Source organism: Lygodium microphyllum, chromosome 11, assembly GCF_053477565.2.
Source record: "Lygodium microphyllum isolate KBCC chromosome 11, Lygodium_microphyllum_v1.1.10, whole genome shotgun sequence".
NCBI lineage: Eukaryota > Viridiplantae > Streptophyta > Polypodiopsida > Schizaeales > Lygodiaceae > Lygodium > Lygodium microphyllum.
Window position 1 is genome coordinate 131093902 of NC_141145.1, and position 280443 is coordinate 131374344.

At 40.2% G+C, this 280443-nt stretch overlaps 1 protein-coding gene and 1 pseudogene across 7 annotated transcripts; both read left to right on the plus strand.

The window, feature by feature from the left end:
• The first annotated feature begins 96754 nt into the window (after positions 1 to 96754).
• LOC148029386 (V-type proton ATPase subunit d2-like) lies at positions 96755 to 209138 on the plus strand. 7 transcript variants are annotated; one of them, XM_087688194.1, is made up of 14 exons: positions 96755 to 96911; positions 96993 to 97113; positions 97363 to 97583; positions 106789 to 106892; positions 134206 to 134402; positions 134565 to 134685; positions 134844 to 134951; positions 135046 to 135148; positions 172472 to 172552; positions 172663 to 172748; positions 188070 to 188129; positions 188253 to 188301; positions 208299 to 208433; positions 208604 to 209138. In XM_087688194.1, the coding sequence occupies exons 4-14, from the start codon at positions 106834 to 106836 to the stop codon at positions 208733 to 208735; spliced, it is 1131 nt and encodes a 376-aa protein (XP_087544320.1). In that variant the 5' UTR covers positions 96755 to 96911; positions 96993 to 97113; positions 97363 to 97583; positions 106789 to 106833; the 3' UTR covers positions 208736 to 209138. The 7 variants fall into 7 exon arrangements, with proteins under 7 accessions (XP_087544320.1, XP_087544324.1, XP_087544323.1 ...); XM_087688198.1 differs by lacking the exon at positions 106789 to 106892; XM_087688197.1 differs by lacking the exon at positions 97363 to 97583 and having other exon boundaries at positions 106789 to 106911.
• On the plus strand, positions 150012 to 152599 carry LOC148029387 (uncharacterized; annotated as a pseudogene).
• Positions 209139 to 280443: the final 71305 nt, after the last annotated feature.

Here is a 280443-nt window from a genome sequence, read left to right on the forward strand (position 1 = left end):
CATCAATTGTGCACAAGGCATACACCCTCTGCACAAGTGACAATGGGGATAACCTTAATGGGTTTTAGGAATGGGTGCCCTCCTGTATCTATTAATAGAGCATAAGCATGACTGATGTTTCCTCAAACAATTATTAAAAGGTATGGATTGAGGGACCTTATGACACTTGGAGTCAGGTACATTCTCGGCTCCCTATGCACACACAGGATGGGTCTCTGCCATCACCACAAGACATGTCACCCTGTTATGTCCACTACACTACAAGGCTCCATGGCCTTCCTTCTTGCACCTATGCCAAACGGGATTGGATACACTAATGCACCATCGACTGTGCACACTAGCGTACTCCCTCTAAACCATCTCCCTTGTTGATTTCCAAGCCAGGTGTGAGACTAGGTTTTCATCATTATTCAATCGAGTGATGTTTGTTGTGGGGCAAGTGACTGCTCTTTCATTCCAATTTGAGTGACTGTGAGCTCAATGCTACATCCTTCGCTATCGACGGTTACTCGCGACTTCATCAACAATGTTGCCTCCCTGGTTGTTACTGCGTGGTCCCTGCCATGTTGGACATTATGTTGTGACGACACTTTGGTACCTCCTGTAGAGTCGACTGCGACACAACACGTGACATCGAGAATCCCCCTCAACTCTCTACAACATGGACCAAGCTTTTCTAACCCTACACTTTTTGTTTATCAGTGACGGTCATGTTTTAAGTGTGTGGATGTCAGTGTCTGGTATGTTGTCAGCAAGCCTTAGGTCCATGTTGCTCAGTTCACCCTTCTTGGTAAGGTCTTAAGTGTGGGGACGCGTCCCTGCATGTCCGCTTTGCATACCCTTATGCATATACCACGATCTACTTATGCTTGTATGTCATGCCCTAATTTTACTCTGATAGGGTACTTTTCCACCGCCTCTTTTACCCCGCTCACGGGGTTGTTCTTTCTTTGTTTTCATTTATCCCTTGTCTTGTGGTTTTTCCATGTGAATGCATCCTACATTCACCAAAACCCACATCCAACCTTATAGCCATGTTTGTCCCTTTTAACTAGCCACTTTTCCTTTTTACAACCACAAATCATGAGTTATTGATTTTTAAATATTTTTCTCTCCATTTAATGTGTTTCCATGAAAACACACATTTTTCACTCCAAACAGTGATTTGATGTGAGAGTCCTAACCTACACCTTACCCTAGAAATTTTTTCATTTTACTATCCATCACTCCAATGTACGATTTGTCCATTATTAATTTTTCTGTAATTTTGGGTATTTTTTATTGTTTTTTCATGTGAATGTGCCTTAATTCCCTCAGAATTAAATTCAGATTACATAGCCCTGTCCAGATTGGTTCCTTGCCCAACTTTCCTTTTTCCTCCACCCTATCCAGGCTACCTATTTTATTTTATTAAAATTTTTGTGACTTTTTGTGCTTCTTTTTCCTATTTTTTCCATGTAAACGCCCTGTAACTACATTGAATCTACGATTTGACCTAATGGCCCTATCTTACAAGCTTTCCTTTTTGTTTCCCTCTGTTCCGATGCATGGATTTCTCCATATGAATTTTTGATTCTGTTTTTATTTGTGTTTTTATCATTTTTCCCATGCGAACATGCCTTTTCATCCCTGAAACCGCATTTTCAACCTTACCTATCCTGTCCAACCTATCCCTTCAGACATTTTCGTGTTCACCTTGTTGGGTTTCGACCCCAAAATCTTTCCGTATTGATTTTTCTTTCCAGTTTCAAGTGTGTTTTTACGATTTTTTCCACATGAACAGGTCCTATCTCTGTCGGAATAGCATTGTGATGTGATAGGCCTATCGGACACATTGTCTTGCCCACTTTTTCTTCTTACATCCCATTGTCACGCGTGTTTGTGCGCGCACACCTCCCTTTCCATCTTTTGACGCGTTTGTCATGTCGTTGTTTGCCCATACGTGTGCTCGGACACCCTCTCCTTTGCCAAAACGCTACCCCCCTCCCCCCCCCCCCCCCCCTGCTAGGTCCCCTCCTTCCCACCCTTTCCCCCCCCCCCCCCCTCAACCATCCCCTTCCCACGCTTCTCCGCACCTCTACCCTTCTTTTCCCTCTCTCCACCTCTTACTCCTCCTACCTCTCCCTCCTCCCCCATCTACCCTCAACTGCCGCCCCCTACACTAGACGGCCGATGTGTCTCACCTCGATGCCAACCCGCATGCCACCAAACACTGCCCTCGACCGCCCTTTGGCTTCGCCGCCACCTATTGGCCGCCCCAAGAGTGCCGTCACCTGTCCATCGAAGCGCCACACTCCACACTTGCCACCCATTTGTCGCCGCCACCTATCCATTGAAGTGCCACATGCCACCTTCTCCTCCACCTCCTCTACTACTTCCTCCCCTCTGCTCTCATGTCCGCCCCCCCTGCCCATCCTTGTGACCCCACCTGCCCCCTAACCAAGGTATCTCACCCACCCTAACCCTTTTTATTTTAAAAAAAATAAACACACAACATAAAATTCAAAAAAAACATACACAAATTTACAGATTTAATTTTAAAAAAATAAAACAGCTAGCCCACCTTAAAATTCATGATCATTTACTTTCACACAAACCTCACTATCCCCAGGCCCCCACCCCTCTCCATTTCATTAAGCCCTCACTAATATATATTAAAAACAAAAAAACTAACTAACAATTACAAAATTACAAAATATTAATTAAAACAAAAAAAATAACAAAATAAAAAATGAACCACACCCACCCATTTGAAAAAACCAACCCCACCACATCCACCCCTATGGCCCCCCACTCCTGACACATATATCTCTATCTTACCCCCCCCCCCCCCGCATTTGGTGGCCCACGTGTTCCTTTATGCCTCTAGCGCCTGATGTCTCTTTTATCCCATCTCGTGCGCGTGTGTGGGTGCCTCCTTGAGCATGGTTCACGTGCAGCCTTTCCGTCTCGTGTTATCAGTTCGTGATTGCAGTTGTTCACGCGTGAGGATGCACGTGCGGTTTTTCCATGGGGTGACGCACTAGTTGCTGTTCACACACAGCTAACACACGACCCGAGTACATTTTTTGAATTTTGGAATTTCTAAAAGTTGAAAAATACTTAAAACACAAATGAAACCTTGTAAAAATCTAAAAATTTTATAAAAATGCCCAAAAAATTATGAAAAAATTTCTTAAAATTTTGTTGAACCAATTTACCAACTTTTTAAACATTTTCAATATTTTTATTAGTTGATAATATTCACAACAAATTAGAAAATCATTAAAAACCCTTAATTTCATGAAAATTGACCTAAAATGGTTGAAATTTGGTACCAAAATTTAAAAAATCCACAAAATTTCAAAAAATCATATTTTTTTCATATTTTCGAATTAGTTACATGTTTTAAATGATCAAAATTAATTGGACACAATTAATTGAAAAAAAGTTTTATTTTTATGTAAATTTTTTAAAATTTTCTTTTTCCACTCCAAAAATAGATTTTTACAAATTTGAGAAATTTTTGACATTTTTATTGGACCTTCGTGCTTCACTTTTAATCCATATTGTGATTAATTAAACAAGAAAAAATATTAGTCGAACATTCATATCCAAATTCATTACTATTGGTAAAATTTTTCAACTAGTTGGATTTTGTTGATTGGATTACATTGTGGTTGCATCTTCATTACTAATAGCGCATTTAGATTGTGCTTGCATACACACCCCTCCGAGGTATTTCTTTTCTTTCCTTTTATTTTTGCTCCCCCAAAATCCACAAATAATTATTAAAAGGAATCATGATCACCATGTTTTTCACACACGTTTGCACTAAATACACATATTTTTTAAATTAAAATAAACATGCCATTCACTTAGCATGTGCTTCATATGCTACAGACACATTTAATTTTACTTAAAAATGAACCAGTCACCGTCATTAAGAAGCATGCGCTAGCAAAAAAGCACCCAACATACAATTACTTTTTAATAAATAAATTTTCATTTAGAGACCCACAATCAAGGTCCAAAGTCTGGGTTACGTTAAAAGCATTGTTTCAAACTTAATAATTTTAAAATAAATGATAAGAAGGAACCATCATTTTATTTTAAAAGTTTATAACCTAATAAAATTTCACCCATTATTAATAACTTGATTAAAATGAATCCTTCATTATATTTATTTCCCCTACACTATACATTACCTTTTTAATGAACGTGCTTCGTGGGGATGGGAACGTTGGAGTCTTGTCTAGTCTCTCTTGTCGATGATGGTCAAACAATTCAAGTGTCATGTTGGTCTAACCACACTACAAGGAATTGGGCAATTAGCGACGCCGATTAGCGACGACGGATATCGGCGTCGCTATAGGCGTCGCAACTGGCGTCGCAACTGGTGTCGCTATTTGCGTCGCAAATGCAATGCAAATAGCGACGCCGCAGGGAAAAAAAGCACGGTCGAAACCAGAGCGCCGTTTTCATTTTCTTTTCTTCGCCTTTTGAGAGCGAGAGTGAGGGAGAGAGGCAAGGCTTTGTGAGAGAAGAAGAGGAAGAGACTTGCTGCCGCCGCCGCCGCCGCCACCACCACTGCCGTTGTTCGCGAAGGAGAGGAGGAGCCCTCGTTGCAAAGAGAAGCCGCCCACGCTCACCATATCTCATTGGTGAGTCTCCCTCTCTCTTTCTTTTACTTGTTGAAGGTTTAAATCGTTCTCTTTTGTTTGTTTAGGAGAGGAAATGAAAGAGAAGGAGAGAGAGAGGGAGAGAAAGATAGGGAGAGGGAGAGGGAGAGGGAGAGGGAGAGGGAGAGGGAGAGGGAGAGGGAGAGAAAGAGAGGGAGAGTGTATTCTCTCTCTCTCTCCCTTTTGCTTGTTTAATGTTTAAATTACTTTCTTTTTTGCTTGTTTAGGAGAGGAAACGAGAGAGTAAGAGAGAAAGAGAGGGAGAGAGAGGGAGAGAGAGAGGGAGAGGGAGAGGGAGAAGGAAAGAAAGAGAAAGAGAAAGAGAAAGAGAAATAGAGGGAGAGGGAGAGGGAGGGGGAGGAAATAAGAGAGGGAGAAGGAGGGAGAGTGCATTCTCTCTCTCCCTCTCCCTTTTGCTTGTTTAATGTTTGAATCACTTTAATTTTTGCTTGTTTAGGAGAGGAAATGAGAGAGAAAGAGAGTGAGAGGGAGAGGAAGGGGAAGGAAATGAGAGAGGGATAGAAAGAGAAAGAGAGGGAGAGTGCATTGTATCTCTCCCTCTCCCTTTTGCTTGGAGGATGTTTAAATCACTTTATTTTTTGCTTGTTTAGGAAATGAGAGAGAAAGAGAGATAGAGAGGGAGAGGGAGAAAAAGAGAAAGAGAGGGAGAGGGAGAGGGAGAGGGAGAGGGAGGGGGAGGGGAAGGAAATGAGAGAGGGAGAGAAAGAGAACAAGAGGGAGAGGGAGAGGGTGAGAGAAAGAGAGAAAGAGAGGAAGAGGGAGAGAAAGAGAGGGAGAGGGAGGGGAAGGAAATTTAAGATAATATACTTATTGATAATGGTATGCAATGTGCTTTGCCATGGGCCACGTACTTCATCAAAATGAACCCAAAATTATTGTTATAGAAGAAGAAACCCTTAAATTGAGTATAGGATAATTTCTCTCAGGTCTTATGACTATGAGTAGAATTGATTGAAATAAATTTTATTACTATAGTTATAAAATTTCATAGATGGAGCGCATTAATTTTAAAATGGATTACTTATACTCAAAGCCGAGATATAACAAATAATTATCTACCGAGACAAACAAATCGTTGAGCATGATACAAGGCCGAGATATAACATCGGAAAATCTCTCAACTACTATATACAATGCAAGGTTTATGGTCAACTTGCAACTTGACGTACATCTCCATAAAGCTATCCATTTAAGCCTCGTTTGCTGTAATGTAGATAAGATGGCAAACGAAGAAGGTCTTATTGTTCAAGACCGCGAGATGTATCTTAATCAGCATGTCCCATGTCCTTGCTCTCAATGCAAGTTGGCAATTAGACGAAAACGTCGATTGTCTATAGAACACGTACGACGATTTGGCGAGTTTCAATCTGAGATCATAGATCAGGCGATTGCAGATTTTCAGCAAACGGTAATTTGAAGTTAGCATTTTTCATGCATTGTACTCTCAAGCTAATTGAAAACCATACACAATAAGATTGGGTCTTGTTGGCAAATTTTGTATCCAGCGGGGTGATGTCTCGACCCAAGGGGGAGTGCACCCTTTGCGGCCAATTAGAAGAGTTCGTGGATGTGCGATGGATGGATTGCAGGAGCCAATCGACCACTCGCAAGGCCCATCTATACCATCAATGCCAGAGGAGACAGACAACCTTCCCGACTTGCCTACAATCTTGGAGCCTGAGATGGAGGCAATGATCGATGCATTGATCCCCATGGATGTTGAGACATCTGACCCGCTTAGAGAGGAAGCATCCATACCATTATATGATGGGTGTCGAGTATCTCGGTTGAAGACATTGTTTGCACTCTTAAGTGTGCAAGCAAAATACGGTTGGAGCGATACGAGTGTGACTGAGTTATTCAGGTACCTTGTACACAGACTTCATTGTTTTTTTTTTTAACAGTATTATTGCAAACATGGATGGATTTTTCAAGGTGTTTTATGATTTTTTCAGGTTATTGAAATATCATATATTGCCACCTGCAAACACCATGCCTGAGTCTCGTGATGATGCACGACATGTTTTACGGAAGCTTGGCATGGACTACAATAACATCCATGCATGTATCAACGACTGCATATTGTTTCAAGATGAATACAAGACTATGGAGACATGTCCAAAGTGTGGTGCTCACAGGTATCGACAAGACTTGCAAGGGCAGACCATCCCTCAAAAAGTTCTCAGACACTTTCCGCTCATCCCCCGCATAAACCACATGTTTTGCACATCTGCCATGGCAAGCTTGACAACGTGGCATGTGCAGAATAGGTCCACGGATGGAGTGCAACGAATATCAGCAGATTCGCGCGCATGGAGCCACATTGACTCTACCTTCCCAGGCTTTGCGCGAGAGCCAAGGAATCTTCGGCTCGGTCTCGCCATGGATGGTGTGAACCCATTCGATCTGCGCTCGACTTCTTACAGTGTGTGGCCTATAGTACTTGTCAACTACAACATTCATCCATGGCTTTCTACGAAGAAAGGACATCTCATCCTTAGCTTGCTCATCCCGGGCCGCTACAAAGTAAAAAATATGGACGTGTATCTTCGTCCATTAGTCGATGAGCTTAAGATTTTGTGGGAGGAGGGGGTCACGGTGCAAGATATGAGCAGGCGCGATGGTCGGCGGTCAGCCAACATTCGAGCCATTCTCATGTGGACGATGCATGACTTTCCGAGATTGGGAGAGTGCTCAGGTGAGCAGACCTTTGTTCTCGTTGGTAATATCTATATTTTATTTCATTCAATCAAGTATTCACTAGGTCGTGGATCGCCTTGCAGGTCTCGTTACCTCAGGTTATCATGCATGTCCATTGTGTGGGCCACAGTTAGACTCCCGAAGGTCACGAACCATGAAGAAGATGGTATATCAAGGACACACCGCTTTCTTGCCGGAGGATCATGAACTCAGGGAAGGTTTTCTTGGACGACCTCCAGCACGTATGAACGCTGTAAGCTGGTACGAGCTGAAAATGGTAAACCCGGAATCACATCCAAATGGAATGCGACGGTTCTCAATTTTCTACGAGTTACCATATTGGACCCACTTATAGGTCAACCACTTGTTGGATCCCATGCATATTTTCAAAAATGTGGGCAGCTTGCTATGGGACCACATCACAGGAAAGAGAGACACTATAGGGTCACGAATGGATTTAAAGGAGGTAGGTAAGATGGAGGCGCTTTGGCTGCAGTCGAGTGCTGAAGTGGGAGTGTAGCTTCCTCGCGCTCCCTGGGTTTTGTCTACCAAAGAAGAGCTCATTGTGAAGCAAGTAATCAAGTCTATCCGCACTCCGACGAGTATGATGCATTCTCTCAGGTCCGCATTTTCTAAAGATGACCAAATGTCTGGGCTAAAATCCCATGATTGGCATAAGATATGTCAGGTTTGTGAACAGAATAGATTTTAATTAGCGTGGACATTTTGAAATTTGAAAAGTGACCATTATTCTTAATGCTTTCTCATTTGTAGCAGTTTGTCCTACCGATCGCGATCGCGGGATGCCTAACTCCAGAAATTCGCGGGGCCATTTACAAGTTGTCGACTTTGGTGCAATGGATCTCACAAAAAGAGATTAAGACGTCCTCTCTCTTTGAGAAATACCTGCCCACTAGCATGCTCACGATACAAGTTCACCTTCTTGTGCATCTTGTGGACGAAGTGGAGATTGCTGGACCTGTCCATATGCGATGGATGTTCTTCTTGGAGCGCTTCATGAAAACCCTGAAAGGCTTTGTGCGACAACGAGCTCGTCCGGAAGGTAGCATGGCGGAAGGTTGGTTAGTGTCAGAGGCGTTAGTGCATATCTCACAATGGCTACCAACGGTGGAACCAGACAATGAAATGCTATGGACGCTGAAGGACGATGACAGGCTGACTGGAGATGTGGTGGTTGGAAATGGGGTAGACAAAAGAATGGATGCCTCAATGGAAGAGAAGGTGAATCGCTTTTGTATGTTGCACCATGCCTCCATGGAAACGTGGCTCGCCAAGTACCAGATTGCAAGGCAAGATCGAGAGGAAGCGCGAGCTGAATTTCGACGCAGTACGCGTCACCGACCGATTCGATATCCCGAAGGCATGGAGGAGATGCCGCAGTTTATGTCAACACGATGGTTGCATGGAGCCTTGACCGCAGCATCCAGCGAAGGGACAGAGGTCTCAATGGAGGAGTGGGAGTTCTCGAGGGGATGTAGTCCAAAGGTAATGAGGGGTTTAGAATGTGTCGTATCTAAATTTGCTTGCTACATCTAATTTGAGTGTTTCAATGTGCAGTACAAAATATATAGTGCAGCGTGGTCGCGCGGATGGTATTTTTGGGTGGAGCGTATTGACCAAATGCGCTCCACAATGGACTGTGGTGTCATGGCAAGGTTTGAGCAAGAGAGCCGGCGACGAGCAACGGATCCGAACACGGTTGTGGATGAGATGGAGTATTTTGGGAACTTGCAAAGTATTGTTACGGTGGATTACCGTAGCTTCTCCATGATAATATTCGATGTGCAGTGGTTCAAAGTGGTACTTGGAGGAGCTGGCGCAACAGTTCGGCGAGGTCCATCTGGATTTCTTGAAATAGATTCTGAAAAAAAATGGATGGATTTGCGCGACACCTTTGTGTTGCCGGCCCATTGTGAACAGGTACAAATAGTCATTTGCTTGCTAATTGTAATACAACATGGTTTATGTCACAATGGTTTGAAGCCGCTTTGTAAGTGTTTGTGAACAGGTAATCTTCTATCCAAATCCCCGACAACCTTGATGGTGGTATGTTATACCTTCAACTCCTCGAGGTGCGAGAGTATACGATCAAAGCGATGTTCCAGGCATAGATGAAGAAAATATGCAAATAGAGGGATCGAAATTACAAGGGGTGGAGGCCACCGCAAGCTTGGAGCCCGCATCGGCTAACAATGATGGAAATACAGAAGTCGTAGAATTTTTTGAGAACGAGGCAGACTCGTTCTTTTGTGGTGACATGTCTATCGACCTTCCAGTGTATGCAGAGTTGTGTCAAGAGATTAACATGGGACCATAGAATACTTCATTCTTGGAGAATTGTATTACTCAATTCGTTGTTTAGATCTTCCATAAAGGTAGATAAGATATGCATTTTAAGAGGGATTTTTCAAAAATGATTTATATTAATGTGCTTTGTATAGTTTAAATTGATTATTCTAACATCATTTTTTATCTGTGCAGGTATCGACATTTTCAGGATGAGTCGAGGGATGAGCGATGAGGAGTTTCAGGACATGATGGCACGCATGTCTCCAGATCAGCTCGCGAGATTCAGAGAGATGGCAGATTAGGAGCTATCTCGTTCTTCGTCAGGGCGCTCTGCTAGATCAGCTTCAGCGCGATCAGATGCTTCAGCTTCGAGCAGACGATCTCGACGCTCGCGACTTGGGCCAGAGGGAGGGACTGCGACTGTAGGAGGATCAGGGGGGTGCTGCTGTGGAGACACGGACGCGGTGTCTCCGTCTCGTCGTTCAGCTGGAGCTGCGTCACCTCCAGGATTTGTCACACCTGTGGGGACGTCCACTCCAGTTACTCCGGCTTTTGCGCAGCCGTCGGCAGATGGCACGCCTTTTGGTGGCACTCCTTTTGGTGGCACCCCTTTGAGTGGCACTCCGGGAGAGGGTACCCCCGTCGGTACACCGGATGTACAGGGGTCTCCTAGATATGCCCAGGAGCGTGGACGGAGATGGGAGAGGGCCCATCTTAGGCATACTCCTAGGGGTTATGGATACCTAGTGGATGGCAGGTCAGGAGCCATCATCATGAATGATGAGGAGAGGAGGGTGATGGCTCGCATGAGGGAGTTGTGCCAACAAGTTTTTCGGCACAACGTCCTAGATCATTGAAGGAACATACCTGAGGGGAGCAAGGAGTACATAGTAGCATCCTTGCACGAGGAGTTCCCGGTGCCAGCCACAGTGGATAGATTCTCTATGGGCTGGATGATGGATTCCATGCGTGCATACATGTCACATAGACGATCCGACACACGCAAGGCAATCAAGAGTGGGGCTCCAAAGCCCAAGTGGTTAGATGCAGACGACTGGTGCCGACTGAGGGAGGAGGCTACAAATTCGCCAGGACGTTGGAGTCAGCAGCGGGAGGCGACGAGGGCACGAATCGAGGCCGGATCGGTACATCATCTTGGGAATGGCAGCCACAGGACATATTTGGAGGACTTTGTAAGTTTCTCTTTTGTTTTGCTTATTTGTTTTTTTGAGATATTCTTTGTACTGACAATCATGTTTCTAACAGTTAGCATTTTGTTTTCTTTGCAGCATTCCATTACAAATCGCGATCCGTAAGGCCTTGAGACTCGATATGCAGAGAGGAACGGTCTCAGATCATTGATCGACCGATTGTATAGACGCGGCGGCCCAGTAAGTCACTCATCTTTCTTGTCCGTAATTACCATGAGATATTTGAATGCATTATTGTATGGTGGATTGATATGTTGTTTCTTTTTCTGCAGAATCCGTTTGATGCTCCTTTGCAGCGGGAAGAGCTTTCGGGGGACGAGGATTTGTAGCTCGCCCTTGGATCCTTAGAGCTCACATACCTTTAGTTTTTAGTCGCCCGATCTATGTAGACATTTTCTATGTATTAGTGATATTGTTTTATGATTGTACCAATCGCATTTTATGCGATATCATGTATTTATTTCATCTATCAGTTTTATGATTTCAGTATACATTCTTTTTGTTTGCAAACGCTTTGTATGCAGCAGTGTAGAAACTATTTTGTATGGCTCTCATACAGCACACAGTGCTATATGTGGCAGGGCAGCTTGCTGCCCTGCCACAAATTTTTTTTTTCTCGGTTACCGTCGCTATTTGCGTCGCAAATTTACTGCACGCGTCGCTATTGTCGTCGCTATCAGCGTCGCAAAATCTCTGTAACCGTCGCTATATGCGTTGCTATATGCGACGCATATAGCGACGATTCTATGGCGTCATCAATAACGACGCTTTTTACGATGACAGGGGCAAATTTGTTGTTTGTATTTTCGTCGCTTTAAACGTCGCTATAAGGTCTATATCTTGTAGTGCCAGTTCTTATGAGAGCCTCTATTTTTGTTTTTCCCATGTTGATGAGTCAGGGTACAGTATGTATTTTTCTTTTTATTTTCTACATGATACTATGTGGATTCGTGACTGATTATATTGCATTGCATGAAGCTTTTGGTCGCACGTGTGTAGAGATCATGCCAAAAAAAAATTTCTAGGATATGGACTGCTTGGGATGGTTAGTTAGTTGGTCGGGTTTGTGTGAGTTTATTATGATCGATATCTTATCTATTCCTATCCTATTGTTTTGCAGGCATTCATTGTGACTGTCTCTGTGTGTGGTGTGTGTGCAATCTATCTAAATGGTGTCTCGTACTCCTCCCCCAATTTAGTACATTCCATTGGTGTCTCATGACTACTCTTTATTACTGGATTCGGATCTTACCAGCAAGGTGGGTTTAGCCAAGTTCGTAAATAATATGAACAAAAGGCTCTAGGAATGGTTGATTTTCGGGTACATTCAATGGCTAAATGTCTTGCTTGATGGCACTTTCCATACCATGTATTAGAACACATCACATCTCTTCCACCTCCTACAAGAGTGGATATATTGGCAGTATTCACCTTCAGCATCTATAGTTGTTCTATAATCACATCCATAAGCTCCTTCTTTATGCTTACGACAGAATTGAACAAGTAATCCTTCATATTTTCACTTCATGGGGTACTTGCAATAGGAATTTGGAAAGCTTCTATGATCATTGCATAGACTGGTTGAGTTGATCTAGATGGTCCTCTATTCTAATTCCGATTTAGAGCTCTTGTTGAGACTGGGAGTGGTTGGTTTCAGTTGGTAGGATTCTACTGTTATTGAGTCACCATTGGGCTGAGGCCATTGCTATTGTGGTTGAACCATCATTTGAGGTACTATCATTTGCCGCCATTGTGGATTCGATGCACTATACTATTGCGGCACTGTTTGCATGTAGGAGTAGGGGTAGGGAACTGTCCCTGGGACTACATTTGGTGGGTATGCCATTCCTGGCATGGGAGGAGATAGGACTTCTCTTCCTGAGGTCATCAATAGTCTTGCTTCAACTTCATCATACAATCTTACACCTTCCACTGCAGCTTGCAAATTGACTGGTCTTCTCAATTCCACAAACTTACAAACTTCTGGTTATAGGCCTCTGAGGAAAACTTTCTTCTGGATGCCTTCATCCAAATGATGGTTGGTCCATCTCTTCATCAGTATGGATTCCATTCGCGAGACATAGGCTTCCACTCATTCCTGAGTTAGGTTCATGAACTCACCTCGAATCCGCTCTTCAAAACCTTCACGCCTAAATTTAGTTAGGAATGCCAACTTCAAGTTGTCCCATGTGCCAAAATTTCTTGTTGCTTGTCTCTCATACCACTGAAACGTCGCGCCTTTGAAAGTGGCAGGGAATATTGCTAATCAATGCTCGAGGGTTCTGGTATTGTTATCCACACATGCTACCATAAACTTTGCTACATGAAGATCAAGGTCTTCATTGTACTCTCTCTTAAAGATGGGCAATAGGACTACATTTGCTGGCCTTTCATCAATATTTCCAGGATGGATCTAACTAGGAAGGGGACCTTGAGTTGCCATGGGGACTATTGTAAAGAGTGCTGCTAGAGTGTCAAAGGAGGCTTCTAATGCTAGCTCATTCTCAGCTTTGATTTTTGCATTTCCTCTTCTCACATACCTCTAGACTCGTTTTGGTGCTTACCTCTTGATTGCATCATTCATCAGGGAGTTCATGCACCCAGTTGGTTTGTACTCAATAGAACCGAATCATAGGGGCTTCAGTCTTTGAAGCACTCTTTGGCCAACATTTTTTCTACTTTCTCCTTTTCTACGTCTTTGAATTCAGCTTTTAGACCGCTAACAAAGGGGAAGATATTCCATTCTAAAGGTGTCAAAACTCATTCTTCTGAGGATCATTGTGGTGCCATCATGATAGTAATGCCAACTTCTGATGGTTTCAATAGTGTATGTTGTGAAGAAAACTCTGTCTACCAACTTCTAATGGGTTGCTAATTGGACAAACAGGAGATCAGTGTCCTGTTGTTAAGTATCCACGAACAAATTCCAACTCTTTTCTTTCTTGTTTTCGTGAACCTCCACTGACCATGACTCTTGAAGCTTCTTCATGATCTCCAATCTTCCATGGATGATTCCAACTCTTTTCTTTCTTGTTTTTGTGAACCTCCACTGACCATGACTCCTGAAGCTTCTTCATGATCTCCAATCTTCGATGGATGATCATTCTCTCTCTTTCTACACTTCAATTTGTTCCCAAAAAATTTTCCACGAAGATGCATGTCTCTGTTGCTTCAATAGGGAGAGAAAATAGTCCACCACATAGAGCTTGCATCATGATGGTAATATGTTTCCGCCATTGTGGGGTGAAATTCTTGTAGAAAGTAACTTTGGTAATGATAATCTCCAATTCTTCAGTGGTTTAAGGAACTTTGCAAGCATCTATTGAATTCTTCTCTTCTTGTGGCAATGCCATTTCCTTCATTTTCAGCCTCTTCTGATGCTTGTTGATGGCAATTTTCCCTGGATGCACACAAAAAACATGGAGCCTCAAAAGGAACACCAAGAAAATGGGGTTTTTACTGCAAGAAAATCTATCTTGCATTATCAACAACAATCTTTTTCATATTTGATATGATCTCAACAAAGAAAACAACACCAGAAACAAGAAATCTTCGCACACATCTTCATAGAAACAATTCTCCCACAGCTTTAACTTAAACAAAATCCATCATATTCTTCATAGAATTCTTTGATAGACCACAAAAACACAAAAGAAGACTCCACTTTGAATGGAAAAATATCACATATGATTCATCTTCAAAGATTTCATAGCTTTCTCTCATAATCTCTCTTATGTAGATACATTGTTTGCATAGAACTTGCTCTCTCTCTCTCTCTCAATAGTACATCATCTCCTCACTACAATACTCAATAATCACTCACAATAACCCTTCTTTGGTCGTGAATACCCCTCCCAAGAGGTGTGTCTAATAGTCTTTAGTAACTACTTCTTCCACTTTCTTGAGCTATTTTGAACTTGCATTCACCTCTTTCCAAGGCTAGAAAACTTTCCCATACTACACCCTCATCCAACATAACACTTACAAAGGCATACAGAACATAACAGAATAGGAACAGAGGCTCTAGAGAAGCTCAACAAAGGGTTACAGAAGATCAATAAAAAGCATCCAACTCAATTTAAATCATTCAAACCCATCAAAAACCATTCAATAAGCTTTCAAACAAACTCATACTTCATCAATCATGACTCTATCCTTCCATACAGAAGAAAAACATAACAAAACATAAACTAAACAGAAGCTATCAGAACCTCAACATAAGCTATTAGAACATCACATAGCCTCATATCTCTATTGAAGAACATCATAAGATTATCAAAACCATCCCACCCTATCCAAAACATTCTCAAACACTTACAAAACAACTAAACATCACTCAAAATCCATCAAAAATCAACCAAAAAACACAAGTCATTTCAGCATTCAACACGATAATAAGTGCAAAGAGAAAGGCAAGGGCAAAGTGTAGGAAAAGTTTGATGATTATCATAGCACTGTGTCTATAGTGAGTTCAATGTGAAGATTGAAGAGATAAATGTAGTGTGACCAGAGTTAGATGATGAGTTTATCTTAATAACTTCCTCTCTTGATGCTTCTCAGTTGACCAATGCTTTGTCTACTTATTCTCAATACTAGCTGCTTGATTCTGAGGCTTCCTTTCATATTACCCCCGTGTAGGGGTTGGTTTCAATCTTGTCACAGCATGGCATGTTTTATGCGACTGTGGAAAATGGATTTATTTGCATTGGGAATGTAAGACTTTAGTTTCCTTCGGGTATCCTTTACTCTCCATAGTGCACCTTATGTACCAACTTTCACTAAAATCCTTTTATCTACTGGATGGTTGGATGATGTAGGCTATTATGTGTCTTTTGGTGATTCTACATGGAAGATTATCCACATGAATATTGGCTTTGCTGGAGGTACCAAGGTTGGCAGCCTCTCTCCTTTATTTATTTTTGGGTGTCTTTACTATATTTTGTCTCTGATTGACATATCACATCCTTGCCTTGGGTACATGGCTTAAAGGGAATGAAAGTTCTTATTCATTTACAAATATTTTGATTCTTGTGACCATTTTCTTTATGGTAGGTAGACCCACATTTCTCATAAGAAATCAGGCATTAGGTGCATGGGTAAGCCTCTAGCTTTTGCATATTCTGATGTTTGTGGTCCATGCCCTATCAATCATTGGGTAGCACGAAGTACTTTGTCATGTTCATTGATGATTATTTGCATAAAGTGTGGGCATATCCTATTAAGTACAAATCATTTGTCTTATCCATCTTTCAACATTGGCTTGCTCTTATTGAGAAACAATCTAGGTATAGGCTAAATTACCTAAGGTTTGACAATGGGGGTGAGTACCCTAGAATGGTGTTGCAAAGTGCATGAATAAGACCATAAAGAGTCTGCAATATGCTTAGTTAGGTAGGCTTACCACAATATTTTTGGGCTGAGGTAGTTACTATTGTGTAATATTTGATTAAAATATCCCCATGCACTACTATTGGTTGTCAAGTTATAGAGAAGGTATGGTTCAAAAAACCTCCCTCATATATGCATCTTAGAGTCTTTAGATGTGAGGCTTTTTGCCATGTACCCGAGGACAAACACAATAAGTTGGATCCTAAGTCAATGAAATACATGTTTCTTGGTTATGGTGATGTAGGTGAGATGGGCTATCATCTATGGGACTTGCAATCTCAAAAAGTTATCAACAACCATGATGTTGTTTTTCATGAAGAGAAGATGCATATGTAGACAAAGTAGGTACTTGAGGCACACAAAGTGATATTTCGGGAGGAGCCTACTATTATCATACAGCTAGCTAGACAAATTTGAGGTGATCTACTAGAGATAGGTATCAACTTGATTGATTTGCACCCTCCATGAACTATGTTATGGTGACATTCTAGTGATCCCCTTACTTATGAGAAGGCCATGTGTAGAGTTGATAATCACACTTGGAAGAGGGCCATGTAGTCTGAGTTTGATTCACTATAGAAAGACCATACATGGGATTTGGTTCCTTTTCCTAATGAAAAATATGCATTACCATGCAAGTAGATATACAAGTAGAAGAGTACACCCAAACACCCCAAGCCAACATATAAGACCAGATTGGTTGCTAAGGGTTTTAAGCAGGAGCATGGTGTTGACTTTGATGAAGTATTTTCTCTTATAGTTAAGATGCCTCTCCTATGATTGGTTTTGGCCTTGGTTGTGCAATTAGACCTACACCTTTATCATTTGGATATAAAATTAGCTTTTCTACATACGGACTTGCACGAGAATATCTATGTATAGTAGCTTAAGGCCTTTATGGAAAAGAGAAGGGAACACCTAGTGTGCAAGTTAAAAAATATCCTTTATGGACTTAAGTAGGCACCTAGGGAATGGAATTATACGTTTGATGTTTTTATGTATTCACAAGGATATACTCACATTGATATGGTTTTTTGTTTATATACAAAGAAGGCTCATTATAGAAGCCTTATTATCTTAGTACTTCATTTCAATGATATGTTGATTGCTAAGAGAGCTCATTGAAGAGATGGATGCTTTGAAGACTCAGTTCAAGAAAAGCTTTGAGATAAAGGGCATGGGTCAGGTCTCACATATGCTTGGTATGCACATAAGGGGCTCCTTTACTTGTCATAGTAATCATATATATAGAAGGTGCTTGAATGATTCCATGTGCAGGATGTTAAGCCTATAGGTTGTTCTTTACCTTTCCATGTGAAGGTCAATTAGGCCAATTATCCCCATTTAGATGAGTACGTGGTTGAGATGGCCAAGATCCCTTATGCATCTACAATGGGAAATTTGATGTATACCATGATAGGCACTTGCCTTGACATAGCATTTGTAGTGGGATTTGTGGTGCACTATATGGCTACACCTGGTCAGTGATAGTGGGACATTGTGAAGGGTATCATAAGGTACTTAAAAGGCACTACAAATATGTGCATTTGCTATGGTGGCCAAGATACTACAATCGTGGGTTACATTGACTATGGCTATGTAGGATATGCAGATAATAGAAAGTCCAGCTTTGGGTGTATTTTCGTTTTTGTTGCAGGTGAAACATTTCGTGGATTCCACAATGCCAAAATGTATAGCCTTATCTACTACTAAGGTAGACGTCCAAAAGCTCCGCCCGACTTCCAAATTGGCATAACAAGGGCTCACTCTAGCATGCAACCCTCCACACTCCTTTCTCACAAAATACAATTGTATAAGGGGGGGAAGCCCTTACCTCTTCAATCTCCTCTCCTTATATAATTTTCTATCCACACTCACATACATTAGGCTTTTTGCTTTCAGCTTTTGGCTTTTCCTTTTCTACTGCTTTTCACTATTTTCGTTTTTTCTACCCTATGCCTGTTTGCAACTTGTTTGGATCATAACTTCGTCATTTGAACCCCGAGTATATTATAGCCATTGAGACTTGTAAGAAAGTCCTATGGTTAGGCCAAGACCTTGGTATTAAAATTACTCCTATACTGTATTTGGACTCCATGAGTGCTATTCACTTGGCTAAGAATCTAGTTTTCCATGGAAGAAAAAGCACATTGAGGTGCACGATCACTTTATCAAGGAGTGGTAGAAGACAAGCCTGTTAAGCCTGTCAAGATCTCAACTGATAGGAATCCTATAAATCTACTCACTAAAAGTCTCTTAATGGAACATTTTGCCTTCCTTAGGAATATAATGGGTGTAGGATGAGATGATATCTATTTCTCATTCTATTGTACATTATGTACATTTGTACTTTGTTACTTTTTTCTTATTCTCTCGTCAATTGAGGCAGATTTGTCTTAGTGGGAGTTTGTTGGGGATAAAAGCACATGTACCTATGCTGCCCTATATTTATTACACACACCATGATTGCACACATGTACATTGCAGGTGGTGGGTGCCCATCACTATGACATTATCTTTTACTCTTTCAGTGACTACTGAACAGGGAAAGGATGGTCACACACTGTGACTATGAGAGTTCTCACATATAGTATCTCTCTCTCTTACCCTATTGCTCCATCTGCCATAGCACTTATTTTCCCTTGTGTGATTCCCTTAGGCTCTACCTTTCATATGCAATTAGGGCAATAAATGATCTAGTAATCATCGGCAGTCTTCATCGGCAAACTTCACTGACATTGGCATTTCTCTTGCTACCCTGGGACCTGTTTCTCCCTTGGCCTTTTGACACATCTAGGATCTGAGAGGGGGTATTAGCAGCCATGTTTGTCATGCCTTGTCATCTCCTGCTTGTGAGCCTCAGTTTGAGTTAGACGAGGACCTTAGGAGCTCTAACCTATCTATCACTTATTTTGACGGAGGAGAGAGCTCATTCTAGAGCACTTAATTTATTGCATTTTAGTACATTTTCTCCTCCAGTTAGGATTTTATGTGCTTTTTCCGAGCAATTTTTGCATTCTTCAACCTACCTCACTTGCCGGACATTGTCTATCCTTTTCGAGATTTTTCTAAGCATTTTTGATTCTGTGAAGCGCTTGTCTCAAAGCATGATAATTGACTTGAGGTTCCTAAAAGATCTAATAGTCTCTAATGACATTCCAACACTTAATCTAGGTGATTACATTATAACCCTTGTCGCACTTGGTTCATAGTGAGTGAGAGAAGAGGGGGAGCTGAGCTCTCTACCCCTTAGGGAAAAATATCATCTCTACTCTCTAAAATGGCGCATGACCAAGATTTAAGACCAAACCCTAAGGAAAAGTCTACGTGTAGCTCTTGTCCTAAATTTTCATATGAGAAAAGCACCCGACTTATCGGGTTCACTAGCCCCATCGATTGTTTTCCACTGAGAAAGGTGATCACCCTCTTTCCATCTAAGTGTGGTTTTCTTTATTTTTCTAAAGAAAGTATACAAACACATTGTTTAATATATAAAAGCAGCTTCCTTAATTGTCCTTAACATGGATTCATTTCACATCTTCATTAAACACAACAATACAATTTTAGTGAATTTGGAAATCTTTCAAGTCTCATTCTTCATTATTTAGAATATTGGGACTCCAAAAAGTCAAATTTAAGTTTCTCAAAGCTATAATAAGTCACATCATTGGAAACCTTATGAAAAATGGAATCTATTGAGCTATTGAACAATGCATTTGGAGCAATAGTGTGAGAGTTATAGCAAAGAGAAAGTTTTGACCATGAGTCCTAAACTTGTGGAAAATTCCAAAATTCACTAATAGTGTGTTCAACACAGAAGCAGTGAAGACAGCCCTTTCAAAATATCTTCTTCATTAATGAATGATATTTAGATTGGATTCCTACTTATGGAGCTAAATACAAAAACCCACTATCTTTCTTAGAGTGATAAACCAACCCATAATTTTCCAAGCTCCCGATGCTCATTGCATTGTACTTTTACGAATTTCTTCTTCATCTTAGGACTAACTACATAATTACCATTTTCTGACCAAAGTTCCCCTGATCATCATGTATTGCCATAGGAGAGAACATTCTATATGGGACCTTCTTGCCTATGAATGCTCATAGAAGGAATAAAATCATGGCTCAAACCAAGACCTAGTAGTTGCCCTTGGAAAATGTGCACAATGCTGAATCTCGCTTGATATGTGGGCATAAGAAAAAGTTTTTAATAAATTTCATGGATGTACATTACACATAGCATCCAACTCAAGCAATAACCACTCAATCCTTCTTAAATAGTATTTGATTATTTAAATGAGAAGGGAGATTTATACATCTAGTATGACCATGCTTCTTAATTTAAGACGTCATATCAATCAAGCAAAAGTTCTAGTATCCAATCTTTTGACAAATTTTCCACACACCACTAGCGAGAATTACATGCTTTTACCAATGTGCACATTATGTTGGTGGAATTAATCTTAGCTTCTCATTGATTCTACATAGCATGTGGTTTGAATAATATCTGCAACTCTTTAGGCCTCATTATTTGTATTCATTGGATAGGTGCAACCATTTTCTTTTGTTTTTTAGAGTAATTTTTAAGCATTACTTTAATATACCCTATTGTCTTTTGAAATTTATTTCATGACTACAAGAAAAATAAACTATATTTTTATAAAATTTTATGTAGGTAAAAATAGGTGCTCTATGAGATTTTAAAGAATAACAACAATTCAAGATATGAATTAAAAATTTTAACTAATTATCTATGCATTATTTTCAATGCTTGACTCATGTTTCATACAAGATTACTAACATCTTGACTTTTCTCTTGTCACGTGCCTGCCAACAATTCCGTGGCAGCATGTTTTAGTGGTGCATCAGGGAACTATCCTAGACGGCTTTGTTTGGCACTCACGAGAATGCATGGGGTCTATCGTCTAGGTTTCCCAAAGTCCACCCCGTAATGGAAGGTACCGACCGTCCCCACGAGGATCAACCTACAAGCTCGGGGTCCTTGTTTGACAACTGAGGTCTCTATACATCAACTAGCTCCATCGGAGGTGTCTCATAAGGGCTTCTCATCCAACTAGAGTGATCCTAGTTACCCTTGGTTCATAGAGTAGTGCAACGCTTTTTTCCAGTAAACCCGTTAGGATTTAGGAAACCTTAATGAAGTTCTAGCACAACCGCTACACCTTTCCCCCAATATAATTTATGATCAAGGTTTTAAGACCTAACCCTAAGTAAATCAATGCTTGGCTCTCCCTAATTTTTTCTAATTAATGTTTCGTTCAATCTCTTGAGAGAAGCTCCCAGCTTACTGGGACCACCCATCCATAGGATGGTTCCATCAGGGATCTCGCCCATCCACTTCCCACAAATGGTTTTCTTTAGTTTTCTAATTAGCTATCACATTAAGTGATGACATATAAAAGCATTTTTATTAATTAACCCGTTATTACACGTTCCTTCGCGTAATTTTACAACACAACACAAAGACAAAGAAAACAGTATTTTGATAAAACATATTTATTTATTACTTCACAAAGTTATTTACAATGATTTTCCTCTTTTGCCTATGCAGAAGATAAACCTCCATTCACTGGAAAATCCCTTCTGTCTACGCAGAAAAAAAGAAACCCTCCAAGATTTTCGTCCCTTCACTATAGTACTGGGGACTCCAACATCCCATCCTGATTCGTGTGAGGGTCAGGTAGTTCCTAGAAACAATCGAGAGATTTACCGCCAGAACCCCCCTGACACTCTCGCCTCCTCTTTCCTAACTAATTCCTCACCGAGCAACCTCTCACTGTCAAGGCCGTTCCAAAGCTCCTTGCAGTAGTACAAAACAATCCCCCTTGGAGCAAGGTTCCGCGTCTAGTCGTGGGGGAGGCATAGCGCAATCTTTCGTCTTATTATCCTAATTATATATTTACGATCAGATCTAACTGTTGCAAGCACAATCAATCTTTCAAATGCAACCATCAATGCATGCACAATTTTTTTTTAAAAAAACAGCAGCAAATGTTTTTAGCATAGGAAGCAGTCCCACCCAAATCTAGGGTTTCTCTTTTAAGGTCCCACCTTATTCTTAGGGTTTTGCTTCCTACTTGCTACTCTTTTTCAGGATCCGCAAGTTATTTCATGAATCTGATTAATTGTGAGAAGTCTATTTTATCCTTATGAAAATTTGTTATTTTTGTCCTAAAAGATAATAAGGGCATTTATGCCTATGGCAAGTAATTCATGTGCTGCCCTACTCTAACCCCCACTTAGCAAGATTTCAAATGCTTTTCCAAGTCTGTTTAGACTTAAGAATTTGTATCGATAAATTCTTATTGACAATGTCCAACAAGTCCTATAGACTTTCAATATTTATTTAATTTCCTAATACTGATAATTTCAGGGTTGTCAAGTATTTCATAGTTGTTTTCACTTCAACATTCTCCGTATTTTAGGTTAGGTGTTCCCCTTGATTCATACGTGGATTATCTCATGATATTGATGCTCTCCCTACTAATATAATCATTAATATTAACATTGTGTGTGTTTTCATCAAGAAAATATTTTTTATTTTATTCTACTCATTTTCTATGGGTTAATCGACAATGTCTACTGAACTTTCAATGTTATCTAAAAAGATCAATTTTCATTTAGCTATGTCCTAAGTGCAATGCTAATTGTTTTTCCGAAAACTTTATTCCACGCAATGCAAAAGCATAAGTGCAATTTTGTTTTCATCTTTCAGACATCAAATTATATTTACGCACCTATTTATGCACATCTAGTATATATTTTCCTATACAATTTTTTGTTGATTTAATGATTGATTATTTCATGATATTATCTAAATAAATTTTCATAAATTATTATAAAATTCATAAGCATATTTTATCATTAGCAAAATGAAATAGAGACAATCACTTTTAGGGAAAATTTATAAAATATTCCGTTCCCTAATAACGTCTACTATTTTTTTGTTATTATGATCACGTGCATCATAAATGAAATAACAATAAATATCGTAAAATAAACCATAATTAAGATATTTTCTTAATGACATGTATATAGGTACTGTCCTTTGGCATTCTCTCTCTCTCCTGTCCTCTTCTTCACAAGTGGTATCAGAGCCATAGGTTCTTGATCCAGTTGGCCAACATTTCATTCAGTTATCTTTTCTTAGTTACACAGATTTAAGAGCCACAAGTACATAGGTACAGACATGACATGGAGTAGCAGTGCAGTTATCAAGGAATTTTGGACCACAAGGACTGCAGGTCTGGAGCATTAATGGAGTCTTAGACCAAGTTTAGAGGCTAGAAGACTGAAGTTAGCAATTTGTTGGTCATTTTAGGCCATTTTTTGAAGGTATTTTTCTAAAAACAATGGTAGCAGGAGTAGAGGAGAGAGTAGTTACTGTTACTTTTTTAGGGAGAGTCTTTCTCTCTCTTTCTTTTCAAGCTCCTCTCATGCTTCCATGGAGGAGATCAACCCATTACCTCCACTCTACTCCATGAATCCATCTGCTCTTCAAGAATAAACGGCATTGTAAGAGAGGGGGACTTAATAACGGGGAAATACTAGCTACATTCGCTGGTATATAAGGTGAGAGAGACTTAATTTTTCATTATCAGATAATTAATACAAGTCTTCTTTCTCCTTCACCTTGCTCTCCAAGCTTCCATGTCTTCTCTCTCTCTCTTCCTGTCTTTCTCTCTCCATTTCTAGTCTTTCTCTCTCCTCGTACCTGTCTTTCTCTCTCTTTTGCTCTTCTTCTTTTTCTTCTCTACAGTCTTCTCTCTCTTCTTTCTCTCTCCTAGTCCCTCTCCTTGAAGGGGATGAGAGCCAAGAAGGAGAGGAGGTTTGTTGTGCTATGATTTTGGCCCTGGAATTAGCCTGTGTTTTGCGCCGAAAAATGCGGGGAGCTGCCTGGAGGGGAGAGAAGGTGTCACACAGCACTTCCACCACTTGTCCTGTATCTCAAAGGCTCAAGGAACCCATGGGAAGGAAGGCAAACTGCATGGAAGAGGGAGAGCAAGGTTTGGGGCCAATTGCCTCCATGGGAGCTTTCAAGAAGCTTGAGAAAGGGGGAGAGAGGAGAGTCTCCCTGAAAACTAACCCCAACTAGACTTTCTTCTAACTCCTATGACCACGGTTACTGAGAGTTTACCTTCAAAATGGGCCAAAAATGACCAACGAGCTGCCAAAGTCGGTCTTCCTTCCTCCAAACTTGGTCCAAGCCACCATTAATGCTTCTGCCTGTAGTCCTTGTGGTCCAGAAATCTTTGGGAACTCCCCTACTACTCCCTATACCTGTGTACCTATGACTCAAAATTCCATGTGACTAGAAACTTGTAATTGGGTAAAATGAAGGACTTACTGGGACCAAGAACCTAAGCTCTGATACCAATTGTCAAGGAGAGGGACTGGGAGAGAGAAAGAAGAGAGAGAAGACTGCAGAGAAGAAGAAGAAGAAGACCAGAAGAGAGAGAAAGACAGGTTCAAAGAGAGAGAAATACTAGAAATGGAGAGAGAAAAACAGGAAGAGAGAGAGAGAAGACATGGAAGCTTGGAGAGCAAGGTGAAGGAGAAAGAAGACCTGCATTAATTATTCGATAATGAAAAATTAAGTCTCTCTCACCTTATATACCAGCCACCCCCAGTGTAGCTAGTATTTCCCCGTTATTAAGTCCCCCTCTCTTACAATGCCGTTTATTCTTGAAGAGCAGATGGATTCATGGAGTAGAGTGGAGGTAATGGGTTGATCTCCTCCATGGAAGCTTGAGAGGAGCTTGAAAAGAAAGAGAGAGAAAGACTCTCCGTAAAAAAGTAACAGTAACTACTCCCTCCTCTACTCCTATTACCATTGTTTTTAGAAAAATACCTTCAAAAAATGGCCTAAAATGACCAACGAATTGTTAATTTCAGTCTTCCAGCCTCTAAACTTGGTCTAAGACTCCATTAATGCTCCATACCTGCAGTCCTTGTGGTCCAAAATTCCTTGATAACTGCACTGCTACTCCATGTCATGTTTATACCTATGTACTTGTGGCTCTTAAATCTGTGTAACTAAAAAAAGGTAACTGAATGGAATGTTGGCCAACTGGATCAAGAACCTATGGCTCTGATACCACTTGTGAAGAAGAGGACAAGAGAGAGAGAGAATGCAAAACAAAGAGAAAGATTGCAGGAAGAGAGAAAAAGAGAGTGATGAGGAGAGAGAAAGACTAGAAAAGGAGAGAGAAAGATAGAAAGAGAGAGGAAGAAGCCACGAAAGCTTGGAGAGAGAGATGAAGATGAAATGAGACTTGTATTATAATCTAATGGTGAAAAAACAAGTCCCTAACACCTTATATACCATCTAGTGTGGCTAGTATTTTCCCATTATTAAATCTCCCCTCTCTTATAGTCACATGTTCCTTTACGTAACTTATGCACTGACACGAAAACAATTCATAAAAATTTATTAAAAAGTAAACTATATATCAAGATTTCAACTGAGATACAAATCCCGTCCATAGGACGATTCCCACAATCTTTAAGGATGCGTCATATTATCCTCCAAGTTTCCGCCCTTGCACTAGTAACAAGGCCTCGAGAATCCATCTCAAGTCACGTAAACCATTTGAGTAAGACCCGAAGGCAAGGAATTTACAGCCAGAACCCCCCTGGCATCCAAGCATCCTCCTACGATCAAATTAATCCATAGAGAGACCTCTCATGGTAGGTTCGGTCCACATTCCCATCACGGTTATTCAGAACCCCCTTGGATAGGATTTGCGGCCCAACTAGGGGTGGCTTGGGGCGCCCTCCACGAATTTAACCTAATTCATTATACAAGATTTGTATGAGAGCTTTGGTCTCACAATCCTTTCAAAAACAGTGCTCTTGAAATTTACAAGTGCAAATAATAATGTGGATTGGTGCCCAAACACCTGCTAAAGGTGGAGTTCCTTTTTGAATGCTTAGCATTCAATTGTCAAATTTTTTTCTTGCCTTGGTGATACTGGCCATGATGCGTTTGCATCAAATCCTCAATGTCATCATTCATATCTCTTTTGTGTCAGAGGTGTTCTAGGTAGAAAACCTCTTACTCTCCTGGATGAGTAATCTATACTTCATCTCTTGATTATCCTTGTAATAGGAAATGCAAGTAGGCGCTACCATCCATGTTATTATCCCCAAGAAACCCTACCCAATCCTCTAGGATTAGAATTTTTGTGTATGTCAAATTAAGTCATCCTAGATCACTCTAGGCTCTACGTAGGATCCCTTCTATTCTCATTATCTCGCTCCTTTGATTCCCCTCCTGCAGAAATCATTGTCAACTACGTCATGTACGATAAGATTAACTCTTTCGTAGTTTGGATGACCATCTCTATTATGGGGTATTGTTTTTCCATGATAGCAAACCCTAGTTTAGTATGGATAGTCGCATGTTTGTGGGCAATTATGCTCTCGCCAATGGGTGTGGAAAGAGAAATCAGTGGTCTCATGAGTCTTAGCGGTCCTTAGATAGCGTTTCCATCATCCTGATAGTTGGATCACAAATTTTGCTCTAAGGTTTACCTATTGATTGGGAATCCTTGGGATAACCTAAGTGAGTTGACCTTCTTACTTGGATGATTTTAAATAGTCTAATTATCTGCGTCATTATCTCAAGCAGATCAGAGCTTGTATGTCTTTCAAGTATTCATTATTGTAGATACATTTTTTAATGCTTCAGTGAATGCAAGTATCCTAATTCATGCACATTGCAATCATGGGGTGTAAATGTAGTTTTGTGAAAAAAAGAAAAACAATTTTGTCTCCTTCAATTCCTTCCTCTCTGCAAGTGAAGCGGAAATTGAATACACTACCTATGCAAGCAAAGAAGAACTTAACTCTTTGCACATGTAGTGAAGCAATAATTTACTACTTTTCATGGATGCATTTATTTCTTGCAAAAAAAAGATGCAAATATTTATTTTTAACTAAAGTAATTAGGATCATGCCTTACAATCATACGACACAACTTTCCTAGATGCAAGTCTCCTTCATGATATCTTTGCTATAAAATGTCAATCCCTGATAGTCCGTATCATTTTTCTATGCACTCGAGTGCAAACATCTATCGATTCCTTTTATCCTCTTCCATGCCAATGCTAGCGCATAAAATTTAATGCTCCAAGATCAGAAACCAATACAAAATCCTCTAATTTCTGCGTGCACCAATGTGAAGTCTATTATGCAAATTGTTGCATTCTATAACATGCTTTTAGTGCAATAAAATCCATAATTTTTGCTAAGGTGAATATAAGTACAACCTCCAACATGATTTTTAATACAACATAATTGGTGGCTTATTATAATGAATTTTAACTTGATTTTTTTTTCTACTTAACATAATCAATCTACGTTCAATTGTTCCTTTAAGATGATTTCTACTAGAGTAAAATTAATTGAATGCACCTAGTTACTAAGTCTTGCAGTTCCTTGACCCATAGCTCCATCATTTGATGTAGGATTAGCATTTGTTTGAATCATCTTTTGCTTTGGAGCCATTGTTTAGCTCGGGCCTTCCTCAACAGATGCGCACATGGTGGACTATTATGGAAGCAACGCTCCTTACAAGAGATAGGGTGTGGGAACCCCTCTCAAGGGGGGTTGGAAACTTGTAGAAGTTTCTTCTCTCTCTCTCTCTCTCTCTCTCTCTCTCTCTCTCTCTCTCTCTCTCTCTCTCTCTCTCTCTCTTTGTGCATAGCATGGTAGGGGGAGCGAGGGTCTTTATAGGGAGGAGGAGGGGTGTTGTGGGAGCATGATGGAGCCCCTCTCCTTACCCTCCACTTGGGCGGGCCAAAATGGTCATTGCCATGCCATTGTTGAGTTGGAAGGGATAGTGGGCGGAGGGAGGTGGCACGCATGTGCCCCTCCTCCCCATCGTCACCCTCATTGTCATCGTCTCTAGCTTTCCATCATCATCTCCTACTTCCCCTCCTGCGAGCTGGCGGCATCGTTAGGGGAGGGGGAAGTAAAAAATTTCAAATAATTTTATTTATTTATTTTGGGGGGTTATTACATCCTTCCCCCTTAAGGGATCAAGATGTCCTCATCTCGAAAGGAATTGGGGGTATTGTTGGTTTAGAGTACTCTCATCAATCCATGTGGCATCTTCTTCTAGATAGTCCTTCCACTGGATGAGGTTCTCTCTGAGAGTTCTACTCCTTAATCACTTCTCTCGAATGTCTAGGATTCTATCTGGCCAGAGCTTAAGGACTCCTTAGCTTGGCATTACAACTTGTTTATCATTGAGTACATGGCTAGGATTGGATACATATTTCTTCAGTAGGCTTACATGAAATGCGTTGTGAACCTTTACATTCTTGGGGAGTTGGAGTTTGTAGGCATTGGGGCCGTAGGCACTTGAGGATCCTATAAGGCCCGCAATACCTTGAACTTAGCTTTTTAACTCTCCCAATGATAGGGAATTTTTCTTGGGTTGTACACGAATAAAAACCATATCTCCTTCTTTGAAGAGTCACTCTTGTCTATTTAGATCTGCATAAGCTTTCTACTTATCCTTGGCGGCACTAATGTCTTGTCTGATGGCCTTGATGTGCTCATCCATTTTCTCTAGCATTTTCTTGGAAGCTTCTATCCTTAACGTAGGATTTGAAAAATTCAATGGAGTATGGCAGTCATGCCCATACAATGCTTGGAAAGGTGTCATTTGAATGCTTTACTAGTAAGAAGCATTATAGGCAAACTCTACCAATGGTAGATATTGGATCCATTTCTTGGGTTCGAGGCAATAATATGCTCTAAGAATATCTTCAATGACTTGGTTGACTCTCTCCATTTGGCATCAGTTACTAGGCATATACTTGATCTCAAAGTCATATTCTTGCAGAACCTCAATCCAATGATGTTGCCTCATATTGAGGTCAACCTGGGTGAAGATCCATTTGAGGCTCTCGTGGTCCATGACCAAAGAGAATTTGTTGCCAAGCAAATAGTTTCTCCAAAGTTTGAGAGTATGAATAACTGCTAGCAACTCTAGGTCATGAGTAGCATAATTCTTTTCATGGTTTTTAGCTTCCTCGAAGAAAATGCTATAGGATGACCTTGCATTAGTACACAGCCTAATGCAAGTGAGCTAGCATCTGTGACAACTTTGAATTCCTTGCTCAAGTCTAGGAGTTTCAGAATTGGTATTATCACTAAGCTATGCTTGAGTTGATCAAAACTTGATTGTTCGGCGGGCATCCACACTATGGAAACCTGACTTTTTAGTAGATTTGTGAGGGGTGCTACAATTAAGGCATAGTCCTTAATGAAAATCCTATACCAACATGTTAGTCCAAGAAAACTACACACTTCTTTGACAATGGTTGGTGGAGGCCACTCTTGTTGAGATGACAAGCTCAACACATGCGGACATTGATGATGGACCGCCTGGTTAGATGGGTCCATACGTCTACACATAGCACGTCGGTGGTCATTATGACTCTCATATGGCCACTGACTCATTACTTATTATATTCAGGTTGTTACACCTATTTACAGCTGGCATAGTTATAGCGCCAGTCGACTAGTGTAGTCGGTTATGCATTGTTTGACTTAGTAGGCCACTTTCCTTTATGTTGAATCTTATCTATACTTTGTGTACATTGTAAAGGGTGTGGAAGAAGAAGAAAAAACTAGCAAGAAAACGTTTTGGCCTCCATCTCTCTTCTTGTCTCTTGAGTGAGCTTCTCCTTGTGCATTCTGTGTGTGTTTGGCATAGCATCTTGAGCAAATTTCCCCACCACACGATTCTTAACATGGTATCAGAGCCATGCCACTGAGAGAGGCTGATTTTGAAGGCTGAAGTGAAGGAGAAAAAGCAAGGTTCAAGCAAGCAAGCAACATGTAAGAAGCTCTTCCATTCTTCCACTCTCTCTCTTGGATAGTGCCTGTGGAAGCACCAGAAGCAGGGCAGAGCAGAAATCTCAGATTGTAGTGAGATTTGGTGCGTGTGAAGAGCATTTTGTATTCTGCAGATCAGCCCTTTAGGGCTACCCCTCTGCTATTTTGGCCATCCGAGGTCATTTCAGGTCCCGTTTTAGACTCGTAAGGTTGCGGATAGCAGTTCGAGGTATCTTGCAATTTCAACTGTGTCTGCGAATACAGGTGCACAGGTTATAGATTTCAAATCTGTAAGTTCAAAGGTGTTTACTAGCAAATAAACACAAGGTTTATCTGCAAACTGGTTGTAGATTGCATGTATTATTGAGCAGACATTGAAAAAGACTGTCTGGTGTATTGCTGTGCACTACAGGTCGAGGGTTACAGAAGATTTGCTTGATGTTTGGTATTAGTTTTGTGATAATGGTAGAGAATAGTGGAAATCCCATTATTGAGAAGCTCGACAAGAACAACTACCCTTCATGGAAGTTCTGTGTGACGAACTTCCTTATTGGAAAGGGCCTTTATGAATTTGTTTCAGGTGAAGAAAAGGAGCCAGAGCTGGGTATCCCTCCGACTACAGATGAGTTAAAAGCATGGAAAGAGTAGAATGCGAAAGACAAAAAGGTGATGTACTGGCTATCTGCAGTAATTGATAATACTATGTTGGGACATATCAGGAATGCAGAAACTTCACATGCAGCTTGGAAAACTTTTGAGAGCATGTTTTCAGTAAATACAAAGGCACGAAAGATTCAACTCAAGCAAGAGTTGAATGCCTTGAAGAAAGGGAAAATGTCTGTCAATGAGTATGTTTTGAAGGTGAGGAGCATTGCAGATGCCTTAGTAGCGATTGATGCAATTCCAGATGATAATGATTTCGTTTCATCCACTCTGAGTGCTTAACAATGAGAAGGCATGGAAATCATTTGTTACTTCAGTATATGCATGGAAGCCATTTCCAGATTTTGATGAGCTGATCTCTCTCATGATTACTAAAGAGATCAATATGCAAGGTGACTCAGGTGAATAGATCCAAGCATTTTACTCGAGTTCAGGAAGGGGACGTGGAAGATCCTCTTCGAGAGGCCATGGTATGGGATGTGCTGGCGATAATCAACAAAACAGATTCAATCAACAGTTTGGTGAAATGCAGATTTCTGGAGGCAAAGGAAACTTTAGAGGTAGGGGGAGCTCTAGAGGAAGAGGTGGATGGCAGAACAGAGGTTCTAACAACTCTGGTATTGTGTGTCACTACTGTGGCAAAACAGGTCATATTGCAGCCCAATGTTATGCTAAGAAAGATGATATTCGCAGTGGTAAGTTGCAGCAAGGAAACTATGCATCGTCTTCACGACAGAATGAAGACAAAAATGAACGTTTGTTTGTTATGCAGCATATGTTGAATGCTGTTACAGGAAAGGGACCACATGATGATGTTTGGTATGTTGATTCAGGTGCATCCAATCATATGACCAGCCATGCAGAATGGTTTGGAGAGATGCAGGATTTGCAAAATGCAGGTTATGTGCAGACGGGTGATGATTCATGCCGCCCAATTTCACACATTGAAAAAGTTCCCTTGTCCTTACATGATGGTAAGACAAAGAGTATTTTAGATGTATTATATGTGCCATCTATTACAAAAAACTTGGTGTCAGTCGGTCAGATGGTAGAGCAAGGGCTGCAAGTCAGATTTAATGCAAAGGGCTGCTTTGTAGAAGACTTCAATGACAAGTGCAGGTTGGTTGCAAAGGGAAGTAGATTTGGACATATGTTTACTCTGGATGTTGGAATTCCTACTATGAATGCTACTATGTATGCTAAAGGAAAAGGTGTTGTTGCAGATATTGAAATTTGGCACAAACGCATTGGACATGCAAATGTACAAAGGCTGAAATTAATGCAGTCCAAAGGGTTGGTTACAGGTTTGCCTACATTTAGAATTGCAAAATTTCATAAGATATGCGACGCATGTCAGCTTGGTAAGCAGGCAAGACAACATTTTTCACATGAAAGAGATGTAAGCAGAAATATCCTTGATGTTGTGCATACAGATATTTGGGGTCCTGCACAAAATGTATCTCTTGGAGGTAGTTCATACTTTGTCACATTCATTGATGATTGTTCTAGAAAGCTGTGGGTATATTTTATGAAGGAAAAGAGTGAAGCGTTTGAGCACTTTAGAACTTTCAAGGCTGCAATTGAAAGAGAAACAGGCTTGAAAGTAAAGTGCTTTAGGTCAGATGCAGGGGGAGAGTACCTCTCGAATGAGTTCAGTGATCTTCTAAGGTCTCATGGGATAAAGAGACAGTTCACATGCAGCTATATCCCACAACAAAATGGGGTTGCAGAAAGGAAAAACAGGCATATTGCAGAAGTTGCACGCGCCTTGATGGTGGCTGAAAAGAATATGCCTAAGCATTTTTTGTCTGAGGCTGTTCATACTGCTATTTATATTGTGAATAGAACTCCCACAGTTGCAGTTCATGGTATGATCCCTAAAGAATGTTTTACAGGTAAGAAGCCTGATGTCTCACACTTGAAAGTATTTGGCTGTATTGCATATGTTCATGTGCCAGATGAGTTGCGGAAGAAATTGGATCCCAAGGCTGAAAAGTGTGTCTTTCTTGGATACTCTTTAGAGCAAAAAGGGTATCGTTGTTATAACCCTATCACATGTAAGTTCAGAGTGAGCAGGGATGTCATCTTTGATGAAATGAGCAGTTGGTATGCATCTAGTGGTGATGCATTGGATGATGATGATGATCATGACACTCATGTGAAGGCTGAAAAGCAAGAATCACGGACTCTTAGTGGACCAGAGACATCATTTGGCAATCCTTGGTTTGGGAGACTAAGGAGTATCTCTACATCTTCAGGTGCATCTAGTAGCACTACAGGTAAAGACAAAGAAAAGAATAAAGTGTCAGATGGCATTGATGCAGTTCTTGATGGAGTCTCCAGTGGCTCAGAGAGCTTGGATGATGAGCTTGGTATTCCTTTAGTGAGGACTCCAGGTGTGTAGAGAGCACGTGTCAATGCAAAGACTCCATTGAGTGATCCAGTGGTACGCAGGTCTAGTAGGGTGAGATACCGTGTTAACAGATTTGGTTTTGAAGGTTATGCAACTCACCATTGTGCTTATATGGTGAAAGTAATTGAGGATGTTGAGCCCACATGTTTTGAGGAGGCTGTTGGTCATGCTCATTGGGATGCAATAATGGATGAGGAGATGGCTGCATTAGAGGCCAATAAGAGTTGGGATCTAGTATCATTGCCGAAGGGCAAGAAAGATATTGGATGTAAGTGGGTATATAACATTAAGCACAATGCAGATGGTTCTATTAGTAGGTACAAAGCTAGGCTGGTTGCAAAAGGCTATGCCCAGACATATGGCATAGATTATGAAGAAACCTTCAGTCTAGTTGCTAGGATGGCAAGTGTCAGATGTGTGATTGCTTTGGCAGCAGCCAAAGGTTAGAGGTTGCAGCAAATGGATGTGAAGAATGCCTTCTTGCATGGTGATTTAGAGCATTCCACGTATGTGTGTAGGTTGAAGAAGGCGCTCTATGGGCTCAAGCAAGCACCTAGAGCATGGTCTGACAAGATCAGAGAGTATCTTATCAATATTGGCTTTTATGTTTCTGATGCTGATCACTCACTTTATGTGAGAAAGGGAGATGCAGGTTTGGTCATCATAGTCATCTATGTGGATGACTTGATTATTATAGATGATAGTGATAGTGGGATTGCTGAAGTCAAGGACTTTTGGAAGAAGAAGTTTGAGATGAAGGATTTAGGTGAGCTAAGGTACTTCCTTGGCATTGAGGTGATCAGATGTGATGATGTTATATGGCTGTCCCAAAGACAGTATGGCTTGGATATGTTGTCCAAGTATGGTATGGCAGCATGCAAACCACTTTCAGTCCCGTTGGAGCAGAATGTAAAGTTGAGTGCTGATGTTGGGGATGAGATAGAAGACCCTACTATGTTTAGGAGGATAGTGGGGAGTTTGATCTACATGACCATTACAAGGCCAAACTTGAGCTACGTTGTTGGTCTTGTGAGTCCGTTTATACAAGTACCTAGAAAGCCACATTTGGATGCAGTCAGACGCATATTGAGATATGTGAAGTCCACATTACATTGTGGACTTTTCTATGAGGCAGGTACAGATGTACAGGTGTTTGGATACACAAATGCAGATTGGGCTGGTAGTATGTCTGATAGAAGATCTACCAGTGGATACATGTTCTCTCTTGGTAGTGCAGTAGTTACTTGGAGCAGCAAAAAGCAATCTATAGTTTTTTTGTCGAGTACAGAGGCTGAGTATAGAGGTGCTGCTGTTGCAGCATGTGAGGTAGTATGGCTGCAAAATTTATTGGCTGATTTAGATGTGCAAGTGGAAGGTCCAGTTGTCATTTATTGTGACAACATGAGCAGTATACAGTTGGCTAGGAACCCTATGTTCCATGCCAAGACAAAACATATTGAGGTACACTACCACTTTGTGAGAGAGAAGGTACTAGCAGGTGAGATTGACTTTGTGTATGTCAACACACAGGATCAGATAGCTGACATCTTCACGAAGGCATTGGATACAGAGAAGCTTCAAAAGTTTCAAAGCTTACTTGGAGTTGCAGAGATGCAGTTGAGCTTGAGGGGGAGTGTTGAGATGACAAGCTCAACACATGCGGACATTGATGATGGACAGCTTGGTTAGATGGGTCCGCATGTCTACACTTAGCATGTCGGTGGTCATTATGACTCTCACATGGCCACTGACTCATTACTTATTATATTCACATTGTTACACCTATTTACAGCTGGCATAGTTATAGCACCAGTCGACTAGTGTAGTCGGTTATGCAAGTAGGCCACTTTCCTTTATGTTGAATCTTATCTATACTTTGTGTACATTGTAAAGTGTGTGGAAGAAGAAGAAAAAACCAGCAAGAAAACGTTTTGGCCTCCATCTCTCTTCTTGTCTCTTGAGTGAGCTTCTCCTTGTGCATTCTGTGTGTGTTTGGCATAGCATCTTGAGCAAATCCCCCCACCACGCGATTCTTGATAACTCTTGGACATCCTTAACCTTTGTAGGATCTACAAAGATTCCTTCTTCTGATGTAATAAACCCAAGATATTCGATATGTTTCTTGAGAAAGGCACACTTTTTCTTCTTAGCATAGAGCTTGTGTGTCCTCATGGTCTCAAGGATGATGCGAAATTGGGGTTCATGATCCTCTTCTTCCTTGGAATAAACCAAGGTGTCATCAAAGAAGACAAGTACAAAATCATCAAGATATAGTCTAAAAATGTCTTGCATTAGCCTATTAAATGTGGTAGGGGCATTAGTCAATCCAAAGGACATTACTATAAATTCAAAATGACCATATTTGGTATTGAATGCCATCTTAGGAATATCCTCATCCTTGATGCAGATCTGGTAGTATCCTGACCTCAAGTCAATTTTAGAGAAGATTTTTGCTCCCTGCAATCGATCAAGTTAACTAATCTATCTTTGGGATAGGATACTTATTTTTTATGGTTACTTGGTTCAGGCCTCTATAATCGATGCAAAGGTGAAGTGTACCATCCTTCTTCTTCTGGAACAAGATTGGAACCCCCCAAGAAGAACTGTTGGAGCATATGTACCCTTAGTCCAATAGCTGTTTGAGTTGTTCTTTTAACTCAATAGCTTCAGGAATGGACATCTTGTAGGGCCTTTTTGCGACTGGTGCAGCACCTGGAATTAGCTTAATCTTATGATCCACTTCCCTAAGCAGTGGTAATTTTTTCAATTCTTCTGGGAATACATCCATGTACTCTTTTCACCATGACGGTTGTTCATTGGAGTCCTCTACTTGTTCCAGCTTCTTTAGCTTGAATGATCAAATAGACAGGTAATCCTTTCCTTATTTCTTGAGCTATTCGTGTTGCCTTTGCTAGCTGGATCTTTGGTTTACCTACTTCTCCTTGAGTTGTAACTAACTCACCTTTAGGATTCCAAAAGGAAACTTGGCCCTTCCCACAATGGATGTGAGCATCGTTGGGGACTAGCCAAACCATCTCGAGTAGGCACTCATGGACTCCTAGATTTATTACCCTGAACTTAAGAGCTGTAGGCTCTTTTTTGAGTAGAAATTCCACCTTAGCATTCTATCTAGTGCAAGTAATTTCTCGCCCATTTGCTAGTTCGACAATCAAAGTAGGTGCAACTACAACGGCTATTCCTAACCTTCTTGCACAAGCTAGTGAAATGAAGGAATGAGTAATGCCACAGTCAATTAGGGTTTTGAATTTCTTACCCTGGTAAAATGATGGAGTTTGGATCACCGAAAATTGGCAATTTGGCCCATTTTTATGGAGAGCAGCATGAATTGATACCCTCTCAATCTCAACTTCCATGGATGGGTCTTCTTCTTCATTGATTTCCTTAATGGTGATATTGAAAGTTTTGCCCTTCGGATTGCTACACGACCATGGCCATGGGTAGCCCTGGCTGTGGCCATTGAATTTTCCTTGACGACGATCTTCGCCAAGTTTGGGACATTCTCTTTTGAAGTGCCCAAGTTCCTTGCAGTAAAAACATTGTAGACTTTGGTTGTTTCTTTGAGTGGGGACAAAATCACTAACTGCACTTGCCCTCGGCTTCTTTCATTGGCCTTGACTCTGTCCTTGCACCCTTTTAAAATTGAGCCTTCATCATCCCTAGATTCTAGTCTTTGTGAGACCAGGGTCTATTATTCCTGGATTTTGGCTAAACTTCTTAGGCAATGATCCCACTCTTATCAATGCATTGTGTAAATCCAAAGGACACATTGATTCCAATCAAGTGTTCATTGGTGGATTCAGCCCATCACAGAACTTAAAGACTTGTTGGGTAATACTCATTGTTGGGGCATATTTTAACAAGGAGACAAATTTTGAGTAGTACGCCTCCAAAGATAGGCCCAACTGTTTCAACTTAAAGAATTCATTCATCTTCCGAGTTTTGTATGCAAGTGGCATGTACCTTCCTTATACTGCTTCTTTTAGCTTAACCCAAGTTATTGTGCTTTCTGTGTGACTGCTTGATCTTTACACCACTACTTCCACCAGAGCCTAGCTTTGCCCATGAGTTTGATCTTGGCAATCATAGCCTAGCTTGCAAGTGTTGTTCCTGCTGCACTGAAGTAATCCTCCATGGATTCAATCCATACTTCGGCATTGGCTTCAATAGTCTTCCCTTTCCCATCAAATTCTAGTGGTTTGATTTGTTTGAGAATAAATTTATTCTCTTGTGCCTCTACTGGGCTTAGTGCAGGAATAAGATTTTGATTCTGCACTTAGGGTTGTATCTGGTTTCAATTTAAACTTTCACATTAAGATTGCATTTACACATCTCTTCACAACTTATCTCAATGCGTAGATTATTCTTCATTAATACTATGCAACAAGACATATAATCTTAAAATTCTCAATTTATCCATAAAGAACCATGAGCCTAATTATTTGGGGACAGATAGAGATAGGTTGGGATGATTTTTCTTTCAAGGGATACATCAACATCATGTTAATAATTTCTTATTGGATTCAGCTACATGAACAAAATAGTAATATGGGTTTGGGGAATGGATTCTCAGGAAGCGGTAAGTCATGGGAAGTTCAGGAAATCCATGTTTTTGATAGCCTTAGATGTAGCGAGTATGTTCTACCTACCAGCGTCCGATGTGTAGGATCGAGATCACACGTGCCTCATGGAAGGTGAGTAACTTGATAATCTTTAAGTCCTCTAACCATTTTAATCTCTTTTTGAAGATAGGCAAACCAATTGGCATCTATGTAGCAGTAACCTGCACTCCAAGTCCAACGCCTTTCCACAAACAGCTATGAAAGGTTGTAGAGGCAATCTAGGATCCCTATCATGCTGGTTCTTTTGCGATAAAGAATTCATAGTAGTCCTGAACATGATATGAAATATGAGGAACCTGCTCCATGCCTCGTGGGTCTGGAAGCAACAACAATCCAGAAGTGAGTAAAAGAAAAAAAAATGTGTTCTAGTAAAAACATCACTTCACTCATCTTGATTTATTCTTATCTTGATTGTTTTATTCATTGGTTCCCTCTAATACGAACTGTAACGTGTCCGATCCTTGACATGTTTAGTAGTCCATCGGGAGTCTGATCTAAAAGATGTTGCTTGGCACTCCCACAAAATGTCACAGGGTTTGTCGGATAGCAAATCCCAAGTCTACTCCACAACAAATTATATCGGCCAACCCTATTAGGATCGACCTGAATCTTTCTGGATTTCTATCGGTCAAGTCATACTATAGCCTTCTAGCGTGATCTACTTTATGCAGAGCATCTAAATCAAGGTGGACTCATATTGCACTTGGTTCAAATAGAATGGGAAATGAGAGGGATGCATCGCTCGACCTCTCTACCTGTAGGATAAAGTTCCATTTTGGTCCCCTAAAACGATATGAGCCAATGTTCTATCCTACATTAACTATGGTTAATACATAATCGTGGTTTGAATGTTGAGAAGCCTACCAGTTCTTTGGGACCACCCTACCATAGGACAAGCCCGCCGTCGGGGTTTCTTCCACTTGCTTCCCTTGATAGCTTTAGTTTTCTACTTACCTAAGGGCACATTAGTGGCTGTTGAGAGTGGAAAAAGACTGAAATTTTGACTGATTTTTGTTGTTTTTTAGGACTGAATGATTGATTTTTGATGGATTTAGAGTGATGTATGGTCGATAATGGAAGTGTTTGAGAGTGTTTTGGATGATATTGATTATTTTTTGGAAGTTCATGATGATTCTCAGTGGAGATATGAAGCTCCATGATGTTCTAATAAGTTCTGTTGAGGTTCTGATTGGTTCTGTATACCTTCTATATAGCGTCTATTTTGTTCTGATTTTCTTCTGTATGAAGCATGGATTGATGATTGATGAAGATTGAGATATTTTGGAAGCTTATTGAATAGTTTTTGATAGTTTGGAATGGTTTGAGTATGAGTTATGAGGTTCTTATGACCTTCTGTAACCCTCTGTAAACCTTCTGTAGAGCCTCTGTCTCTGCTCTGTAACTGTTCTGTAGCTGCTCTGGTACTGTATTGTACTGTTCTGTAGACCTTCTGTAAGTGTTCTGTAGAATGTATGTGTGACTTTGGGAACGTTTTCTAACTTTTGGAAAGGATGATCAAAAGAGCTAAAACAAATGGAAGAAGCAGCTGCTGAAGATTGAAGAGAAGACTGAAGTGACAGTGATAGTAGTGAGCTGTGAAGGGACACTGTAGTGGCTCTGGTGCCTCTTCATATTAGACATACCTCTTGGGAGGTGCATCCATGACCTAAGAAGTATTATTGAGAGTTATTATGAGAGTATTGTAGTGAGGAGATGATGTACTATTGATGGATAGAGAGAGAGAGAGAGCCAGAGATAGTCAATTCTATCAAAATAGTGTAACTATATATGAGAGATTGAGAGAGAGAACTATGAAGACAATGAAGATGAATAATATGTGATTTATTTCCATTCAAAGATGGTGTATTCTTTTGTTTTCATTGTTCTATTGAAGTATTCTATGGAGATGTTGAAGATTATGGTTGATTCTATCAAATCCGTGGGAGATATCTACTATGATGTTGCGTGAAGAATTGCTGTTTTCTTTGTTTTGGCCATCAAAAGAATGAAATAAAAACTTGTTGATGCTACAAGATAGATTTTCTTGCAGTAGAATCCCCTTTTCCTCGGTGTTACTCTTGGGGTTCCATGTTTTTTGTGCGTAGCCGGGAAAACTTGCCATCAACAAGCATTAGAAGAGGCTGAAAATGAAGGAAATGGCATTGCCAAGAAGAGAAAAATTCAATGGATATTTGCAAAGTTCCTTCCTCCACTGAAGAGTTAGAGATTCTCATTATCAAAGCCACTTTACACAAGAAGTTCATCCCACAATGGCGGAAACATATCACCATCATGATGCATGCTCTATGTGGTGGACTGTTTCCTCTTCCTGTTGAAGCAGCAGAAACTTGCATCTTGGTGGCAAACTGTTTGGGAAAAAACTGAAGAGCAGAAACAGAGAGAATGACCATCCATGGAAGATTTGGTATTCATTGAGAAGTTTCCAGACATCATCAAGTGGAAGATTGTGAAGAAGCTTCAGGAGTCATGGTCTGTAGAGGTTCACGAAAACAAGAAGGAAAAGAGTTGAAATTTGTTCGTGGATGCTCAACAGCAAGATATGTGGGATGCTTGGTGCACTAACAATCTTTTGTTTGTCCAATTAGCAACCCACTGGAAGTTGGTAGATAGAGTGTTTTTCACAACATACACTGTTGAAACCCTCAAAAGTTGGCATTATTATAATGACACAACAACGATCCTAAGAAGAATGAGTTTTGATACTTTCAAAATGGAATATCTCCCCCTCTGTAGTGGTTTGAAAGCCGAATTTAGAGATGTTGAAAAGAGGGAAGTGGAAGAGATGTTGGCCAGAGAATCCCTTAGAGATTGAAGCCCTCTCTGATTCTATCCTGTTGAGTACAAACCAACTGGTTGGAGCCAACCCCCTGATGAATGACACAATCAAGAGGCAAGCATTAGAATGAGTCTAGAGGTACATAAGAAGAGAGAAGGCAAAAATCAAGGCTGAGAACGAGCTCGCAACAGAAGCCTCCTTTGATGCCCTAAAAGCACTCTTTACAAAAGTCCCCATGGCGACTCAAGGTCCCCTTCCTAGTCAGATTCATCCTGGAAATATTGATGACAGGCCAGCAAATGTAGTCCCATTGCCAGTTTTTAAGGGAGAGTACAATGAATACCCTGATCTTCATGTAGCAGAATTCATGGTAGCATGTGTGGCTAACAATGCCATAACCCCTGAGGATTAGTTAGCAATATTCCCCGCCACTTTCAAGGGCACGGAGTTTCAATGGTATGAGAGACAAGTAGCAGGAACTTTTGGCACATGGGATGACCTGAAGTTGGCCTTCCTCACTAAATTCAGGCGTGAAGGTTTTGAAGAGCACATGCGAGAGGAGTTCATGAACTTAAGTCAGTCCTCTGGAGAAAGAGTAGAAGCTTATTTCTCGCGAATGGAATCCATCCTGAAGCGATGGACTAACCATCGTTTGGATGAATGTATTCAGAAAGGAGTGTTTCTCAGAGGCCTACAACCAAAAGTTCGCAAGTTCGTGGAATTGAGAAGACCAGTCAATCTGCAAGCTGTAGTGGAAGGTGCAAGAATGTATGGCGAAGTTGAAGCAAGGCTATCAATGACTCCAGGAAGAGGAGTCTTACCTCCTCCCATGCCAGGAATGGTATAACCACCAAATGCAATTCCAAGGACAGTTCCCTACCCCTATCCCCATATGCAAACAGTGTCGTAGTATAATACACCTAACCCACTGTGGTTGCTGCAGACGACAGTGCCTCAAATGATGGTTTAACCACAACAACAGTGGCCTCAAATAGTCCTCCAATGGCAACTCAACAACAGTGGAATCCTACCGATAACTGGAATTAACAGCCCCAAGTCTCAACAGGAGCTCTGAATCAAAGCCAGAATAGAGGACCTTCTGGATCGACCCAACCAGTGTATGCAGTAATTACTGCAGCTTCCCAAAACCCTACTACAAGCACTTTAAGAGGTGAAAATATGAAGGACTACTTATCCAACTCAATTGCAAGTATCAAGAAAGAGCTTTTGGATGTGATTACAGAGCAGCTACAGACGCTGAAGGTGAATATCGCCAATATATCCACTCCTGTGGGAGCTGGAAGAGATGTGATGTGCTCTAATATATAGTGTGGAAAGTGTCATCAAGCGGGACATTTAGCCAATGAATGTACCCAAAAACCAACCATTCCTGGAGCCTTCTGTTCCTACTATTTGCAGAAGAACCATACGGAGGATATTTGCTCTTTGAAAGAGATGCATGAATGAAGACAGAAGGATGAAAATGCAAGATTCAATTTGCTGGAATCCAAAATGACAACACAAGATATTGGACCAAAGCCTAGGGAATTTGGTCCTAATTTCGGTCCAAGGAGGTTTCCCTCTCAAAGTTACAGAGGCTGATAGTCTGGCGGTGGTCAGAGATCAGAAGTGGAATGTTATAGGTGTGGAGAAAAGGGTCATATCTCCTCGAATTGTCCAAACCCTAGACGATCTGTGGATTACAAGCCCTTATGTAGCCAATGCAAAGGAGAAGGCCACACTACAAAGGATTATCCAAGCCCAGCCCCTGTAAAGGCCAATGGCACTAATAGCCAACAGAAGGCACAAGAGCCTGCCTCCAATTTGGTAGAGTTGAAAGTTGCTACTGTCACACACACCAAGAAAAAGGAACCAGTTGTTCAGAATGAAAATAATTATCCTTCCAAAACTGTGAAGTTCAACCTGCCAACAGAGGGACAGAGCAGTACAGGACAGAACAGTGTAGTACAAAGCACTGTAGTGCCACAGAGAGTTACAGAGACAGTCCCAGAGATAGGACCAGAGGCCCAGGAGATAGAAGAGACAGAAGCACTTCCAAAAACAGAGAAAGTGCCAATGCTGCAATTATTAGAAGAAAAAGGAAAAATGAAAATGGGTGTAGCCCCATTCCCCAGCCGACTGGAGAAGCCTGTGGATCCTATCAAAGATTATGACTTGGTCAAAGACCTAGATACTTTTAAACCAAACTTAACATTTCGACAGTTACTGATGCTGTCTCCCAGCTGCCAAAAGAAATTCAAAAGCATCTTGCCAAGAAGACGTGGACCAAGGATCGCTCCTTCAATAGCGACTAAGACCAATAAGGCCCCAGAGCCTATAAAGGAAGTCGATGTGGCTAACGCCTTTGTAGATCATGGAACCCCAGAGATTAGTGTATGGATAGAAGGATGCTTCATCTCAGATGCATTGATTGATGGAGGTTCATCAGTAAACATAATGATGGATGTGACAATGAAGGACTTAGGGTTGCAAGGAATTCAACCTACACAGTGGCTTATCGGATTGGCAGACCAAAGCAGAATCAAACCATTGGGCATCCTCCCACACGTAAAAACAACCCTTGCAGGAAGAGACTATTGACTAACATATCTGGTGGTCAAACCAAATTCTTATGGGACCTCATACCCTTTGCTATTGGAAAGACCTTGGCTTTTTGAAGCAAGAGCCAGGACAGACTGGTTCAAAGGAACCCTAACCCTAGGCAGAGGACCCCACAAAGTGGTGTTAAAGCTATATGGATCGCAAATAGGCAATCGATCCACATCCATTGATGTCATAACTAACTCCTCCAATGAGGTAACAGATGGTGCATTAGGAGATGAAGAGGCTGTTAAGCATATATTTCCTAAGAAAACAGAGGCACAGTCCCTAACAGTGGGCACTGTAAGCCAACTGCCGCAAGGGAAGAAAAATCCTTGTCCATGGGAGAATACCTCCTGCCTCAACTAGAATTAACTTCTGAAATCACCTCTGACAGCGAAATAGAAGCATGGATGTACAGTTCTCCCTATTACATGACAGTCGTCGCAGAGACATAACAGAGGCAAAACAGATACAGAGCAGTTATAGATACAGAGACAGAGTAGAGACAGTACAGATATAGAGCAGATACAGAGTAGAGGCAGAACAGAGACAGAGTGGATACAAAGACAGTAATAGACACAGAGCCAAAGCCAGAGCCAGAGGCAGAAGTAGAGTCAGAAGCTGTGATAGAAGCGAAAGCAGATGCAGAGGCAGAAGATCTGTTCTTCTCCTACAGAGCCTCTATAAAAGCAAAGACAGAGCCTCCAGAGGAAGAGGATGAAAATGATGAGGAAAAAAATGAAGTAGGTTATGAGAGTGCAGATGAAGAATTTCCTCTGATAACGGATGATCTTGTTGATATCTCTACAGAAACCTCAGAGGCCGAAATCTTAGGGTGTTGGATACAATGACCATGGTTCCATTTGGGTTGACCAATGGACCACAAAGTATGCAGAATCTGTATAAGCAATGGATTAAAAGTATAAAAATTAAGTTCACCAGTGGCTCCTGTCGCCCTAACTGTTCAATCCAGAGAAAAGATGATGATGATGCCCCCTGCCAGAGCTATCAAAGCCTCGGCCCATAGAAGGTCCGTGCTATGTGACATTCCTAGATGCATCCTCTAAAGATGAATCCTTAAGTCCAGAAGAAATTACTACTCATATAGAAGCAAACAAAGCTCTGATACCCTTTTAGCAACCTCAACAGACAAATGAGTCATCTGTTCAGAAGGAGGAAACTGGTTCTAGTGGAGCATCAGACAAGGATACAACTCTCTTGAAAGAGTCAGACCTCTATCCAGAAGCAATCTGTGGGACATTTATCCGCGAAGTGGAAGGTGAAAGATAAGTGACATTCTTGGATACTGACAGTACTGAACGTCACCTGAAGGTGGGCCTCAATCTTCTAGAAGAAGAACTAGTGGTCCTGCGAGACTTATTAAATGAGAACTTATATGTGTTTTCTTGGTCGTACAAAGACCTAAAGGGGATTGATCCCACAGTATGCCAACATCACATTGACCTAGAGCCTGATGCCAAACCTAGAAGGCAAAGACAAAGGCGTATGAATCCTAATTATTCTGCATTGGTGAAGGCTGAATTATTGAAACTTCTTGAAGTAAACTTCATTTATCCCGTGGCTAACAGTGAATGGGTTTTGCCCATTGTGGTAGTACCCAAGAAGAATGGGAAACTTCGAATATGTGTCGACTTTCGGAAGCTGAATTCGAAGACAAAGAAGGATCATTTCCCTATCCCTTTTACCGACCAACTGTTGGACACAGTGGCAGGCCATGAGCTATATTCCCTCTTGGATGGATTCAGTGGATATAACCAAATCTAAATCACAGAAGAGGACCAATCCAAAACAACCTTCACCACAAAATGGGGGACCTATGCATATAGAGTGATGCCATTTGGGCTCTGTAATGCTCTTGCCACCTTCCAACGAGTAATGATGGCTGCCTTCTAGAATCATTTGCATGATTTCATTGAGGTGTATCTTGATGACTTTTGTGTCTATAGCTTGATCTATGAGCACTAGGGACACCTAGAGCAATGTTTTGACAGATGCCGAGAGTATGGGATTTCTCTCAACCCCGACAAATGTGTCTTTGGTGTCTCCTCAGGAGTTATTTTGGGCCATATTGTCTCTGCACAAGGGATTGCAATAGACCCAATTGAGAAGATCGCTGCCTTGATAGCACCAACAAACCTCAAGAAATTGAGAGGATTTCTTGGCCATGTGAGCTACTACAGAAGATTTATTGCACATTTTGCAACGAAGGTAGCCCCTCTCCACAAGCTCTTAAGGAAAGATGTGGATTTCCTTTGGACTGATGACTGTGATGAAGCCTTTAATACCTTTAAAAAGTGCCTTATCCAAGCACCTATTTTACAACCTCCTGACTAGACGAAGGAGTTCCATGTGCACATAGATGCATCAGTTGAAGGGCTAGATGCTGTCCTATGTCAAAAGGGCCCCTCTAAATTAGATCAACCAATTTATTATGCAAGCCAGAAGGTCATTGATAGGGAACAGAACTACATAGTGACAGAGCTTGAATGCTTAGCAATGGTGTTTGCACTGGAGAAGTTTCGACATTATTTATTGTCAACGCATTTCAAGTTCTATGTGGATCATGAAGCCCTCTCCTTCCTGATGAACAAAGCAGATGTTAAAGGACGACTGATGAGATGGTTGCTCCTATTCCAGGAGTTCGATTTTGAAGTGGTCACTAAGCGGCCGTTCCCATGTCCTAGCTAATCATCTATCACGGATCCCTCAAACAGAAGAAGAGGAACAAGATGATCCTGACCTTCTTGATGCTTCCTTGTTTCTAGTTGAAATAGTTACTCCTTGGTATGCTGACATAGCTAACCTCCTGGCAACTCAACTATATCCTCCTGCAGATGAAGTATTGCGAAGATGTGTTGCAGGGGATGAAATCAATATAGTATTGAAAGCATGCCATGACGAACCATGTGGTGGACATTTCGTAGGAGAAGTGACAGCCAGGAAGGCTCTATTGGCGGGATACTGGTGGCCGACCCTCCACAAGGATGCATATGATTACTGCAAGTAGCACCTTGCAGTTTAGGATAGTTGATTCATCACCAGCAAAACCTTTCCAGCAAGTAATTTGAAGCCACCTCCCTGGGTGCACTGTCTCTACAATATCAGTTCGTCTGTCCTTCTGAACAGACGATCTTTCTTACAAGTCATTGAAGTATGAGATTTGTAGGCTGCCTCCCTGGGTACGCCTCGCCTTCAAGATCCTGATGACAACAACAGCTGCCATGATCTTCATCACCAACCCCTTGAGTGATGTGAGATTCATCCTAAAAGGATGGGGATGTGCGTATGGATTGCCCTTTGCATCTATCAGAGAGTGAGACAGAGGGTGGGGTGAGTGACCGGTCTTTCCCTTTAAATCAAATGAGAGGTGAGATGTGTGAACGGAGTGTTGCATGCAGAGATGGGCCTCTCAATGCACAATGCATGATCTGTTCCTGTACACTGCACCATAAGGCTCCCTGGCCTTCCTTCTTGCACTGTATGCCGGCACAGGGCGGGATGCACAGTTGCACCATCAATTGCGTACAAGGCATACAATCTCTGCACAAGTGACAGTGAGGATTACATCAATGGGTTTCAGGAATGGGTTGTCCTCTCTATCTTTCAACATTTAATATTGCAAAAAATACAAGAAAAATAGGAAAAATGGATAAAAATAGGGGAAAAATAGATTTTGAGTATCGAAAATTAAGAAAAAATAAGAACCATGTTTGTGGATGTATGGGGGGGCTGAAGTATGAGGTTTAGCCTCATTTCAGCCCTACCTTTATATTTTAGTGAGTTTTTATGGCTTTTTATACAATAAAAATGTGAAAAATGAACCCTAAATCTATACACCATGCACAACCTAAACGGGTGAGGGGGTAGAGTGTATAAAAAGGTGTTTAAATGCTGAATGAAATGATGAGAGCGTGAGACAGAGGGTGGGCTGGGTGTGACTTGTATTTCTTCAATCAATTATCGAGAGGTGAGGATTGATGAACATTACGACAATTGGAGTCAGGTACGTTCCCGTTTCCCTCTGCACCCACGGGATGGGTTTTTGCCATCAGCACAGGACACATCATTCTGTTCTGTACACTGCACTGCAAGGCTCCCTGGCCTTCCTACTTGCACCTATGCCAGACGGGTTGGACGCACTAATGCACCATCAATTGTGTACCCTGGCATACTCTCTCTGCACCGTTACTTTGTCGATTCCTAAACCGGGTGTGAGCTCTGGGTTTCATCATTATTTTCTCGAGTGATGTTAGTAATGGGGCGAGTGACTGCTCTTTCATTCCATTTGAGTAATCATGAGTTGAGTGCAATATCCCTCGTCATCGACGAATTTCTTACGCTTCCTTCAACCAGCTACCTCCCTGGGTGCTGCCGCGTGGTCCCTGCCACGTTGGACGTGAGCTGTGAAGACACCTTGTTGACAATGACACAAGATGCAACCTCGATAGGTGACCTCCTCCTCGGCAATATGGGTCAAGTTTTTCTAACCCTATACCTTTTGTTTTTCAGTGCGGTCATGTCTTAAGTGTGGGGACGTTCGTGGTTGGTCTGATGTGTGGTACTAGGTCCTTGATGTTCGGTTTACCTATCCTACTAAGGTTTTAAATGTGGGGATGCGTCCCTGCGCGTCTATGTTACACACCCCTATGCATATACCCTGTTATGATCAGGCATCCATGCCATGACTTTATTTTACCCTATTGGGGTCCCTTCCCCACTCTTCCATTCTATTTCACGTTGTCCTTGGGGTTGTTTCTTGATTGTTTGCCTTTATCCTTTATTTTTTGCATTTCTTCCATGTGAACGTACCCTACGTTCACCGGAATCCCAATCCAACCTTACAACCATGTTCATTCCTTTGAACTGCCTATTTTTCCTTTTTACCAACCCCTATTCCAACAGACGGTTCTCAAGTTATTAATTTTTGAAGCAATTCTCGTAAATTGGCCGGTTTTCCATGTGAACGCATCTTTATTGCTTCGAAACCCTGATCTAATGTGCCACCCCTGTCCTACCCCTTCCTCTTGACATTTTTCCTTTTTACTCCCTGTCATTCCGATGCACGGTTGATCCGTTATTAATTTTTGTGGGTTTTCGGCCCTTTTCGTACCTATTTTTTACATTTTTCCATGTAAACCTGCCCTATTTGCATTAGAATTCCAGTTTAATTTGACAGTCGTGTCCCGCTAGCCTTTCCCCCACTTTTTTCTTTTTCCTCTCCCCTTTTTCGACTATTGGCTTTTTAGTCATTAATTTTTTCGAGTATTCTTGGATGCATTTTTCGTGTTTTTCCCATGTGAACCCCCCCTAATTCCTTTCCAACTGAGTTTTGATGCATCAACCTTGTGAATCCCTTCCCACGGACATTTTTCATTTTTACTGTCCTCTATTCCGGTGCACGGTTCTTCCCGTATTGATTTCCGAGTCCCTTTTCAGATCCATTTTGGGGTTTTTCCCATGTGAACGCATCCTATCTCGAACGGAACTATGTGCTGCCATGATAGGGTTGTTGGACACATTGTTTTGCACAATTTTCCTTCTTTCCACACTTTGTTCCGATGTGCGGATTTTCCGATATTAATACACGTATGTGTTTTCAAGCTTTTTTTTTTTGCATTTTTTCCATGCGAACACCTTGATTTTGACCCGGAACCCGTGTTGCATGTTTCCATCATTTTCCCCTCATCTCCCGACATAGTTTTTCTTTTTATGGTTTTTCGATTGGATGAACGGTTTGGATTTTATTAATTTTTATTTCTTTTTACCGTGTGATCGCTTTTCTCGTATCGCGCATGAACGCGCCTGTTTTTGGTTTTTTGCGCCTTGGGACACCCCCGTCGCCGCGGTGCTTCGCACATTGCCGTCCCTGCCCTGTTTGATCTTGTCATTGCAAAAAAAAATTTAATGCCCGCCCGCGCATGCGCACGAGACGGGGGTGCATTCTTTTCCACACCCATATTCAATTTCTTTTTATTTAAAAAAACCAAATTAAAAAAATCAAACACACAACAAACCAAATATACACACTCAAAATAAAAACAAAATAATAATAAATAAAATAAATAAATAATAACCCTAGTTCATTTAACTCACCCCTAGTTAACCTACCTAACCCTAGTTAATTCAACTAACCTTACTGAATTAACCTAACCCTAGTTAGACTAACCTGACTCTAGTTAGACCTAACTAATCCTAGTTAGACTTAACTAACCATAGTTAACCTGACTAACCCTAGCTTAATTAACTAATATTACTTACACTAACTAACATTACTTAACCTCATTAACTTAACCAGACTGACCTAATTAATCGCACTGACCTAACTAACCTAACTTAACAAACTCCACTAACCTAACTAACTTAATTGATTTAACACACTAAACTAACTTAATTCACTTTCTCAGACTAAGCTAACCTAGTTAACTTACCCTACTCAGTCAGCCCCTGTTCCTGCCGTTTTGCCTCCGTTGTTTTTCCGTTGTGTACGGGTGTGCTAGCGGGCGTTTACGTGCGAGGACGCGCTTCCGACTTGTCTGTGCGGTGGAGTGTTGCAGTCAGCCGTTCACACGCAGTCATTCTTCATTGTTTACACGCAGCCCGGGTACCACTTTTTATTTTCCAACCCGCAAAATACATAAAAAATAAAAACATAAAACACATAAAAATTCATAAAAATTCAAAAAATTTACAAAAAAATTTCTAAAAATTTTCCAATATTGCTGAAATCATTTGAAATATTTTTTAAAGTGGAAAGTCAAGAACATAAATTGCAAAAAATTTAAAATTTGAAAATTACTTAAAAAATACATGCAAAATTAGTAAAATTCATTAAAAATGAGTAAAAATTTAGAAATAAATCCAAAAAATTTCCAAAAAATTCCAAAAATCCCCATTTTCCCTTTTGCCACTAATTTCTCATTAAAAATGCTTCAAAAAATGGCCAAAATATTATTTGAAGCCAACGACCCTAATTTTAATACTTCACTTCATAAAAATTCATTTTAAATTCCAAAAAACATCTCAAAAATCATGAATAAATTCAAACACATTGTTGATACTTGCTAGATTGTTGAAATTTTACTTTTACATTTCATAACATATTCATGTGTCATATATCTCGATTTAATTATTTTAAAAAAATAACAAAATAACAAAAATAACAAAACAAACAAACATAACCAAACACTATACAAAATACAAACACACCTAAAATTCAAAGATGAAAAAAAAACAATGAAAATAAAAAAATAAAAATAAAATAAAAATCAACAAAAACACTAAGATGTTTTATTTTTTTCCAGTCAGTGGTGTTTTTTTTTTGACTGGATTCCTTGCCTTTGGGGGACTACTCCATGCACATTCAGTCCATTGCATACACACCCCTACCAGGCATTTATTTTTTGAGCTTTATTTATTTTCATTATCCCTTAACCACAATTAATTGCTAAAATGAACTATATTCAAACACTTTTCCACACGCACTCGCGCTAAACACATAGTTTATAATAATAATAATAAACTAGTTGTTCACTTTGCACATGCTACATGCGCTTAAGAGGCACCTTAATTTTTAATAAAAATGAACCAACCGTCACAAAAAAGCACGCGCTAGCAAAAAAACGCTCCACATCACTATTAATTTTTAATTAATGAATTTTCATTTAGAGACCCCAATCTGGGAATCGCAGCCCGAATTTCGTTAAAGCACCATTTTACCCTAATAAATTGTAATTAGCATTTTAAGAAGGAACCGCTGTTTTCTTATTAAGATTTATAACCTAATAAAATGTCACCCATTGTTAATAATTTCTTAAAATGAACCCTTCATTAAAACAATTTTCCCTCACTACACTTGTTCCCCCTTTTTAATAAACACGCTTCGTGGGATGGGCGCGTAAAGTCCTCTTAGTTGAAATTGTTGGTCAAAGTTATGGTCAGGTCCTGATTAGGATTTTTATGGTATTATGGTTTGCTTATATGCTACGATTACGTGTATGGTTTGTAGTTTTTTCTTTCTTGCCTTATACGGGGTTTTGGGTGCCTGTTTGTTGCATCGCATGAAGTTTTCGGTCGCATATGTGTAGAGGTCATGCCGAATTTTTTCTAAGATGTGGGTTGTTTGGGGTGGTAAATTAGTTAGCTACATTTATGTGTGTGTACTTCTTGTGATTGATTTCTTTTTTATAGCCCTTTGGTTGTTTTGCTGGCATTCTTTGTGATTGTCTGTGTTGTGGTGTGTGTGTTGTGGGTTAATTGTATGTGATGAGATCGTGGTGGTTGAATAATTTGTTCAAGAAGCTCTTTTCAAACTATTGATGGTGGATGGAACGCCTATGGTGGAAAGCTGAAGAAGAACCTCTCATATCCTTTACAAATTTGTTATGATTTTTAAATGATTATCAGATGAGTTAATGAATAACGAAAGTTTTCCTTTAGTATTTTTTCTAGAGATACAGGTGATAAGTTGGGGTCGTGGTTTGGCGAGATTATTGAAGATCCTACAGAAGTTAAAATTGAGCTCTTTAATGAACTTATATTCTTCTTTTCCTTAGGTCGCGAGGACGCTTCCTTTCTAAGTGTGGGGATATGTTGAGAGTGGAAAAAGACTGAATTTTTGACTGATTTTTGTTGTTTTTTAGGACTGAATGATTGATTTTTGATGGATTTAGAGTGATGTATGGTTGATAATGGAAGTGTTTGAGAGTGTTTTGGATGATATTGATTATGTTTTGGAAGTTCATGATGATTCTTAGTGGAGATATGAAGCTCTGTGATGTTCTGATAGGTTCTGTTGAGGTTCTGATTGGTTCTGTATACCTTCTGTATAGCTTCTGTTTTGTTCTGATTTTCTTCTGTATGAAGCATGGATTGATGATTGATGAAGATTGAGATCTTTTGGAAGCTTATTGAATAGTTTTTGATAGTTTGGAATGGTTTGAGTATGAGTTATGAGGTTCTTATGACCTTCTGTAACCCTCTGTAAACCTTCTGTAGAGCCTCTGTCTCTGCTCTGTAACTATTCTGTAGCTGCTCTGGTACTATACTGTACTGTTCTGTAGACCTTCTGTAAGTGTTGTGTAGAATGCATGTGTGCCTTTGGGAAAGTTTTCTAGCTTTTGGAATGGATGAATCTAAGTTCAAAAGAGCTAAAACAAATGGAAGAAGCAGTCTCTTGCATGCCAGAGGTGTTCTAGGTACGAGACCTCTTACTCCTAGATGAGTAATATACGCTTCATCCCTTAATTATCCTTGCAATAGGAATTGCAAGTAGGTGCTACCATCCATGTTATTATCCCCACAAAACCCTACCCAATCCTCTAGGATTAGAGTTTTTGTGTACATCAAATTAAGTAATCCTAGATCACTCTAGGCTCTATTTAGGGTCCCTCCTATTCTCATTATCTCGCTCCTTTGATTCCCTTGCAAAAATCATTGTCAACTACCTCATGTATGATAAGATTAACTCTTCCGTAGTTTGGATGACCATCTCTATCATGGGGTATTATTTTTCCACGATAGCAAACCCTAGTTTACTATAGATAGTCGCATGTTTGTGGACAATTATGCTCTCGCCAATGGGTGTGGAAAGAGAAATCAGTGGTCTCATGGGTCTCAACGGTCCTTAGATAGTGTTTTCATCGTCCTAATAGTTGGGTCAAAAATTTTGCTCTAAGGTTTACCTATAGATCGGGAATCCTTGGGATAACCTAAGTGAGTTGACCTTCTTACTTGGACAATTTTAAATAGTCTAATTATCTATGTCATTATCTCAAGCAAATCGAAGCTTGTATGTCTTTCAAGTATTCATTATTGTAGATACATTTTTTAATGCTTCAGTGAATGCAAGTATCCTAATTCATGCACATTGCAATCATGGGGTGTAAATGGAGTTTTGTGAAAGAAAGAAAAACACTTTTATCTCCTTCAATTCCTTCCTCTCTGCAAGTGAAGAAGAACTTAAATCTTTGCACATGTAGTGAAGCAAGAATGTACTACTTTTTATGGATGAATTTATTTCTTGCAAAAAAAACAGATGCAAATATTTATTTATTAACTAAAATACTTAGGATCATGCCTCGCAATCATGCGATGCAACTTTCCTAGATGCAAGTCTCCTTCATGATAAAACGTCGATCCCTGACAGTCCGTATAATTTCTCTATGCATTCAAGTGCAAACATCTATCGATTCCTTTTCTCTCTCTTGCATGCCAATCCTAGCACATAAAATTTAATGCTCCAAGAACAGAAACCAATACAAAATCCCCTAATTTCTGTGTGCACTAATGTGAAGTCTATTATGCAAATTATTGCATTCTATGACATGCTTTTAGTGCAATAAAATCCATAATTTTTGCACTTAACGTAATCGATCTACATTTATTATTCCTTTAAGATTATTTCTACTAGAATAAAATTAATTGAATGCACCTGGTTACTAAATGTTGCAGCTCCTTGACCCGTAGCTCCATCATTTGATGCAGGATTAGTGTTTGTTTGAACCATCTTTTGCTTTGGAGCCATTGTTTATCTCAGGCCTTTCTCAACAGATGCACACATGGACTATTATGGAAGCAAGGCTCCTTACGAGAGACAGGGTGTGGGAACCCCTCTCAAGGGGGTTGGAAACTTCTAGAAGTTCTCTCTCTCTCAAGGGATATTGACCAAGTAATGAGCAGTCCACAAACTCAATGCACAAGACTGTTAAATGGAGGTGATTGCTCACATAAACAATGTAGTAAACTACAATTACAAGATGCTGGAAATGAAGTACCCCAATAAGAAATCAATGCCAAAGAGGGGAAATCATTGATACAAGACAAACTACAACTGCCAAGGAATAGCTCCAACTAGCAATGAGGGAATATGTGACTGGCACTGAGAACTATCAAAGGATCAATGTGTAAGACTGAGATACATCCCATAGACATAACCATCATGCATAGAGCAGGTCCCATAGGTAACAGAAGAGACCGACCAAAGGCACAATGGACTAAGCAATGTAATGGAAGCTCAATACATAGCCAACCAAGATGCATATATCATTGACAACATCGTGATAGAGATAGGTGCGATACCAATTCCTTCCAAGGGAGGGGTCTTTATGGGGAGGAGGAGGGGTGTTGTTGGAATATGATGGAGCCCCTCTCCTTACCCTCCACCTAGATGGGCCAAAATGGCCACTGCCATGCCATCGTTGAGTTGTAAGGGATAGTGGAGGGAGGGAGGTGGCATACGTGTTCCTCTCCTCCCCATCATCATCATCATCACCCTCATTATCATCATCTCTAGCTTCCACATCATCATCTCCTACTTTCCCTCCCCCCCACTAGCTGGTGGTGTCGACAAGGAGGGAAGTAAAAAAATGTCAAATAAATTTATTTATTTTTGGGGGGGTCCTATGCTATGCGAAAAGGGGGGTTATTACACCTTCTTCCTCTCTCTTCCTCCCTATTTCTCCCTTTCTCACAGTCAGAATTCTCTCTCCTTTCATCATTAATGATTAATACATATTATTATATGATAGTTTGAGGTTCGTAAAATTGGCTCTCATAATTTGTCTCATTATATTCAAATGTGAAAATTTTCTTCAAGTACATAGCTTGCCGGAATTCTATTATATACAATGATTAAGGGTTAGCTCTAAAGATTGTCCTCTACATCTTAATATAAATCATGAGCCTCCTAGAGAATGCTTCGATTCCTCCTCATTGAGTCACTGATACTTATCCATACAAGCAAGCTATGCTTACTCATCCTTCTTGTCAGTATGGAGCAACTTGTACGATTTAGTGCTACAACTTGTCTTATGGATTTGGATAAAAAATAACCTACATACAAAATAGTTTATATGATAAAAATTTGTAGAGTGAGTCTTTTAAAAGAAATGGACACCAATGAGATTGACATACTTTCTCATCACAATGCTTAGGAATCACAAAGGTGTCATGATTTTGTGGAGCTCACCTCTACAAATCCCAAGGGGCCCCTTCAAATACTTTCTCTTGGACCCTCAACCACACCACTTTCTACCACTGGACATCCAAGATGAACATGTTGAAAGTACAAAAATGGATCCCCCAAAATCTCTTAGATCTTCATGAAATACTCTATTTTAACTACTACAATGTTTGCATTCGGAGCCTTATAGCCCCAAAAAACTCTTGGAACTTTCCAAAATACTCTATTTCAACTACCACAATGTTTGCATCCATATCTCTATGATGGCTCTATTATTCAATCTTTGCCATTACACCACATCAAAAGTTTGTTGTTTTTTGTCAATGTGTGCCACCCAAGAACACTACCCATAAGACCAAAATGCAGAATATGACTTGTTGTGAAAGGATAAGCAAAGATGGACCATGGGAAAATGTATGGAAATCACACAAGAATGCATAATAGAGCAAGCTATCCCAGTAATTGTATATCTTAGGTGTGCAACCTCTAGAGAACTCCCATTCTTCTTTACTTACATTGACCCTCTCATGTGTAGCTTTTCTTAACTCTTCATACAACCATCTAGGGATCATGAAGGTAGGCCATGCTTCTAAATGCTCTAGATAACACATAGTATGTGTTCTATGAGAGGCCCTAAAGGCATGTCTTGCTAGCCTCCATACCTCCTTTTCTTTCTATTTATGAGTTTTCTTAAATCTAGTAATTAGTATTTTTTCTATTTTATGATTGCTTAACCATTTAGGGATAGTTGATAATTTTGGGTCTAGTTCCCTATGAGGCAATTTCTCTTCTTGCTTGAGGACTAATCCTATAATTTTTGCAACCCCACTAGCATATTTTGAATCAAAACTTTCATTCAAACCATTTGATATGTAGATCCATAGTGATACATTGTCCCACGTGACTCTTCTAAAGGTTCTATACGATGATCGATACTACAAATCGGTGATATGATACACTAATTGTATTGATTTAGACTTCATCAACTAATATGAAATGTGATATTAACGAGGCAATTGTTTAGACACAACCATTGTATCCCCAACTCTAACTTGATAATTATTCTACATCCACATACAATTGTGGCCAGAACTATCTACCACTATTGATTAGGTCTATATCCCTTGCCCTTTGGCAATTGTTGTCAAGAATCACATGGTGGGGGGACTTGCTTGAGATGATGCACTAAACACACACCATTCTCATAAGAGGAGCTCACTCAAGAACACAAGTTTCTTCTTCTTCTTCCACACGCAATATAATGTACACAAAGTATAAATAAGATACAATATAAAAGAAAGTGGCCTGCTAAGTCAAACAGTGCATAGCTGACTATACTAATTGACTGACACTATAACTATGCTAGTTGTAGATAGGTGCAATAAGATAAATATAATAAGTAATAAGTCTACGGTCACATGAGGATCATAATGACCACTCACGTGCTAAGTGTAGACATATGGACCCATCTAGCTAGGCGGTTTATCATCAATGTCCACATGTCTTATGCTTACTATCTCAACACTTCCCCTCAAGCTCAACTATATCTCTGCAACTCCAAGTAAGTTTTGAAACTTTTGAAGCTTCTCCACACCCAATACTTTTGTGAAAATGTCAGCTATATGATCATGTGTACTAATATATACCCAATCAATCTCTCCTACAAGTATCTTCTCTCTCGCAAAGTGGTAGTGCACCTCAATGTATTTTGTCTTGACATGGAACATTGGGTTCCTAGCTAGCTATATGTTGCTCATATTGTCACAGTGAATGACAACTAGACCATCTCCTTGCACATCCAAATCACCCAATAACTCTTGCAGCCATACCACCTCACGTGCTACCATAACAACATCTCTATACTTAGCCTATGTATTCGATAAAGAAACTATAGGTTGCTTTTTGCTACTCCATGTAACTACAACACTACTAAGGGAAAACATGAATCCACTAGTAGATCTTCTGTCTAATGTGCTATCAGCCCAATAAACACATGTACATCCTTACCTACCTCATAAAAAAGTCCATAATATAAAGTGGACTTCACATACCTCAATATGTGTCTAACTATATCCAAATGAGGCTTTCTAGGCACCTAGATAAACTTATTGACAAGGCCAACATCAACATCATAGCTTAAGAATGGCCTTGTGATAGTCATGTAAATCAAACTGCCTACTATCCTCTTGAATATAGTAGGGTCTTCTATCTCATGCCCAACATCAGCACTCAACTTCTCATTTTGCTCCAATGATATTGAAAGAGGCTTATGTGCTGTCTTACCATACTTGGATAACATATCCAAGTCATACTGCCTTTGGGATAACCACATGCCGTCATCACATCTTATCACCTCAATACCAAGAAAGTACCTCAATCCACCCATTTTCTTCATCTCAAACTTCTTCTTCAAAAAATCCTTAATTTCAACAATCCCACTATCATTGTCACTTGTAGTAACCAAGTCATCCACATAGATAACTATGATGAACAAGCCTACATCTCCCTTTCTCAGATAAAGTGAGTGGTCAATATCAGAAACATAAAAGCCAATGCTAACAATATACTCTCCAATCTTATTATAACATGCTCTAGGTGCTTGCTTCAACCCATAAATTCCTTTCTTTAACATGCATACATATGTGGGATATTCTAAACCCTCATAACCTGCTAGCTGCTCCATATATACCTCTTTTTGCAATTCACCATACAAGAAGGTATTATTGACATCCATTTGCTGTAAATTCCAATCTTTGGCTACTACTAAAGCAATCACACATCTAATAGTTGCCATTCTAGCAACTTGACTGAATGTCTCTTCATAATCTATGCTATATGTTTGAGCATAGCCTTTTGCACAAACAGCCCAGCCTTATACCTGCTAATCAAACCATCTGCATTATGCTTGATTTTGTAAACCCACTTATAGCCAATAGCTTTCTTGCCCTTAGGAAAGGGCACCAAATCCCAAGTCTTATTGGCTTCTAACATAGCCATCTCCTCATCCGTTGCTACATATGGTGAGCTACATAACCTTCAAAACCAAATCTTTTAACAAGATATCTAACCTTGCTACACATGTGTACCACTGGATTAGTTATAGAGCCTTTACATTACCATGTGCTCTCTATACACTTGATATCTTGACTGAAGCAATACCAAGCACATAATCCAAACTCTTTGAACCATTAGAAATTACATCAAATCCCAAATGACTAGTAGATTCATCATTACTATCCAACACTTTTTTCTTTCCATTGTCTTTACCTTCAATACTTTTGAAATTTGGCACAATAGAATTGGTCATGTGAATGTGCAGTGGCTAAAAGACATACAATCAAAATATATTGTAGATAGCTTGCCCGAGTTAGGGTTAATGAAATACATAAGGTATGTGAAGCATGTCAATTTGGAAAGCAAGCAAGGCATGTGTTTTCACATGAAAAGAACATATGCAAGAAGCCACTTGAATTGATAATTTTGATGTGCGGGATCCCATAAAAGAATGCAACTTTGAGTGGTTGTAGTATTATGTTTCCTTCATTGATGATCATATTCACAAAGTATGGTTTTACTTCATCCATAAGAAAACTAAGTTGTTCACTCACTTTAAAAGCTTTAAGGCTTTGGTTGAGAAGGAGACATAGTTGTATATTAAATGCCTACGATCAAATGGATGGAGAGAATATCTCTCCAATGAGTTTTTTTATTTTTGATAGAAAACTGGTTTACATAGATATTATACATGTAGATCTTCAACATTTCACGACTATGCTTAGAGTTCACGAGCTTATGCTGAGCTAGAGAGGGAGTGTTGAGATGTCAAGCTCTACATGAGCTGGCATCCACTACATGCCTTGGTGATATGGCATAATATTATTTACTAGTGTGTTAGGTGACTACATCCACATAGTATGTCCTTGGTTATGGTACATTAATCATGCCACCTCTTCTTTCCTAGAGCAAGTTCACACTTAGTGACTGCATGTACATATGTTGTGGTACTTTCATATTAGTCGTTTATCGTGTTGTAGACTAAGTTCTTTTGTGTGAATAATAACAAAGAATAAGAATAAGATTTTAGTCCTATCTCTCTATGTGCTTAATCTCCATTTCTTTTGTCTTGGGTGCTTCACCTCTCTCTCCTCTTGTCTGTTTTCATGAAGGATGTGCTTTTTGCACACTCCATGATCCAAGTGAGTGCTCCTTCATCTCTTATCTCTCTATGATCTCCACATGCAAAAGAGAGCTGTGAGCATGGAAAAAGAGACTACTTGGAGAGAAGATGAGTAGAACTTCACCCTCTTGGTCCCTCGTCCTCACTCTCTCACTCTTTTTCTCTCAATCTCTAACTCTCACTCACTCTCTCACAATGAAAGTAGGAAGACAAGTGCACAAAGTTTGTATGCACATGAAAATCTTGTTCTATTTATTCTCATTCTTTTTATACATGATTTTTAGGGTTAGTTTTTTCCTATCCCTCTTGGATATCCAACCCATCTTTTGGGTGTTGGGGATACAGGCGCCTCTGCCTAGCTACCCGTGTATTACTACACTAACAGTACCCGCTATTGCACACTGTAGGTGGCGGGCGCCCGTCACAGTCACTTTATTCTTTATTCTTTTAGTGAGAGTTTGAATAAAGGAAGGCGTGGTCACACATTGTGACTGTTGGAGTTCCCACATTGTGAGTCTCTCTCTCTCTCTCTCTCTCTCTCTCTCTCTCTCTCTCTCTCTCTCTCTCTCTCCCCCACCATAGCTCTCCCATGCAAGCTTCGATCCTTCTCACCTTTCAACTAGTATCAGAGCATAGTTGCTCGAGCATTTCGACTTGGCTCGTGACTCCTTTAACTTCCTATCAATTACCTACACTCATTAGGTCTCCGGTAGCCATAGCCGACTCTCTCAAGCTCCCGTCACTCCCTGGCTTCTTGAGTACCTACCTGGCCCATTTGGACACCCTCAGGGCATTCCTTCAGAGGTATTGGAGCTTTCTTTTGTTATTTTACTTTAGTCCACAGGTTTTGTGAAGTAGGGCAGCCATGTCCTCTTGCTTCTTCTAATGCCTACTCTCTACCGGTGACTTTGCCCTTCAAGAGGAAACTCTTGGGGGTCCTTGAATACTCCCCTTGACCTTGCCCAACCCTTCCACATGCCCCCAGATTAGTTTGGGCCAGCTTGAAGTCCTGCAAAAAATTCGTTTTTTACTTCAGCCCTCCCTTGGCACTCATTAATAGCTTGAAAACCCTTCATTTGGCACTTGGGAACACCCCCTTGATGCTTGACATTGGTGGTTATCATTGGAAATGATTTTGGACTGATTTATCTCAGTCCAAGACTTGGTTGGTCCCGAATGCTTGGTTGGCATTGACATTGCTTACTCAGTTGGTCCCGAATGCTAGGGAAATGTATGCCTATGATGTGAGATGCTTTTGAGGCTGAATTTACTCGATCATTGACTATTCTACATAGTCCACAGGCAGTCCAAAATAGGGAAGCCCTCTGTCATTGCACTTTATGCTCATGCTACATAGTCATTTGATGCCTGATTATGCTCGGTTGGTGCCTATACATATGGGAAAGTATGCCTATGGTTTGTTGTCTATGGCTGAGCTTACTTTGGCTATATCTCAGCTTGCCAGAGTTAGAGTTTGGATGTACTTGATATCTATGGATGTACAGATGTTACATGGCCTATATGCTCATGAGGTCTTATTGATGCCTGATCTTGGATCTTTTGGCACTGGTGCTATCATATGCCCTTGTTGAGCTTCTTTGCTTGTTATTTTCGGCTTTTGTGTCAGTGGGAGTGTCTTGATACACTTGATAGACATTGAGCAGGTGATTTATGCTACTTGAGCATTCAGATACTTGAGACTGGGATCTTCACTTGGATGTTGCATGGTTGATATGTGGTGGTTCTCACAGATGTACTTGGGTTGATTTAGGCTTTGCACTCCCTAAGCATACACCTCTTTGTGTTAGGTCTTGCCAGTGTTGTGTACACTTTTCTCTATTACATAAGGGGTGTGCCTGCTTACTGATGGATTCATTTGACATGCTTGGGTGTTTGCTCAATATCCGTATGACTTTCACCTACTAATTTATGCCTACTTGATGCTAGTTATGCTTTGATAGTTGGTGGTTGACTTGGTGCATTCATTTTGCCTACAATTTTCTCTCATTGTAACTGACTCTAATTTATTACAGCAAGCAGCTATGCATGGACTGATGTGAAATTTTTATGTTGAATTATCCTAATTTTATGTAATTTTGATGATATTTGGTGGGTAGCATCATTAGCTACCAGTTCTCGTGGTCATTTTGCCTTGGTTTTGGTGGTATTTTGGTTGTTTACAATAGAAAACATCAAGTAGTTTTGAATTGTCTACACCATTTTGAACTGCAGTAAGGCATCTTATTCTACTCATAGTGATATCTTCAGCATCACTAAGATTGATGGTACAAATTATGCCTACTGGAATAGCAAAGTTTGGCAAGTGTTGATGCATAAATCTCAGATAAAGCCACTAAGGATGCATGGCGAGCAGCCTGAAACTATGATTGATGATGAATGGGATGAGCTTGATGAGTTATGCAAGTCCACCCTCATCTTGTCTCTTACTGAACAAGTGCATTCTAATGTGGTTGAGGAAGCACAGAGTGCTTGGCAGCTTTGGGATAAAATTAAGAACCTCTATGATAAGAAAAGTCCAGCAAGTCAAATGTATTGGCTAAAGCAGCTTATAGACTTGTGCATGAAGGAGAATATGGCAATGTCTACTCATTTGAGCCAATTCCATGCTATTCTCAAGAGCTTGACTTCATAGGGCATAACCTTTAATGATGAGGTTACTCCATTGTTTTTGATTGGTACTTTGAGTGAGTCATGGGATGTATTCTGCACTGCCTCATATGCTCCTGCTACTATTTTGAACTTGCCTGATGTAGAGAGTGCTCTTCTGCAGGAAGAGATCAACCATAAGAACTTGGATGCCTCTCGTGTGTCGCATGCTTTGACAGTTAGAGGTAGAGATGGTAATGGAAAGAATGACCGTGGGAATGGACATGGCAGAGACTCGTAGAAGTCTAGGTCTAAGTCATGTGGTAAGTTACGTAGCAGGTCTCATGGGAGAAATGCTAAGGTGACATGTCATCATTGTGGCAAGAAGGGTCATATATGCCCACAGTGTCATGAGTTGCGCAATGAGAAGTGCAAAGACAAGGGGAAGGAAAAAGTTCAGGAAAAGTCCTCTAATCGCAACATGGTACCTGCGAAATCCAATGTGAAAATCGAGGAGATAAATCAAGGGGAAGGATGAAGTACAAGAAAAGTCCTTTGATCGCAGCATGGTACCTGCAAAATCCAATGTGAAAATAGAGGAGATAAATGTCATGCAGACTACTGACTCGGATGGAAAGTACATACTTCCAGCTAGTTCTTACGATGCTACGCCGTTGATCGAGGTTCACTCTATGTATGCGCAGTGCTGGCTTTTGGATTCTGGTGCTTCGTTTCATGTTACACCATGCTGTGAGTGGTTCCATTCCTACTGCACTGTCTCTGGTTCAGTTTGCTTGGGTGATGACAGGTCACTTGTTATTATTGGCATTGGGGATGTACGGCTACAGTTCTCTATTGGCAGCACTTTTTTGTTACAAGATGTACGTCATGTACCAACACTTACATGCAGTCTTATGTATGTAGGGCAGCTTGATGATCTTGGATTTCATGTTTCATTTGGCGATTTTGCCTAGAAGATCACCTTTGGCAGACTTGTGCTTGCTAGAGGTGCCAAGGCTAGCAACCTCTATCCTCTTGTAGTTGATGGGTCCTCTGTTGACCATGTTTTGTCAGTCAGTTCCATCCCACATGTATCTCTTTAGCATGCCCGTTTGGGCCATATGTCCTTGAAGGCTAGTTTGTAGTACTTACCGCCCCTTGACTATGCATGTTTTGATTCATGTGAGCATTGTCTTTATGGCACACAGACTAGGAATACGCATAAGAAGTCTGGTAGGACACACATGAGTGAGCCCCTGGCATTGGTACATTCGGATGTCTGTGGACCCATGCCCTATCAGTCTATGGGTGGTGCGAAGTATTTTGTGACATTTTTTGAAAAAATTTCACGTAAATTTTGGGCTTACCCCATTAAGCTTAAGTCAGATGTCTTGGCTGTGTTTCAGAGATGGCTTGCATTGGTTGAGAACCAGACTGGGGGCATAGGTTGAAATGCCTTAGGGCTGACAATGGGGGAGAATATGTGTCATGTTCCTTTGAGTAGCTATGTGACAAGAGGGGTATTAAGCGTCAGTTGACCGCCCCCTATACCCCATCCTAGAATGGTTTGGCTGAGCGGATGAATAGAACTATCCAGGAGTGTGTACACAGTATGCTTAGCCATGCAAGCCTACCACAAAGCTTCTAGACTAAGGCAATCAGTACAGCTGTGCATGTCATCAATAGATCACCTTCTACTGGTTTGGATTTCCAGGTTCCAAAGGAGGTATGCATTGGGAAACCTCCATCTTATGCACATCTATGTGTCTTTGGATGTGAGGCATTCTGCCATGTGCCCAAGGACAAGCGGACTAAGTTGGATCGCCTCTAGGATTTGTAGGCGCAGAAAGTCATCCACAGCCATGATATAGTCTTCCATGAAGACAAGATGCATAGGCATCCTGAGAAGGTGGTAGAGATACACAGTGTTATATTCCAGGAGGAGCAACATGCTCCTGCACAGCTAGTTGGGCAGCCTATAGCAATAGTTGGTACACATGGCCAAGGTGTTGGACAAGATGCTCAAGATGCTAGACATGCAGCAAAGCCTGCAGTGAGACCGCTGTCTAGTAGAGCTAGACGTCCACTTGATTGATTTGAGCCCTCAATGCATTATGTCTTAGTTATAAATGCAAGAGAGCCTCTCACCTATGATGAGGCTATGCACAGGGGTAACAATCACTCCTAGGTGAGGGCTATGCAGTCTGAGATGGACTCCCTGCATAAGAATATGACTTGGGATTTGGCTTCCTTGCATGTTGTCAAGAAGACTCTGCCATGCAAATGGGTGTACAAGTTGAAAAGTACCCCTGGACACCCCAAGCTGGCTTATAAGGCAAGACTTGTTGCTAAGGGTTTTAAACAGGAGCATGGAGTTGATTTTGATGAAGTCTTTTCTCCTGTGGTCAAGATGACCACCCTATGCTTTGTTCTGGCTTTAATCACACAGCTTGACTTGGACATGTATCAAGTGGATATCAAAACTGCATTCTTGCATGGAGATTTGCATGATGAGATTTATATGGAGTAGCCTAAGGGCTTTGCAGAACCTGGCAAGGAGGACCTAGTGCGCAAGTTGAAGAAAGTCTTTATGGCTTGAAGCAGGCACCTAGAGAGTGGTGTCATAAGTTTGATGTCTTTATGTAGTCACAGAGCTATAGCAGGAGTGATATGGATCCGTGTCTTTACACAAAGAAAGCCCATGATGGCTTATTGCTTATTTTGGTACTTTATGTGGATGATATGTTGATAGCAGGGAAAGCTCATAATGAGTTGGATGCTCTTAAATCTTACCTGAAGAAGAGCTTTGAGATGAAGGATTTGGGACATGACTCTCACATTCTTGGTATGTGCATTAAGCACGACATGCATCAGGGACTACTCTACCTCTTACAGAGGGAGTATATTCATAAAGTCCTTGAGTGTTTCCGCATGCAAGATATGAAGCCTATTGGCTATCCATTACCTTCTTATGTGAAGGTCTCACAGGTCGATTGTCCCTGCAGATTGACATAGACAGATGAGCAGAGGGCTGAGATGGCCAAGATCCCTTATGCATCAGCTGTGGGCAATTTGATGTATTCCATGATGGCCACTCATCCAAATATTGCCTTTGCACTTAATGTTGTGGCACGCTATATGGTTACAACTGGCAAGAAGCATTGGGATGTTGTGAAGGGTATCGTGAGATACCTAAAGGGCACAGCAGATATGTGTATTTGCTATCGCAGCTAGGATACAGGAGTTGTGAGGTACACAGACTCCGATTATGTAGGACATGCAGATAGTAGGAAGTCCACTTCTGGCTATGTATTCACCTATGTTGGAGGTGTTGTCTTTTGGATGTCCAAGGTTCAAAAGTGTACGGCTCTCTCTACCACTAAAACCGAGTATGTTGCAGCCACTAAGGCTTCCAAGGAGGCCATATGGTTGGGCCATTTGGTTCATGACCTTGGGATTGATTCTATACCTACGCTGCATTCAGATTCTATGAGTGCTATTCAACTAGCCAAGAATCCAGTCTTCCATGCGAAGACAAAACACATTGAGGTGAGGTATCACTTCATACGTGGGGTCGTGGAGGACAAGTCTGTTGACTTGTCAAGATCTTCACTGACATTAGTAAAAAAATGAACTCACAAATGGGCCTTTTAGCCCCCTCTCTCCTCCTTAAAACAAGGAAAAGAGGAGAGCAAAATAGTAAAATAATCATCTTCTCTCTCCACTTTTGCAATCTCGTTTTGCCTTTTTTATATTATCTACAAAGATATACTCAGATTCCTTCTCTCTCCTCATTCAAGAATTTTTTTTCAACCAAATTTTATATTAAAAAAGGAGTTAGTTACGGGAGTGTGGTGCTTCATTTTCAATGCAAAATGATTAGTAGATATGAGGGAATTGATTTTTTAATCGAGAACAATGAAAATGAAATTTCGAAAGTTCCTTTTAAGATATTTTGGGGATTCTTTATATTCTAGCCTTTGGTCAAAAAACAAACCAACTGGTCAAATTTTGTGTTTTTTGGAGATGTTTTTGGAGATAAATAGAAATATCTAAAATATGAAAAGTCTTGGACATCCCTACCCTCTGAGCTATTTTCCCCCATATCTATACTCTCTCATGGCTCTATTGCAACCTCTTCTCTGTGTTTATGCAACCTTCATTAACAGAGTGAATTACTTACACCCTCCTTTTTCTTGGCACCTTTGTGTGCCTCTCTGTGCATCTCCACTCTACGTCCTGTGACAACCAAGTAGGCTCCTTGTTTCTATTAATAGTAAAATGAATACAGGAAAGAAGGAGCTGCATATTGAGGTAGAGATTGAATATGCCCCATTATTCAAAAGAACCTAGCGTACCAATGTCAACCCTCAAGTTTTGCAGAGTTACAGGCAAATGGGATTGAAACATGTGGATTTGTGGGTTGATGGGGGAATCTACCCAATTGACCCCTTAAACAATAGACTTCCAACTTTCTCAAGAATCACAAATTTGCTGAAGTATGTGTGTGAGGGTGAAATTTGCTGAAGTATGGTTACTTGGTTATACTAGGCAGCTCAATGATCAGGCATTCAAAGTAGTTACAACTTGCCAAGAAACCATAAAACATTGTCATGATATGATCGTTGCTCATCAACTTCATATATAACAGCTCATAGGACAAGTGGTACAGCTGAATGATACTATAATTCAACAAAACAATCAAATTATTTCAATGCAAGACACTATCCATGACATTGGTATCTCATATGAGGAGGCAAAGGCACAATTGGACGACTTGAGAAAGATCAACAACAAGCTAACATAGGAGCACAAACGAAAGAAGAAGCCAATCAATGAGTTAATTGTGAATAGCGGCCAGTGGAAGTGACGTATCAAAGCATGTAAGGTAGCTTAGAAAGAGAACCTAGGTGAGGGTGAGGTTGGATCATGTATTAGTAGATTGCTGAAGGCAAGTACATTTTGGAAAATGCTTTGAGCAATCCTAAGTTTAAGGTTGTGAAGGAAAAGGTGATTGAGTGCACATTAAAAGATGTGTCAAATGAGTTCTTTGCTGTGGATGCACAATCTATTTGTGACAGGGCCGGTATTAGCACAATGGCTTACTCAAAGATATTCAAAGATGTGAAGGCTGGATTTGGTCATGTGCTGAAGAGAAATAGAATCGTGCCTCTTTGTCAACCTCCAAAGTTAATAGAGGCTCGAGGCAACTTAATACAAAGGTTTTGGAGCTGATAGGAGATCCCATGCATGTTCAATACATGGAAACACTAAAGGTTGGGACCAAAAATGCATATGAGGTGAAATTCACCGAACTCAACAATTACTATTTAGATTTGTACAAGGTGCAGTTGGCAATGGTAATGTACTACAATATGTCTGTTGAGGAATGTAATGGTAAATTATAGTTTGTTATAAAATTAGATGAAAGTGAGGTCCCCAAAGGAGTAAAGCTTGAAAGAGTTAGTGTAACTTTGATGAATAGAGCTTTACAATTCGACAAGAACAACCCAGGGAACTTTAGTGTTCAATCTGAGCACCAAGTGTGGTGGCTTGCTACATTTGAAGTTCCTAAGGAAACATTTGAGGTGCTGTAACTATTTTTTATGCACACAAGCCTTCCAAGCATCATCGATCGTCAGGAACATGGTTAGATGCTCTCAGTTGAAGGGTATGGTCAATATTTGGCTAAATGGCATATTACAGGAGACTTGAAAACTTTAAAATGCATGTGCGGAATCTCCAATGGTGAAAATACAAAGAATCCATGCCTATATTGCTTGACAAAGAGGGTGGAAGGAAAGGACGGAAAGAAGAGCTGGCAAAGGGTGACAAGTGCTGCACTGACACGCAATAGAGAATGTCCCACTTGGAAGCCCATCTTCAACATTCCATTGGATTGTATTCACATTTGTTCATTGCATGCTTTTGTCAGAATCATGGAGAAACTTGTATATGAATACATTTACTTTGCTTATAGGATGCAACCACAAAAAGAAGCCATTGTAACATGTAGGAATGTGGAGCAAGTGCTATCAGAAATTGGGCTATACAAGTATCAAGTGACGATTTGAAAAAGATGAGAAGAGATCACGAAATTCTGGTAACTTGCCAAAAAAGCCTTGCTTTGGAGGAGCAAAGGCTAGGAAGTTTCTCTCAGCACCCATCAATGAGGAAGGGAATGTCATGGTTCGTAGGCCACATGACTACGATGGGTGGAAAAAGTTACATTTTGTAGTTCTTGATCGAAGTAATGGAGGAAAAACAAGATTTTGTAGTTCTTGATCGAAGTAATGGAGGAAAAACAAGATTGGCCAAAGCTAAGGTTTGGATAAGTCTTAACAAATTGGCTTCCTTACTTCGCAAGATGGTGTTTAACAATGAAGATAAGCTAGAATTTATCAATGATGTGCATAGCTTCTACGAAAACATGGTGGAAGCATGGGGCAAAAGCTCTATCACACATTACATGGTGCGTACTAAGTTAATATTTTAAAATTGTATGAATTGTATAAACTATTGAGCACAATTTTACTCATGTGTGCTATGTGTCTTTGCAGCGTATCCTTGAGGCACATGGGCCATACTTTGCAGAAAAGGGAAGCATCAAAATTTGGTCCACACAAGGGATGGAAAATTCACATTGGATAGCACGTGGTGCATACCAAAGAAAAACTGATCATGGTCGAGGGGTGAATGGTAGCAATCTAATGATCCAATTGCTATCTTGGTGGTATAGGATTATAGTAGCGGATGAAGCTAAACTCTCACAAAAGAGAGCAAATGAAAGTGCTGATGAATTGATTGCAGACATGATGGAATCACGTCGTGTCACTAAAAGAGTGTGTTATGAAGCCTCAAGTGCCAAAGAAAACCATGCAAGTGGCTAGAAACAAGGCTTCGACAAGGCAGCAAATGGGTTCAAAGAGAGCTAAGATAGTAAGATGAACAATGTGTTTAGTGTGAATGCAATTCATAGTTTAAGAGAGAAAGAGAGAGTATGCATCTATGTGAATGAGTCTTACCATTTAGGGTTATATAAAAGAGGGTTTCACTTTCTATCTTATTCATTGAGTTCTCACATCTCTTGTGTAGGAAAGATGGCTAGGTCTAAGGTAGTTGCAAATAAGCTTCTGTCAAAGCCCCATATCGTGTTCAGCCCCTTCGAGCATCTACTAGCTCAGATGCACCCCCTTCTCAACCTAACCCACCTTCCTCAAGCCGACCTCACAAGGGTCCTCCTTAGCATCCCCACAAGAACCGCAAGTGGAAGCCATGTACATTGGCCTTGAGAGAAATTAGGAGGTATCAATGATCTTTTGATCTCATCATTCCAAAGGTGAGCTTCTCGAGACTTGTTCGTGAGATTGTGCAAGACCTCTACTGCACAGAAAGCAAGAGGTGGTTTTTGGCGCAAGGTCAGGATAGACCTGATTGCTTCACAAAAGAATGTCTTCATGCTCTACAGTGTGTTGCAGAGGCCTTTTTAGTTGACTTGATGACTGATGCTCAGCGTTGTGCAATACATGTGAAGCGCATCATTGTAACTCCCAAGGACTTCCAACTTGTAAAGCAATGAAGGATGCATTCGTTCCAATGGAATGAACACAGTTTGTAATGTTATCGTTTTTGGCATAGTGTTATCCTCATGCATTGGACATATGACTATGTCCTAGTGCAAAAATATTGTATGTGTCCTTAAAATATGAATTGAAATTTTACACTTGTCCTTCACTCTTAACTTTGACTGTGCATCTTCGCTGTATTTTCAATTCTTACTTACAGTTTTTGTTAGCGCTGTCAATTTCAATAGGAAAAACATGCAAAAATTTGCCATTTCTTGTTGCAGACTTTACTCCTGATGCCTCAATATAGTCTATGTGGTGCGAAGTTTCTAAGGGCCAGTAGTCGCGATGTTGATTTCTCAATTATCAATCCATCCATAATTTTAGTGTGGTATAATTTTTAAAATACTAAACTATATCGGAATGCAATAAAACTTCACACGCGCACTCATTAGATAGGTGCCCAAGAGCCCAAATTATTATTTTTTTTGGAAAAAAAATGCCTAGGAAAGTGGCTCCAGACGCTAGACTTCAGACCAGGGGTCTACAAGTATATATATTTTTTAAAGGGCTCTTGGCCACCTAACAAGTGTGCGTGTGAAGTTTCATTGCATTCCGATAAAAGGTTATGGATTTACGATCGCACGATGGACAGTGCGTATGAAGCTGCATTAACATGATTTTGGGGTTTAAATGGGTTAGAAGTTCATTCTTATTCTCATTTTTATATCTTGCTTTCTTTGCTTCCTCCATTTTCACATTCCCAACCTTTGTCTCTTCTCCGTCTTGCCCTCCTCGAGCTTACATGGCATGCACCAAGCAAGTATGTCACCGTTTTGGCCCTGAAAAGACCTCACGCTAAGGCCTGCCACTTAGAGCATAAGGTGGAGTCTCCTCTAGTGCAGCAATAGGTGCTCCCCGTAGAGCACAAGGACCACCGCAGAAGAAGAGGAGATGGAAATCAAGCACTGTCGCCCTTTGAAAGATAAGGAGAATCCAAGGTGGATACGAGCTTCTCATCTCGAAAAGTTCTTTTCATAAGGTTGTTCGGGAAGTCATGCAAGACTTGCACTTGAAAGGGATGGGAAGATTTTGGGTGCGGGATGGCCCACAAGCACGAAGGTGGATTGGTGCAGCTATGGAGGCCCTGGTGCAGCTATGCAGAGGGGTTTCTCATCGACTTGTTTGATGATACACGGCTTGCAGTCATCCATGCAAAGCGTATCACAATCACATATAAAGACATGAACTTTATCATTCAGCTTTGACACTGCAAGTGGACTCCGCCATAGTTTACTAGTTAATGATGCAAGGTTTGTAATGAGTGTTATAGCACTATATCATCTTGGAAGGCCAAAAAAATTTGTATACTCTGCCACATTGGAATATTTATTTATATATACATAATATCTCATGCGATGTGTACTGAATTCAAATAATTGAGTAAAGTTGTTTTGTTTTGTTTCTTGAAACGCATGACTTTTAATTTTTGTTTAATGTACAAACGCATCAAAATTAGTAATACATACAGATACAAGTTACGTTATTGCTTATATACAATCACAAGTGCAGTACTATACGTTAAATTATATTAATGTATGCAGATGCGTCATTCACGTACCACACATTATCATCACACTTACACAATTGCAAGTGCAGTACTACGCGTTGAATTATGTTAACGTATGTGAATGTGTCATTCACGTATCACACATTATCATCACACTTATACAAACCACACATTTATTTAATAAATATTTATTTATAGGGACAAAGTAAAGTATCTTATATTCGTCAAGAAAAATACATGTGATGGCTGCTAGTGATGGTAGATACAAAAAGCTGATAGCCAACAAGAACTCTCAATTGTTCCTTGGCTTTTTCATCGGTGGAGAGGAGGGGCCAGCTTTCGATGAAAATATAAGTTCCTCCTTTGCTTCAAAAATGATGCGCTCCCCCTTCATCTCTTTCTCCAAGAGAAGCGGATCTGACACTTTAGCAAGGTCACCTAATGTAGCAAGCACACACATTGCTCCACCACACGTTTGGTCAAACAAATAAAGAAGCTTTGACTGCTTGATTAGCACCACCTTTTCCAAGCTAGATGTCACAGGTATCGCTCGAAAACGTCCAAACTTGGTCAAAGCTCGAACTTTCATGATTATTTCTTGCCCTCCTACTGAGCACTTATTATGAAAGACCACCAAATCTACAACAAGGTTACCAATGTACTCCCTTCAGAGCTGAATCCTTCCGTTGATCCCCATGTCAAGCTCCTCCTTGCCTTGATGCAAACTCATATATATACAGTATGTCCTGAATGACAAAGTCAAATCAAACAATATATTTAGTGACTAACCTAGAGTTATCAAAAAGTGATGAAACTTGACAGTAGGATGCGCCAGGTCCCCGGAAGTCCACCGGTGAAATCTTGGCAAAAAATGATGCATGCAGCTGCCCTGTCCAAAGTCTAGCGTCCAAAAAGTGGCCCATATGCCAGATTTTGGACAGGGCTGTTGTTGCAGGCATCATTTTTGGCCAAGATTTCACCCGTGGACTCCCGAGAACCCGAGCATCCTATCATCAAGTTTCATTGCATAAAAATATATGGTAGTTAGAAATCTCACATTCTCTAGATCATCTTGTATCTTCATTTCCTCGTGTGTCAGAGAGGAGGCACCTCTTTGGGCAGAGGGATCTACAAACTCCTCGGTAGAAATCTGGGGCCTTGGTCCAAACAAATCATGCTGTAGTGCTTCAAATTCAGCATCCAACACAATGTAATCTTCTTCAACCGAGGTAATATGCTTATGTGCTGCTATGATGGCACTCACAGTATCTAAGCTTGTGCCATCATATCTTCCAATCTCTGCCATCGTCGGATACACATATATGTAATCATAATCGATTAGGTCTTCCATTGAATCCCTGACTAGGATGGAAAACAACTCTTCTTCCTTCATTTCCAAGTATTGCAGCACATCTGATAGAAGAAAGTATTGTACACCATCTACTTCAATGGGCCTCAAGGAGGCAAGGTTGGGTTTGTCAACTTGTGGCTGTTCTGAAGAAGATGGCACCATGAGAGCCAACCCTTGCTCTGCCACCACCCGATGTTCCTTTTCAACATTTATGAGCCCTTTAATCGGTTCTTCTCCCGTGTATATGATAGTAGCAACCTGTGGAGTTGTATCTTCAGTACTCTCCTCCTCTAGGGGTGTATCCAATGCAAGGAGGTAAATTGCCAATGCGCAATCGCACTTCACGAGATCCAAAGGTGATGTACCTAGTGCACTTCCCATGGGAACAATGCATACTCTGTGTGAAGGATCCACATGGGCCAGACACCTATTCACCACTTTTTGGTGATTCTTCCCTGCCTGAAATACCATGAGCTGTTCTAGAGGCACCCAAGTCATGTTGGATCCCTCGATGGAGTATGTGTAGGTAGCAATGGTGCTCACAAAGTCTTCCAAAACCTGAAGGGGGGGATCCAGTGATGAGAGCACACTTTCAAGGTTGAAGTTCTTAGAGAAAACCTAAAATATCTCGTCACCCTAGTTGGCAAAGATAGTCTCGTGGATCCACTCATCAAAGTGTGTGCGAGCATCCATCATAGCAGGTAGGAGGGATGTGGTGGATATAAAGAGATGAAGAGAGAAAGTGTGAAATGAAATAATGAAACAAGAACTAAACTAGTTTTACCTTAAAAATCTTAAGTTTTAAACCATTAAGGGTTGTTCACATACGATATTTAGTCATGGCTTTACTTACGTCTTTGTAAAGTTTACATGCATATGTAAATGTGTTGATGTGGAAAGTGTATAACAAGTGTATAATTTTACATAATACCATAATTTTTAAATATTGCAAGTTTGCAAGCGAGAATATTATATTGGCCAAAAAAATCCAAAAATTTATAGGTATTGGATATTACAACTTGTGGTGTTGGGATTTTTAAGGAGATTCTACAATTTCTAAAATATGTGGAGCCACACACTTTTCGCTGGTAATAGTATCCTCAGCTCGGCTTCGAATTTTCCTGCCATCTAGTTTAAAATAGAAGCTAACAGGTGGATTCTGCATTAGCATTGTAATTTCCTGGCACATTATACTCAAGGGCCAATCATCCTCCATTTGCAACACTTGGGGCTCGCGGCCCTCACAAATGACAGCAACATCCACAACTGCACTTTTACGCATGTCTTGATCAAGGCACAACCATTTACCCTTGAGCATCCTCCATCTACGATACTTGAACACTATGCATAAAGTCAGTCATGTGACAAAGTACCTGTAATTGGAAAGGAAAGTTAGTCGATTCATCCCAAAGTAAGATAATAGTCAACTAAGAGAGATAAATTTTACATGAAAGCCATGTCCCTTGTTATGACTCGACACTCCACTATGTCAAGACTGTGAGTTATTTTTTATGTCCAAGTTTTGCCTAGAATCCTTGTTACATAATCCTCTGATGCATTTTTTATGATGTACGCGCTTTTGTTACGTCTCAAACCCTTACATTCCTTAAACATGTATGCAAAAATTGCAATCGGTATGAACCAGCTTAGATGTACATTCTTTGAGTCGGTGCTTGGCTTTATAGAATTCAATATGTCTGCTGAAATTTTAGTGCTACACATATGCAAAATGTCGCTACTACACAATGGCCATTCTATGCTATTGAGATTCGATATGTGCATAGACTCAAGGGTTCCATATTCTCGACTCTCCTTGGGCAATATGTACTTGGAGTCATAGAAAAAAACAAGGTCCTCTGCGAGCTGCTTAGTTGTATGCCCCTCAAAGAGCAATCTACCACTTTTGAGGTGGTAACACTTAAAAGAACCAGTGAAAATCTCAACATTTTGCCATTCACAACAATCCGAAGGGTATACTTTTGTAAATACGAGACAAGTTGTTACATAGGTATCATGAAATTTCTCATTCTCAATGAGTTGCAAATACTTAAGAAGTATGTATTCACCCCTAAATAATAAGCATTTTAAGTCCGTCTAGTAATCACCAATATGCCATACAAATCAGCATGGCATTAAAAGATGTTTACACTTTTGTAAATAGATATAAACATCGATATCAAAACGCATGTGGATATATACATCGACACGAAGTATAGATTCAATTTCAAGGCATCACTTTAATCATACCATTTACATGAAATATAATCAAAAGAATAGCACAAGAATACTCAGAGAAATTTTCCAAAATAAATTTTATTATAATGAAGAGGAGTTTGATTTGACTCGATACATTATATGAAATGTGGGTATTATAGAGTAGTTGTTACAAGGATAGCAGCCACATGGCATGAAAATCTTAATAGGCACATTGGATTGACACCTGAGATATTCTAAGACTCAACACATTGTGTGTTATATGGATGATATGATACAAGAGTTTCATGGATCATTGCCAATTGGGATGGAGATCCAAATGGACACATAGGACCAATAAAGCAGAGGATTTCAGATCAATATCATCCAGCACAAAGGAATCACTCACCGCATCAAAATAGTCGATCGAGAATTCTATGCTTTACCTAAACCTTGTACAATACCTGCATCTACAAAAAACACCTACATGAATCCCTTTTAACAAAAATACTTGCATGAATCCCTTTTAGCAAAAAAAAATCTAGATAACTGCATGAATAGAAGCAATACAAAATAGGGTCAATTTACCTATAAGCTAATTTGCTAAAGATAAGATTGAATCATTGCTAATCAAAACCCATTGCAAATGATGGACATAAGGAAACATCAATCCCATCAAACATAAAAGTCACTAATTAAATGAATAAATTTTGGCACCACAAAATATGGCAGATTTACCTATAAATTGAGCTACAGAATCTCTGCTCTACCTTGTGTTAAGTGATGCAACAACAATTGATCCTTAAGTTAGAACTAATATCAAACCCTGTTGAAAAGATAGTAGAAAAGGGATAATGCAGGAGGAAGAAAGAGTGTGTGTGTGAGTACACGGGAGAGAGAAAGAAATGAGCACCTATCCAATCTTGCCCAAATTGATCTCTGCAAAAGACAATAGCAAGAGTTAGTATTTACACGAAGGTATACTGAAAAAATAGTAGAAAAGAGGAAATAAAGAGAGAGAAAGAGAGAGGGAGAGAGAGATGAGCACTTATGTAATGTCACCCAAAATTATCTATGCAATAAAACAACAACAAGGGTTAGAACTAACATTATGTTGTATTGAAAAGATATCAGCAAAAAAAAAATCAAACAAAGAGAGAGAGATTAACACATTTGCCTCTTTCTCCAAATAAACTCTGCAAGAAAACAACAATTAGAACCAACATCAAATTCTATTGAAAATACAACATAAAAGAGAAATAACACATAGAGAGAGGGGGGAAAGAAAGGTGAGAGAGAGAGAGAGAGAGAGAGAGAGAGAGAAAGATGAGCACCTCTGTCTCCTGTCCCAAAAAACCTCTGCAATAAAACAACAATAACAATAATAAACGACATCAAACCCTATTGAAAAAATAGCAAACAAGAGAAAATGCAAAGAGAGATGGGCACCTTGTTTTGCCCAAAATCTGGAGCTGCATGCAGAAGAAAGTGCAGAGGTAAGTAGAACGCTCAAAACCCTAATTACTCTCAACAGGGAGCTTCAATGGAGACGAAAATTCAGGAGTATAGAGAAGAGAGGGAAAGTGGTATGTTGCTCAACCTTTGGGTCAAACTATTTTCATGAGAGAAAAAAAAACCGAAATTGAAAATTCTTCAAAAAAGGGGAAAAATACGAGGTGAGAGAAACTCAAATTTTGTGTACTATTCATTCTCCCTTTTTTTAATCTCCCACCACCCCTTTTTTAAATAGAAAATCCAAGATTTGGAGAGAGAATATTCACCCTCCATGGATGTCAACATCTAGCCTTCCTATTGGACAATCCAAAAAACCCACATCTTAAACTATATTATTTTTAAGGGCCCATTTGTGAGTTCATTATTTTCCTAATGCAAAAATCTTGCTGATCTACTCACAAAAAGCCTCAGTACTAAATGCTTTGCCTTCCTCAAGAGATTGATGGGCATTGGATGAGATGATGTTTTTGCTCATCCTATTGTACATGTGTACATTGTACAGTCTTTTCTTTTTCTTTTCATTCTTCACTGGGGAAAATTCGCCTTTAAGTGGGAGGTTGTTGGGGGTAAAGGCGCCTTTGCCTAGCTTACCGTGTATTACTACACTGATAGTACCCACCAATGCACACTCAAGTGGTGGGTGCCCATCGCCGTCACTTTATTCTTTATTCTTTTAGTGACACTTTGAATAACGGAAGGCCCAGTCACACATTGTGACTATTGGACTTTCCACATTGTGAGTCTCTCTCTCTCTCTCTCTCTCTCTCTCTCTCTCTCTCTCTCTCTCTCTCTCTCTCTCTCTCTCTCTCTCTCTCTCTCTCTCTCTCTCTCTCTCTTACTCTTGCTCTCCCGCCATAGCCCTCCCATGCAAGCTTTGATCCTTATCACCTTTCATTGGGCCTCAAGTCCGATCATATTTTATTGCATGCTTTCCCGATAGTGAGAATGAATTAGAACCTTTCTGGTTTTTCCTCGAGAGCTTGTACTATCATTACAAGTTATATGCGAGATCATTCCCAACTTGCGAATTTACATGATAAATTTATACAATTGCTACAACCTTTTGTCAATTCAAATACATAGTTGCTTCATGTACATTATGTTGAGTGAATAATTCGAGGATTAATCCAAAAAAGTAGTCTTCTTCTTATGCTTGCTTGTACATTGCATGCTTCTTACTATTTACAATTAACATTATCCCCCTGCTTGACGAGTGCTAGTCCCATGGCACTTTCCATTTTAGGTGGCATACTTCAACTTGCACCAAAGATGTGGATGATAGGGACCATTGTGTATTGTCCTTGGAGGAGTCCTTCAGGTTATTGATGGCATAAAAGCTTCTTGTTGTAAGGTAAGTTGTAGCTAGAGTGGTGGTAGGTGTTCTAGTTGTGCTAAAGTTGGTGATATTTTATTGGATTCTCTTAGTGGGTTTTGATGATGATTATTCTCCTAGTAAATTCTCATGGTGAGTCAAAGGTCAAAAGTACTGGGATGGAAGATCTTGAAGAACAATTGATTGCATGTTGATCCTTCAAATCTTCAAAACTTGCAATTGAAAAAACCCATTACATAGTCTCTCCTTAGGAGACAGTGCTAGTCTTCTTATCGTGTACATGATATATTTGTTTGGTTTGAAAGATGGGTCGAATAAACATGAAGTGTTGTCTCATACTTGAGGACCTAAACCATGCATAGGTTATGGTATAGATATTATGTGAGTAAATGTGAATACTTAGATATTACTTAGTTAGAAGATAGTTGTTCTAGTTCCTCGTAGCTATATCATTGATGAAGAGATGGAAAAAGGAGGCATTGTTGCTTATTGAAAATGTACTTCAAGAAGATTCTAAAGACATCATTAGTATGATAAAAAAGTTGTATCATAGTTGAATAGCCTTAGAATAAGAGTCTTTACTAGTTGTGGCTACTTTCGATGAGATGGAAGAAAATGGTCTCTTCTTCCAATTCTTTTCCACCTTGGTGGTTTGTCGGGGGCATTGATGTGGTGCAAAGAAGGAAAGGTGCAAAGGACCCAAGAAGGTGACAAGTCTAACCATAGGTAAGGCATGCTTTCTAGGTATGTCTCATCCTTGATTTGCCCTAAGTGAGTATGGAGGGATTGAACAAAAAGGGCTAGGGGATTAGGGACAGAGCCGACTAACCAATGTCACCAAACATAGCTATTTTGAGTACCTCTAGGTGCAATGTAGTAATCATGCATATATTTGTTTATTTTACTTTTATTTTTTCTCTTTTTTTTGAATAATACAACAAGACTATACAATGAGACTTTCATCCTTCCAAAAAGGATAGCATATTTTTTAGGACTTGGATTGTTGAGAATGATTACTCTTTCAATTTGTTCGATCTTTAAGCCTCAATTTGAAGCCATGAAGAACTTGTTATCGATGAAGAGTTGGAAGTTTGAAAGATGGTTGGAATTCTTGTGTAGCCATTGCTATGCAACTCCAAGAATTATAGGTGAGGATATTATAATTAGCTCCTTTTTCAATGAGAGCTTTAGTGATGTTCTCTCATTTCACTATTAATTTGACCCCAAGGTAGGCAAGTGGGATTAGCTCATCCTCTTTGGGATCAATGGTGACAACCTTTGCCATGTGAGTAGAGATCTTGGGGCCAATAGACATATGAAAATTACTATTGGATACTATGTGTTAAGGACCTTTGTCACACATGGAGGTGAATCCAATGTGTTGAGGGTCCTTAGCATTGGTTTATTGCTTTGGGTAGTAATAGGTCACATGGCCAAATTGATGGCATTTTTAACAAGCTTTAGACTTGCAAGGCTACCTGATAGATGATGTATGGGATGAACTATGAGATGACGACATGGTGGTTGAATCTAGGTGTATATAACTTGTATTTTATCTTGCAAACAAGTTGTCATGTTGTGGAGTTGAAGAAGAAGTTTGAACCCTACAATGGGCTAATTTGATCACTTACTTTGGACCTAGCACTTATGTCTATTAGTGTGTTGTTAGTGATATTTATATCCTTCTAGGTTATGTATTTGGCTTTGCTCAATGGGTTATGTGTTCATTAGCTCTCCTCTCTTTACTATGAGATCTCCTAAGTGCATGATATCTATGCCTCCCATATGTATGGTTAGCGACACACTGCATCTATGATAGAACTTAGTGCCATTTGTTCCCAGTCTTTCTTTTTTGGTTGCTCACACTCGGTTGTTGGCCTATTGCTACAATTTATTAAACCAACATGTCATTTCAATTTTATGCATTCTATCCGAGGGCAATCACTTGGATTTGACAATTACTTGATCATAATTAGTGGATAGCTCATCCTTCTAGCAATTTCTCTTACTTAGCCCTTGATTTAGTTGTGATTTTGGGGTTGTTTTGCTATCATTTATAGTATCTTGTTCATCTTGGATTATGCTTTAAACTCTTGCATTATGACTAATGGGTCAAATGATAGTGCTGTCTTTAACATTAAGAAGTTGGATAGCATAAATTATAGCTATTGGAAGGCACAAATCCAACAAGTTCCAGTGTAGAAATTGCAAATTAAGCCATTGACATAAGGGTGTAAAGACCAAATACTTTTATGCAAAGGATTGGGCTAAACTGAATGAGTTATATAAATCTACATTCATTTTTTCACTCTCTAAGCAGGTCTACCATAATGTTATCTTTGATGGGTAGACCACATGGAAGTTATGGGATAAGATTTGCAATATCTATGTCAAGTAGAGCCCTACCTCATAGATGTATTGACTAAAGAAACTCATGAACCTTCGTATAAAGGAGGAGATTTCCATGTCCACCTACTTTAATGAGTTTTATAATATTTTCACCCACTTATCTTCGTAGGAAATTGAATTTAAGGACAATCTTCCTCTCTTGTTCTTGGTTGTTTCATTACGTGAGTCATAGGCACATTCCATATTGCTATGTATGCAAATATGCTTATTGATAGGCTGAAATTGTAGGATGTAGAGGGTGCACTATTGAATGAAGAGATTAATAGAAAAATGTTGATACTTTCCACACCTCTCATGCTTTGACAGTTAGAGGTAATAATGGTAGGAGCGGTAATGATCATCGTGGGAGAGACTCTCAGAAGTCTCATTCTCAATCATATGGATAATCTTATAGTAAGTTGTGTGGCCATAAGTCCATATTGACTTGTTACTATTGTGGGAAGTAGGGTCATATTAGGCCACAGTGTCGAAAAATGCATCATGACAAAGCCCAAAGAAAAGGGAAAGAATAAAGTGCAAGAAAATAAGGATGATTGCAGAATTGTCCCTAGCAAGTCCAATGTCAAGATTAAAGAGATTAATATTGTGCAAATGGATTTTGATGATGATTACATACTTATAGCTTCTTCTCTTGATGCTTTGTAGTTGACTAATACCTCATCTACCTATGCTCAGTATTGATTGCTTGATTCAGGGGCTTCATTTCATGTCAACCCCCATCATGCGAGTGGTTGTACTTCTATTGCATCATGACACAATATGTCCGATTGGGTAATGACCTAGCCTTGGATATTGTTGGTATCGGAGATGTCCAGCTACAATATCCTTCAAGTAATATGATTACTTTACATGATGTATGCCATGTTTATCTTTGATCAAAAGTTTGATTGATAGTTGGATGATGCAAGAAGTCTAGCACTCTTTATCCCTTACATGTATCTGGATCTCTCGATCATATTTTGGTAGTGAGTGGTCGCCATACCACATGTATTGTTATGGCATCGTTGCCTTGGACACATGTCATTAAAGAAAATGAAAATGTTTACCTATTTGTAGTATATTCCACTTTTTAGCTCTATAAGTGTTTTGATTCTTGTGATCATTGTCTTTATGGCTGGCAGACTCATAACTCGCATAAAAAGTCTAGCATTACATGCATGGGTGGGCCTCTAGCTCTTCTTCATTCTGATGTTTATGGACCTATGCCCTACAAGTTGTTAGGTGGTGTAAATTATTTTATTACTTTCATTGATGATTACTCGCATAAGGTCTAGACATACCCCACAAAGCATAAAATACAAGTTTTGGCCACCTTTTGTTGTTGGCTTGCTTTTGTTGAGAACCAATTTGGATATATGCTAAAATTCCTATGATCTAACAATGGGGGTGAGTATGTATCTAAATCCTTTGAGCAATTTTGTGATGAGAGGGGTATTAATCGTCAGTTGACTACCCCATACATCCCACCCCATAATGGTATAGCCGAGTGCATAAAATGGACGATTCAAAAGTGAGTTCATAGTATGCTTAGCCAAGTAGGCTTACCACAACAGTTTTAGGCTAAGGCAGTTACTATTGTTGTACATTTGATTAATCTATCCCATGCACTGCTCTTGAGTATCAGGTTATAAAGGAGGTATGGTTTGGAAAATCTCCATCATATTCTCATTTACATGTCTTTGGTTGTGAGGCTTTCTACCATATTCCTAAGGACAAGTGCAATAAGCTGCATCACGAGCCTGTGAAATGCATCTTTCTTGGTTATAAGTATCAAGTGAGATGGGCTATCACCTATGGGATCCACATGCTCGGAAGGTCATCCCATGCAACCATGATGTTGTTTTCCATGAGCAGAAAATGCATAAGCAGCCTTGAGCAAGTAGTTGAGGTATGTAGAGTGATATTTCAAGAGGAGCCTCATGTTACTATACAACTAGCTAAACAGTCTATAGTAGTTGATGCTCCAGTGGCCCAGGACCATGATGTTAACAAGAGATACAGGCCCCACCACCTATTTTGCAATGGTTTACTAGAGATAGATAGAAACTTGATCTATTTGCACCCTCCATGCATTATGTTATGGTAATAGATACTAGTGAGCCTCTTACCTATGATGAGGCCATGTGTAGAGATAATAGTCACTCTTAGGAGAGGACCATGTAGTCAAAGTATAACTCGTTACTGAAAATTCATACATAGGATTTGATTCCTATTCCTAGTGAAAAATTCGCTTTTCCATGCAAGTGGGTGTACAAGTTGAAGAGTACCCTTGGATTCCCCAAGCTAGCCTATATGGCCAAATTAGTTGCTAGGGGTTTTAAGCAAGAGCACCGTATTGACTTTGATGAAGCCTTGTCTCTTGTCATCAAGATGACTATCCTATGCTTGGTTTTGGCTTTGGTTGCACAGCTTGATTTGGACCTCTATCAGATGGATGCCAATATAATTTTCTTATATGGGGACTTGCTCTGCTACCAAATGTGAGAAAGAGAAGAAGATTTTTTGTGTTCTTACTCACCTCCCAACCAAATATACCTTCTTTCCACCTTCTAATCAAGTCTCTAGGGCTGTTTTCATGGTGCACCCACGACCGGTGTTCCCAAATAAACAAGTCCTGCCCAATTTAGCAAGAAATCTAAGGGTATCCCCCGAGCTTCAGACCTTGGCACTTCTTGCCCTTGTCCGAGACACACTAATTAATGGCCGTCTTGGGCTACTTGCCCGGCCGAAGGTTATTACGTCTGACACTAACACACCCGCGCTCGGCCACCACCATCCCTTCCATCATCCGTCCCACCCTACCTAACTATCCTCCCTCTCCCCCCAACCGACCGCCCACTCCCTCCCTAGCCTCCCTACTCCCCAAACCACCTGCACAACCAGACCCCCCCATACCACTTGCTTGCCCAACCCCCCTACCCCCCACTAAGCCCCTCACCCTCTCCCCTTTTTTTGCCCCCCATTTCCCACCCCTGGTAAGCCCCCCATCACCCTCCTAGCCCCCATTCCTCCCTCACCGATCGGCACACATTCGCCTTTCCTAATAGGCCCCCATTCACCTCTCATTTCTATGCCCACGTCCCAACTCCACCCCTGCGAGGCTCCCCTTTTACGCAGGTTCTTGTATGAGAGTGGGCATTTCTTTATCATTCCTTTACAAGTTGTTTGCACACATGGAATTTTATTTCCATGCACGTGTGCTTATTAAGCTGTCATTCACGTGCAAGGAAGTGCATGGGGTCTCAGCCGTGCTAAGGTGTTGCTGCTAGTTCACACACAGACATAGTAGATCCTACTACACGCCCTTCTACAATTTTAAATTACTAAAAACACTTTAAAAATCTTTTTTTTGAAAATTTTAAATAAAATCTTGAAATTTTTTTCACAATTATAAGTTAAAAATAATAAATTAAAAATAGAAAAATAAACAATCTAATAAAAATCTAAATTTCCATTAAAATCTCTAAATTTTCAAAAATGATCTAAAAAGTTTCTTAAATTTTTGAAAAAAAACTAAAATTTTGATTATTATTTACACAAACATAAACATAAAATTTTGATTATTATTTACACAAACATAAAATTCAACATCTAATAAAATCAAATAAAAATTAAAAATATATATCTTTAAGAATCCAAAACAAATCTCAAGAAAATTATATGTGGTATTTTCAATATTTTTTTCTCATATTGTAAATTTTTAGCTTAGTGGGATTGCTTTGAGGCCATGGTTTTCTCTTAACTAGTCAATTTTTGTGTGCTCATTCAGATTAGGATGCATTCACATATCCTACACAAGTATTAAAATTTATTTTCTTTTTAACATACCACAAACCACATTTAATTGTTAAAAGAAACCAACTTATCACTTTCTCATATATATCTACACTTAACATACATCATTTTAAACAAAATAAAATCAACCCACTATTCACATTATTGCACACTTTTCATGCACTAAACATGCACATTTTTAATTTGTAAGAAAATGAACCATTTGTCACTCTTACATGCACTAACAAAAAAAGCACTACACACACAATAATTGGTAAAAAAATAAATATACATTTAGAGACCCATGGAGTCAGGATCAAAGTTTGGGTTCATTTGATGCATCAAAAAAATATAATAGTTTTTCTTAAAGGATAAAATGAACTGCAATTTTCTTTTTAAGGTTGATCACCTAATTTTAAAAGAAAAAATCACCCATTGATAATAATTGGTAAAATTCACCTAGCATTAAATCTAAATCTATCTTCATTACACATCTCTCATCTAATCAATGAATGCAATACTTGGGAATGAGAGTGATACTGTCTATTATCCAATCCATATTGATAGGTTTTAGTTATTGGATCTTGGTTTAGTTGTGTCAAGAGTGGTGTAGTTGGTAGTATTTCTTCTATTTTGATGGTCACGCACTACAAGGAAAGAGAGGTATAGCGACGGCGGGTAGCGACGCAGGAATAGTGGCGTCGCTATTTGCGTCGCAAATGCAACGCCCCACAGGGAAAAAAACAGGGCCGAAACCCAAGCGCGTTTCATTTCGCGCATTTTCGTGAGACATTGAGAGAGAGAGAGAGAGAGAGAGAGAGAGAGAGAGAGAGAGAGAGAGAGCGCGCGACGGTCTTGCATAGGGTGAGAGAGGGAGAGGAAGAAGGCTTGCCACCACCGCCGTTCGCGAAGGAGAGGAGGAGCCTTCATCGCGAAGAGGAGCTGCCAAACCCTCGCCATATCTCATCGGTGAGTCCATTCTCTCCTTCTTTTGCTTGTTTAGGAGAGGAAATGAGAGAGAAAGAGAGGGAGAGGGAGAGGGAGAGGGAGAGGGAGAGGGAGAGGGAGAGGGAGAGGGAGAGGGAGAGGGAGAGGGAGAGGGAGAAAGAGAAAGAGAGGGGGAGAGAAAGAGAAAGAGAAAGAGAAAGAGAAAGAGAAAGAGAAAGAGAGGGAGAGGGAGGGGGGAGGAAATGAGAGAGGGAGAGAAAGAGAAAGAGAAAGAGAGGGAGAGGGAGAGGGAGAGGGATGGGAAGGAAATGAGAGAGGGAGAGGGAGGGAGAGTGCATTCTCTCTCTCTTTTACTTTTGCTTATATGATTTGTGTATATATATTGAGAGAGGGAGAGAAAGAGAGGGAGAGGGAGAGGGAGAGGGAGGAAATGGGAGAGGGAGGGGGAGGGAGGGAGAGGGAGAGGGAGGGGGATGAAATGAGAGAACGAGAGGAAGGGAGAGTGTATTCTCTCTCTTTTTTATTTATTTTTTGTATAATTTGTATATAATGAGAGAGGGAGAAGAAATGAGGGAGAGGGAGAGGGAGAAAGAGAGGGAAAGGGAGGAAATGGGAGAGGGAGGGGGAGGAAATGAGATAGGGAGAGGGAGGAAGAGAGGGAGAGGGAGAGGGAATGAGAGAGGGAGAGAGAAAGAGAAAGAGAAAGAGAGGGAGAGGGAGAGGGAGGGGGGAGGAAATGAGAGAGGGAGAGGGAGGGAGAGTGCATTCTCTCTCTCTTTTACTTTTGCTTATATGATTTGTGTATATATATTGAGAGAGGGGGAGGGAGGGAGAGTGAGAGAAAGAGAGGGAGAGGGAGAGGGAGAGAGAGGGAGAGGGAGGGGGATGAAATGAGAGAACGAGAGGAAGGGAGAGTGTATTCTCTCTCTTTTTTATTTATTTTTTGTATAATTTGTATATAATAAGAGAGGGAGAAGAAATGAGGGAGAGGGGGAGAGAGAGGGAGAAAGAGAGGGAGAGGGAGGAAATGAGAGAGGGAGGGGGAATGAGAGAGGGAGAGAGAGAGGGGGGGGAGACGAAAACATAATAGGGAAATGAGAGAGGGAGAGGAGGGAGAAGAAATGAGAGAAGGAGAGGAGAGAGAAAAAAAGAGAATGAAAGGAGAGAGAAAAAGAGATAATATGTTAAACATAATAGGCAAAGAGAGAAAGAGAGGGTGTGGGTGAGGGTCAAGGCAAGGGAGGGAGAGGAAATGAGAGAGGGAGAGGAGAGAGAAAAAGAAATGAGAGAGAGAGGAGAGAGAAAAAGAGAGAAATATCATTAAACCTAATGGAAAAATAGAGAAAGAGAGAGTCAGGGTGAGGGAGGGAGAGGAAATGAGAGAGGGAGAGAAAGAAAGAAAGGGAAATGAGACAGGGAGAGGAGAGAGAAAAAATAAGAGAGGGAGAGGAGAGAGAAAAAGAGAAAATTTTATTAAATCTAATAGAGAAAGAGAAAAAGAGAGGGTCAAGGTGAGGGAGGGATAGAAAATGAGAGAGGGAGAGAAAAAGAGAAAGGTAAATGAGAGAGGAAGAGGAAAGAGAAAAAAAATGAGAGAGAGAGAGAGAAGAGAGAAAAAGAGAGAAAATTCATTAAACCTAATAGGGAAAGTGAGAAAGAGAGGGTGAGGGCGAGGGAGGGAGAGGAAATGAGAGAGGGAGAGGAAGAGAGAAAGGGAAATGAGAGAGGGAGAGGAAACCTAATAGGGAAAGAGAGAAAGAGAGGGTGAGGGCGAGGGAGGGAGAGGAAATGAGAGAGAGAGAGAAAGAGAGAAAGGGAAATGAGAGAGGGAGAGGAGAGAGAAAAAATGAGAGAGAGGAGAGAGAAAGAGAGAAAAATCATTAAACCTAATAGGGGAAAGAGAGAAAGAGAGGGTGAGGGCGAGGGAGGGAGAGGAATGAGAGAGGGAGAGAAAGAGAAAAAAAGAAATGAGAGAGGGAGAGGAGAGAGAAAAAGGAATGAGAGAGAAAGAGAGGAGAGAGAAAAAGAGAGAAAGATCATTAAACCTAATGGGAAAAGAGAGAAAGAGAGGGTCAGGGTGAGGGAGGGAGAGGAAATGAGAGAGGGAGAGAGAGGGAGAGAGAGAGAGAAAGGGAAATGAGAGAGGAAGAGGAGAGAGAAAAATGAATGAGAGAGAGAGGAGTATTTCTCTCTCCTCCCCCTCTTCTTCCGCAGTCTTTCTCTCTCTTCTCTCTCTTAGTTAGATTGGTTAGGTCTCTTTCATGACAGATGGTACCGGAGCTTAGTTTTTAGATCCTTCCTTTCTCTCAAATCCTTCTTTTAGATTTAGTTCTCTTTTCAGTCTCAGGAAATCTTAATTATCTCAGGTACATCAGGACAAGTACAACATTGAACACAATAGGAGTCAAGGAGTACTATAGAGATGGCAGCTTTCTTGGGAATTTACAATAACTGGCTGCATTCCAGGCATAGCCATTGACACAGAGGGAGTGATTGCATTTGCATTCAACTACAGCTCATACAACTTGTCTCCTAATGTATCTGCTGTGATTGAATCCAATAGACCAGGTTCATCATAAAAAATTATGTCATCTGGTAGTCGAAATGCAATTTCACTCTGTGCTCCGCGGTGGCCTCTTTGATGAGAGGGCATATTAGACGACTTGCTGAGAACAGAGCTATGGTTGGGTGGCACATGCATTAGTCCTGATGAGATAGCAACGTCTTCCTTGGGCATGTCAACAAAGGCATGGATTGAACATAGCTGCTACTACTGGAAATGGAAAACCCAAATATTCAGCTATCCGTAGCATTGCTTCTGATTTGATATAGAATTTGTTTTTCTCAACAAGAACAATGCTCAAAATGTCATCTGGAAAGCGCCCAGACCTTTGAAGAAGAGCTCTACCTACTTCACTTTGTAAAGTAGCAAACCTTAAATTGCCATTCATGTCATTGTCAAGTACAAAGTTCACACCCCCATTGCATAGATTGCAAATGCCATAAAAAAGGATGATAGGGCGAGTGTCTGTTGAGAAGTAGGACTCGACTCTCTGGATGGGATTCGAGGAGGCGGTGAGAGAAGAAGTGTTGGCCCAAAACATCTTACTCGGAGTGTGCCTGAGACGAGAGGAAGGGCCTTTACCAGGTGCATGCATGGTCTGCTTGCTTTCTAAGCTAAGGGACAAAGGATTCTTGTCTGCTTCCAAAATCCTTGCAGCCAGATTGCAATCTTGGTCTACATGACTCTACAAATCCTACCACAAATGCTGAGAATGGAAAGATCTGCTCTGTCAAACGAAGGCTTTCAACTTTGCCCATGCCTAGTCTAGTCGACTCTCTCAAGGAGGAAGCAAAGCTCTTTACAAGACACCGACGGGCCTCCATGCTTTCACAAACAAAGGCGCCTGAGCTGTCATACGAGTCCTGGCCAAACGATTGGTTGACTCGTCTAGGCATAGTGAAACCAGCTGATTGTTCAGAGACTCCTCTTAACGTGGCAGCAGCTAAACTACCCCTTGAGTCATGTCTCGAGGAACTTAAGGCCACGTCTCCCATCTCTGTGTTGGTTGGAATTGCTCAAGATAACAAAGGCTGCCACAATCTACGATCACATTCTCTGCCGATGCACTGAATTCATTAAGGTGAGGAACACTAGTCATAGGATGCTTTGACAAGAGTGGTGTTGGAGGCTCCGTATCAATCATCACCATCTCCTATTGTGAGCCTTTGGGATTGTAAAACAAGAATAAATAGTGCAAATCTTAGGACTGGAGTCATATATGTTGTTTCATCACTTGTTGATTTGCTGCTACTGGAATGGGTATAGGTGAGATCCAATAAGTACAGCATTTCAATGAAAAACTTCTCATAGGGCCTATGAAGCCCCAGGGCTGCCCCGGTAAAGCTCCCCTACTGTTACATTCGCCTGTTGTTGCTGTTGATGCCGTTGTTTCTGCTGATCGTTGAAGACGATGATCTCGTGCTCTCGCTGCTGCTCATTGACATCTGAGTTGGCAGCGTCATCAGCACCATCTTCCTCAAGCTTGAATAAAGTATGTCAATCAGCTCTTGCTCTCTCTTTTACATCCAATTGTTGAGCTCAGCCACTTGATGAGAGAGATGGAAGAATTGCATGCCTTCTTGAAGCTTGAGAGTGCCAATTGAATTCCCATCCCCATTCCACACTCTTGAAATGCATGCATGGCTAAATGCTCTTTAAATATCTTTCCCCATTGATCAAGATTTTACTCTAATCCTTAACCGTAATCTTGTCTTGATTCTGACCGATAAGAAAGAAATTTGTAAGAAGAGTAAGTCATGCAATCAGTGAGTCACTGATTTGCAGAGATAACCCTTTTCCCATCCCATTTTCCTTATTGATCATGCATATCATGAAAGGCCCAATCCTCAATTTGTAAATGCATATCATGCTAGTTGCTTAATAATGAATGTCTGCCATGTATATTTCAGGTGAGAAAAAGCCTAATGTCAGGCGAGGTGGCAAGACAAAAGAGGGGTGACCCCCCCTTGCCATCAAAGACCATGAAGGGGTACACAACCCGACCTGGGGGAAACTTTGCCCACCTCCAAGTGATCCGGGGCCCAAAAATTTCTTGCAGGTGCAGGTACACTTGAATGAATAGCCCGAGCCCTGATCATTTACATTCCACAACCTTGTAGATGTATTGGTAATGAGATGTATCACTTGGGAATGTACGGTGGATGTATGCAGTGATGGGTAGGGTATGCAGCCAAGAAATAGTCTTAGCAAGAGAACTATTGATGCAAATGATGTATGGCTCTATGTGGCATTGAGAACCACCATTGAGGCCTAGGATGTCTTGGAATAAGCACCTCAGCATTGGGATAATGTATGCTCATTGAAGGAGTTCTTGTAGGAGCCAATCCCACACAGTCAACCCACAAAAGTCAATTACACCAAAGCCTTCTTGTGTGATTAAGTGCAAACCCCATAGCTCAATTCGAAGAGGGAATTGTCCCCTTTGATTTAAGCCAAAAATCTCCCCATTCCACCCTATGGTTTGGGAGATACGCCCAATTTTGTGCTCAGAGGTATTGTGAGGCAGCAGTCCTACACAGTCAGCCCATAAAAGTCAATTATAGCAAAGCCCTGATCATTTACTGTCAAAGAGATTTTTACATAGCCTCATAAATAGAGGGATCAAGAGCTTTAATTTGAATAATAAAATTTGGCGATCGAAGCTCCCTAGCTTAAGATATTGCCATTTCTGTAACAAGGGGTCTAGTGGACTGCACTTAGGATGGTAGGCCACAAGGGAAAAGCAAAGGCCCAAGAGGACTTCCAGCGTGAAATAAGGGACTCCCATGCCTTAATGAATGATCCTAGCTCAGCCCAAGAGGATTATGAAGACATGTTTGAAGATGGTACACCCGAGATGGACCGCTTGGCTATGCTTAACTACTCTATGCCAACATGAGACCCATCATGCCGACCGGCATCAAGAGTTGGAACAATGCCATAGGGAGATGGAAACCCGCCAAGATCAGCGCCATTCCGAGATGATGGCTGCATTTAGCTGAATTTTCTTACAACAACTCCACTCATTCGAGCATTGGAGTCTCCCCCTTTGAAGCATTGTATGGTTATCGGGTGCCCCTCCCCATCATGATCTTGAATGAAAAGCTTAATCCCCTTGGAAAAGAAGAGTTGGACCACATGCAAGCTTTACTTCAACAATGCAAGACAAATCTCAAAAGGGCTCAAGAGCACATGAAGCTCCATGTTGATGCAAAAAGGAGACCCCTTGACTTTCAAGAGGGTAAATTGGTACTCCTCAAGGTCCCCAAGTCCCGTTATGCTACACTCAAGGATTGTTCTTGCAACAAGTTGGCACACCGCTACTATGGGCCCTACACAATCATTAAGAAGGTTGGGGAATTGGCCTATCATCTCCAACTCCCTCCTACTACTAAGATCCATAATGTCTTCCATGTGAGCCAATTGAAACCCTTCATTGGCATTCCCAAATATTATGTAGAGGAGCTACCCCCCATGGATAAGGAGGGCCTTATTCAGTATATTCCTGAAGCGGCCATTGGGCAACGTGAAAAGCAACTCCGTACCCGTTCTATTCATGAATACTTGATCAAATGGCAAGGCCTACCAATAGATGAAGCTTCTTGGCGCCGGGCCTCTATCTTGGATGAGTTTCCACACCTCAAGGAGGCTGTATTGGCTGGAACTTAACCATCCTTAACCCCTGTTTTGAGCTGCAGTTTGCTTCTGGACAACCAACTGTTTTGCACCAGTTTTGGTCCTGACACATTTTCAGCCCCACTTCCCATACATGACCTGAAAGTGCACCTCAAGGGCTCTGCGATGACACCTCACTTGCCCCAATCGGAGTTTCCTAGAGGAAGTTATGGCTGTTTTTCTCCAACCATCCTGTCTTGGATAGCACACTAGTTACTTCTAGACAGCCATATGTTCTGCAATAGTTTTGGTCCTGAATTATTTTCAGCCTCCCTTCACCCACATGGCTTGAAAGTACACCTCGTGGGCTCCGTAAGGACACCTCACTTGTCCCGTTCGAAGTTTGTTTACACGAAGTTATGGCTGATTTCCTACATCAGACCCCTACGGGACAACATGCTGTCCACCCCATCCAGGGTCTTGTCTATCATGAAATGGTGGATTATAATGCGGGCGAGAGCCTCCCATATGGTCTCCCATACCTCACGCCCCTGGCGCCCCATTTCTCTTCTTTGTCCAGCTGCCCTTGCTTATTGCCATTGTATCATGCGCAGAGTAGTACTCTGTAGCTCCCACTTTTTCTTTTCCGGTTTGCCCCTTGTGTTTTAGGACAAAAACTCTATGAGATGGGATGGTTTGTAACGAGCGGGGGACATAGGAACATGGCATGGGAACATACCAGTCACAGTGACGGTATATAAGGTGTAAGAGGGTATTATGAGGTATGGGAATTATCAAGAATCTCGTTTTTCACCTTCACAAGCTTTCATGGCTTCTTCTTCTTCTTCTTTCTTTCTTTCCTCTCTTTCTCTCTCTTCTCCCTATCTTTCTCTCTCCTCCCCCTCTTCTTCTGCAGTCTTTCTCTCTCTTAGTAAGATTAGTTAGGTCTCTTTCATGACAATTGCCTATCATACTTTACTTTTTGAGGTATGATACATATCTTGATAAACTTCTCAACATTGTGTCTCAAAGAAGGCCAATAAAAGAGATGCTCCATTACTTTAGTTGTAGCATGTACACCTCTATTCTCTAGATAAAGAGAAGCATGACTCTTAGTGATCACCTTAGGCCTAAACTGCTTTGTAACACATCCACGCATCATTAGAAAACCATAAGCACAAAGTGCTCATGCCTCTTGCTATTGCAAAGCTAATCATACACATTCACAGAATCCAAATTAGTAGTACATTGATCTTTCATAACATCCAATTTAGCATGATATACCATAGTGAGAGCCAAAATCTAAGGCTTATAAGATAGTATATCAGCCACCACATTCTATTTTCTATCTATATGCACAATCTGAAAGTGAAATATAGATAAGAAGTTGACCCATCTCATATGCTTCTTAGAAAACTTACTTTGAGTCAAAAAGTAGCGCAATGTTCAATAGTCCATTTGCATTATGAAATCAACCCCTAAAAGATAATGTTTCAATGTCAAAAGTATATGAATTGGAGCAAGCAACTCTTTCTTATAAACTTGAAAATTCCTTTTTGCATCATGGAGAATGTAACTCTCATAGCCACAACTCAACAATCCTATATTAAAATAGACCCTATGTTGTTTCTACATGCACCACATTGAACAAAAAATGACTTTCTTAGATTAAGCAACACAAGCACACGATCTAAAGTCATATTTTCCTTTAACTTCTCAAGTACTGAAATTTCCATTGATATTCACTTAAAAGACACACCCTTTTTCAATTTCAACAAACTTGTGCACATATTTCCTATAATAGAAGCATAGCCCTAAGAAACTATGGATCTTGTACACATTATTCAAAGGTGGCCATAAGTAGATTGTCTTAACCTTTGCAAGATCCATATAAATGCCATTAGCCAACACAATGGGCCCCAAAAAGTGGATCTCATGTAAGAAAAACTTGTTCATCTTGTCATTTATTACCAGCATGTGTTTTTAGTAACTTAGTGAACACAATGTCCAAACATTGCATATGCTCTACCTTATTCTTTGAATAAACAATCTTGTCATCAAAGTGAGTGCCAACAAATCTCCTTTGTGGCCTAAATATGTGATCCATCATCCGATTAAATGTGAAAGGAGCATTCATTATTCCAAAAGGCATGACAAGAGATTCGTACAACCCAAAATATGATTTGAAAGCTATCTTAGGCTCATCCTTTGGTATAATGCAAATTTGATGATACCCACTTTTCAAATCAATACAATTGAATATGGCAATATATCCATAACATCATTGATTTGAGGGATCGAAAATTAAGTCTTTATTATGACTTTATTCAAAGCACAACATTGAATGCAAGAACATTCACCTAACTAAATTCTCCTCTTGTTGGTCAACAATTAACTTGTAGGGTGGCTTATTAAGAGGGCTACTTCTAAGGATAAGATCTATGCTATGATCCATCAGCTTTTTAGGCGGTAATTGTCTCCTCAGAAGGGACTGAGAAATGCAATTAGCATACATTTTCAAACATGACATGCGATCATTTTCTAACTTAGATGTGTTACTAACATTTTCATTACCAATCTTATCCTTAGCGAAAACCAAGTACATTGATAATGCCATTTTTCATTACTTTAGAAATGGTAGTGGAAGCCAATACAATAGGGATAGACTCCCCTTTCAAATTTTTATGCTGAATATAGTGATCACTTTAGCATGTGAATCAATCATTGCATATACACAACGGCACCAAGTCATACCAAGCAAAACATTGACCCTTGTATGCCATACCAACTTCTCCCATGGTTCCCATCTCATCCTCTCTAATGCCTAGATGGGCTACCATGTCCTTGGCTTGTGCCCCATTATCAAAGAAGATTAATACATTCTGATCTCTAATTTTACCCCATCCTCTACATCGCTTTGTAGCATCATCATTAAATTGATCAGTAACAACATCTAGCACCAAACCAATCAATGTTTCAAGCTTCTTTTCCTTGGGATTTCCCCGACTTTTTGATTTTCCAGCTTGCTACATTATGGGATAGTCCTTCGTCATGTGACCATCTTGTTCAAAACAAAGTATTTATTTGCATACCTTAAACTCATTCATTATGCAACTATTTTCTAGTCATTTTCTTGTTGTTTTAACCTCTTTTAGCCTGATTTTTAGATATTCCCTACTTCTCAATCCTTGAAAACTTCTTATTTGGCCCCCACATAACAAAGCATCAATTGTATTGCCTGTTTCAATGAGCTAAGACATGCTAGATACAATGGAGTTGATGCAAAAATCCCTAATTTCTTTAGGCAACCCACATACATACTTTTCCACTTGCTCATAAAGAGGAACTGGATGATAAGAAGTCACTAGTAGCAAGGCATATAAAGCCTTCTTATTATACTATTCCAAATTCTTACATTGCATTGCATCAAGCTTATTCTGAGCTGTCATAATGCCCCATCAAATGTACTAGTTAACCAATTTAAAGCAAACATATGCTTAAATTGTACCCATCTTGGAAGTTGATGGTATCTGGCAATGGAACCATGAAACTAGCCTTCCTTCTTGAAGGGGGCAGTAATGACCCGCAACAATTATAAGCAACTAATTACATAAAATTGAAACACACAAATTACCACTGAATCTTAGACAATGGACAACATATTGGCCCCAAAACAAGCACCCCTTGTGGTATTTTTCTCACTCGTATTGCAATCTAGAAGGATTACATTGAGATTCATTGAATCTTCTTTGCTCTTAATTTACCTCTTGATGTGAAGAATGACCAAGAAGCCTTCAAACCAATTTGCCCCTTGGTTTGCTTGGGGATTGGCCTTCACTTATGCTCTGTGGTTAACAAATTCAATCCCAAATGTCAACTAGCTAAATGACCATTTGAATCCCAATGTCAAAATTCAAGTCTCTAGGCCTTCATTTATGAGTAAGTTTCTTAAGATGGCTATCAAACCCTAATTTTTGCTATAAATTAGGATTTACAGCTAAGATTAGTCAAAATCTCTATCTCCAATGGCCGATTTGTTGGAAATTGTTGATGAAGAATGGGGAAAGGCTGGAGGCTGAGAGAGAATGCTGTGGAGAGATAAATTTTTTATTTTCATGATGATGAGAATTGGAGAAAATCAATTGTTGTTGTATTTAAATAGCCATGGAAGCTATCTAGATTGTCAAGTTCTCTGAAAATTTCTGTCACCTATTAGAGCCAAATGGTGTCATTTGTGTCCATAGGGCCTTAGGGAGCTACAGTTGCTTGGTTAAAAGCCTCCCTTAATGACTACAAATGGTCCCCAACATTAGGTGGCTTGATCACATAGCCTCTATCTAGCTATTGCACTACACAATGAGACTCTCTCTCTCTCTCTCTCTCTCTCTCTCTCTCTCTCTCTCTCTCTCTCTCTCTCTCTCTCTCTCTCTCTCTCTCTCTACCCTCCAAAATCAGTTTTCCCACTTCCATGGGCAAGTTTTGCCAAGAAGCAGCCTTCCAAAAACAAATTTCACAATTATTTAACTTTTTTAAATGTTATTTTAGAATGTTAATTTTGAAAATTCAATTTAATAATTATTTATAGCACAAAAAAATCAACTAATCAATTAAATTGGCTAAGCCAATTTATCACCCAAGTGATCTTGAGCACTCATGAGTCTAGGTGATAAATTTGCTAGGCCAATTTATCACCCTAGTGATCTTGAGCACTCATTAGTTTGGAATTGGTATTAATCAATTAATTAATGCCAATTCTCTAGTGTCAACATTGACACTTAGGGATCATTAAATAGTTTAGGTAAAAATATGATACTAGGTACCACCTAGTACTTGTCCGATATAACTTGTTACAACTTTTGCCTTTGGCATCAACTAATATCTTGGGGTCCTTGGTTCCACATTGTGAAATAACTAGCTTGCACCTCACATGTGCAAGTTACATTTTCACATTTGATTGACTCTTTAATCAAATGCTAAGAAAAACATTAAAATTTCACATCATCTTGACAATAAGAGACAATACAACATGCATGGGAGTGAGCTCGCACACTCTCACAAAATAATGCATCCAAACATAACATATCGAAGCTCCAAAAAATAATATCCTTCTAAAAGTAAATTTGACACTCTTGCTTTGACATTCTTTGTTTTTGCCTTTCACATTTGTTGTTACCAAATATCATGTCAAAATGGCATGTATGCTTTAGCAATGTATGTAATAAGAGTGCTCACAATATAGAGAATCAAGTAAGTGCTATCTAAATACCTATTTGAAGAGACCAAGTCCCATGTCATATGGTCACGGATTCGGCTTGAAGCTTGGTAGTATATTAGTATGCTTCATGATGCATGTAACTTAAATAAAAGTGAGTTAGCTAAGTCAACAATTTGGATTAACTAGCTCACTTTGTTTTGTATAGTGCAATACGTATTAAAGTGGCTAAATCACTTTGTATAGCACAATATTTACTACTATTAATATTGTGATATCAATTCATGCCCAAAAGGCTAACACACTTTACATGAACTACCAACAACGTTTTATAAAAGTAAAATTAAGCAATCAATTGCAAATGTGAAAAATACTTTGCACTTAAGGAAAAAGAGGAAACTCCAAGAATGAACTTAATAGCCTAAAAAGCAAAACAAGGGTGAGAATGTAGCAAGACCTTTTTAGTAGACACTAAACAATTTGTGCTCGCAGGATGATGTTAAAAATTGTACACTTAGGACATCACAAACTAAAGGCAAAGATAATGGGGGGAAGTAACATTTGCTAAAGTTAAGGGAGGTGATAACGTTTTCTAAAGGTTAACGGAGATCATAACCTTTCGTCAGCTTTAACCGCGATAATCTTATAATTTTAACCATAGTTAGTAGTTTGTACAATACATGTCAATACTGACTGGCCTGAAATTCGTCTCAAATACACAGAATGAAGGCTTACAGAAACTGCGCTTGTTGACTGCCACATTGCTCTTGCTACGTTCATTTCCTTCCGATTGCAGGCTCTGCGGCACAACAGGTTTTCCATTTCCCCTTTTCTTAGCTTCAAATTCAAGTTGTGTAACTCTCGGCTTACGATCGTGGACTAAACAATGAGCAGAATTTGAGTAATTGATGATTGGTTCGGAGCCCCTTTAGCTGCCATAGCTGTTCAAACGCAGACATGGTCAAGGCATGAAGGCATTGAGAAGATTAGTCTACTAATAAGGCGCTTTATCCAGGTTCTTTTCCACTGTATTGATCTTCCAGCTTTCAGATTGATCAGGCTTTATGTGACTTCATAGTGTTACCTTGTTATTATGTTACAAACTGGGGAATAGCATTTTCAAATCGGGGGATCTTTTTCTGTGTGTGATTGGCTTGCTGTCATTCCTCACACGGTGCTTTGTCTTGCCAGAATTCCCTGTTCTTAAGGGCAGATTGTTGAAGAAGGGGTTTTTGTTTTTTTTTGGGGGGGTGGGGGGGGGCAGACGCTCTTTCATACCTATTGTTGGTGCTGAGTATCCGAAATTCTATTGTTCAATTGCTCTTGTTGGTGAGATGCTCATAGCACTTTGGAATTTGATTCCTTGGAATTGGAAGAGGAATCTCCTAGAGGATCTGGGGGAGCAGGGGGTTGGCCCTGCTCTTTCATAATCTATCATGGATCTTGATTTGACAGCATCTTCCTCGACAAAACAGACACTTTCAGGTGACGAAATGAGCTAGAACCCTGTCAGATATTTTCCTACACCACTGGCATGTAGTCAGCAAAAATTTTGCATGTTCAAAGGCTGTTTTGATGGTTGGGGGGGGGGGGGGGGTAAAAGGGTTTGGCACACTTTGTAATTTTCAAGAGTTTTGAGCTATTTAAAGTCACTCTTGGCGGTCTGTCTAAGTCAGTTATTGGCGAGAATGGGGAGCTGGATGGTGAGTTTGTGGATTGAGATACTGTGATTGGAGTGTTTGTCGAGGTTATGGACAGTGAGTCTGTGGATTGAGATACTGTGATTTGAAGTGTTTGTGAAGGTTGATCAAGGATGATTGTGATAAACTGAGATCTGTCCCAGACTTTGCAGCATGTGTACTCTGTGGATACAGAGCATGAGAGTGTGCAGGATTGCATACGGGCTGGATCACCGCTGTACTCTCTGTATCAGCTGAGCACGTCCTTGCCTAATCCAGGGCAGTCCCCAGGGCAGTCATGGTAGCCTGCACTTGGTGTCGCACAGCTGCAAACTTTCTACTTGTTCTCTTCAATCCATGTGCCTGTACTTGTGCTGATTGGCACTCATGTCACGACTGGTTCCAACTATTGTTGCTGTTGCAATAGGCAGGATGCTGATCACCATCGATAATGCTACTTTCCACAATGCTTATGTTTTAAATGGAACGTGCAAAACATTTTACCCAACCATCAGTAATGTCTTGCAACATTATTAAACATATAGTGTTTTAATGTTTCATTTTAATGTTGCCACATCAGCAAAAGCAATGAATAATTGAATTGTTGACTGCATCTTGACAGCTTTGCAAACTCCTGATTTGATAACTTGACTGTTGGCAGTTGCACAAGAAGTACCATTGCCAACCATGTGGGCACATCATTAGGTCCCATGTACTACACTCTCCCCCACTAGCACTACAATTATTCTTAGTGGTGCTGCACTTGTCTAATCCATGAAGGTGCAACCAATTGCTTGAAGAAGGCCATAAGGCTCTAGCCCATGGAAAGTTGAACTTCTTGAAGAATGCGCAACCAATCTTTTGATAAAGGCCACAAGCCTTTAGCCGATGGAACGCAATACCTGAATTGCTTTAGAAATGCCTTGCTCTTTAGTATGTGTTAATGCTACCATATGTATCCACCATCATCCATGACTAGATTAGCAGCCATAGTGCCTAGTTATGCTAAGCAAGTAAGCCTTGTATATTGTAACAAACCTTTTGTATATTAATTGTTATGAAGACATATTGGCTCAATGATTCCAAATTAATTTGATGCTCATGTACGTTGAAAGGCGATTTATATTATTTAAGTATTTCAAAATGTGGTTCAATGTTCATCATTCTATTTAAGGGTGGTCAATGGGCCAAAATACCCTTTAGTTATACTTGGGTTGTCATTGATGAGATGCCCAAGAGAAATTAAAAGTTTAGTTGAGCGGTCAGATTGACCAGAAAGCTCAAATGACTAAGATTTTTACACTCAAATAGTCACATTGACTAGAAGTCCATACAATGAGTGGTTTGAGAAAGTAAAACTAGATGCTTGTGATCAAAGAAACAAACCATGAACTGGTGAAGCTATATAATGAAGCTCTTTAGAAGCTAAATTCGACAACTCCTAAAATTTAGGAGGTTACTATTTTTGAAAGTTGGTCAAATGGAAAATTTGCTCGCTCAAAGACTTTGGAATTTTGCAAGGAACAATTTTTTCTTCAGCAGCAATATCAACTTCTTAACCATTTAAGAGATTTTTAGAGTAGAAAGTTTGGAAGCTTCTTTCTCTAGAAAAATGACATGTGACATCTAGAATAGGACATGCGTCATTTCGAAGAGACAAGACAAGTATTCTTACACTTATTTTTAGCATACACTTATCATTTGTAGCCTTCACTTTTTACTTTTGAGCACCCAAGTCCCATACCTATATATTGGAGGTTTTTCTCTTCAATTGGAATAAGCTCTCATATTGAAATTTCAGCCATATGTATATGCTTTGTATTCTCCTTTCTATCTCTCATTCAAAAAGCACTTTCGACTTAGCTTGATCTAATCCAAGCACTAAAGAAGAAAATCAGCTCGTTGCTCAGAGTTTGTATAAATTAGAGTTTGAAAACTATAATTTTCGGAACTGCAGCAAATCAGCCCTTTTATATACAATTTATGCACTTGTTGGTGTCATGGTTTTGTTTCAATAAATTCTTGTAAACGGAGAGAGACCGGTTCTTCTCTCAATGTGGTGTTGACTCTTTTCTCTTTCTCTCCTAATTTTCATGGTGATAATTGATCGAGTTGGTTAAGTTTAAAGTATTATCATTATCACATTTTTCCTCTTGCTTACATTGATATTAGAGTAAGGACTTTTTCTTTGCAAGAACTTTTATGGGTGACAAGATCTTTAGGTTTAACTTTCTCACCATGTCAAGAGGCAAAGAGGAGAATTTTAGTGAACAACTAAAAGGCTCCCGACACTTTGTATTTGTATGCTTCTCTAATTATGAGAAGATATAAGGATACAAGGAGTTGAAAGCCGATCTAGAAATTCAAGATCTGATGGAGAGAACGACTAAAGTATGGGTTGAAGCGAAGGTCTTTGAAGATTTTCTTATTGAGAAGACTCTTGAGACATATGGTATTACAGCTGTGAAGGTCTATCTTAAGATAAAAGGTATCAATGTTATTGATACAATTAAGTCTATGAAAGGTAACGCATCACCTATCATTCGAGGATCCATCCAAGCGGTAACTTCAAAGTCTCATCATAGACAAGCTGCTTCCTCTTATCCCAAGAATCACTCTATGAAGAAGGAGAAGGAGAAAGTCAAAGAACTGGCCATTTCCATGGTAGTTGAATCTCCAAAGATGCTTTCAATAAAGGAAAACGATACTAAAAGAGACTTTAAGCTTGGAGAGAAAAGCGTCAAGTTTGATGTTTTCTATGGTAAGAGAGATTCTCAAAAAGTTGTCTTTTACTAGACAATTTGATGCTACTTTTGGTAGTAAAGATTGTACAGAAAAATAAAAAATTAGGATGGTTAAAATGCATTTAAAGGATGCTAGTTTGAATTGGTGGCTCAAAGTTGTTGAAGAGGGAAAGTAACCTAGGTCTTGGAAAGAGTTTTAGGAGATATTCAACAAGAATTTTTTGCCTTCATCCTTTGAAATTGATGTGCAACAAGAATGGGATGAGCTGAAACAAAGCCATAGAAACAATGCTGAAATATATATCAACAGGTTGACATTTGTTTCTTTTAAATTTATATCTCTTAATAAAGTTCATTTCAATATGGAGATGAGAAAGTTTATCCATGGATTATATCCAATGGTACGGAGAACTATCAAGATGACAAAGCTTGATACTTTGGAAGTAGCCCAAGATGTGGCCTCAGAAGTCCTAGGACTACATATATCATGGATGATTGGTAAAGCCTCAAAATGTAACAAACCTTTTTGTATATTAATTGTTACTAAGACATATTGACTCAATGATTCCAAATTAATTTGATGTTCATATACTTTGAAAGGTGATTTGTATTATTTAAGTGTTTTAAAATATGATTAAATGTAGATGCCCAAGAGAAGTTAAAAGTTTAGTCGGGACAGATTGGTCAGAAAGCTCAGATGACTAAGATTTTTACACTTAGATAGTCACATTGACTAGAAATCCATAAAATGAGTGGTTTTAGAAAGTAAAACTAGATGCTTATGATTGAAGAAACAAATCATGAATCGGTGAATCTATATAATGAGCTCTCCAAAAGCTAAATTTGGCGACTTTTAAAATTTAAAATGTTACTATTTTTGAAAGTTACTCAAATGAAAATTCTGTTCATGTCAAAGGCTTTGGAATTTTGTAAGGAATAATTTTATCTTTAGCAACTATCTCAAATTCTTGACCATTTGAGAGATTTTTAGAGTAGAAGGTTTGGAAGCTTCTTTCTCTAGAAAAGTGACATGTGACATCTAGAAGAGGACATGTGTCATTTTGAAGAGACAAGTATCCCTACACTTGCCTTTTTCAGTAAACACTTGTCATTTTGTAGCTTCTACTTTTCACTTTTGAGCACATAAGCCTCACACCTATATATATTGGAGGTCTCTCTCTTCATTTGAAACAAGCTCTCATGCTAAAATTTCAGCCATATGCTTTGTATTCTTCTATCTATCTCTCATCCAAGAAGCACTTTCTACTTAGTTTGATCTAATCCAAGCACTAAAGAAGATAATCAGCTTGCTACACGAGTTTGCAAAAGTTGGGGTTTCAAAACTCTAATTTTCAGAATTGTAGCAAATCAGCCTTTTGTATATGGTTCAGGCACTTGGTGCCCGTGGTTTTGTTTCAGTGAATTCCTATAAAGGGGGAGGGGTTGGTTCCCTTCTCAATGCGGTGTTGACTCTTCTCTCTCTCTCTCTCTGTGTTTTTCTCTCTCTTTCTCTTTTAATTTTCATGGTGACAATTGATCGAGTTGGTTAAGTTTAAAGTATTGTCATTCTCACATTCTTTGCTAGGCTTACATTGGTATTAGAGCAAGGACTTCTTCTTTGCAAGAACTTTTTTGCATGACAAGATCTTTGGGCCTAACTTTCTTACCATGTCAAGAGGCGAAGAGGAGAATTTTGATGAACAAGTGGAAGGCTCCTAGCACTATGTATCTATATGCTTCTTTGATTATGATAAGATATAAAATTCAAGCTTTGATGGAGAGAAGGGCTAAAGCACGGGCTGAAGTGAAGGTCTTTGAAGATTTCCCTATTGAGAAGGCTCTCGAGACATCTCAGCATGAAAGGTATCAATGTTATTGATGTAACTAAGTCTATGAAATGTAACATATCATCTATCATTCGAGGATCCACCCAAGCGGTAACTTGAAAGTCTCATCATACACAAGTTGCCTTCTCTTGTTCCAAGAATCTCTCCATGGAGAAGGGCATGGAGAAAGTCAAAGAACAGGCTATTTCCATGGTAGCTAAATCTCCAAAGATGCTTTTAGCAAAGAAAAATGATGCTAAAAGAGACTGAAGCTTGGAGAGAAGAGCGTGAAGCTTGCTGTTTTCTATGGTAAGAGAGATTCCCAGAAAGTTGTCTTTTACTGGACAGTTTGATGTTGCTTTTGGTGAAGATTATATAGAAAAATAAAAAATTAGAATGGTTAAAATGCATGTTAAGGATGCCACTTTGAATTGGTGGCCCAAAGTTGTTCAAGAGAGAAGGAAACCCAACTCTTGAAAAGAGTTTAAGGAGATGCTCAACAAGTTTCAGCCTTCATCCTTTGAAGCTAATGTGTAACAAGAATGGGATGAGTTGAAACAAAGCTATGGAGACAATGTTGAAACATATATTAACAGGTTTACAATAGTTTTTTTTTCATTCACATCTCTTAATGAAGTTCCTTTCAATATGGAGATGTGAAAGTTTATCCATGGATTACATCCGACAAAATGGCGAGTTGTCAAGATGACAAAGCATGATACCTTGAAAGTGGCCCAAGATGTGGCCTTAGAAGTTAAAGGACTACATATGCTATGGATGCTTGGTAAAGTCTTAAAAGAAGAACCACAAAGTAAGAAGACCAAGATGTTTGACCAAAAGAAGTCATATAAATAAGAACCAAGGCAGAAGGATGGAGGTAAACCACCTTTGCCATCCAAAAGGAAACTAACATATCAACAGTTAGTAGAATATATAAGAGAAGGAGGATATCTCTCTTGTGGAGAAAAAAGATATACGGCTGGTCAATGTTCTAATAAGCCAAAGAAGGAAAACCAACCCCAAAAGACCCCTCAAGCAAACGCTGTACCTAAGGAATCCTTGTAACAATATGAAACTTCGCCAGAGAAAATGAAGCTTTTTATGGCTTGGGGTAAGATTGCTAATCAACCTGTTCTCATTCATTTTGATACAGGGGCTATATATCATTATATCCATTCTCGGATTGTTGAAGCTCTACATTTACCAAAGGAGAGGTTTGGAACACCAGAAATGTTAGGTGCTACTTTTCAAGGAATGGAGTCTGAAGTTATTCTAATTCTGGGGAAACTACGATTTGAGATAGGAGATTATGTAGATCATGAGAGTTTTGCCATAGGAGATCTTGGTCATTGTAATGTTATATTAGGAATACCTTGGCATAGAAAAATAGATCCAACCATTTAAATTCCCTTTCAAGGGTAAAAATGTCTCTTTTGATGTAGGAGTGGAAGGAAACTCTATTCCCATCTTATCTCATGTACAAATTTGTTAAGCAATGAAAAAGTCTATTTCCTTGTATTTGATTTTTGTTAAAGATTGTAACAAAGAGTCTAGAATTGAATTTTCTATCTCAAATATGAACGAGGACCGAATGAGTTTCTTAAAGGACCATGAAGATTGTTTTGCAAACACTTTACCTGACAAGTTACCTCCAGAGAGTCTAGAAAATCATCACATTGATCTCATTCATGGGAGTTCACCTCCAAATAGGTCACCCTATTGTGTGAGTCTAACACAACAAGAGGAGATTATGAAGCAAGTGAATGAGCTCTTGGAAAAGGTTCTAATAAGGTTTTCCATTTCAAGAATTGATGATATCTTGGATAGATTGGATGGATCCAATGTATTCAACCAGATTAACTTGAAGAGCGGCTGCCATGAGATAAAGCTTGCTTCTCAAGATGTTCATAAAACAACATTCAGGACAACTTTTGGTTTGTATGAGTTTCTTATGCTACCATTTGGTCTCATTAATGCTCCTACAACTTTAATAGAATGATGAAAAGAATCTTTTGGAGCCCCACGAGGAACACCAAGGAAAAGGGAATTCTCTTGCAAGAAAATCTATCTTGTAACACCAACAAGCTTGTTTATTATGTTTCATATGATCACAATGAAGAAAAACACCAGGCACAACAAATCTTCATGCAACATCATGTAGATCTCCCACGGATTTAATAGAATCAACCATATTCTTCAATATCTTCACAAAATCCATCAATATAACAAAGAAAGCAAAGGAATACACCATCTTTGAATGGAAATACATCACATAGTATTCATCTTCAATATCTTCATAGTCTTCTCTCTCAATCTCTCATATACAATCACTCTGTTCAGTAGAATTGGCTATCTCTGACTCTCTCTCTCTCTCTCTCTCCATCAATAATACATCATCTCCTCACTATAATCTCTCAAAAATCACTCTCAATAATCCTTCTTAGGTCGTGGATACCCCTCCCAAGAGGTATGTCTGATATGAAGAGTCACCAGAGCCACTACAGTGTCCTTTCATAGCTCACTACTATCACTTCACTCTAGTCTTCACTTGAGTCTTTAGCAGCTACTTCTTCCTCTTCTTTCAGCTCTTTTGCACTTGTATTCACCTCTTTCCAAGGCTAGAAAACTTTCCCAAGCTACACTCTCATCCATCAGAACACATACAGAAGTATACAGAACAATCACAGAACAGTACCAGAACAGCTACAGTACAGAATAGAACAGAGACAGAAGCTCTATAGAAGACCTACAGAAGGTTACAGAAGGTCATCAAAACCACATAACTCATAATACTCAAACCATTCCAAACTCTCACAAACCATTCAATAAACTTTCACAAGATCTGAATCTTCATCAATCATCAACCCATCCCTCCTTACAGAAGACAATCAGAACAAAACAGAACAAAACAGAAGCTATACAGAAGGTTTACAGAACCAATTAGAACCTATCAGAACATCACAGAACCTCATATCTCCAATGATAAACATCATAAACTTCCAAAACACAATCAATATCATCCAAAACACTCTCAAACCACTTCCAAACCAATTAATCATCTCATAAAATCAACCATTCAGCTCTCAAAAACAACAAAAATCAGCCAAAAAACAAGTCATTTCAACACTCAACATATCCCCACACTTAATAAGGAAGCGTCCTCGCGACCCAAGAAAAAGGGAATACAAGTTCATTTAAAAGCTCAACTTTGATCTTCAATATCTCTTCAAAAACAATCCATCACACCACGAAGCATGCAAAATCTATGCACATGGCTGAGCCATTAATCTCAAAAACTGAAAAGAAACCATAAATCTTTCACTTAATAATGAATAAACTCGTTATCTTCATCATCTTCATCCATAGCTTCAATCATTATACAAGAACAAAAGGGAAAAGAAGAATTTCTGCATAAAAGACAGAGGAGAGAGGAGAGAGAACAACTTTTTGCACCACCAAAAAGGAGAATGTGCGATCGAAAAAGAGAGGGAAGAGAAAGAGGCACATAACCATTCGTGCACTCCACCCCACCTCTTTCCCAAAAAGCACACCCCTTCGTATTTTTATTATTTCTTTGAAACTTTGATACATTTGATATTATAAGACCTTTGGCCTTTAATTTTGAGTATTCCTACCCTTCACAAATGCATGCACGTAACACTTTTGTGTATACCATTTGTTTATTATGGTTTATGTGGATGTGGCCCCCTCATATCTCTATCTCTTTTTGGTGATTTTGTAACAATGTAGTATTATTCTCTTGACAAAAAATATAAATATGATGCATGCTTGGATTCTTTTGTGCCTTGTTTTCATGCTTCTTTTGAGTGTCATCATATTCCTCCCACACTGAAATGTGAAGCGTCCTCGCGAACCTTGCCAAAGAAGAACCACTGTCTAACATAAACAACTTCCAAAATTGTTAGTAAAACAACTTCGACCATAAGGCCTAGCCATGGTAGGGTATGGAACTCCAAATCCACAACCACCAGAGTAAGGGAGCTCCTGCCTCAAATACTCCCACACTGAAAAACTTTACTAGTCTTCAAAGGATAGGGTTTTGTCTTCCACATGGAATCACAAGCACAACTTTCTCCATCCCAATAGAGAAAGAAATAAAACTCCATCATCTAGCTCCAAAGGGGCACTTGAGAAAATATGGTTTAATTGTATATGTAGCTTCATGTATCTTCTGATGTGGGGGTTTATCTTTATATATCTTCTCATGGAGTATTTAATAGTGTTGTTATATATGAATGTAAAGTGAAAACTCTTGAAAGCTTAGCTTTGAGAGAGTATTGTGATTTGGTAAAGAGTTGTCACTTTTGAATGTTAACAATGGATTAGGAGGGTTACTAAGCTTTGATCCTCTTAGATTCTTAATTAAATTTTTTTCCTTTTAGTCTATCTTATCATTTTTCTTGATGGTTGCTGTTTGCAGGAAAAAGAAAAAGAAAAAGAAAGATGTAAGGGATGTCAGCAATATATGCTAGAAGGAGAGGTTGATGGTGATCATGGGTGGAGGAAAGCACCACATGTAGAAAAGTAAGGTGGTAATATTAAGGTATTATAAATAAGTTAGAAGGGCTAAGGGGTGGAAGGAAGTGCGACAATTAAATGGGAAAATGATGAAAGGGGTAAGATCAAACAAAAGAACAATGGTGTTTAATATTCATATTAATATTTTATTTTAAAAATTAGGTTAAGGATTGGGGAGATATGACGCGATAAGGAAAGAAACACATGGCTACCATGTGGAGGATGAGGGAGAGAGGGATAGATAAATGCAGAAGTAGGGCGGGAGTTGTGATACGGCCGGCATTAGATACCATACACTCCATCTTCTTTTTATTTCCCTTGTCCTCTAATTCCTTCTTTCTTTATGCTTCTTCTTTCTTCTTCTTTGGTTATTGGTTGGGAACCAGGCAAACAGCGCTGTAGAGGGAAGGATAGTCTTTTGAAGAAGACTAGATTCTTCGAGATGACAAGAAAGAGGAGGCCATGCTGGTAGGCAGATCGTGTGGTGAGTGGATAATTGTGGTAGAGGAGGGAGAGTTCAAGATGAGAAGAGAAGGGGAAAGATGTAGTTGCTACTCCCATGGCCATCGTCAGAGGATGGTTGCGATGGCTACCCTACCCATCAGGGAAGCATGAGCCGTCGGCTCTGGATGAGGTAGGAATGATGGGGAAGGAAGGACTGAGGGAGAAGATAATGAGAGGCATCACTGCTTTGTTGTGTGGTGGAGAGGGGTATAAGAGGGGGGGAGAGAAATATGGAAGATGGTGAGGACTTATTCATATTTCCTTCTGCGACAATTTCATTTGCTTCTTCTTCTTTTGCAAGTATCCCTTCACAAATGCAATTTCCTTTAGCAAATGTAATTGATACTGGTATCACCATTCATCATCTCCTTCTTCACCCTCTTCAATCCCCCCAGGGCATCCGCCTCCCAGATCATCGCTTTCACTCCTCTTTCAACAAGGGTTGCTAAGGCAACAACATCCCCGTCATGTTGTCCTTGCTAATCAATAAGAACTTCCCTACCGTGTGACCAAATCAAACCTTGCTTTACTAGAACCTGTGGCTTGGATGGATAGTGATCGTTTGGGAAAAAAGACAGGATGGTGTTGACTATGGTAAAGAGGCTTAGGGTGATGCCATTTTGCTGCTGCTGAGGAGGAAACGACTGACAATTGAAATAATCAAAAAATTAGCACGGCCGATCATGGTGCAGGGAGATCAAGACTTCCCCTCTTTCTTTCTCTTCTTCGTCTTCTTCTTCTTTTGCTTTTTCTCTATGTTGTTTGTGATGCACGGAGGCCAAGAGGTTGTGGCGAGGAGGGGAAGATGATTATTGAAGGCATCAACGCAGGAAAAGGAGCAAGCTATCTTGGAGCAGGCTATCTTGAAGATAAGGGAATCCTTTGGGATAGTGATGGAGACGAATCATCGTTTCTCTCTATGGCCAAGGAAATCCTGGTGCCATCTCGTCCTGTTATTACTGCTGCATTTTCCTTCTTTCTATTCTCCTTTCTTCTTTTTCTCCTATTTCTTTTTTCTTTGACTGATAGCCTCAACTTCCATTCGTCTCTTGGAGGAGAACCAATTTGCAACTTGGATTATTTTGAATGTCTCCTACTTTTGTGAAGGAGGAAGAGACGGCCATGTAGAATTCTCCTCCTCTCTCTCTTTAATCTTTAAGATAGAGTGTGATTATCAAAACCCCTCGGAGCACACAAAGGGCCACAAAGGGCTGTGGTCCTTCTGTTGTTTACAATTGTCTTTCTTCTTCTTTTCTCTCCGCCATGAAAACCTATTTAAACCTTATCCTGCCCTAGGCCATCTCCTATCATATATTCCAATAATACAGTAGAATTTTATCATGACCCTTTCTTCCTCTTGATATTGTTGGTTTGCCACCACCAGCTTCTCATTTTAGTGTAGCATTGACATTTCTTGTTGTCACGCAATCTCTCTCAAGTTGTAGTGGTTGAGATCAGCTTCTTCCCCGGCTGTGCACCAAAATGATAGCAACCCTCCCACGGCAGGAAATAAACATGAAACCAAGGTAGAAGCATGCAAAATCTATGCACATGGCTGAGCCATTAATCTCAAAAACTGAAAAGAAACCATAAATCTTCCACTTAATAATGAACAAACTCGTTATCTTCATCATCTTCATCCATAGCTTCAATCATTATACAAGAACAAAAGGGAAAAGAAGAATTTCTGCACAAAAGACAGAGGAGAGAGGAGAGAGAACAACTTTTTGCACCACCAAAAAGGAGAATGTGTGATTGGACAAGAGAGGGAAGGGAAAGAGGCACATAACCATTCGTGCACTCCACCCCACCTCTTCCCCAAAAAGCACACCCCTTCGTATTTTTATTATTTCTTTGAAACTTTGATACATTTGATATTATAAGACATTTGGCCTTTAATTTTGAGTATTCCTACCCTTCACAAATGCATGCACGTAACACTTTTGTGTATACCATTTGTTTATTATGGTTTATGTGGATGTGGCCCCCTCATATCTCTATCTCTTTTTGGTGATTTTGTAACAATGTAGTATTATTCTCTTGACAAAAAATATAAATATGATGCATGCTTGGATTCTTTTGTGCCTTGTTTTCATGCTTCTTTTGAGTGTCATCATCTTTAGATCACATTGGAAGTTTATAGATACTTTCTTTAATGATCTTTTGGTTCATTTAAAAGATGAAAAAGAGCATAACCAACACTTGAAAATAGTGTTTCAAGAACTTCGTAAACACAAACTTTATGTGAATGAAAAAAGAGTGAATTTTTCTTAGAAGAGATTCACTACTTGTGCCATATTGTATCCAAAGATGGGATTCAAATGGATCCAGAAAAAGTCAAGGCTATTGTAGAATGGCCAGAATTGACTAGTGTTCATGAAGTTTGAAGTTTTTTGGGATTAAGCTATTATTACAGGAGATTCATTAAATGATTTGCAGTGGTTGCTAGACCATTGCATGATTTAACCAAGAAAGCGGTGGCATTCCAATCGACCAAACTAAAATAGGAAGCTTTGAAATTAAGGTGTGGATCAGAAGAGGGTGGGATGGGAGGGATTTGAGAAGAGTAGCTTATATGCTCAAATGAAACAGAAGATGTATATATACTTGATGAAGGATGTTTGCTTCGAGAGCCCCCTCTATTAAAGTTTACATATAGAAAACTATCCGGATTCTATATACAAAAGGAGAAACAGGAGAGGGTTTTGATTCATACGACTTGCTTGTTGTCCCAAATGTTATATATCCTCCATGATTGGAGAGGTAGCCAGTCTCACCAACCGGTCCAGATGGTGTAGCAAAGCTGGTCAGAGGGGTATAAGCTTGATTGTACATGATGTGTAAGTACGCTTTAGACTCCTTTGTTATGAGACAGAAATTTGGAATATGAGAAAACAAAGAAGGTGTAGGTGAAGGTGGGGTGTTATCTTTCTTACTAAGTCCATAATGGCTCCTCAAGGTGTCCAACGATGGAGAAGCCTAATAAGACATTGTGGGTTTCCGAGAAGGTGTTTGAGACATTGTGATTTGGTTACAAGTTATTTGTGTGTCTCACACAAAACCAAGCCTCCACAATATCCACAGTATACTCTTTACAAGAGCACCGGCTTTGATACCATGTGAAGAAACCACTAGGGTTTGCATTGAGGAAACATAGAGTGTACGACCACGACATAAACACAAAGACATAGACAATGGTGTGCAAAACTCAAATCCTAAACACGAAAGGCAAAACTCAAAACTCACAATGCAAAAACACAAACACAAACAGAGAAAGAAGGAGAACTCTGAAGTGAATGAATCAATGCATCAAATGAATGTAAGAACGTACTTAATGCTCAAGGGCAGAGTAGTAGAGTGTTGGAGTGTGACGTCCAGTGGTGATGGATCTTGAGTGCAGTAACCACAAGTTGGAGGAGTTGGAGGGCGAAGAAGACCAAAATGTAGATCACCAACGTCAATAGGTGTAAGAAATTGGGATTAATACTGTGGGGAAATACTAGCTACATTGGCTGGTATATAAGATGTAAGGGACTTTCTTTTTGCACCATTCAGTAATAATGCAAATTGTCTTTAGCTTCAAGCTTTCTCTAAACTTCTATGGCTTCCATCTCTTACTTTCTGTCTTTCTCCCTCCTTGGCACTCTTATTTTCTCTCTTTGTAGTTCTCTCTCTCTTCTTTTCTCTTTCTTGGCTCACTTCTTTACAAGTGGTATCAAAGCACAGACTCTTAATCCAATTGATTTTACCATTTTCAGACATATTTTCTTTATTTTTCCACCATTAAATCTTGGACAGCAGGTACAAGAGTCACATGGCAGGTAGTTTAGGTCGTGCATCAATTATAGGCTATTTTGAAGGTACTTTGGCCAAAGAAGAGGTAACAAGACTTATAGAAGACTTAAATTTTAGTTAACTTTTTGAAAGAATCTCTTTTTTTCTTCCTTTGCAAGCTTCCATGAAGCCTACAGCAAGAAACCTTCATTCTCCTTCTTGATCTGCAGTTCTAATGGCCATTGAATATCAAAGAGAGCTTCTTAGTGTTCTAAGCTTTAGGTTGAGTACCATATCAGTGAGTTTCTTGCAAACAGGCCATCCATGTGATGATCAGCCAATTCAGGGCAGTTTGTGTTATTTTTTCAGCACTTGAAGACCTCTTGATCAGCATGTTTTCTATGACTAAAGCTTATTGCTTTCTTTCTTACCATTGAGCATGTGAACTCTCAAGTATGAAGCCTATTACTTCCATAATGATGGTCCTTCTTCGTGAAACCCTAGAATGAACAGCAAAGTGGCAACCATGGAAGCTTGAGTTCGAGCTGCATTCTTTCATTATTCCAGCCTGAAGATTCATGTTTGTGAATAATCTTTGAAGAAATTGAAGACATTGAGCAAGATTTGAGCTCTCTTGACTCTTTCAAGCTTCTATGGAGGAGAAATTTGGGGATTCTTCTTCAATCATGAAATTCATGTTTCTTGAAGCTTAAAGAGAGCAGGGGCCTTTTAATTCAAGGGATTTTCAATGGTTTCTACTTCCTCATTAGTAACATTGGGCATTCTTGGTGCAAATGGAGCATTATTGAGCTAGGGAGTCTATTCTTGAGTTAAGATTTGGGGCAAACAAGATTAAGCTTCAATCTTAAGCCTCTGATGCTTTAAGATTGCTTTTAAGTATTTTAGGAGCAAGGATTGAAGATTATTTCATCAACATCGAGCAACTGGAAGCCTATTCAAGCATTGGGGAGTATTCAAGTCTTCATTAAGCCGAGCAAGGGGTACTTCTGAACCAATTCTTGATCTCTCGCACCTATCCATTTGCTAAGCTTCATCCATTGATTGAGAGATTTAAGAATTGAAAATTTCCATCGAATTTTAGCTCTCCTTGGTTAAATCAGCCCATTCATTGATTGTATTGATCTCTTGAATCAAAACAGAGAATTAGAAGCCTAGTTTAGCATCAAGGCATGGCATTAAACCTCTTGTTCAAGAGTGAATTATTGGTTGGATTCATTACTCTAATCTAATGTGTTGTTGATGTTTGATTGATTTAGGAAAAATATATAAAAATTCCATTGTAAAGGATAAGTCAAGCACGAGTCACTGCGTGGTAAAACCCTATTCTTATTTATTTTGTCCATTCCAATTCCATTCTATTGCATCACATGGAATGCACTAAATGGATATTTCCAGTTATGCATATTATGTTGATTGATTAGAATAGCATGTCTTTGCCATGTTGAGATTCTCACCAAGGAAAAAATGTGGATGCCGGGAGAGAGAGTGGGACAATAGATAGGGAATCCTCCCCCATTATTAAAGATCTCGAAGGGGTGCAACCAATAGACTCGGGGAGAACTTTGCCCACCTCTCAATGATTTGGAGCCCGTGTAAGGAGCCTATTATGCCATTTTATCTCTCACACAGGTATGGGCATAAAGGATTGAAGATTTAAGTGCTCACGAAGATTCAAGCCTCTTGAAGATCAAAACAGGTTAAAGTAGGGCTATTATAGGACATTGCAAGGTATAAATATGTCATTATAGGTACTATCCTCATCATTGGGATATAGGTGCAAGTACTATAGGTTGCTCACAAGTCCTGTCCAACTCTCCAGAGGGTTTGGTAGCCTTTAGGTGAAACTGGCCTTCCCTCTGTGGATGGGTGGTGATGCCTTGATTACAACCTAGTTACAGTAGTAACATTTATTACACAACTGAGAAATGTAAACTAACTTACAGTCTTGGATAATGAACATCCTGTTGGCCCCAAAACTGGTGTCCCTTTTAGTATTTCTTTAACTTAATTGAAGAAGTTGATGTAGAATGGGATTTTTTCAATCCCTTTCGGTATTTCAGCTCCCCTTGCTATCCAAAATGACTAGCAAGTCTTCAATTTGATTTGCCCCTTGATTCGGACAATCAATTGGCCTTCACCAGCTTTGATGGAGATAGAAAATGCCCCAAATTCATTGTTTTGCTAGTCCCTTCACTTGAATTTGACTCAAAACAACTTCAGCTCTCTTGAATCCAAGTCTTGGATCTTCCAATTTTTGGCACGCTTACCAAAGCTGCTAGTAAATCCTAATTTTTGATGTAGATTAGGATTTACAGTAGAGAAATTTGAAATTTCTGAGCCTCTGGTGATCTCAATGCTGTAATCTTTGAAGCAAGGTTGGGAGATAAGAGAGAATGCTGAGGAGAGAGAAAATTGAGAGCTTCTTCATGAATAACTAAAGAAAATCAGTTATTTATTGTTGCTGCCCTATCTTAAGAGCCTATATAGATGTTGTCACCTATTGTTGATTGGTCTTCTTCTCCCCTTGGCTGCCTCAAAAGATCCTCCAATGGCTGCAGATCAGACCCCGACAGCATCTCTTCCCTCTCTCTTGTTGGTTGAAACACTAAAAATGCCTCTCTCCAGTCATTAAAGATGTTTTTCAGTCTTACATGGGCATTTTTGACAAGTGACAACCTTTTCAAATGGTTTTTTAGTATTATTCATAATTGATCATTAATTTTTAGGCTTTAAATACTTAAAATTAATCTAATAATTATTTCGGTGTCCAAAAAAATAATTTGAATGGCCAATATTTAAATTGGCTAGGCATCTTCCATTCTGAGTGTCTCTACGTCATCTTTAACCATCATATTGGCGTTAGGTACCATTAAATGTCACTTCTCTAGTGTTACCAGTTGACACTTATGGCCAAATGAATGACCTGGCTAACAACTGGCACTAGGTATCACCAAGTACTTGTGCGGCATAACTTATAGCATCTTTTGCCTTTGACATCATGTGATTTCCTCGGGTCCTGGGCTCATAAATTTACTCTAATCCCAGTTACATCTCACATGTGCAACAACATTTACTTAAACCATGCGATTAAAAATTAATCCACATGTTAAGTGAGGTTTCAAAAATACATGTCCCCATGACAACCCTCCCTCTTAAAGTCGTTGCAATCATCCTTGATTGCATTGTCAGATGCATCAAAAGCAAAATAGTGGACTGGAATTTCCACAAGGCATCATAGGTAACACAACATTGCGCACTACTGCTCAACCATTTCATATGCCCAACACATGCTGAAAATTACCAGCCAATCATAACATAATATAAGGCTCACACAGAATCTAAAAAACATTGCTAGATTATCATATGACATGTCTATTTCTCATGAGTTTAACTCATTTGGCAAAACCAAACCATAACATAGCATAACGAAGCATAAACCATGGCTGAAACTATCAATGGCATTTGCTAACATGCTGTTGTTCATGGAACCAAATGTAAACCATCGAAAACTGAGCATAATTTGATCATAAACTGATCACTTGCTGATCTGAGAATTGATCACAAACTACTTCAAATGTGATCCCAAATTGATCACAACTCATTGTAGAAACTGACCAGCAATCAATGCAAAAATTGATTCCAAAACTGACCAGTTGATCAAAAACTGAGCTGAAACTGATTAGAATTTTTGTCTCATAATTGAGGCAAAATTCATGCCAAATTCAGTGCTAGGGTGAAGCTCATACTCATCTGCATACATCTTACAGTGACTAGTACACTAGGTAGTGACCTCATGGCAAACATACTGTCAACACAGTATCTTGGATGCATGCTGAATATATTCGAGATCCGCTACATACGAGAGCTGTCCATAACTGGAGGAGTGGAAGTGCTACCTCCCCCCTGAGCATCAAGCAATACTCTAGACTCCTGCTTTGCTGAACCCGAGGGAGCTTGAACTAAAGTCGGCTTTAACTGAAAGGTATCTAGGTAAAGGTGCAACAACTGAGGATGGTTTGCCCAGTCATCCTCTTTCATCCATTTGGCATCCATTGGTGAATAATTCTGAAATTTCACTAAGTATCTTTTGGAAACTTTATCTCTGACCTTTCTTTTCTTATGTAGCAAAATCTGCTCGGGTACCAAAATCTCATCAAGCTCCTCAATCTCAGGCTGAATTTTAGCAGATATATCCTATGGCACATCACCATGAAAAGGCCTTAACAAACTGACATGAAAGGCATTGTGTATCCACTAATGTGGAGGTAATTTTAGCTGATATGTCACATTATTGATTTTCTCCAATACCTGGAAGGACCCATAGTATCTCATACTCAACTTCGGATACAATCTTTCTCTTCCTTTCATCTTTTTTAGCCTTGCCTTTTCAAAACGAAGCAATACATAATCGTCCTCTATAAATTGCAAAGCACGTTTATGGTGATTAGTTGTCCTCTTTTACTTTTCTTGTGATCTTTGAAGTGTATATTTTATCTTTGCATAGGTTGCATCCAAGTCTTCCACATAATGATTAGTCTCAAAGATCTAATTCTTAGTTTGTAGAATATGTGGTACCTTCTTGCCACCCTCAACCACCTCAAATGGAGCTTTGCTCGTTGAACTATGTATTCTCTTGTTGTAAGCAAGCTCAACTAAGGGCAAATATTGCTCTCACTATGCCTTGTGGTTTGAAATACAACACCTCAAAAGATCTAACACTGTGGAATTTGCTTTCTTAGATTGACCATTTGTCTGCAGATGGAAGGATGATGAGAATTTCAGTGTGGTATCCATATTCTCAAACAACCCCTTCCAAAATAAAGTGGTCATCCAAGGGTCTCGATCACTAATGATCGACTTTGGCATACTATGATACTTAAAGATGTGCTACAAAAGCAATCAGCCACAACAGTCTTTTTACTATCAATATGTACAATTTGAAAAAGTGAAACATAGAGAGAAAATTTGCCCATTTTATATACTTCTTTGACAACTTTGTGTGCGTCCTCAAAGTTTGATGGTCTATTTGTATTGTAAAATCATCCCTAAACAAATAATGTTTCCACGTAGACAGTGCATGAATTATAGTCAAGAGCTCTTTCTCATAGACTTGCAAATTTTTTTTTGCACTGTGGAGAATTCGGCTCTCATAAGCCACAACTCAGCCGTCCTGCATAAGAACGACTCCAATGCTGTTACCAGATGCATCACATTGAACTACGAATGACTTTCTCAGATCGGGCAACACAAGTAGATTGACTTTCCCTTGCCATTCCCATTGTCATTGCCCTTGCCCTTGTCCTTAGTTGTTGCTACTACCTTATCCTTTGAAGTTTTTTTTGGAAGAGGGGAGTTGGGATGCATTGGTGGGATTGCCTTATCCAAAATCAACTCAATGTACCGCTCCCTTATCCACCACATACTTAAATCAGGGTAATCCCTATAGTGTAGAAATGAATGTAATAAGTTAATGGATTGATAGTCCATCTATCTTTAGTAACTTCGAATCTATTGTCCTACAGGCATTTGAAATCACTCACATCTATCTTTAGTAACTTCGAATCTATTGTCCTATAGGCATTTGAAATCACTCACCATCCGCAAGTATGTACATAACCTTAAAGTCATATTTTCCTCTAATTTTTCAAATACTGAAATTTTCACTGCTGTCCATCTAAATGGCACATCCTTCTTTTGCAAAGCATGCAATGGAGATGCAATTTCAGCAAACTTGTGTACATACTTTCTATAGTACGAACATAAACCTAAGAAGCTGCGGATCTTATGCACATTTCTTAAAGATGGCCATGATTGTATTACCTCAATCTTTGTAGGGTCCATGCAAATACCATTAGTTGATAAAATATGCCCCAAAAAGTGGATTTCATGTAAGAAGAATTCACTTTTCTTGTCATTGATAACCAACCTATGCTCACGCAATTCATTGAACACAATGTCCAAGTGTTTTCTATGCTCTGCCTTGTTCTTTGAATAGATAATCCTGTCATTAAAGAAAGTGCTCACAAATCCTCTATGTGGCTTGAAGATGTGATCCATCATCCGATTAAAAGTGGCAGGAGCATTTGTAAGTCCAAAAGGCATAACAAGAAACTCATACAATCCAAAAGATGTCCTAAAGCTGTCTTAGGCACATCTTTCGGTCTAACGAGTATCTTCATCCATCTGAGAAATCAGAAAGCGATTCTTTATCGTGATCTTGTTCAGAGCATGATAATCAATATACATATGCCATGAACTGTTCTTTTTCTACACTAAAATCATTAGAGAACAAAAAGAAGATGAGTTGGGTGAATCAAGTCTTTTTCTAACAGCTCATTCACTTGACTCATAATCTCCTCTTGTTGGGCTGCATTGACTCTGTACGGTGGCTTATTAGGTGGGTTAGTTCGAGGGATAATATCTATGCCATGATCTTCTAGCCTTTTAGGTGGTAGTTGTCCTAGAAGTGATTGAGAGAAGCAATGAACATACATTTTCAAAAATGACATGCACGATCCTTCTCTAACTTAGACATGTTTCCAACATTCTCACTATCATCTTTATCCTTAGTAAAAACCAAATATACTAAAAGATAATTTTTTATTATTTCAGAAATGGCAGTTGCAGATACAATAGGGATAGATTCACCTTTCAACTTTACATAAAGTGTGAGTACCTTTTCCTTATGCTGAATAGTGATCTTTTTTGTACGAGAATTAATCATTGCATGCATACGGTGACACTATGGCATACCAAGCAATATGTCACAACTCTCAAGAGAAGCATTGAAGAATTCTTCCCTGTCCATATATCCGTGTATATACAACCGAAGCTTTCCAACGAGCGGTGTGATGGACTTTGGATGGTCTTTACATGCCATTCCAACTTCCCTCATGGGCCATATCTCATCCTCTCTAATGCTTAGACAAGCTGCCATGTCAACAGAGATGAAGTTGGCTCGTGCACCATTATTGAAGAAAATCAATGCACGGTGATCCCTAATTTTGCCCCATACTCTGCGTAACTCAATAGCATCATCATTGGGTTGATCACTAATAACATCGGGCACCAATCCCATTGATATTTTGGGCTTCTTTTCTTTAGAATCTCGTTGATTTTCTCATTTTCCAGCTTACTGCCTACTGGGAAAATCCCTTGCAATGCGACCCTCTTGTTCATAAATAAAACATTTATTTGTAGATATCAATTCCCTATGTTGTGCCAATGTTTTCGAGCCCTTTCTTTGCTGTTTTGGCCTCTTTTCAAACTGATTTTCAGATTTGCCCCTTTTCTCAGCCTTAAATTACTTTTTATTCGGTTTCTCCCCACTCTCTAAGAAGCCCGAATTCTTCCCATGTAGCAAAGCATCGATTGTAGTAGCAGTCTCTATGAGCCAAGACATGCTAGATAAGGTGGATTTAATGCAAAAATCCTTGATTCCTTTGGGTAGCCCACAAATACATTTTTTCACTTACTCATGAATGGGTACGAAGTGATAAGAAGTAATAGGCAGCATGTATCTAAAAATTTCTTATTATATTGCTCCAAATTCTTACATTCCTTAGCATCCAGCTTATTCCAAGCTGTCATGATGTCCATCCCAAAGGTACTTGTCAACCAATTTGATGCAAACATTTGCTTGAATTGTAGCCATGTTGGACAGTGCTCTACCTTGCATCAAAAGAGTGGACCACCATTGTAATGCATTCCTTTTCAAGAAAGTGGCTATCTTTTAAATCTTTGAGGGCTTGGTGAAGTTTCCCCCTGAATAGGCTGCATCAAACTGTTGAATGAAAGTCGAAGCTTTCAGCCTATCTTGTGTACCACTGAAGGACTCAAACTTTACTGCTTTTCCGCTCTTTTCATAGTCTTTTGTTGCCCCTTTGGATGTCAAGTTGTCATACAGTGGTTCTTGCAAAAAGGATACATTTGCTGAATTTACACCAAAACCAACGCCAAATAGAGCATTTGCATGACCAAGATTCATTCCTTGAGCCCAATAAGCATTCGGGGATGCAGATGTAGTACCAAACATGCTACTTTGTGTCCCAGGCATCAAACCAATGTTTCTATACATAGGGTTTTACATATTTCCAGCCATACTCGAATACATTGGGCCTTGCACACCATACAATGGTTGCTGCATACCATAGGGATTTGTGCTATACATTCCCGTACGTGGTCCCTGTCCAACCATAGTATGAAAAACCGTGTTTTCATGAAAATATCTTGGCTACCCCATCATTGCATGCATGCCCGGTTGTCCAAAATCCATTAAATTAGCACTTCCGTGATGACCTTACATTTGCATTCCTTGCCCCGTAAGTACTAACTATTTTGTTTCATTACCATCTTTGGGAGCTTCAAATGAAGGGTTTGGCATTATCTTTGGTGCATCTTGCTATCCCGAAGTTGTGGAATACGTCTTCTTCTTTTTGGCTTTGCTATCCTTCTTCGAAGCATTTAAAAATGGGTAAATTGAGGATCCTTTGCCAATTCAGCAAAATAGATTTGCTGCTGTTCTCATCCGATCCTTGAACTGGTCATCATCAAATTTCTCTTCACTTTGCTGGTCGTCAGGCTCCTTATACCTTGAAGGCCGTGCATCCTACCCAATAATAACATTTTCAGCGTGCTGTCCATGGTTTGAGCCTTGTCCAAGGTTAGGCATTGCATTTCCTTCATTTCCATATGAATGTTTATACTAAGAGGCATCATCACTGCTTGAGTCCATCTTATTGTATGAAGACATATTGCTGTAATTTCTCAGCTGAGAGTAAAAGTCAGCACTAGCACAAAGCTTTGACTTGCAATCAGGTGCCTTGGGTCCACCAAATCAAGGGATTGAATAGTATCCCAGCAATGGAACCATGAAACCAGCTTTCCTTTTGTGGATGAGTGGTAATTCCTTGATTACAATCTAGCTATAGCAACAACATTTATTACAAAATTGAGAAATGCAAATTAACTAGACAATGGACACCTTGTTGGCCCCAAAATTGGTGCCCCTTTTGGTATTTTTAAAACTTAATTGAAGAAGAACTTGATGTGCAATGGGATTTTTACAATGCCTTTTGGTATTCCAACTCCCCTTGCTATCCAAAATGACTAGCAAGTCTTCAATTTGATTTCCCCCTTGATTCGAGCAGTCAATTGGCTTTTACCTGCTTTAATGGAGATAGAAAATGCCCCAAATTCATTGTTTTGCTAGTCCCTCCACTTGAATTTGACTCAAAACAACTTCAACTCTCATGAATCCAAGTCTTGGATCTTTCAATTTTTGGCACGCTTCCCAAAGCTGTTAGTAAACTCTAATTTTTGATGTAGATTAGGATTTACAGTAGAGAAATTTGAAATTTCTGAGCCTTTGGTGATCTCAATGCTATAATCTTTGAAGCAATGTTGGGAGATGAGAGAGAATGCTGAGGAGAGAGAAAATTGAGAGTTTCTTCACGAAGAATTGAAGAAAATCAGTTATTTACTGTTGCTGCCCTGTCTTAAGAGCCTATATAGATGTTGTCACCTATTCTTGATTGGTCTTCTTCTGCCCTTGGCTGCCTCAAAAGATCCTCTAATGGTTGCAGATCAGACCTCGGCAGCATCTCTTTCCTCTCTCTTGTTGGCTGAAACACTAAAAATGCCTCTCTTCAGTCAGTAAAGATGTTTTTCAGTCTTATATGGGCATTTTTCATGACAGCCTTTCCAAATGGTTTTTTAGTATTATTCATAATTAATCATTAATTTTTAGTCTTTAAATACTTAAAATTAATCTAATAATTATTTCGGTGTCCAAAAAAATAATTTGAATGGCCAATATTTAAATTGGCTAGGCATCTTCCATTCTGAGTGTCTCTACGCCATCTTTAACCATCATATTGGCGTTAGGTACCATTAAACGCCACTTCTCTAGTGTTACCAATTGACACTTATGGCCAAATGAATGACCTAGGCCAACAACTGGCATTAGGTACCACCAAGTACTTGTGCGGCATAACTTATAGCATCTTTTGCCTTTGACATCATGTGATTTCCTTGGGTCCCCGGCTTATAAATTTACTCTAATCCCAGTTACACCTCACATGTGCAACATTTACTTAACCATGTGATTAAAAATTAATCCACATGTTAAGTGAGGTTTCAAAAATACATGTTCTCATGACATAAGGTATATCTACTTTGGTCACATAGATGCAAACATGGCACTTATAGGTTGAGATAGTGTTGGGAATAAAGGGCCATTGTGCCTTTTATATGTGCATGGGTGTAAATACACCCTTAGCACATTGTACTTTCATACATATATCTATCTAAAAACCTAAAGAGGTACACTCGTCATTGTATCAAAAACGTGCTCACTCTCTACTCTGCTCTCTCGCACTTTGTCTCTCTCACTCCGCGTAAGACTGTCTGCCTCGATCTCCGTACCTAACCGGTCCCTACAAGCTGGTATCAGAGCTGCAGTTGAGGCGTTTGTGCCTCTCGGAGTTCGCACAGGACAGACGAGCAAGTCGTGAGCTGTAGGCATCGTGGGTAGTCAAAGGCGAGCAGGAGAGTCAACGGACAAGTCATGACAGGCAGCATTTGACGTGAGCGGCAGTCGCCAGGCCACGTAGCAGTTCACGAGCAGTAGCAGGCGTGATAGGCAGCAGCGGGCAGCACATGCAACGTTTGCAGGGAGCTGCGACCAGCCCGTGATGGACAGGTGACGCGCGTCAGACGGCAGCTGGCGGGGTTCCAGGCTCACGACAATGCCTGGCAAGTCAACGGACCCGCCAAATTTTTTTGAAAAATTCAAAATTTTTGAAATTTCTTTTACCCACTGACGGGGTTTCGCGCGCGTAAGCACAAAATTTAAGATCTGTGCAATTTTGGCCTAGAAATTTGGGGCTTCTCTAGACCGAGATTTGTTCGTGAAAAATTGAGGCATCTGCATCAGAATTGCAGACATTGTGCACATTTGAATTGGGGATTTCGCCAAAATTGTTGAAATTTTGCTCATCTGAGTGAAATTTCTCAACATTGGACCCACAAAATTTAGGGCTTTTCTTAGATTTGAGGAATGTGATGCATGACAAACATATCTGTCTCAGAAATTGCAGGAATTTTGTGACATTTTGTCCCTGACATTTGGGGCTTTTCATGTACATGTGCAAATTGGGCTGAAATTTACCCAATTTCTCGACATTGATGCACATTGGACCCCGTGCAATTTGGGGCTTTTGCAATTTGGGCAAAATTTGTGTAGCATTTGGTCATTTTATGTACATGCAGGTTGAATTCCGCGCAATTTGGACATCAACACTTGGTAAAATTTGGGGGTTTTGTTGAAATTGCTTTATTTTGGCAAAATTGGACAGTCCTATGCATGACAGAGAAAATGCAAATGTGTATTTGATGCTTTGAGCACAAAAATTTGGGGCTTTTTTGACCGTTCGTGTCAAATTTTATGCCCATGGGTACATGTACAACAGAAATTGCAGCTGAAATTTTGGAATTTCTCATGTAATGTGATGCACATGCCCTTGGAACATTTGTAATCAGTTGGATAATGCTGTAGCACTTGGTTTGGTGCTTCTAAAAACTTAATTACAGATCTGAAATCTGTACTTCTGCATGGTCATTTATTGCTAATTGGTACTTGATTGTACCTTGGTCACTTGGGTGATAGTTTGAGCCTGCATTTGCTGGTTTTTTGGTCACATTTGGGCTGAAAAACATGGCTGGCAGCAATGACAGCAGTAATCTGATGCGCATAAAGAAGCTTGAAGGCGCACATAACTTTGCAGTTTGGCAGAAGCAGTGCTACAATATCCTGTTACAAAAGAAGCAGGCAAAGCCAATCAAAATCAAAGGGGCAAAGCTTGCGGACATGGATCAGGATGATTGGGATGAGTTGAATGAGCTTGCACGCTTAACCATAGAGCTATCGATTTCTGATGCCTTGCTCTTCAACATTAAAGGTTTGGATTTTGCATATGCTATATGGACTAGATTGGAAGAACTGTATGCACAGAAGAGTACTGCAAGCAAAGTGTATTGGCTGAAAAAGCTTATGGATTTGTGTATGAAAGAGGGTACAACAATGTCTACTCACTTGAGCGAGTTTAACTCAATTTTCAGTCAGTTGGTTGCCTTGAAGTTCATGATTGATGAGGAATTTAAGGCTACTTTCTTGCTTTGCACTCTACCAGAGAGTTGGGATACATTTAGGACTGCTATGAGCAATTCTAATGTGATTCTTTTGTATGCTGATGTAGAGAGTGCTCTACTTATGGAAGAGATGAATCGGCAGAACAATGCATCCATTATGTCTTCCAGTGCTTTGCATACTAGGGGCAGATCATAGCAAAAGGGCAAATATGATGGCAAGGGACACAGTAAATCACATAGCAAAGACGTTGAATGCCATCATTGTGGCAAGAAGGGTCACTTTAAACATGATTGCTACAAATGGAAGAAAGAGAAGGGAAAAGGCAAGAAGACAGATGATAGCAAGGAAGAGAAGGAGGACAGTCAGCCTAAGAAGAGCAGTGTAAAAATTGAAGAGGTGAATGTAGTCACTCATGACAATGACAGTGGGAGTGATGTACTCTTTGTCTCCTCACACTTTGGTGCACATGCTTTACTTGCAGATACAGATGATGACATGCATACCTGGATTCTTGATTCAGGTGCTTCCTTTCATGTCACCCCTCATCGTGAGTGGTTTTTCACCTATACAGGGGGTCGACATGGTGTTGTCCATCTTGGGGGCAACTATGTATGTGGGATTGCAGGTATTGGCAACGTGCAGTTACAGTTTCAGCATGGCTCTGTCTTTACACTTCAGCATGTACCTCGGTTCAAGAAGAGCTTGATTAGCACAGGGCAGCTAGATGATGATGGTTTTCATACCATCTTTGGTGATGGAAAATGGAAGATCTGTAAGGGATCTAGGGTTATTGCCAGAGGTTGCAAGAGTGATACTTTGTATCCACTTCATGTATCTAGTGTGGGTGACCATGTTGTTGTCGTGATCGAGCAGCCAAGCGTTTCCTTGTGGCACGGCCGGTTGGGACACACGAGTCAAACAAGAATGAAAGTGCTTTCTCGTTTGGGTTACTTGCTTTGTTTTTGTTATGCTGATTTTGAGTATTGTGATCATTGCATTTATGGCAAACATGCACAGACGTCTCACAAAGAGTCTCTTTCTTTGAAATCTTCTCCTCTAGAGTTAGTATATTCGGATGTATGTCAAATGCTAGGATTATCTTTAGGGGGAAAGAAATATTTTGTCACCTTTGTTGATGATGCTACAAGGAAGGTATGGGTTTACCCTATTCGTAGCAAGAATGAAGTGCTTGACAGATTTAAAAAATTGTTGGCATTGGCTGAAAATCAGACAGATAAGACACTTAAGTGTCTTCGCTCTGACAATGGTGGGGAATATGTGTCCAAGGCCTTTCAGGCATTTTGTGACAGCAAAGGGATAAAGAGGGAGTTCACTACCTCTCGTAATCCGTCCCAAAATGGAGTTGCAGAGCGTATGAACGGGACCATACAGGATAAGGTCCGTACGATGCTGTCTCATGCTACATTACCCCATGGTTTTTGGGCAGAGGCTGTTATGACAGCCGTTCACTTAATTAATCGGTCACCAAACAAGTCTTTGGGGGGGGGGGGGGGGGGGGGGTTTCCCCAAGAAGCGTGGTCGACCAAACAAGTCTTTGGGGGGGGGGGGGGGGGGGGGGGTTTCCCCAAGAAGCGTGGTCGAGCAAGCCACCTTCATATGCTCATCTGAAAGTGTTTGGCTGTGAGGCTTTTGTGGACATTCGTAAAGAAAAACGCAGCAAACTTGAGCCAAAGTCCTGTAAATGCATTTTCCTAGGATATGGTGACGAGGGTGAAATGGGGTATAAATTGTGGGATCCCGAGAAAAGGATAGTAGTACGCAGCAATGACGTTATCTTCCTAGAAGATCGCATGCACAAACAACCCGAAAAGACCAAGGAGGTCGGTAGGGTTGTATTCCGGGAAGAAATACCTTTTGGACAGCAAAATGTGCCTGCTGTACAGCAGCAAATACCTGCTGTAAATGAACCTGTGAATGCAGGAAATGATGCTGGAAATGATCAGCCAGCTATTGCCCATGAAAATGAGCCATTACATGTGCAGGAACAGCCAGGACAGCAAGCTGTTAATGGATTTGCAGGCTGAAATGCCAGGACAGCATGCTGAAAATGGAAATTTGTAGGAACAGCCAGTAAACAATGACCATTGGGTTAGGAGATCGTTTAGGGCTACTAGGCAACCTGACAAATTTGTTCCTGGTGCAATTAATGTGGCTGATTATGTCATGTTGACAGACTGTGGTGAATCGTCTTGCTTCAAGGAAGCAATGGACAGACAAGACAGCAAGAAATGTTATAAAGCCATGCTGTCAGAGATGGAATCTCTTGAAAAAAATGGCACTTGGGACTTGGTGCAGTTGCCTAAAGGGCAGAAAACCCTTCCATGTAAATGGGTTTACAAGATAAGGGTTACTTCTGGTTCCTCACCAAAGTACAAAGCAAGATTGGTTGCAAAGGGGTACAAGCAGGAGCATGGAATTGACTTTGATGAGATTTTCTCTCCTGTAGTCAAGATGACTACATTGAGAACCATTTTGGGCTTGGTTGCAGTTGAGGATATGGAGCTTATACAGATGGATGTTAAGATTGCGTTTTTACATGGTGATCTGCATGAAGACATATATATGCAGCAGCCTGAAGGGTTTGTTGAACAAGGGAAGGAAAAAATGGTATGTAAACTCAAAAGGAGTTTGATGGGCTGAAACAAGCACCAAGAGAATGATATCATAATGATACATTCATGCTTTCATAGAAGTCAAGTGGATCACTGCTTCTACACCAAGAAGGCAGTAGATGACAACCTGATTATCTTGGTTTTGTATGTTGATGACATGCTGATTGCTGGTAGGGATACTTATGCCTTGGGTTCATTGAAGCAAAGTCTTCATGGCAGCTTTGACATGAAGGATCTGGGTGATGCAAATCACATTCTTGGCATGCAAATACTCAGAGATAGATCTAAAGGCTTACTCTATCTATCTCAGTAGGAGTATATTTCCAAAGTTTTGCAGCGTTTCAATATGGAGGGGGGGAAAACAATCGGGCTTCCATTGCCTCTATATGTGAAACTCAGTGTAGAAAACAGCCCTACATCTGATGATGAGAAGGCTGAAATGGCCAAGATACCATATGCTTCAGCTGTTGGCAGTTTGATGTATGCTATGGTTGCTACACGTCCTGACATTGCCTTTGCAGTGGGAGTGGTTAGTAGATACATGGCAACCCCTGGCAAGAAGCATTGGGATGCAGTGAAAGGTATTATGAGATACCTCAAAGGCACAAAGGAGTTGTGCATCTGCTTTGGAAAGCAGAAGGCATCTGTTGTTGGCTTTATGGATGTAGACTATGCTGGTCATGCGGACTACAGAAAGTCCACTTCTGGGTATGTGTTTACTTTCACAGGAGGAGCAGTCTCTTGGATCTCCAGGCTACAAAAGTGTGTTGCATTGTCTACTACAAAGGCAGAGTATGTAGCTGCCACTGAGGCATGCAAGGAGGCTTTATGGCTTTCACGTCTGGTGGGAGAGCTTGGCATCACAGAGTTACCTGTTCTCCATTGTGATAGTCAGAGTGCTATCATGCTAGCACGGAATCCTGTCTTTCATGCAAAGACAAAGCACATACAGGTGAAGTACCACTTCATTAGAGATGTACTTGACAGCGGGAGCATTGAGATTGTCAAAGTGCATACAAATGATGATCCTGCAGACCTTCTCACGAAGGGTCTTCCAGCAGAGCGGTTTGCTCATTGCCGACAGATGATGGGAGTTGGATAGATATATTTATTTCAGCTTTGTACATACCTAGACTTAGCTGATTCTTTTCTCCTCTTAAGGCACATTGCCTTTAGGTGGGAGGTTGTTGGGAATAAAGGGCCATCGTGCCTTTTATATGTGCACGGGTGTGAATACACCCTTAGCACATTGTACTTTCATACATATATCTATCTAAAAACCTAAAGAGGTACACTCGTCATTGTACGTGCTCACTCTCTACTCTGCTCTTTCACACTCTCTCTGTCTCTCTCACTGCACGTAACGATTGTCTGTCTCGATCTCTGTGCCTAGCCGGTCCCTACAGATAGGGTGCATAATTGGACAGTCTAGTCACAAAGATTGGATTTCAGAATTTTCTGTTTTAAATCACATTCTAGTGCTCATCTCGAAGAGGGTGTTGTTGGCTTCAATTGAACCAAAAAGTTTTGCAATTGGAGTTGGATAGGGAGTCTCATAGGATTGCACTATCATGGCTGGTCACAAAGGGATGAATAATGCGTAGGATGAATATGCCCAACAAATCAAAGATTCCTTGTTAGAAAACACACCCTAGGAGAGCTTTAAAGAGCTTTAATTGCAAGGAGAACTTAGTGCTTTTAATCATACCATGTGTAAATATGAGACTAGACATGCTCATAGGTATGTAGAGCTTTTATCAAGAGTTGAGCAAATGGTCTTGTCCAGCCGTTAAACAAAGTCCTCTATTGAAAAGTTGGTGGATTCCACAACCCAAATGAATGTTGGGAATAAAGGGTCACCATGCCTTTTACGGTGCTCGGGTGTGCATGCATCCTTATGCATGTACTTTATATATATTATCAACCTAAAATGGTACACTTCGTGATTGTACCCACATCGAGTCTTTTGCTTCCTCTCTCTCTCACTCTCTACTCTGTACTCTCTCTCACTGTGCATTTCTCATCATTGCATGTCTCGATCCTCGCACTCGCCGACAATGAAGGCTTTAATTGAGGAATTGGTAGAGTCCAATGCACAAATTATGGCTTAATTCTCTCAATGTATACCGATGCAAATGGATACCAAAGATGCTAGAGAAAAAGCACAATTAAACAATGAGCCATCAGTTTCACTTCAGCCACCCAATCTTAATGTTCAAAGTTAGGGTATTATTGGATGAAGGGGCATTTCAAATAGTTAATATGAAGTAGGAGAGGCTTCACAAAGGAACGATGACTATTCGGGTAGTGTAAATTGTGCTAATCTATAAGTTTATGGATTGAATCCTCAAGTTTCTAGGGGTTCTTTACCACCGGGAAGGTTTCAAACTAATTCTCAGCCATCTTATGGAAAAGTATCATCATATTTTGGAAGTCCAATGTCTACCAATCATGACTAGCCTATTTTGGGACAACAAAACTTTTCATAGAGGGAATTGAAAGATAAAATAGTTTTGGCAAAGTACAATGGGTAGTCCTCTTCACCATCCGAGCGAGAGGAATGGATTTTAAAGTTGAAGTCCTATTGTGACATATTCCCTAGGATCGATGACATGAAGATCCACTTTACGTTGTTACATTTGGAAGGGTTTGTGCATACTTAGTGGAGGTACATTAAGAATGAGAACATACTAGTGGAGAATTGGGATGCATTTAAGACACTTATGGCTGAGGTCTTTGTTTCTTCTCGTGAAAAAGAGACATTGATATGAAGATGGTACGGATTAGAGACAAGAGGCCTAAATGTGCAAGAGTATATAAACCAATTTCTCAACCTCACTATATATGTAGAGAATGTAAGTGATGAAGCCAAACTCCACAAGCACATGTATGGTGTAGAACCTTCGTTATCGGCTAATGGTATGGCGCATCATCTCACTATCCTCTTCAAGGCCATTGAGCTTGTGTAAAGGTATGGAAAGAAGTATAGAGTAAAATCTACATTTCAACCTACTTTTGGATAACCAAGGGCTGTTTTAAAGGCAATGTTTATGGCAGCAATTATGCATCAAGTGAGGGCTTTAGAGCGCCAACTTATCTATCATTTAATGCTTCAAGGCCACAAGGCAATTTAAGGGCAGCACATAGTTCAAGAGTGGATTATAAACCAAGGGATAGCAAGTCCTTTAGTCAATGGTAATCCAAAGTCTACCCATGTGCACCTGTACAAAGAAAGAAGGAAAACGGCTTGTGTTTCAAATATGTTGAGAAGTATATAGTCGACCATGCAACAAAGTGCGCTTATAAGAATGCAAAAGCAAAGGTCTATAGTATGCTAGTTGAGGCAAAGAAATCAGCAACCAAATGTGTCTTGAGGTATATATTCAGCTAGCTGAAAATGATCAATAGCGTTAGATATGGGCCCCATTGACATTGTGTTCGGCTGTGATTGGCTGATGCAATTAGGTAAAATTGCTATGGATTTTCCTGAGCTGTACCTAGAGTTTATTAGTAGTGGACAGCTTATACGCTTGGATGGAATTCGTAATAAGACTGATTTTCAGATTATTTCAGCAAAGCAAGCCAAAAGGGAGTTCAAGAAAAGATCTCAAATCTTTGTCTTACATCTTAATAAAGAAGTGTCAGATCAGCCCAAAGAATCAACGAATAATTCAGCCATAAAAGCTCTTTTGGAAGAGTACAAAGATTTGTTCCAGATATCTACAGCATTGTCCCCTAAAAGACAGGTTGATCATCCAATCGATCTAGAGCCTCATTCAAAGCTAGTTAACAAACCACCCTATAGGCTTTCCAAGTGTGAAAGGAAAGAAGTGGCCAAACAGATTAAAGAGTTGTTAGAGATGGGATTTATAGAGCCTAGTTCCTCACCTTACGCATCCCCAATCCTCTTGGTAAAGAAGGATGGGCCATTTTGGATGTGTATTGATTACAGGGATCTTAACAAGATTACGGTGAAGAACATGTATCTTATCCCTAGGGTGGATGACTTACTTGGTGAGCTTAAAGAAGCAAAGTATTTCACTAAAATAGATTTACGGTCTGGCTACCATCAAATACACATGATGCAGGGTGATGAAGTTAAGATTGCTTTCAGGACAACTCATGGCTTGGCCTCTATCATTTTTTAGTTATGCCCTTTGGTTTGATAAATGCTCCAATTACCTTTTAAAGCATTGATGTATTAAGATAGTATAGGTTGTTTTTAAAGGTGTGACTAAATGCTCATTTATGGAGGCTGAGGTGAAATATCTAGGACACATTGTCAGTGAAAAAGGAATCTAGGCTGACCCAAAGAAGGTGCAATGTATTAGAGATTGGCCTACATCCACTAATACTACTTCTTTACTTGGTTTTCTTAGTCTTTGTTTTTCAGAAGATTTATTTGCCATTATGCTACTATTGCAGCTCCTCTCATAGATATGAAAAAATAGGAAGTTTTTTTTGGGATGCTCTAGCTGATAGGAGTTTTAATCAGCTGAAAGACTTGCTTACTTCAGCTCCTATACTTGTTTGTCCTAATTTTCTAAGGAGTTCACTATCTAGTGTGATGCTAGTAGATTATGACATCGGCCCTATATTTCAGATATTATAGTAAGATATTATGGAAGAGAATTCCCAATTTCAGCATATGGAATCATGGTAGGATTATTATTCCCTATACTTATCCCTTTACCTAGAAAATCATCCAAGAGATGCATTCCTTGATTATAACTGGTCATTTTGGTATTTTAAAAACCTATGACTGGATTTCCAAGAGTTTTTATTGGAGGGTCTTTGGAAGGATGTTAAGACTTTTGTTTCTAGTTGTGTACCATGCCAACAAAACAAGGATAGCACATCAAAGCTAGGTAGTTTATTACAGCCATTGCCTATCCTTGAAGGCAAATGGACGTATATTACCATGGATTTTATCATTGGCTTACTCTTTACTAAGAATGGGTGGAATAGCATTTACGTAGTGATGGATAGGCTCACCAAGGCAGCCCATTTCATCCCTATAAAAGTTCAATATACATCTTCTCAAGTAGCCAATAAATTCATAGAGCATGTTTTTAAGTTACAAGGATTACTGGAGGTCATAGTGCATGACAGGGATGCCAAGTTTATGAGTAACTTTTGGTAAGTAGTATTTAGCTCCATGGGTACCAAATTAGCTCTTTCTATAGCTTACCATCCCCAAATACATGGACACACAGAGAGAGTTAATAAGTGGTTGGAGACTTGCTTGAGACATTTTTGCCACAATGTATAGTATGCATAGGATTCACGGTTGCATTTGGTAAAGTTTGTCTATAACAACTCTCCTCATTCTAGCATAGGAGTTTCACCTTTTAAGGTATTGTATGGCTACAAGATACCTGTTCCCATGGTCATTTTCAATGACAAAATAAACCCTCTGAGCAAAGAGGAGTTGGATTGCATGTAGGCTCTCATTCATCAATGTAGGGTGAATTTAAAGAAAGCCCAAGATCAAATGAAGTTATATGCTAATGAGAGAAGACCGAATCTAGAATCTCAAGAAGGGGATCTAGTGCTCTTGAAGGTGCCCAAGTCTCGTTATGCTACTCTCAAAGATGGGTCTAGTACTAACTAGCTCATAGATTCTATGGACCTTACAGGATTTTGAAGAAAGTTGGTTACTTGGCATATCGGTTGGCACTCCCTTCATCGCTAGAATTCACAATCTTGGAAGAGGCTGCTTGGAGACTAGCTTCAGTCATGGAGAAGTTCCCTTATCTTAAAAAAGCAATTGTGGCTGAAGATTAGTCAGTTACGGCCCCATTCTAGCACAGTTACCCTATAGATAGCTCTTTGTTTTGGACCAGATTTCACTATGTTTTATGGACATTAAAACACAACTTACACGGGCTGAAAGCTTTTGGAAAGAGCTTCATTTTGATGCCTAACACACCCCAATTCGAGCTTTCTACTGAAAGTTATAACAGATTTACTACAGTAGGGTACTAGTACACAATATACTGTTCTATGTCTGCAGTCTTCATTTGGCTACTGATTTATGATCAAGTGATGGATTTTATCCTTTTCCACTGATGTAGATAAGATATACTTGATCATACCTCCTCTCTTCTTTCCATATTCTTGGAAAATTCATTGATTTATCCCTTGTAATGGGTGAAACAGAGTAGTACTGTGTTTGTTGTATCCCATACAGTGTAATAAGTTTCAATTTTGTTTTTGGGGACAAAAACATATAGGTGGGGATAGAATGGAAGAAACTGGGATTAATTACTAGCTACATTGGCTAGAATATAAGATGAAAGGGACTTTATTTTTGCACCATTCAGTAATAATGCAAAGTCTCTTCATCTTCAATCTTTCTCTCAGCTTCTATGGCTTCCATCTCTCACTTCTTGTCTCTCTCTCTCTCTCTCTCTCTCTCTAGTCACTCTCCTCTTGACTAGTCTTTCTCTCTCCTTTGCAGTCTTCTCTCTCTTCTGCAGCCATCTCTCTCTTCTTTTCTCTCCTAGCTCACTTCTTTACAGTAGGATGCCTGACAACAGTAGTGAAGGTGCCCGAGGATGCTAATGATGGCTGAAACTTCCAACCACAGCTATAGGAGTGTCAAGAATGGAGTTGGTGATGGCTATTTGGGGCCAAATGCCGTAGTAGGAGCATCAGGCAGTAGGCAGCAGCTGGAAGGGCAGCTGCCAGGTGCTGGAGCAACAAATGGAGTGGTGGCAGCAGCCACAAAGGCTGGACAGCCATGTGGAGGAAGGCTGATGGTTGAAATGTGCATGGAAGAGCGAGAAACTTGCAGTAAAGGGATAAGTTGAAAGTTGGGCAGCTTGTCTATTTATAGATGTGGATGGACCCTCCCAAATTAGGGTTTACACAAAAAGTCTCTTGAACTGCTCCTTGTTTTAGGGGTTTCATTAATTAAGCATGTTTTGGGGCTGTTTAAGAGGCTAATTAGTATGTAATGCATGTTTTAGCTCAATAGATTGTTCAAGGTGGATTGAGACACTGTAGATAGCTGTCCTAGATAGAATAGTTGGGTGACTTTATGGCCGAAATATTGGTTAGAGCTTGGGATCATGGAGCCAATAATTGTGTGAATCTCTATTTTACTATTGTAATAAATATTTGAGGATCTCTTCCACCTTGGCTTCTCTTTTCTTTTGTTGAGTTTTGCATGAGGATAGTGAGTTTTACATTTGCATCAAACGCTGAAACCACTAAGGGATCACACATGGCTGCTCATCCTCTTAAGGGAGGCAGAGGGGCCTTCAGTATTTGTAGTGCATGTGCATTTGAAATTGGATAGTTCTCATCATGGGAAGGAAACTTCCCCTTTTGTAGGTTTGAGTGACACTTGAAGAAGATTGTGGGCTAGAAACCAGCGAGGGAGGGTGAGATGAAGGATTGGGGGAGGGGGTGCTAAAGAAGGAGAAGGGATGTCAAGGAGATAACTTGAAAGAAGGGGCGGTGCTGTTGAGGGTGGGGTAGGAAGGTGAGTTGATGAGGATCCACTTGTTAGTGCACCATTGGGTGTTTTTTTTTTTGGGGGTGGGGACGCGGCGGGGAAGGGTTGGGGTGTGGGAGGCGGGTGTGTCCAAAGAAAAGGTAAGTGCCTCATCAAAGACAACATCATGGCTTGCCACCAATGTGGCCGTAACCAACAATTGGAGTTCGTGTCGAGCTTTCCCCTTGTTTTCTTGTCAACATGAATGTAGTCATTGCATCTAAACATGCAAAAATGAGCAACCTATGGCTTTCGCCCAAAGAAAACATCCTTTGGATTCATTTTCTGCATAGTCACAAGAAACAGCCATTTCAAAGGCTAGACATGGGGAAGCAACATTTCCCACAGTTTAGGTACTAAAAATGGTTTGAAATAGTAGAAATGACCGAAACAGACAAGGAAGTTTGAGAAACAGGTAGGAAGCATCATTTCTTATTATAATCATCCTGTTGATTATAGGAGAGATGGCTAAGTCAACACCATCTTATCTTCTTGTTCTATTGGATGATGATGTTTCATTGTTGTTGATGATTGAATTTTCTTGAGCTGTCCTCTTGCTGGATTTTGCCTTTCAATATTTAATGTGGGTTTTTACCTTCTTTGGGGGTCCCCCACCGCTAATGTTAAGTTCTATAAAATGTGTGTCATACCTCCATTCTTTAAGATAAAATCAAGGATAATGATAGATGCAATATCCAAAAGTAAAGCTCTTTGTGTGTGTATATTTTGCAGAATATTGGTGGAGACAATGTATGGGTTTGAGGCATTAACATTCAATATAGATGCTGGGTACTTAGAAGCAGTTGTTCGTGGTCACAAAGCTGGACTTCTTAAAGCGGCAGATTATAATAATATTTGCCAATGTGAAACTCTTGATGATATCAAGTTACATTTATCTGCCACTGATTATGGTCCTTATTTGCAAAATGGTAAGAGCACTATTCTTAGCTGATGTTGTGATATAAGTATCATGAATTTAACCTTGGCTTTATGATTCTATAGAAGCGTCACATATTGCATATGCTACCATTGTAGAGAAATGTACTCAGAAGCTAGTTGATGAATTTAACCTTCGGTTCATGATTTTATAGAGCCATCACCATTGCATACAGCTACCATTGTAGACAAATGTACTCAGAAGCTAGTTGATGACTTTAAATACATATTGGCTCATGCGACAGAGCCATTATCAACTTTTCTTGAATATGTGAGGTACATGTTGGATCTTTGAAGCTTTAGTGGCACAAGCTTATTAGATAAATATATATTTTTGGATTGTAGGTTTTGATGTTTCTCGTTAGTTAGCATTCTTGTCTTCTGCTTCTCTCTTTTACATTCGTATACTAATGTATCTCAGCACTTGAAATCAGGTATGGACATATGATTGACAATGTTGTACTTATTGTCACTGGCACTTTACATGAAAGAGATGTCCACGAACTATTAGAAAAATGCCATCCTTTAGGTATGTTCGACAGGTAAACTTTCTACTTTTTCATAGTACGGCTTTTAAAAAGATCACTTACTGTTTTATTTACTCAACTTCACTCTTTTGTATTATTTTTGATGCAGCATCGCAAGTCTGGCAGTTGCTCAAAACATGTGGGAGCTCTATCGTCTTGTGCTAGTTGATACGCCATTGGCTCCCTATTTCTCTGAATGCATTACTTCAGAAGTGAGTTCTTTGCTTATGCACTGCTCATCATTACATGTCTCTAGGCATGTTTCTTTATTTTAAAAGTTCAAGTTGCTCAATTGTAAAGCATTTTCCAACTATGGTCTTGTTAATGTATCATAGGCTAGTGATTACAATTTTACTTTTTGAGGATTTATAATGATGAGAGGTGAAGGGTTTATGATTTGAAATCGGGCTTTTAATATTATGAACAACTGTCCCAAAATTATTTTGGTCATAAGGGTACCATAGTCAAAGAAAGTAGTCATAGCAGCCAAAAACGTTTAGAAATGAAACGTCAGAAACGTGTTTCGTAAGTTTCTTTCAGGAGGGGGTAAAATAAGAAACGTGGGTTTTTTAATATAGGGATTTTTAATAGCTTTGACTGGGGAAAGAGATTCTAAATCTCTATGGAACTCTCTCTTAAATAAAGAATAACTAATTAAGCTTGAATGATAATAGAGTCAATTGAGAATAATACATTATACATTACATATCCATGATCCATTATTGACTTGTCACTTATATCAAAGTTAGTCTTTGGACAAGCTATACTATGGTTTAGAACTCATTATGATTCATACATATCATACAAAGAAAATTGAAATTAACATGTAAATAGCCTATCTATAATATGGACTGAGTCAAGTTACAACATCATGATTCTCATTTCAAAACAAACTGACAAAATGTCAAAATCAAGAATGAATCGTAATCTATCATAAATAACTCATAAATGAGACTAAAGTCGTATATTATTCAAATCTCAAGACAAGAATAGATACTAGGCTGCTATGAAAGCAATAGAACTTTCTCGATTCTCCCTCTAGACTTGGCTTCTATTGAAGCTGCTTCTGTAAATGGATATTATCTTCTGGTCATGCAGCATAAGGAAATGCTGTGTCTGTTTTTCTCAATGGCTTGTTATTTCATGAAGCTGAGTTCTATCAAAGAGAGAGAAAGACTGGTAATCAACTGTTGTGACTCCACACTGTTGGCTCTTGATTTTGAATCATGAAAAATCTTTGAAACAAAGTTGTAGAATCGTAAGAAGCATCAATTTTTTTTTTGGGTAGTAAAAAATGTGTGTAATTATATTGCTTAGATCATTCCTTCTGGGCGGCAGCTATTCAGCACAGGTGGACTGCCTTTGTGCTGTGTTTACTGAGGACAGACCTGCGGCAGCCAAGTGTCACCTCATGTGGGCATCTCCATGTCCTCCGCATATTGGGTGGCACCTTTGCAGGCTGGGTGGCCTGTTTTTAGGCAGACAACTCATTTTTTTTGTTGTGTTTCATATTGCCTGGTCTTTTGTGACCTGGACGAATTGTCCTTGGTGCTGGGCAGCCTCTTTGTCAGGACTGAAGCAGGGCAGATCTGCATCTATTGTAGGTACTCCACTTTTGGGTACTCTTTGACTTGTACTCATCTGTGTTTACTGCTCCCTCTCTGTGCTCAGCATTGAGTTGTCTCTCACACCTAGAATACTTCCCGTCTACATTGATGCAGATACATCTTTTGTCGACCCGTAGATCAACGGACCTTGTGGAGGTGGAGGACATCCTAGTGGCAACATCTTCTTTGTTTTCATGCAGGTATTTCTTGAAGGATAGATATGGCCGATGTGTATGCTTTGGGGGATCATGTGGATTGAGATCGTGTAGATTGACCACCATTCTATCTCTCTTTCCTGCTATATTCTTCCAGGGCTTCTACTCCCCCATTGGCATTTATGGCATCTCTTGGGCAAGTGCCTACTCTCTCTACCCGCATCTGACACGCTGGATGGGAAGAACCACTCCCTATAGTTGTGCCGCATGGAGTGTCTCCTTGACAACTGCGACCTTTGGGATTTTGTTACTGTCCCTATACCATGACCTACCGTGGAGCCTCATGATGGTGTGATTGCGGATTTGGTAGCTTGCTTTATGTGATTGGTTGAATGGCATAGCGTGCTCTTTTCTCCTTTTGAGTTGTACAGATTCTGTGCTTATGCATGCTAGATGTATCCGCACTATTGTAGAGATTTGGAGGAAGTGAGCTAGTTTCATTGGTGTTTGAGCAAGATGCATGTCAGAGTGAGATAGATTCTTCTGGAGTCCATGCCCATGGCCGTGCTTATGCGGCTTTCTCTCTAGGTATAGCCATTCAAAAGAAAGGAAAGAGAAAGAAGTTGGAGTCATCTTCCGACTCTAATACAAATTTTGTGGGGAAGCATTGAGGATATTCCATGTGTTCTCATTGTGGGAAGATCTTGCACCTTAGGGAGAGTTACTGGAGGAAATACCTTCATCTTTGTCCGGGAGTGAAGGATTGATCTACATCGGAGCCTTTGTCTACCTCTACTTTGTCACATGCGATTACCAGCGAGTTAGTGTTTCTACACATTTATCAGTTGGAGAAGCCTTCTTCGATTGTCTCGACTTTTGAGCAGCCTTGACTTGTTGACAATGGTGCATTGAGTCATACGACTTCTCAAGATGATTTGTTGTAGGATCTCTATCCATCAGAGGGTATCATCATTGCTAGCGACCTCTCCTTGGTGCCTATTAGTGGTGTTAGTACCTTACCTCTATTGTTTGACATCCATTGAGCTCCATTTTGGAGGCCCTACATGTTCTGGACTTGGGCTTTCCTCTCCTCTCAGTTTATGGCCTTCCTAGACTTGGGACCTGTGTTGTCTTTATCTAGCTGGCCGTTTTTGTTGAGGATTGTTCTATAGAAGCTACTTTTGTGATAGATTGGCAGGAGGGAGGGACTATCTATGCTCCGTTCCCCTTCCATTGCATAGGGCGCTCCGAGGCAAATTTCTATAGTCGCATCCATTCCTAATTGTGCACCATTTATTCCGTAGGTTTCATTCTATCATCCACCATCTCCTTCAGTGATTTCCTTGTATCTCCCATCCCTTTTCGAGAGGGACGATATTGGTGATGGGTTGTGGATTTCTTAGCTCTTTGTGTTTCAGAGTGGGCTTTCTATGATCGTGAAGAGTTTTTTCAAGGTTTCTAGTCTACTTTGGACCTTTTCTTTAAGTGACAATCTCTTTTCTTTGTCGAGTCACCATCCCTAGTTGCTTGGCCTTTGGCTCTTATTGTTTCCATGTAGCTTATGGTGCCTTTGGTAGTTTCTTGCTATCGTCTAATACTTGGGTTATAGCTTGGCTCACCTATCCTCGACTAGAGTTTTTAGGAGTGATCCATTTGAGGCTCTTCGTTTCCTTTGCCATTTGGTGGCCTTTCGTTTGATCGGATTTTTCTATGGAGAGAGGGTCTTGCTCCTTGGTTGGCATTCTTCATCGACGGATTTCATCGACGTTGACATTCTTCCTGCCACCCTTGGATTTGCATCTCCTTTGGTCTTCCACCACATCCAGGATCTGAGAGGGGGTGTTAGCAGTCATGTGTGTCTTGTGTGGTTATCTCTTGCATGTGAGCCTCAATTTGGATCAGATAAGGACATTACGAGCTTTGACATTATATTTGTTTGTCATTTTATGTGTTTTAGACACTTTAGATGGAGGGTATATTAGTGTATTTCTTTTTGGTCACTTTTGGTTGTCCTAGGTGCTCTATTTTGGGTCTGGTTACTTTTGGCCCTAGTTTGTCTATATATATATATAGGTGGTGTGCCCTTCCATTCTCATTATCCATCATTGATCCTTCGTGATTAACCAACCCTTCTCATTCTGTCATTCCTCTACTATTGTCTGGCACCCACATTGACACGTAGGGTTGTGTGTTGGGGTTGACTGTTGCAACCTTGTATCTTTAGCCATTGCAATCATATTGTTCATTTTCTCTTCTGTGTTTTCTCTTTGTCTCCTTCTCTGTGTGTTCACTTTCCTCTTTCCGTTGCGCACTCTCGTAGGATATACATTCTAGGCTAGGTGTAATTTGATGGAGAAGACATTAGGCACCTCTTCACACTAGTCAGACTGCCTCACATGACCAAAGGCAATGCTTTGGAGTTTCCAAGCACTGTTGTGGGTAATGCTTGCAAACTTGAATTATGACCCATCGGCCTCAGATCCTGTCTCGGCACCCAAGAACCTACCAAGCTCTCGCAAGGCGACAATGAATCATTTTCTTTCACTCACTTTTATTTTTACTTCAACAATCCTTATTTATTTTTCTCTTCGGCTAAATGTCACCCCTAGAAAGACAAGGCATTAGTCTCGGATTTGCTGACTCGTCCCTAGGAACCTACCAAGCCTTTGTAAGGCAATGAGCATTTGCTCTTGGATTTTTTTTTTTCCTTTTGTTCAGGGTTTAGAATCCCTTTTTATACACCTATATATACTATAGTCTTGAGATATATTCATTGTTTCTTCTCTTTTTTTCATTTAGTAGGCTTCTCTAGCTGCCTCACAACAATAGAAACTCCTAGAAACAGTTGCCTAGTAGGTTAGTAGAACAGGGTCTTTAAGGACTTTTTCCAAAACAACTCTTTGCCTTTATAGGAGATAGACAATTGCTCAAATCTCCCCAGATGCATATAACCTAAACTTTGGGACTTCATGTCTTGATTTTTTCAATCTCTAAAAGAAGAAAATTCCCCACATATACACATATATATATAGCTCAAAGGGAAATAACTCATAAAGGAAGGATATTACTTGGACTTGGTTGCCTGTTACATCGGGACCAACCAACTCTCTATTGCTAGGCTTTCATATGCAAGAAGCCAAATGAAATAATACACTTTTCTTGGCCTCTAGCTATTCCATTTGCTAGAAGGTCCAATAAAAAGCATATGTGATGTTGTGCTTCACCCAATGTCCGTAGCATGTAGGTGCCCAATCCATATCCTCTTATATGAGGACATGTTTGGTGATTCCACTCTAGAATCCACTCCTATAGTTGTCAGATACGAAAGGTATGATATGGTATGATGTGATAAAATATGGTACTAAATGGTATCTTATGATTTTATAAGGTACGGTACGATATTAGTACGAAAAAAATTAACATGATTTTTAAAAAATCCATAAAGCATTAAATGATAGAATACATGTTTAAAGTGGAAATAGCCATTTCATTACAAAATAAGATGAACACATGAGGGTGACCATTGTGGTCGCTTGGGCTGCATAAAACATGCAATATAACTATAGTCCAGTGTATCATAGTGACATCATGCATGTAGATACAATGATAGTAGATACAAAAAAGAGAGGCCTAAAAATCTATGATGAGGCATCATCATCATCATAACCATGTGAGTGCTCATCACGAGAGTTTGAAGATGACTCCTTGGCATCAGATGATGAGACACACTCATACTCATCCTCACTGATGAGGTTACCATCATCATCAAACAATGGCTTCCTAGGTGGCGGCTATGTAGGCAATGGGAGGATGTCATCATGAGGAACAATATGTGAGCTATTAGAGCCTTGCCTTACATATGTCTGCAAGCCACTCAAACCATCCCTTCTCGATGTTGGAGAGTGTCAAATAACCATGCTCTTGCTACCACCTACTCGAACTCCTTGCCTACGAGCATGTTGACTGTGAGTGTCATGAGTATGCGCTGCTATAAGCTCTCTATAGAGCTCTGCAAAAATCATCTCCTCCTTGTTCTCGTTCACCTCCTGATGTACACTTGGAAGATTGTCGCCCATCAACTTGAATGTATCAACATTCACCTACACAATGCACATAAGATTATAAATGCTAAAGTCTAAATTGTAAAGTATAAACTTCGAAGTTCAAAGTCTAAAATAATAAATTTTAAACTTTATGGTTAAGTGTTTAAACTTTACCTGCTTCGGACTATCCATGCTCATCATAGCCCTCATCATGTGTAAGTTAGTGCGGCAATAGACTAGCCGCTCTAATTGTTGTGTGCTAAGTCGATTGTGGGTCTTCGTGCGAATGAGAGAATAGGCACACCAGTTTCTCTCACATGCACTTGAAGAGTAACCTTGGGCAAAGACCCTCATGACTAAGGGATGAAGGGTCTCCAATGCGTATCCAAAGGTTTACCACCAAAATAAAGGCTTCACAAGTGACTCTCTTCTCCAACAAGTGGGAGAACTTCTCCAACAAGTGGGAGAAGCAAAAGCCACATGTCCTCTTTGATCTGCATAGCATCCTAGCTCCTCTAGCACTGTATTGTGGTCATTCACAGAGACCACACGAGTCAAATAAGCAAGCTTGTCTGAACGGAGCTCTCTATCATCCATGACCGCTGGTGACTTGTAGGCCGGATGTACCAATGTAATAAAACCATGGATGGGCTTATGCATCCATGTCTATCTTCTCTTTGCTATCTCTAAAACATGTGCATGTTGTGTCTCTGTGATCACTATACAAGCATGTGTCTCCACCAATACCACTCTAACGAAGTGGATGAGAAGGTCCATGATGGTGGACTCCTCACAATCACTCATACGCAATACCTTATAAAAGGGAGTTATGACAATAATAATGGCACGAACTTTTTGCCAAAGCTACTCACTAGAACACAAGTGCTGCATGGCTTTGGCCTCCTTTGTCTCATGCTCATGCCACTCATTCCATAGAGTTGACACCATTGTCTCGTGGAAGGCAACGGACCACACCTTATAAAGGCACTCCAGCAATAACCACATGTAAGCAAAGCGAGTTGAAGAAGGCTTCTTCAACTCCAGTGGCTATACTCACGATACATCGCAAGCACCTTTACCTCTACTGTGAAGGTGATAATTGATGTAGCTTTGCGGACCACCCTCTTCACCCACTTGAGATTTCCAATGTCCTCCATGAGCAAGTCCAAACAATGACGTGTGCACGTGGAGTCCACAGAATTGTGAGAAACTCGGCCTCAAGCAAACGGCCCATGCACTAATAATTCGATTCATTGTTAGTAACAACTTGCACCACATTCGAGGGGCCCACCTACAACCACAATTGACAAATTACAAGTATACTAATAATACTTGGAGATTAGAGAGAGAAAGAGAGAGTTGAGCCTTTCAAGTTTCAACTTTTAAGATTCAAGAATGAAGAGAGATGGAGGTTGGGGCTTGGGGGGGAAAGAGAGAATCAAGATAGATATTATAGAGAAATTAGAATAGGGAGATTGATAGTTATGTATAAATCAATTATCATAATGAAAGAAAGTGAAACAAATTTAAAAGGCAATGTATATCTCAATGATAGCTTGCTGAATGTGGCGGTAGATGAATGCGCCTATTGTTTTCCTCCCTCTCTTGCCGGTATCTACGACCCACAAAAAGTAAGTGTCAAGTAGACATGAGACGAGTAGGTTGATGATGCCCTGTTTCTTACGATCACTCCATCTGTCGGTGAGAATGGAGCAACCATATTTTATCCATACAGCCCGAATAGGGTCAAGGGCTCTATTAAGCCTCTCCTTCACTTAATTAATCTTTTTCGTCCTCATGTCATTGTATGTGACATTGGTCCATTCTTCATACGGACCCACATTGGCAATGGCTTTTATCTTCTTCCATTGCTCTTGCTTTAGGACATTGAATGCAAGATTGCACTCAATCACCGTGTGAGCAATTTCAATGTCCGTAAGTTGTTGCCTTTCTCTAAGAAAGACAACCGATCCACGTACATGATTGGGAGCTTGAGAGAGAGAGGATTGTCTCTCTGGTGTTGCATGAGCCTCCATTGCTTGTCTTTTACCGCAGCCTGAGTCCCCACCACCAATGGTAGAGGCCTCTCTCGCATCGGTTGAAGATATGCCCACATTCGATGCCTCCTCATTAGTAGGCATAGGAGTTGGTGTGGATAAGCCACTTCCTCCTCCTTTTGTGGATCCCCCTCTCATCTTGGCGAGAATCTCCTCCATGATGTTTTGAGGTATCTCCTTGCATGGATCAACTTGCCTCCTCGTCTTGGAAAGATGTTGGAGAAGCTGAGTTGCACCACTTGTATAGCGCTTCCCGTAATACTTGCATGTCCAATGGTGGGAATTAGACTTCTTTGTGTCCCTTTCCACATGGATCGCGTGCAAATTGAAGCCCTCATGCTTCTCACGAGTCATGGTGCCGATGATGGATGGAGAGGCCCGGGGGAGAGTGAGAGAGAGAGAGGGAGAGTGAGATGCTCGAGTCTTAACTCTTGAAACTTGAAAGTTGAAAGAGAGGCTGAGAGGCCTGGGGGTTGGGAGAGCAAGAGTGGGAGAGAGGGGATGGGAGATGAGAATGGCAAATGCTTTGATAGGGTGCGGGAAAGAGGGGATGGGGGATAAGAATGACAAATCACAAATAAATTCAAGATCCAAGAGAGGGAGATGAGAATGGCAAATACTTGCTAAATTGGTGTGGAAGCATGGAGGAGAGGAGCACCTTTTGTAGATGAGAGAAGGGTTAAACAGTCAAAGAGGGCTGTCAGCTGGATGGAATCCAAGGAGGGCTTTGCGGGGGGGAGTGCATAGCTGGAAAACGGGTTGAGATGAGGTATCCAAGGCTTCCTGACCCCCCCCCCCCCCCCCCCAAAAAAAAAAAAAAAGTGCCATCCAGGCGGGACGCGCTGCAGATGCAGTGGCAAAAGTGGGCCTGGTTTTTTGTAGGAATCCGTACAGACACATACAGTACCGTATGGTACGATTAGTATTGTACAATGTACGGAGGCAGCTATGTCCACTCCAACTCATGTAGAGGCTATTAAGCTAAAAACACATTACAAATTGATTAGCTCTTTAAAACAGCCCTGAACATGTAAAGTACCAAAAGTATCATTAAATGGTGTTTGGTTGTTGTGTCCCATAAGCACAACCCTAAATTAGGACGATGCTTTTGTTAGCGTGTCACTTTTAGTGTTGTCAGTCTTTCATCTCTTGGTTGTGATTTCTTGTCAGAGTCTAATGGAGACATGGGAGCTTTGACATTTTAGCATGCATGTCTCCTATTTTAGGTCCAATTCTTATGCCTGCCAGTTAGATTTCATCTCCTATCAGTCATACACTGTCCGGACTGTCATGATGTTGTTGCATTTTTTAAAGCAGTCGGATTGCATTTTTTGTAGTCCTATCATTGTTTCCAGCTGGTTGGGCATATTTTGGCCCCTATTTTCAGGTTGGCCAGATTTAGGGGTTTCCAGCTATCTCTAGCTGCCCCCTCCTACACTTTGATCATAATCTTTGGTAGGCTGCTTCTCTGACTGTGGGCACACTCCTCTGTCTCCAGTGCTGCAGCTGCCATCATCATTTCTGCCCTCATTGATGCCTCAGGCTGCATGTAAGGATTGATCAGTCCATCTGTTTGTATTCAGCATTTATTTCAGTCAGTGCAGATTTCTTTCTTCCTTCATCTTCATGTTGTCTTCTTTCTCTGTGTTCAAGTTCCTTCTTCCATTGCACACTCTGACATGGTATCATCGCCTAACAAGAGATCACAGAGGAGCTTTCCATCGTGAAGACCACCCTGAATTTGTTAGAATTTGCCAAATCTATGAGCAGTACCCAATGTTTTAGTTTTTAGTTCTTTTTCAGTTCTTAGTCTGAACACAACTAAAGTTACAAGTTATGTCACCACTCAGAGTGTTAGAGTTAGAGTTAGTTAACTCTAGTTGAGTTAGAGCTAGGTCTATCTTAGACCTATCTTGTACCTTTCATTCTCATTCTTTCAGTTCAGCAAGTACACTCTACTCTTTTGCTTTAGCACACTCTCATTGTCTCTCTTTTCTCTCCTCCATAGCTGGCCGTCATTTTTCAACAAATCGTTAGACAATTTCCTTTTCAAATTTGTGTTTGTTGCAAATGCAGCCTTCCTAGCACTAGGTGATTGCAATCCATTGCTTTTGGTATCCTCTGCTGCCCAAGTGACCCTTTGAGCTAGGCGACTGCATGTGGTTGCTAAATGTAGATTGCTATTGCTTTTCTGATGTCTGTTCGCTCTTGGTGATAGTCTTTGATTGTAGGCAACAGCTTTTTGGGTGCAGGTGACAGCTTTTGGGTGTAGGTGATAGCTTTCTAGTTGATTGTAGGTTCTTGAAGATGTCTCAACATCAGTTTTTCGGCTTTACTGACTCAGAGGATGAGGTCTCTGTTGAGAAACCACTCTGTTATTTTGACAGTCTCTCATCACTCTTTTGAACAATGACGAGATTATTAGAGGTTTGAGTCTCCTGTGCGGACTCCCCACTTGGAGCACCCCTCTCCTCCTCCCTCCCTCTATGTTTTTCATGAGGCATGGTCTACTGGCTCAAAGATGCCTTATATAGCACCTGCTGTACAGGTGCCCGTGCTTTCTTCTTTGCCCAAAGAAGACAAGTTGGATGGTTCCAACTATTTTTATGGTCGTGTAAGGTTGAGTGTATTCTTGATAACTTTGACCTTTGGGAGTTTATTTCTCTCCTTGTTCCCCAGTGCGTGAAAGACCCGCACATGGGTCATTGATGGATTGTGTAGCCCTTTGGGATTGGCTCAACTCTCGAGCCCGATCCTTCCTCTTTATGTGTTTACACGATTTTGTCTTGGTTTATGTTCACAGATTGAAGACTATGGTGGAGTGTCAAAAGGTAACGTACCAGTGAGATAGTAGGGTTTGCGGGGAGAACCACGGAGTGAACTCCGCAAACATGGAGAAGAGAAGAGAAGAGAGAAGAAACTCTGATGAATGGAATGATAAAGTTCTGAATTATAGAGTGAATGTGATACAAGGGAACAAGGGTGCCGTAGCACAAGGAAGATGATGAAGACAACCACGAACCACGAACCGCAATGTCGTCCTTAAGGGGTATGAGGGTAGTGGAGAGGCTGGAGAGAAGAGGTGATGGACTGAATGAATCAGCCGTAAGGAATGAATGAGAGAGTGGCCTATAAATAGACACAGCCAGTCTAGGATGACGCCCCTTTTTGGGGCTGCAAACCCTAAATGCAAAACACAAATGTAAAAATGCAAACTGCAGGTGAAGGGTGAAGGGTTTCTCAACACCCCCTCTCAGGCCCAAAAAGGGAAACGAGAAGAATGAGGTGGAGATGCAATGCTACATGTTGAAGAATGCTTATGCAGCATGTGCCACTTGGACAGTGTCTCTCCTGGGAAAATTGTTCATTTGCCCAAGTGCCCTAGTACAAAGATGATGAAAACATGCAATGCATAGGAGGAATGTCGGACTTTGTGTGGTGCTGAGAACCATAAGGATATACCTGTACTCTGTCTCGGGAGGTGGCTCCATGCTGACCAAGTAACGAAGGCAAGAAGAAGAGGAGGAAGAAGATGTAGAGGATCTCGAAGATCCAAGATTTCCACTGGAAAGGGAACCTGCAGTAAAGAATAGTAGACAGAGTGAACTAGAGAAACCGAAACTCAACCTCGGGAGAGAAGCCACTAGCTCTGTGCATCCATGCTGGAAGTAATACGAAGGCCTTGTCACTAAGTCGCCTTTGAACCTCCGAGGTCCCGATCTAGGTGGTACCTGAAGATCCTGGGTATCAGTAAAAGAGATGACTGATCGAAGACAGCCACCCCGAAGATCCAAGATTTCCACTGGAAAGGGAACCTATAGTAAAGAACAGTAGACAGAGTGAACTAGAGAAACCGAAACTCAACCTCGGGAGAGAAGCCACTAGCTCTGTGCATCCATGCTGGAAGTAATACGAAGGCCTTGTCACTAAGTTGCGGCTGAACCTCCGAGGTCCCGATCTAGGTGGTACCTGAAGATCCTAGGTATCAGTAAAAGAGATGACTGATCGAAGACAGCTACCCCAAGAAAGTAGAGGATGGGTGAAGAACTTCATTTGGAGTAGGTTCCCCCTCTGAGGTGGAAGGTGGAGGGCTCCCTGCTGAAGTCGAAGAAGAAGAAGATGCCCCCTCTGAGGGCAAAGAAATAACATCCCTCTCTGAATCCCCCTCTAAAGTAGATAGGGAATCCAAAAACTCATGGATTACGGACTCCAAAATGTCTGATGACAAAGGAAGTGCCACTGCTCATGCTGAAGAAGGTATCTGGGTTGCCGAAGAGCTCCTAGAGGTAGCCTCTCGAAGTTGAGTAGGTGAGGGTGAATGTGGGACTCAGAATGAGCAAGAGGTGGGCAACAATTGTTGTCTCTCAGTGAAGCAGACTGGGTAGCCGAAGAAGAGAAAGGAGTCGAGCAGCCACTGTCTCTCGAAGGAGCGGACTGACGAGGAGACGGTATCAAACAATCATCAGTCTCTCAATGGAGTGGATTGCAAAACTGCGGGCCGTGGTAGCCACTGTATCCGAAAATAGGTGGGAGAAGACTACCATTGGCATTGCGACGATCTCCAGGAGGTCGTAGCGCCAATCGATCCTCCATGTGCTAGAAAGAACTTAGTGCGTATCGGATGCGTCTTATTGCCTTGAGCATAGTACTCTGATAGCCGATGCGGAACGATCTCTGTGGCCTAGAATGGAGAGGTGGCACAAGGAGTGCCTGGTGGAAGACGCATGTACTCCGGGGGGGTGGGGAGCAAAGGTCAAAGTCGGCAAGCATTGGTGGTGTGTTCGGTGATGCCACAGTAGGAGCATCCAGTAGTTTGGTCATCTATTGGTAAAGAAGCCATGGATACCAGTGTGCCTTGCTGAAGAAGGAAGAGGTCAGCCACCATGAACCACGAACCGCAATGTCCACCTCAAGGGGTGTGAGGGCAGTGTGAAGCACGAACCGCAATGTCCGCCTCAAGGGGTGGAAGGGTAGTGGAAGGGCTGAAAGTGAGCTGCCAGTGGGAGGAGGATGCGACTAGTAGTAAGAGATTGCAACCAATAGAAAAACGCAGTTGAGGAGAGAGAAAGTGTCATCAGGTGGTGATACTTTTTATAGTTGCTTTTCTTATTTACTTATATAAATATTTTATTTTTCTTTTCTTTTGTTGCTGGTGCTTTTTACCCCCGAGTTCTCTTGGAATAAGCGGGATCTTTGCATGGCCAGAAGAGGCAGCCATTGGTCCAAATTGGACTAATGGTTTATTTGAGCCTTAGGACCAGTTCCATATTGAATGGGCACTGAAGAATAGAATGCCAGTGGTTTGGGATTGTGTGCTTAGCCACTAGAGATGGTGCAAGACAATGAGCCTGGCCAAGATAGAAGATGCACATGTGAGAATGCTCACGGAATAAAAGTCACTGTAACTGAGCCACATTACACTTTTGATGTGGTCGCAATGATAAAAGTTGCATAGAACAACTTGAGGAATGGAGGGGTCACCATCCGTAAAATTTAGGGAGTTACTATTTTTGGACCCCAGAATCTGTTCGCGTCATTGTCTTCGTTTTTACACGAGGATTAAATCTTTGGTCTGTGCCGAGGTCAAATTTTGCACCGATCATGGTGAATTTTAGACCGGAAGGTTTAAATGGGAAAATTGTTATATGTATGCCATGTGGCACAAATTCCCAAAAGAGAGAGATAGAGCATTAAAAAAAAACGTAATAGGCATAAGGGGGAGATGGGAGAATGAAGTTTGGAGGAGCTGAGGGCAGATTGGTGCAAGAAAACCAGCCATGGAGAGTACTTCTACATCTCTGACTCAAGCACGGAGGTAGAGCTTGCTCCCTTTGATCACCTCTCTCTCTATTCTCAGAAGAAACGCTTTGCATTATGGATTGATTCCATCGAAGGTACAATTCTGTGTTTTTTTCTGCACATGCTGAATAAGAACAGTGAGCTCTGCACATGCTGAATCGTAAGGACAGTGAACTGTGCTCATGCTGAATAAGAATAGTGAACTCTGCACATGCTGAATAAGAACAGTGAACTCTGTTCATGCTGAATCAGAACAGTGAACTCTGCTCATGCTGAATAAGGACAGTGAACTCTGCACATGCTGAATAAGAACAGTGAACTCTGCACATGCTGAATCGTAAGAACAGTGAACTCTGCTCATGCTGAATAAGAACAGTGAACTCTGCTCATGCTGAATCTGAACAGTGAACTCTGCACATTCTGAATCTGAACAGTAAACTCTGCACATTCTGAATAAGAATAGTGAACTCTGCTCATGCTGAGTAAGAACAGTGAACTCTGCACATGGTGAACAGTAAGAACAGTGTGCTGGACAGTAATAACAGTGAATTCTACACATGCTGGACAGTAAGAATAGTGAATTCTGCACATGCTGGACAATAAGGGATGTTGATCTGGACATGCTATATTGTTACTATGCAGCTGGGATTTACTTAGAAGAGATGATGAAAACCAACTGTTCACAGGTTATGTATTTTGGAACATTGCCATTTTTGTAATTTTCTATCTTTTAATTGATAAAGAAATACTGAGAGGGGCGCCGGTCTTCGGGGCCAATCTGGTGTTGAGCGAGGGAGAGAGGTCTCTATTTATGTGTGTGCATGTAAAGTCTAGGTGTTAATTGAAGGAACTACCGCTTTATGTGAGTCAGAGACCGGTTTCATGGTTCCATCCCTGGGATTTGAATTCTTTTTTGTAAGAATTTAAGCTCGGACAGTTTTGGGTGAAAAGGCCATACACACATGTTTTACAAAGATTACAGGACTAGAGAGATTGCAGAGATGGATATGGAAGTTGTTGTCTTTTCATCCACAAAATTATGCCAATGACTATTACACACTACATCCTCAAAACTAGTGAGCTTTACATCCTGTACAAACTTAGCCACCACGAATGCATGGTATGACAATTGCTACATCATGGGATTTCTTACTCTAGTTGAACTATGTGGACTTGGATCACTACAAGGTTCATTAATATCATGTTATGCCTTCATCACACTAAATTTCTTAATAGATAGAATCCCAAACTCTTCATCCAAGATTTTCTAAGAACCATCTGAATCCACATCAAAAGGCAAAGGAAAACTCCCCCACGAAGAAGAGATTTCTTCTTCTGCTCATAGACACCAAAGAGAGAGTATTGGTGCACAGATGTTAGCACCTTCTAGAACTAAGATTGAACCCCTGTGTGTGAGCATATGGAAAAGACACCAAACATGGAGATAGGTCCAGTGCAACAAGAAGCACAAGCACAGGATCAGGGAGTGAATGGTCAAGGCAGTTATGCACAAGTGGCACAACAGACTATTCCTCCTCAGTTTGCTACTTATCCTGGTTACTTTGGTGGTGGGTCAGTTTTTCAAGCAATGGTTGGATTACCCACGGGTTATTAGGGATACTTGCCTAGAGGGCCACCAGGAATGATGCCTATTGAGGCAGTGAACCCACTTTATGCTAATATTGGTCTATACCCTGGTTATCAGACTCTGTAGAGTCCTTATTTGATGGCTGGAGTACAAAATGCAGCCGCTGGTTTTTCTCAGCCTAGTGGGCATATGGCAGCTAAGACAGGTGAAATGAATGCTGATAATGCACCTAAGGGACTCCTCTTTTTACAGCCACCTGTCTATGACAACCTGACACCAAAAAGTGCAAAGCCTAAAGACTATAAAGAGGGTGGTCAGGCAATAAAGTTTGAAACCTTCAGTGGTATGCAAGATAAGCTAAAAGCTTTGACATTTATACAGTAGTTTGATGCAGCTTACACAGGAGGGAATTTTAGTGAGACTTCTAAGGTGCGTAAAGTTGCAACTTTTTTGAAAGGTAATGCTTTGCAGTGGTGGAACATATTGTTGATGCAAGGACATGCACCTGCCACTTGGGTTCATTTCAAACAGTTGTTTGCAGCCTCATGGTTAACTAACACATTTGAAGTAGATGTCATGACTGCATGGCATAAATTGGACGTGGCAAATTGTACGGATTTAGAAGAGTACAATAAGAAATTTTGGGAAGCACTTTTGCCCGTGAGTTCTTACAAAACAGTGCCCCTGTCAAAACAAATTGAAAAGTACTGTTGCGGTTTGCCTGAAGCCATCAGGGATTATTGTACCAAGACTAGGATTACAAATATGGTATAGTTAATTGAAAATGCTGGTGTGGCAAATGCATTGTTGAAAGGAAAAGCTGACAGCTTTAAAGGCACTTTTGCCCGTGAGTTCTTACAGTACAGTGCCCCTATCAGAACAAATTGAAAAGTACTGTTGCGGTTTGCCTGAAGCCATCGGGGATTATTGTACCAAGACTAGGATTACAAATATGGTATAGTTAATTGAAAATGCTGGTGTGGCAAATGCATTGTTGAAAGGAAAAGCTGACAGCTTTAAAGGCACTGAAAAGAAGGATTCTCAGTTTAAGCAGGTCTTGGCAAGAAGAAGAAGCAATTTCCAGAAAGGACCAGTTTTACAAAGAAGTCTTTTTGGAAGAAAAGATTTCAGCAGCAACCTCAGACTTCATTTAAACAGGGTAAAGGACAAAAGAGGCCACTTTTTGGCAAAACATTTGAAGAAAGAAAGGCTTTAATGATGGCTGGAAAATGCTTTATTTGTGAACAGACAGGCCATATTGCTTCTAAGTGCCCATAGCAATTTTCTAAAGATGCGGAGGATAAAGATGCGGCAAGTAAAAAGAAGCCTAGTATTGGCTTAGTGCCTGTGGGAGATCAATCAGTTGATGATGCTATAGAATTGTGCAGTGCTTGGGGAAAGATCAGAGATTCCACAGTGCTTATTTTCTTTGATCTTGGAGCTCGTGCAAACTTTATCTCACCAGCATTGGCAGCTAAATTGGGTATACGTCCCGAGGAAATGGGACCAGTTGGACAGGCTGATTTGGCATACCAAGGACATACTGAACCTGTCACCCCCATTCCTGGCAAACTTCGTATGCATATTCAGAGCCATGTGGACACAGACAAGTTCCATATTATGCCTCTAGAGGGCTGTGATGTTCTTTTGGGTATCCCATGGTGCCACAGGAAGCATGCTATCTTGGATACTTACAATAGAACGATTACTCTTGTACATAGGAGGAAGACTCATGCGTTAGTGTGAAGCTTAAAGGAGAGTCTATCCCAGTTGTTTCTGCTTCTGCAATTACTTTTGTAATGAAAAATCATATTTCTGCGTACTTGGTTTTTGCAAAGCAAGTTAATGAAGTTGACAGTAATGTGTCTGTACTAGATGAAAGTAGAAGGGCTTTCTTGGATAAATTCAGTGACTGTTTCTCAGTTTCGTTACCAGGAGAGTTACCCCCTGAGAGGCCTGAAGATCATACCATAGATCTTATTCCAGGGACTAGTCCGCCCAATAGGCCACCGTACAGGGTTAGTGCAGCGCAATAGAAAGAGATTATGACACATGTTAATGAGCTTTTAGAGAAAGGACTAATTCAGCCCAGTAGTTCTCCGTTTTGTTTACATGTGTTGCTAGTTCAGAAAAAGGACGGCTCTTGGCGAATGTATATTGACTACAGAGCCTTGAATAAGAACACGATCAAGAATAGGTTTCCGATTTCGAGGATAGATGACATTCTTGATCGATTACAGGGAGCAGGAATGTTTAGTAGGATAGATTTAAAAAGTGGATACCATCAGATCAGAATCAAGCCAAAGGATATCCATAAGATTGCTTTTAGAACGCCATTTGGTCTTTATGAATTTTTAGTCATGCCGTTCGGATTGACCAATGCTCCTGCTACGTTTAACAAAGATGATGGATAGAATTTTCTGCCCTTATCGAAGTTTCATTGGCACATTCTTTGATGATATGATTATCTTTTCAAAAAATGAAGAGGAGCATAGAAACCACCTAGTTGTAGTCTTTAATGAGCTTAAGCGTAACAAATTGCTCATTAATGGTAAGAAGAGTGAATTCTTTTTGGAAGAGATTGACTTCCTTGGGCACATTAGTTTCTAAAGATGGTGTGAAGATGGATCCTGCAAATATAGAAGCAATTGTCTCTTGGCCAGACTTGAAAACTGTTCATGATGTCCACAGTTTTCTTGGCCTATGCTCTTACTACAAAAGATTTGTAAGACACTTTGTAGAGATTGCTTCTCCTTTACATACGCTTGAAAAGAAGGATGTCAAATGGCAATGGACTGACAAAGAGAAATCAGCATTTAGGTGTTTGAAGGGGAAAATGACTACAGATCTAGTACTTATTTTGCTAGATCTGCCTAAGCCATTTGTAGTGCAGTATGATGCATGTGGAAACAACATTGGTGCTGTATTAATGCAGAATGGCCGAGTTGTGGCATACGAGAGTAGAGTACTTTCTGTCGTTGAAAGGACTTACCAAATTTATGAGAAAGAATTATTGGCTGTGATCTATGCATTCTCTAGTTGGAAGCACTATTTGCTTGGTGTTGATTTTGTAGTGCAAACGGATCATCAAACACTTAGATACTTTCTCACACAGGCTAAATTGTTAGAGAAACACATGCGTTGGGCAAATTTCCTATCTATGTTTCATTTTCAGATAGTGCATGTGGAAGGCAAGAAGAATGTAGTTGCAGATGCTTTATCTCGCAAACCACAGGTGTCAGCTGTTTCAATTCCTTATCACCATGAATTGGATGATATGAAAGAGCAGTATGCTGATGATGAAGATTTCTCTGAAATCTATGAACAGTTGATCAATGGCCAACATCATGATCATTATGTGTTCAAAGAAGGCTTTATCATGATGCATGGAAGACTATGCGTTACAAAACAGCTGAGGCCAAAAGTTTTATTAGAAAGTCATGCTCCACTGTATGTAGGACATCGTGGTATTGATGCTACAGTCAAAGCGGTAGAGACTTTCTTCTATTGGCCAGCTTTGAGATCTAATATTGATGCCTATGTCAAATCTTGCCTTGTATGTCAAAAGGTCAAATTTGATAGACAGAAGGCACCAGGGTTATTGCAACCACTGCCTATTCCAGAAAGGCCATGGGAAAGTATTGCCATGGATTTCATTTTTGATCTTCCATCCAAGAACTTCTTCAGGGAATGATGGAATTTGGACTATCATTTGCAGATTCAGCAAACAGGTACATTTCATTCCTGTAAGGAAAAATGTTAAGTCAGAACACATGGTAAATATATTTATGCAAAATATCTTCAAGTACCATGGAATGCCACGGTCAATTGTCAGTGATAGAGACACAAGAATGACTAGCTTGTTTTGGAAAGCATTGTTTGAAAACATGGGCACTACGCTGAAATTTTCATCTTCTTTCCACCCACAAATTGATGGATAGTCTGAAGAAGCAAATTCGACTGTTTTAGATTTACTGAAGTGTTATGTTTTAGATCATAAGACTTCTTGGGAACACTACTTGCCATTGGTTGAGTATGCATACAATAATACAGTGCACTCATCTACTGGCAAAGCACCTTTTGAGATTGTGGAAGGTGGAAAGAAATTGCCTCCCATTTTGCAGACAAAAGATAACATCTTTGAAGCAGATCGTTATATAAAAGATTGGGAAGAAGCATATAAAAAGGTCAAGTATGCCCTAGAAAAGTCACAAGCTAAATAGAAAAGAGCTGCTAATAGTCATCGTCGGGAGCTCTTGTTCAAAAAGGATGATTGGGTCTTATTGCGTTTTGAAAAGGCACGTTTGAGAAAACAGAAGGGCAAGGAACGTTTGTTTCCAAAGTTGAGTATGCGTTATTATGGCCCTTTTCAAGTCTCAGAGAAGATCAATGACGTAGCATATAGGCTGAAATTGCTAGAGAATTGGAAAATTCATAATGCACTCCATGTGAGCCTATTGAGGTCTTTTATTGGTGAACTGCCAGAAGATTTGGTTCAAGAGGAACAGCTTGAAGTAGAGGAATTAGATGAGATTCTAGTTCCTGAGCAGATCCTGGCACATAAGGATAGGAAAGTGAAAGGTAGAGTTATAAGAAGATTTTTGGTAAAGTTCAAGAACTATTCACCAGTGGATGCCAAATGGATAGAAGAGGCTGAATTGGCAGATTCACCTCAGTTATTGCAACTTTACCAAGAAGCTTTCTTACTGGAATCCATAGTGACTTAGAATGCTTTTTGAAGCAATGTACATTCTCTATTGTACAGTTGAATATTGTATCTCATTGAATAATGCATAATGTATGGCTTACATTTAGTATTAACATGTGTATCATTGAATGAAATCTCAGTGCTTTGAAGTTGTATTTGTTACACTTCAGTTGAATGAATATGCATATTGTGACACTAATAGTTCGCGCATATGTGCTATCGCCCTGTGTTGCATCCGGAAGCATGTATATTAGAAAGGCTCCTAATAATCATAGTTGGATAGAGGATGTAATCCTCCATCTATGTGAGACTTGAACTTGCGATGACACAAATGGTAGTGGGGAAACTCCTACCATCGCCTCGTGTCATCTGTTAGCAAGTGATACATGCGATGGCACTAATAACTTGGAGAATCTTGTTATCGCCCTGTGCCATCCGTTTGCATGTGTGGCATGCAATCGAGGTCGCTTGCTTCTTTCAAGAGGGGGGTATGTCACTAGGTGGTGATACTTTTTACCGTTGCTTTTCTTATTTACTTATATAAATATTTTATTTTTCTTTTCGTTTGTTGCTGTTGCTTTTTACCCCCAGAGTTCTCTTGGAATAAGCGGAATCTTTGCATGGCCAGAAGAGGCAATCATTGGGACAAATTGGACTAATGGTTTGTCTGAGCCTTAGGACCAGTTCCATATTGAATGGGCACTGAAGAATAGAATGCCAGTTGTTTGGGACTGTGTGCTTAGCCACTGGAGATGGTGCAGGACAATGAGCCTGGCCAAGATAGAAGATGCACATGTGAGAATGCTCACGGAATAAAAGTCACTGTAACTGAGCCACATTACACTTTTGACGTGGTCGCAATGATAAAAGTTGCACAGAACAACTTGAGGAATGCAGGGGTTACCATTCCTAAAATTTAGGGAGTTACTATTTTTGGACCCCAGAATCTGTTCGTGTCATTGTCTTCTTTTTACACGAGGATTAAATCTTTGGTTTGTGCCAAGATCAAATTTTGCACCGATCATGGAGAAGTTTAGACCGGAAGGTTTAAACGGGAAAATTGTTACATGTATGCCATGTGGCACAAATTCCCAAAAGAGAGAGATAGAGCATTAAAAAAAAAAACGTAATAGGCATAAGGGGGAGATGGAAGAATGAAGTTTGGAGGAGCTGAGGACAGATTGCTGCAAGAAAACCAGCCATGGAGAGTACTTCTACGTCTCTGACTTAAGCACGGAGGTAGAGCTTGCTGCCTTTGATCATCTCTCTCTCTATTCTCAGAAGAAACGCTTTGCATGATGGATTGAATCCATCGAAGGTACAATTTTGTGTTTTTTTCTGCACATGCTGAATAAGAATAGTGAACTCTGCACATGCTGAATCGTAAGGACATTGAACTCTGCTCATGCTGAATAAGAACAATGAACTCTGCACATACTGAATAAGAACAGTGAACTCTGTTGATGTTGAATCAGAATAGTGAACGCTGCACATGCTGAATCGTAAGAATAGTGAACTCTGCTCGTGCTGAATAAGGACAGTGAACTCTGTTCATGCTGAATCTGAACAGTGAACTCTGCAGATGCAGATGCTGAATCGTAAGAACAGTGAACTCTGCACATGCTAAACAATAAGAACAGTGTGTTGGACAGTAAGAACAATGAATGCTGCACATGCTGGACATTAAGAACAGTGAATTCTGCACATGCTGGACAGTAAGGGATGTTGATTGGGATATGCTGTATTGTTACTATGCAGCTGGGATTTACTTGGAAGAAATCAATTGTTCACAGGTTATGTATTTTTGAACATTACCATTTTTGTCATTTTCTATCTTTTAATTGATAAAGAAATACCGAGAGGGGCACCGGTCTTCGGGGCCAATCTGGTGTTGAGCAAGGGAGAGAGGTCTGTGTTTATGTATGTGTATGTAAAGTCGAGGTGTTAATTGAAGGAACTACCGCTTTATGTGAGTCATAGACCGGTTTTAGAAAGACTAAAAACGTAGGCAGCAGGTGAGAGAAAGACTAAAAATGCAGGTAGGACAGCCTGTAAGAGAGAGAAAGACTAAAAACGTAGGCAAGACAACCTGCAGGAGAGAGAAAGACTAAAAACGTAGGCAACAGGATTGTGATGATGTGGCAGGCTGTATGGCAGCAGGTCTGCATAGAAACAGCAGTCGCCTGACTGAAATCGGCTCCAAACTGCATGAAGAGGGCTGGAAATCAGGCGCCAACTGATGGAGACAGCAATGGACAGCTTTGGTTGAGATGTCCTCCGCGAATGGGGTGTGGGCAGCAAGCTGAAGCACCTGAAATCTGCAAAAACGAGATGTTGATGCAGTGGAAGAAGAAGAGAAGTGGATCTCGAACCCGCCACCGGTCTTTGCCTTCATTGGAGTGGAGGATCTTTGCTGCTAGGTGGGTTGATCCAGCTCTGATACCATGTCAAAAGATGACGTACTAGCGAGACAGTAGGGTTTGCGGGGAGAAACACGGAGTGAACTCGGCAAACATGGAGAAGAGAAGAGAAGAGAGAAGAAACTTTGATGAATGGAATGATAAAGTTCTGAATCATAGAGTGAATGTGATACAAGGGAACAAGGGTGCCATAGCACAAGGAAGATGATGAAGACAACCACAAACCACGAACCACAATGTCCTCTTGAAGGGGTGTGAGGGTAGTGGAGAGGCTGGAGAGAAGACGTGACAGACTGAATGAATTAGCCATAAGGAATGAATGAGAGAGTGGCCTATAAATAGGCATAGTCAGTCTAGGATGGCACCCCCTTTTTGGGGTTGCAAACCCTAAACGCAAAACGTAGAAACGCAAACTGTAGGTGAAGGGTTTCTCAACATGGAGGTGTCTCAGGTGTGGAAGAAGCTTGTATCTCTTTACCATCAAAAGACGTTTGCCCCCAGGATCTCCTTGGAGAAGAAGCTTTGGATGCTCGGTGTTGATGACTCTGCTTTCATGAAGGATCACATCAACAAACTGGAGGAGATGTGGGACGAGCTTTTGTCCCTTGGGAGGATGATATCTTCGGGGGATATGGCTATGATTCTATTGACTTAGCTATCATCTCCCAAGTATGATGTCTTCTATATCAACCTTTTGACTTCAAGGACTCGAGATGCTCTTCTTTGGGAAGAGCTTTCATTGCTTGTCTTGGAGTATGATGAGTGTCTCAAAGAGGTGGAGACTAGTGGATCTGGCACCATGAAGGCTTTTACTGTAGGTATTGGGGGTGGAAAGAAGACGGGAAGCCACAGGCTAAGAAACAGGAGGACAAGAATGATGATTCCAAGGATGAGAAGAAGAAAAAGCCTTAGTGTCCACACTATAGGAAGGGCACTCATCCTCAGGAGAAGTGTTGTTAGAAGTACCTCCATTTGAAGCCTAAGGAGCGGTCCAAGGATTCGAAGGCTATACCTGCTACCACTGAGTCTCTCTTTATACACTTGTTTAAGGTGGAGGATACGACTCTTGCTTCTTCTTTGGAGGAGAAGGCTTGGCTTGTGGATAGTGGGGCCTCTTTCCACATGACTTACCAATAGGATTGGCTTTAGGATATGTGATCCAGAGGGGGCTTCATCACCATTGGTGACAGTTATTCAGTCCCTGTGTGTGGAGTAGGGACCATTCCCTTGTTGCTCAATTGACATTCTTCTTCGGTCAAAGTCCTCTTTGTACTAGATTTGGGCTTTAACCTTTTGTCTATTTATGGTCTTACATAGCTAGGTATGCGAGTCATCTTTACTTAGGATGTAGTTAGGGTGTAGGATGCATCTTCAAGAGTTGCTCTTTGGACAGGTACACAGGAGGGTGTGTTGGGTTTTACTCACACCTATGCTCACATAGGAGCGTCGGTGATCCAGGATTCCACACGTGGGACACTAGGGCACTTTTTACTCTTCGTAAGAGAGGTTTTTTTCCCAATCATATTATTCTTTATTTGTGTATTTATGTTACACAGTTTGGTCACTTATCACACATTACACACCTTCATGTGTGAATGCACCTTAAGGCACTTACATAACCCTAAAGTCAAAGGGTTGTACTTTGTACTTTGAGTTACACACTTTCAATCTAATCAAGTGTTGAGCAGTGACCACACTATCTCTCACTCTACTGTCTTCACACTCTGAGCTGAGCTGAATGCTGCCATCATCAAACCAACAACTGGTAGCAGAGCAGGTTACCTTGGCAGCCACTCGGTGCCCCGCGTCTGCCAGCTGCAGCACTAGCCGCCACCAACCCAGCCAGTGGCTGCCCTGTAGCACCAGCCCCGCCTGCCCTGCAGCCCGGCAAGCTGTGCTACCAGCCCCGCCAGCCTGTCTAGCTCTGCCAGGCCACCTTCATCCAGGCTGCGCTGCTGCCACCCTGTCCAGTGGCCACCTGCAGCTGTGTTCTGCCGACGTGAGGCTTTCCTGCCAGTTCCGCCTAGTCTGCTGCTGCTATGATGCCTTGTTCGCCAGCCTCGCTAGCAGTTCCGTTTTCCCATGAGCAACCCGACAGCTCCAACTGCCGTATTAGCATTGATTTAGCTCATCCTCAGCTGCCATAGGCATATCTTATTATTTTATACAGAATATCAGAGCCAAAGCAAGGGGCTTTTGTAGGGAAATGTCAATTTCTGCTACAACAGGTGCTTTAGTGCACAAATTGCAGAAATTTATTGGAATTTGGTTCAGGAAATTGGGGCTTTTGTATGTTTGGCAGACATTGGCATATGTACTGAAGTTTCAGTCTGAAATTGACTGAAATCTTGCGCGTTGGACGGTCAAATTTTGGGGCTTTTGTGCTTTTAGTGCTGCTGAGCACTGTTCTTGCATTGGGCAGCGTCTTGCTTGCTGAAATCTGGAAAATTTCAGCACATCGAGACAGTAGTGGTCAAGTGGGACACAATTTAGTTGATTACAACTTGGCATTTGCTGTAAATTTTGGAAATTTGCAGATTTCCAGGTCAGGCCAGCTTTTGTTATCGCATTTGTGCATTTGGAAGAGTGACATTTATCATGGCTAAGCAAGGACAGAGTGATGTCTTCACTTATGTATCAAAATAGGATAGATTGGATGGCAACAACTATTCTCTATGGTTCTTCATAATGAAGAATGTACTTGTTGCAAAGAATCTTTGGGATTATGTCAGTGGGGAAAAAGTTCGTCCTGGAGATATGGCTCTTGCTACTCCTCCACAAGGAGGTTGTGGTCAAAGGCAAGCTTCTCTTCAGCCACCACCTTAAAGAACAGCTGCATTGAAGGCTTGAGACACTAGGGATGCCCAAGCATCGTCACTCATTGCATTGGCAGTTCAGCTGTCTATAATCTCGCATATTTGGTCTGTTGCTACTTCATGAGTAGCATGGCTTACACTTGAGCATATGTTTGCTAGAAAAAATGATACTTGCATTACTTCCTTGAAGAAGGAGCTTGAAAAGGTGAAGATGGAAGAAGATGATGCTATGCATTGTGCAAGATCACCTTAATAAAATTCAAGACTTGCACGAGCAGTTGATGAATGTCATAGAAACAGGGAACGCCCGTTCCGGGACTTAGGAACGGATTAACGTGTTTCGGGAGGTCCGAGCCCAGGAAACGCTGGCGGAACGTTCCCTATCCCGTTCCCGCCCGTTCCAGGCCGTTCCTTGGCCGTTCCGTGTTTGGAACAGCTGTTCCAGCAGCGGAGCATTAATTTTTTTTAAAAAAATATTGATCGCGTCCTATCCCGCCTCACGCCAATTGGCTTGACTTCCGCCTCTCGCCTACCTAACCTGCCTCCCACCTCTCGTGCCTCTCTCGACTGCCTGGCCCGATTGCTTGGCAGCCCGACTGCTAGGGCTACCTCTCGCGACTCCCATCTCTCTCGCCTGCCTGGCGCCTCTCCCGCTTGCACATGTGCATGATATATATCTCTAGATGAATCTAGGCTTAAGTGTTGAAACTTGACTTTCTCTCTCTCTCTCTCTCTATATATATATATATATATATATATATATATATATATATATATATATATATATATATATCAATATATTATGCCATTCCCTTTGTTCCCTCCGTTCCCGTTCCCTAACTTTGGGCGTTCCCCCCGTTCCGGGGGGTCCCGTTCCCGTTCCCCGTTCTCCGTTCCTGGTAACTATGATGAATGTAGATGAGTGTTATTCTGATGAGAAACAGAGATGGAGAGGGGCACATCAATGCCTTTAAAGGGGCCCATCCGGTTATATGACCATGGAAACAGTTGTATAGCTTCCATGGAATACTTGGTACAAAACTGCTGGTGTAGAACATATAAGAAGTCAAATGCACTGTATGTGAGGGAGGAACTGGCTATATAAATGAAGTGCTGGAATGAGTATGCACACGGGATTAAAGTCCAAACCCAGACTGGTAGGTGGTGTAGGAATGAGTATATGAGTTTATTGCTTGACCTTTCATGAATGATACTTCAGAATGTCCTTGCTATGGGTTTTCAGGCTGAAACTAGCAGGTAGTGTATGAGTATGCGAGTCTGTTGCTGACCTCTCATGGATGACACTCTTGCAAGGGGTTCTCTAGAATGGCAGATAAAAGAGGGAGGGAGGGGCTTCGATGAATTAAATCTTGCTCAGATGATCTCTACTACTTTGAGTTCTTTGCCATCTTCTTATTTGGCCTTTCATACGGCATTGAATCTTACAATTTAAATTTCTACGTAACCTGTCATGAGGACATGTATTTTTGAAACCTCACTTAACATGTGGATAAACTTTTAATCACATGATTAAGTAAATGTTGCGCATGTGAGGTGCAACTGGGGTTAAAGTAAATTTATGAGCCTGGGACCCAAGAAAATCACGGGATGTCAAAGGCAAAAGTCGTTATAAGTAATGCCGCACATGTACTTGGTTGTATCTGGTGCCAGTTGTTGGCCTAGGTCATTCATTTGGCCATAAGTGTCAGTTGGTGACACTAGAGAAGTGGCGTCTAATGGGCACCTAATGCCAATCTGATGGTTAGAGATGGCATAGAGACACTCGGAAATGGAAGTTGCCTAGCCAATTTAATTATTGGCCAGTCAGATTATTTTTCAAGGCACTGAAATAATTATTAGATTAATTGTCAGTATTTAAAGACTGAAAATTAATATTTAATTATGGATAATGCTGGAAAAACCATTTGGAAAGGTTGCCACTTGTCAAAAATGCCCATGCAAGACTGAAAAACGTATTTAGAGGCTGGTTACATGGTTCCATTGTCGGGATACCATCAAATCCTTTGAATTGGTGGGCCCGTGGTACTTGATTGCAACTTGGGACTATTGCATTATTGCTGAAATTGTTCTTAGCAGTGAATTATAGCAAGCATGTCTTCACATGGTGATACGGGATCAAGTGGAGAGGATGCATTACTCCTTGGTCAATCACGTGGTGAAGGGGAAAATGCAACGACTGATGTTGGGCATGGTTCTCAGCACGGACAGCATGCTGAAAATGTGGGAAATGACCCAAATGTTGGCACTTCAATGCATAAAGAGGCTGATGACCAGCAAGGGGCTGAAGAATTTGATGATAGCTTCAAGGATCGAATGCGTATAGTAGCAAATCTTTTTGCTGAATTGGCAAAGAATCCCTAGTTTACTCGATTCTTGAATGCTCCAAAGAAGGACAGCAAAGGCAAAGAGAAGAAGACACCTTCTACAACTTCGGGATAGTCACAAGAACCGAAGGAAATGCCTAAGCCTTCTTTAGAAGAGCCCAAAAAGCCTGATGAGCACAAAGAGTTGGTATTCGTGGGGTAGCAAGTGCAAATGCATGGCCAACTTGGTAGTGCCAATCCATGGGAATATGGGCAGCAAGGCAATTATGCACATGCAAGCATGGGACAGCAAGGATACTTTGGCGGTGGTACCATTTTTCATGTTGTGGTTGGACAGGCACCGCATATGGGAATGTATGGCACAAATCCCTATGGTATACAGTAGCCAATGCATGGCTCACAACACCCAATGTATCCGGGTAATGCAAGTGGAATGCCTAATCCCATGTATGGCAGCATAAGCATGATGCTTGGGGCACAAAGTGGGCCATATGGATATGTATCGACACCCTTAGGGATTGTTGGAGCACAAGGATTTGGTGTTGGTCATGTAGGTACTTCAAATAGTGCTGGTTTTTATGCAAATATACAGCCAATGCACCCTTTTTGCAGCAGCCCATTTGTGATAACTTGACTCCCATAGGTCCGCTGAAGGACTATGATGAAGGTGGCAAAGGCTGAGAAAAAGGGTAAACCTGAAAATAAAACTGAAAATCAGGGCAGATTTGAAAAATAGGGTTGAAAAGAGGAACAGATCGTAGAGAAAGAGTAGGAAAAATGATGCACTGTCACGTAAACCTCAGTTGTCGGCTGTCAATATGGTTTATCACACTGAGTTGGATGCCATGAAAGAGCAATATGTTGTTGATTCGAACTTTGCTAATGTTTATGATCAGCTTTGCAATGGCCAAAGGCATGGACACTTTGTGTAAGGGATGGATTTTTGATGATGCATGGATAACTGTGTGTCACAAAGCAGTTTAAGGCTTGGAGTTATCACTGAAAGTCATGCTCCTCCGTATGCAGGACATAGAGGTATTGATGCCACAGTCAAGGCAGTGGAGCATTTCTTTTATTGGCGAGTTTGAGGTATGATATAGAACAATTTGTTAAGACATATATCATATGCCAGAAGGTAAAGCATGATAGGCAAAAGACGTCGGGTTTGTTGTAGCCCTTGCCTATTTGAGATAGGCCTTGGCAGAGGATTGCAATGGACTTTATTTTTGAGCTTCCTAAGACACCTACAAGGAATGATGGGATATAGACTATCATTTGCAAGTTTAGCAAACAAGCCCATTTCATTCCGGTGAGGAAGAAAATTAAGGCTGATCATATGAAATTAAGGCTAATCATATGGCACGATTGTTTTTGTAGCACATCTTTAAGTATCATGGTATGGGAGAGTCGATCATTAGTGATCGAGACACCTGTATGACCAGTTAATTTTGGAAGGGCTTGTTTGAGAATATGGATACCACACCTTCCATTCGTAGACAGATGGTCAGTCTGAGGAAGCAAATTCCACAGTGTTAGATCTTTTGAGGTGCTATGTTTCAAACCACAAGACACAATGGGAGCAGTATATGCCCTTGGTTGAGTTTGCTTACAACAACACAGTGCATAGTTCTACGGATAAAGCTCCATTTGAGGTGGTAGAGGGTGGCAAGAAAGTACCCCCTATTTTGCACACAAAAGAGAAGATCTTTGAGTTTGATCGCTATGTGGAAAGTATGGATGCAGCTTATCAGAAGGTTAAGTATGCGCTTCAAAGATCACAAGATAAGCAAAAGAGAGTAGCTGATTGTCATAGGCGTGCTTTGCACTTTGCAGAGGGCGATTATGTATTGCTGTGATTTGAAAAGGCAAGGTTGAAAAAGATGAAGGGCAAAGAGTGATTGTATCCAAAGGTGTCCTATGGGCCATTTCAAGTGTTGGAGAGGATCAGTGATGCATGCTATAGGCTAAAATTTCCTCCACACTTGGCGGATACACAATGCCTTTTATGTGAGCTTGCTTAGACCTTTTCATGGAGATGTGCCAGAGGATGTTTTTGTTGAAATTTAGCTGGAGGTTAAAGAGCTCGATAAAATACTGGTACCAGAGCAGATTTTGGCACACCAAGAGAGGAAGATCAGGGGTAAGGGTTCTAGAAGGTACTTGGTGAAGTTTCAGAAATATTCACCAATGGATGCCAAATGGATGGAGGAGGATGACTTGGTAGACCATCCTCAGTTGCTGCAGCTTTACCTTGATGCTTTCTAGTTAGAGCCGACTTTAGTTCGGCTCAATCAAGTTCAGCAGAGCAGAGGTCCAGAGTATTACTTGATGCTTGTGAGGGAGTTAGCATCTCCGCTCCTTAGTAATGGACAGCTCTAGAAGTAGTGGATCTCGAATGTATTCAACATACATTCAGGGTATTGTAGTTGAACAGTATGTTTGCTAGGGGATCACTATTCAGTGTACTAGTCACTATGTTTGGTATGCAGATGGTATGGTTTTCATTGCAGCTCTGAAACTGTACATTTGCATCCTTTATGCTCGGTGTATAATCAGTTATGCTTGGTATGGCATTGGTTATGCTTGGTGTAGCATCAATTAATGATTATCAGGGGCTGATTATCGAATGTTGGTTTTCAGCGTATGATCATTAATATTCAATGGTATTTAGCTCAGTTTCTGATCAACTTGAGAACCGTTTATGGTCACTTTTTGGATCAATTTTGCATCAGTTTTTGCATTGATTGCTGGTTAGGTTTTGCAATGAGTTTGTGATTAGTTTGGGGTTAGATTTGTAGCAGTCTGTGATCAGTTCTCAGATCCGCAAGTGATCAGTTTATGATTAGATTATGCTCAGTTTTCAATGGTTTATATCTAGTTCCATGGACAACAGCATATGTTATGATGCCATTGATGTTTTAGCTATGGTTTATGCTTGGTTATGCTATGCTATGGTTTGGTTTTGGCAGATGAGTTGAGCTCATTGAGAAATAGACATGTCACATGATAGTCTAGCAATGTTTTTGAGATTCTTTGTGAGTCTTATGTTATGTTATGTTGGTTGGTAATTTTCAGCATATGTTGGGTATATGGAATGGTTGAACACCAGTGCGCAATGTTGTTTTGACTATGATGCTCTATGGAAATTCCAGTGTAGTACTTTGCTTTTGATGCATTTGGTAGTGCAATCGAGAACGATTGCAAGGATTTTAAGGGGAAGGGCTGTCATGAGGACATGTATTTTTGAAACCTCACTTAACATGTGGATTAAATTTTAATCACATGATTAAGTAAATGTTGCGTATGTGAGGTGCAATTGGGGTTAAAGTAAATTTACGAGCCGAGGACTTGAGAAAATCACGGGATGTCAAAGGAAAAAGTTGTTATAAGTTATGCTGCATAGGTACTTGGTTATATCTAGTGTCAGTTGTTGGCCTAGGTCATTCATTTGGCCATAAGTGTCAGTTGGTGACATTAGAGAAGTGGCGTTTAATGCTACCTAACGCCAATTTGATGGTCAAAGATGGCATAGAGACACTCGGGAATGGAATTGCCTAGCCAATTTAATTATTGGCCGGTTAGATTATTTTTCAAGGCATTGAAATAATTATTAGATTAATTGTCAAAAACCATTTGGGAAGGCATCCACTTGTCAAAAATTAATATTCAATGGTATTTAGCATACTATTCAATGGTATGATCAAAAACCATTTGGGAAGGCAGCCACTTGTCAAAAATGCCCATGCAAGACTGAAAAACGTCTTTAGAGACTGGAGAGAGGCATTTTTAGTGTGTTCAATCTGCAAGAGAGAGGGAGAAGATGCTGCTGGTTTGATTTGCAACTATTTGAGTACCTTCTGAGGCATCTAGGGGCTAGAGAAAACCTATTAACAGCAGGTGACAGTATCTATAGGCCGTTGAGACAAGGCAACAACAGTAAATGACTGATTTTCTTAAGTTCTTTGTATCTACAAGCTATTGTGGCAGGGCAGCAGTTGCATTTGACTGATTTTTCCAGTCATTCTTTGCATTAAAACTCTGAATTTTCTCTCTCTATAGCTTTCTCTCTCATCTCCTAGCCATTTCACAGCCTTGCTTTGAAGATCTCAGCATTTGGACCCTTGGAGATTGAGAAATTGCAAATTTCTCTGTTGTAAACGCTAATTTACAGAAGAAATTAGGGTTTAGCAGCAGCCTCGAGAAGCATGCAAAAAATTAGGAGCTCCAAGACTTGGATTTTTGAGGGCTGAAGGTGAATTTCAGTTTAATTCAGGTGGAGGACTAGCCAGCCATTGAATTTGGGGCATTTCCATCGTTTATGAAGTAGGTGAAGGCCAATTAAGTGCCCGAATCAAGGGGCAAATTAGATTGAAGGCTTGATGGTCACTTTGGATAGCAAGGTGAGTTTGGATTGCGAAGGGGATCGGGAGAATCCCATTGTAAATCAAATTTTTTTTCAATAAAGCTAAAGAAATACCGAAAGGGGCATCAATTTTGGGGCCAATCAGGTGTATTGTCCAAGATGAGTAGGTAAATTTGTATTTTCAGATTTGTATTAATTGTTTGCTGTTGTAATTAAGTTGTAATCAGGGATTGACCACCCATCCATGGAAGAAAGGCTGGTTTCATAGCCACTTATCTTTCTTCAGTTGGTTAGCTTGTTGTTGGAGCAAGAACACAATGGGGTGGATGTTGTAGCCTTTGATTAGGCTTTTGTGGCAAGACAGAAGGGCAAGGGGCATTATTGTAGTCTAGGAATGCTCTGTGGAGTTCTGGAAGTTCAGGAACTTAACAGAACAACAAGAAGCAGGGGGGCACACAAGCCAAGAAGGGCAAGTGCCATTATTGTAAAAAACCAGGTCATTATATCATAGAATGCAAAAATTATATTGCCAAGGAGAAAAAGGAGACTAGGATGTCAGTTTTAGATGCACCTTCTACTGCTACTACTACAGTCCGCATTGTTTGTCATTGACTGTGACTACTACTTTTACAATTGCAGTTATGATTTTTCTTGGGAAAAAAGAGCATTCAGCTCTACGGAGGATGCTAGCACTTGGTTTTTTAAGAGTGGTGCTTTTAAGCACATTGTATCCTATAGGGATTTGTTTACCTTTGTTGTTGCAACTTCTGTTGGCAAATCAATGCAATGTGCCAACAATGCATCTTATCCTGTTAGAGGTGTTGGAGAGATTGTCTTGAAAGCCATTGATGGCTCTACTCTCCGTTTATAGGATGTTTTATATGTGCCAAGGATAAAGAAGAAGTTGTCCATTTCTTCTTTAGCAAAATGTGGAATGTAAGTCACATTTGATGATGATAAATGCATGGTTAGGGATAAGGAATTCTTGACTTTGGTACGCACGTGCACATTATGTCATGGACTTTATGAGTTAGATGCTCATTCAGTTGATCGGTCAGTTTATTTAGCATCTACTATTACTCTTGCTATGTTATAGACAATGTTATGGCATGCTCGCATGGGGCATGTGAACTACGGCAGTTTGATGCTTATGCAACTTACTCAGATATTGGAAGGCTTACCTCTATTGGAGAGATCTCTTGAGCACATTTATGAGGGATGCATTTTGGCAAAAATACATTGGTTTTCTTTTCCTTGTGATGTTGCTTTTAAAGCTATGGCCAAGTTGTAGATTGTGCATTCAGATGTATGTGGACCCATGCAAACAAAGTTATTGGATGGGTGTTATTATTTCGTCACCTTCATTGATGACTTTACTCGTTTTTATTGGGTTTATTCATTGGTGAAAAAGTGAGAAGTGTATGATGCAATTTTGGCTTTTAGTGCACTTGTGGAAAATCAATCTTGCTGTTAGATTAAGACTCTCCGTTTGGACTGAGGGGGGGGATACATCCTTGCTGAGTAAAATTTTGAAGCAAAAAGACATTGCACATCAATATACTATTGCATATACTCCATAGCAGAATGGGGTTTTAGAAGGGAAGAATCGGTCACTCATGGAGATGGGTAGATGTATGTTGAAAGCTAAAAAATTGCCACATGGATTCTGGATGGAAGCAGTTATGTGTGCTTGTCATGTTTTGAATAGGTATCCTACTAGGGCATTGAAAAATATCACACCTTTTGAGGCTTGGAATAGCCATAAACCTTCAATTGGTCACTTTCGTACTTTTGGGTGTTTTGCATATGCTCATATTCCAAAAGTATTGAGAAAAAAGTTGGACAATAAGGCTGTCAAGTGCATATTTGTGGGGTACACTAGTGAAAGCAAAGGGTACAGATTGTACAATCTTGTTTCCAAGAAAGTTTTCATTAGTAGAGATGTGATTTTTGATGAAAAATCAGAATTATCTCTTGCTAGTTATGACATGTATGAGGCTGCAAACGATGTGTTTGAAGGGCTGCTGCCTATTTCTTTTGGTGATATAGTTGGAGCTTCATTTAATGAACAAAATGTTCAGCCAGTTGCTCCATTAAATAATATAGAAATTCAGTCTATGGCTGATCTGAATATTCAGCAAGATGCTGAACTTGAGGTTCATCAAGAGCATATACATGATCAAGAGGCTAGACAAATACCTAGATGGTACTTGCAGACTCTACAAGGTAGTCATTTGGATGCTCCTCTTGCTGGTCATACTTGGAGACAAACACGTCTGCATGATCATGCTAATGCTATGGAGTTTGTTATGGCAGCAACACACATGATGATGAGGAGCCTGATTCTTTTGAGGATGCGCAATGGAGTTTGCATTGGATGGCAACAATGCAAGCTGAATATGATTCTATCGTGAAGAATTGAATATGGGATTTAGTTACATTGCCTGTTGGAAAGAAAGCCATTGGTACTAAATGGGTCTATAAGGTGAAATGAAAAGTAGATGGATCCATTGATAGGTACAAGGCGAGGCTTGTGGCAAAAGCTATGCACAAAAGAAAGGTATTGATTATGAGGAGACATTTGCTCCTACATCTTGTATGACTACTATCAGGTGTATAGTTGCATTAGCTATCCTATGGTTCGATTGTGCACAACTTGACATTAATATTGCATTTTTATATGGAGAATTTAAGGAAGAAGTGTATGTTCAGTAGCCCATGGGTTTTGCAGTTGAAGGATCCGAACACTTGGTATGCAAGCTGAAAAAGGCTTCATATGGTTTGAAGCAAGCTCCACAAGCTTGGTATGCCAAAATTGATGCTTTCTTACTTAGCCAAGGGTTCATTAACAACCCATCAGAGTCTACTCTTTACGTATGCAAAGAGGGGGATCCTTGTTGGTCATTTGTCTTTATGTGGATGATTTTTTGCTCACAGGAACACATGTTGGTCATATTTCAACGTTTAAGAAAAATTTGCAGCAAACTTTTGAAATGTTAGATTTGGGGCCTTTGCATTACTATATGGGTATTTAGTTTATTCATGACACTAGAGGCATTGGATTGTTGCTCTAGCCATATCTCCCGAGCCATCATCAAATACTCTATACGGGAGATCACAAATGTAGTGTATGAGAGATAAAAACAAGTGGATGCGAGCATTTAGTTTGTCCCAATGTGCCTGAGCCTTTGCCAACTCTAACTTATCACTCATAGAGAGTTTGGACTCGTCTCTCGATGAAGGATGGTGAATAGCCTATGTAACAAGCTCTGCTAAAACATAGGACTCTAGAATGGTAAGCATCATAACACACCAAATGCGGTAGTTCTTGCCATCAAGCTTTTGATTTGATGGAAGAGCCGGTAAAATGGGCACCTTTCGGTCCATGATCGCTTGAAGCTCTGTCTTGGTCTCCGAAGACATCTTCGTCTAAAATGCCTGCATAAAACACAAAAAGCAGCCTCCGCCAAGTGTGAAAATGTAGCTTGCTAGGGCTCTTCTCCGCTCGTCTCGTTCCTTCTTCACCCGTCGGAGACGATGAAAAGGTAAACTCTGCACTTGAAGGCCAAAAACACAGCCTTCTTCCTTCTGGAACAGCAAAAATCAGCAGCAGCTTCAGCAACTTTGCTTCCTTGTTGCACGCCCATGCTTGCCTCAGCCTTGTTCTAATGCACAACCCTCCTGCTTGCCCTTGAATGCTGAAACGCAGCCTTGTGTCGCGCTGTAACCTCCTCTTCAGATAGGTCCCAGTCCTTCAATGCTTTGATACCATGTCAGAGTGAAGCGGTGCGGAAGCATATGACCAAGACTGAGAGTGAATAGAGAGAGAAAGAGACAGTGGAATACAGAAATTCTGCAATGAAGAATGCTGTATAAGGAAGCAAATATGTACATGGGCGTAGAGTGTATGTCTGCGTATGTCTCCACCTCAAAGATCTCACAGGCTGTGAACCTCGAAGTATGTGCAATAGTCTTCATGATCAATAATTTGGAAACCTGCGATCAGAGAATGTCTAACTGTGTGCTGAAACCAGGCAATAAATAGCCTGAAAAGAAAATGGTGAAAATATGCTGTTGGCCGCATTTAATGCAGCTGACTGTATTGTCCAACTGTAAAAACAGGCTGTCTGATTGAATTGCTGACGTGGCATCACTTTTGCGATCTGACCAGTGCTGCCACGTGGCACACCTGCGGACTGTATGGAACTGCCACGTGTCACCCACAGCACACACAACTGTTCGAATGCATGGCTGACAGGCAATGCATAAATACACAGCCTATCTCTCAAGAATGCCTGTCTAGGGGATGACAATCTCTAACAAACGGGACTCCGGGCCAAGGCTATGCAACACTCATTGTCACATAGAAGTGTAGTAGCTCATGTTCATGAACAGCCAAGCTCCTTCGCGGTAATACAAGTTGCTCAATACTCAGCCTCTATAGATGAAAGGGCAATTGTAGGTTGCTTCTTGCTGCTCTAAAAAATCATGATCAGTCCCACTTTTTATGCTAGTACACATTTTGTGATTTGCCTTCAATCGCTACAGCTTTAAGATCCCCTTGATTAATTTTTATTAGTTTTGATTTTCTGTTTCGTATTCCAAGAGCCACAGTTTTAATCTGAAAATAATCCACAAAATGGATTTGCATCTCTTTCGTGATAGTAGCTGTATCTCTTTCTCCTTGAAGGTCTTGGGCTTAGTTGTTTTAGGAAATCTCTTCTGCATAGAGCACATAGCCTCTTAATTTTCACCAATTTGGCAGGGAAGAAAACATAGAATTCTGGATAAGGTGTCATTTGACAATCTGGGATTATCTAATACACGGAGTGATGCCCACTGCTACAGGGAAGAAAACATAGTATTCTTGATGAGGTGATATTTGACAATCTGGGATTAACTAATACATGGATTGTTGTCCACATTCTCCTCAATCTAGCGAGCATTATCATCATACTTTCCTAGGTTGGTGGACAAACATGTCAGTTAAAACACAAGCTCTAAAGATGAGCCTCATAAATAGCAAGTGATGGAATGATGAAATGTAAATTAACTGCACTCTGTTACTATGCTCGTATGTTCGGCATAGGTACTAATTTTTTTCTTAAGTTTATGTAACGAGCAGGGCCATGTGTGTTTAAAATTGAAGTGACAGATGCTGCTCTAATGCATAATTGCTTGAACAAAATATACTCAGCTGAATCTGGCAAGTGCTTCTGAGAAGCAGAAAGCTCACCAAACAGTGGGATTCTATTTTGTACTGAATTATACCTTGTTATGTGTATGTCTAGGCCATTGGAGTGTGTACAAATAGGAAATTTTGATCTAGTTTATATGCAAGCTCATATGGTGGTGTAATCAGGGAAAGGCTGTTTTTGTCATTCTTCAAATTCTGGCAGCTGTCCTGCTTTGCTCAATAAAATTATGTACCCCTGTATTGTATGATTGAAGTGGATGTGTCTTTGGCTCACATACTCACAACACATTTTTGTGTAAGATGTTCATATGGATCTGATTATTTCATACTTATACCTTGGGAAGTTTTCCACGAGTAGTTTATCAATAGATTTTTCTATTTTTGAACAAAAATATGGATAAAAGAATGTAAACTCGTTTGTTGCTGGCATTCACCAGGATCTTGATGACATGAACATAGAGATCATGAGGAACACGTTATATAAAGCTTACATTGAGGACTTCTATCGGTTTTGCAAAGTAAGTTTGGAGAGGTTCCACCTTACACTGCAAAGTAAGTACAAATAGCTACAATATTATAGTGTTAGTTGCACCAATGGACGATCATGATTGTCACTATTGTGGTTCAGAAGTTGGGAGGGGCAACAGCAGATATTATGTGTGATTTATTGGCATTTGAAGCTGACAGGAGAGCAGTTAATATCACAATCAACAGGTAAATCCCCCTCCTGGAGAAAGAAAGAAAGAGAGAGAGAGAGAGAGCACACTTGTCCTTTTGTGTTTGTTGAATCCATTGTATCTGGTTTATATGAGATGGCTTAGAGCCACCTTGAACTTTGTAATCTTGTTATCCTGTACTTTTTTCATAATTAATATGAACTACCCATTATGAGAGAGAGAGAGATAGTCATATTAAAGTCAGCTGAAGGCTGCAATGACCTACAACACCAAATGGTGATTATTACTGATCCCTAGTATACCTTGTCATGGATAAAACAAATAAATAATGAGAAAGTGGACTCATATATTTGTACAAGAGCCCCTAGATCTTCAATTTTCTAAAGATCTAGCATTCAATTACCATGAAGGGATCTCAAACATCCATGACGGCATCACTTGAGGTGAGGCTCTCTAAGAATGTTTGACACGGTGATGGGATATAATGGCTCGTGTCCTCAAATAAATCTTGCAGGCTATGCCTAGTGCCAGGAGGATGAGGCCTTTTAGCTTTGCATATTTTGGTGGCTGTGTCTAGACTCTATGGTCATTCTGGGTAGTTGTCTGCTCAATGGAAGTAGGTGGTGAGGCCTCTTTCAGATGTGATGTAGCCTTGGAGAAGAAGTAAGTGAATGAGTGCGGTCTATTGCTATGTGTACTTGTTGCTACCACTAGAGATTGGGTCAGTGAATCTTGGTGTCTCTAAAGCTTATGAGGATAGAGTTGTAGGCATGTTTGATTGGGAAAGGCACTGATTTGACAAAAGAGGCCAAACCCCTTATGGAAAAGACAATGGTAGCAAACTTGAATCCCGTAGTAGATAGGACATCTCCATATGTAGCTTGCACATTGATATATATTGTCCCTTCTTGTCTCTCATGAATTTTTGCTCTTCTCAATTGAGAGTTGGTGTGAGGAGGTCCATCTAGTCTATTGCACAGCTCCTCCCAAATGACATGTGCACATCCATGTATCCGGCCTGATAATGAAGCTATCATCAAAGAGTATGAGAAGATAGTCCTTGTAGAAAGCTATCTTTGTGTGAAGTGTTGGATGTGGGGGATTCCATATCCTCTTAATGTCTACACACATGATGTTAGACTTGATGATATGGCTCAGCCCAATGTGGCTACGGTGGTTTCGTATGTTTAGAATGATACATTCAATATGTGAACATGTACAAGATGAAACATACACAAAATTTTAAAGAATAAAACACATTGTTTTGTATTTCATTGAAAAAATACCTATAAAATTGTATGTAAAATCAGCCTCCACGCATAAAATGTGCAACTTAAAGATAGATCATGAAGAGGCCTAGGCATTGTGGAGAAGAATGAGGAGAACGGAGGAGAGGGAGAGGGAGAGGGAGAGGATGTAATATGTATGAATGACACTTGAGAGAGAGAGAGAGAGAGAGAGAGAGAGAGAGAGAGAGAGAGAGAGAGATTTACGAAAGAGAGAGAGAGAGAGAGAGAGAGAGAGAGAGAGAGAGAGAGAGAGAAGGGTGGGAAAGATAAGAGAGATGGTGTCGCCTGTGTATGGCCTCGTCAGCTGCTCGTCGCCTATTCGTGCAGCCCGTCTTGGGGCTCCACGCTAAAGCCCAACTTCTGTGCGTCGATTGCAACTTTCATCCTGTGTGTCTACCCTTTCCGTCTCGTGTTCGTGCAACCCACACTTGACGGCGACCTGTGACGTCTTGTCTCGCCTCCTCCACCAGCTTGTTCTTCCTGTGCGTGCAGTTGGAACAAGGTACCGTGGGTCCCTGCTTCTGTGCGTCTGGCTGTAAGTAGACACAGAGAGAGAGCGAGCGAGAGAAAACGACATAGCAGGCGAGACAGACAGACGACTCTGTTCTCCATTCTGCTATTGTGCACTTGCCATTCTGTGTCGACCTAGTTTTGTGCTGCCCTGGGTGCCGCCCTGCTATGCGCCAAGCTGTCGATGTGCCTTGTGATTACATCGCCAACGTTTTTGCTCTGCTTCTGGACCTTCAACCTGCGCAGAGACTTTCTGACTGGAGCACATCGAAAGGACTTTCAGGCCTAGTTATGGAGAATCTACAGGAGTCAAATGGTATTGATATGGCTTTTCTAGACCAGCATATTGCTAATGGGAATGATAAAGATTTGGGCGAATTAGATGGTGACTCGTCACAGCTGAAGATGTTGGACAGTTGATGGATGGGGTTGAGACGGGGCAAACGTCGTAAGATGTCGGTTGATGAACCGGACTTGTGTGCCTAGAATTTGCCTTGGCCAAATGTTCATGCTTCATGCTCACAGCCCAACGGGCCTTTTCAGTTTATGTTGGCTTTTGCTAATAATCTAATGTCGGATTACACTCAAGCCAATGAGGATAAAGCAAGTTCTTTACCAAAAGGGGAAAAAATGGTAGCTGTCATGGGCACAGATCTGGTTTTACAGCAGATTGCTGCTTTCCATGAGAGGGCAGCCATCTTCTACTTCACGGGAAGGACTCCTTTGATCACTAGAATTCGAGCTTGGTTGCAATCTATGCTTGTCAATGTTGAGATGGGTCAAGATAATGCTTCAGCACAAGCGCAGGGCCCGCTTGTTGAAGAGATTTATGATGGACCGAAGGAGTTCTTTGAAGTCTTGTTTCGCTCCTCGGAAGTGCGTGCTTTTATTATGCAACGTATCCCTTTGTTTATGGATGGCAAGTTAGTGCATATGGTTCCTTGAAGACCTATGGCAGAATTTAAGGAGGTACATAGGCAGGCATGTCCCATTTGGGTTGAGGTGGTTAATTTTCCCGCACATCTTTGGAAACTTCTCCCCTTGGTATTGAGAACTCTTGGTGAGGTGTTGGTGGAGCCTTGGTTGGCCTCCTCCGATAGGAATAGGGCATGGATGCTTTGGGATACAGGGAAACCTCGCCCAACTAAAGTCCCGGTTTGAGGTTCCGAGATTGCAAACGTTGGTTTACAAGCTGAAATGGGGAACTTTTGCTGGTCACTGTTTCAGATGTGGCCAATTGGGCCATTTTATTTCTGAATGTGATAGAAGCCTTGATGTTTTGCAGAGTTCAATGGTTCGTGACACGGATATGCACGAGTATCATCCTCAACAAGTGGTTCAGCAACCAAAAGCAGATCATGAGCCACTTCCCCAACATGGACATGATGATGGTAAGAATAATGTGGTTCAAATTGGTATAGAGCGTGCATCACTTTCGGTTGATCGGAATTTGCCTCTGCAGGATAACTCTTGGGTTACTGTGGTTCGATGCAACGCTAGACAAGAGCCTCGTTTGTCTCTTGCCCACCTACCTCCATTGCTCATCACTCAGACTTTTCAACGTAGAGGTAGGGGTTTCTACATGAAACCTCAACCCTCACGTTCTTCTGTAGTCACCGTGGAGGATGAAAGGGCTCCTGATTCTGCTTTGCGCTTTGATCCATAAGGGAGACTTGTGCCTCCTCGTGATGTTTACTGCTCTTAGCAATAGCAGTTTCCTTCTCGTGATTCCATTGCTTGTTTGCAAAGAGCAGATTTGATAGACGTGATCTGAAGTAAAATGGAGAAGTTTCAGGCAACAAAAGTTGTTGATGTGAAAGAGAAAGGGAAAAGGGTGGTTTAATAGTTTTGTAATCTCTGTGTTATCATGAAATTTGCTTTATGGAATGTGAAAGGTGTTTCTTTGGGCAGTAAGTAGCATTGGATGTGGAAAGTTGTGTTAAGTGGAAATTGGGACGTTTTTTGTGCTGTGGAGCATAAACAACATGCTTTGTAGGATCTTCCTATGTATACAAGGATTATTCAGTCTTTTTTAGTGGACATGTTCCACATAAATTTGGAGTATTGTTGGTTGTCAAATCATCCCTACAACCGTCTTTGGTTTCTTTGGACCATCGCGGTAGATTTATGATTTTGGAAAGCCTATATGAGGGAGAGGTTTTGTGGCTGGTGGGGGTGTATGCTTCTTCTACTGCTCGAGAACGTTGTCAACTCTGGGATGATTTGCACTTCTTGGCCATGCCTTGTCCAGGCTTTGTTATGGGTGACTTCAATGCATGTGTATCTATGGATCAGGCGACTTCACAGCATTCGGTCATGGATGGTCTTGAATGACAGGCTTGGGATGCTTTGGCAGCTGTATCCTTGAAACAAGACATGTGGTCTTGGTTGCATCCTTCTCAGCCCGGACATACTTATCGCTCTCTTCAGCATCCAAATACTTGGGCCTGACTGGATCGGATCTATATTTGCCAGAGTGATTTTTTTCTTCTTGAAGTTATTGATATGTGGGTGGAAAGACAACATGTTTTGTTAGATCACTATCCTTTGGTCTTGGAGCTGAATCATAGACCTGTCCATGCCTTTAAGGCCCTTCTTACCCATTTGCCTCTCCGTTTTAACCAATCCTTTCTACTGCAAAATCAGTTTTTGGAATATATTCAGCAACTGATTACTTCGTTTAGCTCGTGGGTCCTCACTGAAGGGATGCAAGGATGGGCTTATTTAGGGATAATGCTCGATTGTTATCCCGATAGTATGGTATTCAGCATGCTTCCTCTTTATGCACTGAATTGCAGCATGCAGAAGTATTATCGACTCACTCGTTGTCTCTGTGTTAGTTGGGGGACTCCAATGATGACTTGCTCACATGCATTGAATGGTTGAAAGGCAGAGTTCAATCTTTACAAGAAGAGGAATATGCTAAATACAAATTGCTGGCCAGAGAGAAAACTTTACACGACAATAATTGTCAATCCCATAAATTCTTTGCTTGCTTGCATCAGAAATATGCTCATGAAAATATTGTGCGTTTGATGGATGAGCAAGGTGTTATGGTCACTCAATCTGCTTCCATTATTCACATGTGTGTTGACTTTTATAAATCGCTATTGGGCCCACAAGAGACTCTTTCAGATGCGGTTCTTTCTACTCCCAAATATATTTGCAATCTGACTGGTAATCAGGTTAAGCCAGAATGGGTTGATTTGATGGAGGCCCATATTTCGGAGGAGGAAGTGAAAGAGGTGCTGTCTCATTTGCCTAGAAGGAAAAGCCCTGGCTGGGATGGGCTTCCTAATCAGCAAATGTGGAATTTTGGTGAGATGCCTTCAGATTGGAAGATTGCTGTCATTCGGTTATTGCCTAAGATTCCCTCTCCATCTTCCTTTAAACAAGGGAGACCCATTTCTGTAATGGGGTCTTTATATAAAATCTTTTCTAAAATCATTGCTAATAGGTTGCAGAAAGTATTTCCGCAGTTGATTCATCCACGCCAATATGGTTTCATTAAGGCTGGAATATATTGCACAATATTTTGCTAAAGCTTCAGCCCAGCAAGTGGTCATCCTTCAGCTTGAAATTGAAAACGCATTTGATCATATTAGCTAGTCTTTTTTGTAGCAGCTAATGACCACCATGGGATTTGGGCCTCGTATGATTTCTCTTGTGGATACTATTAGTTAGGGTGCTGTAGCCCGCATCGCTCTCAATAGAGGGATCACGGATGAGATGGCCTTGCCCTGGTCTCTTCGACAAGGCTGCCCTCTTAGCCCTTTGCTATTTGCCTTAGTCACTCACCCGATGCTTCCATTGTTGGACAAGTTGGCCGATCAACGGGAGATTGTTGGTCTGACTCTTCCTAGTGGGGCCCAACTTTTGGGGCAATCTTTGGTAGATGATTCCTGTATGTTTCTTAAGGCTGATCGCTTGAATGTCAATCGCGCAATGGTTGCATGGAATATTTTTGCTATTGCATCAGGCCTTCATATTAACACTCAGAAATCTACACTGCTTCTTGCACGGAGAATGATTTGCAAGCCTTGGGCCGGCATGGAATTGTGATTTCTAAGGGAAACATAACTAGACATTTGGGCTATCCTATTGGTGTGGATGTAGCTCCCCGTACATTGCTGGATTGGATGTCATCCCGTATTTATGATCGGTTCATGTACTGGAAGTCTCAAGGCTGGCCTCTTCATGTGTATCTTAAGGTTGCTAAATGCATCATGATGAACATGATTTCTTTTTTCCTGCCTCTTCTTTCTTGGACCAAGAAGTTTCTTTTGGAATTGGTTCGACCTATCCGATTCATGCTGTGGAAAAAGAAAGGGAATCGCTTGGGCCAAGTGTGGATTTTGTGGTAGCATATTACTACTTCTAAAAGGATGGGGGAGCAGCTTTGTTGGATGCTAACTTGCATATGGCAGTCTTGAGGCTAGCACTTTTACAGGCATTATGTATAGAGAGTCCTCCCTGGTTAGATATTGCAAAATTTTTCATAGAAAATATAGGAATCTCTCATGGCAGCACGGTTATTCAAGCTTCTTGGTGGCATGTGCTTAATTCCACAAGACCTGTAAAGATCTCTTGGTCTTTTATTCTTTCTCATTCGATCACCTCTTGGCAGGCGATGTTACGTTTTGTAGTTAGGTGCCCTCCTGATTCTCGTAAGGAGGAGAATTTGTTGCGAGGTGAAGTGCTGGCTACTTCTAGATTATTGGATTGGCCTCATAGAGAATTACAGAGAGATAAGTTCAATTGGATGGCTCGCTTGGGCTTGTAGACAGTTCTTGATGGTGTCATTCCTGGACAGGCCCGTCTTTATTCTTTTCGGCATATCTGTCAGCACTTCCGGGTACCTCAAGGCTATCATGACATTTGGTCATCTAAGTTCACCCCTTCGCCAGCTTTACAGCCTTGTCTCCCTTGCGTGATTGGAAGTTCATGATTCCTGATGATTTTAAGAAAAGGTTGGCTAATCAGATTTATCATCAAATGGTGGAAGCCAAGAGATGGGTCACGGAAAAGGCTAATAAAGTATGGCATATTCAGGATAGCAAAAAGAAGTGGCAGGAAAGATTCATCCAGCTCTGGAAGTCTAAGGTCCCGTATCAGGGTAAAGTGTTCATGTGGAGGCTATTTATTGGGGGTCTTCCAACTGGCGATGTGCTGCGTGCCCACAAGATCTCTGCTAGTTGTTGTGTGTTATGTACTACATGCCATGAAACAATGCTTCATCTCTTTGTCTCTTGCCCTGTTGCTAGACAAGTTTGGAGTTTTGTTTCCCATGTGTGGTCTGGGACAACTCAGCACCAGATATCAGTTCGTTCGTGGGTTATGGGAAAGATGAATTCCTTGTCTCCTTTGCCTTCAGATTACTCCTGCCTTTTCCATTTCCTTAGATGGACAGCCTTGTGGCATATTTGGTGCACTCGGAATGCCTTCATTTTTGATTTGGTACCATGTATCCATGGTTATGTGGCCCGTATTCGTGGTTTACTATTATGGCAGATCTCCTCTATGGTCTTAGCTGATTTGGTTCTTGACATTGCTGCTCCTTGGTTGGATATTGTTTTCTCCACTCCAGCTGTTCTTGTGTTAGAGTTGTGGTAGACTTTTAGTTGTATTGCTGACCTGATGGTCTGATGTAAAAATGTGAGACTTGTATCCTTTCTGTTTGGTTGGCCTGAAGGCTGGATGTAAATATTCCAACATTAATATACACTTATTCACGAAAAAAGAGAGAGAATGGCGATTGAAGAAGATGGAGGCTTGAAAGTTCAGCTCAAGAGAGGGAGATTGATGAAGATGGAGGCTGATTTGTGTGGTGAGATGGGAGGGAGGGCTGCTCTTTTTTAAGGGTTGAGGTGAGGGAGAAGAGAAGAGGAGTATGAAAGAGGAAGGTTTGTGAAGGAAGAGAAGTTTGAATGTGTAACAACACAAAAATGGCAAGAATGTAAAGAAATACTCCAACAAACATTTTAAATGGTGTATTAAAAAATTTCAGGGAGACTTAAGAGGCTAGCCAGCTCATATCAGATTTGGGGCTTAATTTGTCTTTGAAGGAGTAGGGTGAAGGCCACTTTCCAAGCAAAGCAAGGGGCAAATGGGTTTGAAGGCTTGTTGGTCAGTTTTGATATTTAGAGGCACTTTGGATTAGCAAAGATCAGAGAATCTCAGTTTTACTCCATCCATTTGCAATAGAAGCTAAAGAAATACTGGAAAGCGTGCTAGTGTTAGGGCCAATAGGCTGTCCATTGTCCAAGATTAAAGTGGTAACACTTGCATTTTCAGTTTATGTGAATTTTATACTTGTTGTAATTAGTGCTAAATTAGGTTATTTACCACCCTCTCTGAGGAGTAAGGTTGGTTTCACATGCCTTGTGACTTGTCCCATTCATGGCATGTGGTTGCACACTTTCATTGTGCTACTCTACTTTTTCTCTTTGGACTAAGCCTATCTTTCTTCTATAAAAGGAGTTCATTTTCTCTCGTTCTACTGCAGATTTCCTTGCTGTAAACTGTGTAAAACTGATCAAGAGACTCCAAAGTTGCTCATAGCCATCTCCACTATCATTCTCGATGCCTCTCAATTGGCCTATTTTCTCAATGTTTTTTCATAGGATGGTATTCTTGTAAATTCACTACAACAACTCTTTTTGAAGCTATTCTTGTACTTTGTCCTCAAGAAGGAAGGTATGTCAATGTATAGCTGGTCATCCATGACGAAACACTGATTGTCCCTTTCTTTTTGCTCTCAATGTGTAAAGAAATCATTTATTTTATTGCATAATAAGTATATGCTATGATGCATGTGCACAAGTATACACCATTTTCATGATTTTGTAAGAGTTAGAAATACTTATTGTACCTCTTAGGTTGATTGTAACCAAGCTCATCCCTAAGAGACTTAGGCTGAGCAAAAATATATTTTGGGTGAAATCACCTCCACATTGGCGGATACACAATGCCTTTCATGTCAGTTTGTTGAGGTCTTTTCATGGCGATGTGCCAGAGGATATGTTTCCTAAAATTTAGCTTGAGGTTGAGGAGTTGGATGCAATTTTGGTATCTGAGCAGATCTTGGCATAAGGAAAGAAAGATTAGAGGTAAAGTTTCCAAGAGATATTTGGTCAAGTTTGAGAATTATTTACCAACGGATGCAAAATGGATAGAAGAGGATGACTTGGCAGACTATCCTCAGTTGTTGTAGCTTTATCTAGATGCCTTTCAATTAAAGCTGACTTCAATTTAGTCTCAGTCAGGTTCAACAAGGCAGGGGTTTGGAGTATTACCTGATGCTCAAGGGGAGGGAGAGGATAACACTTCTAATCCTTCAGTTATGGACAACTGTCGTATGTAGTGGATCTCAGATGTATTCAGCATGCATCCAAGGTACTATGCTGACAATATATCTGTCATGGGGTCACTACTCAGTATACTAGTCATTGTGAGATGTATGGAGATGCATATGGTTGTTACCGTGGCTTTGAGACTATATTTTTGCACTAGTTTGGGATTAGTTCATGATCAATTGGGCATGAGCTTTTAATCAGTTTCAGCTTGGGTTTTGATTAGTGTGAGAACCATTTATGGTCACTTTTGGGATCGGTTTTGCATTAGTTTATTGATTAGTTTTTGTAATGAGCTTGTGATCAATTTGGTTTCACATTTACAATAGTTTGTGTTCAGTTCTTAGATTAACAAATGATCAGTTTATGTTTAGTTTTCAATGGTTGGTTTATAGTTGGTTCCATGCATAGCAACATGTTAGTAAATGCCATTGATAGTTTCAGCCATGGTTTATGCTGAGAATATGCTTTATTATGGTTGTGAAGTCAGAATAGTTGAGAAACATGAATTATTGATACATCCAATGGGTTTTTTGTAATAGGTTTGGATTGTTTTTTAGATTTATATTATTTTTATGCTGGTTGGAAAATTTTAGCAAGTTTAGGGCATGTGGCATGGTTGGACAATAGTAGCCAATGTTATGATGGTGATACCTTATGGAAATTCCAGTGAAGTATGCTTTTCCTTTGGCACAATGCAGTGCAATCGAGGATGATTGCAAGGATTTCAAATGGGAGGTCTGTCATGGGGATGTGAAATTTGAAGATGCTTTAATTTTTCTAATAACATTTAATTAAGCTATTAATCAAATGTGCAAGGCTCTTTAGCACATGTGATGTACATGGTAGTTATTTCATAGCGATATGTCAAGGAACCTGAGGATGTAGTGGGTGTAAAGGCAAAAGTTGAAATAATGTATGGCAATTGAATTTTGGTGGTCAGTTGGTGTTAGTTTTGACCCTGGGACTGTTGTCTGGTCTATTAGTGTCAGTGGCGATACTAGGGACTAGCATTAATTAATTAATTAATGTTAATCTAAGGGTCAATAGAGGTTGGGGACTAGTCTAGGTTGCAAATGGTCTAGCCAATTTAATTATGGATAGGTACATTTTATTTTGGGTAGGGTTAGAAGGCATGAAATTAATTAAATGGCTAGATAATGTTGAAAAATGGGTTTAGAAGGTTGCTACTTGAAAAAAATGCCCATGCAATTTTTGGGGGATGGAGAGAGATTTAGCTTACTCAACTTGCAAGATAGAGGAAGAGATAGTGTTGGTTTGATTTGTATCCATTGGAGGACCATCTGAGATATGCAAGAGATGACCAAATTGGAGCAGGCGACAATAGTTCTAGTCCTTTCAGGAGCTCGCGATAGCAGATTGGAGTTGGCGACAACAATTTGGGGCCTCTTAAGCAATGAGCAATAGCGTTAAATACTGTGTGATACAAGCAGCAATCAGATTTCAGACTTTTCTCGTGTGAAGATAAAAAAATTCTCTATTCTGGCATTCTTTCACCTTCTTCTGCTTGCGGTTAGCCATTCTCAACATCTCTCAGTCATTTGTAGTGGATCTCAGCCATATTTGGTGGACAACAGGAGGATTTTTGTTGTAAACCCTAAATTTCTGCAAAAATTAGGATTTGACCGTCACCTTGGGACTTGTGTCAACAAGAATGGGCATTGTACTCTGAAATCAGCACTTGAAGTTCGTGGAATTAACAGGGATTTCAGATGTCAGGCCATCCAATGTAATTTGGGGCAGCATTTGGCCAGTTAATGGTCCCGTTTGCATAATTCTTAGGTGAAAATCAAGGGATAATTGGCCAAAATTGCTTGTTGATTGTATGTACAAGAAGAGACTTTTGGATTAGCAAAGGAGATTGTGCATTCTCAACTTGTACAGTGTTGTCCATTAGTGTTTAAAGATGAAGAAATACTAAAAGGGGCATTGGTTTTAGGGCCAACCGGTTGTCTATTGTCCATGATTGTTAAGGTAATATGTGCATTTTAGTTGATGCTCAATTATTAATTGTTGTAATTAATATTAAATCATGTTATTTATCACCTTATTCAAGAAGGAAGACTGGTTTTAAATAATCTGTCAAAGTTCAGTGAGTATTGAGTATCAACATCAATGAATAATCATGATATCATCATGTGCATGTGATTTGTGTAATGCCATTGGTAAGTGGTAATTGACAACTGCAATGCTAAACTAACTCTTGAGCTATCATGACTTCAGTCTCAAGAGTCCATGAGTCATGACTCATTTGGATGCGGAGGATCCGTATACCATCTTCTTATTCGACTCTGTGGACCTTGATCGAGAAGATGATGAAGCAGTCTTAGTCTCAGGCTTAGACTTTGGCTGTGTTGCGCGACCATGTGTGGCTTTCGCTCTAGTCACTTTAGTCCTCCTCTGTATATAAGTCTCATAGATTGGTACGTATAGCTCCTCATATAGCATAGAGTAGATATCTTGCTCGTTTTATGGTATCTCCGGGATGTCACCACCTTCTCTATATTAATTTTGTCGACATTCACCCGCAAAGGTGAATGAGACAAATATATAAGAGAAATTTCAACATGTTCAATATTCATACATATTACAATTTACAATCCAACTTCTAAGCAGTGACAAGGTTAAAAGTTAAATAATACATAATATAATTCATTACTTGTGAAGGCTTAGGGGATAGAGCAGTCCTCTCAAGAAGTTGAAGATTGTGATAACAAAACAGTAAATGCTCCAATTGGGTGGTTGTGAGCTTGTTTCTCTTTTGGTGTGAAAGAAGACCTATGTCATTTAGTTTTCTTGCGAGGTTACAAGAATGACAATGCATTTCTATTCAACTTTAAGAGATTGAGGTTATGTAATTACTAATGGGCAAGCTGCAACATCAACATTTAAGTAGGCAATAGATTATAAAACCTAGGTTGCATAATGTATTAGATTATTGAAACATAAAAGTCGCGACTCAAATATCAAAGTAGGAGTGACGGATTGAAGCTGTCTCTCTCAAAGCCTAGCTGTGGGTTCGGCTAGAGTTGTTAACACTAAATAATTATCCATATTACATATGCAGAAGTAAAACAATAACTTGCTTGTCTTAGGGCAAAAAGTTGTTGTGAAGCAAGGCCTTGCCAATTTTATCCATATACTTGTATAGAGAAGACCCAAAGTACACCCCTCTATATTAGTGATGCGCAAGACAGTGTATATACAAGTGAGACTCTTTACCAATGCCTCTTCTTGAACCCACCAACTCTCATTCAAAACATTACACTTAAAAACAAGAGTCTTTGGAGCCACTAGGTCCATGATCCTCTCCTTGTTCCACTTGTGCTTCATTACCTCTATGTGGTGTTGGATGAGAGGATTCATCCTCTTGTAGCTTAATCCCTATATGTTTTCGGTATCAAATATGGAGGCTTACTATTACTTCTGTTGGCACATTTTTACAAGGCTCGATATCTTTGTTGGAAACACATGCCAAGTGGTCTTTCATGTAGTATCAAGGTTAAAAAGTTAATTATACATAATACTAATCATTACCAATTTAGCTGTGAAGGCTTAGAGGACAGAGCTGTCCTCTCAAGAAGCTGGAGATTTACAATGGAAAAACACTAAACGCTCCAGCTAGGCAGTTGCGAGTTTGTTTCTCTTTTTGGTGTGGAAGAGGACCCATGTGTTTCAGTTTCTCTCACCAGGCCTTGAACTACAATCTTGTAAGAGGGTACGGATGGCAATATGTTTCTATTCAAATTTAAGAGATTGAGGTTAAGTAATTGGCAATTGCTATTAGGCAAGCTGCAAAATCAACATTTGATGGGAAATAGATTATAGAACTTGTTACCTAAGTTGCATAATACATTAGATTATGAATATTCAAAATATAAAAGTCACTAGTCACATACCAAAGTAGGAGCACAATTGCCGTATTTCTCCCACCAAGAGATAGGTTGAAGCTGTGTCTCTTGAAGCCTAGTTGTGGGTTGGTCAAAATGAAAAGAATGATTGTGGAATGCCAGCAAATCATCCTCTATTTCCACCAAGAGATAGGCTGAAGCTGTGTCTCTCGGAGCCTAGTTGTGGGTTGGCCAAATTGAAGAGAATGATTGTGGAATGCCAACAAATCATCCTCTACTCTCCTCATCATATCTATATCATCCCCTGTGAGGCGCCTCATGTACTTCATGAAGCCCTCCTCTAACTCTTCGCTAGTGTATTGCTCCTTGTTGTGCCAACGAGAATACAAGATACGTGTGATAGTATGGATTGGTTTATGGAACCAATTCCATTGTGCATTCCATACTGCACGAATCTCATCAACCCGTTAGAGCGAAGGATGATGGATCATAGATAAAATAAGTTAAAAAATTAGAAGTAAGAATAATGATCAATCATCAAGAAGATGTTAACACTAAATAATTACATTTGTAAAAGTTAAACAAGAACTTACTTGTCTTGGGACAAAAAGCTGTTGCGAAGCAAGGCCTCGTCAATTTTATCCATATACTCATATAGAAGTCCCAAAGTACTCCCCTCCATATTAGTGATGTGCAATAGTGTAAATAGGAGTGAGACTTTTCACCAATGCCTTTGCCTCAACCCAGGAACTCTTATTTAAAATATTGCGCCTAAAAGCAAGAGCCTTTGGAGACTCTCTCTCACTCCATGTGAGCCATTCTTGGTATGCAATGGTCCATATCAAATTTGGATGGACCCGTATCAACCTCTCCAATACAATAAATATATAAGCAAATCTAGTGGCAGATGGCTTCAATAGCTTAAGTGTGCTATTGGCTCGAAAGATGCTTGTGACGGATGGTCTCTTTTTCACAAATCTTACTAGAGTTGTTGCCGTCTTGAAAATATCATCTATCCAAGATTCTTGCCCAACATCTTCAATAAGCCATTCAAGGCAATGGGATGCACATGGAGTCTATACTATGCTAGGAAACTTCTCCTTAAGCATATGTCCCATAGACACATAATTGCATCCATTATCTGTCACCACCTGTACTATATTTTGGACTTCTATGTCCATGATGACCTGTTGTATGAACTCCCAAATGAAAGCTCGTGTGATGCTAAGACCTAAGACAGAGGTGTCGATGGTGTTAATGAACATGGTGCCTTTACATGAAGACACCAAAACATTGTAAATATTCCTTTAGTGCATATCTAACTGTACATCGCATATTATTGTGCATCCGTAAGAATTCATTGAACTTCTCATTTGTCAAGCCCTACATTTGGCCAAGAAGAAAGTGATGATGCATTGTCTTTTCGTTGAGTCCGTAATGCCTCTTGAAGGCCTCTAGTGATAGAGAAGCTTGAAAAGACATTGTGGGAACCTAAGAAGGTGCTTGAAAGGCAAGATGCCTAGTTTGTCCACTTTGCAATCTGATTATCCTTGTCTCTTCCATATTCTCAGATGGACAGCTCTCTGGCATATTTGGTGCACTTGGAATGCCTTCATTTTTGATTCAGCCTTAGGTATTCGTGGTCATGGGACCTGTGTTCGAGGATTATTGTTATGGCAGATCTCTTCCATGGTTTCAGCGAACGTGGCTCCCTGATGTGGTTGCTCCTTGGCTGGATATTGTTTGCTCTACTCCTATTGTGCCACTGGCATGATGTTTGTGTGTTAGGTTTCCATAGCCTTTTGGCTTGACTTGTGAATGGTTAGGATTTTTAATGGTTGGCTAGGCCTGATGTATATACTTTTACTCATTTAATTTAAGCTTCACAAAGAAAAAAAGGAGATGTGACCAGTGTTACAGGACAGGTCACGACTCAGTGCAGACCACGATTTCATACAACCTGCATCCTTTGTTTTATGCATTTCTCATTTCTCATTGGACCTTACATGCCTTGATCAAACAATGTGAGTGCTACATCTACTAAGGAAATTTCTTGTGGTATGATGTGCTGGTTTATAAGATGTTGATCATCCTTAACTTGCTATGGAAAGATTGCTACATGCAATTCAATGATACAATATAATTAAATAATTGACCATAATGAGCTCAAAAAATGCTATGCAGAAAGGGTGGAGCAGGCCAATTTGAGTTTATCTTGGATGCTAGTTAATTTTTGTAAATGATTAAAGAAAACACTCCAACTCCGCTCCCTTAAAACATATTTTGCAATTGTACTTGAATGACATGCAAAGTTTTTGGGACTAATCTATGACAGCATTGGTACTGAGCTCACACGTGATGATCGGCGAAAGCTTTACTCAAATTTTGGACTTCTGTAAGTGCTGTCAATAATGCTTGATAGTGGTGTGAGTGCAATTACCTGCTTTTGTTTGTATTTATCTAATATGGACAGAATAAATGAGGTGGACTGAGATATTTGCTATGCATATTCTGACAGTTATCCGTATGGACATGAAGAGCTTGCGGTCTGTGAAGATTTTGATCAGGTTTTTAATCAAGCCTTTGTTCACTTCAACTAGAGACAGCATTAAGATGTATAGACACTGCAAAGTGAGGTAGCTGGGTGTGGATAATTTGTAGGAAGTCCATATGAGCACCCAAACTAAAAAAGCTTCCGAATCAAGTTAGGCTCTGTAAGATTCTGTTACAAGAAAATTGTCAGTGGATTTCAAATACGGGGTCCCCTTGTGATGAAACAATGCATTTCAAACTTCAACACTCATTATGGATTTCAACTTCCAACAGAATCATTTGAAACTTGAAAATAGTAATAAAAGTCCAAGTTGTGAGGTAGAGTTGAAAATGACCACCTGCTGACCAAATTCTTTGGATTGAGAAGCATTATTTACTTGGAGCTGACATTGTTTTTAAGTCAAAAGCATTAGAGCTCCAGATGTTTTCTGGCTCAGAGGAAGATGGGCAATAAGATTTTACATTTTGATATGAAATGCATCCTGTGCCACATTTGCTCATCATCATCAGGTCACCAACCAGTCTGACATAATGTCCAGGTCACCCTAGTAGCACTCACCATGCCATCAGCCAGTCAAGGTTGCTGATTTATCATCACTGCCACATCATCAGTCTCACGTCCATTTTGTTCTTTCCAAACATTCAGGGTTTCCAGGTTTATGTCCTTTTCCTTAAAAAACCCCTTATATTTCCCCAATTAAAAGAGGAAACAAGTCACTTACATGCTTACTCTGTCTTTTCTCCCTCATTTTGTTCCTTTCTTGCCTATTCCTCATTTCTTGCGTAAGTTACCTGCTTATTTCAACCCCCTCAATCGCTTCCCTTTCTTGCCCATTCCTCGCCTTTTCTGCTTATCCATAGTATCCAAAATTCTAAGGAGTAGTGTGAAATCGTAGCCTTCTTGGCAGATTTGAATTTTCTCAAAGGGTAGTTGATGATCCATGTGCCAGCAATCTTGATGGATGGATATGGTGCCTTATCCTCCTTTTTGAGAAACTAACATTCAGCTATTAATGGTTTGGTGGGATCTCTTGTACAAGCTGATTGCATAACATTTACCATATCAAGCGGCACGAGGAGATAAAAATTGAGGAGCTAATTTTGGACTACTAAGTATAGCTGTAGTTCTTAAATGTGCCATCAAATTCTTTCACAAAAAATCGTACTTTTCTTGTGCCTTGCCTGTATAATTTGGCAGGTGTACATGCTTGTCCCAATCTTACACACTTGCTGTCTTTGACTTGCATTAGCTGGATTTCTGGTGTTATGTTTGATCTGACTTTAGCATATCACTATCATTTTCCCCCTTTTGTCAATGGGTGAAACTCTCCGCACAACTTGGTGATTAGCTGTATAATCATGAGAATCTCCATTGCCTCCATGAACCTGTACTTGGTAATACATACGATTCCTTTACTATCTTATGATGAGAAATCCCAGCCACAAATTTCCTTTTACAGCCCAATCATCATATTTCCAACCCTCAAGCAAGTTGATCCTTGACTACACTCATTGCCATTCCTACGAGCAGACTGCCTTGAATATACATTTTTAATGATAGGCCCTTTTGCATTCAGTTCAAAACAATCTTGAGATAGACACTCTCTCCTGACACAGGCAGAGACTTCACAACTGAAAAACTTTCGGTCTAGCAGTTGGTGTTGAAACTGACATCTCTACTTCTCTACCATTTGATTGTGCTAGACATACATGCCACCTCATATGAGCATTGTCATGCTTCCAATGAGCAACAAGGGATTCTTGTGTCTTCTCCCTCAATCAGTGCAGTATTTTTTGTGACTAGCCATGATCAAACAAAAAACCCCAAGTTTATCTTCTTCTCAAAAGATGAAGGGATTGATACTCAAATGTGATTGAAGACTCGTGGTGGTGTGACAAAGTACCTGCTACTAAACACATCTACCATTGTTTGTATGTTTGAAATCTGAAGTGACAACAGCTGAAAACTGAGTAATCATCTGCCATAACCCAAAAGAAAAGCCTTTTGAGACAATAGGCACCAGATTGGGGTGGGAACAGGCCACCCTGGCCTCCTTTGCTAAGAACCACATTGTGATCAATTTTAACTGAACACAAAAGCTTCATCTAGTAAGGTAGCTGTCCCTCCACATGCAAAAGTTGTGCGTGTGGGATTGGTAGTTACTGTATAGATATCCTCCATTTGTTTTTGGGTGTTGGTTGGTGGTGATAAAATTCTCATTCGGTGATGAGTCTGGACATGTGATGATAGCTTGAAAGTTGAGAGAGGAGATAAGAGGGTAATTAAATGTTATGCAAAGCCTAAACAAGGCAAGAATTACCTGTTAGGCTATAACTTAGATGACATATACAACAATTGTAGAGTGAAAGAAAAGCACCAAAGGAATTTGGCAAAAGTAAAAGTATGGGGTGAGAAGTACCAAAGAGGTATGGTAAAGGATACAAGCGAGGGGTGAGAAGGAAAGGAGCCTCTATTGAGCCTGAGGCAATGATCTCTTTGATCTTGCTATGCAGTTTTGATAGTTGAATGGAACCTCTATGCTCGGGTCCTCTAGCCTGATCAAGCTGCATGGCCCACTTCATTGTGACTCCCTCATAGTGGTTAGAAATGATGGAACCTGGAACTGTGCAGGGAGTTATGGTTTCGCTTTGAAATAGGCTGTTAGATGTCTCTGTACCAAGCCCTACAATGGCTGATCTGCTGCTCCTCTGTAATGAATTGTTATGTTTGTGAATCTGATGTAGGAAAAGGCCCAACAGGTCTGGCCTATGTGGTCTATCTCCCTAGAAAGGTGTCCAAGTCCTTCATGGAAGAGAGAGTGAAATCTCCCCTTGATCTCATAAACACTACATAAATGACATGTATAGGATTGCTTTAACTTAGGCTCCATACGTGTCGCACGAATTGAAGTGTTAATTAATTAATGTGGATGACATGTGTGACCAAGGGATTAAGCCATTTAAAATATAGGGCTCATCCAATTAATGTGTGTGCACATGTGCTAGAGCCAAGTGGGTGATGTTGCATGCATGCACACTTACTAGGACTAAGGTCATTATTTAATAAAATAAGGTCATGTCATGCTGGAGGTGAATCATGCAGCTCATACACTCTTCTCTCTCTCTTCTCTCCTTTTTTATCCATAGAAACCCTAATTTACAGATCACCCTAGCAAGTTGATCATCTATCATTGGTATCAAAGCAAGGACTTCAAAATTAAGGATATGATAAATTTGTTTTATATTTTACCAACCAAAAGCAAAAAGCAACCTTCCAAAAGTGCTCACACTTGCCCCAAATACACCATGACCATATCAAGAAGTCAACAATTGAAGCAGGGAAGGCAATTAACATTGTTGTTAAAAATATAGTATCTTCTTTTAAAGTGGCCTATTGCTAGTATGTAATCTCTTTTATTGTATTCTATAAGTTGCATAGTACGGGGGAGTTTCGAAAAGGGGGGAAACGGAAATGGGAAAAACTGGAGTTTCAGAGTTTCGGCCAAATTTTGGAAGCGGGGAAACGGCGTTTCGGATTGTACACTAAAAAAAATACAGTAATATGTGGGTATGTAAAATTTAAATATATCAATGCCTACAACAACATGTACTCAAATTTCATACAAAACTTTTGAGTCTTCATGTCATATGATTGAAACCATGATTCATTACACATTTCATGAGTCACGACTCACGAGTAAAGATTGAGGAGTCAAGACTGAGGACTCAATGGTTGAAACTTAAGATAGCTTAACACAATTAAGACTCAATTTTCAAAACATAAGGCAACAAAGTTAATTAGAATTTATTACTCATGAATAATCTATGATCTAAAGAGCAGTGAAGAGTGACATTAAGAACAATGGAACAAGAATCAAGATGCATAATAAGTGGGATCAAGATACAATGATAGTAACTATGTCATGTGAATAATCTGTCAAAACTCCAAAGTCGAGTGTGAACGAGACAAAGGTATATTATATGGGAGGAGATTCAATATGTTCAATGTTCATACATATCACAATTTACAATCTAGCTTCCAAGCAAATTAGCAATGCCAAGTGTCAAGGACTCAAGATTAAAAAGTTAATTATACATAATACTAATCATTACCAATTTACATTTGAAGGCTTAGGGGTCAGAGCAGTCCTCTCAAGAAGCTGAAGATTGCAATGGCGTAATAGGCCAAGGACCTTGAGAAAGCAATGGGTATCAAAGGCAAAAGTTGTGACAAGTTAGTGTTTGCTGACTGTTCAGCTTGGAAATCTACATTAACAGCTTTGTTCAAATGGTTTAGTATGTTGTCCTTCAATTTTAGCATCATTCCTTGCATTTATAGAGTCATTTACAGTAGGTATTTGTTGTTGTACAATGAGCACTCTTTGGTGTCCTATAGGTATCCCTTCTCAGAACACAACCGTTCTGACTTCCTCAGTCTTTTTAGGCTGTTTATGCATGCGATCTTCCCGGAAGATAACGTCATCGCTGTGTATAATTTTTCTTTTTTTGGGATTCCATAATCTATATTCCATTTCACCCTCATTACCATATCCTAGGAAAATGCATTTATAGGACTTTGGCTCCAATTTGCTGCATTGTTCCTTGCGCATGTGTACTATGTCTCGTAGCCAAATACTCTCAAGTGTGTATATAAAGGTGGCTTGGCTGACCACACTTCTTGAGGGACTCTCCCCCCCCAAAGACCTGTTCATTGACGGATTTATCAAGTGTGTTGTTGTCATAACAGCCTCTACCCAAAATCCATGGGGTAATGTAGCATGAGACAACATGGTTTGGACCTTCTCTTGAATAGTCCTATTCATATGCTTTGCAACATTGTTTTGGGTGGATTATGAGGGGCAATGAGCTCCCTCTTTATCCCTTTACTGTCACAAAAGGTCTTGAAGGCTTCTGACACATATTCTCCATCATTGTTAGAGCGAAAGCACTTTAATGTCTTGCTGGTCATATTTTCACCAAGTGCTAGGAAGTTTTTAAACTTATCTAATGCCTTGTCTTTACAACATATTGGATAAACCCATACTTTGTGAGTGGCATCATCAACAAATGTGATTTAATATTTCTTTCCCCCTAGAGACAACCTAGACATCTCATATACATCTGAATGTACCAACTCTAAAGGTAAAGACTTTAACGAAAGAGACTTTTTATGTGACGTTTGAGCATGCTTACCAAATATATAATAATCACAATGGTCAAAATTAGCATACCTCAAACACGGCAAATAACCCAAACGAGAAAGCACTTTCACTCTAGTTTGACTCATGTGTCCCAATTGGCCATGCTACAAAGAGACACTTGGCTGCTCGCTTATGGTGGCAACATGTTCGCGCACACTAGATACATGTAATGGATATAGAGTGTCACTCTTAGAGCCTTTAGCAACAATCCTATATTACTTACATATCTTCCTTTACCATCCCCAAAAGTGGTGTGATAGCTTTCATCATCTAGCTACCTTGTGCTTATCAAGCTCTTCTTGAGCTGGGGTACATGCTTCAGATTATGCCTCAGATTATGCAAGGTGAACACTGGACCATGTTAAAATGCCAACTGCACATTGCCAATCCTTGCAATGTCACATGCATAGTTGTACCCCAAGTGGACAATACCATATCTACCACCACTGTAGTCAGAAAGCCACTCACGGTGTGGCCTTACATGAAATGAGGCACCTGATGTTAAGAAGAGTGCTAGAGTTTGCACTGAGGACACATAGAGTGTACGACCACGACAGAAACACAAAGACACAGACACAGACACAGAGGGCAAAACTCAAACCCTAAACGCAAAACTCAAAACTCAAACTCTAAACGCAAAACTCAAAACTCAAACACAAAAACTCAAACACAAACAGAAGAAGGGAGAGAGAGAACACAACTCTGAAGTGAATGAATGCTGTAAATGAATGTAAGAGTGTACAGTGTGCTCAAGGGCAGAGCAATGTCGGAGTGTGATGTCCACTGAAGACGGATCCCAAGTCTATGACCGCCAGTCGGAGTGTAGGAGTGCTGAATAGTGAATGGCAGCAGGCTAGTCACCAAAACACAGCAGTCTGGAGGCTGGAAACTGGTAAACACAGTGATATGCTTAAATGAAACAGAAGCTGTAGATGTATCTGAATTTCGTCTGCTTCGTGAGCCCCCTCTATTGAAGTTCACATACGCAAAGCCATTCTGATCCTGTACCTCAAAAGAAGAAGCAGGCGAGGGTTTTGATTCATGCAAAACAAAAGAATTGTACAAACCTGACATTGGACCTGGCTGAGATGATGAAGATGGAGCGCCAGACACTTTGAATGCCGTATGTCCTCCATGATTGAAGAGGTGGCCAGCCTCACCAACCGGTCCGGATGTGGTAGCAAAACTAGTAGGAGGGGTGTAAACATCACCATACTTGTTGCGATAGTACTTCTCAAAGTCCTCCTCTGTCATGTTAGTGAAATCTGGTGAAGGTGGAGTATCGTCCTCACCAAGTCCATAATGCCTTCTCAAGGCCTCCAATGATGGAGAAGCCTGATAAGACATCATAGGAACTGGAGAAGAAGGTGTCTAGGACATTGTGATTCAGTTACGAGTCGTATTGTGTGCCTTGCACAAAGACTAGCTCTCAACAATATCCGCAGGATAATCTTTACAAGAGCACCAGCTTTGATACCATGTTAAGAAGACTGCTAGGGTTTGCACTGAGGACACACAGAGTGTACGACCACGACAGAAATACAAAGACATAGACACAGACACAGAGGGCAAAACTCAAACCCTAAACGCAAAACTCAAAACTCAAACCCTAAACGCAAAACTCAAAACTCAAACCCAAAAACTCAAACACAAACAGAAGAAGGGAGAGAGAGAACACAACTCTGAAGTGAATGAATGCTGTAAATGAATGTAAGAGTGTACAGTGTGCTCAAGGGCAGAGCAATGTCGGAGTGTGACGTCCACCGAAGACGGATCCCAAGTCTGTGACTACCAGCCGGAGTGTAGGAGTGCTGAATAGTGAATGGCAACAGGCTTTTCACCAAAACGCAACAGTTTGGAGGCTAGAAACTAGTAAACGCAGCAGTGTACCATCGATCGGGGGCTGGAAACTGTGCACAGTCTGCTGTAAACAGCAGGCTGAAACAGTGTTTGAGAGTGTTAAGGGCTGCAATGCTGAAAATGCAGGCTGGCTGACCCTGGAGATGATGGACAGCAGGCTGAACAGCAGTCTGGGACAGTTTGGAGCAGTCGCCAGCAGCTGAGAGCTGTCGCCTATAGCAATGGACAGGCTGAAGATGATGTGGCTGTAGTTGATGATGGCTGGACAGCAGATGGAGGCGGGCTGCAGGCTGGAAACTGGGCGCCAATAGCAGCAAAGGGTGTGTGGGCTGGTGTAATCTGCAAAACAAGGATGATTGCTGAATGGGGGCAGCTTGTCTATTTATAGATGTGGAAGGGCGCCCCAAAAATTAGGGTTTTCACTAAACTTTCTCGAACCGCTCCCTGTTTTAGGGTTTCCATTGAACTCTCTCGAACCGCTCCCCGTCTTAGGGTTTTACTCTAAAAGAGCATTTTTAGTGTGTTTTGGGGCTGTTTAAGAGGCTAATCAGCAAGTAATGCATATTTTAGCTCAACACCCGAATCAAGAATCCAAGTGTACATGTCATCATCAAAATCTGCGATCAGTGATTGTGTACTAAAAGAAGAAGCAAAGAGTATATCATTACCACTTTCACTCTCATGATTGACTACATTGACTTCGCACTGCTCTTCTTTGCATGTTGACTGTTCTTTTTCTCATCTTTGCTATCATTAGTGCTTTTGTTCTTGCCCTTTTCTTTCTTTCACTTAAAGCAATCCCGTTTGAAGTGCCCTTTCTTACCACAATGATGACACTCTGCATCTTTGCCATGAGACTTGTTACGTGCTTTGTTTTCAGACTTGACCTTTTGCTAGGATTTGCCTTTAGTATGCAATGCATTGGAAGACTTGCTTGCTGAATTATTTTTCCTATTTAGCTCTTTCATGAATAAAGAGCTCTCCACATTTGAATGTAATAGCATGACATTGGAGTTACCAATTGCTGTCCTAAAAGTGTGCCAACTTTTACGCAAAGTGCATAGCTAAAATGTTGCCTTGAACTCTTCATCAATGTTGAACCTCAAAGCAACCAGCTGGCTGAAAATAGAGTTAAAGCTCACTCAAATGTATAGACATTGTTGTACCTTCCTTCATATGAAGGTCCATCAATTTCTTCAATCTGTAAACCTTGCTGCACTGTTGTGAGCATATAACTTCTCAAGTCTTTGCCACATATCATAAGTAGAATTCAAATTCTCTATGTTAAATAGCATTGTTTGACATTGAAAGCTCTATGGTAGAGTGTGCAAGCTCATCTAACTCATCCCACTCATCTTGATCCATGATTGTTGGTTTTACCCCTTCTATCTTTATGGGCTTTACCTATTTCATTTGCACCAATACATTATAGCACTGCTTCTGCCATATAGTAAAGTTGTATGTACCCGCAAGCTTCTTGATGTGCAAAAGATTGCTGCTATCACTGTTGCCAACCATGATTTATAGCCTAAAAATGACTCAAAAGTCAACAAATACAAGCCCAACTATCACACAAATGACCAAGGTACAAAATAAGTACCAACGAGCAATGAAAAAACAAGTAATTGCAGAAATTTCAGATTTGTAAATCAATGTTCAGAGTCACAAAATGTGTGCTTCAGCACACCACAAGTAGTTGCAGTTATTCCATAGGCTAATACATCAAATTGCATGTGAAAGCCCTGAATTTTAACTGGAATTTCTACTCCAAATGCATCCATGGGCACAAATTTAACCCACATGGTCAAAAGCCCCAAAATTCCTTCGGTCAAAAAGTGCTCAAATTGCATCAAATGTAACTCTCGAGTAGATTCCACAAGCCAAAGTTGCCAAAATTTCACAAATTTTGCAAAAGCCCCAAATTTACTTGGGGTCCAATGTGCTCAATTTGCATAGAAATTGTACTGCAAGTGCATTTCAAGACAAATTTGACACAAATTTTGCAAAAGCCCCAAATTGTGCAGGGTCCAATGTGTCAAAATTTTGAGAAATTGTACTTGTCATTGTGCAATTTTCACAAATACATGAAAAACCCCAATTTTTGAGACCTGAATGTGTGCAAATTTCACAAAATTTACTTAGCCAAGTAAAATCTTTGAGCATACATAAGAAGCCCCAAATTCCAAGAGTAAATGCATGCACAATCTTTGAGATTCTTCAATCTGTGCTTAGTAGAATGTGATAACCCGTAAATTTGCCCAAAAGGATGAACCTTTGAAAAAAAAAAGTGATTTTTACTAGAAAAAAAACAGGATTTTAAACAAAAAAACGCGAACTGCCGAACTGCTGCGCATGACCTGCACTTGACTTGGAATGGCTGTGACTGACTTGCATTGACCGAAAACATGACCTGAAAAGTTGTCCCTTGATCTGCACTGACCGAAAACATGACCTGGAAGTTGTCGCTTGCTATCGCTTGATTGAAAAATGGTTGTTACCTGCTTGAAACAGGTCACGTCTGACTTGTGAACTACCTGAGATAGCTGCACCTGCCTTGTGCATGTTGCCCTTGACCTGAAATGAAGGCGACCTAATGTTTTCTTCGTGTGAGATGAGCTGACAAACTCGGACAGACTCCAAGAAGCAGGCTTATGATAATCGAAGCTTTGATACTGGTCTAAAGTGGTCGGTATTCAGCGGAGGTGCAATGGTCAGTGATGGTGATGGCAAATAGAGAGTAAAACGTGAGTAGCAGTAGTGCATTAGAGAGAGAGAGAGATGCACAATGTGTGGGTACAATAGAGTGTACCTCTTTTAGGTTTTTGAGATAGTTATATTAAAGTACAAGTGCTAAGGGTGTGTTCACACTTGTGCACATATAAAAGGCATGGTGGCCCTTTATTCCCAATAAAGTGATACCAGTCTAAGGGGTTAACGGAGATTGGGACCGCTCTAGGTTGAAAATGGCCTAGCTAATTTATTTATAAATGGGCACGTTTACTTTTGGGCAGGGTCAGAAGGGTTGAAATGAATTTTCGGAATTAAATCATTCTAAAAATCAATTTAATGGCTAGATAACGGTGAAAAATGGGTCTAGAAGGTTGCCACTTGGCCCAAATACACATGCAACAAAGAAAAACGTTTTTGGACTGGTGGAGGTTGCTTTTCATTCATTTAGGTTGGGAAAGAGAGAGAGGAAGAGTTGTTGATCAGTTGGTGACAGCAATTTGGGCCTCTCTAGGCAGTAGGCGACAGCCTTAGGGTTGTTTGAGGTAGGGCAGAAGCCAATTCTGGGGCTTCTTTACTGCGAAGAAATTCTGGAATTTCTGTCTCTACAGTTCTCACATACCTTCTCTCAGCAAATCTTAGCATTTCACAGCCATTCTAAAAAGATCTCAGCCAAATTAAGTGGATAGCAAAGAAATTGGGTTTAATAGCCACTCCGGGACCCAAGTCATTAGGCAAGGGCATCGTACACTGAAATCAGCACCCAAAATTCAAGGAATTGTCAAGGATTTCGGATGTTGGCTCATCCATTGTGAACTTGGGGTAGCATTTGGCAAGTCGGAGTCCCATCTATGCAAGCCTTGGTGAGGATTGGGGGGCAATTGGCCCAAATTGCTTGCTAATTGTTTGTACAACAAGGGGATCCTCTTCATTCTCATCCTCCTCATTAAGGAAGATAGTTGAAACAGATAGAAATGACTCTAAGCTTAAGCATTTTAAATAATTAAACATTAAATAGTTAATGATTTAAGCGTAATTAATGAAACATTTAATATATAAATATTAAATGATTAATGTTATGAGTTTTCAAGAAAAGGCTACATTAAAACATCAAGCATTTAACAATAAAACATTAATAACACTTAGAGAACATGACAATTAAAAAGCACAAAGAACATGAGATTAATAATGCTTTAAACGCTAGGTTTAAAGCATAAAGAACACGATGATTACTAATGCTATGCTGAACAAGCGTAAAGAACATGTCGATTAATAATGCTATCTTTAAAGCGTAAAGAATATACTACGTTTTTCTGAAAATGTTTTGGGCTTGTTGGGAAATGGGATGAACGGAAACGTTTCCCCAAGGTGAAACACCATGTGGCCTCCATTTCTCCAAAGGGAAAACACTTTGGACAGGGAAACACGTTTTGGTAATCAATTGTAAAGCTAAGGAAGAACATTTAGAGCATTTGCAAAAAATGTTTTAAATATCAAGAGCCCATTCCATTTTCAGCAAAGAATCCACATGTGAATTCTTTATTGAAGAGGTTAAGTATAATCAAGATGGATGCAGAAAAAGTTAGGGACATTATATGATGAACATACGAACAAGAAAGCTTTGAAAAGCTTAATGTAGCTATTATTGCATCTTCAATTCTAAATGTACTAGATCTTAAACCCTTAAAGGTTGAAACTGATGCAATTAATTTTGCAATAGATGCAATCTTGTTCTAATAGGGTTGACTGATAGCTTTTGAGAGTAATAAACTTGATCATGTGAAGCTAAAAATGCATTCGTAACAATTGGCTCTTAATAATAGGCCCAAAATTCAAATTTATCAAACTTGTATTAAAAGGAAACGTGATCCTAGAGAGTGTTTGCGCCCCATAAGCCAAACCCTAATTTGGGAGGACCCATCCATCTATAAATAGAGAGCATGTCCACCACTCAGCCTCAATCTTCTTTTTGCCATATTTCTGTAGTCCACACCCCGTTCGCGGAGGATATCATAGTTTAAACAGCTGTCCATAGCTGTCCATCATTTGGCTCTTGCTGTCCAGCTCTATCCTACTGCTGCTGGCAACCTGTTCTGTGCCTCTTCCATCGTGAGAGTGCCGTTTTTACTGCTGTTATCTTGAGTGCCTGCATTTAAAGCATATTATCACCTGCCAGCCTGCCATGAGTGTTCCAAAGTCTGCATTTACTGTGCTGTTGCTATCAAATGAGGCTGCATTTTGCAGATGGTATCTAGCAAAACCATCTGCCATGAAATCTTCTACCATCGCGGCTGCAGGTTTTTGCTCTGTTTCAGCCTCTGACACCAATTCATCCACTCTATGGACTGCGTTTGCTGTTGCCAGACATATTCTGACTGTTTGTTGTGATTCGGGATCTATCTGAGTACAACATGCTCTCTAGCACATACTCTCTACCGTGGTCCTTGAGACATGAGAGTGCGAGGTTTAATAACTTCACCTTTGCATAGTGTGTTTGTTGCATTGAGCATTGTTTATAGTCTCCATTCATTATTCATTCATTATCTTCTTCAGTATTCATTGTCTCTAAGTTACCCTAACTCTAATTGTGTTCTTTATCAATATGTGCTTTGTTGTATGATTGTGTTTATTATTTGTAGATGAGTATTCCTTTACATGGTATAAGAGCTAGGTACTTTCAGAGAAACCTAGGCTTTTGATTGGAGAGCTCGTCATCAAAAATAGGTTTATAGAGGGAAGATGACTTTGAACACTACTTCACTACTTTAGTTTTCACAACCTCCTATGTCGAGAACTAAGCAAGAGTGGGCTTCATAGCTTGCCGTGCGAGGCTTGGACACTGGAGGAGAGACATATAACTATTATCGTTTCTATAGACCCTATGAGATCTCATGAGAGAAGTATGACCTTATTCTTATGCATTGGGCTCAATAACAACTGGAAGGTAAAAATGAGTTTTTCCCATAGATTTGGTGTACTAGTCTATTGATTATGTAGAAGGGATAGAACCTCCACGTGGAATTGGGCAGCCTATTGAAGACACCAATGTGGAGTACAAGCCTATCTTCTTCTATCTTTCATCTACTCTTGTGCTAGATATGCATACATTTGCTTCTCAATCTTTTTCAAATGTTTTCTCTTTCAAGCATGAAATGGGTGATACTGAGGATAAAGGAACTCTTCAAAGTTGTCGTTGGTTCATAAGTCTTAACAAGAAGATGTATTTGTATATGAACACAAGAAGAGGTGTGTATGAGCGAAACTCAAAATTTTCCCCTTAAAGTTTTGTTTAAAGTCAAAAAGAAGTTGGTGTATCATCATTTTAACTACCATAATCTAATTTTCAATTTCCCAAAAAATGAATTTCAATTCACCTCTATTCCATCTACACTACAATTTCCCATCCCCCCTTCCTACTCTTCTTCACTGCAATCCCATCTACATTCATACCATTTTCCACATCACCATTCACCATTTCACCTATCCAACTGCACATCACATTGGGGGGGATATTCAAACATAGGCACATCCTATTCCTTTAGGTGCTTTGCCTTTGTAGATCCAAGTGGTGGACATGCAGTCCCTCTACCCAACCTTTGATGGGAACCTATACGCACCGGTATCCCATCCCGTCTTGAGCTAGAACTTCATTAAAACAGTCCTAAAACATGATTAATGATTGAATTAAACATTTTTATTAAAAATAAATGCATTCCTAGAAATTGTCTGTGCCCCATAAGCACAAACCTTGTTGGGAGGATCCAAACTCTTTATGAATAGGTATGTTACCTCTCATGTAGCCTCAATCATGTTTTTGTAGCTAATAGGTGCTAGAGCTTTGCTGTCCACGCCTCATTTGTGAAGGATATCTTAGTCAGATTTGTCCACCATTGTCATCTACCATCAGACGCTTGCTGCTTCTTCACCATCCATCCTAGAATCCAATTGTTTCGAGCCATCTCTTTGCTGCTGGTCATCAAAACGGCTGTTGCGAATTGGATCAGTCAGAGTATGACACTCTTTCCAGTTTATACTCTTGCCTTGGTCCTCAAGACATGGGATTTCAGGGGTTAGTTATTTTCACTGCATAGTGTGTTTGCTACATTGAGCATTGTATTGTATTCATTGTTCATTCATTATCTTTCATTGTATTCATTGTCTCTGAGTTACCCTAATCCTAATTGTGTTTATTTATCGGTCTATGCATTTGTTATAGAGCATTTCTTTACATGGTATTAGAGCTAGCCACTCACTAAAGAAACCTAGGCTCCTGATTGGAAAGCTTGCCTCAAAAGCAGGAACTACAGAAGGAAAGATGATATTAAACATCTTTACACTTAGTCCCCCAAGGAGCCTATGCTGAGAATTGAGTAGGAGTGGCATCCATTGCCAACTCTGCAAGGTTCCGACACAGCAAGAGATCCTTCTGGCTACGTTGAAGACACATGTCACTATTGTGAATAAAACTGTGGAGTAGTTGCTAGGGTTTGCACTAAGGAAACACAAAGTGTATGGCCATGATAGAAACACAATGACATAGATATAGACAAGCAAAAATCAAACCCTTAAAAAAAACCTCCAAACGTAAACATAGAAACAAACACAAGCAGAAGGAGAGAGAAAGAACACAACTCTACAGTGAATAAAAAATATAAATGAATGAAGAGTATATAGAGTGTCTAAGGGAAAAGTAGTAGTGTCAGAGAATGACATTTACTGGAAATAGATCACAAGTACTATAACCACCAGTCAGAGATGAGAGAGTACTCAATAATGAAGGGCAATAGATTGGTCATCAAAACACAGTACTCAGAGGTTGAAATCTAGTACACGCAATAGTATACCACTAGAGGAGGTTGAAAACTAATCACCTGAAGTAGAGAACTGTCAAGCAATAGTAGGAGAGGTGTTTCCTGATGTAGGCCACTTGTTGGATAGAAAAAATGCAGGTACTGTAGCAGTCGCTTGGTTGGAGAGATGGCAGCAGCTTGTCGCCTAGCAGCAGATGCTGAAAACATAGGTTGATTAGGTGCTATGATGACATAGCAGTTGAAGATCTCCAACATTAAGGTGATGGTTGGAAATAGGCCGTCTAGGGTTGGATAGTGATGGGCTATAGTCGGTGATGGCTCGACAGTAGACAATAGGTGGTTGACGATTGAAATTTGCATGGTAGAGTGAGAAATCAGCATAAAATGATGAAGATTGAATGAAAGCAACTTGTCTTTTTATAGATATGGATGGACAAGCTATCCATTCACTCAAGGGTGTCGATGACGAGGAAAGGGTGATAAAGTAATGGTGGTGTGGTGTATAACTGTTGGTGGAAATAACTTAGGATATGTCTAGTGGTGATCTGGACAATGAGTATGCTATATGTTGTGAAATGCTCATGTAGCAAGTGCTACTTGGACAATGTTCCTTGTGGAAAAATTGTTCACTTGCCTAAGCACCCTTTTCAAAAATGATGAAATCATGCAATGCAAAGGGAGAAGGTACAATAGGGAGGGAAAGGCCGATGTCAAAGACAAGTGTCGAGACTTATAGAATATCAAGAAGGGTAGCAACCCCCTTTGAACCTTGGATATTGATACTGAAGGAGGAGCCGGATGTTGGTCTTCGTGTGGTGCCGAGAACCATGATGTGAGGAAGTATCCCAATTGGAAGAACAAGATAGAAGTCACTGCATCAAGAGAGATATTGCATGATTTTCCTCGGGAGCGGAAGTCTCCATACAGCTAGAAGAGCAAAACTCCTAGGATGATGAAACCATGAATGGAATGATGCGCATCCTAAGTTTCCAGCTAAGGTAGGACTGGTGCAAACCTGCATGTTAGTCCTACATTGAAAACAGAACTTTGCGAAACAGATGAAGATTTGCAAGCATAGAGGTTAGTAGTGAGATGCTCCAAAAAATAAAACAAAACAAAAGTGAAAACGTAACTGAATGAACAATGCAATGATACAAATGTGTATGTGTGTGAGTAAATGCAGTGAATGACTTCAAAAGGAAAATCTAAGGACAAAGTCCTATGGGTCTGACTCAATAGCCTAAAGACCTAAGGGTGCGAAGATGAAGCTAATCTAAGGATGTGGCCACCATTGTGTACAACCACTAGTAGGGATCTGTCAATGAAACGCCTGTTGACGAGGTGGTGAGGTAGTCCTAGATGGAGGTAAATATGAAGTGGATGCATAAAGTATAGTGGGATTAGTACTTGTAGACTAATTAGCCAGTCCCTCAAGGGTAGTGAAAGAGATTGTCTGCCAAGGTTGTCCGTGTGTCACATGTCCAATAGTTGCTAGGGCCAAAGGAGCAAATGGGGCAACATTTGTAGGCCCACTAGACTAGCCAGCCGAAGTGGAGGCATTCACAGCGGTTTGCTGAGGTTTCTTCGGAGGAAGGCCTTGGGCCTTGGTATGACACTTCTCGCCCAATCTTTGGTAGTGTGTGCAAAACCTATTTTTCTTAGGGAGTTGTTGCTAGATGGGTTTTGTTTCTTTGGTTTTGAAGAAGGGGAGTCACCCTTGGTTTGGCTTGCTTTGGCATCTTGTGAGTTCTTGCCCTTGTTGGTTTTATCTTGTGAAGAAGATGCAATAGGCCCCCTCTTTGAATAAGTATGTGTGGAGAATTTCTTGTGGACTTGGTCATGTAGCCTTACGTAATGCAAGAACTAGCACTCTCGTAGAAGGTTAGCAGTCTAGGTAGTGAGATAATGTATTGGATAAAATGTAAGTACTTTTTAGGAAACTTGTTCAAGAAGAACGTGACTTATAGTGGCAAACTCCGCAAGTAACCATTGATATTCAGCCAACTTAACTTTGAGATCATCCCCTTCCTTAATTGAAAACTCTTGAAGCTCAAAATTGAGATTGATACATCGAGTGTGATCTCTTGCCGCATAGCGGTCAATGAGATGACTTGAATGCTTAGATGCAAGGGGAAAATGCTGTAATTTAGAGTGGAACTCAGGAATCAACCCTTGCTCCCAGTGGGAAATGATGTGCTCACTTGCGGAAAGGTGGAGGGAACTGTGTTAAAGGGTGGTATGCCCTGTAATGATGCCTCAAGGTGCAAAGTGGCTTGAGGATATGTGGATGGTAGTGTTAAAGAGTGGCGTTCTTGGTAACGATGCATCGTGATGTGAAGTGGTAGGAAAGTAGGAAAGGATCTACTAGGATCATAGAGATGATGGACATTCTTTTGAGTTGACCAAGTTGTTAGCCAAGTGAAATCAAGACATGATCAAGGGTGTCATGATGGACTACCCATGGACTTGCAATGGTCACGATGAACACTCAGCTGGGACTTGGGGTCTTTTTTGTTTCTTTTGTTTTTTTTTGGGATGACTATTTATTTTTTAATTTTACCAAGTTTAGTAGTTCATACAAAAGTAAAACCTAGAGTAGGGTGCTAATGTAGAAGGAGGAAGAGGCAAATGTGAGTAATTGCCACAAGAAGTGTGGGAGCTGCTTGCTTATGATGCTGGGTGAGCAATGATAGCTCATAATGCTCCTCTTGATGAGATAAAAGGGCATGATGCTACACTATGCATGGATTCTCATTTGGAGGCATGCCTACAATCGTAGCTTTTCATATTTTCCAAACACCCAACATTTACACAATATGAATGCAAGGGGTAATACAATAAGGAGCATGCTCATCCAGCAAGGTGCCAGTTGGACAAGCCCCTATAGGGAAATTATGCACTTGCACTGATGTTGGAGAAAAAGAAAACAACGTGAAACCTGGATATATGAAGTGGAGAAAGCAAAAACCCCCTCTCAAACTGTGGATGTCAATGGTTTGATGAAGGTCCTAGGGTAGCTTGAAGGAGATGAGGAAGGAAGACCTGAAAACCCTTAATTGGAAGAGCTGTAAGGAGAATCAACTACCATGGTAGTTGGGATTTGCCCGAACTCAGCCTTGGGAGAGGGATTTTATACTGGCCAAATGACATAGGTGTGCTTGAAACTCCACTTTGGGAGAGGGTGTTGAGCTACCAAAATAAAGTTACGCATTAATGTTTACTTTATATGCATGAATGCCTAATCTAGTCTCGTTAAAGCAGCCCCAAACAGCGTTAAAAAGAATTTACAAGAAAAAAGGGAAGGTTTTATTTTCTGAACAGTAGGAAAAATGCCAGAAAACCTTCTATAAAAGATTGTATCATCCCACTTCTATCCTTGATTATTCCATACTTGTCTCTTCTAGTCATCAGTGTACCAGCCAGCCATCATCCACCAACCTCTCTACCTGCAGATGCCCCTTCCAAAAGCTGCCACCCTGCTGTACTAGCCATTGACATCAGCCATGTGCTCCTACCCTGTCCAGGAGGTCATCACCCAACTGCTACCTAGCTGCTGGTGGCTTGTCTTGCTGTCATCAGCCTGCCCCTGCTCTGACTAGCATCCAAGTGGTCTGCCCAGCCTGTCTACTGTTTTCCCAGCCATTAGACATCTTCATCAGCTGCTGTCATGTTATCACGACTGCTGTGGACCACAGCAGTTTCTGCTCCAGTCTATGGTTTCCTCTGTTACATTTTTTTTGCAGAGAGTCTCCTATGGCATCGTGCTGCCTAGAGGGCTATGTTTCACTCTCTCCACTGCTGCCCACAACATCAGCATCACCTGTGGACTGATGCTGCTGCGTTCTGAGAACTGTCACAAGTTTGACACACTTTTAGAGCTGTTCATGTTGTCCTCGACGCCACTTTCAGCTCACTGCATTGCTGGTCCTTGAGTGACGGAGGTTAGAGGCCCCACACTGTATCATTACATCTTCATATTTATTCATTCTTGTTGAACATTCCATAGTCTGTGTTCCTTGTGCTGTATGCTTTGCGTTTCTTTTTGTTTTCCCTAGCATTTCTTCACATGGTATCAGAGCTGAAAGATCTTGATTGACTCCTAAGCCCTGATAAGAAAGCTTGCATTTACAAGCATGTGAGAATGCAAGAAAATATGTCTCAGCCATCATCACTGAAACAGTCCTCTTCAGAGCCTATCTTGGCTTCAATATCCCCTTCACTTGATGATCTGATTAAATGGTACAGTCAACCTTTTTCTCAAATGCAAGATCCACCTCAGATGTCAGGTATCCCTCCAAGATTCATGTATGTTCTCACCGAAGATGAATATGTGGAGTCTAGAGATTATGAGGCAAGGACTTTAGACAGTCCTACAAGGGTTGTAGCCTTATGCTTGTGATCTGCCTCATCATACTCCTGTAATGTTTCATCTAAATGAACGTATCGATAAACCAAAGGAAGGTGCACTGCAATTTGATTTGAAGCTATTGAGGATCCAGAGTCCACAACCCAAAGAGGATACACTGAGATGGGAACAATGCTGCATCTAGTCTATCCAGTCCCATAGGCCATGGATGTAAGTATTCATGATAATGTTGACCCATCCCAATATGTGAATGTATAAAGAAGTGGGTCTAGGAAAGAAAATCAGGTAGTACCACTCATTCACTTGATTACTGTGGAGATTTTTCTTTGGTGCATCTTGTCATTCAAAAATCCCATCCATGACACCCATTTCACAAGTTCTTGCCATTGCACACATTTTCACCCATCCAACAATTCATCACATTGGGGGTACTCATTCTTTAGGCATGTATTTCTTAGGTCCCTTAGATGGGTGGTGGAGGTGCAATGATAGTGGGGATTGATCCTTCACACCAAGCACCATTGGGGACCTACGTGCAAGGGTATCCATCTCATGCATGTAGCCCTGAACATCACTCAAATGGCCATCTGATTCAGACCATAGTAACATAGGTTGACCATTCTCTAGCTTCCACGTCCCAGTCCCATCCTGCTGTTGTACCATCCCAACCTTGTTCCCATTTTAGAACCTCCTCTCATGGTGACATGGGATGGCAATTCTCATCCCTATCCTCATTCCCATTCCTGTCCGTGTCCGTCTCCAAAACCCATCCCATGTTACCAGGGTTCACAGAAATGCGTATGCCTGGTGGATGCAATACCATGGTGCCTATACATTGGCCAATGGTGAACAGTAGATCAGTAGGCACCATCTACAAGAATTTGCTCAAGAATTATGATATTCACTTAAGTCATTGAAAGTACTTGGAAATGAGCAAATATCTTAATTGTTAAGCATACTACTTTCTATGGGGTACTAGAAACATTCATAAAGATCATAATTCAAGGCATAATAATGCAAGCAAATGTTGTACTGTGTTTGGATAGGTTCGAGTTGCAATGGAAAAGTATCCAGCATACCAAGAAATATTTTTTAAAATCTCATATGGAGAAAGCCAGATGCTCGATAAGGCGTTTTACGAGGAAGAAGTAAAGCGACTGTGTATGGCCTTCACACAGCAGGTGCACCTTGCATTGCCTTGGATTACTCATTATCTGATGTGTGCTCGTTTTCATTATGCATATTACTCTCTTCAGTGTCCATGGTTTGTTATCCTTTCTGAATTGGCATCTTATTTGATATGCTTTAATCATCATTACCCACATAACTTGCTTGGTGTTTTATACTGCAGTTCCATTATGCTGTGTTCTTTGCATATGTAAGATTGAGGGAGCAGGAGATTAGAAACTTGATGTGGATATCAGAATGTGTGGCTCAAAACCAAAAAGCACGTGTTCACGATGGCATCGTCCTACTATTTTGAACTAGCAGATCTTGTGAGAATGTTGAATGCAAGAGATTTGAAGAGTCTGAACTAGTGTTCCCCAAATGCCTGGACCATACATGATATATCTATGTAGGTCCCAGAAAAGACATTTTTAAATTTGTGTTATTAGAAAGAGTCCTAAATTATTCTCCACACACACTTTGTGCGCGCGCGCGCATGCACGCACGCACGCACGCCCACCCCCCCCCCCCCCCCCCCCCGCATGCACATGCGGTGCAAATGATATATTGGCAGAGTTGCATGTGTCTTTGAGGTATTCGGAGAACACTAATTATGCACATGTGCATGTGCATGCATGCACGCTCACACACATGCTCTCATTGTGTTATTATAAATGTTTGCATAATCATGAAACAAATTACAGTGAATCTTTTGGAAATATCCAAATATGATTGGTTGATCCTAATAGAATGTCCAACATAAAGAAATTTCAAAGATTGGTTAGTGATGTGCCATGTTGACGATGGGGGTCTGGAGCACTGGGTCAAAGCAGTTTGAGCTTTTACTCTTAAACAGATAGCAAAGCTCTAGCTCTCTATTTCTTTTTATTGTGAGGCCATGAGCTACATTAGACAAATAGATCCATAGGTATCTGGAGAATGAGGTTATCTATTTCTATGCTTGGTGAGCTCTCGATGTGGACATTGCAAATGACAACAATCTACTTAGATAGGGATGAGGGAACCTTTCGAGGTTTTATGGTAGCAATGAAAATCTATAGTAGAGTTTTATATGGCTTCAAGGTTTGATACACTTGACAAGTGGAAATTAGAAATCTCAAGAGGACTTCACTTTTAAGTGTTGTGTAGAACCTCAATGAGGTATTTTGGGTGCCTTTTGTGGATCAACATCACTTCAGGGCAATCGTGGACAGCATTATTTTTAAGCATTAGATGGATCTTTTTTAACTGTAGAATAGTGAGACTCTTTTTAGCAATGAGGGTGGTGGTTAGCACTCATGTCCTTTTAGCAATTTCACGGTATATGACTTCTTGTTAGGCGGTCCTTTTACCAACTATGGTATATGGCTTCTTCTTGGGCCTTTTCTAGGTCAAACATTAGCTTTATCTCAATGTTAAAAGATTTCTTTCAAAAATGGAATAAACCCACTTCTCCACAAGATTTGACATTTTGATCTCATATAGTTAAAGTGCTTCATTGTGACATTCCAATCCACAATGGCCTTGCTTGTGAGGCCCCCTTAATCCCAAAGGCTTAAAAAGCCTTATAATAGAGAAGAATTTTTGTTCTTAAAAAATGTGTGTATAGTTGTGATGGGGGTCTAACACCACAATCAATAGGTAAAAAGCGAGGGAGATGAGAGGAAAGGTGGGCAATGATGATGATTCAAGGAATTGCTTACGATAAGGATGATGAAGGGAGACGAGAGTAAAAATGAAGATATTGGGGGGAAGAGGGAAGTTGGATGATAATCATGACCCCCATAATTAACTACTTGCACCTTTCTTCATGTAAACCCTCCCCCCTCACTTTTCTTTGCACAAAATAGAAACATACATGTATGTACACATGTAGATACATGTCCACATGCACATATACACACAAGGAAGTGTTAATCTTTCTGCTCGCAAAAAAAGAAATGCGTGCGCGCACATGCATGCATGCATATGTCCACACATATACACACAAGGTTGTGCTACCTTTGAGAGAGAGAGAGAGAGAGAGAGAGAGAGAGAGAGAGAGAGAGAGAGAGTGTGTGTGTGTGTGAACGAGATAGTTCAAGATTGGGAAAAAGAGAATTGTGGAGAGAGAAAAGTAGTCATATTAACATCTTTTTAGATGCCTCAAAGGCGTATGGGACAAAGGCACAAATCAAAGTTTTTAGTTACACTCCACTTTGGGGAGTTATCTATACAAAAAAAAAACCCATGTCGAGGCGCTTTATTGCTAAGAAGAAAACCAAGCACTAAGGTATGAGAAAGGAAGGAAGGAAGAAATATTAATGTCTATAGAGACCAAAATTGGCCTATGCGACAACCATGTACAATGATGGCCATCATTGAGTATGAAAGTGCCATATTGAGATGTCATCTATGATGGCAAGATGTGATTTGTGCTAGTGATATATAACGCATAGAGAAGCTACAAAGGTATACAATACACGATAATGTGAGTATAAGAGAGAGAGAGAGTAGGAAAATCCATGGATCTATTAACTCCATCTAGTGAGGATTGGGAGGTAGAGTATGTCATACATCCTTGAGGAGATGTAGGGTTAATATCTAATTTGATCTCCCATCTTTGCTAGGTACTAATTGTGGTGTTGGTGAATCTCCTCATCTCTCTCTAGTGTAGCGGTCTAGGAGAAGTCAACAAGCTTTGATTGCTTTGCTCCCTTGTATCATGCCATCTTGTGTAGTGATGTATAGAGCCTCTAAATCTTGATCAAGAACTCGCCTAATCAGTGTTGATCTAGTGATTGGATGATAGATCTGAGGGAAAAGTCATTTCAAAAAATTGTGGGGTATTTACCATGAACCATGTTGTAGGCTCTACGTTTGCGTACATAGTGCTCCTCACTCTCTATCTCCTTTTGAAAGAGTCTACATATAGATTTGTGCTACATGGGGGATATGAGCCTGTCCCCATCTTGATCTAAGGTTGATGGGACGAGACCCTAAGTTGGCTAATGGCACCCTCCATCTCATGTGGCATGTATACATCCAAATATCAAAGTCTCACAATGAAGCAGTCTATTGTAGTACTAAAAAAATTGGTATTTGTAGTAGCACATCTTCATATATTAGGGAGGGACTATTGAGGTCATAGGTCCATGTGTGCTATGTATATATCTAGTAAAGATCCTTTACATGACTAGGTTCATCTTTGAGGGAGAGAGAGGTCTATGGAAGGGGAGTTAGTGTTGTACTGGAAGGGGAGAGGTGGTCAGTGTCAATCCCAGAACCTTTAAGCCATTGTGTGACTTGTTTGTACCATGAGGTCTCACATTCTATTTGAGCTAGTTGTTGAGAAGCCTCAAATGTGCTCTTGGGTAGTCGATTTGGAAGCATAACCCGCACTTTGTGGATAAAGCTGTTGGTTTTGAAAATAGCTTATAACATTCATGGGGAGTGTAGCAAACTTTGCTTTGATGATCTCATCTCGTACTCATGGCTTGCTACACATCATCTGTGAGATCATGAGGACATGTGGCCTCTTAATTTGTGTCCTTAAGTAGCCAAGCCAAGGGTCCAAATTGATGCACCATATATCGTGGTTGGTTTGACCAGTGCATCAAATAACTATCTCTGTGTGGTGTGGGGCTCTTGGAAATGTGTGTGGTGGTACTGTCACTCCAACTTGGCCAAAGTAGCATATCCTTGTGAGTTAGCCGCCTATGCCATGGTGAACCTCCTTGTCAACGTAGAAAAGGCAACTCCCTAGTAAACATACGAGTATGCCACCTCCATTTGTCCCTCTCTCTCAGGGTGAAGATTTACCTCATCCTCACAAGGGATGATGTGTGGAAGATTAGAATCTTGTTCTTCCTAATATTTATTGTCCATCCATGTTGTGTATAGAAATCAAGAAGGGTGTGTAGATATCATTGTAGACTCTCTTGTGACTCATAGATCAAAACATCATTAGTATAAAGTAGAATGGAGAGTAAAGCACGTGCTACATCCACTTTATCTCCTCCTCCTTGCATGATGTTGCTCTCTATCTCGTCAGTGTAGAGTTCAAAGGGCAAAGGGGAGAGACAACATCCCTTCTTTACTCCTATAGTATTAGAGACCTTGTCCAATAGTCCTCTTGGGCATCTCATTCCACTAGTCACTCCACTAGTCACCCTCTCATATAGTGCATAGATACCCCAAATCATATTTGATAGGATCTCTAACGTCTACATATTTTATGGTAGTTTTATCTTGTGGAACTATGTTAAACGCTATGTGGAAATCCACAAAGTAGCAATATAGCTTTTGCTTTCTCATCATTGCCTATTCCATAATAACCTTGAGGATAAAAATGTAATCAAGTGTAGAAAAGCCCCCCTCTAAAGCCAATCTGTCATGTTGCTCTCTCTCTCTCTCTCTCTACATGTACATTAAGCTCTGCCTCTAATAATGCTTCATATATTTTGGTCAATGTGTGACCTACCATGACGATCTTGTAGTTCCTCGGATCTAAGGGGTCTCGAGACTTGTGGATAGGCACAATGGTGTGCATGGTCCACTCATCCAGAAAGCTTTCTGGAAGGGCCATGTTAAACATAAAGGCAAGGAGGGGGGCCATAGTGTCTATAGCATAAAGGAAATGCTCACCCTATATACATGTATGGTCCATCCACACACACAGAGAGAGAGAGAGAGAGAGAGAGAGAGAGAGAGAGAGAGAGAGAGAGAGAGAGAGAGAGAGAGAGAGAGAGAGAGAGAGAGAGAGAGAGAGAGAGAGAGAGAGAGAGAGAGAGAGAGAGAGAGAGAGAGAGAGAGATGCATATAAAGAAAGAGGAAAAAGATGCTATCCAAACCTCTTGAAACATATCATTCTTTATATAGTCCATTCTATATCTCTTGATACCTTTTGTTGATTTCTTCTAAGGTTGTTATTGAAATGTTATTAGTAAATCACAATGGTTCCCAAGTGAAGGAGAGAGGTGGAATCCATGTGTGACACATATGTCTCATGCTCAAGTCAATGAGATCACCACAAGAACAATCAAATGAGAATTATTGACCTTTCATCATTAAGTGGACAAGTCCATGTTTTTCAAAGTATTTACATGTTAAAGTCATTCTTAGAGTTTGGATGTCTTAGAAAGGTTGTATGCATTGCTTTTATATAATTACTTTATGGGTGCTTGTGATTAAGAAGATTTAAGTGATTATGTATTAGTTGGTTCCATGGGATCAACAATGTAGAATTGATGGTTGTGGACTTGCCCCCAAGTCCAGCAGGAATGTTTGGAAGCATGAAGTAAGTTGCTTGGTATCGATGTTAAGAGCCAAGTGATGCAAAAAAGGCCAAGCATGTTGTTGCATCATCAACTTAGATGGAGGAGCTTCGATGGACTCGAAGCAAGTAAACCCCTAGGTTAATAAGGGTATGAGAGCTTTGCAATCCCCATTGTTTGGATTGAAATAAAGGCCTCAAGTTTTAGACAAAAGATCGATTGACTTCGTGGGAGATAAGCCCCATGAGAATTACAATAAAGGATTGAATCCAAATTAAAAGGAAGTCTTTGTCAATATTCATAATTGATATGTTGTGTTGTAAAGAGTGTGTTGTAAACCTTGTATATTTGGATAATTAAGGACAATGTTTGGATATGTTAAACTCCTTAGATAACTAAAGCATGATAAATATGACATGGAAAGGGGGAGACCCTATCCTAAGGACAGGTGGACGTGACGAGTTAAGTGGCTTTGTATATCATGACCATGATTAGAGCTGATCAATCATCATTACTTCTATAGTAGGATAGGACTTGAACCAACATTGTTTTAGGACAATGATAGTGGACTATGCTATGATAGAGTAGTGGATGTTGCATACCTTTCCCTTGTTTTATGCTCTCCTTGAACCAAGTGTAATGTTGGTTACTCTCTCCTTGAGAGACTACTAAGTGCTCTCCTTAGTGGGATCTTGGATGATAATTTTTAAGAAGACCTTAAAAATTTAGAGACCCTCAAGCTAGATCCTTTTTGGTTTAGGCCTTCATGTTTTTCTTTGAGGTAGACTTTGGGACTAGTTGACTAGTTAAAACATTGCATCCTATAGGATGCGGATGGTGCCACTCATCGTGGAGAGAGGTTCGGGAAACTACTTAGTGTTGCCTTCTCTAGCCTAGCTAGGACCACGTACATCACATGAGGTATGAGAGCATAAGGTTATCACAATGTAAGTTTATCAAAGCCTAAGGTCATATGAATAAGTGTGTTATCCTTATTTTCTTTAGCATATTAAATAATTATGTTGTTAAAGAAGGATATTGGGATTACTTGGTAAAATCTTACTCCATGACATTTCCAAGAGGTTTTGATTCAAAAGTAAAGTTTAGTAGACTTCTTGTGAAGGAGGAAATTCCCAAATGAAGGCAAGATAAAGATGGATTAATTGGAAATGAGTTGGTAAAATTGACTTGTAGAAATTGGATTCAGAATATTAAGGGCAGCTAAATCAAATTGTTGATCTCAAAATAAGGCATTGCCCCATGAATCTATGATAAGTTAGAATACCCAAATTCTTGCTAAGATGAGGATATATCGATTTCTTTAAGGGGGAGAGGATGTGATATTTTTATGGAGGACAATCTTGTGTAAATTCCCCTAAAAAGCCTTAGAACAGAGAAGATCACACACACACACACACACACACACACACACACACACACACACACACACACACACACACACACACACACACACACACAGAGTTGTGATGCAAATTTGCACGCTACCATGAATATGCAAAAGGAGAGGTGTGAGTAAAGGTTGGTGATGATGATGCTTTGAGATGATTCCAATACAGATGATAAAGAGAGGATACTTGTGGAGATAAAGATAGGGGGATGGTATTTCCAATCCCTGTAAGAAAGCAAAGAGAGAGAGAGAGAGAGAGAGAGAGAGAGAGAGAGAGAGAGAGAGAGAGAGAGAGAGAGAGAGAGAGAGAGAGAGAGAGAGAGAGAGAGAGAGAGAGAGAGAGAGAGAGGCAAGGAATGGAGAGAGGTAGTGGGAGGGAGGGAGAATTAGAGAGTGATGAAAATAATAAAGTGAGAGAGTGTGTAAGAGTGAGAGTTAGAGAGAATAGGAAAGAGAGAGAACAATGGAGAGAGAGAGTTTGAGCTATTATTCTTCGATCTCCTCCCATGCTCTCCATTGCAGTTGCCCCTTCCTCTCTATCTACCTCATATGAGTAGGGTGTGGTGGGCCCATTGTTGGGGATGAATCCCTTGGGCCACCAAATTTGCCAGCATGCCAATGTATTCATGGAGTGGCATACATAATCTCTTGCATTGTGGGTGGATGATCAAAATTCTTTGTCCACTTGACAAAGAAAACTATCAATGAATGAAATAATAAAACACAAATAACAAAATTAAAAAATCACACACACACATTGTGGTAAGCACCTCTAAATTTACTAGAGAAAATGTAAACAAGTAGTAAGATCCATTAGAGATAGGTAACAATAATTTGGGAGAAGTTTGGATCCTCTAGGCCGTTCTCTTGAGACTAGTGTCTTACCTTTCCCTTACCAAGTTAGCTTTATGAAGATACTTATGATTGCAGAAATATAGGGAGGTGACTATTTAAATTCCTTTTGGATGATTTTATCGAGTTTACTCCTTAGGAATTGGGATATACTAAACCACCCTCCACTCTCTATGATGTAGGTCATTGTTCATATGTTGCACAAGATTTGTATGTCTAGCATTTTGATGCTCATGAGATTTTGTAAACCTATTTATGGATATTCTCACTCTAGGTAGTTAAGTCAATATTTAATAAATATATCAATATATCAAATATGGTCAAATATTGTTTCTATATACAAAAATAATTTAAGGAGCTGCTACATAATTACTTATCATACATTCATAAATAGTCGTGCCTATAGAAAATGAAACATTGCAGGACCAATTGAGAGTAGCATGGGACAGCCAAGGAATATAAGCAAACTACATTTTTAAGAAGCAAAGTAAGTAGAGGATGAGCATGTGCAGGATACAAAGCCTTATTACTATATTGTTGTTGTGGCTATGTGTAGTTTAAGGGCAAGAGCTGAGTTGTTTGTTCGCTATTCCTTCAAAAGACCTGAACCAACTTGTGGACAACGAAAGGAGAGAGGAAAGACTATTCCCATTCTCCTTAGAAGACCTAGTGATAATCATGAACCTTAGGCAAATTACTTGATTTAAATCAATTTTCTTGGAGCAAAAACTTATACTTGAATATATTTATCCTTATAATAAAAAAATTTACTTCTCTAGTTTATTATTAGGTGTTCATTAATGGCATTTGAGAGAGAGAGAGAGAGAGAGAGAGAGAGAGAGAGAGAGAGAGAGAGAGAGAGATGATTAAATGCATTTATTTCAAGATATGCAAGGAAGTGATATGTTTGGCACAACATGGACCACACATTAGGGGAGTTTTGAGGTCTCAAAAATGCCTTTTAGGATGTGGAGAGAGAGTGCTCTAGACCAATAGGAGCAAAGCCTCCGTAACAAAACTTCTATTTAAAAAAAATAAAAAATCATTTTACAAAAATATATAAATATAATAATATTACGAATTTGTATTTTTATTATCTATTTTAGTCTCTTATATTCGTGATTATGACATCTTTTGCATTAATGGCATAGAGTCTCGGCTACTTTTATTTAATAATATATCTAGATTAATGATAATGACTGATGTAATCTAAATTCAAATTAGTGAAAAGCATGGCACTCAGTTTTTTCCCTCCTTTCTTTTATTCCTCTATTGTTTTTCCCTCCGTTGTGGTAGCCTAGTCCTCTCTCTCTCTCTCTCTCTCTCTCTCTCTCTCTCTCTCTCTCTCTCTCTCTCTCTCTCTCTCTCTCTCTCTCTCTCTCTTTGTGTCTCTCTCTCTTCTACCATGGATACAGAAATTCGACGTTCAACAAGGTGTCCAAGCTCCCAAATCACATCCATATCAGTGTTTAACTCATTCCAAACTGATGGAAGATGGATTCCTACTATCATTAGCAAAGGTAGTTGGATCACCATGCAACAAGTAAAATGTGGAAAAAGGCAAAGACATGAGAGCTCATTTATCTCTGCTTGGAAGGGCAGAATCTGAGATTTTAAGCTTGAAGCAAATAAGAATAGCATCAAAGAGGTACTAGTGCAACATGTGTTCATGCATAGAGAGCTGTGTTTGGAACCTGGATCTTCAAAGCTTCCAATGCATAGACTAAATTGTAAGAATTTGATTCTTAAAGTTTTTCCTTTCTTAAATATGGTTTATGTTTTTTCATTATAATATTTGTTTGTCTTGTAGATGTCTATCCCTCTAATCTTGAGGAATGGCAACCAGTGGAGTCTATTGTTGATGTTATTGATGTTATACATGGTTCAATTGGAGAAGAAATGTATAGAGGCAGAAAGAAGACAGAGCTTGTAGAGAATGGAATATTCTTTTATGACCATTCTTATGTTATTCCTATGCGGCGTTGCCAATGGGGATCAATAAACCTCCTTCCTTTGCCAGAATTTTCAAGCTTTGAGTGGCCTTTGCCAAGTCCAGCTACTAGTGAGGGCTATAGATGTAAGATATTTTCTGAGATCCAGAAAGCATTAAAATCTAATATCTCAAGTAGGCTAAGCAAAGTTACTTTGTTTATGCCTATTAATATATTTATTAATTTCTTCTCTAATATGGAGATATGAAGAACAAAAACCATGCTTTCAGTGAAGAGACTAACATATGATCATGTCATACAATTTGTTGATGAAGGATGGGATACAAGGACAGAAGGAAAAATTATATGTAAGATAGATCAAGACTCTATAGCTTGTAAATATATGATTGCTACTCAAAATTTTATCCTTATCTTTTACTATAGTCGATGGTATTTTGTTGGTAGTAGTCTAGTTGCTTTAGACCAGAATCTTGATGATTTCAGCAAAGATCCTATAGTGGATCTTGATATTTGGTTCAACGAGGATATTATTGCAATCTTAAAGATCAGAAAATCATGTACGCTACATCAAGTGAGGATGGATATACAAAATGAAGACATTGAACTACCATGCTACTTTGTATTCCAACTTGATAAGAAACGAGTAAGTTTTCACATCATATTATATCTACTTAGATGTATATCAAGATCTCACTTCCTAACTAACAAACATTTATAATTTATTTTTTGCAGATATTGAAAAGGAGAGAAAAGAATATACACTGCAAGGAAATTCAAGAAAAGATATCTTTACTATCAATATAAAATATATGTATAAATTTTGTAGCAGATGTCTATCTGCCATCTCTATGAGATATACAAGGGCTGAAGGGCAAATTTCTATATATGAAGGCTTACAAGGCGATATGGCAAAGCTATTTCTTTTTTTGAGAACTATCCTTTCTAGGAGTCCTTTTGCCTTTCTTTGATGCCTTGAGTGTAGAAGGTGTGGGTAAAGGTGTTGAAGCTGTGGCTTCACCTTCTGTGGTTATAAGCACTGCATCTCCTTCATCGTGTAAATCCCTACCAATCTCTATTATTGGTTGTATACAATTGACCATTATATACTTCAAGAGCTTTGCTCTGACGTACCAAACATGCTCAGATGTATAACAATCCTTCGAAAACTGTCACACATTTATAGGAAAAAGAGTTTTAGTTCATTATTGTTCTTATAATAGACTATATTTTTATTATCAATGGACTATTTGCAATGAATATCTATCTTAAAGTTTAGCATCTTTCATATTACCTTTACATGTTTATCATAATTAAGATAAACAAAGTTAACCATTCTTCTAGCATTTGCAATCACCCTCCAGCCACAAGAATGGCTATCATCCTGATGAGGACACTGCAACCACCAACACAAAGTAAAACTATGAAATTTACGGATGGTAGTTCATAGAATAAACTTATGTTTCAATTATTTTAATCAATAACTTACTGCAACTTGTCTACATTGCATTGTTGCAAGCAAATCAGACGGCATAGGGGGTCTTTTCTCTAAGTCTTCAATTAATCTTTTTGCACCTCTATATATAAAATATATTAAAATTTAGAGTACTTAAAAAAAAAAGAATTGAAATATCAAGGAGCCCTTGGATAATATAACTTACAATTTAGCATTTCTATGGCTTCCTTTCATAGAGTTGATTAAAAAACATTACTTATCCACACAGTCTATTGCAATCAAGCTCCAATGAGAAGTGAAAGCAATCATATCTCAACAAATTAGTAGGATAAAATCTCAAAAACTCTAATAGAATATTGAATCACTTACTTTTCATTATATGGAATTATAAGGAGCTCCAAAGTATCGAAGTCAATCAGATTGAACCACTGCTCAACAAAACTTGTATCAAGCTCGTTCCTCATAAAGTGTGAGATAGATGGATCAAGAATCTCAATTTTTTGTTGCATATTCAAAGGAAACTCATGCATTACACACCTAGAAAAGGCATAGAAATAGTGAGTATAAATAAGAAAAATCTTATTGTTAAAAAAATATCAAAAAGTAGAAGTAATTATGGGTGGATATACCTTAGGCTAGCAAGAATAATACTGTCATTTATTTGTCTTATTTTATCCTTAAGAATCTGAACACATACAGCATTAAAGGAGATAATCTTAGCTCTTTTGCCTAAGTCACCGGGTAAGAAACAAAACACATTGAATCCTTCTGGATTAGCTGCTTCAAGAAGGGTTGCCAGCTCATTTTCAAAGGGCTCTAGTTGCTTTGCTTCCCTTTCTTCAGCCCTTTGCCTCCTATACTCTCTCCATTTATCTGCCTGTTCCTCTTTAGATTTCTCCTCTTTTTCATGTTGCCTTGTATCCCTCTCATGGGTGACATCCTCAACCTTGGGACTAGAATCATCTTTCTTTCTCCTAGCTGGGGGCACATTAAGGATATTAAATATCTTCTCATCAGTGAGGGGAACTGGCTCAAGGACCTTTGAAAATCTATATCTTAGCCTCCTAAGAATTACCATGTCCTTGTCCATGAGTGTGAGCATGAGCAGCACAAATATAGGAATCTTGAAAAAACTCAACTAAAAAATTCTATGTGGCTTCCTGTATACAATTAAGGGCTGTTCTTGTCCATCTGAAACTATCCAAATTATATTTGTCACAAATCTCCCTGACAAGCCTTTGAAAAGGCAGCTTTGGAATTGCATTGTTTAGAGCCTTTATTGCCTTCCTAATCTCCATTAGGCACCTGACATTTTGAGAAAACTTTCTCTTCGGCTTTGACTTTCTAGAGCGCTTCTGAGGCTTTGAAGATTGATGAATCTTTGATGCTAAACCCCTAGGATCAATCTTCTCCTTCCTTGTTGTTGATTTAGTCCTAGCCATATGCCAAAAAAAGACATATTACTTCTTGTCCAGTGAAACACGAGTTTGAGAAGTGAGACCTCCTTGCAACATGTTATTTTTGCGTTTCACGAGACAACACATAAATAGCAAAATAATCAACAAAACTAAGGAAAACAATGAATACCATAACAATTACCTACAATCTCTACACCATTAAAGCCATAGAAGTAATGTTATAAAACATCAAGGGAAAGATAATTCTTTATACTACCACCAGGTTATATCATAGACATGAACTTTTCAAATGCGAGTCAAAGGAAAAGTGCAGAAAACCATACCTTGTCTCGCGCTTTGCTAGAAAAAGTCCTTTTAAAACCAATTTTGTGAATAAGCCCGGTGAAATGCGAATATGTTCTTCACAACCACAGCTCGAAGACCCTGATCGCGTTTCACACGACAATGTTATGCTGGTACAAAAAAAACAAGTATAAAAGTGACAACTACCTATAAGCTCCATACTATTAAAACCCTAGAAGCAATGTCATAAGACATGAAAAGAAAGATACTTTTTCACACTGGTATCAGCTTACCTTACAGACATGGATTTTGAAGTGCGAATCAAAGCCAAATTAAAAAAAAACTCCCAGTGAAATGCGAAAATGTGCTGCATGACCACGACCCGAAGCTTCTTATCGCGTTTCACTCGACAATGTTGTGTTTGTGCAATAAAAATAAGTTTCAAAGTGACATTAAACTATTTTTATAACATCAGGCTAGTTTTGTCATGAAATTTGCCATGCATCTTTCAATTTTAGAATTACTATGGTAAAAATTGCAAACAAATAGTATTGTTAGACATGAAATGGAATACTTTCCAGGTGTGGATGACTTCACACGACAATTTTCTCGCAATTCTAGATGATTCTTTTGGGTTGCTTTGTCTTTTGCGAAGTCCGTTGAGAAATGTGAAAAAATTTGGCCGTTGTTTCCTTTTATTGGGAAACTTTTCTAAAAATTGATGGTACATGCATTAATTGGCGGTGTCTTAAGTGGAACACGTGCGCACGTATTCTGAGATATTGTTATCCCCGAAAAAAAGGGAGTCTCCTTTCATGCATGCGAAAATATTAGAAATTTCCTTGAAATTTGCAGTTGCTTTTATTTTGCCATCATTACGTTAACTTTTTCGTTGGAACTATCAACACATGTTTGACAATTGATCAAACTCTAAACACACAATATTAATATAAAAGCTTTTCGAAATCATCTTCTCCGATATTGTCTTTCTTTCTCCCGAAATTTTGCTTTAATTTGTCTTCAAGGTCCTTGCTTCCTGTTTGAAGAGCACTTCAACAATTTCTGATAGGTAACAAAATTTTGTTATTACAAGTATGTGAACAAAATTTCATTGATTAGTATAGAAATTTTTTTTAACAACACTTGAAAAATCACAGATGTCGTGTTTTGTGCCTTTCAAAAGGAGCATGGCACTTCCAGAAAGGATTTTATCACAAATTTCTGTGTTTTAATAGAATTAATTCATAGTTCATGTTTCTCTTGGTGTTCTGAATCTATTGACTGATGAAACTTGAAATAATGTCTATGGTTAGTGATGTCTTCCTAACTGTCGCGTTTCACCGGTCAAATGATGAAATAACTCTTGTTTTCAAGTAGTGTCCGGTGAAACGCGAGTTCTTCACCGGCTTTGGCCTCTGGACACCTGTTTTTGCGTTTCACCAGTCACATAAAATTTTTTCTCCTTTTTCGATCTTTTGTCTTATGAAATGCGATTTGTTTGCATTTGAGGCCTCTTTCCATGGTTCTATCGCGTTTGATTGGAGATTGTTGCCATTCTGATTTGTTTGCAAGGATAAATCTTTTGTTGGTCAAGATGACAAAGAGAAAGCTATCTTTGGAAGGAATGGATGAGGAGGAGCTAATGGAGACTTCTGATGATAGGCTCTTTGATTTCTTACACACAACTGGAAATTCTTCCAAGTTTAGCTATATCAGGAAAATTTTCAATGTTCCTTTTGATTTGAAAGAGTTATTGGAGGATCTTGAAGATAAACTTAAGGAGTACATATATTTTTATGATAGACATGTGCAAGGTTTAGAAGTCAATGGATTTGTTCATTATAGTGATGTCATGGGAGCCACCAGTACAGCCAGATCAACTTTGCCAGGCAGGTTCAACCTCATTGATGAGGAATTCAGGAAGAGAGAAACATGTTTCCCTTTCGACAGGGATCAACACCAATGCCTTCTGATCCACAAGGATGTTGGATTTATTGTGTAACTTCAGTACATGGAAAATTCTTCTCCAGATATAGCCCAACAGAGAAAGCTAGAGGATATTGCAAGTATGGATAAGGAGGTCGAAGAGAAGGAGGAGATGTTCCAAGAAGATATTGAGAATCAACTTGTCCAAGGTTTTGATGTATGTTTAAGAGTGACAATATCACAATGGTGGAAGAAAAGGAGATCGAGCTAAGTGCCCATGTTGATGAAGAATGTCCTCTTGCATGTGTTTCAACATTTCCACTTATCTTATCAACAAGAAGAGATATGTGTTGCTAAATGATATTCAATATCTTTTTGATCTTAGAGAATATTATTGCTTAGCAATCCTTGCAGGTTGGGGCCAAAATGACATGGATTTTATAGGTTATGAACAAGAACCACTAGCAAGTCTTGATGTTGAGGGAGAGAATTTCCAAGACAGCTCTATAGCCTTATATACATGTATTAATCAGATCATAGAATACGAAAAGGAGGGGCTACCTACAGAAGAAGAGTTCTTGCAGGTCCAGAAGAGACTTCGTATTGATGATATAGGCTATGAAGAGAGATTGAAGTCTGCATCAGATGAGAAACCCAAGAGTTCAATAAATCTTTATGATGATAGTCTTCTTGAAGAAGACGAACACCCTAAGGTATGAAATATAATTCGAAGTTACCCATTGAGTTTATGTTAGACTTTATTATGCATTATAGATAAATATCTTATATTTTATACTATTGTGGTTTGTTGTGTAGATTGAGATTGAAGATCTGGACAACTTTCTTGGAAGGGCCAAGAGCTCTAGGCCAATGAAGCTTGGGAAAAATCAAAGCCTTGGCCATTATATTGAAAACTTAAACAATCAAACAATTGCAATATATCATAGTAGATTGTCAAGCTCTCCAAGTCTACCAATGATGGCTTTGAGAGCTATCTAAAAGGTAATTGGATCTCAAGTTTTCAGCAGAGGTTTGGACAAGATCATTTTAGTGTAGAAGGAAGAAGCCATAAGAGTTTTTGGCTTCATGCCTGGATACAGTGGATCTAGAGCTGGATATTTTGGAGTTCTTGGCTCTTATTTGCTTTCTTATGTAGGAGATAGTAAGAATTTGAAGCTTCTTCCAGGCTATCAAAAATAGGATTTTTTGAAATACAGAGGTCTTATTGAGTGGGATGAAACAAAAGATTCCTCTAGAGGCCCTGTCGAGCTACCTGAAACCAAGGACTCCTCTGAAGGCCCTGTTGAGGTGCCTGAAACTAAGGACTCCTCTGGAGGCCCTGTCGAGGTGCCTGAAACTAAGGACTCTTCTGCAACACAATCAGACTAGAAGATGCCAAAGATCAAGGGTTTCTTGAAACCCATCTTTTCCCAACTCTTTGTTTGGTTTGTAATCATTCTGTAAATCTTTGCTTTGCGCAAGAATTTAAATATCTATCTTTTCTTCTTTGGGTAACAATTTGTATAGTCCTTGCTAAAGATGATGTATTGCTTGATGTGGTTATATCTTTAAGCTTGAATTTATGCCATATTTGTCGATAGAACCATTGAAAGATCTCTAATAAACTGTTGGCTTTGTGTCTTCCACCTCCATGTCTTGTGTGACTGAAATATTTTGTTCTTGCTTGATAATGTGATTTTTCCATACCTTGGGTTGACCAGATAGATAGAGATCCATATTGTTTAATAAAGTATGGAGCATGGTTGTATTAAATATGCTGCATAGTCAAAAAATAAAGAAAGTTATTAAAAAACATTATATCAGTTCGACAATGAAGAAACAGACATATACAAACTTCCTACCATATAGTGAGTAAAGTGTTGATCACCTCAAGCTTCTGTCATCACCTTTTTTGAAAAGGTTCAATTGGTTTTTAAAGTCTTTGAGATCATCATCATTCCATTCAGTCTTATCACAATAAAAAAACACTTTGTCTAGTGTTTCCCAAACTTTAGCTAATGGTTACCTTCTTGTCATAACACCATCTTTTGAGTGAGAGGGCGCGGGTTTCCAAAAAAAGATTTGGGGATTTTTGTTACGACCACACAGGTGAGATCGTGCGGCAGTCGCGAGAGCGCACAGGAGTGGGTAGCGTGAAGGCATCTCTGCAATACACCACATAAGACATTGTTACGACCACACAAGTGAGATCATGCGGCAATCGCGAGAGCGCACAGGAGTGGGTAGCGTGAAGGCATCTCTGCAATACACCACAGAAGACATTGTTACGACCACACAAGTGGGATCGTGCGGCAGTTGTGAGAGCGCACAGGAGTGGGTAGCATGAAGGCATCTCTACAATACACCACAGAAGACAATGCAACGCCTCTTTCTGGCAGCACCCACCACAAGGCCCAGCGGCAGCCCAAAATCACACCAATAGCACCACCAAGGCCAAGGCACACTCCATCGCACAAGAGAGCTTTCTCTCTTTTACTTAAGAGAATGACTATCTCCCTTCCACCTTTTATCCTTAGTAAATTCATTGTGGCACTCTGCATGTGAGATGGAATCTCGTTTTTACCAAGCTTGTGAGCCCTCCATCCCCTAGTGAAAAAAAAGGGTGTTTTTTCTCTTCTTTTTGAGCACATTTTTTAAGATCTATAACTTCTTGGTACAACATCCAAATTGCAAACCGATTTCATGAGCTTCGAGAATGATTTGAAGACAAGCTTTTGAAGTATTATCATTGCCAATTGAGCTTGGGAGCACTTCTGAAATTTCACGCCAAAGTGACATCTTGAGGCGGGCAAAAATTGGGATTTTTGGGCTCCAACGGACTCCGATTCAAGTGCTGTCAGTTCCTATGGTTTTCTTGCATCGATGAGTATCGAATTTCAACATATTTGACTTCTCTTCTCATATACAATTTGAGCACGAGGACCGACGATTGTTGATTCACGGAGAACCAGATCTCCAAGAAGTGAAGATTCTCTCGATGACCAAGGCGCTCAAGATTGACTGTAAGTCTCTTTACTTTTTTTATATTTTAAATATTTCTAAATGTCTGTCAAAGGATGACACGGATAAAGGTGGAAGTTCCACAAGTATCCCTTCAGCCTTATCAAGTAAAATAAGAGCCCAATTTTTTGATGTATTTAAGTCTGATCTACCTCTTGGTTTACCTCCTCATAGGAATGCGGAGCATAGGATTGAGCTCGTCCCAGGAGCTAATCCAATTTCTAGACCCCCATTCAGGATGAGTCTACAAGAGGAGAATGAAGTTCGTAAGGTGGTGGATGAGTACTTAAGCAAAGGATTGATTAGACCTAGCTTTTCACCCTTTGCAGCCCCTATTTTACTTGTAAAAAAGAAAGATGGTTCTTTTCGAATATGTGTAGACTACATGGCTTTAAATAAAATAACTGTCAAGCATAGATATCCTATGCCTCGTATTGATGATCTCTTGGATGCTCTAGGTGGTGCTTCTATCTTTAGTAAGATTGATTTAAAAAGTGGTTATCACTAGATTAGAGTAAGAGATGAAGATATTTCTAAAACTGCTTTTAGAACAAGATTTGGTCAGTATGAGTATTTGATTATGCCTTTCGGTTTAACAAATGCTCTTGCTACTTTTATGATGTTAATGAATGATTTACTAAGACTATACATGGGCAAGTTCATTGTAGATTTTATTGACTATGTGCTTGTGTATAGTAAGAGTATCCATGAACATGAGTCACATTTGGTGACAGTCTTTGAAACTTTGTGGGAAGCAAAACTCTATGCTAACCCAGACAAGACGATTCTATGTTTAGTAGAGATAGAATATTTAGGTCATATTGTATATGTTGATGGGATCAATATGGACCCCAAGAAGGTTGTTGTGATACTTAGTTGGCCAACACCCCAAAATGAAACAGCTCTTCGTTCCTTTCTGGGATTGTCAGGATACTATAGGAGATTTATATACACATACTCGTATATAGCTACTCCTATGGCAGATTTATTGCAAGATATGGTGCCCTACGTGTGGACATCAGTGCAACAAGAAAGTTTTGAGGCTATGAAATGAGCAGTTTCTATTGCCCGTGTTCTCAAGATAGTTGATCTTGAGAAACCATTTGCTTTAGAAACAGATGCAAGTAGCATCACGATAGGTGCAGTCCTTAGCCAAGAAGGCAGGCCTATAGCTTTTGAAAGCAAGAAGCTATCCCCAAGCCAACATAATTGGCAAGTTCATGAACAAGAGCTTTATGCTATTGTTCATTGCCTTAAAGTTTGGCGGCACTATTTATATGGTGCAGATTTTAAAGTTTATATAGATCACCATACCCTTAAGTATTTTTGTAGTCAACTAGATCTTCGAGGGCGCCAAGCTCGATGGGCTGAAATGATGCAAGAATTTCATATGGAAATTCTATACAAGAAGGGTAAGGATAATGTTGTTGCTGATGCATTATCTCGTATAATGTATCAAATGAGCTTTACAATTATAGAAAGCTCATTGCTTCAAGAAATAAAGGAAGCATAGTTAGAGGACTCTTATATGGCAAAATTTATCAGGCCATATAACGAGACTCTTTGATTAGGGATAGACCAGATACTTCAGTTTCATTACCTACTGTTATTTATGATAAGGCAAGTTCATTTAAGAACTTTTCAATTGAGAATGGGTTTCTTAAACGAAAATGCAAGATGTGTGTTCCTAGTGCACGGGAACTACAAAAGGAAGTTTTGTTTGATAACCATGATGTGCCTTGTGCAGGACATCCTGGTATTGATAAGACCATACAGCTTGTTAGAAGGACATTTTGGTGGCCAAAGTTGCCCAAGGATGTCAGCCAATATGTCCAACAATGCTTTCAATGTCAAGTTAATAAAGCATAAAGGGTGAAGCCACCAGGTCTGCTAATGCCATTACAAATTCCAGAATCTAATTGGAAAAGTATTTCCATGGATTTCATTATCGGCTTACCTAGAACCCAGAGACAAAAAGACACTATCCTAGTGATAGTGGATCGCTTCAGTAAAATTGCTCATTTTATAGCCACTCGCGAAAGTGTGGAAGCTCCACAAGTCGCAGATTTGTTTATTGATCATGTGTTTAGGTTGCATGGTCTACCTACGTCCATTGTGTTTGATAGGGATGTCAGGTTTACTGGTCATTTTTGGCATCATGTCTTTGGTCGTTTAAAAGTGTCTTTAAACATGTCAAGTGGTGATCACCCAGAAACTGATGGTCAAATAGAAAGAGTCAATCAGATATTAGAAGACATGTTGAGAGCATATGTATCTGATAAACAAACAGATTGGGATACACATTTGTCTTTGTTAGAATTTCGTATAACAACAGACCTCATAAGGCGATAAGTTTGTCTCCTTTGAAATACATTATGGAATGAATCCAAGTTTTCCTAGTACAGTAAGGTCAGATGAGAAATGCCCAGCTGCGGTAGAATTTCTTACTAACATACAGGCTAATATTAAAATTGCTCAAGCCAAGTTACAACAAGCTGCTGATAGGGCTAAGCATTTTGCAGATAAGAAAAGGTTAAGTAGAATCTTTGAATTAAGAGAAAATTTTTTCTCCAAGTACCAGCCAAGTCGTCTAGTTTATCGATTGGCAAATGTCCAAAGTTATCTCCAAGATATATTGGACCGTGGAAAATTAATCAGAAGCTAAGTGATGTAGCTTACCGATTGGAACTTCCTCCTGGATGTCGTGTTCATCTAGTGTTTCATGTTAGCAAATTAAGAAAGTATATCTCACGTGATGATAATCTGTATTGGGGATAGAGGGACTCGAACCCGGTATGGTACCTTTGCAGGAACATGATTTAGTTATTGACCATGGACCAGACAAGATACTAGATCGGAGAGAGAAATGGTTGCGTAATTGTACTCTCCATGAGTATCTAGTTGCTTGGAAGGGTCTACCAGTTATTGATGCTACATGGGAATCAAAAACTCTGATTCGATGACACTTTCCATCACTAATCATTAAGGACAATGATTTTTGAAAGGGGGAGAGAATGTCAAACATAATAACCTTCGACCGGGCAAGTAGCCCAAGATGACCGTTAATTAGTGTGTCTCAGACAAGGGCAAGAAGTGCCAAGGTCTGAAGCTTGGGGGATACCCTTAGATTTCTTGCTAAATTGGGCAGGACTTGTCTATTTGGGAACACTGGTCGGGTGCACCGTGAAAACAGGCCCTAGAGACCCGATTAGAAGGTGGGAAGAGGGTATATTTGGGAGGTGAGTAAGACACACATAAAATCTTCTTCTCTTTCTCACATTTAGGGCTGGTGGGGTGGGAGTTCTGCTGGAGGCGGGAAGCGCCAGCAATGGCCATGGGCACAGGAGGCGCTAACAACGGTGGTTGGAGGGCATAGGCGGACTGTGGCGGGGACCACAACATTAGGCAAGCCTACACAAGCGATGGTGATGGTGGAGCGATGAGAATGAATGGCAAAGGAGGAGGGAGGGTTGGCACAAGACGGTGGACCTAAATGCAGGCAAGTCAACTCGAAAACCAAACGTTCACATGGTCATACAAATACAATAATATGGAAAATTCATGGAAAATTTATTTCGAAAAGATCTGTCTTAGATTGACATGCGATAAAAAGGAAAAGTGGGCAAGGCAACATGGAAATAGGATGGACAAGAGGAGTTGGGCGTGAAAAATAAGCATTCACATGGAGAAAATGAAAAATTTTCATCTAAAAATGGAATTAAAAATCAATAAATAAAAATCCAATTGTTGGAATGAAATGTAAGAAAAAAAAAGCGTTTGGTTAGATAAGACAGACATGACCATCAGAGCAAAACACAATTTTGATGAGAAATAGGAGTATTTAAGTGAAAAAATGGTAAAAATACATACGAAAAGCAAAACAAAACTTAATTCAAGAAGATCCATCAAAATAGAGTGCAATGAAAAGGAAAAATATCAAGGGAGAAGTGTTCGATAGGATTGCAAGGTTAAAATACAATTCTGGTGTAAAAAAAGCACGTTTGCATGGAAAAAGGTAATAAATGCATAGAAAAACACCATAAAAATTTAATAACAAAATTCATGTATCAAAACATAGATAAGGAAAAAGAAAAAAGGTCAATCGAGATAAGTGGCTCAAGGCTATCCAAACAGGATACTATTTCGACAAGAAAAGAGTGTATTCACATAGAAAAATAGTAAAAATCACATGAGAAAATACTCGCAAATATGCAAATATGAATAATGGCCAATTTGTGCATTGAAATGATAGGAAGGAAAAAGAAAAATTATCCAAGAGAAGAGAAAGATCATGGCTATCATATCAAATTATTTTTTTGGGACGAGAAATACATGTTCTCATGGAAACACTTCAAATTTACGTAAAATTCTTCAAAAATTAGTAACAAAGAAATCGTTGCTTGGAATAGAGGGTAATAAAAAGAAAAATTATCGATTTCAAAGGAATAAATAGGGATCTAAGATTACATTTTAGTTTAGATGAGCATATGATACATTCACATGGAAGAATAACAAAACGAGAAAAAGGGCTAAAAACACTATATTAGGGAATTTGGAAATTTTGATGCACTTTGGGAATCCCCAATACCTTTATTATTTGACCACATGGTCAAATCTTGTTGTCTTACTTAAAGGTGGAGTCTACCCTAAATACTATATAAGCTACCTTCCCAAATCCCACTTTTAAATATGGATCAAGGTTTAGCCACGTGGTCAAATATTTATTACTTATTCAAAATTGGGACTTGGAAATTTTCTAAATTCTCTAATATGTGTTTAAAGGGGTAAAGAAAGACCCTAAGGATGGGGTAGAACAAGATGGTTGGGTGGGAAAGGGACCTCAACAAGGCATAGATAAAACATGATATCATTTAAAGATAATAGTGTGTTCATGAATATATGTAGACAAGATACATAGGGATGCGTTCCCACACGTAAGACCTTAACGGAATGGTTTGTCTAATCAATAAGGACCTAATACTGGTTGACAATGATCCAAACCCTTGCATCCCTACACTTAAGACATAACATACATATATAGAAATGTAAGAGGTAGGGTTAGAAACACTTGGCCCATTCTGTTGGTCGAGGTGGTGAGGCATTGGAAGTCGAAGTCATTTGCAAGAGGTACCATGGCTAACCACATCACCACTCGTCGAGTATGGCAGGGACCATGCACTGGCACCCAGGGAGGTAATATCATTGATGAAGATCATTAAGTTCTTTGTGACGAAAAATATAGCACTCAGCTCAAAATGCACTCATGTAAGAATGATAGATCAGTCTCTTGCCCCATGGCTCACGTCACTTAGAGAGGAAGGAAGAAGAACCCCTATCTCACACTTGATTGAGAAATCGACAAGGGGAATAATACAGAAGGAGTATACCAATGTGTACAATTGATGATGCATTAGTGCATCCCAACCCATCTAGCATAGGTGCAAGAAGGCAGGCTAGGGAGCCTACACAAAAGTTGTAGATCTTGCCGTTTGTGATAACAAAAGCCTACCTCTACACGTGACCAATATTCAAAGCCAGAGGGTAACAAGAAGAAGTGCAAGTATCTCTCACCCTCTGAGATACAAAAGTACAGAGGAAGGAATGTGCTTTCTTTGTGGTGAGTTAGGGCATTTGAAGCCTGATTGTCCTCACAAAAGGAAGGAAGAAAATGTGATTAAAGATCCTCCACCATCCTCAAATTCTATTCCAGATGTGCAAGCTAATACTCATTCAAATGAGAAGAAGAGACATTATTTAAAGGGTTAGGGGACACTCAACAATCAACGAGTTTTGATACTCTTTGATCCAGGATCCACAAATAATTTTGTGTCAGCAGATAGTGCTGAAAGGCTACAAATTCCACCGGATCGATTGGGAATGCCAATTGGATCAGGTTTGGCATTTGAAGGACTTACAACCAATTCTACTCCTATCCAGAGGAAGTTGAATCTTAGAACTGGGGATTACTGCGACCAAGAATCTTTTCTACTTGCACCCATTGGTAACTGTGATGTTATCTTAAGTACGCCTTGGCATTAGAAGATTAGACCTCTTCCCGATTTTGTTAAGAAGACCCTTGCATTTCAATTCAATGGTCGGAACATAGTATGCATTGTTGATGTTGGAGATTGGCTTGTGCCAATGGTTAGTCATGTTAGCATTTCTAAAGAAATGAGGAAAGTTATTTCTACGTACATGATTTTTATGAGAGAGTCAAAAGAAGCTAATGATTCAAGGGCACTTGATGTCTCTAATGAATACACAATACCAACTAATGCTTCTAAGTCTTAGACTCTAAAAGAACCCCTCTCTTTAATTGATCAAGCTAGACATGATTTTGTTAAACAATATGAAGATTTTTTTGGTGATTCACTCCTAGGAGAGTTACCTCCTAAGTGTCCGGAAGATCGCACAATTGATCTTATCCTAGGTTCACCACCTAACCAACCACCTTATCGAGTAAGTGCAATTCAACAAGAGAAGATCCTGAAACAAGTAAACAAACTGCTGAGAAAAGGGTTAGTTCAACCTAGCTATTCTCCATACTACTCTCTAGTCTTACTTATTCAAAAGAAAGACGGTTCTTTCCGTATGTGCATAGACTACAGATCTTTGAACAAGATCACAATCAAGAATTGTTTTCCTATCCCAAGGATAGATGATATCTTGGATAAGTTGCAAGGGGCTAGTATCTTTAGTCACATTGACCTCAAGAGCGACTATCACCAGATACGGATATCACCTAAAGATGTTCATAAGACAACTTTTCATACAATGTTTGGACTATACGAGTTTTTAGTCATGCCATTTGGTTTGACTAATGCACCCGCCACATTCAATAGAATGATGGAGAGAATTTTCAATCCTCACTCAAATTTTACAGGTGTTTTCTTTGATGACATTCTAATATTTTCACGAGCTGAAGAAGAGCATAGAAAACATCTATTTATTGTTTTTCAAGAGCTTGCAAGCATAGACTACACGTAAATGCTAAGAAGAGTGAAATTTTCCTTTCAAAATTTCTTTACTTGGGCCATATTGTTTCTCACAATCTGGTGAGAATGGATCCTGAGAAGATCGAGCCATTGTTGAATGGCCTACACCTACTTCTGTACATGAAGTTAAAAGTTTATTGGGCCTATGTTCATACTACAAGAGGTTCATATGAGGTTTTGTGTATGTTGCATCTTCTCTACATGACCTTAGTAAGAAGGGAATGCCCTTTCATTGGGAATCAAGGAAACTATAAGCCTTTGAAAGAATTAAGTTTCTTGTGACTCAAGAACCAGTTCTCATAGCTCTGGATCTTCAAAAACCTTTTGAAGTTCACTACGGTGCTTCTGGGGATTGCATTGGAGCTCTCTTAACCAAGAGCATCATGCAATAGCATTTGAGAGCTGATGCCTCAAGGATCATGAGCTACATGCTCCAATATATGAAAAAGAGCTTATGGCAGTGGTACACGCTCTTCAAGTATGGAAACACTATTTATTGTGTGCACATTTTGTTATTAAAACAAATCACCAAAGTCTAAGATACTTTCTCACTCAGAAGAAGCTCTCAGGAAAAATAGATGTGTTGGGAAAATTTCTTATATATATTTCATTTTCAAATCCTTCACACATATGGAACTAAAAATGTGGTAGCAAATGCTATATCACGGCGCCCTTGAGTGAATGCAATCACAACTGTTTATCATAACGAGTTCATGTATTTACCCAAAATGTATGCAACTGATTTCAACTTCTCAACCATACGGGATCAGCTTACACCTTACTCGATTTGAGATGGTTATTTGTATCATCATCAAGGAATTTGTGTAGCTTTACCATTGCGACACAAGGTAATGGATGAAGCACATGCATCTCCATATGTTGGACATAGGGGTATTCTTCCCACTACTCAAGCATTGGAAATATATTTTTTTTGGCCCACTCTTAGAGCTAACATTGAAAGATATGTCCATGAGTGCAAGATATGCCAAAAAGTAAAGTATGATAGGCATAAGCCACATGCTCTACTGAAGCCATTACCTATTTCCAATAAGCCTTGGGAAAGTATATCCATGGACTTTATCATAGAGCTTTCTCGCACACAAGAAAAGCAACAATGCAATCTGGACTATCATTGATAGATTCAGTAATAAGCAAGCACACTTTATACCTATGTGAAAGACAATCAAAGCCGATCATATGCCTAAGCTGTTCATTGCTCATATTTTCAAGCATCATCCATGCCTAAGTCCATTATAAGTGATCAAGATCCCTGCATGACCAGTCTCTTTTGGCAAGCTCTCTTTGAGAACCTCGGGATTGGTTTAAAGTTTTCATCCTCTTATCATTCTCAAATGGATGGGCAGAGTGAAAGTTCTAATTCTACTATTTTGGACCTTTTGAAATCCTATGTCTCTGATAATCAAAGAGAATGGGAAAATTATTTGCCTTTAGTAGAGTTTGCATACAATAATACGGTGCACTCTAGTACTAGTAAGGCACCCTTTGAGATCATCTATGGTAAGCCTCATTTGCCACCCATTCTTCTTACGAAGGATAAGATCTTTGCAGCAGATGAATTTGTTAGAGACATTGATACAGCTTTCACTCAAGTAAAAGTTGCTATCCAAAGGACACAAGAGAAGCATAAACATGAAGCTGATAAGCATCGTCGTGATCTCAATTTGGGACAGTATGTTCTTCTTAAGTTTGAGAAGGCTCGCTTGAAGAAGCAGAAAGGTCAAAAGGGTAAATTGGTTAAGCTTTCTAATCGCTATTATGGCCCTTCTAAGATCACAGATGAGATAAACGATGTGACTTTTTATTTGGATCTACCAAGTCATTGGAACATTCATAATGCTTTCCATATAAGTTTGCTATGTCCCTATATTGGAGAACCTCCAATGGAACCAATCAAGGAAGATTTACCTGACATAGAAGAAACAGAAGAGTTCCTTGTGCTTGAAAGAATTTTACACCATCAGGAATACGCTAAGGTTAAGTAAGGTATTACGGAAGTATGTGGTTAAGTTTCAGAATTATCTCCCATTGGACGCTCAGTTTATGACTGAGAGAGAACTACAAGACTTTCCATATCTTCTTAAGGACTATGTATCCCTCTACAATTGAGGCCAACTGTTTAGAAGCCAGAGGGATGTCACTAAATTGATTGCTTATTACACATTCTCTATTTAATAAATTCATGTCAATAAATTAATGACTCTTTTTTCAAGTGTTGATGATGATCTAGCATGGCCATGAGACCATTTAGAGACCAATATTCCTAGTGTATCACTTAATGCGGTGATCAAAGCACTGTGATGAGGATATCCAGTACAGGCAGTACAAGTTATGAAGGGGGAAGGAAGTGTCTGCCAAGTGTAAGAGTGTACACAAGAACCAAGGAGTTACACATAAATGAAGATGGATTGAGTTCTAAGAAGAGGAAGTGCATTAGCATTGTGTATATGTATTTATGTGTGCATCTAGGGTTGCCTGGGAATGTTTACTTGTGTGTAATGAGCATTGCATTCATTGGGGGTCATCCTCTCCTTTGCAAGTCAAGATTCAAGGTCTTTTCTCTCTTAATGAATTAAGGAGAGAAGTAATTATTTCACTAAGAAAGATGAGAGAGATAATTCTCTCACTAAGAAAGACGAGAGACGTGATCCTCTTGAAGTGAGGAGAGAAGTGATTTTCCCTTTCTAAGGTCTAAGATGACACAAGCTTTTGTATGGAAGTCGATCTTACATTAGGAAAAATATGAACTCACAAATGGGCCCTTAAAAATAATATAGTTTAAGATGTGGGCCTTTTGGATTGTCCAATAGGAAGGCTAGATGTTGACATCCATGGAGGGTGAATCTTCTCTCTCCAAATCTTGGGTTTTAAATTAAAAAAAGGGGTAGTGGGGGATTAAAAAAAGGGAGAATGAATAGTACACAAAATTTGAGTTTCTCTCACTTCGTACTTCCCCCCTTTTTTGGAGAATTTTCAATTTTAGTTTTTTTTCCTCTCACCAAATCAGTTTGACCCAAAAGTTGAGCAACATACCACTTTCCCTCTCTTCTCTATACTCGTAAATTTTTGTCTCCATTCAAGCTCCCTACTGAGAGTAATTAGGGTTTTGAGCATTCTGCTTACCTTTGCACTTTCTTCTCCATGCAACTCCAGATTTTGGGCAAAATACAGGTGCCCATCTCTCTTTGCATTTTCTCTTGTTTGCTATTTTTTCAATAGGGTTTGATGTCGTTTTTTACTGTTATTGTTGTTTTATTGCAGAGGTTGTTTGGGGCAGGAGACAGAGATGCTCATCTCTCTCTCTCTCTCTCCTTTCTTTCCCCCCTCTCTCTATGTGTTGTTTCTATTTTATGTTGTGTTTTTAATAGAATTTGATGTTGGTTCTAATTGTTGTTTTCTTGCAGAGTTTATTTGGAGCAAGAGGCAAAGGTGTTAATCTCTCTCTCTCTGTTTGGTTTTTTTTTTTTTTTGCTGATATCTTTTCAATACAACATAATGCTAGTTCTAACCCTTGTTGTTGTTTTATTGCAGAGATCATTTTGGGTAACATTGCATAAGTGCTCATCTCTCTCTCCCTCTCTCTTTCTCTTTCTGTGTTTCCTCATTTCTGCTATTTTTCCAGTATACCTTCATGTAAATACTAACTCTTGCTATTGTCTTTTGCAGAGATCAATTTGGGCAAGATTGGATAGGTGCTCATTTCTTTCTCTCTCCCGCATACTCACACACTCTCTCTTTCTTCCTCTCTGCATTATCCCTTTTCTACTATCTTTACAATAGGGTTTGATGCTAGTTCTAACTTAAGGATCAATTGTTGTTGCAGCACTTAACACAAGGTAGAGCAGAGATTCTGTAGCTCAATTTACAGGTAAATCTACCATATTTTGTGGTGTCAAAATTTATTCATTTAATTATGACTTTTATGTTTGATGGGATTGATGTTTTCTTATGTCCATAATTTGCAATGGGTTTTGATTAGCAATGATTCAATCTTATCTTCAGCAGATCAGGTTATATGTAAATTGGCCCTGTTTTGTATTGCTTCTATTCATGCAGTTATCTAGATAATTTTTTGCTAAAAGGGATTCATGCAAGTATTTTTGTTAAAAGGAATTCATGCAGGTGTTTTTTTTGTACATGCAAGTATTGTACAAGGTTTACGTGAAGCATATAATTCTTGATTGACTATTTTGATGTGGTGAGTGATTCCTTTATGCTAGATGATATGGATATGTTAGAAGTCGATGGTTCAAAAATCCTCAGCTTTATTGATCCTATGTGTCCATTTGGATCTCCATGCCAATTGGCAATGATCCATGAAACTCTTGTATCATATCATCCATATAACACACAATGTGTTGAGTCTTAGAAAATCTCAGGTGTCAATTCAATGTGCCTATTAAGATTTCATGCCATGTGGCTGCTATCCTTGTAACAACTACTCTATAATACCCACATTTCATACAATGTATTGAGTCAAATCAGCCTCCTCTTCATTATAATAAAATTTATTTTGGTGAAATTCTCTGAGTATTCTTGTGCTATTCTTTTCATTATATTTCATGTAAGTGGTATGATTCAAGTGATGCCTTCAAAGAATCTATACTTTGTGTCGATGTATATATCCACATGCGTTTCGATATCAATGTTTATGTTTGTTTACAAAAGTGTAAATATCTCTTAATGCCATGTTGATCTGTATGGCATATTGATATGCTTATTATTTAGGGGTTAATACATACTTCTTTACATCTAATGCATAGGTTATAATGACTGAGAGAAGAACAAGCATTCTCTTTATAGAAGTATGTAACAGAAAAGATGAAGAAGGAAATTGGATCACTGATACATATCATTGCTTGTCTTGGGTACATATGCATCCAAGTATGTAGGGAGCTTTCAGGGTGAAAGCATCTGCAATTGTAGATGTATCAAAGCACTGGAATGGTAAAATTTTAGCTCTTAGACAAAGAAATGTTGATTCTCACCTTGCAACAGAGGCGTTTGTACAACATATAGTCATGCAAAAACAAATACATATTGCATCCACTGTGCCCTTTCAATGAAACATTGCAAACAATAAGTATTTGCAACTCATTGAGAATGAGAAATTTCATGATACCTATGTAACAATTTGTCTTGTATTTACAGAAGTATACCCTTTTGATTGCTGTGAGTGGAAAAATGTTGAGAGTTTCACTGGTTCTTTTAAGTGCAACCACCTCGAAATTGGTAGATTGCTCTTTGAGGGGCATACAACTAAGCAACTCGTAGAGGACCTTGTTTTTTTCTATGACTCCAAGTACATATTTCCCAAGGGAAGTCGAGAATATGGAATCCTTGAGTCTATGCACATATTGAATCTCAATAGCATAGAATGGCCATTGTGTAGTAGCGACATTTTGCACATGTGTAGCACAAAAATTTCAATAGACATATTGAATTCTATGAAGCTAAGCACTGGCTCAAAGAATGTACATCTAAGTTGGTTCATACCGATTGCAATTTTTGCACACATGTTCAAGGAATGTAAGGGTTTGAGAGGTACCAAAAGCACGTATACCATAAAAAAATGCATAAGAGGATTATGGAACAAGGATTCTAGGCAAAACTTGGACATAAAAAATAACTCACAATCCTGACACAATGGAGTGTCGAGTCACAACAAGGGACATGGCTTTCAGGTAAAATTTTTCTCTCTTAGTTGACTATTATCTTACTTTGGGATGAATCGGCTAACTTTCCTTTCCAATTATAGGTACTTTGTTACACGACAGACTTTATGCCTAGTGTTCAAGTATCGTAGATGGAGGATGCTCAAGGTAAATGGTTGTGCCTTGATCAAGACATGCGTGAAAGTGCAGCTGTGGATATTACTGTCATTTGTGAGGGCCGCGAACCCCAAGTGTTGCAAATGGAGGATGATTGGCCCTTGAGTATAATGTAATGCAGAATCCACCTATTAGCTTCTATTTTAAACTAGATGGTAGAAAAATTCGAAGCCGAGCTAAGAATACTGTTACCAACGGAAAGTGTGTGCCTCCGCATATTTTAGAAATTGTAGAGTCTCCCTAAAAATCCTAACACTACAAGTTGTAATATCCAACAGCTATGGATTTTTGGATTTTTTTTGTCAATAGAATATTGTCACTTGCAAACTTGCAATATTTAAAAATTATGGTATTTATGCAAAATCATACACTTGTTATACACTTTTCACATCAACACATTTACATATGCATGTAAACTTTACAAAGATGTAAGTAAAGCCATAACTAAATATCGCATGCGAACAACCCTTAATGGTTTAAAACTTAAGGTTTTTAAGGTAGAACTAGTTTAGTTCTTGTTTCATTGTTTCATTTCACACTTTCTCTCTTCATCTCTTTATATCCACCACATCCCTCCTACCTACTAGGATGGATGCTCACGCACACATTGATGAGTGGATCCACAAGACTATCTTTGCCAACCAGGGTGACGAGATATTCTAGGTTTTCTCTAAAAACTTCAACCTTGAAAGCGTGCTCTCATCATCGGATCCCCCCCTTCAAGATTTGAAAGACTTTGTGAGCACCATTGCTACCTGCACATACTCCATCGAGGGATCCGATCTGACTTGGTTGCCTCTGGAATAGCTCATGGTATTTCAGGCAGGGAAGAATCACCAAAAAGTGTTGAATAGGTGTCTAGCCCATATGGATCCTTCGCATAGAGTATGCACTCTTCCCATGGAAAGTGCACTAGGTACATCAGCTTTGGATCTTGTGGAGTGTGATTGCGCATTGGCAATTTACCTTCTTGCATTGGATACACCCCTAGAGGACGAGAGCGATGAAGATACAACTCCACAGGTTGTTGCTATCACATACACGGGAGAAGAATCAATTGAAGAGCTCATAAATGTTGAAGAGGAACATTAGGTGGTGGGGCAGAGCAAGGGTTGTCTCTCATGGTGCCATCTTCTTTAGAACAGCCACAAGTCGACAAACCCAACCTTGCCTCCTTGGCGCCCATTGAAGTAGATGGTGCACAATACTTGCTTTTATCAGATGTGCTGCAATACTTGGAAATGAAGGAAGAAGAGTTGTTTTCCATCCTAGTTAGGGATTCGATGGAAGACCTGATCAATTTTGATTACATGGATATGCATCCGACGATGGCCGAGATTGGAAGATATGATTGCACAAGCTTAGATACTATGAGTGCCATCATAGTAGCACAGGAGTATATTACCTTGGTTGAAGAAGATTACCTTGTGCCGGATGCTGAATTTGAAGCACTACAGCATGATTTTTTTGGACCAAGGCCCTAGCTTCCTATCAAGGAGTTTGTAGATCCCTCTGCCCAAAGAGGTGCCTCCCTAACACACGAGGAAATGAAGATACAAGATGATTTAGAGAAGGTGAGATTTCTAACTACCATATATTTTTATGCGATGAAACTTGACGGTAGGGTGCATCAGGTCCCCAGGAGTCCACATGTAAAATCTTGGCAAAAAATGATGTCTACAGCTGCCCTCTGTTCGAAGTCTGGTGTCTGGGGCCACTTTTTGGGCCAAAAAGTGGCCTCAGATGCCAAACTTCGGGGGCCGCTTTTTGGGCAAAAAATTGACCCCATACGCCAGACTTCAAATAGGGCAGCAGCAGGCATCATTTTTTGCCAAGATTTCACCGGTGGACTCCCGGGGACCCGATGCACCCTACCGTCAAGTTTCATTGCTTTCTGATAACTCTAGGTTAGTCACTAAATATATTATTTGATTTGACTTTGTCATTCAGGACATACTCTATATAGATGAGTTTGTATCAAGACAAGGAGGAGCTCAACATGTGGATCGACAGAGGGATTCAGCTCTGAAGGAGTATGTTGGCAACCTTGTTGCAGATTTGGTGGTCTTCCATAACAAGTGCTCACCAGGAGGGCAAGAAATAATCATGAAAATTTGAGCTTTGACCAAGTTTGGACCTTTTCGAGTGATACCTATGATATCTAGCTTGGAGAAGGTTGTGCCAATCAAGCGGTCAAAGCTTCTTTACTTGTTTGACCAAACGTGTGGTGGAGCAATGTGTGTGCTTACTACATTAGGTGACCTTGCTAAAGTGTCATATTTACTTCTCTTGGAGAAAGAGCTGAAGGGGGAGCGCATCATTTTTGAAGCAAAGAAGGAACTTATATTTTCATCAGAAGCTAGCCCCTCCTTTCCACTGATGAAAAAGCTAAGGAACAATTGAGAGTTATTGTTAGCTATCGGCTTTTTGTATCTACTATCACTAGCAGCCATCACATGTATTTTTCTTGATGAATATAAGATACTTTACTTTGTCCCTATAAATAAATATTTATTAAATAAATGTGTGGTTCTTTTAAGTGTGACGATAATGTATGGTACATGAATGATGCATTCGCATATATTAACATAATTCAACACATAGTACTGCACTTGCGATTGTGTAAGTGTAACGATAATGTGTGGTACATGAATGACACATCCACATACATTAACATAATTCAATGCGTAGTATTGCACTTGCGATTGTGCATAAGCAATAACATAACTTTTATCCGTACATATTACTACTTTCGATGCGTTCGTATGTTAAACAAAAATTAAGAGTCATGCATTTCAAGAAACAAAACAAAACAATTTTACTCAATTATTTGAATTCAATACTTATCGCATGAGATATTATGTATATATAAAGAAATATTTCCATGTGACAGAGTATACAAAATTTTTTGGCCTTCCAAGATGCTATGGTGCTATAACACTCATTACAAACCTTGCATGGTGGAGTCCCCTTGCCGTGTCAAAGCCAAATGATAAAGTTCATGTATTTATCAGTGATTGTGACACACTTTGCATGGATGGCTGCAAGCCGTGTATCATCGAACAAGTCGATGAGAAACCCCTATGCAGCTATTTGTAGGGCCTCCATAGCTACAGCATTCCACCTTCTTGCTAGTGGGCCATCTCGCACTTGCGCCCAAAATCTTCCCATCCCTTTCAGCTCCAAGTCTTGCATGACTTCCCGAACAACCTTATGAAAAAAACTTTTTGGGATGAGAAGCTCATATCCGTGTTGGATTCTCCTTATCTCTCGAAGGGAGACATTGCCCGATTTTCATCTCCTCTTCTTATGTGGTGGTCCTTGTGCTCTATGGGGAGCACCTGTTGTTGCTGCTCTAGAGGAGGCTCCATCTTGTGCTCCAGGTGGCGGGCCTTGGCATGAGGTCTTCCTCAAGGGGCCAAAATGGCGATATGCTTGCTTGGTGCGTGCCATGCAAGCTTGAGGAGGGCAAGACGGAGAAAAGACAGAGGTTGGGGATGTAAAAATGGAGGAAGCAAAGAAAGCAATATGTGAAAATGAGAAGAAGAATGAACTTTTAACCCATTTAAAACCCAAAATCGGGGTAATGCAGCTTCATACACACTGTCCATCATGTGATCGTAAATCCATAAACTTTTATTGGAATGCGAGGGAACTTCACACGCACACTCATTAGGTGGCCAAGAGCCCAAAGTGGCTCTAGACGACGCCAGACTTCGAACTAGGGATCTGTAGGCTTAAAAAAAAATAAAAATTTTGGGCTCTTGGCTACCTAACGAGTGCGCGTGTGAAGTTTCGTCAAATTCCGATATAGTTTAGTATTTTAAAAATTATCCCACACCAAAATTATGGATGGATTGATAATTGAGAAATCAACATCGCGACTACTGGCCCTTAGAAACTTCGCACCATATAGACTATATAGAGGCATCATGAGTAAAGTCCGTAATAAGAAATGGCAAATTTTTGCATGTTTTTTCTATTGAAATTAATAGTGCTAACAAAAACTGTAAGTAAGAATTGAAAATACAGCGAAGATGCACAGTCAAAGTTGAGAGCAAAGGACATGTAAAATTTTAATTCATATTTTAAGGGCACATACAATCGTTTTGCACTAGGACATAGTCATATGTCCAATGCACAAGGATAACACTATGCCAAAAAAGATAACATTACAAAATGTGTCATTCCATTGGAACGAATGCATCCTTCACTGCTTGAAGTGTAATATTTCTACAATAAAATTTATGACCCTAGATCCCGCGTAAAAACAATTTGAAGAAATCTCCCACGACAAGAAACTCTGGCCTAAGTGCTCCATCCTCGTGTGCTAACAAACACCCGCCCTGCATTGTGCATAGGAAACCGTGGCTCAAAACCGTAACCCACCACGGGAACGGCCCTTCAAGAGAAAAAGGATAATGAATTATTTGCAATTTTTTTTAAAACTCCCTCCCCTTCATCTGTTGCATGGCGGGGAGAGGGAGTATGTGTTGGAGCTTGTGGAGGGGCATGGGGAGGAGGGCATACAATCTGCCACTTGTGTGGCCCCCCCCCCCCCCCCCCCACCTTCACCCTATAAAAAACCCCCCTCCCAAGCTTGGAGGGGGCATTGTGTGTGCTCCCCGCCATCGAGTTGCTGCCGCCGTCCGCAACTGCTGCCATCGCCTGGCTGCTGCCGCCCCCATCGCCATCATCGTCATCATCATCATCATCATCATCTCCATCATCATCCTCACCATCATCACTCCAATCATCCTCACCAACACATGTCATCTCTGTTTCTTCTAGAAGCTTGAGAAGCTTTTATTGAAGCTTCTCTAGGCCAAGTTCACCCATGCCTCCCGGTTTTTTTTAAGACCGTGTCTTGCAAGGCCCGATTCCTGTGCAAGAAAGGAGATCTCGGGTAGTAGCAACTTCGAAACTCGTAAGCGGTGCCAAGGGGAGTTCGCCAAGTCAAAGTTTACTTCATCAATGGCTCCTAAGCAAAAGTTGAGAGGAGCGCACGCGGGAGCTTCCACCCAAAGCACGAGTGGACAACGCCCCGATATCGAATGCCCAGGTTCCGAAAAATATTCCCGCATGGAAAGGATGAATAAAGCATGTTTTAATTCACGCATGGAAACTTAAATGCATTGGGAAATTTATATACTTGTTCGATTTACAAAGTTCGGTGCATGACGAGTACTTGCATTTGCTTGCACTTCCATGGTCAAGGGTAGTCGCATTTTGGAACGTATGATGCATAAGTTATAAGTTGAAATTGCGCGAAGGCGTCCTTGTTGCATCATGCAAAGGATAGGGCATAAGCACATAATGCACTTATGTAATAATTTCCTGGTTGTGACTCGTGTATAAGATAATCGTAGACGGTCATTAAATGATGTCTAAATAATTGCAATGAAAGGAAAAGATTTATGAACTTTGACAAAAACATATAGTATGCAATTCACATGCAATGGTAGCGACATTTTAGATTGAGAAAAGTGATAAAGGATGGATTGACTCTATGATGTATTTATTGACATCTGGTCATGAAAGAATGTTGCGTCCATGCCTAGAGTTCTTTTATCAAAGTTCAAAATTAGGAAAGGATGCATCTTCATTAAAATACTAAAGCTTTGAATTCGATGCATCAATGTAGGGTTTATAAGAATTAGCTCTGAATGTCAATCATTATAGTAAAAGAAGAATCACTATAGATCCTATAGTTGCATAAAGGCAAAAAGGTCTATGGTCTTGAAATTGCATGGAATGATACATCTCACACATCTTACAGTTATTTACATCTTTTAGGGAAAGTACTTGCAAGTTTAGAAGAAAGTATTTGCATCTTTAAAGGGAAGATAATCTTTAATCGTGGGTTGGTTAGATCGACTAAGTAATTCACGTGTAATTGAGTAACTTACATGAAATTCATAAATATATGATTAGTTAGCATATGAAGGTCACCCCAATGTGCTAGGTAGGGTTAAGCTATGGTAAAATTCTGCTTAATATTGCACTTGGGATGCCGATTTAATATTTTCGATCTTAAAATTTCTACCCACATTCATGAAATGTTAGGGTTATCAAATCGCCCATGTAAAAATGATCTAGGGTTCTCACCCTAAGAATCAATTGACCAAATGCTAGACTTCCACAAGGAATTTAGGGACCCTAGGGCCAAAATGTTTATCGGCCTAGTAGGATTAGGGTTTTGGGTTGGGATCAATAGGACTCCCAAACCCTATATCGTAATCAAGAAATACCGTATGATGGGAGATATAATCCCACAAGCTAGGTATTGACATCTATCTCGTGCAACAAGCTTCCTAGGAATTAAGTAGTCGTCCTGCTACAACACTCTTCCTTGGAGACTGATTTGTCAAGCTAGGTTAGTTCTGAATTGCCAAGAAAGCAATTGACCAACCAAGTTAGGGCGACGGGGTTGTCTAGGATTTATTGACTATAATATAAGGAAACCTAAGGTAGTGACAATTTTGGGTCAACAGGGTATAAACCCTAACCCAAGGAAAAAGGGTAAATAAGCAACTTAGCTTACGAAACCCTTGGGATCTTGCCAAGTCGCGAATGATCCAGGATCGAATGCTGGAAGTATTCGAGGAGAAGGAATCACACCTTAGTAGTTGGCCATACGAACGACCATTGGAATGCTCGTGATTATACACTTAGGTGAAGTGATTGTACTTCTTTGCTCAAGGAACTAATTTAGGAAAAAAAACTAATACTTCAGGTTAAAAATCTTGGAGGGAGAGGCAGAACCAGTTACCTCTGACTGTCTACCTGACCCTATCCAAGGGGGTTGTTAGCCGCGCTGGGTACGTGGACCGAGCCCACCGCGAGAGTTCTCTCCATGGGTGCTACTTGGAGAGCAGGAGGACGCTTGGGTGCCAAGGGAGGCTCTGGCCATAAATTCCTTGCCTTCGAATCCTGCACAAGAGGCGTCAGCGACATGACTCGAGATGGGATCTCGAGGCCCGTATACTAGTCAACGGGGAACTTGGAATAGCGATCCTTGAGGATTGCTGGATAGCCTTCGAGCAGGTTATTTGATGTATTCCAAAGACTATGATAAATAAAGATCAAATGTTGAAAAATGAACTTGCTTGACATTGTTTTTCTGTGTCAGTGCTTAAGTTATGTGAAGGAACCAGTGTTTAATTGGTTAATTAAGGAAGTTGTTTTTGCTTGTCAAACTAAATGTGGTAGGTAATTAGATAACTAAGCAACCCAAGGAAAGTGCGGTGGACGTGACTCTGTGTTCATCCTACGGAATGGTGGTCCCGGTTGGCCGGGAACTTTTCTCGAAGGAATTGACAGTGAGGTAGCAATGACCTAGAATCAATAGAGTTAGAGTCTCGATTTATGTTGTTTTAGGGGAACGGAATGGGACTAGGCCTTATGGGCAGAGAGGTCGAGCTTCGCATTCCTCTCGTTTCCCATTCTCCTTGAACCAAGTGTAGTATAAATCCACTTTGACCCTTATGTTCTATGCAAAGTGGTTTGTTTGGGGCTCGACGCTAGCTATCTTCTAGGAACTTGACTACTAGGAAAACCCTGATTCAGGTCGGTCCTAAGTGGGAACGGTCAGATGCTTCCGCTTCGTGGCAGACTTGAGAAGACCTTGATCGCAAACCCCATGACATTCCTTGTGAGTGCCGGGCGGCGCTTTCGAGACTCTCTTCCCGATGGGTTGCTAAGATGTGTCCTATAGGTGGACAGGGGGACACGTCACATGAAGATTTCTTACAAGTTGGAAGTCCTTGGGAGTTATAGTGATGCACTTCGCATGTATTGCACAACGTTGAGCATCAGTCACAACTCGAGGGTTGGCGAGCTTGAACTTACATAAATCCTTGCATGGTATATAACCCGGTAAGCACTTGCACAACTTGGAAGTTGGCTCCTTTGACCTTCTTGATTTCTCTTCTTCTCTCCTACACAATATATATAGGGCTCTCTTCTTGGTTCTTGATTTCAGCAGAGCTTCCACAAGACTTTGTGAGACTCGAATTGCCTTCTCTCATCCTCTTGCATGCATGCAAAGTGATGCTTCCTTCACCTCCTCCACACCCAAGGAGAGCTTTCCTTTTATAGGCTCCAAGAGCTTCTCTTCTTGGAGAGAGAATTGAGTGCCAAGATTGGAAAGGTTGATCTTCATGCAAGATGTGGCTATTCTAGGACCTACTCTACAACACAAAACGTCCAACACAAAGGTTGTAGATCTCGTTGTTTCTGATTACCCCCCGTGGGCCATTTTTAGAGATCGGTTTTCTATTGTGAGATATTTTAAAAATGGATTTACCATGCCTATTTTAAGAAAAGCAACCTTTCAAACTCTATTCTTAACTTATGGTCCATGCAACCACCTTGAGCTATAGATAAGGAGAGTTCATTAGATTGCCTTGGGACTCAACCTTAAGATTGACTTCCACACAAAAGCTTGTGTCATCTTAGACCTTAGAAAGGGAAAATCACTTCTCTCCTCACTTCAAGAGGAGCACGTCTCTCGTCTTTCTTAGTAAGAGAATTACCTCTCTCGTCTTTCTTAGTGAAAGGATTACTTCTCTTCTTAATTCATTAAGAGAGAAAAGACCTTGAATCTTGACTTGTAAGAGAGAGGATGACCCCAAATGAATGCAATGCTCATTACACACAAGTAAACATTCCGAGGCATCCCCGAATGCACACATAAATACATATACACAATGCTAATGCACTTCCTCTTCTTAGAACTCAATCCATCTTCATTTATGTGTAACTCCTTGGTTCTTGTGTACACTCTTACACTTGGCAAGCACTTCCTTTCCCTTTCATAACTTGTACTGCATGTACTAGATATCCCTGTCATAATGCTTTAATCACCCCATTAAGTGATGCACTAGGAATATTGGTCTCTAAATGGTCTCATGGCCATGCTAGATCATCATCAACACTTAAAGAAAAGTGAGTCATTAATTATTGACACGAATTTACTAAATAGAGAATGTGTAATAAGAAATCAATTTAGTAACAACTTGGGGTTTATCGATGAAGATTGGTTTTGTCTTGTTGATGATGTCAAATAGTATTAGTTGATGAAGAGGCATACCTAGGGAGGTAGCCAATAGATCATGAACTTGAATTGCCTATAGAAGAGTGTAATATTTTCACACAATAAAAGTTAGTTGGTTAGTTAGTCAATTAATAAGTTAGTAAGATTACTAACTAAAGACTAACTAAAGTAAAAAACTAACTAACGTTAAAAATTAAAGATTTTTATTTAATTAAAAATATATGTTAAAAATTAAGAGTCGTAAATTTGATATTTTTCTCGGATTGACAAGGACCATAGCCACCCTTTCATGTAAGTTACAACGTGAACGAGACTTAGGAGCTATATTAATCACTAGTATTAATGTGTATAGTTTGGATGGTCCAAAAATATTAGATTTTGGACAAAACTAGTATAGTTTAGAAAATTTAAATATTATCCAAAAAAAGATATGGAGATTTCTAAAACTGAATGTCATTTAAAAGAAAAGATAAGTGATGTTTTAGTTAGTTTGGAGATTTTATAAAAAGAAAAAAATAAAGAGAGGATTTGTAAAATCACGCGCATCACGATCGCAGTCTACAGGCAGTAGACAACACTTCGAACAGAGAAAAGAAGAAGGAGTGAACTGAGAGCTTTATAACCAAGTGTCTTGGCATTTTACCCCCCTTTCGGAGCCAATGGAACCGTCAGATTTATGATCTGAGCATCAGATCACCGATCTTTCCATAATCCCCCTCCACAAAGAGCTTCACTTCTTAGCCACAAGCTCTCTTTTCTAATTCACTATAAATATGAGGCATGGGGAGGCACAAGGGAGCATAAGGATACCCCGAGAGGCTGCAAGAGAGAGGTAGAGAGGAGGATAGTCCTCCAAGAGTTTTTGAGGAAGAGCTTGAAAGAGAGCTTGGGAGAGAGAGAGAGAGAGAGAGAGAGAGAGAGAGAGAGAGAGAGAGAGAGAGAGAGAGAGAGAGAGAGAGAGAGAGAGAGAGAGAGAGAGAGAGAGAGAAGAGACACCTCGAGAGGCTACAAGGGAGAGAGTTAGCTCAATTCCCTCTATTTCGATCCTTGACTTACCCATCTTCTCTTACACTCTCCCATCTCGAATCTATTCCACCTTCTTAATCTCTTGAGTCTACTTGCGGATGATGGCCCCCAAGCGAAGAATGTCATGTATGGATGGCAATCCCATAACCAACAACGAAGCTTCGAGCGAAGGCATCACTGTCAATCCAATTGCGGTACCAGTCATAAGTAATGTATTTCCAAATTGATAGATGCTTGTTTTGATTCTCGTATGAGATACATTAGGCCCATATTATGATGCATGAGTATAGATCATTTCATCTCACATATTCGTAAGATGGAGCTTGCGAAGTGCATATATCAAGGAAAGTTAATTGCACCTAGTTGCATGTGGTTTATTCGTTGATAGAGAAATTACAAGGAAGAATCAGTCAAGGGTTATGAATGGTACAATCATGATATTAAAAATTATACATACAAGTGTTAAGTAAATTTTACATAGAATCACTCTTTGATCCCAAGGGGAAGAGCAGATATGCGATGGAAATGTTATCAGGACTATTCTTGCATTGTTTGGAAATAATGCAATTGGTTTTGTTAGTTGATTGAACAACATCCTAAATGCTTTTACATTCAACTGGTTGTTGGTTTGTTGTTTGGATGATTATTCCAAGTGCTTGTGATTTATGGTAAATGCATGGTAAGGGTCTCTGATGACAAGTTGCCATGGGGATAAAGGAATGTTTTCCTAGAAAATGGTATTAGGACTGAATGCCTTGTTTGTGCTTGATTCTTAAAGGATTTAATTAATAAGGATATTTTGCACGGGTGGATCACCTCCATGATCACACCGCAGATTAACCCAAAGAGGGCATTGCTCGATTCATGGGCCGAAGGTCGAGTGGTGAAAAGGCCAACCATAGGAATGATGCTCCTAGACAGCTTGCGGGTTAGTTGGAGCTCTGGACTCCCCTTGCTAGGTGTGGGTTACTACAGAAGGCTTGTTACACTTTCTGACAAAGGCAACCCCCTTGCATAAACTCTAGTGGAAAGATGTAGAGTTTATGTGGACCATTGATTGTGATGACACATTCAACATCCCAAAGTAGTGTGTCTAATTGAAGCACCCATTTTGCAACCTTTTGATTGGACGAAGGAGTTCCATGTGCACACTAATGCATCAGTTGAAGGCCTAGGCGCAGTCTGATGCCAAAAAAGCTCCTCAAAGTTAGATCAACCTATCTATTATGCAAGCCAAAAAGTAACTGACTAAGAAAGGAACTACACAGTGATGGAACTTGAGTGCTTAGCTATGGTGTTCACCTTGGAGAATTTTTGACACTACCTACTATCGACACACTTCAAATTATATGTGGATCATAAGGCCTTGTCCTTCTCTTGATGAACAAGCATATGTGAAGGGAAGAATGATGAGATGGCTCCTTTTGTTTTAGGAGTTTGACTTTGAAGTGGTTACCAAACTAGGTCACTCACATGTCCTGGCTAATCATCTTTTGCGAATCCCTCATGCGATGAAGAGGAGTAAGATAAATCGGACCTCCCGGATGCTTCCCTCTTTCTAGTCAAAACTGTTACCCCATGGTATGTAGACATAGCCAACCTCTTGGCAATGCAATAGTATCCCCCTGGTATTTCCAGCCAAGAGAAGAAGAAGCTTGCTTTCTAGCTTTTTGTTTAGGTAGTTGCTTCATAATGCCAAAACTTGCAACCATTAAATGGGGAGTCAAATGGACTCCAATTGATGAACAGATACTTGCATTGGATTCAAGCGTCAAAATGCACCTAGCTCCCTGATATGTGTGATGATCAATATATATTTAAAAAAAATGCATATTTTATAACTCTCGGGCTACTTTTGCACTTTAAACTCATCTCTAAAATTTAGCCCATTGAACCCATGAATTGATTTGCATAAACATAAATCATAAAGAGCATTAAGCTGCTTCAAATATAAATACATAACAGAGCACAAATACTGCCCTTGCCCTATCCCCTGACAAAATCAAAGCATGAAGTCCACAAGGGATATGCTAAATATAGTCTGAAAAAGATCTAGAGCTAGTCACTTACTAATTACTCCAACATGGACCAGCTAAAAAGAACTATCAAAAAGATAATCCTAAGTGGTGGTGTGTCCTACCTACCTGACCTAGGATAATTGGACTAGAAACTCCTACTAGATGAGGATTCCTATAGGTTGGTCTATAAAAAGTCACATATTTTTTTGTTTTACCATATTTTTTAATTCGGCACTTTATACTAGACTATATTAAAAAGAAGGGAGTTGAGTGTATTATGATCCAAGGAGAATAGGACATTTACCCTAGGTCTTGTCTCGATACCCAAGAACCTACCAAGCCCTCACAAGGTGGCACTAAACCTTTTTTCTTTCACTCATTTTTGTTTTCGCTCCAACTATTCTTACTTAGGCGATGATCATCTGCACTTTGAAATTTTTCTTTCTTTATTTCTATTTGTCCAGGGGTTAGAACTCCTTTCTACACACCTCCGTATTTTATATATTTCAGATATATTCATGGTTTTTTCTCTTTTATTTAGCAAGCCTAGCTGCCTCACAACTAATAGGGATTCCTAGAAATGGCTATCCATAGCAAGCTAGCTGAACAGGGTCACCACCCAAAAAATAGCTCTTATGCCTGACAATATCTTTATTGGAGGTGAACAATAGCTCAAACCTCCCTAAACACATCTAACCTAAGCTTGGGACTTTTCCTTCAATGACATCCCCTAACAAAAGAAAAATAACCCACATACATATAGACATATGGCATAAAGTGAAAGAACTCATAAAGAAAGGATATCACCTAGACTTGGCCACAAGAAGCTTTTGCACAGCAAGAGGCTCCCTCTAGGTGCTTCATTGAATATGTTTATGTAGCACTAAAACAAAACCTATTAACTATACTTGCACCAAATAAACAAATGGCCCTCTTGGCCTAATGAAATCAAACAATTCTCTACAAGAACAAAGGACCCTCTTGACCTAATGAAATGTAACCATAAAGCATACCATTCATTAACCTATTGGCTGAAAGTAAAACCTTAGTCCCCACATAAACCTTATTAAAGCACAAAACTAGACCAAGGGGATGGCCATTTAGGCCCTACACTAAATGCATCAAATTATTAGCTATTCCTCTATATAAATAGTAAGGGGTGTCTGACGAATATGCCATTGAACGATCCAATGCATCCATGAAAGAATAGAAAGATGGTCAATTGCTACATGTCTTATAGCCCATATTAACCATTGGTGGCCAAAACAAGACATGTTAGTAATAAGTAGTCCCCACAATAGCCCTGGACTAACATCAGGAGGTATTTGTAAAATGCCCTCATTACAGTTAAGAAAGACACCTTCAACAAAGGCATAATTAGCCAAGGAATTTGCAAAGCAATTCCATTGTCGGGGAATTAGTTGGAAAGGCACTACATCAAAGATCTCAAGGGTGCCTATGGTTGCATGATGGTACATCCTTAGAATGGGATCTCTCACACTATAGATCCCATTCAATTGGTCAATCACTAACTACGAGTTGCCTTCTTTTACCAATAACCAGGGAATACCACTGCGTCTAACTACATTTAACCCCATAAGCATGGCCTTGTATTCCACTATGTTATTTGTAAAAATATTATGTAAATACATTCCCATTTTTAAAATCACTCGATGATGGGGATCTTTTATGATAACCCCTACACTCGTATGCTTAGCAGGTCCTCAAGAAGCTCCATCAAAATATAATGTGTAAACCAAGGCTTCATTGATGTAACTTACCATGGCAATCAACCTACTTGTACTTATGATAATTAAAATATAATCGAGAGAGGGGTTGTAAGACAAGTACAATTTCTTCTTTCTCACTAAACTCAATGGGGATGCTAGTAAGAACCCTATGACAGTGTGGCAATAGACTCAAATATCCCATGTGAAAGATTTGTCTTGCCACTCAATAATGTGGTAATCCTTACTCCACTAGATCACTTTTTCTTGGTGGTAACGCTACTCTAAATATAGATGTTCAAGATAAAGAATGACTTTTCCCATCCAATAATCTTGGTACCCTTAGCAAGTTCAAGCTGGATCCTGAAGGACCTGCAAAGGCACCAAGTCTAATGTCAGCCTCTACACATAATAGGGCTTCAATTTATTGAATTTTACTTTAGTTTTGAATTCTATACCTTGCAAATGTTCTAAAATGATTGTAGAGTCATTCTTTCCTATATGAACAATCTTATAAGGATCATCTCATTGGGGTTCCAACTTGCTTGAGAAGAGCTCACAAAACTGGTATCATAATCTATGACCAATTGACCCATAGAAAATTTATACTTCTTAGCCCAAAACTTTCATTCACTTCTTTCCTATTTTCTAATGTAACAAGGCTTGCAACTGAATCTCATCAAGATGTGCAAGGAAAGTTAGCCTTTCTTGCAATACTTTCTCTTCACCCAAAGAATGGTTTAGAGCGAACCTTACTATAGGCAATTCAATCTCCAAAGGTAAAAAATCCTCTTCTCCATGTAATAATTTAAAAGGGATGTGACATGTAGCTCTTTTTAATGTTATATTATAAGCCCAAAAAACCATGTACAACTTCTTATCCTAATCACACTTACCTTCAGATATAGTCTTGGATAAAATCCCCACAAGCTACTTACTAGTACTCTCTACTTGCCCATTACCTTGGGGGTTTTAAGGCATAGTCTTATTATGTTTAATATTTAGAGCTTCCATAAAAGACTCAATCACTTTATTCAAAAAATATGTCCCATGGTCAAATATAAGCTCCTTAGGTGGACCAAAATGGCAAACAATCTGCTCCAAAATAAAACTAGCTGTCTCTTTGGCATTATCCTTCATCATAGCACAGGCTTAAGACCACTTTGTAAAATAGTCTATTACCACAATTATATAACACTTTTGTATAGTTGATGAAGGATATATAGATCCAATGAAATCAATGCCCCACTTCTCAAATGATAGCATAGCCATAGTAGCAGTCAGTGGGCACTTTCTATTCTCCCTATTGTCATGTATCTAACATGTATCACATCTCTTGACATACATAAATGCATATTGGAAAATGGATGGCTAGTAATGCTAGCTCTCAAATATTTTTGTGCAGTCAACCATCAAGAAAAGTGCCCTCCTCCACAAGTAGAGTCATGACACTCTTCCAAGATAAAAGGAACCTCATCACGCATGACATATCAACAATAAATATCATCAACTCCTTGGCAATATGGTGTTTCTATAATCAATGCAGATTTTAACGCTTGCTACCTAATTATTTTCTTTTTAGCCTTCAACAAAGAGACTGATGGGACCTAAAATGGGCCAGCACTCGCTATGGTACTAGCCGGACCTCATGCATATGACAAACAACCCCTCACATGGCCTTGCGGGCAAGGAGCATCGAAAACTCACTTTGCACTAAATGCTTATGATGATTTTGCGTTTGTATCCAATATGTAGTCCAACGTTCACCTTCCCTTCTCCTTAGAGGGAGATCCCATAACATATAGGCATAATGCCTCATAATACACACATAGGGAAGCACCTCTCGACTGATTGCCGTGGCTCCACTACGACTCTCCTACACCTCAGGGATTGGCCCCAAGATGCATCACTAACACATACAACATTCGCACAAACTCCACTCTTTCATAATTCAGCGTTCTAGGAGATTTTGATTTGCCTCACAAAACTTTCCCTATGGAAGCGTCCGTGTCTAACCTACGGCTTAGGTTTCCTGTCCTCTCAGCATTGGTCAAAGTTTATCAATCAATTGCAATGCATTCTAGGAGATACCACGTGGCATGCTTGATACAAGGTGTATGAAAACTGTGCACAACCAATTTATGATTAAAAAACCAGCCATGTGAGGTGCGAAAAAAATCCCTTTCATGAATTTTAACTAAGCGTTACGTGCTGCGCTGCTTTAGGGACTAGCACCGAAACTTCCATGCTACTAGTCGCCTATATTTAATTATGAAATGATCCCTAAATGCTATGCACAAAGAGGGAAATCAGAATTTGTATCTTTTCAGCAATTAGATCATCGCACAAACTTCCTCCCCCCTTACCGTTTAGGTGTTGCTGCGGTGCATAGGTGTAAATGGTTGTTTTGTATCATTTTTGTATGTTAAAAAAACAATAAACATGTACTATAACACAAAGGAGGAGGCCAAACTAAGGCTTGACCTCATGCTTAAACCTCACCAAACATTCATGCACATAAATCTTATTTTTCCATATTTTTTGAGCGTGAAAATCCCAATTTTCTTTATTTTTTGCTATTTATTATTCATAAAAAAATATATTTTCTGATGTATTTGTGTTGGCTTATTATTTTGACTGAAACTTAACATTTTCTCTGATTTTATTCCATTTTCACTCCTTAATCCCAACTCAAAATAAAAAAAACCACTCATTTTCATTGAAAATGACATTTTACGAGTTTTAAAGAATTAATAATGACTCTAAATCATCATGGGTTCTGCATTTTTGTAATTACAGCCCTCAAACATGATGCAATTAGGGTTCAAACAAAAATTCATCGCATATGAACAACATTTGGACCATGAAACAACAAAAATAAGCAAATATCTTCATAAAATTGGAGCATACCGCGTGTCTTGCGTGTTGCGGGTTTTTTAATAATTATTCTGAGCAGCCCACGGACTGGCCAGCAACCATTCTTCAGTGCTGAACCTCTTTCCTCAGCCTTCTTTTCATCTTGAAGCAATCCGGGACAAGCATTCTTCAGCCCCTCTTCTTCTTGATTTCTCGCACATGAATAGCCTCTATGCAGGAGAGAGAGGGAGGAGAGAGAAAGATTGGTTTTTTATCTCTTGACTCAGTGCATCATTTCTTGATCCATTTGTGGCGATGGAGGGCGAAGGATAGAAGCATCTCAGGGCCAGGAGGGCTCCTCTCCATTCTCCTGATTAGAAAATGATAATGAAGGGAGGAAAAATGGGGCGCAAAAAAATTGACCCCCCACGCCCCTCCCCCCCTCCCCCCCTCTCCCTCCCCCCCCCCCACCCCCACCCCCACCATCATTTCATTTCGTGAGCATTTTGGCTCTTTAATTAGAGCTTTAAGGCTTAATCCCCAATTATCTAGTTCATGCATTTTGCTTTTACACTTTCGACAAGTGGTTTTTTTGCGGAGGGGCAAACGACATCGGATCCAAGATCCGTCTGGATGGGTGGCTCTGTGGCATTGAAATCTACAAAGCTGGGCCCTGTCATGCTCTTCTTGACTTCCAGATCCAGTAGCCGCTTCACAATCCCAAACCTTGCGGGGATTAAATGGGAGATCAAACGACCTCGGAATTGAGATCAGACACTTGCATTGGATTCCTGACGCCATTTTGCATCTAGAAAAACTCCAGCTCGGCCATCCGCCACCATTTGATTTCCATGAAAATAAGCACTAACGCTTTAGGGACTTACCGCTTAAAATCTTATTGATTGCCACCGCTGCCTTCGATGAAGTCTATTTTTCTCCTGATATTCGTAATTTTTGGCTTTTTTAAAGCACTTCTTGGCATAAAAAATCATCTGTCTCATTGGCGACCACGGGATAGGGCGACTCAACCCGTCGAATCCCATGAATAGATTTGCATATAAACAACAAAAAGGAGCATTAAGTTGATACAAAAAATACAGAACACAACACATCACAGCTCATACCCTACCCCCTGACAAAACCAAGGCATGAAATCCACAAGGAGTAGGCCCAGCATAATTTGATAGAAAGTCTGAAGCTAGTCGCTAACCGACTGTTCCAACACAGCCAAGCTAAAAAGAACTATCAAAGAGGTCACCCTAAGTGGTGGTCTGAACTACCTACCTAGCTAAGGACAACTCAACTAGGAGCTTCTACTAGGCGAGGACTCTTATAGCCTGATCAAGAAATATTTTCTTTTAGCACATTTCTTCTGTTAGGCTTTTATTTTCCATACTTGGGCATGTAAAAAGGAGGGAGCTAACCGTAGTGACCCAAGGAGAACAGGGCATCGGCCTCGGGTCTTGTCTTGGTACCCAAAGACCTACCAAGCCCTCGCAAGGCGACACTTAATCCTTTTCTAATGCTCACTTTTATTTTCACTCCAACTTTCTTTTATTTTCTTTATTTTATGGCAAGATGTCACCCCAAGGAAGACAAGGCATCGGCCTCGGGTCTAACTCGTCCCCATGAACCTAGCAAGCCTTCGCAAGGCAATAAACAACAGCTCAAGGAATTTTTATTCTTTCCTTTTCTATTGTTATAGGGGTTAGAACCCCTTTTTACACACCTTCGTATATATATACTTTCTTTGAGATATTCAGGGTGTTTCTTCTTTTCATCATCATCATTTTAGTAGGCTTCTCTAACTACCTCACAACTAACAGGATTTCCTAGAATGGCTACCTAGCGGGCTGGCAGAACAGGGTCACTAGAACTGCCTTCTAAAACAGGCCTTTCAATGCCTAACAATGCCTTGCACGAGGCAAGGACTACTCAGACCTCCCCTAGACATACCTAACCTAAACCTGGGACTTCATGCCTTGATTGTCGGTCCCCAACAAACAAAAGAAAGAATTCAAGTACACAGATACATATAACGTGAAAGAATAGGCACTCGTAAAGGAGAGATATCACCTGGATAGGGCCACGAGAAGCTTCCACGTAACAAAGACTCCTTCTAAGCGCTTCTTTGAACTTGTCTAGCACATGACTAAAACAAGAAACCATTAATTGCACCCGTACTAAACAGACAATTTGCCCTCTTGGCCTAAAATGGATAGTTCATTCTAATCCATGCAATATATGATCTCCATGGCATATACATCACATCCTATCAAACTAATCAGGATACCATAAAATAGGAGGACTAGCCTCATGCTCCTCATGCGAGTTAGCTAAAAGATTGATCTACGCTCTTTGTAGATCCACTAGCCCAAGTCTTTCTATTGATATCTCAGTAATAATGGCCATCTCTTCTTGGGTACTATGAGCTAAATGAATGGCATCATTAGGTTGATATATCTCATCCCCTTGGTCATCATTCAAACGGATCACTTGTCCCAACTTTCCAGTAACTCCTCCTATAGGGAGAATCATGGATTTATGATCATTCAGCTCTTCTCTAATTGGACCATTACATATGTCAATGATATGACCCAAACTAGTTAGAGCTTCAAGCCTAGACCCATCACATAGATGCATCTCAGGGCAACGGTCCCTATTGTTAGATGTCGCATTATGGCCTTTAGTTGCATCCTCTTGGGAATCCATCAAAGCATGTCCACATGCAATTCCTAGCCCTTCATCTGGCACCCTAACAGTATTTTTAGAGGTTTTGGGCCTCCAAACCCATCTCATATTCCTTTTCATATTCTCAGACTGCCTCATCTGCCCACATTGGTCCAATGGACTCACTGTGGATTTATCACCATTACCAGATGGCCTCACAGCCTTATGGCTTCTATTTAGTACTGGTGGACCTTTGGCATGCTGCATCTTCTTCATATGAGATGTCTTTACTTGCCTTTGTCCACTCTGCAACAACTACTTAGCCATAGGAACCATGCTTTTACTAAAAGGAATAGTATCTATTCGAAAGCATGATTCATCTGTAAATTGGAAAGGTCTCTCAAGAGCCTTACTAGGAGCATAACTAGAACCACCCATAAAACGCTCATCTAAGCTTGTAGACCTAATGGTTCTATCAATTCCACCGTCACAACTACCTCTCATGGAAGTGTTGCAAGCCTTGATGGGACTTATTGGGCTTGGAATCTTTTTATCCCCAAGGGGTATATTATCCCTACTATTGCCATTTTCTACTTGGAGATTTTGCTACCAAGGTTCCTCTCATAGGCTGCGTTGGTATCAACAAGTGAGCTGTCTCCTTGTAGAAATGGTTGGAAGCTAGGATGCACTTGTACTGAGTGGGGAAAACTCCAAAATTTTTCCCAACATCTCTGAATATGTCCCTCATAATCAATGGCATGCATCTTTGCTTCCCTTAACGACTTAGGATTCCACAGTTCCACTTGGATTTGCCTGTTAATCTCTAAGCCACTCAAAAAGAGCTCACATAGCACATCACCTGGCAATGCAGTAGCTCTTCTTGGCCAAAGCCTCAAAATATCATCAAAGGCTCTAGCGTATTCTTTAACAGAAGGATAGGACTCGCCTAATATAACGTGCCTGCTCCTTAAATTGTGGGACACGTCTTAGTAGTCCATCGAGAGATATTTCTAGAAGACATCGCCTGACACTCCCAAGGAATGACACGGAGTTTGCCAACTAGAGACTCTCGAGCCTGCCCCGCAACGGAACTTATCCGACCGTTTCCACTAGGATCGACCTGAAGTTCGAGTTCCCAGCCAACATTGCCTAAGGTCATAGATTGACTTTTTCCTAACATTCCTCGTTAACATTTCCTTTGAGGAAAGCTCTCCGCTAACCAAGACCACCCTTCTATAGGCTAGACCCATTGGTCACATCCACCACACTTCCCTCGGGGGTTGATTTAGTTATCTAATTACCTACCACATTATGTTTGACACATACAAACAGCTTCCTTAGTTAATCCGTTAGTCACAGGTTCCTTTACGTAATTTAGGGCACAGACACGAAGACAAGATAAAACAGGATCAAACACTTCCTTAACTTATCTTCAGATTAATGTTTGTCTCCCGCCCATACATGAGAATTAAGTGTTCCTTTCTGCCTCCGCAGAAAAATCCTTACGTCTCCCGGCAACAACCCCGAAGGTTTTATCCTACCAAGATTCCGCCTTGTAACTAGTATCAAGGCCTCGAGATCCTATCTCGAGTCATGTAGAACACTTGTGTAGGGCCCGGAGGCAATTGGGATTTACGGCCAGAGCCCCCACTGGCACCCAAGCGTCCTCCTACGCCAAGTAATTTCCACGGAGAGACCTCTTGTGGCGGGTTCGGTCCACATTCTTGGCGCGGATTCACAACCCCTTTGGTTAGGGTTTGGTGGGTCGTGGGGGTAGCTAGCACCATCTTTCCTTAATTATCCCTTTAGGAAATCAACCACAGCTGAAGCAACCAGCTTAATAACAATTACTAGGGAAAACATCCCTTTTATTTCCATGGCAATCAGTCATCTCACACCCGGCCATGCAATCATCAATCACAACAACTTGGATTAGCATCCAAAACCACATCAACAAACAGTTGAATGCACAACCTCTTACTTCAAGGCATCGCAATCCCATTGCATGCACAACCATAATTTAACTTGGATGTATCAAAAACACTTTTACAAGCTTTCCAAACAACCAAGCATAACTTGGGTCAGCAATCCATCTTTAACAAGACCAACCTTTGTTAAAACCATTTCAATAGTTCCGAGCAACATGCTTAGCATGAATCAACTACCCTAAAGTTCGCTCTCCCCCTTGGGTTAGGGTTTCGCAGGGTCGATTTAGCAAGTTCCTTCTAGGTCCTTTTGTCTTGCACGGTCCTCGACGGTTGCAACTTACTTGACAATCTGTCTAGTTCATTGAGTTTCACAACCATAGATCCTTTAATGGACAACCCTTTGTTGGAAAAGAAACGACTAAGTCCTTGGAGTTGGGTTCTTAAGTTTTCAAGGTATGGCAATAAACCCTCCTTGTTGGTCATCAATTGGACATCAAGTTTAAGTAAATGCAACATCTTCTAACTTTCTATCTTTAAGTGTGATACTATGCATAAATTTTCTAGTCAAATTCACTCATGCACCAATGCAATAGCCACTCTTATCACCTTTCCACTCTATTAGCCCCATTAAAGTGATATGCAATGAGAAGTTCCTGCATTTATAACCTCTAGACCCTAGTGTATCCACCTTCGTGCGGGTGTTTGCAAAGGTAAACGTATATCACAACAACTATTTTGTCGTAGGAAATTTCTTAAGTATGTATTGGATTCCTAAATGGATACATCATAGTGTAGGACAACTTAGATGTTTAAGAGAGCGGTTTTGATATTGATAATAAACTTATTTAGGATGCAAACCATGCCATTATAACCTCAACTGAACATTATATAACTCGTACTAAGCCTTAATAAGTTTGCATCCTATGCGGGAATAGATTAGAAATTCCTTTCATTTCATGTGATAAATCTTGCTTATAGATTTACTTATGCGTACAATGGAGGACAGAAGTTCCTTTCGAGTTTTACGGGTCACCTGGATGTGGAGAGAGGGTGACGAGATGTTACGGTTGGTTGTGAATCCACTGGCATTTCTATCTTCGACCCTGGCTTCCGCGCTAGTACTCTTAGTAAGCTTTCCCTTTGGAGCCATCTTGCACACATGATCCTTCACCGTGGGTCCTTGATGTGGTGGCTTTGTTCAAGGGCGGCTCGCAAGTGGTCACCAAACTGATGAGGGAGATGAAAATCCGATAGTGTTCGTGACTTTGAAAATTGCCTTGGCTGAAGATAATCCCTAACTTCCACCCCTCTCTCTCTCTCTCTCTCTCTCTCTCTCTCTCCCTCTTCTTCCTCTACTTCTCTTCTTCTTCTCCTTCTCCTTCCTTCACTTCTTCTGTCCTTCTCTCCTTCCCTCTTCTTCTCGTTCTTCTTCTCCTTCTCTCTTCTCTCTCTTCTCTCCCTCTTCTTCTCTTCTTCTTCTCCTTCTCTCTTCTCTCTCTTCTCTCTCTCTTCTCTCCCTCTTCTCTCTCTTCTTCTTCTCCTTCTCTCTTCTCTCTCTTCTCTCCCTCTTCTCTCTCTTCCCTCTTTTTCTCCTTCTTCTTCTCCTTCTCTCTTCTCTCTCTCCTTACCCCTTCTTCTTCTCCTTCTCTTCTTCTCTCCCTCTTCTCTCTCTTCCCTCTTCTTCTCCTTCTCTCTTCTTTCTCTTCTCTCCCTCTTCTTCTCTTATTCTTCTCCTTCTCTTTTCTCTCTCTTCTCTCCCTCTTCTCTCTCTTCTTCTTCTCCTCCTCTTTTCTCTCTCTTCTCTCCCTCCTCTCTTCTCTCTCTTCTCTCCCTCTTCTCTCTCTTCCCTCTTCTTCTCCTTCTCTCTTCTCTCTCTTCTCTCCCTCTTCTCTCTCTTCCCTCTTCTTCTCCTTCTCCTCCTTCTCTCTTCTCTCTCCTTACCCCTTCCTCTTCCCTTCTCTTCTTCTCTCCCTCTTCTCGCCCTTCCCTCTTCTTCTCCTTCTTCTTCTCCTTCTCTTCTTCTCTCCGTATCTCCCTTTTCTCTCTCTTCCCTCTTCTTCTCCTTCTTCTTTTCCTTCTCTTCTCTCTCTCCTTACCCCTTCTTCTTCTTCTTCTCCTTCTCTTCTTCTCTCCCTCTTCTATCTCTTCCCTCTTCTTCTCCTTCTTCTCCTCCTTCTCTCTTCTCTCTCTTCTCTCCCTCTTCTCCCTTCAGATTGTCCACGGGGGCGCAACTGTCATTCAATGATGAGGGAGAAAACACCTTGACGGAGCCCTCAGGGGGGGCGCTGCTGCAGATCGAGAGCCAGGGAGGGGGCCGTTGTCTGTTGCTAGAGGGGAGGCCTGTGGACACTGGAGGGGGGCTGCTGGACCAGATGACGACAGGGGGGTGACACCTGCAGCAAAAGGGGGGGAACCTGTACGTTAGCCTAGGGGGGTTTGTTGTGCTTTATAGGTGGAGGGGGGGAGGTGGCAAAGCGGTGCCACCTACCACCTGGGCTGCATGCCCCCCATCTCCAGCTCACTCCCTCTCTCTCTCTCTCTCCCTGCCATGCTCACGGTAGGGGGAGAGAGGGAGGAAAAAAATTTCAGAAAAAAATATGCCCCCCATCTCGAGCTCACTCCCTCTCTCTTTCTCTCCTTGCCATGCTCACGGCAAGGGGAGAGAGGTAGGGGAGAGAGGGAGGAAAAAAAATTTCAAAAAAAAAAAAGGGGGAGTTTCTATGGGGGAGGCACGGGGGCACAAGGGGGGGAATGTTACATCCTCTGCCCCTTAGAGGAATCAAGATGTCCTCATCTCGAAAAGATCTGGGGGGAGACAAGCATTACTGGGCCTTAGAGCCTATGGGTTAGGGCCCATCATGCTTTCACTGTGCTACTTTGATTACTCAAATTCTTAAAACAATAACTTCCCAGGACATCTAGTCATCAAGCTTTCCAAACAACCAAGCATAACTTGGGTCAGCAATCCATCTTTAACAAGACCAACCTTTGTTAAAACCATTTCAATAGTTCCGAGCAACATGCTTAGCATGAATCAACTACCCTAAAGTTCGCTCTCCCCCTTGGGCTAGGGTTTTGCAGGGTCGATTTAGCAAGTTCCTTCTAGGTCCTTTTGTCTTGCACGGTCCTCGACAGTTGCAACTTACTTGACAATCTGTCTAGTTCATTGAGTTTCGCAACCATAGATCCTTTACAACCCTTTGTTGGAAAAGAAACGACTAAGTCCTTGGATTTGGGTTCTTAAGTTTTCAAGATATGGCAATAAACCCTCCTTGTTGGTCATCAATTGGACATCAAGTTTAAGTAAATGCAACATCTTCTAACCTTCTATCTTTAAGTGTGATACTATGTAGATTTTTTCTAGTCAAATTCACTCCTCATGCACCAATGCAATAGCCAGTCTTATCACCTTTCCACTCTATTAGCCCCATTAAAGTGATATCCAATGAGAAGTTACAGCATTTATAACCTCTAGACCCTAGTGTATCCACTTTCGTGCGGGTGTTTGTAAAGATAAACGTATATCACAACAACTATTGTGTCGTAGGAAATTTCTTAAGTATGTATTGGATTCCTAAATGGATACATCATAGTGTAGGACAACTTAGATGTTTAAGAGAGTGGGTTTGATATTGATAATAAACTTATTTAGGATGCAAACCATGTCATAACCTCAACTAAACATTATATGACCCGTACTAAGCCTTAATAAGTTTGCATCCTGTGCGGGAATAGATTAGAAATTACTTTCATTTCATGTGATAAATCTTGCTTATAGATTTACTTATGCGTACAATGGAGGACAAAAGTTCCTTTTTAGTTTTACAGGTCACTTGGATGTGGAGAGAGGGTGACGAGATGTTACAGTTGGTTGCGACTCCACTAACATTTCTATCTTCGACCCTGGCTTCTGTGCTAGTACTCTTAGTAAGCTTTCCCTTTGGAGCCATCTTGCACACACGATCCTTCACCCTGGGTCCTTGATGCAGTGGCTTTGTTCAAGGGCAGCTCACAAGTGGTCACCAAACCGATGAGGGAGATGAAAGTCCGATAGTATTCGTGACTTTGAAAATCGCCTTGGCTGAAGATAATCCCTAACTTCCACCCCTCTCTCTCTCTCTCTCTCTTCTTCCTCTACTTCTTCTCTTCTTCTTCTCCTTCTCCTTCTTTCACTTCTTCTCTTCTTCTCTTCTTCTCTCCTTCCCTCTTCTTCTCCTTCTCTCTTCTCTCTCTTCTCTCCCTCTTCTTCTCCTTCTCTCTTCTCTCTCTCTTCTCTCCCTCTTCTCTCTCTTCTTCTTCTCCTTCTCTCTTCTCTCTCTTCTCTCTCTTCTCTCCCTCTTCTCTCTCTTCCCTCTTTTTCTCCTTCTTCTTCTCCTTCTCTCTTCTCTCTCTCCTCACCCCTTCTTCTTCTCCTTCTCTTCTTCTCTCCCTCTTCTCTCTTCTCTCCTTCTCTCTTCTCTCTCTTCTCTCTCTTCTCTCCCTCTTCTCTCTCTTCTCCTTCTTCTCCTTCTCTCTTCTCTCTCTTCCCTCTTCTTCTCCTTCTTCTCCTCCTTCTCTCTTCTCTCTCTCCTTACCCCTTCTTCTTCCCTTCTCTTCTTCTCTCCCTCTTCTCTCTCTTCCTCTTCTTCTCCTTCTCCTTCTCCTTCTCTCTTCTCTCTCTCCTGACCCCTTCTTCTTCTCCTTCTATTCTTCTCTCCCTCTTCTCTCTCTTCCCTCTTCTTCTCCTTCTTCTTCTCCTTCTCTCTTCTCTCTCTTCTCTCCCTCTTCTCCCTTCAGACTGTCCATGGGGGCGCAGCTGTCATTCGACAAGGAGGGGAAAACACCCTGATGGAGCCCTCAGGTGGGGGTGCTGCTGCAAATTGAGAGATAGGGACGGGGCTGTCATCTGTTGCTAGAGGGGAGGCCTATGGACACTCGAGGGGGGGCTGCTGGACCAGATGATGGCAGGGAGGCCTGTGGACACTGGAGGGGGGGCTGCTGGACTAGATGATGGCAAGGGGGGTGACACCTGTAGGAAAGGGGGGGGGCCCTGTACGTCAGCCTGGGGGGGGGGTTTGTTGTGCTACGATGGAGGAGAGGGCGCCCCCATTCGCCAGCAGGGGTAGTTTTTTATAGGTGGAGGGGGGGAGGTGGCAAAGTGATGCCACCCGCCACCTGGGCTGCATGCCCCCCATCTCCAGCTCACTCCCTCTCTCTCTCTCTCCCCGCCATGCTCACGGCAGGGGTAGAGAGAGGGAAGAAAAAAATTCAGAAAAAAATAAAAAAGGGGGGGAGTTTCTATGGGGGAGGCACGGGGGTACACTGGGGGGGGGATGTTACACCTATCTGCATCAGCTGGCCTAAAACTTGGATCATAGGCACCTTCTTCTCATATTCATCTAAAAATCAATCACTCAACTCCTCAAAGGATTTAATAGACCCCCTTGGGAGGCTCCAGTACCATTTTCTAGCCTCTCCCTTTAGGGTACTTGAGAATACGAGCATCCGATGAATATCATTGAACCCACTTGCAAGGAAATTTAGGCCATGTTCTCGTAAATGCACCATCAGATCCTCATTAACCAGCCCATGAAACACTGGGAGATCCCTATAAGGAGGAGGGCATATAGTCCTTTCCTTTAGGATCAGCACTGGGCCATTAAAATCCTCGTAATTATAACCTAACTCTAGTGTCTTAGGGTCTTCAAATTCTTCAATTTCCACCTTTACTGGTGTAGGGATGTTAATATTATCCTTAATGTCCCTTTCTGCCAACTCATAAAGTGGTCTAAGGAGACCTATAGCTCTTAGCATGTCATTCTGATCCTTTCTTAGAGGATCTTCCATATCTTTCCCCTTCCTAGGCAATTCCATGATGGCTTTATCTAGGAGCTTCTGCCCCTCATCAAAAGCAAACTTATCCTTAGCACTTAGGACCTGGGGACCGTGTCTTTTAAGCAAAGGTTTTCCCTTTACATCTGGGGCTTCTAACATCCTTGTGATACTTCAAATTTTGGCATGATGCCCCACCACATGGGATGTTTCAGCCATAACTACACTCCACTGTCTGTCGAGTTTTTTCCATGGCACTACGACTTTAGCATAATCACTTGTTGATGCCATGACCGCTGCAGCTTCCAACATACTTATTTCATGCCCTCTAGGTTGATGGATGGTTATACATGATTACTCTTGGACCACACCAAGGCAAACCTCGGCCCATGCCATCACATTAGAGGATGGGGTAACCACTAACTGGTTACTCTTCTCATCACATAAATTTTCTTCTGTAGAGGACTCATGCTCTACATAACTAACTAAGTCCATCAGTAAATTTTGTATAGGGAAAGCCAAGGTTTTCCATCCTTGAACAAAACCCATTTTATGGTTAGCTTAGCATACTCCTAATGAAAATTATAAACTTAGGTCCCTTTACAGCCTAGATTCAGAGACCGCCACTTATAGCAGCTCCCAGCAAACACACCACTGATGGGACCTAAAATGGGCCAGCATTGGCTATGGCACTAGCCAAACGTCATGCATACAACAGACAACCCCACCACATGGCCTCGCGGGCCAGGAGTGTCTATAACTCACTTTGCACTAAATGCTTATGACGATTTTGCGTTTGTATCCAATATGTAGTCCAACGTTCACCTTCCCTTCTCCTCAGAGGGAGATCCCAAAACATATAGGCATAATGCCTCGTAATACACACATAGGGAAGCACCTGTCAGTTGATTGCCGCGGCTCCACTGTGACTCTCCTACACCTCGGGGATTGGCCCCAAGATGTGTTGCTAACACATATAACATTCGCACAAACTCTACTCTTTCATAATTCAACGTTCCAGGAGATTTTGATTTGCCTCACAAAACTTTCCCCACGGAAGCGCCTGTCTAACCTACGACTTAGGTTTCCTGTCCTCTCAGCGTTGGTCAAAGTTTATCAATTAATTGCAATGCATTCCAGGAGATACCACGTGGCACGCTTGATGCAAGGTGTATGAAAATTGTGCACAACCATTTTATGATTAAAAAACCAACCATGTGAGGTGCGGAAAACAACCCTTTCATAAATTTTAACTAAGCGTTACGTGCTGTGCTGCTTTAGGGACTAGCACCGAAACTTCCGTGCTACTAGTCGCCTATATTTAATTATGAAACGATCCCTAAATGCTATGCACAAAGAGGGAAATCAGAATTTGTATCTTTTCAGCAATTAGATCGTCGCACAAACTTCCTCCCCCCTTACCATTTAGGTGTTGCTGCGGTGCGTAGGTGTAAATGGTTGTTTTGTATCATTTTTGTATGTAAAAAAACAATAAACACGTACTATAACACAAAGGAGGAGGGCAAACTGAGGCTTGACCTCATGCTTTAACCTCGCCAAACATTCAGGCACATAAATCTTATTTTTCCATATTTTTTGAGTGCGAAAACCCCAAATTTTTTTATTTTTTGCTATTTATTATTCATGGAAAATAGGTATTTTTTGATGTATTTATATAGGCTTATTAATTTGACTGAAATTTAACATTTTCTCTGATTTTATTCCATTTTCACTCCTTTCTCCCAACTCAAAATCGAAAAAAACCACTAATTTCTATTGAAAATGATATTTCACGGGTTTTAAAGAATTAATAACGACTCTAAATCATCACGGGTTTTGCATTTTTATAGTTATAGCCCTCAAACAGGATGCAAACAGGGTTCAAATAAAAATTCATTGCATATGAACAACATTTGGACCATGAAACAACAAAAACAAGCAAATTTCGTCATAAAATTGGAGCATACCGCATGTCTTGCGTGTTGCGGGTTTTTTAATAATTATTATGAGCAGCCCACGGACTGACCAGCAACCATTCTTCAGTGCTGAACCTCTTTCCTCAGCCTCCTTTTCATCTTGAAGCAATCCAGTCGGACAAGCATTCTTCAGCCCCTCTTCTTCTTGATTTCTTGCACATGAATAGCCTCTATGCAGGAGAGAGAGGGAGGAGAGAGAAAGATTGGTTTTTTATCTCTTGACTCACTGCATCATTTCTTGATCCGTTTGTGGTGATGGAGGGCAAATGATAGAAGCATCTCAGGGCTAGGAGGGCTCCTCTCCATTCTCCTGATCAGAAAATGATGATGAAGGGGGGAAAAATGGGGCGCAAAAAACTGACGCTTCCCCCCTCCCCCCCCCCCCCCCCCCCTTCCCCCCCCCCACATTGTTTCATTTCGTGAGCATTTTGGCTCTTTAATTAGAGCTTTAAGGCTTAATCCCCAATTAACTAGTTCATGCATTTTGCTTTCACGCTTCCGACAAGTGGCTTTTTCGCTTTTGGAGGGGCAAACAACATTGGATTCGAGATTCGTATGGACAGGTGGCTCCATGGCATCGAAATCTACAAAGCTGGGCCTCGTCACGCTCTTCTCGACTTCCAGATCTAGTAGCCACTTCACAACCCTGAATCTTGCGAGGATTAAATGGGGGATCAAACGACCTCGGAATTGAGATCTGACACTTACGTTGGATTCCTGATGCCATTTTGCATCTAGGAAAACTCCAGCTCAGCCATCCGCCACCGTTTGATTTCCATGAAAATAAGCACTAGCGCTTTAGGGGCTTGCTATTTAAAATCGTACTGATTGCCACCGCCGCCTTTGTGAAGTCTATTTTTCCCCTGATATTCATAATTTTTGGCTATTTTAAAGCACTTCTCGGCATCAAAAATCATCTGTTAGAGACTCCAACTTCTCTTGTGGAGATAGATAGTGTGTTATGGTAGTATACCAAGATGGAATGGAGGTCATATTGATTTTGAATATACCCTCGAGCTCACTACTTTTAGCCTTCCTTCGGCTCCCCAAAATCCACAAGATATTCAACAATGCCCTGCGACTTTGGCAGCTTACTTCTAATTTCATAGTCAAACTCCTGCAAAGTGATCAACCACTTACTTTGCTAGGCAATCATTTGGCTGCAATGTATTCATTAATAGCCTCAGCCCCTCTGTCTTTGTATAAAATACTATCTTTTCATATAGGATGTAGTGGTTGAATTTCTTCATTGCAAAGATCATCCAAAGGCACAGTTTCTCCATGTAGGTATAATTGATCTCGGGTTTGCATGACTGGCACATGCAATCAGATGGTACCATTTCTCCTCCCAAATTTGGGCTAAATAGCATAGTTGATATGTTATATCGTAGTTGTTAAAAATATATAAAATATCTCACTTCTTTTAAGCGATTCTAGGATTACTACTTTTTTCAATCCTTGCTTCACATCCTCAAAGATACTTGATATGGATCATTCCAAGCAAACAAACAATAAAAGGACATTAGATTTATCAATGTCAATGTCCTCTTAGCCAATGCATTAATAAATTACCAATAATATAATTGATTATAGAAAGCTATGCACTTATTTAGGAGTGCATGGTGGACTTGTAGCAATAATAACCTTTATCTTTTCAAGATTAGAGTCGCAATACCAGCCGAGCTAACCACATGGCCCAACTACCCTCGTTGGGGATCTTGACAATGACTGTTGATTGCTTCCTCATTCCTTGCATGATGGTCGATATGGCTTTACCTAATGCTCCTGATAATCCTCTTGTTGATCATGATGATGTGGCTTCGTTCTATTAGCCCCTTACAGCCACCTTTCCCTCCTCCTTGGCTTCCTTTCCGTCTAGATGCAGTAGAGGTGGCAAGGATAGTTCTGATAAATGGCGTTCATGTCATTCTCCTCTTCTAATAGAAAAAAAAACAAAAGAAAAAATAAATAAATATATATCAGTCATGGGAGAAAAGGACTTCGGTCCCTGTTATGTCGACCTATTCTTCGAGAAACGGTGGAAACACCATCCGGAGTAGGGCAAAAGAAAAGAAAAGAAAAATAAATAAATACAAAATTGTTATGGGAGAAAAGGAAGAAATTCCATGTCATAACAAGCCTCATTCAAAGAAAAGGTGGTACACACTTTGGACGAGAAGCTGGATGTGGAAAAGGTGGTAATACCTCGCAGTCCAAGATAGCCAAATCTCTAGCAGAAATTTTGCACTAGAAGTTCCCAAACTGCCTCTCTTGGTGCATTGGATCCAGCAACCCCATCAGTGCTTTTGATTCCTCTAACAGCCACCATTGTTTCTCCTATACAATTCGAGCATCAGATGTGTTAGCTACCTCCTTGGGTATGCCTCTTCATCAACCGATCCAAGTGACATCATCAACTAGAGGAAACTGATCTTTAGCGACAAACCTTGAGTTATGTGCGCTTTCTTCCTAACCAGATGGGGATGTGAGTATCGGTTGTCCTTTGTATTCATGAATAGAGCGTGAGACAAAGGGTGAGGTGAGTGACCAATCCTTGCCCTTTATATTCAACAGAGAGGTGAGATGTGTGAATGGAGAGTTGCATGCATGGAATGGGCCTCTTAATGCACAACACACAAAATCGTTCATGCGCACGGAACTATAAGGCTCATTGGCCTTCCTTCTCACACTATATGTCGGCACATGGCGGGCTGCACAATTGCACCATCAATTGTGCACAAGGCATGCAACCTCTGCATAAGTGACAGTGATGATAAAATCAATGGGTTTGCCCTCCTGTATCTATTAATAGAGTGTGACTGATGTTTCAAACAATTATTGAGAGGTACGGATTGAGTGATGTTACGACACTTGGAGTCAGGTACGTTCTCGTTTCCCTATGCACACACGGGATGGGTCTCTACCATCACCACAAGACATACCACCCTATTCTGTACACTGCACGACAAGGCTCCCTGGCCTTCCTGCTTGCACCTATGCCAAATGGGGTGGAATGCACTAATGCACCATCAACTGTGTGCATTGGCATACTCCCTCTTAACCATCTCCCTTGATTGATTTCTAAGCTGGGTGTCAGTCTAGGTTTCCATCATTATTCAATTGAGTGATGTTCGTTGTGGAGCGAGTGACTACTCTTTTAATCCAATTTGAGTGACTGTAAGCTGAGTGCTACATCCTTCACCATCGACGATTTCTCGTGACTTCATCAATAATGTTGCCTGCCTTGGTGTTACTATGTGGCCCTTGCTATGCTAGACACAGTGTTCTGATGACACTTTGGTACCTCCTACAGTCAATTGCAACACAGCACACGACATCAACAATTCAACATGGGCCAAGTTTTTCTAACCCTACACTTTTTGTTTATCAGTGATGGTCATGTTTTAAGTGTGGGGATGTTAGCATCTGGTCTGTTGTCAAGTCCTAGGTCCCTATTGTTCAGTTCACCATTCCCGATAAGGTTTTAAGTGTAGGGACGCATCCCTGCGCATCCGCTTTGTATACCCTCATGCATATACTATAATCTACTCATGCATGTATGCCACGCACTGATTTTACTTTCATAGGGTCCCTTCCCCACCCACCTGTCCTCTTTTACCTCGCTCCCAAGATTGTTCTTTCTCTATTTCTCTTTATCCCTTGTCTTGCGGGTTTTCCATGTGAATGCATCCTATGTTAATGGGAACCCACATCCAACCTTATAGCCCTATTTGTCCCTTTGAACTGGCCACTTTTCCTTTTTATAGCCCCCTGTTTCAAGCCATGAATCATGTGTTATTAATTTTTGAAGTATTTTTTATCCATTTAACGTGTTTTCATGTGAACGTCCTTTTTCGCTTTGCGCCAGCAATTTGATGTGACAACCTTGACCTATACCTTTCCTTGGACATTTTTCATGTTTAGTTCCCATCATTATGATGTACAGTTTATCAATTATTAAATTTTCCATAATTTTAGGTATTTTTGAGTATTGTTTTTTACTGTTTTTCATGTGAACTTGCCTTAATTTCCTCAGAATTTAATTCCAATTACATAACCCTGTCCATTTTTCTTCCCTTCTCGACTTTCCTTTTTTCCCACCCTAATCTGGCCTACCAATTTTATTTTATTAATTTTTATGTGAATTTTTGTGCTTGTTTTTTCTATTTTTTCCATGTAAATACCCCCTAACACCGTCAGAACTGTATTTTGACCTGACGACCCTATTCCATCAACTTCATCTAACATTTTTCATTTTCTTTGCCCTTCGTTCCGATGCATGGATTTCACCTCTATTAATTTTTTACTTTGTTTTCGTTGATATTTTGCCATTTGTCCCATGCAAATGCGCCTTATTGTCCCCGGAACCATGTTCGACCTTGTCTATCCTAGCTCACCTATTCCTATGGACATTTTTTTGTGTTCACCTTGCCGGGTTTGGACCGCCAGATCTTTTTGTATTAATTTTTCTTTGTGATTTCAGGTAAGCTTTTATGGTTTTTTTCATGTGAACAGGTCCTCTCTCTATCGGAATGGTATTTTGATGTGCTAGACATCTCTGAAATTAATTTTTGTATGATTTCGCGTCCTACTATCATGTGTGTTTGTGTGCGAATGCCTCCATCTTTGTCTCTTGACGCGTCTGTCATGCTGTCGTCTGCTTGCACATATGCATGGATACCCTCTCATTCATCGAAACACAAAATTTTTTATGCCTACCCGTGCACGCCTTTCTTGTTTCCCATGCTTTAATAATAATATTATTATTTAATCAATAACAATCCATCAATTTAAATCAACACATAATTCAAAATAAACACCCCCTCTCACCTCCTGACCCTAACTACCCTCCCCCCACCTTTCCCTCTCCTCTCTCGTCTCTCTTGTTCTTTCTTCTCTCTCTTTCTTGCTTCTCTTTCTCTCCCCAATTCTTCTCTTGCCCTCTCCCTACCTCCCTCTATCCTCCTCCCCTCTCCCTACATACCCTCCTTCCTCTCTCTCCTCCCTCCTCCTTCTCCCTCGTCCTTTACCTCTATCTCCTTCATTCTCCTTTACCTCTCTCCCCTCCCTCCTCCTTCCTCCTCCTTCATTGCCCTCCCCTCCCTTCTCCTCCTCCTTCTTCCCCTGCCTCCCCCACCTGTGCCCTCCATGCCTCCCCCAAGCCGCCGCCCCACCTTGTTGTGGCCACCACCTCCAACCCCTGCCTTCCACCTCTTCCCCCACCTCTCCTCCATTCTCCCCCCACCTCCTCTGCCTCACCCTACCGTGCTCCCTGTAATTCCTATTTCCCTCCCCCACATAAACACCCCCTACCCCTTCTCAAGCCCCCCTTCCCACACCCCCCCAACACCCCTTTCCCCCTATCAGGCCCTCTTCACCCCCATAACCCCATGTCCCCCTCCCTTTGGTCTTTCGGGATTTGGACTTGTGCATACCACCTCCTTCCTGCATACGACTGTTCACGCACCGGGTGTGTTCCTTACACGTAGCCATATGTGTGTTGATCATTTTTGCAGCTGTTCGCACGCGGGCGCATCTTCGAATTATTTATATATATATATATATATATATATATATATATATATATATATATATATATATATATATATATATATATATATTGGTGGCGATTGTTCGCGTGCATTGCGTCCCATTCGCGTGTACGTGTGCCATTTAAAAGCCCTTGTTCAAACGCGAGGACGCGCGTCTAGTTTCGCCCGTGCCGCAAAGTTGTCGTTCACACGTAGTTGCTGTCGAGAACCTCATTGTCTCAACTTTGATTATTTTAATCCCACATATTAACAAACGATCCTAAAAAATCATTAAAATTTAAAAAAAATTATAAAACTCAATGAAAATTCATTAATGTTCCAAAAAAATAGAACAAAAATAAAAAATTCCAAAAAAATCTTGAAATTTTAAAACACTTTTCTTCATGATTATGAACATCCCCAATAAAAATACAATTTAAAAACTGATGGGCAAATAAATCTTTGGGCAAAAAAACTTATTTATCCCATGAAAAAATGCTTTAACAATTTGCGAAAAAGTGGAAAAATTGCTGTCAAAATTTTTGCAAATTCAAGATAATTCTTTTTAATATTTCTGATCTTTGGGTTGCCCTTTGGTTTTTACAAATTTAAAAAAATGCAAAAAATTATAAAAAAACACAAACAAAAACATTATAAAAATGCCACAAACTAAACCAAACCAAAACAAAAGCAAAAATTACATTCCATTAAAAAAATAATAATAAAATAAAATATTAACATCAACAAAGTCAATTTAGGAAAGAAAGAGAAAAAAAACCCACCTACACTTTAAACCTCCCACTCCACATTAACACATTTATTTTTGAAAAAACAAACAAACAAACAAAAACAAAAACAAACAAACCAACTCAATTTAGACCAAAACAAAACGACCACCTCTCATCACACACAACCGAACATAAAATCCAAATCACCCTTATTAAAAAAAAAAAAGAAACAAACAAATGGCCAACAACTCCTAACATAGACCAATCCAAATGTTTCAGATTCCATTCCCCCCAAATGTGATATGACATTGAAAATTGTATTTTGCCTAAATCCAACACCATCTACAATAAAGAAAAATTTGACAAAAAGATGAACCTCAAATTTTTTTAAAAAAAATCACAAACATCATATAGCCCTTACACAAAAAAAAAATCATATACTCAACCAACACATGATACACCCATTTGCCAATTTTGTCATGTCCCTTATCTTTTTATTTTATCATGGTATTAGTATTTGGTTTTTCTGTACTTTACAGGAGCCCGACTATTACTTAGTCGCCCTGCTGTTTTCACTCATGAATTTTTCTGTTATACGGATTGCTTGGACGAGGACTTGTGTGCTTCAGACCTTGCAGGTGTCCACCCACCACTGCCAGGTTCTTTCTTTTTCTTTCCCTCCTTCACATGCACATTAACACACAAGTAATTATAAATAAAAATCACCTGACTGTTGCACCCACCAAATTAACACAATGCACTTCCTAACTTTGTAATTAAAATGAACCTGACCGTTAATTGTAAAAGAAATCCCTGCTATTGCACACACACTTTGGCACAATAATCCACCTAATTTTCTAAAATTAATCCACAGTGCATGCGCTACAAACACAATTACTATTGGTAATTAACAATGAACCCCCCAGAGTCATGCATGCATGCGCTTTGTGCCAAAGATCATGTAGTTTCTAAAAATGAATTGCATTAGTAGAGACCCCCAATCCAGTCAAGTCAAAATGAGTGGGGTTGGGCTACGAAAATGACCCACCATGCATTAACAAATTAATTTGATAATCAATCGAGCTTAATTGATCATCTAATAAAATAAATCGTGTAGTTTTCACCCACTCACTTCAACACACCTTAGGTATACGTCAACATCTATGGGGATTGGGATTTCTTAATCAGAGATGTCGATCATATTTGTCTGTTTTTATTCTAATGGTCCAAATCCATGATTCTATTTTGAGTATAGTCAGTGTTTAGGATACGATGTGTTTGACTTTTTGTTCTTTGTGAGTGCTTGATTATGGGGTTTCAAGGTGCATGATTGTCTGTATTGCATGAAGCTTTCGGTCGCATGAGTGCATAGGTCATGTCAAAATTTTTATGTAGGATGTGGATTGCTTGGGGAAGTCTAGTCCAGTTCTATTTATTCCTCTATTTCTTTTTCTTGATATTTTTCTTAGTGGTGGCTTGCTTGGGTTTTGCAAGAATTTTCCTATTTTTTTTGGTTGTGTGTGTGGATATCTTGTGTAGTCTGAATGGCATCTTCCTCTACTCCCTCGATTGTGATCCAGCATGTGCCATTGCCGGTGAAAGACTATTCCCTCCTCTTGGAGGCAGATTGTATTCACCATGCGGATCTCCGTTCATTTGTAGTGCTTAAGTTTCCACTTGTGGATAACAAGCTCTACTACTCTTTCTTGGCGTCATACAAAAAATAGTCTAGTTTGCTGATGCTTCTACCTATCCACTGCTAATATCAGTGAAGCATTATATTTGCCTCTTTCAGCTAAGAAGGTGAGACAAATTTGTAATGATGCAAGACCATCTTCCAATGTAAAATAATCCATGAATTATTGTGCCAATTGTAATCAACTCATGGTTTGGCAGCACAAGGTAAACTCCTTGACCGTTATTTTATGCGAACCCTTCATAGGATGGATGCAAGACTTTAATGCAAGATCAATTCATGTACCATCGATGTATATTTCGTATAATCCTTTTCATGCATATACCTTCTATGTGCATAGCCCTCAAGGTAACCTTATTTGTTATTCATGCTAAGTATTTGGGTACAAGGGTTTGTGCGAACCTCAATGCATCATATGCATAAATCTATGCAAGGTCATCTATTGTTGCAGAAAGAATTATCCTATAATCCCCTATGAGTTCATTAACTATTGAAAAATAAATTCAAGTTACTTATTAAAATGAACTCATGCGCATGCCAATGCGATATAACCTATGTCTCAATGAATAGCGGAGATGGTAATTAGTACCTGGATATTTGGATATGAATTATCCATACCCAACATTGTATTCATATTAGCAGTAATGCCATGGCCGGTGGCTCCATTGTTGGATGCAGGATTACCGTTGGGACATGTCTCCCTCCGTTTGGGGGCCATACTTTCGGCTTATAAATAAATAAATAAATAAATAAATAAATAAATAAATAAATAAATAAATAAATAAATAAATAAATATCTCATCGGAGAGGCAACATGCCTGGGTGACTCTCCTCTATTGCAAAGGGGTTTAAACTCATGGGAAAAAGAAAATAAGTTTGCAAGGGAAGGGAAAGAGCATGTGGTCACCCTCTATGGAGGGGAAGAGAAGAAGGCTCCTTGGAGTGTTTGTTCTCTCTATCTCTCTCTCTCTATCCCTCTCTCTCCCTCTCTCTTTCTGTCACCCTCTTTCTCTCTCTCCCCCCTCTCTCTCTCTCTCTCTCTCTCTCTCTCCAACAAGGGGGGGAAGAATAAGGTGCCCCTCTTCTCTTAAGTAGGGGGTTTTTAGCAGAAGGGTGGGGTATTATTGGGGGGGAAACGTGGGGAGGAGGTGGAGTGGTGGTGTCTCCCCCACCCACCACATGTCATTGTGGTGCATAGTGGCGGGAGCTCGTGGAATGGCCGAGGGAGCCACATGGCCTTCCCTTCATCAGCATCATTGTCACCATCCTCTTCGTCAACGTCATCTCCTGCTTCCTCTCTGATGTCGCCTGCTTCCTCCCCCACTTCATCTTCCACTTCGTCATCGGCCTTGTCATCTCCTTCATCGTAGTCATCATCACGTTCTTCCTCTCCTTCGACAACTTCTTTCTCATTCGTCAGCTTCCTTCTCATCATCATCGTCTTCGCCACGTCGCCCTCTTTCTTCCCCACCCCTCCCCCCCGCCACCTATTCGGTGACGGCGGCAGGGGGAAGGGATTAAAAAAATTTCAATTATCTTTACTCGTTTTTTGGGGGGGGATTTCTACGTGGGGCGGGGACGTTACATCTTTGATAAGGCTGACACTACTACCACTATGCAGCTCTTCTATGATAGCTTTTTCTCTCTTTAATATTTGCTTTAGTCCCTCATCCTACAGAAGGTTCTTCCTTCTACTCGATGATTAATTGGACTTGGCTACTTACTCCCTTACTAAAGAGAGCTTATCTTAATCCAACAAGTACTAGCTAGATAGCTAGACTTTCCACATATGTCACATTTGACATTAGGGTAGTTTCTCGAAAAGTGCTGACCACCACACCACTTACAGCTAAATCTTGATGAATTGCCCCCTTTATGACATCGACTTTCTATCAAGTTTTTCTGCTTCTTTAGGTAATTAACATCTATGGTTATTTGTCTATAGTATTCCCTTATCATATTGGTATAATGCTTCATCATGTCCTTGACTTTGCCAAGAACATTTGATGCACTAGGCTCATAGTCATGATCATCTACTTGTTGTTCAACTAGCCTAACCACCTAATTAGGGATCAATCGTCTGTTTAGTTGGCATGACACTAGAGTTCAGCATTTGGCTTCCATTATTTAGTGGAACCATTTACCTATCCTTCAGCATAGCAACATTAGGAGGAAATAAGAGCATGGGCACATTCTATATTATGCTTTCTCTTCCATTCAAATTGGTCATAGGTGTACTAGTTGTACCTTAACTTTCATTGATCAATGTCAAATTATTTCCAAGACCTAGACTCAAATTTAGGTTTTCTTTAGATATGTAAGCCACTTGTAAGAGTGACTCTACCTTCTCTTGCTCATATAATAGTAGTGTTTATATCAGCAAGAGTAGCACTACTCAAGTGCACTTGGATATTGAAGTCTAATCCATGTGAAAAGTCCTGTAGTTGGACAATAGGTTGAATTATAGGAATAGAGGTTTGCAATTAGCAAAACACCTCTATCAGTTTCTTAGCATATGCTTGAGCATTCTCATGGGGCTCTTGACGTGTCACATTTAGAACACACAGTTGTACTGACCACCTCTCTTAAGGGAAAACTCTCTTTAGAAGGTAACATAAAATAGATCTATTGTAGTTATGGTTCTGGCTTTCAAGCCATAATACCACACCATAGCTCTTCCTTTCAAAGTCATATTAAAGAACATCATAAGATGTCCTTCATTCTGAATTTGTCAATTGAATATTACTTTATGGAATTCATTGATGTGGAGCTCTGCATCTTCCGCTACAAATCCATTAAAAATGGGTAGAGAGAAACCTAGGGCTAGCAAATCTAGCATTCTTACAAGTATTACAATGGGTAGCACCATAATGAGAACTGGATTCACTATAGGGGTCTATATTGATGGGACTACATCCCCACTTGAAGTAGACTGACTTATTGGGGTAAGAGGCACACTAAAGCTTCCCCCTTCCCCTAATTAGCTAGCTGGGATAAAAGGGCCAACAAGACCTCTCTTTCTCATGGATATCAGATTACTACGCTTAGGAGAATATCTCCTAAGCATCTCAGTTCACCATCTAGCCCTTTCGTCTATTTCTTGACATTGAATCTTGGCTTGATGATATCTATCAAGAAATAACATATCTATTTCAATGCTCTTTGGAATATAATGAACAAGTGGTCTCTATTAACTAAGATTCAAAAACTGCTACTTATCATCGGCTGCCAACAAACACACTACTTGTCTGAGGACAAAAAATGGACCCGACACTTGCTCTAGGACTCTACTCAAGCTCTTATGCTCACCAAACCATGCTCACGGTCTCATGGCTACTAGGAGTGTCTAAAGGCTATATACTAATCTAGCTAAATCATATGTTTGTAATCGATTTGTAGTCCAACGATCTTCCCATCCCAACTCCAATAGAGGAGGTATAACATGCATACAAGGGACTAACACCTCATTGTTGTGAGCTACCTCCTCCAATAGACCTGGAGGAGTCCTCTTAGTAGTTGACCGAAATTCATATCTATGCACATCACCATCCAGTCTCCCCATGGGAAACCTAGGACTTAGTTGAACATGGGAATCTTAGTTCTACTTCACACAGGAAGCGTGGACAAGTCACCCCTAACAGCAATCTAACGCCCACATAAGAAAGACCACTTTATAATCAATCAAAGGCAGGAGTGAGGTTAATGCTACACTTGGTTCAAATAGAGGGAGAGACAGGGGAGAGTGTAACTCGATCCCCCTACCCATAAGGTAAAATCTCAGTTCTAGTCCCCCTAAAACAATGTTAAACTTGGTAACTAATCCTACTAATATTGGGAGGGTCACAATTTAATCAGCTCTATCTAGTGTTTAAAAGTTACCCGACTTATCGGATCCACCTAGCCATAGGCATTTGATCATCAATATTGAAGCCTCCCTCTTTCCTCGATTGGGTTTTCTTTAGTTTCTAATTAGCAAAGCATACTACCATGCTGTTTGGACATATTAGAAAAACAACTTCCTTTTATTACTCAATTAAATTGGGTTCATTAAACTCAATCTTTAGCACATAACAAACAATTTGAAAATCAAATACTTTATTTCATAATAACAAGCAAAATCATCACTCCGCAGAGTGGTATAAAATTGTCTTTTCGTAAAAAGACATTGTCCACCATAGGACCTTCCAATCTCATAGGATTGGACTGTATGTGATCGCACTTTGTCCACGATGGTCAACAGAGAATTTATTGGAGGCTCAGAGCCCCTTTAAGCTTCCTTGAGCCTTAAGAGCCATCCTACATAGCAGGGGTACTTATCACTCGGCCCTTTGACCTCTTAGACAGGTGCTTGAGTGATCAAAAACCAAAATCACATACCTCCCTCGGAAGCATAGGATCTCCACCCATAGGTGAGTTTTTCCACACTCTGCAAAGTGTTAGGAAGCATTGGGTTGGGGACCCCAACGTCCCGAACCACCACAATCCACAACTCGTCTGACTATTTTACAAGCACGGAATCATAAGAGACATAATTCATCATTCACAAATCCAAAAGTATACATAACCATAAAACATTTTTAACACACTT

Coding starts and splice junctions, on each gene's coding strand:
- LOC148029386 (XM_087688194.1), top strand. CDS start 106,834: ATGCTAGAAGGAGAGGTTGATGGTGATCATGGGTGGAGGAAAGCACCA. Junction 106,893..134,205: donor AAAGCACCACATGTAGAAAA/GTAAGGTGGTAA, acceptor TATATTTTGCAG/AATATTGGTGGAGACAATGT. Junction 134,686..134,843: donor ACTTTTCTTGAATATGTGAG/GTACATGTTGGA, acceptor ACTTGAAATCAG/GTATGGACATATGATTGACA.